Source organism: Mus caroli, unplaced genomic scaffold, assembly GCF_978045245.1.
Source record: "Mus caroli unplaced genomic scaffold, Mus_caroli_1 scaffold_13, whole genome shotgun sequence".
In the NCBI taxonomy this organism is placed as follows: Eukaryota; Metazoa; Chordata; class Mammalia; order Rodentia; family Muridae; genus Mus; species Mus caroli.
The window spans coordinates 104,537,435-104,825,792 of NW_028227268.1; the positions used below are offsets into that span (position 1 = coordinate 104,537,435).

Genomic DNA, 288,358 nt, shown 5'->3' on the forward strand with positions numbered 1-288,358 from the left:
CTGTTACTGCAATTTCCCCTTGTATTTCCTTCCTTCCTTCCTTTCTTTTGATTGCAAATAGATTCACACAACATATCGCTACCACAGTTTTCTCCCCCTCTAAGCCCCTCATCTCTCACCCCCGACCTCTTCACAACTCCTGGATTCACTGTCCTTCTGTTTCCTTTCAGAAAAGACCAGACCTTCAAAAGACAACAACCAAGTACAACAAAACAAAGTACAGTAAGACAAGTCATACATCCTCACACTGAGGCTAGCAACTCAATAGGAGGAAAAGAGTCTCAAGAGCAGGCAAAAGAGTCAAAGACACACCTGCTGTTAGGAATCCCACAAAACTGCCAAGCTAACACCAATACCATGGACATGGTGCAAACCCCTGAAGGCCCCATGCTTGCTGCTTCAACCTCTGTGAGCTCATATGCACCCTGCTTAGTTGATTCAGTGGGCTGTGTTCCCTGGTGTTCTCCCTCCCCTCTGACTCCTATAATCTTTTTGCTCCCACTTCCACAGGGCCTACCGAGCTCTGAGTGGAAGGATGCAGTGGAAACCTCCACCTGAGATGCTCTCTCCACATATCCGACTGTGGGTCTCAGCATACATCCCATCTGCTGCTAGAATAAGTCTCTTTGATGTCTACCAGACAAGTAGCTGACCTACAAATATAGCATAATGTCATTAGAAATAGTTTCATTGTTTTGGTTTCTTTCTGTGTGTATTTGCTTTGTTTTGAGACCAACTGGTTTGGTTCCACCCTAAGTTTCTGAGTTAGCCAGACTTCTGTTCCTGGCCATCCAAGCAGTGTTGGGCATGGGCTCCCTCTGATGGAGTTGGCCTCAAGTTAAATCAGACATCGGTTGGCCAGTCCCATGAGTTCTGCACTACTGTTGCCCCAGTATGTCTTGTAGGCAGGACAGGTTGCAGTTCAAAGGTTTTATGACTGGGATGGCCTTCGCATTTTTCTTTTGGTACCCTGCAGAGTACCTTCCCACATCAAAGAGACTAGAACATAGGGCTGAAGGCTCTATTTAGGCACCACCCTCTGTCCTATATCAGCATGGGTTATTTGGGAATCTCCACCCAATCCCATTGGCCAACAACTCAAATAAATTCAACCCTGTGCCACCACTGGAAGCTTTGCCTGGCTACAAGAGATGGGACAGTTCAGACTCTGTATCCTCATTTACTAAGACTCCACACTATCAGCTTCCAAACGCTGACACCATTGCTTACAATAGCAAGATTTTGCTGAAAGGACCCAGATATAGCTGTCTCTTGTGAGACGATGCCAGGGCCTAGCAAACACAGGAGTGGATGTTCACAGTCAGCTATTGGATGGATCACAGGGCCCCCAATGGAGGAGCTAGAGAAAGTACCCAAGGAGTTAAAGGGATCTGCAACCCTATAGGGGGAACAACATGATGAACTAACCAGAACCCCGGAGCTCTTGTCTCTAGCTGCATATGTATCGAAAGATGGCCTAGTCGGCCATCACTGGAAAGAGAGGCCCATTGGACTTGCCAACTTTATATGCCCCAGTACAGGGGATTGCCAGGGCCAAAAGAATGGGAATGGGTGGGTAGGGAAGTGGGGGGGGGTATGGGGGACTTTTGGGATAGCATTGGAAATATAATTGAGGAAAATACGTAATAAAGACTCCACACTAGAATCACACTTCAGAGTCTAGGAAGTTTCTACTGCTCTCAGTTACTAGACTGCTTTCCCAAATCCACCCCACCCCATTTCTGCCATCTCTCCCCACATTTCCTCCCTCCATCTCATCTCCCTAACCTGATCCTCCCCTCTCTTGTTCCCACCTGCCCACAGTCCATCCACAAAATCTCTTCTATTCCCTCTTCCCAGAGAGATCCATGTGCCCCTCCCACAACAGCCCTCCTCTTACCCTAACCTTTCTGGGTCTATGGATTGTGACTTAGTTATCATTTACTTAATGGCTAGTATCCACATATACGTGAATACATGCCATATTTGTATTTATGGGTTTCCTCACTGAAGATGGTTTTTTTCTAGTTCCATTCATTTACCTGCAAATGCCATTTTTTTTAAACATCTGGGTAATACTCTATTCTGTAAATGTACCACGATTTCTTTATTCATTCTTTAGTTGAGGGACATCTAGAATGATTCTGGTTTCTGGCTATTAAGAAGAAAGTCACAATGATGATAGTTAAGCAAATGTCCTTGTGATGGGATGTATTTTCCTTTGGGTATATTCCCAAGAGTGGTAAAGTTATATCTTGATGTAGATCAATTCCCAATTTTCTGGGGAATCACCATATTGATTTCCACAGTGGTTGTACAAGTCTGCACTCCAACCAGCAAAGGACGAGTGCTCTCCTTACTCCACATCCTTACCAGCATGAGCTGTTACTTCTGTTATTAATCTTAGCTAGTCAGATGGGTGTAAGGTAGAATCTCAAAGTAGTTTTGCTTTACATATCCTTGGTGGCTAGAGATGTTGAACTTTTCTTTAATCTTATCAAACATTTGAGATTTCTGTATTGAAAATTCTGTTAAGATATGTACCCCAGCTTTTAATTGGGTTATTTGTTTGTTTGTTTTTTTCTTTTGATATCTAGTTTCTTGAGTTCTTTATATATTTTGGATATTAGTCCTCTATAGGGTGTGGAGTTGGTTAAAAATATACCCATTCTGTATGCTGCTGGTTTGTCTGATAGATGGTGTACTTTTCAGTTTCATGGGGTCTCATTATTAATTGTTGATATTAATGATATTAATTAATGTTGATATTAATCTCCCATGCCAATATGTTCAAGGCTATTTCCTTCTCTTTCTTTCCTGTCAGGCTCAGTGTACCTGGTTTCCTATGGAGGTGCTTGATCCACTTGGACTTGAGTTTTGTGCAGGCAGTTTGCATACTTCTTCATGCAGATGTCCCATTTGACCAGCAACATTTATTGAAGATACTGTCCTTTTTCCATTGTGTATTTCTAGCTTAATCAAAAATCAGGTGTCCATCGATGTGTGGGTTAATGTCTAGGTCTTCAATTTGATCCCATTGATCAACATATTAAATGCTTATCATAGATTTTTTTTAATCATCTCAGACTGTTAAAGTAGGCTGAGATATTTAAATAGCAGAGTATTTTCTCAGAGTTCTTAATGCTCAAAGTCCTTGACCCCATCTACCAGTGCTCACTTCAGATGATGATCCTTATGTGGTAACTACACCAAGTAACCGGGAGGGAAGGACAATGGTGTGCTCTCATCTTAATCCTGTCAGCTCAGGGCCATACTCTCATGACCTTGATAGCAAGGTAGATATAGAGCTACCTCCCCAAAATTGTGTGTGCCCCCACTGTCATTTTGTAAAGTAGGAAGAGTAATGTCACAGTGGGATAGGATGACAACTTAAATCATAGCACATCCTGGGATTTTTGTTTACATGACCTCTGGGTTTCCATGTAAATAATTATATATAATCTTATTTTTTTTTCAGTATTAAAACCACAGTACTAAGTAAGAGAATCTAAACTCTCCTTTTTCCAAGTGAGGAATACTGTCTCCTCTTCAGGCATAGTTTTTATGTAGTTCTCTTTGTTTGTTTGTTTGGGGGTTTTGTTTTTGTTTGTTTGTTTGTTTGTTTTACTAGATAACCCATACCAGTCTGAGTTTTCTACCTCTATTGGTAATATTTTCTTTCTTAATTATAAGTGAGCATTTACTTATAGCTAACTTACATATTCTCCATGTTGACACTTTGCTAAGTTCCATCCATTGTTTATTAGTGAGTAGAGACATGTTGGTAAGGTTTCCAACTCCCCAGAACACAGAATTCTGATGGAGAAACAAAATGGCTTTGAAAACATGCTGTGATCTTGCACAGCAGCTGAAAGGTTAGATGTACTGGAGCAGAGTGAATGGAGAAGGATGGAAGGAGATGAAATCATTGAGACAGCGTGTAAAGAAACCAGAGGAAGGAAGGGTTGAGCACACACATCCTCAGTTACATTCTCGAAATATATTCATCTGTCCTGTATCCCAACTTTCAATTCGATTGTTTGTTTGTTTGTTTGTTTTGATATATAGTTTTTTGAGTTCTTTATATATTTTGGATATATAAGTCATTGCAGTCAGACAAGTGAAAGCAAAACCCACCATCAGAGGCTGACCCAGGTCCAGGCAAACAGGGATGAGCATGACTTGGGATGGAAAGCCTTCCAAAGGGAAGAAGTGGGGGATAGTTTGGAAGTTTCTATGGATGCCGGTGGGTAGGATGCACATGAATTACCGGAACAGAGGATAAAGGCAATAGAGGAGACAATGAAGATTCCTGCTGTGGCTTTGGTCCCATTTCCAAATGTGCTTATTTAGCTTTTAGCTGCTCTTCTCTATGTCTTATACTTCTAATTTTATTCAGTGATATTCTGAAGAGTTTAAGAACAAAAAATTAAATTTCACAGTATTTTTTGTATTAAGGTGAAATGTGTTTAACATTTATATTGCTATTTGACTTTTCCTGCATGTCCGCTCCCTCTCTTCGCACTTTCAGTTTCTTATGAATCTCTGATGTGGATGCCCTGTCCAACACAGAGATAGTCATCTCCATTCGAGTTTTAGGTGATGTCTTAGTAAGTGGCATACATCAGTCATTTAGATAGGTTTCATCATAATCATAATTAACTGAGGCTTGTGGGTGCTATTCTTATTCTCACTTTTTGTTGTTTTTTAACCTCTTTCTATTCTGTTCTTTTGTGCAATATAAGTTTGTTTCTCTTTCATTGTTTTTGATTTTTATGGCCCAAAATCTGGAGTGACTCCGGTGGTTACCATTACAATTTGAAATCACATATTCATGTCTCAGCTTCCTGATTATTGACCCCAAATCCTGAGACTTCCAACTCATCTGGCATTCTTCTTTCCAGGTCTACCCATGGGAGCTCTTAGGAACTAAAATACATTCTGCTCTCACTAATTGTTGGTTCCCATCGTGAAATGGGTTTGGGACACCTCATTTCTAACCTGTTAACAGGTCTCCATATTTGTTTCTATATTTAAATATTCTTGATGATCTCAATCCATCTTTCATATCTAAATTCTTCAGTTTGCTTTACTAGTTTGCTTATATTTCTTCACTACATGCTAATTTCTAAATTTTTATTATTACCAGATCTTCTGGGCTTTAAATACTTTCCTGTGGATTTTATTGAGCAAGTCTAAGACTTGTTAGATGTAATGTTTCTGATTTCACAGCTCATTGGACATTGAGGCCATATTGATATTGAAACGGTGAAGACATTCAAGGGCCTGATGACTTGCCACAAGTGGCCATTCATTGTATCTTGAATCATCAGATAGTTTTACACGAAAAGAATAGCTCCTGGGGTTATTATTCCCAGTCATGAAATCTATATGTTAAACCTGTCTTCCATGAAAACTCCGTGTCTGTCCTCTCAAGAAGACAGTAAGCTGCTTGAACTTATCATTGGTGATTTGAACTAGCTCTGCGGTCACCCCATGACTTTGATTTCTTAATAATTTACCCTGTTCTCAGGAGGCAAAGATAAGTACATATTGTGATTTTTTTTCACCTAACTCATGAAACAGTAGACATCTATGATCATCTTAGTAAGGCCATGTCTTAAGATAGTTTTGAGAAAATAACATGGGCTGGAGATCCAGACCTTGGCTGTAGAAGACTTATCTAGACCATGCCTACCTTTATATAGCACAACACACACATTCTCATGGAGAATACTAAAACTAAGAGAACCAAATGTCTACACCCCTGAGAAATGATAAACAGATGTTTTCTGTGACACTCTTCTGACATTTCCTTGTCTACTTTAGACTCTTAGAGGGATTCTGAACTGTAATCCTCCTGCAGCATTCTTGGAAATCTGACTTAAGAGAGACTACATTTCAGTTTCCCAAGAGGCCATTGTCATGACTCTGATCTTTCCCTGAAGTGAGTACAGCCCTTCCAGGTAAGGTGTGGTGTGAATGACGGCAGATGGGGTGGGACTTGAAGCTTCTTCAGCTGCCATGCTATCCAGAGAGAATTCAAAGTCATGTGACCTTGTTATTCTTCTGCCAACAATAGATTTCTAGATTAGATGATCAAATATGGAAATTCTGAAGTCTCACGTATACAAGAGAGATCTTTAAAATTATGGACAGACTTTTTAAAAAAATCTTTATCTAGGTCAATGTTGTGTTCCCCTCTCCTCCATGATAAGTCATCAATGTGAGCATTCAGGCAGAAGAGCTTACTGTATCAGAGCTTAGCACGGAGGGTAACAGAAGCACCTATCAGGGTTGGTCGGCTTCATTCAGTCTCAGGCCCCTACTCAGAGATCCTTTGGCTCCTTAGAGTGAGTATCATGTGTCCTCTTCCCCAACAATGTTTTCTCTCATTTTCAGCTCTGTGGAGAAAAGAGCCTTTTCATTGCTCTCACCTCCAAATTTCCATCTTCCTACAGGGTTTAACAAAACTGTAGGCATTGAAGAAAATACAAGTAAAATAATTTGAGTTCAGAAAAAAAAAAAGAGACGTTTCTCTAACTGCTTTTCCCAATTACAAAGAAGAGGGGAAGGAAGGAAAGCGGTGTACTTTCCTTTTAGAAACCTTGAAAATGCCCTACGGTAGGTAAAGAAAGTAAACACTATTCACAGTCTTAGAATCAGCCACTATGTCTATGTACTTTTATTTTCTCCAGATATATTCAAATATATGCTTGGTTGTGATAACTCTGTCTTTAGCTTTTCTTCTCATTTTTATGATCAGTTTAAATTCTATTGTTTCTCAAGAATAACATGAAATTTCAAAGCTACAGCATTCCTAATAGAGAAATTCACAAAGAAAATGGACAGCTCAGAGAGGGATAAGAAGCGACCACCAATGAATTATATACTGAAACTGGGATGTAATAAAATGTGGCTTTAAATGTAAAGATTTGTTTTCCTCTAAAAATGTAGAGAGAAATACTCAGACTTTTGAATTCGGTGCTGGTGGGTAACTCACTATAATAGCCATGACAATCTAGGATGTCACAGTGCCTCGATAGGAGGCAGCCGGCAATTTGGAAGAGTCAGCTCTCTGCTTCCACGGTGTGATCACAGGGACTTGATTTAGGTTTGCCAAATTTTGAAGCTGGTGCCTTTACCTTCCGAGGCATTTTTGGTGGCTTGGGGTGGTGGTGGTGGTTGTTGTTGTTGTTGCTTTTGCATCATCTTGGTTTGGTTTGGTTTGGTTTTCTCACTGTAGCCATATATCTCTCTACCACAGTGGCTCTCAACCTTCCTCATGCTGCTACACTTTAATGCAGTTCCTCATGTTGTGGTGACCCCCAACCATAAAATTATTTACATTGCTACTTCATAGCTGTAATTTTACTACTGTTATGAGTCATCATGTAAATATCTTTCCCTGTGGAAAAGTCATTTGATGGTCCATAGGGTCATGATCCACAGGTTGAGAACCGCTGCTCTAGAACAGTGACATTTCGGGAACGTACACTTCAACAGGCCAGATAGCTTACATCTGATTGATGCCTTCCTTAGCCCTCATCTCAGCAAAAGGACAACTAGTGAATAATTTTTGATAAATGCTTTAATTAATTAAATGTCTAAATATACCTATTAATTAAAACTAATGTCTATACCGGTACATTTAGATCATAACAAGTATTTCTACTGCTTGCTAGGATAATTGAGTGTCAATTCTATATTTTGGCTTTTGTTTTGAAAGGCTTGCTGCTTTTAAAAATGCTGTTTCTACCAAGCTATGATGAGAGTCTGGTCTCTAGAAACCAGGTTAAGTCTCATAAACTAACTTGACCTAAAATTTAAAGTCTACAATGACCTCATTCAAATTAGTGGCATGCTGCATCCAGTTTTTAATTACACAGCTGCTGTTAGAATAGCCAATGGCTCTGCCCAGGATGCACTGTAGGAGAGAATTAGGTCCTTCCACCCTGCTCTTAGCCATCTCACTAGAGCATGCTGCCCTTTGCTGTAATGTCCCATCAAAGTCAATGTTGTGAACATTCCGGTCCTTCTGATGGGCCTTCAGCTGCTGGTATGGGAACCTGAGGAAAGCTAAGTACAGTACAAAGTCATTTGCAAGGTAATAACAATGTTTCCTGTGCAGGTGATAGCTCAGAGGAGAGCTAATTGGACAAAATTACCCCATTCCAAGAATAATTCTTTATACTTCATGTCACAATTATCTCTGAAGGATCTTTAAGAGATTTATGAACATTGATTAAACATCAGCATACCACTTTGAAGGAGGTGATATTCATACTGTTACACTGAGCCCAGAAAGGGATGGTTACCTATTCCAGAGCAAAACAGTCAAGAAACAATTGCAATATGCCTACTTTTATGTCAGGACTATCCTTCCACAAGACTATGAAGCTTTGGGAGATCTTAGTTCCATGGTATATCATAATTAAAATGACGTAAAAAGGACAAATGTTTACTTCTTAGCATATCTCAGAATTGCCACAAAAGAATGAATGTTTGAATTTTAGAATCAGAAAATATTTGAATCATTTCTCTTAATTCTCCCAAGATTTTGTTGGATAAGTTCTGTTTATAATTAGTCTGCCCTCCATTTTCCATCTATAAATATTTGGCATCAGCAGAATCAAATATGAAATTCAAAAATCACTGGAGCTGGGAGGAATATCAAAAAACATAGAGTCGGGTCCTTCTGACTTCTAGATGCGAAACCGTGCGCCCATGAAGGGATGAAAGACCAAAAGGCTCTGCCATTATTAAAACTTCTCTGTTATACAGTGAGCTCCCACATGGGGCTCTAAGGCCTCCATTCCTTTCTTAGTGTGCAAGGCAGTTGAACATCTTGAGTGGAGGCGGTGTGAGTAATTCTGGGAAAAGTTAATGGATAAAACTTTCAGCTCTACTGAGCGCACGCACGCACGCACGCACACATGCACGGGCTGGTGCACGCATACACCTCTGAGTCTCTAATACGGTTAATGTAACCACCCTCAATAAACTTAGTTTTTCTGCAACCAAAATGAAGTGGTGTGTGGGAAGACATCCACCCCAGAGTCAGAGTCAGTGCTCCACGAATCCGTCTCTTTTCCTCTGATCAGCCCTCAACCCAATCCCAGAGGCCAAGATCTGAAATCGCTTAACTCGTGTTAACCGCTCTGTGCCTCAAGTACCATTAAAGCAGGCTCTGACTGTATCTGCTGCAGCTACACACATCTTGTGTGATGCTTCTTTAAAAGTTAATAAGCTAGTTTCTGGATTTTCTTTAAAAACAAATAAATACTAGCATCGATATATGCACATTGAAGATTATTTTTATAGTAAAGTATTATAATAAAGTAGTATGCATTGAGTTAGAGAAAGTTGTATATTCACAATTAGTTAGATTAACAGCTGCCATGTGAACCTGGGTTTAGGGTTGGGGAAGCTGAAAGACCTCAAAAGATGAAGACCCTGGATGATCTAAGTGCCCTTCCCAGGCAGCATCCCTGCTTTGGGGAAGTAGACAAGACTTGCTCTCTTAATCAGAACATTGGAACTAGTTGTGTTATTTGATGCTGTGGCTTTTGTTATTATTAAACTGACTGCTACGATCTGGGAGACAAAGCTATTCCATGGAAGAGTTCTGATGCCCAGTGACCTTCCTGAGACCTTTCAGAGTACCTCCCATCACCTTCAGAAATCATGTAAAGTAAGGGGATAGAGCCTTGTAGGCATTATGGCTTCGCTCACCTAACAGCGTTTTAAAAATAGAAACCATGATAAAGCTGATTAATTTTGCTATTGTTTTCGGAACACATCAAATGTCTACTATTTAAATCTCGGTTGCTCCACCTCCTCCTCCTCAGTCTGCTCTCAACTCACAATCAAAGATTTCACTTCATGGCAGAAGAAAATATTTTGGAAGTGAAGGTGTCTAATATTCCATAGAAGTCATAGTCATAAGTATGTCACATGTAAAACTGATACCATATAATTAGAAGTGAATTTAGACAGAAAGACAGAAAGATGAGCTGTAAAAGCAGATAATTAGTGCACTGTTATAATTGGCAAATACTTCTCAATCCGATGGTTACTGCGCTCAGAAAAGGGCTCCTGCCGGTAGACTAATTTTTCTGAAGGCAGTTTTCTTCCCTCTCTTTATATGGAAAGTTTGAATAGCTGTCTTCTTGAAAATCGAGTTATTACATGTCATAAACCAATTTATAATGTTTTAAAGTATTGCTGTGTTTTTAAAGTATGAAAAGACCTATCAACTATAAGAACCAAATAAATATTATGTTTATGAAATGAAAGAAGTATATTAAAAATATAATAAATCTAATAGTCGTGTTTTATATGTGAATTTGAGTGTGTTCTTTCAAAAATAAACATTATTTGCTGAATGAAAAATGACTTTAAAACAAAGGGAAGTAAAGAGTTCTCAGCGAATGTGGATAATCAGTTCAAAATGCCTGGCCGCTGCAGAGGGAAGCTTTTGGAGATGTTTTCCAGAAGTCCCAAGCCTTCTCATTGTGAAGTAGACAACCAGGAAAGAACGAGAAAAGAATCTAAAGTTGTAAGCAAAAAGAATGTTTTCTCATGTTCCCTCCCCAAATATTTAGCAGAATGCAATCATACATAGGGATTTTTTTTCCAGATTAATACCAGAACTCAGTACATTGAGTTCCTGGACAAAGCCCTGAATCCTAGACCATGCATGTCCATACATCCCTGCTCTTCTGTGTAGCAGGAAATATTAAAAAATGCAATCCACGCTATCACCGGCAAGGCACCAGCAGGTCTTGTTCTAATAGAGAGGAGAATGTGCTGTCCCAGAGCGTGGAAATGTAAAGAAAGGAACACAGCAGATCTGGTGTTTGCTTTGCATATGGTAATATTTTATTAAATTAACTGTACAAACAACATCTTCAACTTTATCCCTGGCTGTTACTACTTGGGACTGATAACTCACTTCAACCAAAGATTATCAGGTTCAGAATGGAGCAGCATTAAATAAAAAGTTGTACAAGTCGCCGACTCTAAGGAATAAAATCCAAAAGTTAGTAAAAACAGACTTAAACAGAAACTGGATGGGCCAAATGTTAATGAGAAAGACAGCCTGAGAGTGGGGCACATTTATGAAATCTACAACAAACTTGTTTTGTCACTATCAAAAATCATCAGCAACATGGGAAAAGCAGGCACACTCGAAGACAGCTCTTTTGGCCGCTTGTCTTCTTAAACATTTACAAGAAAACAGGTAGAGGGTTGGGAAGGCATGTGGTTCAGCTGGGGTGTCTAAAGCTTAAGATATAGATGGCCTCGGGCACTTCCCTGTGCCAATCTCTGACAACTGTGACAAGTTTCTGATGGAGAATACAACTGTTGTGCAATGGCTGGATTCTCTAAGCACAGAGAAGACATGTCATCTGGCGAGTTTCACATGACCCCCTCACATCTGTTTCTGGGTCATGTATGGCTTGACAGAATTCTTTAAGCATCTAGAATTGTTCTAACAGTGTACGTACTCTAGAGACTATATTCTCAAATAGTAGGTACGCTAGAGACAATATAGTGGGAGTGAGTAATAATTTATAAACAACTGTCCAGGCAGTGGTGATGCATGCCTTTAATCCTAGCGTTTGGGGGTGGGGGTGGGGCAGGGCAGAGGCAGGTGGATCTCTGAGCTCAAGGGCAGCCTGGTCTACAGAGTGAGTTCTAGGACAGCCATAGAGAAACTTTGTTTCCAAAGAAAAACAAAACAAACTGCTAAAATGATAGCCATTCTGAATTACTGTTACATATTTTGATACAAACCCAAAGGAAAAAAATGACAGGGGAGACATGCTGTTTAATACCAGCAATAGGGCTAGGCAGTTTCAAGAAGTGGTTCCATTCAGCTTCCAGCATGGTGCTAACCGACTATGTCAGCAGAACTGAATTACAAAACATAGGAAATAAGAAATCAAATTTTTAAAAGAGCAAAATTTCGAAACAAATTTAAGTTCTTGTCTTTTAGAGTTTATAAAAAAAAAAAAAAAAAAGCTCAAAGTGCTGAAGAAAAGGCATCATTCAGCAGCTTCAAAAAGTGAAGGCAGCCAATGGGATTCTCCCAAGTACAGAACCTTCTAGTCAACAAGTCTGAAGTTCCAGAGAGGCTGCCTCTCATAATTCAAAGGCACAAAGCAAAAGAGATACTGAGATACTCAAAGGAAAAACCCGGTTGGTTAAAGGTACATATTCATGAGCCAGGAAGCAGCTCCAAGGGGTGAATTTGGTTCCTAACATGTATGTGGAGTGGTTGGTTGGCCCCATGGAACAAGGAACAATTGTTCTAACACGAGAATTTAAAATTGGCAGAGCTTGACCTTTGAAGCAGTGTTCTCAGAGCCTGTGAGCTAAGACACGCTCTGGATTGTGCTTGGGTACCAAATGAGATTCACTGTACAGTCACATGTATTAAACGAGCAACAGCCTTCCCGGTTCTGTCCTGAAGTTTCCTCCTCAAGCCCGTAGGTTGTGCTAAAGGCTTCACCTGGGTTTCATCTTTTATATTGATTTCTGTTTTTAAAAAAACATGCTCAAGTGTTTATATTAATTATATCAATAAATTGTTGTTTAAAGTCAGTTCCATGTTTGAAAACAAACAAAGTGGAAATAAAGCTTCAAGGAACTGGCCTTTGGTTTGCTAGGCATGGTAACTATTATTAGCCACAAATAAATACATTACAAGGCTGGTGAAATGGCTCAGCAGCTAAAAGTGCTTGATGCCAAACCTGACAACCCAAGTTCCATTCTGGGGACCCATAGGATGGAGGGAGAATAGTACAAATTGTCTTCTGACTTACACACACACACACACACACACACACACACACACACCAGTGGGGAGGCATGAACAGCTCACAATTACATACAGACACAAAATAGATAAATAAAATGTATGTTTGAAACAGTAAGAAATAGAATCAATGTATAAACTACTTTTTGTTTCACAAACTCAGTGTGCAAAGGAAAAGACAAGTACAAAGTCAAGGATGACAGACCTGCCTCGAGAACTTGTCTGGCCAGCGGAGGAAGGATTGGGTGTTTTAACAGGCATCCAGACAAATCTAATGGCAAACTGAAGAGGCCTGCGCCTTGACAGCTCTCAGGCTACCTTTCAGCAAAGGCCTCAACTGTCATTTTCAAATGTGAAGGCCGATATCTGGAGGTCACTGTGCCTGGAGGTATTAAGAAAGACTTCTGACATTTGATTTTTCTGCCAGAAAAATTTTCAGAAAAGGATAAAACTGAGAGTGAATTAATTAAAAACAAAAAAACAAAATAAAACAACAACAAAAAAAAAGTAGAAACATTTAAGCTCTCTCCTGGAATACAAAACATATGGATTTTAGACTGCAATATCTTAAGTATTTTTAATGAGAAATTATTTTTAATTCTGTAGATTAGGTATGTTTCCTAAATGTAAATCATTATCATAATCTTGGATCTTACTAATGCTCAAATTATAGTGGTTATATTTCCAAACAATGCCTTGTAAATGGAAATTTCACAGAATTTACTGATATTAATAATTTTGCTGTTAGTTTTACAAGATTTGGTTTCACTTTATATACCAAAGCTGAGCTGCTGAACATTGGCTTAATTTCTTCCTAATCTCAGAGCTCATTTCATTCTTGACCATGACTGTTCATGTTTTCTCTATGGAATTGTCTACATTCTGTGGTCATTGTATGATATGTGTTCATTGATGCTTGCTCATGCTGATGTAGAAAAGGAACCTACTTAGAACCTGGAATACTGCACAAACGAAACCTCCTTCAATAATTACTTCCCAGAGTAAGGACAAACAGATTTGGGTGTGTCTCAGAGCAAGTTGTTTAAAATGCATTAGTATATCAATACTCCACATGAGAAAGAATGTGGAAAAATGAAAGTTTTTTGATATGATATGAAGTTTCACTTTCAAATACATTTGTACATTTTGTTCTTGGTGAGATGATGTCATGAAGACTATAGTAGACCCAGTCATGGTGGTGCATGCCTTTAAACCTAGAACTCCAGAGGCAGGGGCAGAGGCAGGAGGATCTCTGTAAGCCAGAGACCAGCCTTGTCTACATAGCCAGTTCTAGGACAGCCAGGGGTAAATAGAGAAACCCTGGTTTTTGGGTTTTGTTTTTAAAAAGCAAAATAAAACAGCAAAACAAACAGTCAAAAATGATAAATAGTAATTATGATTTCAGATATTGTTCAGATAGGGGAAAAAGTGTAAAGTAAATGACCAATGTCAAAACAGAGTAAGACCCCATTAGAATAATTTTTTCAACCAAATTCTAAGTATCAGTCTCTTTAAATTTTATGTTGATGTAGACCTCATTATCATTCCTAGTAATAAGCATTTTGTTGAATTTTGAGATGACACATTATCTGTGAGATTTCATAATAGATAATTCTTAAATAAAAAAAAAGATTAAAAAAAAAAAAACCTCACTCAGAAATCAAAATAAGCTGGCGCCCGTGGCGGCACACACCTTTAATCCTAGCACTAGGGAGGCAGAGGCAGGTGGATCTCTGTGAGACTAGCCTGGTTTACATATTAAAACTCTGTCTCATTAAAAGTAATGAAAGCAAAAATAACTTAATCAAAGCATTGTATGTGGCTAATTTCTTCCAATTCAATCAGCCCACCAGCAACCATGGTAAAACTGGAGTCAATTAGCCTCTCTGCCACTCTTAGCAACTCTTGGCTGGGAATATCTCCCCCAAGCAAGGAACTTTTTCTAATTTCTGCAATTATTCTTCTGTTTCAGTCTACAAACATCACTAAATGATCACACATAAAGCAGCACAGTGAGTGCCCCACCAAGTTCTGGGTTCTGCAAGTCTTTTCAGGATATATGACGTGACTAAGCAGCTGTCTTTAAAGTGACACAGAATAGTACTGAAGTTTTAGCTCCAAAGAGTGTTGGGCTATTCTCTGTTACTATTCAACAAATAGAGAAACAAACAAAAACAATAAAACAAAACAGAAAGCTGTATAGATTTTTAAGAAATGGCCAAATATCGGACCATTGACTGCAATTTTTTTTTCTCCCGAACATCCAAGATAAAATCCCAGGCAACCAAAACTTATACTAAAAGGTTAGAGATAAACAGAAAGTGAAGATAAAACAGAAATAAATAACTGCTTTGTTTTAGGAACAAAATTTGAAGCTCAGCTAAGAATTTTAGCACTACCAACTCACTATGCATCCTGGCCTCCCTTGGACAGTAACTGGGTGGGCAGTGGGGTTCAGGGAAAGAGAATACAATACAGTTTTGTGAGGTTTAGATCTTAGCATCCCAATTAGATACTATGTCTGTTTGCAATCTATGATGTTTTGAGTTCCTTTGTGTTTGAGTTCCTAAAGACAAGCTACTGGTGGGGCAGGGTTAGAAGTCATGTGGTACAGGAATAAATGATGTCTTGAGTGTCCCTGCTATGTGGGTGACCAGACCCAGGCCAGTTGACCCTAGAGTCAGTCTTGGCATCTACCCAAACCCTCCAGGCTCCTTTCTTCCTTGTCCCAAGGAAACTGAATAAGTAGGAGTCCAGGAAGTCCACGGAGAAGCCTGAAGGCTTTTGGTTGTTGCTGCTGCTGGGTGTGGGGATGTGGGGGGTTGAGGAGGGGGAGGTTGTCCTAGACAGGGCAAGCCCTGGAAGACTCCTGCTGTCATCCACAAGCTCTTTTTAGTCTCTTCCTGTCTTGAACCTTCCTCCTCCTTCCTCCTCCTTCCTCCTCCTAGGCAGCCTAGGGGGTTCCTGGCTGTCTCAATGTGTCTCAATGATGGAGTCCAGGCTATCAAGCTACAACACTCACTCCACATCATTATCCAGGCCATGCTCCGCCAGCACACAAGCATATACTTATCCCCAGTCTTCTTAAGAGAGAAGAGCAAAATCTCTGGTGTGGGTTTGTTTGGTTGGTTTTCAAAAAAATGGGAGTGGGGATGTGTTTTAAAAGGAACATCGAGGCACATAGAAAAGAGAAGAAATTGGATGTGTCATTTAAACTCTCTGGATCTTAGCTTGTGCATCTGTGAAATGGGCTTATAAATGCCTTGACAACTGAGCTCTGAAGTGCTCAGCGGTGGAGGAACAGCTGTGAAAAGGGGACCCCCAAGCAGATCTCTTCATCCAGGTCATTAGGGCACTGAGTGACTTTACTGCTTGAAGGAGGGCAATGGCTTCTCCCAGAGTCTTAGCCCAGCCTTCAGTAATTAGTAGCTCCTGCCCCTCCAACATATTTTCCTTTGCTTCCTCACCCCAAGGACATTTCTATCTGTTAAATGTGAACATGGAGGCCCACACAGCTTTGCCCACCTCGGAAGGTGGACGTGCCATCCTGAAAAAGTCTGATCCGGATCTCGCGCGGAAGGGGACATGCTCATTTCCCGCCGAGCCAGCGTCTAGGGACGAGCCCAGCCTGGGTCTGACTCCAGCTTTCAGCGCCCTCTGAGTCTCTGGGTCCAGGGTCCCACGGCGCCTGGCCCCGCCCTCGCTTGCCCGGCTCTGCTGCTCCCTGAAGTCCTTCCTCCCGCCCGCTCCGCTCGCTGCACGCGGCGCTCTGCGACTCCGGACTCCCCGGTCCCTTAGGTCTCTCCGCGTCCACTCGCGGCGGCCGGAAGCTGAAGTGAGGACACGCGCGAATCTCCACGCGGCTCTTCTGAGAACCTGAAGCCCTAACTCAGCTCAGCCCCTCCCTCCGAGGGTGCACAAGGGTCCCTCCAGGTTCCGAGGCTCTCTGATCACCGAGCACATGACCTACAGGACCTATTGACCGCCTGAATGCCCCTCGAAGGAAAAACTGTCCATGAACAAAGGCCAGAAGCTTCTAGAATCAGACCCCAGGCCGAGACCTCGGGAATCCTTCAGTCTGGCTGGGAAGAAAGGCACCTATGACACTCGGCCTCGAGCAGTGGAAGCTATTGCCAGAGTCGCGCGCGGTGTCCCTGTGTCCCCAAGAGCTTTGCACCCGGCGGGCTACCCAGAGCCTCTAGACGGGATCTGCTCCCTCCTGCAGAGGATGGGACAAGTCCCCACAGAATGGCTGTCCAGAGTGACCCGACAGGCAGCTACCTGCAAAGGGACCTTTTCCACCTTTTCTGGCCACTCGTCCTCTCCCCAAAGGACTCAGAACTCCCCTGAACCCAGCCCAGTGTGCACAGACTCCTAGCCCCTGTGCTTGCAAATCCCGTGGCCTCGGGCACCCCACCGGTCCCAGGGAATGCTCACTCCAGGGGTACAGGCAGGCCACTGAGGCTTGGCGACACGCACCCGCACAGGCGGAGGGATACGGTGACTGCCCCCACCCCATATTCCCGGAAGTGGCCAAGGAAGCGCCTGTGAGAGAAATTATTCTTTCGGACCTGGAAGGAGGGGAGCCTGCTAGATTGCAGACGTTTCCTCCCGTTTTCAAACGGCCCCTACCATGCAGAAGTTGTTCAGACAATGTGATTTTCAGCAAGCATAACCGTAGTCTGAAGCTATTTTTAAGACAAGGAAAGATGGTATTTATTTTTCATTTTTCAATAAAGGCACAGAAAAGTACGTCACAAATGAGTAACTGCTCAGCAGGCACCCTTCAGTTTCTTCTTCTTTTCTCCTAGTGTTTTTCCGCACCGCTAGAATTCTCTCTGAGCTGCAGGAAGCCTTCGACGATTTTCTTATTCATTAGACGATTCAATGAAATGTTAAAATATTTATTTTTGAATAATCATTCCCCACCACCACCCTTTTGCCTGGAGGTTCGCACAAAACCTGCCCCTTTATTCGGTGTAATGCCAATGCTAAGCATGGGCAATCAGCCTCATCCAGTTGCTTTCAAAGGTAAATGTTTGCAATTGCTGGCTGAGTCTGCACCAGCCAGACCTCTTCCAGCACTTGGTAATTCCATTACCAGTGTGGACTATATCAGGCTTGAGTTCACTTGTGATTACCTTTTGGAAAAAAAAAAAATTCTAAGTTTTCCAGCTATTGCAAGTAGGATTTTTGTTTATTTTTAAAACTTGAGTTAAGTCGTTTGTAAGATATTAGCCATTTACTACCTGTGAGCTCAATTAAAACTACCCCAGGTGTCAGACTCCCAAGCAAGTCGTATCCATGCTTACTGTGTAGTCAGTGGCAGTCTGGATTCTCTGATAACCCTGATATTTAAAGCCACTCTGACAGGGTGCCACTTCAAAACATACATTTGAAAGGCATTGCTAAAATACATTTACGTATCAATAAAATGTCTTTCTCTCCCTCTTCCCTATTGTATATTCTTTAAAAGTAAGTTTTGCTTTTTAAGTTATCCCTGGTAAGTTGGCATACACTCCTGGCTTGATTTCAGCAAAGCAGATCTACAGTTTGAAGAGTCCTTGCACCAAGGTTTTGTGGCTCTTTGACCAAGACCAACTCAATTTCTTCATTGCTGGAAAGGGTCTCGAGCTTTTTAAATCACAAAATTATTTCTATATGGCCATATATTGAAGTATATTTCTATTACTTCATCAATGTCAGAGGTCAAAGGTGTTTTTTTTTTTTTTTTTTTTTTCCTATTCCGAAGCTTCCATAATGCTAGGGCTCCATGCATAGTTTTAAATCAAACAAAAACACATATAGTATTTTCAGTATTTCAGAGAACAGAGACTGCCTCTGCTGTAAGAAGCATCTAACTTTTATAAGACTTGCCCCTCCCTGGCCTTCCTTCCTAGTAGCAATAAATATTTGCTTCAGGAATCACTAAAGGAGTGTGCACAACAATTCTCTCATAGCCAGTTTCATCTCTGATCTTCTAAAAGTGGCTTTCTTGGTTGCCAGATAATATTATATTTGGGTGCCAAGTGCTGATGTGTGCATCCTCCACTGTCCAGGTAGGTGCTACCTTTTAGCTCACCTCTCAAGCTAGTACTCACTCAGAGTCAAGCAATTGCCTAGAGTTTCTTCTCAGAGAGGTTGAGCCTGTCACATCTTTTATGGCTTTTTCCACAGTGACTGGAAAAGGGGGTGGGTAGGAAGTGAGAATTGAATATTTGAAATAATTAGTCTTGTGCTTTAACCAAGTAGCTTGGATGCATCTTTTGGGTTGAAAAAAGTAATTTGAGTCCCAAGACCTGTGGGTCTTTCTTGTCTGTTAACGTATCAACTCTCATCCTACCCACCCCACACCCAACACACCCAACACACACACACACACACACACACACACACACACACCTCCCCACCCCCACCTTCACTAAATACTGGACATTGAAAAGTTTAAAGTAAACAAGGCTGCAGTTTTTCTATTGTCCAGTAGACGGCACAAAAGATCAAGCGTTTAAATAATGAACAATCCAGAGAGGTTTGGTTCTATTTGGATGCCAGTGGCCTGTTCTTTTAAAAAGGCAGGCAGACAGCACTGGATCCACCGGTGAAGCAGAGAAAAAAACAAAATTAACTTTGCAAAAACTTTGAGATGGAGTCATACGAAAATATTTTTGTGTATCTGCTCAACAGATGCATTTCCTTCAGAAACTACATTAATGGTTATAAATGAAGAGAGACGTGTTATTGCAGGTTCTAGTAACTAAAAGCTACCTGTAGGGAAATTAAATTGAGAGATTTAAAGTTTTGAAAAAAATGAGGCACCTCAATTTTACTTAGTTTCTAGTGGGTAAAGTCTTTGCAACTTGGGCCTTCAAAATTTCATGTTAGAATTTGTATTATACTTCTATGTTCTTTAATATATTCAACACAAAGCAGAGGCCCAGACATTGACCATTGTGTTTTAAATGAAAATGTGTACACATGCATATGTAGTGTGCTGTAAAGGAGACAAATGCTTCTGAAGTTTTGTGTGCAGTTTTGGGAGTGCTTTGGGCGCTAAAGCCACCAGGAGATAATAGGTAGGGCCTCTTTAGGGCAATCTATAGCTTTGCCTAATACTTATATTTTTAAAAAAATCTCCATTTCTTTCCACTCTGCAGACCCTGTCGAGGTTTGGAGGAAGGCAAAGTGTAGGCTAATAACTCATTTCCCAGTTAATTTTATTAAGAATTTATAGCACTGTTTAGAAAGTTTTAAGACAACCATAAATTTTATTAGAAATATTTTATTAAACCCTCTATTTAATTAATAAAAGACCTCTATAAGTTCTGAAAATGTCAGAGCTGGTAATTATGTTAACCAGTGTAGTTTTCTCCTCTCTAGAGACCAAAGCATTTTAATGATTTGAAATAGAAAACTAGTAAGGAAAGCAACCAGGCTCCCAACATTTCTTTTTCCTGGACTTTTGTTAGGCAGCCAGTAGACAGTGAGCCAGGCATTTTCCCTGTGGTGGTCAGAGAGCCGAATCTGACCTCTCGTTGACTTGTGAACTGGACCCACACAGTCTTTGTTTTTGGAAGCAAAATGTGGTAAACAATTCTCCCAGCCTTGTGGCCCGGATTGCTTTGGGACACTTGATTAACGTCCTTCCTAATCCTGCACTTTAAAGCCTCTTTCCTATCACCTAACCAGGTTTCCCGCGGTAATAGCCATCTAAATAGTTTATTTCAGTTTCCACACAGCCATCCATTAGCTTTAAACCCCTGGTAGTGTTCTCCTATCACACAAAGACTCTTATCACCAGCATTCCTCCATTATCTCTACCAGATTTCAAATCCATTTTCTTTAAACTACCCTCATTTCTGTTTTTTTTTTTTAAATGCAAATGTTAATGTGGGGGGGTATTTGGAGGGCAGAGAACTGATAATGTTTTTCTTGAAGTACAAATTCCAAGCCCCCACACTCCAGGAGAACCTCAAGAGCAACCACAACATTTTAACAGGCATCTTAAAGTGAGGTGACAGATGATAAACACTTATCATTTTGTGAACACAGCTGCCAAACTCCATTGATTAACAGGACTTTATTTGTGTTGGGCTGGCAAACACACACACACACACACACACATTTTACCTTCAGAGGTGCCTCTTTAATTTTGAGAAATTTAGGTTTGACTCATCAGTGGGAACTTTTGAAACAAAAACCCAGTTCAGGATGTGAACTTTGCAGAGAGTTCCTCACAGGAGAACAAAAAGTTACAGGAATGTCTCTGAGACTACCAACAGCCAAGATGAACACTGCTTGCTTTAGAGGCCTCCCAACAGGGTAGGTGATAAACAATAGGGACCAGGAGCTCAGACTGCCTCTTTCTTATCCCTGCATTCTATCTTTGGGAAGATACTGTGAGCCATGAAAGGAAAACAGAAAGGAGAAGGACTGCATCTTGAAGAGCAGCAACAGCGGCTAGAACACTAGTGTTCTGTAAAAGCCGGAATGCTACTGTCTTTTCAAAGGAAACATCTGAAATAAACTTAGGGTTAGGCACATCCAGAACAGCACACGCACCGCAGTAATTTATGTCACAGTAACTTTCTGAGATACCGTGAACTGCCTCTGCACCTTTCCTTTTAATAGATGATTGATTAATTGCTGCCTTGCTAGAAGAGTTTTTTGTTTTGTTTTTTGTTTTTGTTTGTTTATTTTTTGTGGCTACTATCTTACAATTCTGTACATCTGTAATTTCTCTCAGCAAGCCCCAACTGTAATAACTGTTTGCTAATTGTAAAATCCTTATCCAGAATGAGGTTTGAGCAAACAATTCATACTACTGTAATTACATTGTAAAAGTGTTTTAGTTGCTCAATTGTTCAGAAGGAATCTGTGAAGGCCTGCAAGTAGCACTAGGTTCAAGTTCACATTCTTAAGTGGAAAGTTTTCAAAACCAACAGAGCTTTATTTTAAACTCACAAGTTCAAACTCTCCTCACCTTTAAGGGGAAACCTGTTGGTAGATAATTAAAGTATGCTTTAAAGGTAACCTGACGTCACTTTAAAAAACCAACAGCTTTGTCCTTGCTTTGAAGATTGTGCTCATGTTCCTTTGCTACCTAGGCCGGTAAACAAAACAATTTACTGAAAAGCAGGAACTCCAAATAAATCCTAGCCTCAAAAATATGTAGTTTATCAAAACTGACCTTGTTCAAACTTGAAAACCTTTGCGCAGAGTTAAGGAAACTTTAAGCCCATTACTTAAGTATGCCTGAAACTCCCTTGGGCTCTTAAAGGCTAGGTCATATACGTGCATTTTACAGTAAATTTCTCCCAGTTAAATTGCACTTAGACGATTTCCCTTGCGATTCATTTAAGGATTGTAAACATAGCCATGCCCAGTGTGGTGTCTGGATTGAGTGTCCTGCCCACCCCCACCCCCCACCCCCCTGGGAATTTCACCGGTGCTCAGTAGGCCTCTTGGGGTGATGACACTCACACCCTGCAAGACCCAGCAGCGGTGGGCCGCCACTCAGGTGTGGACCGAATTGGTCTGGAGCTGGGGAAGAGCTTTCAGGCTGTCTGCACAGCTCAGTAGGTTCTATAATCCGCGGAGAAGTGGCTGTTTGACCCAGCCAGATCAGCTTCCTTAAACTTGGCGGGGGAAATCTCCTTCCAGTGAGCAGGAGGTAATTCAAGGCTCTCCCATGCCTGTTTTTGACGCACAAGTCTGTATTAATCTTCTAAATGATACACGGGGCGTTTGTGCAAGAAAAGAGCACAAGGATGTGATGGGGAAAGTAAAAGCTTCAAACTTGAGCGTCAAAACAAAAAGGACACAGAGAGGAGACACAGAGGCACATGATGAGGGGTCGTGGGGCCTTTTATTGTTTTAAACAGTCGGATCTCTTTTCAAGGCAAAGCCCATTGAAGGTTTGGGGTAAACATATGTCAACCTTCAGGTGTTCGTTGTTGGGGGCGGAGTGCTGGGCTGGAGGCCCGCACGCCTAGTCTTCTAGGCTTATCCCACGCGCACTGCCGCTGGAGTGAACTAGCCCGGCGCTGACTCGTGCAGACTGCTAAAAGCTGTAGATGCTTCTTAGGAGGCTCCGTTGCTCGATAGAACCTGATTCCAAATCTAGATTCTAATGTTTACCCTGTACCCCCTGTTCCGTAGAAACCCTCTCAATAGAAACTTGAGTACTGGCTGAAGAATGGAAACAGGTCTATGACTTTGAGCCTAAGAGTTGGCTTCAGTACCTTTCAGAGATGCTAACCTTTTCCAAACAATCTCCGCGTGAAGGAAGCCCCCTAGCCTTTCTCAGAACTCTCCTCAAAACCTTCCCCGGCCCCTGGGGTGAGGGTTCGGTCCGCAGCTGGCGGTGGGATGGGGGCGGGGCCGTTGGGAGCGTAGGCTGGTTGCTTTGGGGGAGAGAGCCTTTTGGCCACCTTCAGGGCGGGAATCCGGAATGGCAGTTTGCATTCCCAGCAGATCGAAGCTCCCTGCTGATCGATTATTTGATAATTGATTTTCCCCGCAGCCAATGCGCGGCTGCCTGGGCGGGGACGCCTTCCGATTGGTGGAGCTCTCTCCACGGCTGCCTACCGAGATTTGGGTGAGCTCATTTTCCAGTCGACCGCAGGGGGAGTTTTCTGCGAGGTTTCAGCTGGGGGGTGGGGGGAATCCTCTCCGAGCCCAGCGAGCTGAGAGCCCTGCCTGGGATGTGAGGTTTCCAGCTGCTCCGAGAGCTACTGTGACTGAGCAATCTAAGCCACGAGAGCCGGGCGCAGAAACATAAAGAGTAAAATAACCCCCACTAGATAGAGTAGCTGAAGAGTGAGAATAAAAAGACTCAAAAAACAATTTTAAGTCCAGGGTGTGGTATTTCAAGAGAGAAAGTTAAAAACCACTGGCTGGTTGGAGACTTTAAGTTGTGGGCAGGGTCAGCTTTTGTCTGAAATCTCAGCTTCCGAAGTGGATTTCTTTTTCTCTGGAACTGGGAGCTTTCACGGGGCCGGGTTCGGAGATAGACAAACCGAGAGATGGAGGTCTGGGAGGCCGGCTCCGGGCGTCGCCGCTGAAAGAGCTGGGGGTGGGGTGGGGGGAGCGCAGCGTCTCCAGGCCCGAGCAAGGCCGAGGCTGGAGCCCCTCGGCGTCGCCCAGACAAAGGCAGCCCCAGCCGCAGCGCAGCGGAGCTCTGCAGACTCGCCGCGCCCCGGGCGCACGGCTAAACTTGCCGGTAGCGCAATCGAGAAAGAGCCTCGGGTCCCGGGGCTCCCAGGCCCCGGCCGCCCGCAAGGTCTGGCTGCTCGGTGCCCGCGTTGAGTTTCGTTCTCCAGCGGTCATAAATAGCTCGGTGTTTGTAAACAAGCGCTGGGGGCACATTCCCGGCGCTCGGCTCATTGTTCCCTCCCTTCCTCCCTCACTTCGCGCGGCGGCTGGGGCTGAGGGCTGCCAGAGAGGAGGTGGGGACGTCCGGACTCAAAGTGACAAAATGCAAGCATTTCCTTTCCTCCGGCCCTACGTCCACTTCTGACAGCGGGGGGAGAAAAAAAAAAGAAAGAAAGAAAGACAGAAAAAACCCAAACCAAAAGAAAAAAAGAAAAGAAAACCTCTAAGCTGGGTCTGCAGAACGCCCGGGCGACCGCTACCCCACGTTCTCGGGACTCTTGAGCGGAACCTTTTCCAGTCCAGTTCCAGCTCCTCTTCTTGCTCTGGCTTTGACTTTTCTCCTCCGGGAGTCTAGCAGAGAATCCAGTACTTTTGGCATCACCCCCACCCCGAAAAATACTGGCAGACCCCAATAATTTCGAGGAAAGTCTTGAAGTCTTTCATGAGCGGAGCCCTGAGCGAATTAACTCCGGCATCTGCCTGCCCTACGTTTATTCCCGATTTATTTCAAGAGTCCGCTTTGGGAAGAGAGGCTGGAAGGGGACGTAAAGCCGGCGGGTTGGGAGCTGCAGCCTGTATTTGTGTGCATGTGCTCTGGGTGTGTGGTGTTAGTGCCTGGGCGTGCGAATTTGTGGAGTGTCTTTCTGCCTCTCCAGTGCGGCCAGAGCTCGCTTCGCGCACCCACCCCTGCCGAGGAGCCTACTTGCTGCAGCCCAATGCATTGTGTAAGACGCGACCTGTTATGGCCACCACTACTTCCGGGTTCTAGCATTCTGGTCGGAATCCACCTCTCCGCCTGTGCAACACACACTTTACACACGCACGGCGACTGCAAGCGGGCAGCATCGATCGTGGCTCCTTTAAGACAAACTCAGACAGACATTTTTTTAACCCTCCTCTCTAATCTCCCTTCAGTGCAGCAGTTGCAAAGAGGGAGAGAGAAAGAGAAAGAGAGCGAGAGAAGAGAGAAACTGATTAGGAATTAGGACTGATTCAAGGAAAGCGGGCGCTAGGGCTTTGTGCATTTGAATATTAACATTTGAGGTGTTCTGACCAGAAGAAGACAGAGCGGACGATCATTCATTCACCACGTTGACAACCTCGCCTGTGATTGACAGCTGGAGTGGCAGAAAGCCATGAGATTTGGTAGTTGGGTCTGAGGGGCGCTCTTTTTTTTTTCTTTTTCTTTTCTTTTCTTTCTTTTTTTTTAACTGATTTTTTTTGGGGGGGGAGAGAAGATCTGCTTTTTTTTTCCCCTCCCACTGCTGTCTTGGTGGAACCAGAGCGCTTTTATGCTCAGCGACGCGGGCGCCTTGCTTCAGGTCCGGTAGACCGAAGATCTGGGACCAGTAATTCACACTGCTGGAGACGCAAAGGGATTTTTTTGTTATTGTTGTGCTTTATTTTTTTTTCCGGGGGAGTTTGCATATTTGTTTCTTTTCACACTGGCCTTAAAGAGGATATATTAGAAGTTGAAGTAGGAAGGGAGCCAGAGAGGCCGATGGCGCAAAGGGTACGTATTAAAAACAATTGTGGAAGTCAAATGTGAGATTAAATTGAAACGTGGCTGAAAGACACTGCTACTAAGTTTCCTCTTTTCTTTCTCTCTTTTTGAATGAGGATCCTAAAGCCGCGGCCTAAATCGACAGTTTTACTTAATGCGTTTGCAGCCTTATGCATGTTTCTTGTGGTTAATTCAAGTGATCAAGTTGTCTATAGATTCCTAGCCAACAGCTATATAAATAAAAACACAAGCTCAAGGAATCACCTGTTTTAAAAGATAAAAAAGACAAGGGGGAAGATGCTTCATATCCAGTGCTGTAATTTAAGCATTTAGGGACCAAAAGTTTAAAGCTATGTTTAATGAAAAGGAACAGCTGAGAACTTTTGCCTCATTATCGATTATACTCATCTTCAGTATCAGTTGAAGTGGGGAGCATTTTCCACTAAGTAATGTCCTGGTGCAGTGAATTTTTGGTTGGAAAAACATTCCTTTTTTTTAAAGTAATTTTAATTTGCATGGGATTTTATGCAAGATAATAAGTTTGCAGATTTTTTTTCCTTAGCTAAGTTCTGTACTAGTTAGATACTAAATACAGAGCTCTCACTTTTAAAATGCAATACTAATTTCCCCAATATTCCTATTTGAATGAAAATGCCTTGAAAGTAAACTGAGACAATGACGCCCCCGCAGAGGTGGCTTCTTAAAAGAAAGGGGTCTACAAAAAGGCTGCCTCGCATAATTTGTGTCTCGGCCCTCAAAGCCCCTGTTGGAAAAGAAGTTACTAGGGGACACACTTTATTCTCTTGGTTCAGACAAATGTCAGCCTTTTTCCAAACTCTTCCCACCTCTGGCTTTAAGAGGTTGAAAGTGGCAGTTCCCCTCTCTTTGGAAATCATTTTCCTCTCAACATTGCCAAATCTTAGAAAAGTAACTTGCTTGAAATAAAACAATCAGAAAAAATCCAAATAGCTGAATTTATCACAGACAGTAATGGCAATCAATTTGAAAGCAACCCCCCCCACACACACACACACCAGAGATTTGCATGTGTATTTTGCTTTTGAATCTGCTTAGAAACTAACAGGTAACAATTGCTTCCTTGACTTCAACTCTAGGGAGAAAGTTTGTGAGGGTTAAAAAAAAAAAAAAAAAGTCGAGTATTGGTTGCTTCCTTTATAGCTTTCTTTAAGCTTGGAAACAGCGTTGCCCATATGTATGTTCAGCTGTAAAAGGCAACACAAGCTGCCTTGTGCACACTTCGGGATAACATATATGGGGGGGCAGTTCGTTTTTGTATAATTTAGCAGAGTTTGGAAAAGCAAGGCAAACATAGTGTCTTACAGGACTGCCCAATTCCATGCTGGCAGGGAAATAAAATAAGAAGCCTTTCAGAATTCACTGCTTGGCAAACTATTCCCATCATAACTTAAAAAAAAAAAAAATACCCCACCCCACCCCCCAAGTGAAGGCTGTGTGAAGCAAGGCGGGTCTGCTACACTGTTCCGGCACGTTTTATTGTTGTGATTTTCGGTTTCCACCTCCAGAAACATGCATGTTTTACCTTCCGCCTCCGGGAGAATGCCTCTCTGCCTTTCCTTCTTCCTTCCTCCCTCCCTTCCTTGCCAAAAGATTTTGGATTTCTGAATTGGTCTATATGGACACAAGTTAGGACAGGAACCTTCATCGCAGATTGACTCTCACTGAGAATTCTGGAGCTCTTACTGTTAAAATTAATTTTTACAACAGAACGCTCAACTTTAGAGATGTAAGGCCACGGAATTCGGGTTAAAGGATCCTGTTGGACTGATCTAAGCTCGGTTCCCTAACGTTCCCGGTTACCCGCCTGGCCTCTGACCCTTTTTTTTCTCTCCTGTTTGTCATGCAGTACGACGACCTACCCCATTATGGGGGCATGGATGGAGTAGGCATCCCCTCCACGATGTATGGGGACCCGCATGCAGCCAGGTCCATGCAGCCGGTCCACCACCTGAACCACGGGCCTCCTCTGCACTCTCATCAATACCCGCACACAGCTCATACCAACGCCATGGCCCCCAGCATGGGTTCCTCGGTCAATGACGCTTTAAAGAGAGATAAAGATGCCATTTATGGGTAGGTATAATGAGCAGGAGTTAAGGAGTTGAGGCGCGATGCTTCCCCCATTTCCCAAGCCCTTGCAACCGGAAAGTCAGAGCATTCTAGATTAGAAGTACAATTCACAGTGCGTGGAAACTGGGTTGGGGTGGAGCGGGGGAGCCTCCTCCCGATTTCCAACTGCACTTGGTGCAGGCTCAGCGCCCGGCTTGGCCGCCACGTTGGTCGCAAAGGAGTCCCAGTGCTGGAGTGGCCGTCTAAAGATTCCGAATCCCCTCTCAGACTCGAGTCAGCAAATCTGAGATCTTGCTCGCTAGACTTAGCTCGAGCGTTGGGGAGTTTCTAAGGGTAGGCGCCTTAGTTTAGGGAAAATCTTTTAAGCCATTGATTGTTCTGACTTGCGGAGTTTACTCAGCCACCGTATGCCGGTTCTGCCGGTGCACAATAAAGTCAGAGGGACAGCTGCAGGTCAGACAAGGGGAACATGTCTTGCTTTAAGAAGTTTGTTCAACTGAAGTCAAGGAGAGGGGCCGCTCTGAATTGACACAGACATTTAGAAACTTCTGGGTGTTTTGTCACTCTGTGTTCAAAGGCAAACCTGCAGGATTTAACAAGAAATGCTTGTGGGATGCTCTTCCGGAGGCTCTCTGGCCAGGGCTTACTGTGTTCCGTCGGCCATTCTATTAGAGCTTCCACTAGAAAAGCCCTTTGAAAGTTACTTGTGCTCTACTGTGTGCTGACGATTTGAGAGGGAAACTCCCCCCACTTTTATTTTTAAACTTTGTAATAACTTTTATTACACTTTTCTCTTTAAAAAATACGTAATGCGGAGCTTTCTGGTTAGGGGGGAAATCTTTTTGCTTTATTTTCTAGTCCCTTGTGCGGTGGGCTTGCTTAAAACCTAGCCTTCTCTCTGCAAATGGTTTAAACTCCATTTGAGGAAGCTTTGAAAAGGACCCCAAACTGTTAAATTCCCAGCTGGGCTGTGAGAGCTAATAAAAAAAGGCTCGAGACTCCTGGAGCATTAAAAGTCTTTTTTTTTTTTTTTTTTTAAATGGGCTGAGACGAGCGACATCTAGGCCTTTTAGATGCCAGTCGCTTTACCACTCCAGGCGAGATGGAAGGCTTGAATGTAGAATCATTTGAAGGAACTTTCCTTAGGGGATTATGGGGAGCGTCTGCGAAGGGAGGGCACTGCCGGGGAACCGGGAAAGACCTCCTGCTACTGGAGGGCTGTGCGGCCAGGGTCCGTAGGTGCAGCCCTGTGACAGTCCCTTCTATATCCACAGAGGCCCTTTCCTCAAGTTTGCTGCGCCCCTGCCACCAAGATCCCCTTAGCCTGGGGTTTGGGGCCGAGCCTCCGAGGAAGGCAGAGAGGCTGGTTCTCTCCCACTCCATGTCCCCTGCGCCTTCCCCGGGCACCCGGTCTTGCCTGTGCGGCGGAGGGACGAGGGTTTGTCGCGGTGCGAAACTTAATTCAAAATGGCTGCTGGAACCGCTTGGGTTTTATTCGTAGCAAATGTTGCCAATTTCTTCGGCCAGATATGCTGAACCATTCCACAGACACGGTCCAGGGCTCTGGGCCTCTGAGTTCAGAGACCCAGGAGCAAGGGGGAGGTGAGCGGTCACCTGGGCGGAGGGTGAGCAAAAGGGCAAAAGCTGATCAGATCACCCAAGGGTCTTTCGGCCTCGAGCTACTCGGGTTGTTTCTCTTGGGCGCCTTTTTTTTCGGTGACTCTGGACTAATCATTGTGTTGTTTGTGACTGTTGTATTTTCTTGCAGACACCCCCTCTTCCCTCTCTTAGCACTGATTTTTGAGAAATGTGAATTAGCTACTTGTACCCCCCGCGAGCCGGGGGTGGCGGGCGGGGACGTCTGCTCGTCAGAGTCATTCAATGAAGATATAGCGGTGTTCGCCAAACAGGTCAGCAAAACAAATATTAAAAAAAAAAAAAAAGAGTAAAAAGAAACAAAAATAATTCTGTCCGGGTTCCCTGCGCGCACACATGCACACACATAGAAACACACACACACACACACAGATAGAGAAGTAGATGTTTAGAGAGAGCAATTTCTCAAAGGTAGCCAAAAGTAGTCTCCCTTAACCCACGCGTGTTACTGCCTCCCTGAGATTTGCTTCCAGTGAATGTGTTTGCCAGACCATCACCCATCTTCCCACCCACTCACAATCCACAAGTTGAGGCCAAAAGCTCACTCGGAAAAGAAATCACGAACACCACGCTATGTGGCTGTTTTGGAGTGGCAGGCGGGCAGCGTTCCGCGGTAAGCGGAGCTCTAGCTGACCGGGGAGAGCGCTCTGGGCTGGTCTCAGGCCTACTGGGTTCACACTGAAGTGTTTCCGTGAGGGACGAACTTGAGCCAAGAGTCCCTCCTGGACGTTCCATCCTATCCCTAACAGTGTAAAGGAGGCAGGCAGGACAGTAGGAAAATGAACAGATTTCATTTTGTTTCATTTTTTTTTTCTTTCCCCTCTCCTCACTTGTATTTAGATTCGCGCAGAAAAGCCTCTATTCTCTTCTAATCCAGAACTGGATAACTTGGTAAGAAGGACCCCTCACTACCCTCCCTATCTGTCCACCCCACTTCTATCCCCCAGCCCTGAGCTTTCCAGACTGGTCTGTCTGTAGCTGCAAGCCGACTGCAAAGGTTTTCTGTCCACAGACGAGTGTTTGGGGACTGGACCCGGGGTATAAACTCATCTGAGAGAGCCCAGGAGCAGCGGCTGGGGAACGCCAGCTTTTGTTTTTTATGATGGTCAGGCTGCACAGCTCTAATCAGCCTGGGGATTTATCTTCTAGCTTGTCAGCGTGTGTGCTTAAACCTTGGGACTTCCAGCCTTAGGAACCTCCTTCACTAGGGCCATGACGAGGGCCCAGACAACCAATTGGCATCAAAGGTGTATGGACAGAAGGCAGAAAGAATTTTGCAAAGTGCAAACCCACTGTTGGGGGAAAGTGGAGAAAACTTTCCCATAACTCCATCACAGGAAAAGTGTAACTCAGACAGTGGCCCTTTGGGGTTAGGGTGGGGACTTTAAGACTGGGGAGGGGGGAGCCATGGGGGAGAGAGTGTTTATGATCCCCACTTAGATGTTTTGTTGTTGGTTTAGCCATTTTTTTCTCCTTAAGAAATATAAACCTCTAGATGGTACCCAGTTGCTGCTATTAAGTTTTAGTGTTATTGCCATAAATCAAAATAACTCTATTTATGGGGGGAAGGGTTGAGTTGGAGATGCTAGAGCTGTGACAGCCAATTTTCTGCAAACCAGGAATGGAGTATTTATTCTTGCTGTATCTTTGCAGATGATTCAAGCCATACAAGTGTTAAGGTTTCATCTGTTGGAATTAGAGAAGGTAAATTCCTTATTTCCCTTTCCCTACCCTTTTATCTCAGCACACAGAAGGGAGGGTTCAGAGGGACTGAAGTTCAGGCTTCCAAGAGATTTGCATAAATGTCTTTCTTTCTGGTAATTAGTGTCAAGGCCAATCTTAGAGTCCATTTCTCTTTGCAGTTTAATTACAATTTCAGCCACTAAAACCAGGATCACAGACACCCTAGCCTCATGTACCTTGCTGGCTTTGTGCATCAGCTGCACTGCTAGGCACCCCAGCATGTTTAGAATGGCGGAGTGAATTTTTTTTACAAGTTAATGCCTCTCTCTCTCTCTCTCTCTCTCTCTCTCTCTCTCTCTCTCTCTCTCTCTCTCTCTCTCTCTCTCCCCCTCTCTCTCTCCCTCCTTCCCTCCCTCTCTCTCTCTTTGTGTGTGTGTGTGTGTGTGTGTTTACTCCTCTTCTTTGCTATCTAGGGGAGGGGAAGGTTGTTTTGCTTTAGTGAGTTTCTAGAAGATGGTTTGAGATCAGGGGCAGGTCAAACTCAGAAGGGGCTGAGGGAAGGAGTAAGTGGGCAGTGAGCCCTGGGGAGGAGCGCACAGTTAGACCTTGCCCAGAGACAAAGCCGGTTGATGGTTGGGTCAAGTTCTTGAATCTGTGATCCAGCACACACCTCACCTTCACACTCAAGAGAGGGTGCAGGGTAACATGATTTTGCTAGCTGTTCTATAAATCTCAGCAATAAAAACTTAATGCATTGTAATTCAAACTAACATTAAATTGCAAGCACACCAGGGGTTCTTGTGAGTTTTTGCATGTAAGGGATGCCTGGGGCCTGTAAGAGTCAGCTGCACTTAGACAGGAGGATTTTGAGTAATTCTTCTTCTTCTTCTTCTTCTTCTTCTTCTTCTTCTTCTTCTTCTTCTTCTTCTTCTTCTTCTTCTTCTTCTTCTATCAATTTGAAAAGTTTTGTGGCTATATCTTTTTCTTTTCTTTTTTTCATATAATGTGCAAAGGCAACTTGATTTGAGATGTAGGGCATGTATCTTATATCACCACAGTGCAGATTGTAGTGTGTGTGTGTGTGTGTGTGTGTGTGTGTGTGTGATACACACCTTCCTTAGAAACTTTGGGGAACACTTTATGGTAAACTAAGTGTATGAAATTACATAGTTTACCTTAAGTGTCCCCACGCAGGTCACCTGTGTCCTTGCCAGAGCCTCAGGAGCAGATGAATTTAACATGGGTGTTGAATATGTTGTCGCCTGTGAATCAATCCTGTCACTGTCAATTTTCTGGGATATCTCTATTTTGCAAGAAAAGAAAGTTATTCCTAATTCTGAATGCGTCTGGGGGTCTCCCGAGGACAATTGCCCTGTGCGTCCCCTATTTGGAAGTTTGGCTCTCACAAGGGGGTGGACTGCACTTGTCAATGTCGTTTATACTCTCCTGATTATATTTCCATTTTTTTTATTTCTGTCATAATGTAGGTACACGAATTATGTGACAATTTCTGCCACCGGTATATTAGCTGTTTGAAAGGGAAAATGCCTATCGATTTGGTGATAGATGATAGAGAAGGAGGATCAAAATCAGACAGTGAAGATGTAACAAGATCAGCAAATCTAACTGACCAGGTATGCGACTTTCAATTTCAACATCCCTAAGGAAAAAAAAAATCTGTATGCATATTGCTTGCTGGGTCACTACCACCTCCTTTATTATTTGCATATGATTAAGTCCCTTTTAGATACATTTCCATCAAAATGAAAATTTTTGAATAATGTGGCTATTATTGCTTCATTAAGGCTGGCTCTAGGATTCGACCTGGAGAGATGAGCTTGTAAAAGCTTCGCCTGCAAACTTGACCTGTTTCTTGTCGCTTTTAATTTTTGTCTTTATTTTATTTACCCTCCATAATAATGGGAGTGTTAACTGCCAGTGACCACCTCTGATTGTAGGTCTTTGTTCATGGGCACCCCCTCCCCACATCTTAAAGAAAAGAAAAGTGTAAGGTCTGTTTATTTCTTATTTTATTAGGAATAAATCCAAGATAGGTGGTCTAAGGCAGACAGTGAGGGTTTGAAATCTAGCAAACGCTGGCTATTTTCTCGCTGTCTACACGGTTCATTAGCCTGTCTTGTCAGTTTTCCCCGGCCGAACGCTTCTAGACCTCACTGAACATTGCTTTGTGTGGTACTCCCTTCAAGCTCTCCCATTTTATTGTACTTAATAGAAAAAAAATAAAAGCAGGCCGAGGTTAGAAAAACAGATAAATATGGACTTTTCTCCTCCTCCTTCCCTCTCGTCCTCCAGCTGGTATGTGCTCTGGGCCTTCGGCTTTGGCAGGTTTTGGCAGGGTGGCTGTCAAGGACGCCCTGGCGACTCCCTGGGTGTGGAGGGCAGGGGGCCACGCGGTTGCTCTCCACTGAGGCTCTTTGCTGTGCCCCCTCCTCCGGTCCTCTCTCCGAATCCTTATTCTGCTGCGTTGCGTTGCTAAGTGGGACGACTTTTATTTGGAGTTGGGGGTGGTGATGATTCTGTCACTGGGCCCACTGTTGCTCTCAGTTTCTCTTTCCTCTTGCTGTGTCTCTGGATTGGTCCAAATGAGTTGGGAAAAGAAAACAAAAAACAAAAAAAAAACAATGAAAATGAAAACCTAAGGAGGGGATGAGATGAAGCAGGGCCCTGGACAGCTTTGTAGAGAATTGTTGCAAAGAATCTAGAGATTTGACCAGTGGCCTCTTCTGCAGCCAGCTCTACCAGCAAACCCCTAGAGCCCATTCTTATCCGCGCTTGACATGTGGGGGAACACCAGACTGCTTTTGTTAAGTCAAAGAGGCCAGCTACTCCACTGTTTTCCTCTGAAAGTTTTACCATGGTCACTGCCGGCCAAGGCTGTCTTGTCCCAGCTTCATTTTTAGTTGTCTTCTTAAGATATTTTCCAACATCCTCTCGCAGCAAGAATAATTGCGCGTAATTCTGAAATTTGTGCTGCATTTCTTCTTTGCCCATGAGTGATTGGGCAAAGCAGATCTCTAGAAGTGTCAGCCGGAGAGTTGGAAACTAGTCGGTGTAGATTGGTGCAAAGAACCAACAACAAAAAAAAAAAGGTATGAGCATATGAAGGTGGGAAAGCGACAGGCTAGTCCCTGTCCTAGTACCCAAGACTGCCCAGCCGCTTTAGGGGCTCAGTCACCAACTCCGCTAAATGCAGATTCCACTAGTAGCTGCTGTTGAGTAAAAATTGTAATCCAACAAGCTGAACTAGAAAATGGGATTCTAAAAGCTCCGGAGTGCTGGGTACATAAAGCTATTTGAGCAAATTACAAGAATCGCTTAGGGGCATGAATGAAATCAACACTTTAATTGCCTCCAAAATGAAGATTTATACCCCATTTTCTCAACGAATCATTATTTTATTAAAGTCAAAGATAAAGGACCAAAGTTATGGAGTTTGGGGAGCATAGAGGATACAGAATTAATAAAACGTTATTGAGTTCTCCCCTACTCCTTCCCAAACTTACCTTAGCTAGTTTCATTAGTCATGTGTTGGGTAAACATGTGCCTCTTATTCTCCATTCCTACCTTCAAAAAGAGAATGGTGCAGGCGGTCCACGCCGTTAGGATGTGGGCTTCCTAAGGTTTGTCTGGGTTTATGGAGCTGTTGTCTCGTGAGCTTGCCAGTGCACCCAGATCGGTTGGATTGAGGACAGCGATGGATGTATGTTCTTTCTATTGTCCAGTTCTAAAAAGACAAGAGCTAGCTAGTGTGGCTGAAAGGGTCTAGGGGAGGTGAAAGCAAGGTGCTTTGTCTGGGAGCTGGGTGGGCTGGGCTTCTCTTCTCCTGAAGGGGTGCGGAGTGAAGGTCAAGGCACCAGAGCCACCTCATGGTCTCCAAGCGTTGGTTTAGAAGTCTAGGGCTGGTCCCAGGGGGATGCTGAGGCCCGCTGTGGACCCTCAGGAGCCAGACATGGAAGAGTGGCTTCTCCACCTGTCCAGGAAGGCGGCCCAGCCTGTTAGAGACCCGGCACTGGAGCTTGGTACCCTAGGGGACTTTACACTTCAGGAAGGCCTAGTTAGCTCATTAACCACGCTGTCTCTAGGGCCTGCTGGCAGTGCGGTTTATTTTGTTTTATCTCCCTTACCCTCGGAAGACACCGAGGCTGCCATCCTCACCAGGTCTGGGATCAAGGACTTTTATGCCAGACAATTTCCTGGAGTGCTATTATGCTGGTGGGAAATCCACTTGTTCATGTAATGTTGTAGGACCTACATCCATCTATCTATCTATCTATCTATCTATCTATCTATCTATCTATCTATCTATCTATCATAAAATGTATCATATATCATATCGTATCAATATCATATATATTGTATATCATATCAGATTTAAGACACCAGTAGAAGTTGTAATTCTATTCTTACCCACTTCCTAGGGGTTCACAGTCTTCTCCACTCTTAGAGGCCATCTGGAGGTCCCCTGGCCATGCCTAGTGGTCGCCAGCCTCCTGGGCGCCCTCTCCCGACCACTGCGCTATCGCTAGGCGCAGATGCCTGCGACCCCGAGGGGTTGCAGAGAGCCTAGCCAGGAATTGCTGGTCTCAGAGGGCCAGGCTGAAACTGGTAGAGTACTGAAAGGGAGGCGTCTGGGCTAAGTAAGGTTTGGCTGGGAGGACACGGACTAGGCGGTGCTGGAGACTAGGGGTCGTGGGTAGAACTGGGGGTGCCTGGCGGGGCCACCTAGATGCTGGTCTTGAGGCTGCACTACCGGATGTCGCCTTTCTTCCCGGGCATATCTGGTCCTTTTATTCTCGAATCTAAGCAGTTTGGACTCCAAGGACTAAGGGAGATAGGAGCGGGGAGCCTCGGGGCTGGCCAGGTCTCTGGGAGAGAGCAGAGATTAGCCAGGCCTGGGCTCTGTCACCGGCGGCGACCCGGCTTCTCTCCCCAGCGGGGAAGCTGGACGCCGAGAAACCTTCGGATTACAGTTTTATTCAACAGCAGCTCTCCAGGGGTTCCTCCTCAGAATCTGCATTTAACTGCTCCTGGGCCAGGGCTGGCGGCCTGAGCAGGGCGCCCTGTTGCGTGTTAATCCTGACTGGCCCGTGACGTCTGAGGCCAAGTACTGTAGCTTGCTGAGATGAAGCTCAGAAGCCCCGCTGGCACCACAGGTTAAAAGCCAAGTGCTAGCTGGTTCCCTGGGGTGGAAGCAGCTTGGGGGCGAGGGCGGGCACCCAGCCCCCCGGGCTGGGCAGCCTAGGCTTCAGGGCGCCTGGTCACCAGGCCCAGGAGATCTAGAGAGGTCTAAGCCATTGCGAAGGGTACTCAAATGGGCCTGGAAACTTTGATGGAGATGGTATTATCTATTTGCGAAGTTCCGAATGCCTCTTTTAAAGCATAGTTTGAGTGAAACAGTTTTAAAACCGAAATCAGACTTGACTGAAAGCTCTCCCCTATTACGAAGTAGCAAGGAAAGTCATCCTCGGGAGATTTCAGCTTCCTGCTGGAAGAGGTTCCTGTAAGGCGGGGACAACCTAATGTCCTTCATGGCTTGTATCTGCAGCTTAGGAAAAAAAAACAAACAAAAAAAACCAAACAAACAAACAAACAAACAAAAAAAAACGGATAAGTCAGCAGATGTTTACCAATACTAGAAACAATTGCAGTGTGTTTTCATCTACTCAAAAACTGGATACAACCAGCAGTGGGTAGGCAAGCAGGCCCTTAAACAGGTAGCTTGTTTCTGAATGCTTACATTAAATACACGTTTTTTTAAAAATCTGTAAATGCTTCATGGGATCTTATTTAAGAACTTATTCCTGAGGCTCTCAGTGCACAATCTTTGTAGAATATGGAGTCTTAGCATTATCTAACTTTACTGTAGATTGTTGTTGTGGGTCACATGATGTATCTTTAATTCATTTTTTGAAATATGTCAGAGGAGAATTATGGCAAGATTCTCTTTAATGATTAAATAATAAGGTGTTGACTGCTTGTCACTACACGGGCTAATTGGGATGCACATTCCAGATCCTCTGTTGCTTTGAATTAAAAGTTACTTATTTAGCAGGTATGTTTTTATTGTTATTTTCTGCTTGGCTTTTATATTTATGTATGGATTTGTGAGTAGAGATCGATTGATTCTTAATAGAGGTATTTAAAACATTTAAGAAAAACAATAAGAAAAAAGGGTATAGGAGCTAGTCTATGCAAATAGCCTGGATTAATTACAATGTTAAATGTCAGCCAGGTTTAAATGCTAATAGTACATGTACTACTACTCCTAGGGCCTTTCCATTCCCCTCTTTCTCCTCACTTCTTCGTTTCCTTAGCCCCCCCCCAATTCCCTCTCCTCCCAGTAAAAGTCCCCAGTGCAAGTTCTATGGTTAATAGAAAGCAGCAGTCCCAATGCTACTTTGTACAAAGCAAAGCCCCTAACTGTAACTATTGTTTCTGGTTTAACTAGCTCTGAGGCAATAGGTCACTCAAACAGCCATTCTTCTCCGTTGGAATGGCTCCATTGCTCACCATTCAGAAGTACATAGAGTACTTGTGCCCACTATGCCGATTGGACTAATACTAAAGGAAGAGAAGGGGGGCAGGAAATAAAGGATGGAAATGTGGGTTCTCCTTTCCAAAAGGCAGCCAATATGCTAAAACTGTCCAACTCTGACAATAAATTTTGAATCACTTTGTTTTCAGACACTTATATATTCATATCTTAAAATGCTTGGCATAGCCCAAAAGATGTAAAACACAGCTGTTGCTGGGCAATGGGAGGGAAAATACACATGGAAACTTCAGACTCAAAAAATGAGACTGTTTGTGGATCTGTAGCTGCAAAATGGTTATTAAGGCCAAGCAGATAGATTGAAGTATTAGCCTGGGGTCTACTAAGCAGTATACAGTCAGCTTAGCCTCCCTCGATGTTCAAAGTACATTTGGAGAAACTGCAAAGAATGATAACAGATTTTATTAAGGCTCTCACCATTAAGAAAATATTTTCAACATAGATTCGGATGAAGCATTTTTTCATATTGGCAACATTATGGTTTCCATTGCAAAAGCAATATTCTCTTATGGAAAGTAAACATGTCAAAAATGTAGAGTGTAGACGTGTGTTTGTGTGTGTCTTTCCGGGGATTGGACCCTACCTAAATCAGTGCTCTACCACTGAACTACACCACCAACCCTAAAGGTTTTAATAAATAATCATTTAATCATCAAACACAAGCCAAGGATGTATACAAAAACTTCTAAAGGAAAGTGGGCATGCAGCCAAAGTCCTACAGGGCCTAACAGAGAAAATTTTTTTTAAAAAAAATGAACATGAAATAAGACTTCCTGTAAGGAGTCTATAATTCAACATTATTTGCCTCCACTGTCAAGGAAATAGTTGAAGGACAGTAAACTGGTATGATTCTCAGTCACTTTTGTTACACAGTCTTAAATGTTTGCAACTGTCACATTTCACATGGCCTCTTTTTTTGTATTATGACATCTGTCATATTTGTATTGAAGTAATACTCAAATTTATGCTCTAGTTGAAACAGAAACTTTTGCCATTTATTCTATGGTAAAAAAAAAGTTGATATTTCAGATTAAATACAATTATGAAAATCACTCCTTTACAAATAAAAGATATGAGAGTGTCTGCATATGGCACATTTATGTGGCCGTCGTATAGATGTCAAAGGTTTCTGAAAATTCTGAATAAAACAGAACTGTAAATTACAGGAGGCTTTCTGTTCCTGCTCAGCTGGAAATATCCAGATGTGGTGCTTGTCTAAAGTTAGGGTCTCTGGTACTGGAGAGACGGCTTAGTGGTTAAGAGCAATTGTTGTCCTTCGAGAAGACCTGGCTGCGTTTGATTCACAGAATCCACAGGATGGTTCAGAACCATCTATAACTCCAGTTTCAGGGGATCCAATGCCCTCCTTTGTTGACCTATGTGTGTATTAGGCATGCGCATGGTCTATAGAAATACATGTAGCCAAAATTCTCATATACATAAATTAAATAAATCTTAAAAATAAAAGAAAGTTAGGGACTCGGAGATGGAGTGTGGTTCAACAATGAGGTGCTTGCCTAAGCACGTGTGAGGCCAAACCCACAAAAACCACAAAAGATATTTTTTAACATAAAATATAAATGTAAAAAACTCAAAACATACAACACATATTCTCTCAGTTCAATTTTTAATAATAAGGCTAAGATTTGGCTTTTGAAATGCAGTAAAAGTTTGACATTTTTGCTATCCTTTAACAATTGTACATGACTCTAACATGTATAAGTTAAATATGCAGACAATCTCGGTGGTATTTGAACAGGCCTTCAGTTCACTAGAAAGGCAGAGACAGGCAGATCTCTGAGTTTGAGGCCAGCCTGGTCTACAGAGCAAGTGCCAGGATAGCCAGGGCTACACAGAGAAATCCTATTTCTGAAAACCAACCAATCAACCAACCAACCAAAAAAAAAAAATCTGCAGAAATGAAAGAGAATGGACCTTTATGAAATATACAAGATAAATGACCATCTATCCCATACTCTCTGATTAACATGCTGTGCTTTCAGAATTATGGAAATGAGGGCATCTTTGTAAACTCTTTAACAGCCTCTCTAGGAAATATACCTGTATGGAGCAATTGCTACATTTTTTTCCACACTTACAAATGTGACATTTTAAATAAATGGCATAAAGTATACTTTGTAAAATAACTGAGAATACATTTGTTTAACTATTTGTCACTAGAATCTAATTTCAATCAGTTTAATACACCCAAGTGCACAGAATTAATGCAGTTGGTAATACTTTCCTGGGCTGTCTTAGACAGCTTCTCTTCATCTAGAAAATACACTCTCATTAAAGGAAAATATGATTGTACAAATGTTGTGAAATTATGTTTTTCACTTGTTTCAGAGTTCCTAAAATTGACTAAAGCATACTATAAAGTGTATATTCCCCTGTGAAAAACGACTTATATCTAGACGTATTCAGTTAGATTCCTGTTGTTTATTGTTAGCATAAGTAGACATAGTCAAATACAAATTATAGCCAGAATTAGGTCATAGGATTTTCTGAAGCTATGAAACAGGGCCTTTGTGTTCTTTGCATGACATTCACAACCATTTATAGACATAAACTAAGAGAATAAATAATTTAAAAAATAAATTTTGTATTACTTATAATTTCCAGAAATATGTTTCAACTATCAGTTCTTTGGCACTTCAAGACTCACGGTTCATAGATTTATGTTCAAGTGAGGGACTTGTCTGTGCAGTGAAAATTTAGGATTTTCCGTTCTTCTACAGATGTCAGGGACTGTCACAGTATGTATGTGTGCAAAGTATAACTTTAGAGACAACCACAATGTTTTTATAGTTTAATAAGATTAATCAAACTTTAGAGTTGGGCTGTTTTCCATTCCACACAGCACACAGCCTTCTGCTTTACAAATAAGTTTAAGCAGAGGGTATCCTGAGTCATTTAGAATTTATGACAGTAACATTTTCAGGGATCTTGGCATTACCCTAAAATCAATGTATAGCAACTCTTGCATCAGAGCTGAGCAGCACAAGGTGACTTTGAGGGCACTGTGGCTTATGGGCGCTCAGTCCTGCAGGCTTTCTCTCCTCACACTGCTGCCAGAGATGCCTGGCTGGAGATTGTTGTAGTGAGGAAGAGCTACAGTGATTTCTCTTCTGGATCACTTTGGTTTTTCCTTGTTTTGAAAAACTTATCTGTCTGAGATTTGAACCTGCACTGCCTTGTGGTTTGTTAGCCACACATGGGATTATCTCCAGGGAAGATGTTCACTGTCCGTTTAGAATAAGAATAGATAGAGACTAAAGCCATAGAACCCTGCTAGCATTTGCTTTATAGTTAGGTGAAAAACCGCACACTCTCAGTCTTGGTCACCTCCTCTGGGGCTGCCACTCCTGGGTGAACAGATTAGTATACCAGCGTGTCTTCCTTCCTCTTGTACCCAGATGGCTAGTTTTGGTGACTGTATTCTTAACTAATGGTCCAGATTTGGTCCCAGATCTCCATGATTGGCATTGTATTCTGAATTTACATTCTCATTATGTCCCACAGAAACACTTTAAAGTGAAGTGTGCTTTTTTATGGCTATTATGAAACTCTGGAAAATAAAAATCTATGGAGAAATTGACACAGCTGTCAAGGGACAAAGGACGGAGCAGTTTGATGTAAACTCTGTTTTCTTATGTCATCTCAACTTACAGAATGCTTCTCTTCTCTTAAAAGATTCAGAAATGGGAGAGTATGCACCTCCTTAACAATAAAATACCTCTTAAAACTCCACAGCTGTTGGATGTGTTCCCTAACATTAACTTAATTTGATAGGTAAGCTATAATTAGCTGCGACCTGTAGTGTTTTCTGTTATTCAGAAGTTATTCCTTAGTGGTTTGAAAAGTTAATTCCAAACTGAATGGTGTACAATGTCTGATATTCGAAGGCATACTTGCACTATTTACACAAAATGAAGTGTTTGTCTGCAAGGCCTCAGAAGAGAGATCCACCTGGGAGGGGGCTAATGATTTCTACAATGTAAGGGCAAAGCAAAGTAACTCATGAGCTCCCTTGGATGGCTTTTAAAGGTAGCCTTCCTTCTGCTTATCGAAGCATTCAAATTACTCTCCATGAAGCTAAAACAAACAAACAAACAAACAAAACCAGTGCTCTCCATAGGATAAAACTCAGACATGGTATCTTAAATCTTTATTAATCACAAATACCAGCAATGGAGAGATTAAACTAAAAATAGCATCAAATGGTTTAAATGTTATGAGCTATGTCACTTATGGAATTGTCTTTAGTCCCTCGCTGAAGAGAATTTTAGAATAGAGATTTGGGGTAACTGGTCATTGAATAGTACCTTTATTTAAGATTGTCACTCCTGAGTCTTCTGAGGAGCCACCTTGCCATTCACTCTTGAGCATGTCAGTAGATGGGTCACTTATTCATATTCTATTGTTTGCCTGGTTTAAAGGAATTACCCTATGATTCTACCAAAAGTATAAAGTTTTCCTCATAAGGCAAGGGTGGCATTTCTCCTTAAGTGGGTAATAGGGGTTGCTCTTAGTGAATGCATATTGTCCTCTTTCACAGGGTCGTTCATTCCTTTCTATGAGATCAGCTTCAGTTTTTTTACTGTTGTTTGGTTGGTTTGGGGTCAGGGTCTTACTATACAGCCCTGGCTGACCTTTAGCTTAAAATATATACCAGTGGTTCTCAACCTTCCTAATGCTGGTGCCCTTTAATAATTCCCCCATGTTATAAGGCCCCCCCATCCATAAAATTATTTTTATTGCTACTTTGTAACTGTGATTTTCGCTGTTATGAATATTAATATTAATATCTGATATGCAGGATATCTGATATGTGACCTCCAAAGAGGTTGCAACCCACAGGTTAAGAACCACAGAAATAGACCTGTTTGGCCTCAAAGAGGTCCACCTGCCTTTGCTTTTTGGATGCTGAGGTTAAAGGTATGTGCCTTCACACAGGGTGGCCATCTTCATTTTAGTTATTGTGGTTTTTCTTGGCCATAGTTTCTAATAAAGGAAAATGGGGAACTTTACATTTTGAACTGTCCTTACCCATAAATTAATTTGTAAAAGAAAGCAGTTGAGGAATAGATCCCGCAAGCTTCCTTTCTTTCAGTGTTTTCTCTGCCCCTAGCCCATGCTGAAAACTTCTAAGAAATACTGTTCATGAAGTCTTCCCAGCAGCTGCTTATGTGATGACTTGGCCTATGGATTTGCCTCATCAGAGGATTTTTACAAGTTCTGTTCAATAATAGCACGGTCAAGACACATTTAAAGTCCTGTCCTGTAGCTGGTTGTTCGCAAAGGTGGTGGTCTACTAATGATCAATGTTCTATGCTCATCAAGTGATTTATTGATGATCAAATATTTTTATTCTAATAATTATTCCAGCCCAGGTACAGTCTGCATCTGAGTGAGTTTATTATAAACATTTGGATCTGGAATTGGGGCTTGGCAGCAGCTCATTTTGATTTTCCAAGTTCCTCTGCCCTTCCCATTAGGTACATCATTCTTTACTCCACTATTGGGGCTCTCTGAAGGTGTGCTTGCCACCGTAACAATGAGTGTCAATTATATAGCTCTCCCTACTTGCCATTTACCTGATACTTACATACTTTAGACAGTGAGAAAAAGTTCAAGGTCTTGTCAGCCCAGGATATGACTGAAGCCTGGCTTTCTAAGTGACTAAAAGATTTATTTATTTACTTATTTTTGTTTTATATAAATTGGTGTTTGGGCTGCATGTATGTGAGGCTGTGAGATCCCCTGAAACAGGAGTTACAGACAGCTGTGAGCTACCATGTGGGTGCTAGGAATTGAACCCTGGTCCTCTGGAAGAGCAGCCAGTGCTTTTAACTACTGAGTAATCTCTCCAGCCCTCCATGACTAGAAAGTTTTAACAAGGGACCTCCAGGGTTGACACCCTGCCCTGGAACCCACACTCTTTTTCATTGACCTCTAAGCTAAGTGCTTGAATATAGAGAAGATGGGCATCTTGGGAAACAGAGCCTCAAGTCCAACTTCAGGCAGCCTTGGGAAGAGTCTCTCTGAAGACCATATCTGACATAAATCATGGAAAATGGTGAATAAATCTCCTCCCCATCTCCAAATTTAACACTGTCAGGAAGCTTAAAGATTTGGAAATTCCTGGAAACAACAGAATCAAGCTTGGTTGAAATGCTCCAGCAAATCTGTAAGGAAGTTAGGCGAGATTTTACTATAACTGTCATGAGCATCAATGTTAAGTGAAAGTTTCCGAGATGGGAGGAGAAAACAAGACTGTAAAGTAACTCGCTTTTTCTTCCTTGGATTAAGATTGGGATTATTTCTTGCATGGAAGTATAAAAGTAGACCAGGTTAAACTTTGGAAACACTAGAGAAAAAGCAATTAAGTCTGCTAACTTTTACACTCTCTTGGACAGTTGGGAATCTCCCTCCCCACACCCACCCCAAATGCAGTCTCGGGACAAAGCACACACATTTGAATGTGGACTTTGGTTGAGAGGTGATGTCACCTTGGTGAGCTTCTCCCACGGTTTCTGAAATAGAGAATGGGCAAACTCCACTCACCCACTCACCATGAGAACTAATGAGGACCAAGGAGTACCACGAAAACTGTGTCAAACAGTGCCCCCAAGCACTCCATTAAACTATGTGCTTTCTTTTTAATTACACTCTGTTCATCTTTCAAAAACATCAATTGACTTGACAAAAAGAGATGGGTACTGTTTGACACAGGTATTGTTTTATAGAAAACTTTATAATTATAGAGCTTCAAGAAAAATATAATTGTTACTTTTAAGTAGGTCACTATTATTCTGCTAACAAACATGGAATAAAAAGAGACTGAGCGTGCCACGCTCCTGTAATCTCAGCACTCAATACAACATGAGAGGGAGTTTGAGGCCAATAAGATGCTGTCAAAAAACAAACCAAACAAAACACAAACAAACACCCATCCCAAACCACAACACAAAACAAAACAGAACAGAACAAAATGCATCAAAGCAGCTGGGTGCAGTGATGCACACCAGAAATGGGAGGCAGAGGCAGGCGGAGCTCTGTGAGTTTGAGGTCAGCCTGATCTGCAGAATGATAGGCCAGCTAGAGCTACGTAGTGAGACTCTTGAGAGAAATAGAGATAGAAACAGAGACAGAAGGGGGGGGCATATAGAGAGACAGGCAGAGAGAGAGAGAGAGAGAGAGAGAGAGAGAGAGAGAGAGAGAGAGAGAGAGAGAGAGAGAGAGAGAAAGAGAATACTCAGACTTTCTGGGATGTTGTAGCAAACCACTGAAAACTCACTCTTATGATGCAACCTGGATGACAGTACTGGATGAATCCTGTGCTTAGTGAGTGTGCTGTGTTCATGCATTTGTTTATAACGTGTGCTAAGGATGCAATATTTTAAGCATCATTGGGTGCTCTTGCTGGTAGAATGCTTGCTTAGGAAGCTTGGGTTTGTGGTTGTTTCGTATAAGACACCTTTGAGTTTATCTTAATTTCTTTGAAGGACTACCATCATTTCAAATAGATAATAAAACACTGGCACACAACAAACAGTCCCATACAAGGGACTTTATAACACTGTGTGTTAGCATTTAGTTATAGAATCTTTTCTGCTGCTGAATGGAAACGATATAAAGACAACACAAATTTCAGTAGAAAGCTATCAGATACAGAGTGTGGCTTGAAGTATTTAGAAATAAATATTTGCAAATAGAGTGGTGCTGGTTGGATTAGGGCTTCATTTGTTGTTTCACTCAAAGATTAAATGCTGTGAACTAACATTCCAAGGTATGATTTCCAAAGCAGCAAAGAAAAGGAAAGATTTATTTATTTATTTATTTATTTATTTATTTATCTATCTATGTATTTATTTATTTTTGAGATAGCTTGTCAGTATGTTGCCCATGCTGGCTTTGAACTACTGGGCTCAGCTTGCCCTGTTGCTGGGACTACAGACACAGTCCATTGTCCCTGGCATAGACACACTCACTAGGAGACTCTCTGGAATCAGGCTTTCTTTTCTCTTCTGTTCACTGCTTGTGGTCCCACTCCAACAGCCTGCTTAGTAGAATTTGAACATTTGGTGAACTTGAACCTTCTGTAAATTACTTATCTATTCCTAATGCCACTTTTGAGATTTGGGTAAAACTGGTTGTCAATACTTGTCAACTGCCCTTTAGCCGTGAGTATTCGTTTGTCTTGTAACTTGTTGAATGTACCCCATTTGGAAACCTGTTATCATCTGGGGCCACAGGGAGGTCTTTGTGGAATGATGTTAACGCTGATTCTCAAAATAGAAAAGCTGCAGAGAGCCTGTCAGTGCTGCATGGATTCATCAGGAATGCTTTTGAAACATTCTGGGTGTTCTTTTACATTTACACATCTTGGCTTTGCATTGTTCATCTTTAAATTCTCAACCATGTGCAGTCATCGTCCCGAGAATTTTGGAGTAGAGACCTAAAAGATGCCAGCTGTGGGAAAGAAGGGTTGTAAGAAGCATTGGGACAGATACTGGCTCTGATCGCCCTCCTCACTGTTCCTCTTACATGCCATGGTAGCAGATCCCAGGCACTGAGAAGAGAATGAAGCGTGGACATTTGTGTGAGACTAGGTGACATATATACCAGCTAGTAGACTTAAATGTCTTGCATGATGGCCAGGCTGCTTTAAATTCCATTGGGATATAATTTATAACATTTAAAATCACTCTATACTTTTTACCTTGTGCTTATGCACATGATAGATATATGCTGTCATGTGTGCATAGGTGTGTGCACACATGTTCCTTTGTGCATCTGGGCTTCGATGATTCTTGGGACTCATGCAGTCACCTGACAGAAAACTTTTTATTTATAGATGAAATAACTCCTTGGAGAATTTTCACCAAAGGTTTAAAAAAAAAAACAAACATAAAAATTCTTCCTCCTCTACATGCCTCACTACACAGAGATAGGGGATTCAGTATTTGGACAAAGTATCATTTGCAGAACTTATTTGTGGTATATATGAACTAAGAAATATAGAATTCAGTTCAACAGATGCTGTCTTTATTTCCACAAATTACCTGCTTTGGCTCCATATCGTCACACATACAATAACAAATAATATATACACAATGTAAATGCGTGCATATAAAGTTGCTTAGTCATCAAGGTTTCACACTTGTATTATGCATGAAGATACCAGCTAGCACCAAGGTAGCGGGTGTTGCACCTAAGGAATGAATGACTAGATAGCCAACCAGATATGTGTCTAGACTGCGAGCAGAGGAAGTGTGATCATTTGGTGACAGCCACAGACCCTGAGAGAGGACGCTGGACTTCCATTGCCTTACCACAGATTTACCATCTGCCCTAGTCTCCAAAATTAACCCTTGGGCCTCTAGTAGTGAAGTAAAAGCCCATTTTGTTGCAGTCTTAAATAGGAACACAGGAAGATCCTAGCCATGTGTGGTGACGAAGACCTTTGATCTCAGCACTCAGCAGGTGTGTCTCTATGAGGTCAAGAGTAGTCTGGTCTACATAGTAAGTTCCTGGACAGTGAAGGACCTTGACTCAAAAACAAAGAACTGTTCAGACCTTCAGATTTAGAGAAGGTAAGAGAGCAAGGTAAAGGGAGAGAGGAAACAGAAGAGACCAATGAGTTGGTGAAGACAGTAGGATTGAGCGTGCCCAGGAGACACCGTTTTAAAAAGCAGTTGATGGGTAAGAACACTTGCCACCCAGATGACCCCTCACCCCCCACCTTTACAACTGCCACTAAAGCCAACTCCAGGGGTTGCAATGCTCTCTTCTGACCTCTGGGGGCATTGTAGTTGTGTGTTGCACAAGTAGATAAGTAGGCATATGCATCACACACACATACACACACACACACACACACACACACACAAATAAAGTGAAATGAAGTAAAGTAAGATAAATATAATAAAGCAAACCTTCTGTCACCAGCAATTGTTTCCCACTCTTTGTCACCAGCAATTGTTTCCCACTCTTTGTTATCCTTCAGCTGGAGATGTGGGCCTGGAAATGTTTAATCTCAAGTGCCCTGTTTAATGTTTAAATCATTTCTGAAGACTGTTCTAATATTTTAAGCCTTATCATTATTTTTAAGTGCGTTGGTGTTTTGTTGTGTATGCTTGTTTGTGTCCCACATGCATACAGATCTGCAGAGGTTAGAAGAGGATATCAGATTTCCTGCAACTGGAGCTACACATGGTTGTGACCCTCTATATGGGTGCTGGGAATCAAGCCAGGTCATCTGGAAAAGACATCAGTGCTCTTAACTGTAGGGCCATCTCTCCAGCCCCTCCCTAAAACACTTTAATGTGGACCTTCACTCCAAAGCTTTTGTGTATATCAAAGTATTAATGTTTTGAATGCTTCTGACATTGAAAAACAACTAAAAGCATAAAGGGGGAAGACACAGATTTACTCCATCAAAACAAGCAAACAAACACAAAACAAAACAAAACAAAGCATACTGACAGCCCAAACTTCCTTTGGTTAGCTAAGTTTTGTTTAATGAGTTCCAGGAATCTTTTTAAATGCCTATAAAGAATTTTATGTTTTTTTTCCTTAATTATCTATATTTTAAGTTGAGAAGATGTAGACTTAGAAGAACATCCCTCCCTCATCTCTACAAAATGCAGGTGTCTAATAAATAGTGGCTCAATGGGCTTAGTGATTGACAGGGAGTTTTGGCTCTAAAGCAGATGCAAATGGGGCCTGCAGGGATAGCAGTGGGAGTGCCAGTCTATCCTCACACCTAGGAGCATCCCCACATCCCTCATTCCCCTGTTTCAAGTCCACACTGGTAAATAGGATTCTGTTTCCCACTGAAGTGACTTGCTTGGCTCCTCCTTCCTACCAGTTTCTTGGCATTTGCTTCTTTCTGGCCCTTTTCCTTGAATGGTAGTTTTGGTTACAGGGTTTCTCAAGAAATATATTGGCGGATACCATGTGCTTGTGAAGATCTAGGAAAGACACCTTGGAGGCAGTAGAGAGCTGGGGTTAATTAATTAGCTCTGGCTCTCCTGGTGTGGTGGGGCGGTGCCATTTGGCAACTCCATCCTCTATGATAATGGCTAAGTGTGATATGTGTGTGCAGGTGTGCATGGCATGTGTAGGCATGGGAATCTGATGTGCATATGACCATCAAGTATGTGAGTACGTGTGTTATGTGGATCAGGATTCTCTGGATCGGGAAGTCTCAGTCTCTGCCCTTTGACAGAATTTAAAGGTGCCAGTTCTTTCAAGTCATTAGAGATTCTTTGTTAGAGAGCCCTGGTGGTTTGAGAGCACATGTCTGTCCCCAGTGAGTGCCTGCTCACGGGTGTAAATGACCCTTCAACTTTGAACCCGACTTGTTCCATTGACTTTCCATAGCAGCCAGGAGACCTCTTCTCTATCAATATCATGACTCATTTCTCCACCATTTTTGAGAAAGACCAGGAGGGAATAGTTGTCTCTATTGTTTTTCAGTAAAAAAAGATTTAATTTTAGTTTAGAAAAGAGGATTTTAACATCATTCTGATACGAGTGATAAGCAGAGAGAAAACATCACATTATTTTGAATACTATAAAGTAATTTATAACATTAGATATCAAATTATACTTGATAGGGTGGGAACAAGCATACCATTGTGAAATAATGTTATTCTGAGGTGAAAGGAAGATCCATTTGCGTTCTCTGGGCACAGACCAGCTGGGAGATGGCCTAGCTCAGTTTGTTTCTCTGTTGCTTGATAAATATCATGACCAAAAGCAACATGGAGGAGGAAAGGGTTTATAAAGTTTACAGTTGCATGACACAGGGCATCATCAGAGGAAACCAAGCCAGAAACTCAAGGCAGGAAACTGGAAACAGGAACAGAAGCAGAGATCGTGGAGAAACACTGCTTGCTGGATGGCTTGCTTTATGGTTTGCTCATCTTGGTTTCCTATAAACTCTAGGACCACCTCCTCAGGTGCATCGCTCTCCACAATTGACTGGGCTCTCTCACATCTGTCATTAATTAAGGAAATGCTCCATAGAGGCTCCCTCTTCCCAACTGACTCTTGCTTGTGTCGGGTTGACAGGGGTGGGAGTGGAGGGGATACACCCGAGTGTAGATGTCTCTAACTTTCCTGTTAGACCTGTAGTGCTGTCACTTAGTGAGTACGTCCTGTATCCTTGAAGCATGTCTATGCTATATCTGCATGGTGCACAGGTTTAAGGTTTTCTTTTGTGATTTTTTTTTTTAAATTTCATACATATATACCATCGTACTCATGTTTACTCTCCATTCCCTCCCTTGTCCTTCGTTAACCCTCCTCCTTGCACCTTTCTTCCTTTCAATTGTTCCAGGGAGGGGCATTTTGTAAAATTCAGTTTTACATATAACGTCATTAAGGTAAGAGAAATTGTGACTTGTCTCAAACTGTGTAAGTAGTTCACCAAGGTTCTCTGATTTGTCTAATTCTGTATCCTTCCTTCCTTCCTTCCTTCTCTTTCTGTGATATGCTACTAGATATTAATATATTTTTACAGTATATATAAGTATTTGAGACATATTTAGATTCTTCAAATACCTGTGGTTGTCTTGTAATGTTCAACATAAACACTCACAATATCAGGTGTGAGATCAGGTAGAGATCCACGTCTATTTATTAATCTATTCATTTGCTCAAAAAAACATTTGTGGGGCTGGAGAGATGGCTCAGAAGTTAAATGTTGTGCTTTTGCAGAGGACCAGAGTTTGTTTTCCAGAATCCATGTTGTGTAGCTCACAATTGCTGTAACTCCAGCTCCAGGGAATCTAAGACCTCCATGGGCAGTTGCTCTCAAATGCTCACAAAGAGAGAGACACAGACAGACAGACACATGCAGAAGCTACTTTAAAATCATTTGTGTGTGTTATCATAAAAACATTTCCTAGGATAGGAAACAAAAGATGAATAAGACATGTTCTGAAGTATCCAATGCAGAGACTTGTAGATGGGCACAGCAGACTACCACAAAGCAACAAGGTAGGAAGTGTGCCAGGTGAAATGAGGCTGTTTGAGTGTTCTAGAGGGAAAAGCTTCATCCAGGGACAGCATAGATGTATCAGAGAAGACTTAAATACTAAGGAAAAACTAGTGCCTGGGTCTTACAGGGCAGGGCAGGCCATCATGGAGAGAGGAGGAAGGGATTAAGCTTGGAGTGATCACATGTGGCAGGGTTTGCTAGAATATAGCAACAAGGAGAAGACTGGCCCCCAGAGAGGCTCTGCAGGCTTCGTGAATCAGGCTAATGAACTCAGACTGTACTCCATAGGCAGTAGGGAGCAGTTCATTCCGCATCATTTCATGAGCACCATCACAGGGCTATGCTTGATACTCAGAACCTAATGGCGAGAAAAACAGTACCATTCCTGCCTTCATGGGGCTCAAGCTTTAGTGAAACTCAGTTCTTCCTTAGCTGGGGAGATTTGTGTGACAATTATTTAGTGATAAAAGTGGATAAAGTATGATGACTCTCATAATTATGGAAAGAGGGGAGGGGGAGGGGCACAAGTGGTTATTGAGGTTTTACCATGGAGGATGGTATGATATGAATTAGGATGGAGAATAAAACAGAATAAACCAAGCTGCTGCATACCTGCAATGTTAGCACTCAGGAGGTGGAGACAGGGGAATTACTGTAAGCTTGAGGCCATCATGGTCTACACAATGAGCTCCAGACCATCCAGTGAGACTGTCCTTAAACAAAGAAGCAAAATAATGAATAGGAAGGAGGCTTTGACCCCACAATCAGCTTCTAAACGCTGACACCATTGCATACACTAGCAAGATTTTGCTGAAAGGACCCAAATATAGCTGTCTCTTGTGAGACGATGCCAGGGCCTAGCAAACACAGGAGTGGATGTTCACAGTCAGCTATTGGATGTATCACAGGGCTCCCAATGGAGAAGCTAGAGAAAGTACCCAAGGAGCTAAAGGGATCTGCAACCCTATTGTTGGAACAACATGATGTACTAACCAGAACCCCGGAGCTCTTGTCTCTAGCTGCATATGTATCGAAAGATGGCCTAGTCGGCCATCAATGGAAAGAGAGGCCCATTGGACTTGCAAACTTTATATGCCCCAATATAGGGGAATGCCAGGGCCAAAAGAATGGGAATGGGTGGGTAGGGAAGTGGGGGGCGCTATGGGGGACTTTTGGGATAGCATTGGAAATGTAATTGAGGAAAATATGTAATAAAAATATTAAAAATCAAAAAAAACAAAACAAAACAAAAAAAAACAAAAAAAAACAAAAAAAAAGGAAGGAGGCTTTGGGGAAAGAGGTTATAGCCTTGGACTTGTTGAGTGAAGCAGGCATTTTCACACAGAGGTGGTCGATCACACTGTTGTTCATATAAGTCAGAAGAGCAGAGAAGAAATCCATAGAGACAAGCCTAGTCTATATCTGTGCTAATTCACTTTACACTAGTGAAAGGAGTTGTCCAAGGATAATGTCCAAGGTAGGAAGAGGCCTCAAAATATCTCAGAGTCTAAGGCGGAGATGGAAAGAGCCAGTGTGCTTTAATGCGCAGTCTGTTGAGATAGGGCTGGGAAAGTCAGAAACAATGATTCTAGCTAGTTCCCTCAGCTTTAGCTGTGGGTTGTTCCAAGGTCTTAAAAGAGCAGTTTGGGCAGATTGAGTTACTGTCCTTGTCCTGAAATGGCCTACAGTCAGGAGAGGTCATGTCTGCCCACTACCAGATGCCTGCACAACCCTCTCTTAATAGGAAGTACCAGAACTAAAACACTGAAAAGAAAACAAACCAAGTGAGTTTTTTTTCTTCAAACAAAACAACAACTAACAAACAAAAACCAGAAACCTTTAAGCTGCTACAGCAAGAGAAGATGGTGAAAACAATTGCTTGCTTCAAATATTTCAAATTGTTCTTTTTGAGGCCCTAGAATTAGAAACACAAATGGGGTTATTTTATATGCAACATATAGTATTTACACATTAACTGAGAGGAACTTCTGCTAGAGGGCCAGTTTCAACTGCCTCTTCCCACCTATGACAGTCAAGCCCTATTTGGAGAATACCACTGTGCCATCCTGCACGTGGAGATTCAGTGAGGTCAGACGTCTTCTCCTCTCTAGCTTTGTGTCTGGGCCTATGAGTATCTCCTCTACTGATGATTCTTATACTTTTAGAGTCACATGCTCCCTTGAGATCTGATGGACAGTTACAGACATCCCCCCAACCCTGTAGGAAAAATATGCAAATAAGTATGTACATAAACATCTGAATTAACAGAACAGATGCCCCTCTGCCCCTGACATATTCCATAGGTGGTAATTGGACTTCAGGTTAGGGCCTTTGTCTTAGTGACTTTCTCACAGATGACAATATAGCCATTTCTCATTCTGAAATTATAGACACCGAAGCTTCTTTGAGACTTAATTTAGGGTCATGACTAAGATTCGCTGTGCGTCTAACTGAACACACCGTTGATTTTATTCTGTCAGCCTTACTTTCCAAGTGGCCCCAAGCAACTCACAACTTCACAGATTTATATACTTAATCACATGCACATATTTTAATTCCAAAATGATGCTGCTGTTTGGTGAGACCACATATAGTCAGAGACATGTGTTATAACTAAAACTCCCTGGTAGATGGCTTTTGGGGGAGTTATTTCTGATTAGGGCTCTCTTACATATTTATACTGGAAGCATTCATGAGCTGATTCTGGCACTTGGACTTTAATCTTGCTTAATGAACTGAAGTAAGCACAATTCTCGTTCTGTTTTGGTAACCCTGTGGATTTCTTCTGATGCTCACTTTCATGTGACTACACCATTCTGGAAATGCTAATACATGATGCTAATTCAAGGAAGGGCCACAAAAGTTAGACTTCATCGCAAGGTGCTGCGCTCAGTATTCACAGGCCTCCTGGGAGAGGAAGGCTCTCAGAAGAATGATATTAGCTGGAAATTATGGGCACCTTTTGGCGAACACACAAATTTAAACATATAGGTTGCACGAAATTTGGATAAACTGAGGTGGAATCCAACACTTCTTGCATGAATGCCTGTATAATGTGGCCATAGCTGTGAGAAAAGAGGAGCCCGCATCTAAGACCCAACACAATGAAAATGCAATGAATCGGAATGCCTCACAGATCATAGCGGAATCAGAATTTCCAGCAAGGAAAATCTTTTCATGGTGAATTAAGTGGTGGATGAAGAAAAACGGTAATGAAAAAGGTGGGCACAGACCACAAACACTGAGCTCAGGGCTCACTGCTGAAGATTTAAGAACCTTAGCTAAAGCTATGCAGAATAGAATGTGGAAAATTGAATTTACTAAACAATTAAGCATTGAATTAATCTACATCCTGCACAGTAGAGAAGTGGGGGAGGGAGTGGAGCCGAACTGAATAAATCAGCGGAGCTCATTAAAAGATAGTGAGTATATCAGGTCTGTTGTGGCAGAAAGGAGGGCAGTTTCCTGCCTGACATGGAATGATACCCTGGTTCTAAGTCACCTTTTTGGAGTCCTGCTCTTAATCAGATTAACCACCGTGTTTCTGATGAGGTTAGGCTGTGGCTCTGTATTTTAGCTTGTTATTGCTAGCCTTTCTATTAATTACAAGTCAGATCACCAGTCAACAATAGTGGTGAGGGACAACATAAAGAAAATGAGAGTGCCCAGGAGACGTCACTCGCTGGATCTCCTGCATCCTGAAACTCCCACGGGCTCCTGCAGCCTCCCACACGCCTTGCTGGTCTTTTGTTCAATTACAGTTAATGCAATAGTTTGCCATTTTCTCCTTCTAATTATATTTTCAAGTGGGATTTGTAGCACACAGAAAAACATCCTTTTACATGTCGAGGCACCAGGGTTTTGTGCCTGGCATTGTCTGTCCCCTGGGTGCTGTACCATTCTCTCTGCAGAGCTCTGAATAAACAAGTCCCCCTTTTAGAGCTGCAGTTGTACAAACTGAAAATTTATGCATTAACTGTTTGCATTCTGAGCATGTGTTCCAGATTGCATCTTACAGCATTCTTCTGGGATGCTTTAAAATGGGTGTCTGCAAAAAACCACATTCCATGTCAGGCAGCTTCTCCTTTCACAGTTCACATAGCTCCCAATGACTGAATCCACACATCAATTAGCACTGTTTTTGAGAATATGTACAATGGGTGACTTAAACACACAAGTGATGTGCTCTGTGGCTTGGTTCCATTTGGGGGTGGCAGCAGTCCTCAGGCCTTCAAGGGTGGGGTGAGTGTCCATTGGGGGATACCTCTTGGGGCTCCAGTGCAGCAGGCCTTGTGGGCAAGATCTTCGTTTTCTTGGCCCTGGATGTCTGAATAGTTTGCTCTTCTCAGCTCTTCTCATTGTCTCTGGGATGGGTAAATGCTTTTCAGGAAATAAACAAAGAACAGTAATTCTGCTAGGCATCGTCTACTTGTGGAAGGGTCAATAAACTTTACTACAACAGAGTCATGAGCCATGACTATCTATAACTGAAATGATGTAGACATATTTTACACATAAGATCATCTTACTTTTCCACTAATAATCTTGAAGACAAACATCACTTCCCAGCCAAGAGCCAGCTTTCTATCCTGCATCCCTCCTACTGTGGGGAATGACCAGTGACTCATGAGGCTGGTTTTGAAAGCAAATACTAAAAGCTCATTCAAGTCTTTTCTGGTGATAAAGAGAGATTTGGAAGAAGTATCACCATGATTGTTTTCCCTAAGAATTGAATTTACAGCCAATCTGAATGTTACTTTCAAATGCACCCAGTGATAAGAAGCAACATCTGTTTTCTGTTCAATAGTACAAGAAGGCTCGGCATGGGGCTGAGTGTACACAGTCCATGTGAATCTATTGTTAGCTTTTCTTTTTTGTCTCTGTGCCCGGTCCATTTGTGGTGTACCATCAGGCAAACAGCTGACACACTAGCTATTATGGACCAGGTCAGATTGTGAGATCTTGAAAGCCCTGACAGATTTGTCTCCTAGAATAAAGCAGAGGCCTCTGGGAGCACAGTGTTAAAGACTAGTACCCCCATTTGGCATTTTTAGTGTAGTAGAGGGTTAAGGTGTAGTTAGACTCAATGCCCCCTTTGGCTGAAATAGTTTCCTTGTTAATAAAGCACTCAATTACTTACAGCCTGACTATTAGAATCTGGGAGCTGAAATTGGCAGTTTTTCAACATGACCTATGTAGCCCTGAGCTAGGAGCAGTTTTGAAGATTGGGAATGATGTCATGGTGTCCCTGTAGCCCTCCTCAGTTTATCCTTGTCTAATGGGATCACACCCTGTCTACAGATGGCTTTTACTCAGTTGTCTCATTTGTGCCCCACAGCCCTCTTGGAATAGAGACCATGATGACACGGCATCCACTCGTTCAGGAGGAACCCCGGGCCCTTCCAGCGGTGGCCATACTTCACACAGTGGGGATAACAGCAGTGAGCAAGGTAGGAGAGGTGTTCTCATTCTCCCTTGCTTCTTGCTTTGTGGTCAAGGGTTGAAAAATGTCAGAAAGTCAGTTATTATTCATAGAGCTTCTCTGACAGCATAAATCCCACATACTGTGAGAATCTGTTCATCTTGTTCTGTCTCTGGCTCACTCTTCAGGGCCATTCCAGTTGCCTGTCACCTGGTCACCTTCACGAATCAACTGAGGCAAGATTAGAGAAATATAGGAGGAATTCAAATATGCCCAGATAGCCCTGCTGTGGCATCCTTGGGCCCTCTCCAAGGGACCAGGAAGAAGCATCCATGAAGAGTCCAAATAAACACTGTCATCTTAAGATCCTTAGAAAGAGCTGGCCACCTACCTCAATGGTAGAGGGTTTACCTTGCAAGCACGTGGCCCTTAGTTTGATCCCAGCATTCCCAAAAGTAGAGTGTGTGTGTTGGGGGTAATTCTTAGAAGGCAGTTTGACAACCTATGGTAGGTTTCCCTCTGCACCGGGGCCATTTTTTTCTGGTTTGATTTATTTGACTCTCTTGGATGTGTAGCTTCATTGCAAGCCAGATGAGACACAGGAGGGAAGCCACATCCTTTGTGTCACTCTTTGGAAGCATATTTGTGTCTACACAGGGGGTGCTCATGGACATACGTGCTTTACGATAACAAGTGAAAAATAAGGCTTACACATCATAGTAGTCTTCAGCATCAAGGAGACTCAATAGCTAAAGGTTTTAGGGGAGAGCCTTGCTCCTAAGAATTTTGTGTGCAATTAATGAAATTAAAGTTAAAAAGTTTGTATCTGACTATGAACGTTGCCCCTGAGTCCACAGTAGGTGCAATTTTAAAATTTGATTTTGTGATTTTTTAATTTTTTTAATTTTATTTATTTATTTATTTTTACTGGAGTGTTATTCAGCAAGAAAGGAATTTAGTCTTGTAACTTAATTGGGAGACACCAATTAGAGCTGCATAGTCTACAATGGATTTAGCATGATTGATTGGAATCCAGGAGCAAGGGTTGTTTTTGTTTGTTTGTTTGTTTGTTTGTTTTTAAAGGCATATGTGTGGTGTTCCCCTCGCCTCAGAAATAACTTCTGCAAATTGAGCACTGGAGACATTTTATTGTTCCAAAAATTTTTTTGCTGACTTCATCAGGAGTAGAAGCCTAGTAAAAATGGAGGCTGGAATAGTGAGGCAGCCTAGAGCTGAGGTAGCAGCAGGTAACCTTTGACCTCTGACTTTTACTGGGAAATGATATGCAGTATAAATCCGAGAGGCCTTTCTTTTTCTCTTCCAAGTGTGCCTTTTTGTGTTCCAGCATCGCTGTTCAAAGCGAGGGTAGTGTCAGCACTTTCTATCTGAACAATTCCACTTTACACTATGAGTTCTCCAAAAGGGGTGAATGCAATCTAAATTCTTTTTCCTACAGCCCAGAGCTGCTACAGGGGTCACAGCCTAGCGTTCTGTTTGCTTCGTTTTTACTTTCATTTCTTGCTTTTAAAAAACACATATCATCTAAGGATCAGCAGGTCGTTTACCCAAGGTGGAAAAGCTCACAGGCTGTGGAAGAGTGTGAGAATTTAGGACTGGAATGCACAAGTTTTCCCAAACACAGTCAGAGGCTTTTGAAGGACAAAGATCCAACACTATCCCCTGCCCCCTCTGCCCATAGCTGGGACCAGAAATTAGGAGTTTGCATGTTTCTTACATTGGACCAGTGATGAGCACAGACAGTGGTGAGCGCATATCTTCAGGAGCCACACACCCTGTATGGGACTAGCTTCCTACTCCTGCTGTTTCAAGATCATTCAAGATCTCCTTTGAATGATCTTGGCTGAATCACTTGAAAACAACCTGGGCTTGGAGACATGGCTCACGTGGTTAAGAGCACTGATACCCTTACAGAAGACCTGGGTTCCATTCCCAGCACCCATATTAAACAGCTCATAACCTCCTCTACCTCTGGTTCCAGGGAACCTGACACCCTTTTCTGGCTTCCTTGAGTACCGTACACATACAGATGAGCTAGCACATACACAAACACGTAAATAAAAATAAACTTTAAAATTTCAAAAAGCGACTAAAATCCACCCTGGTGCCAGACAAAGTAGAGGACGTCAATACGAGACAGATAAGGTTCAGGATGTGTGGAGGTCCCTGCGCAGTGCAGACCAACCTGCCACCAACTTCCTGCATGTAAGGTCTTCTCATCCCACCCTTTCCCTCACCTGTCCACCAAAGATCCAAAGCTGATTACCCGCACAGCACCGAGAGCAAGCCGTTCTCTGTGCTGAGCCCTGCCTCCTGCTAATGTAGCCGCAGGAAGAGGAGGCATAACCTTTAGTCTTCCGTGCTTTTCTGGTGGCTTTTCTTTGGCACCATGAGGTTATCCCTGCTGAATGCAGAGTGCCCCCTGAAAGTGTTGCTAACACAACCTGTGTGCGGGCATTTCCATGCTAACCAGGACCCTCCTAAACCTGTTTTCTTATCCCTGAGACCTGTGGAGCTGAGCTTTTGTGCAGCATCCGGATTAAATGTGGCATCTGCATGCTTTCCCTTTCTGCCTCTTCTGGCAGGCACGGGAGTGGAAGCAGTGGCAGCGTTTGGTTCATCATACACATCTTAAATAGTTATTTACACAGTTTGAGTCCATTTCAGTCAACTGAATAACTAACAGTCCTCTTCAAAAGATTTATAAATCCATAAATATGGCCTCATACATACCCAATAGAAAGAAATAACTAAATCTGTCAAGAACATTCCCAAAGAAGTGTTTCCCTCACAGGCAGGAGCAGGACATACTTCAAAACTTTCCTCACTGCATTATTTGAATTGGACTTATTGTTAGTTGTTTTTTTTTTTTGTTTTTGTTTTGTTTTTATCAGTTCATTAGGGTAGCTGTAAAACAAAATAAATAAATGGGTCAATAGACAGACAGACAGACAGACAGACAGACATATAAAAAGTCCCTTAAGCTTTGTCAGTCTGTTAAGTAGCCTTGTAGGTACTAAACACCTATGTACATTTCATATGAGTCCTGTATTTTTGAACCTTCAAGAAAGTAAGTCATCTAGAAAAATCTTAACTTCCTGATACATTCAGAAAGTACAGTAACTTTCTTAGAAGTCCGGCAATTTTGGCAATTCTCTAACACCTAGTCCTTTTCACCTTAATAACTTATAATCAATGAAATAATTTTAAGATGAATTTTGCATAAGGATAAATAAATAAATAAATAAATAAAAGTGTAGGCATTCAAAAGAAAATATGGATAAGGTCTATAATTATGAAGATACCAAATATGTTATGATTCAGGGACTCAATGTTAATTCATGATTTGTACAATATGTCCATGTTGGACTTCCATTGCTGCATCAAAACATCTTGAAACAATGCCTTAAAGAAAGATTTATTTTATTTTGGCTCACTTCTTCAAGGGTTGGAACCTTGAAAAAATTCTGCTCACTTGTACATCCCATGTGTCTGAGCATGTGTGTGTGTGTGATGAGGTAGGGCATGTGGGGTAGCAGTGTGTCACTTGATGGTAGACAGGAGGCAGGAAGACAAGGGACAGAATTAAGATATAGAACATGGCCCTGTGACCTACTTCTTCCAACCAAGCCACATATCCAAATAATCCATCCAACTGTGGATCTGTCAACAGATCACTCCATTGATGAGGTTTAAGTCTTCATGTCCATTCACTTTTCAAATGCCCATCAGCTGACAACCAATCCTTTAGTACATGAATCTTCTGAGGGGGCACTTCATATTTTAACCATAACAATATTGAAATTACTTATTACGACAACTCTTCCTGTGTCCACTGCATTCATTTCACATTAACACTCATGACCCCTTTCTGGAAATTGATTCCAACAGCGAAACCCCTTAAAACTGGCTTTTAGAAGGGAGGGCTTCATGTCTGTCGTTTGGATGGGGATTCTGTTGCTGTTGCTATGACATTGATTTTTTTTTTTTTTTTGTCTGTTCTATAACTTCCTTGAAAGAATTTCCAGTGACATTAGAGTAAATTCTGTTTTATCCCCTTGGCTGTTTGCTAGCTTCCCATTTTTTAGGAGAAACAGCAAGTGGAGGAGATATACAAGAAGGTCACAGTGAAAGTCAACCTTCTACTCTGGGCAGTGCAAGTGCGTTAGAATGGGGTGTCCTCAGCACTCCTGCGTGGTATGCTTGTAGATAGTGTACACTGCCAGGTGTTCATTTGCATATGTTTCTTGTATCTTTCTGTGCATGGTTGTCCTGCTGAACAGAGCACAGCCCCATTGTAGGAAGTGGTTTGGAGTAGAATGCCAAGCCAACCTAGTGCCTCTTCCTACTAGATCCAAACTCCTTGCTGCAGCCATTCTGCCTCACAAGCAGCTTTCGTAATGAGTGGCAGAATTATGAGTTTGGACATGTCTCCAAAGTCAAGAGAGCTGCCTAGCTGGTGATAAAAATAATAGCGCAGGATGCAAGGGGTTTTTGTTAGGTAGGCATATCTTTCTATTCCCTCATCATGTGGACTAGTTCATGGGGGAACAGAGAAGCTAAGAGGTTACCTAAAGGTCACATATTGGTTGGTGAATGAATTGAGGCTCAACACTGTTTGTGTGACCTAAGAACCTAAGTTCCTGCCATGTACTATTCCATACAGTATCTTCATGTGCCTTGTGAATGGGAAAGTAGACTGTCAGACCTCTTTCTGTTGCCAATAGAGTCACCCTTCTCCTGTGCCTGTACAGGTCAGGTGCTGAGCTCCGCCATGGAATAGGTGGAGTTGGTGAGCTGGAGAGTAAGGACCTAGCTTTATATTCTAAGAGGAGCGATGGCTGTGGTGTTCCAGTGGGAGCACAGTGATTGATAGGATTCATTTGTATTCTGTATTAAGAGCCTGTACTACTTCCCACCTTCAAAGACTTCCTGAGTCTCGAGTAAGAGCATAGAAGACAAGGCAGAATATTTCTCCTGCTGAACATTTCCCATTTAAAGCTCATCATATTTTCCTTTGTATGTGTGTGTGTGTGTGTGTGTGTACATGTCTAAAGAAAAAGTATTATTTTGAGACTGGAATTCGATGAAAAACAATTCATCTGGAAAGGAGTTCAATGATTACTGGATACTCTAAAACCCACTTATGAGGGGCTGGAGAGATGGCTCAGTGGTTAAGAGCACTGCACTGGCTGGTCTTCCTGAGGACCCAGGTTCAATTCTCAGCATCCACATGGCAGCTTACAACTGTCTACCACTCCTGTTCCAAGGGATCTGACACCCTCACACAGACATACAGTCAGTCAAATCACCAATGTACATAAAATAAAAATAAATAAAATCAAAACCAAAAAAAACCCTACTTGTGAACTTCTTCGGGGGCAGGACTCCAATCAACAACAGGGCCATTGAAAAACACAAAAGCTAAAGCAGTGTGTCTCTCTAAAGAGGACATTACTGACAAGCTGTGCCGTTTCTGTATCATACAGTATCCATAGTTGTGACGCCGCCCACTGCCCTCATCCCCTCCACCCAGCTTTTGTATGAGTTCAGGCAACAGAGGCAGAGGGCAGGTCTCTGTACTACTGCAGGAGATTTCTAGGCATTTGTTTAGAGCAGTGAGGCCAGCAGGCAGAGTTGTGGGAGAGGGGGTGGGAGACAGAGAGGGAGGAGGGGAAGGGCCACATTGTGTTCCAGATGACTGAACAAGGATTTATATACCAGCTCGCCTTTTTACATGAAGAAGAAAAGTAATAACAGCCCAAACCCATGCATTTGAAACAGTCAGCTGTCCTGTGAATAAAGGGATAGGTGAGAAGGAGCTCTCTGATTGGATGTCTTAATGAGCACATTTCGCGCAGAGTTGGGGCTGCAGTTCCCCCTGACCTTTGCCCTTTATTGACCAAACTGACACTTCATTTTTCACATACTTCCAATTATGGCTTGGCTTAAGTGTTACCCTCCCTCCTTTATTTCTTTCCTATGGACAACTTGAGAGTGGTTGAGGCCACAGAAGATATTTTAATTTGAAAAAGTGCTGTAGCAACTCAGTTTTAGGTTGTAATCTGAAACTTCTCTGTTTGCAATTTTTAGATGAAAACATTAAGTTAATACTGCTTGTTTAGAAACAGTTATCTTTTAAAACAATCCAAGTGGTTTTAAAAAAACAAAATATTCTTAACTTAGAAAATGAAGAAACACTTCGTAATCCTTCCTTCCTCCCTTCCTCCCTTCCTCCCTTCCTCCCTTCCTCCCTTCCTCCCTTCCTCCCTTCCTCCCTTCCTCCCTCCCTCCCTCCCTCCCTCCCTTCCTTCCTTCCTTCCTTCCTTCCTTCCTTCCTCCCTTCCTCCCTTCCTCCCTTCCTCCCTTCCTCCCTTCCTCCCTTCCTCCCTTCCTTTATCTCTTCTTCCTTTCTTTGCTTCATCAGTTTGTTAGGGGAATGCCTGACTGATCATATTAGTTCTCACTTGCTCCTTAAGCATTGCTTCTCTCCTGGGGCTGCTTCGATGGCAGTGGCTCTCTGACTCTCTGCTATGGTTTGATTGAAACACTTTTGAGAAAAGAACAAAGTAACACAGAATTGTGCCCACAAACTCTGACCCTCAGCTTGTGACCACTCTGTTGTTTTGTCTATACTTGCTACTCCAGTGCAGATTAAGGCCAGACCTTTACATGTAGTGACAGACAGGATAGGAGAACAGTTTTCTGGTGGGAAAAGTCAGGTATAAAAAAGAAAAGAGGAAGTTATTATTCTCCACAAGTACCCGTTATCAGAGAGACCATGTTATTAACTTATCAGACAGGAGAGATTAGCTGTGTTGTTTTCCAAGAACCCGTTGTGGCGCACTTTCTTTTCCTTTTGCTGACCCAGCTACGTGACTGATCCTTCTCTTTTCTCTGTTTGCTTGATTTATTCATCACAAAAGCACAGTATCTAAAAGAAACATCTCTTCACCTCTTAAGCAGTAACTTTTATGGCACGAACTTGGCTGTAAGCATTTTCACTAAAAGGGCCTCTCCTGCCTATTAGAAAAGATCTCTGGTAAACTGGAGGTCATTGTTTTTCATCTTAAACAACCAAAAAAATGCACTTGGAATTATGGTCAGAGCCACAGAGTTCCCTTTACCAGATCCCTGTCTCACAAGTGAATGGAATGTTACCTTCTTTATTATGTAGCCCTCTGGCATATCCATGGCATATTTTTTACTATAATATGGTAATAAAAGAATATGTGAAAGACAGACAAAGGTTCTGTCTTTCTCTGTAAGGTGACCTCTGTTACCAAGTAACTGCTTTACTTATGAGCTTATTAAAAACTCAAAAAAAAAATGAGCTTTTCATACTTCACAGGCATTGATGTGAAAATGAGCTGTCCTGTGAGTAGTTTTCTTGATCATTTTTAGAACAATTGATTAGCCAGAGAGCTCCTGTCATTAGTTGACATTGACTGATAGCAATTTGTCCCGAGCTCTGAAGGTCAGTTAGATAGCTGAAGTTTCAGCTTGCCTTTGATTGACCTCACTGCTTCCATTCTCCTGTGACTGGGCTTGAATGGGTCTGACCCTCGACTGGCCAAGGCAGGACATTAGTCACCAGGGCCATTTCTTAGCTTCTTGTTGATTGTTCATTTTTATTTATGGGTGAACTCACTCTGTATTTCTTGCCAGGTTCTATATCTCAGTTTTTGCCACTCAGAAGAGACACTGTTAATTAAATGTGCCTCGAGACACAGTTCGGTTTTCCTTCTGGTTTGGATTGAATAGGATGCTCAGAATGTGATGTCACAGAATGTGCTGCTGACGCTGGCCTGTGTTATCTGAGTAGACGGTTATTGCTGCACGTTGTACATTGGTGTTGTGTTGCTGTTGCTTTTAAGGGGCCAGGGTTATAGCATGGCTTACCCACTCTGATATAACACACAAGCTCTGTGGCGCCTCTGGTTACTTTGTCTTCCTAGAGTCATGCACTAGTTTTCAATAAGGGAAATGGGCTGGTAAAGAATCACTCATATGCTCTTAGAGCAATGCATTCTCGAGCTTGGCAGCCAGAAGCTGAAGCCTTTTAAAAGAAGAGTCGACTGCTTTGTTTTGCTCTTCTGTAAATTAAAGAGTACTTCTTGCTTACTAAGAGAGATTGGTGGTCCAATAAGAGCAGAGTGTATTTTCTACTGTGGTGGATCTGTTATTTTATACTTATAATATTCTGCTCTTTCTTTTCTAAGCTTTAAGGTATTTTTTCAAAAACACCTTGCATAGAGAGAATATTTTTGGCACTCATTAATGAAATAAATTTTACTATTTTATGCAAGCAAGAAAAAATGTTTCTCTTAGCTTGAAAATATCAGGTCTAAAGTTCTAATTATTCAATCCAGTCCCTGGGTAAGGCTTTTCTTTTCTCTTGTTCCTTCCCCTGTAACTCTGCTCTGGGTCTTAAACTGGGGAAAAAAAAAAAAAGAAAAGAAAGGAAGAAACTTGTTCTTTAGGTTGGCTTTCCTGAATGTTTCAAGGCCACCACACAGCCTGGCACAGTTTAAACCCATGGTGTGGTTTCTACCCAAGAAAAATGAATGAGGAGAGAATCCATTGTTCCAGGTGTAGATTCTACACACCATGTCATTCTTGGCAAGGTACAAGTGAGGAAGTTAATATTAGAGATGTGTCCCTTTAACATAGCCCAAGGAGAAAAAATGAGCTTAGAATTATAGTCTGTCCTGCAGACACATCAAGACATTATCAGGGGCTGTATTTAGGAACCGAGGTGTAAAGGTCTAGTCAATTCATCAAAGATGATTAAGTTCTTCCTGTTAGGTGTTAGGTGTGAGCTACGGGGGTGAGCAAGTCATTCATTGTGTTTGTCCTTAGGAAGCTTGTGTGTGCTACCAAGAAAATCAAGCACATAGTAGTAAAATGGTCACTAAGTACTGGGTATTCTTGGGAGCTATGACTGTGCTGAGTCCTCCATGTACTGATGGCCCAGCCCTGGGGAACGAGTCTGAGACCGGGGTTCATCGTTCTTAGTTACCGTTAGTAACCTGGCTGTCAACTCAGACTGACCTTCTTCAGGGGATTTTGACATCTTGGTTGAATCCTTTTGGCAGTCCAATGAAGCCAGTAGATAACTTTGACAGAATAATATTTTTTACTAATATATAAAATATGCAGGATTAGATGGGGGCACTACTTGTACTGAAATCCCATTATTTTAAATTTTCTAATATAGCCATGTAAGTGCTATCTTTAATATGCATTCACTAATAAGGTCTATCAGTAATTCCTTTGTCTAATCTACTTTTGAAGCAGTGATGAAGGTAGAGTATGTGATACTGTGTTTGTAACAGGCACATATGTAATATGATTGCTACTGGGAACAAGTCATGGGGACGGCTAAAAGTTATGGGGTTTGTAACTTGCCTGCATACAGTGTTGAAGAAAATACAAATTCCAGTTAGAGATTAGTGAGGCTCAGAGTAAGATGATGATCTTTCTAGTTCTAGCTAGTTATATCCCCTTAGTTCTAACTGTAGAGGTTCCCGGTCAGAGAGCTGAAGAATTATCTGCGGGACTTATCCCCCGACCCCTGGGGTGGAGCATCTGACCCTCTTCAGCTCTCTCCCAGGATCTCATGTTGTTGTTCTTTATCATATGTCGAGGTGAGCAGTTTATGGGTCAATCTTCCCAGGCTTCCTTGGAAGGGACTGTGTATTCATCATCTTTAAGTCTCCTCTGCCCTGCACAGTTGCAGTGATATAGCTATGAATGGGTACTTTCTTATTAAAGAGGACTGCTTTTAAACCTCAAATGTACTATATTCCCATTCTAGACTGATTGCTTCTGGGTAATTTCAGACCGAAATCTATCAAAGTATAAATAGATACCAAAATGCCACTTGTCTCAACGATGCAGTTTGAGGGCCCAATCAGGGAAAGAATTAATGGGAGGCTATCAGAAGTCAATGGTAGTTGGGATGTGCTGTAAACCACTCTATGTGTGATTCTTCGTTCTGCCTACTTGCACTCCTGGACACTGTCTGTGCCACTTAATGGGTGGAGACAGCCACAGCATTGCAGGGTGAATTCTGAAACAGGAAGAAGAGTAACAATGTTACCCTAGGAGGATGCCCTTATGCCCTTTGCCCTTCCTAGTAGCAGATACAGTTTCCTCCCCTGGGGTGTGATATTTAGCTCTGTCCCCAAGTTCATCTCTCTTCCCTCCTATGAATGCTAGCATTGATTAAAAATGGTAGCAGAGATTTTGGCTGTTGACCTACCTAGCCAACAACAACAACAATACTCCAAACAATAAACAATTTCCTTAAAAAGATGTAGCGTGGTCTGCCTCTTGTATTGATTGGTCCCTGAAGTGCATTTGGTGAAGTTGGGTTTTGCCCATGTCTGACTTTGTGGATTAGTTCAGTCTTGCAGATAAATTTCCATAATTACTTAACCTGAAAGTGTTCTATCTGATTAGCACAGTTAGCTTTGGCTTTCTCCCATTTATCAATATTAACTCATCTACATTCCCTTCTAGACATTGTGCACAACAAACTGCTGTTCAGCTCCTTTTTACTTACTTCTATATCATAAAAAGAAGACAAGATGCTCTACAGCAAGTCTTCAAATTTAGTCACTGTTTTGGGGTTTCTATTGCTGTGACCATGACCATGACAATGACAATGACTGTGACAAAAAGCAAGTTGCAGAGGAAAGGATAGTTTTCAGTTTACCATTCTTGGGTCACACTCCAGCCCTGACAGACATACATCAAGGCAGGAACTCAAACAGGGCATGAACCTAAAGGCAGAAACTGAAGCAGAAGCCGTGGAGTAGTGCTACATACTAGCTTTCTCCCCATGACTTGCTAAGATTGCTTTCTTATAACACCCAGGACCACCAGCCCATGGTCTGCACTGCCTCCAGTGGGCTGGGTTCTCCTACATCAATCAGTAATTAAGAAAATACACTACTGACTTGCCTACAGGTACATCTTATGGAGGCATTTTCTCAACTAAAAGTCCCTCTTCCCAGATGAGTCAAGATTGTGTCAAATTGACCTAAAAATATCCCAGACTGTCAGCATAATATATTTTTAAGGAAAGGGAATTGAAAAGAAAATGCATAAATTATCTAATTTCTTTATAGATTTGTTACTAAAAGTCAGCTTTTGATCAATGTGTTCTCTATAGAACTTCATTTGTTTCAGTTGACTCTGCCCTTGAGTTCTCCTATTCAAAGGTGTTTATAATACCTTGACATTCTTTTTACACTTTGACACCTTGGGCTAAAAACATATGTAGATGTTTCTTCATGTACAATGGGATATGACCTGATTAACTCAACCTTAAATGGAAAATAATAAAAAAATAAACAATGTTTCTAGTGTACCTACCCTTCTGCACATCATAGCTTCATAACATCACACATTCTAGGATATCAGTTGCTTATCTTCCTGTTCTGAAGGCTGACTGAGAAATACAACTCACTGCTACTGACTAACATTGTGAGACAGTATATTGCCACACATCACTAGCCCAGGAAAAGATCCATACATGACATGTGGAATCTATTGAACATGTACCACATTCCCACACCTGAAAAGATGAGAAATCATTAGTTTAACCATACGTTGGTATCATCTATATTAAACTTTAAGAAAGTATGTAAGTCAAAAAGGTTTGGTACTGGGACTGTAGCTTGGTTGGAAGAGTACTTACCTAGCGCTTATGAAGCCCAGGGAGCCATTGCTGGCACTGCATGAAGCTGGGTGTTGGATTGTCATGCGTGCCTTTCACCCCAGCATTGGGGTGGTGAAGATAGAAGGAACAGAAAATCAAAGCCATTCTCAGCAGCACAGTCAGGTAGAGTTCAGTCTGGTATGGGCCCCATTCTTGAAAGAAAGACACAGAGGAGAAGTTGCTAGTCTTTAAGAGAGACAGAAAAATATGTAATATACAATAATGTATAATAGATAGAAGTTGGCAGTTAATATACCACTGATCTAACACCTTGGAGCATGTGTGAAACACATTATGCTACAAGATTTATAGTATCATGGCAGTTGACTCAGAATGACAGGAATTGATATCAGAAAGAAATTCTCCTCATGTCCTCTCGCAAGGAGCCCTGTGTGTATGAGGGCCAGTGACACCCTCAACATCTGCATGACTCCTCCTAATCCCCTCACCTCCTATCTCAGTGCTACAAATGTAAAATCACCCCATAACTATGCTATTCCTTGACCTGACTAGGTGTGCAGTTCACGCCCAGTCACACCTTTACAGTTGCCACCCTGTCTCAATATGGCAGTTGTCTCCTTTGGCCATTGTCTTAAGGTGACTAAGGTGTTCATTATCTTGTGATACCAGGAGGGCTTTCCCCACTTGTCTATCTCCTTCTGATCATTTCCTGGAGTGTCAGCTTCATACTTCAAATTCTTTTCCCCCTACCTGGGGCCAAGCAAGGGAATAATAACATTCTTGTCATTCTGTTGCCTAGAGACAGGTTAATGGAGCCAGAGAGATTGAGATGCTAAGGGACATCTTAGGTCTATAAAAGGGAAAATCTGTAGTTAATATTTTATCCAATAAAATTTGGATTATGGGTATTCAGATTACAACATTTTAGCACCAAGAACATCCACTTTCGTAAAAGGAACACATTTTAACGCAAATAGATGGAATTGTTTGCTACTGGGGATTTGAAGCTTATGAACGGGTGTAGGAGAGGTGAAAACAATCTTGTTCACTTTTTTTTTTTTCCAAACAAAATTTCTTTCTGTATCCTTGGTCATCTTGGAACTCTTGCTGTAGACTAGGATGGCCCAGAACTTGGAGATTTGACTGCTTCTGCGTTCCAAGTGCTGGTATTAAAGGTGTGCACTACCAAATCTGGTTTGTTCACTAAGTTAGTGAGCACAAAGTGAACATGGATTGTACATGCCAACGATGTGGTAAGATGTGAGCATTCTGAAGACTCAGTGGGAAAGCCAACAGTTCACCTAGAGCCAGAGAAGATGTAAGAATGAACAAGCCCAGTGTGATGCAGGGGACTAACAAAGATGCAGTCCCATTGGTCTGGGGACAGCCTGGCTTCTGTCTTTCTGTGGCAAGCATTCTTGTGAAGCCTGAGTGGAACTCACACATTGGTCTTTCAGTAGTGCCTTTGTTTTTGGCAACTACTTCATTTCCCAGAATTGGCCCTAGGGAAAGAAACACGATTGCTCATCTAGCTCCTCTAACAGAGTGAGCTGCTGATATGAAGATGGGACAGATGCATAAAGTATGAGAGGCAAGTATGCCTTTGCATAAAGGCAGCTACACAGCATAACATAGGAACTGTCATCAGGAGCACTGGTCAGGATAGAAGAAAGGATGCATCTGATGGAAGGCCTAAGAGGTGATAACACCCAGGAAAAAGGCCCCCAAAAGCCTCCTAACACTTCTGGTATTTATTTAAGAAGCAATCAGGTGCCCCTGAATACATTCTAGTTGGGACTCAATTCAGGACCCAGTAAAGGAGGGATTAAGGCACAGGAAGGCTGGCAGTAGCCTGGCAGTTCAAATGTACCAAGTCTGCACTAAAGCAGAGGACGGGTCTGGAAGTGGGGAAGGACTGGGCTAGACTGAGAGACCTTGCACACATGGTGACAGGTCAGAAATGACACCAAGATCTCAGACTGGGATGCAAGGATTCCATTGAGTACTCCCCCTCCCCTACTGCCTCTGTTACCTCCAGACCTTCTTTTTCTTAATCTTTTCACTCTTACTTGTTTTGTCAAGGTAATGGTGCGTTCACCTTGTGTGTGTGGAGGGCAGAGAGCAACTTGTTTGAGTCCGTTCATTCTCTCCTTCCACCATGTGGGTTTTCTGAGATTGAATTCACAATGTCAGGCTTGGTGGCAAGTGCCTTTACCTGCTGAGCCATCTCTCTTTCTCCTATTCTCTTCTGCTGTTTTGTTTTGTTTTGTTTTGTTTTGTTTTGTTTGTTTTGTTTTGAGACAGTGTCTCTGTACATTGCATTGGCTATCCTAGAATTCACTCTGTAGTCTAGGCTGGCCTTGAATTTTCACAGAAGTTGGCCTGCCTCTGCATGTCATGTGCTGAGAATAATGGTGTACACCACCAACCCAACTTCATTGTGTAGCCCTCAGGTCTGTAGAAAAGGATCACCCAGAGAACCAGCTGCCTTTACTCAGTACCCTAATGGGCAATACTGACCCTTTCCAGCCCTTCCTGGGGGTGCACTCCAGCTCTCTGCTGCCCCTCTATACTGCAGTCTCATGGAGAAGTCTCTGGCTTTGGCGATTGGGTCCAGGGCCTGGGCAGAAAGAGACTTGTCAAGTTCTCATGGGAGTTCAGTGACTCATTTCATCAGCTCAGAAGATTAGGTGACCCCCCCCACCCCCGCCCCTGTTTGACAACTGGCTGATGAGTGTTTCCTGCAAATTCTGGAGTCAGTGCTTTGCCAATGGGCATCCCAGGGCTGTACAGCCTCATCCACTTCCTGCCTACAACCAACGTTGACTCTTATGCTGAATCTTCACATTACCTCCCCAAGTCTAGCAGAATCCAGGATGGAGATGGTATAGGGCTTTGCCTGCTGATTCAACTGATTACATTTTTGTGCCAAAATGTTAAAGAGAAAAAAGGATGATACTTTTTAAAATATTGAAGCAGTTAGAATTTGACTCAAACTTTATCCCTGGGACTTAGTATGACTATATGGAAAGGTCTGTTTAAGCATAGTGTGTTTTGTATATTTAGAGTCTTTGCTTGGCTTTTCGGGTTGGTTGTATTCCCAGGTAAAGGATTTCCATGCTTTTGGAAGGATTATCCTTTCCTTTGTTCCTAGGTGTCTCCATGCTGTTAGGAGTGAGTGAGCTTGCAAGTAGGAATGGCTTGACTAAAAGATGAAATGTTACAAGTTTTGCACCAAGAGACAGATGGAAGCATCACTGTTATACATCAAGAATATTTTCTACACTCTTTATTAATTTTTTTTCTTGGTTTGCTCTTTCACAGTTGAAGTGCACGCAATAGTTTGCGTATTGTGGATCAGGGCCACTGTCTTAGATGCCAATCCCAGCCCTTAGGTTTAATTTTCATTCCTCAGATGGAAGCCTCAGCTTTCATGGATTCTTACTCTGCAGCTAGAACAGGCTCTATTTTTAATCTTTAAGTCAGATATGGCATGGAGCCCCGTGCTGCCTTGACCTAAATGCATGGCTCCTGTTGATATCAGTGAACCTTGTGGCAGATTTGAAAGAACTCATAGCTTCTGTTTAAATATCAGAGGTTCTAGAATTGAACATATTGAGCAAATTCTAGCACCTCTCAAGTTAAAATGAATAATTTTTTTTTAAAATGTGGTGGCACACTGGTTTAAAGGAGTGATGCCACACAGTTCTAGGTAGATATGCACATAACTTTAGAGTTGTTTTTTTTTAAGCCAAGAGAGAGATCTAGGCTCAGGAACCTGGATAGCACAGTAAAAGCCATGCTGTGCTGACTTACATAAAAACTGATCTTAAACAGAAAAAAAAATTTATATGGCGCTATGCTCTTTAGGGGACGTGTCGTTTCTGGTGAGAAAGTCTCGTAAGTGTCCTCACAAACTTCTCCCTTCTTGTTGCTCTCATGAGGGGGTGGCAATCATCATTCATAATCCACTGGTGTTTGCTTCTATAAGCAAGTGTACTCAAGTCATAATTTGATGGTTTGATTACCTGGCAATGGCCATATGCTCTGATAGCTTCTGGATCACCTGGTTCTTGGGAACATTTGGCAGACTTCAGGTTTATTGCACCGTTGAATGTCAGTAGTAATCACAAGTTAAAGATACAGAAGATGCGAGTTCTTGTTGACCTTGACTCTTTTCCAGAAGAGATCTGACTTGCCGTGAGGCTGATAAGGGTTATAAATAATAGTTTAAGGAAAATGCTCTGCTGCAGGATGCAAATATCATATTTGCTATGCTAAGTAATCCTAAAAAAATATATCTTTTGCCAGTTTTTTCTTTATTTGCCTTTATTTTGGCAGTGGAGAAAGGATTTGGTTTAAAAGCTTTTTATAGCTTTTTTTTTTAAATGTACATTTTCACCAATTGTTCTAATCTGCCAATGGCATAAGTAGTAGAATGAATATAGTCTTAGGAGAACCCAGCACTGTTTCTATGATTTATGGTACTCAATAATATGAGTTCCTTTGAAACTATCATGTTATTATAAGATTGTGTTTCACAGATGAAGATCTTGTTTAAGAAAAACATGCAACAGAATAGCAGTGTTCTTTCTGGTTCTAATTAAAACATTAAAGTGTGATTGCTTAGTGTGGTTTCACTAGGAGCAAGGAGATAAAACGGATCCACTGAGCATTTGCATCAGTGCATTGTGTGTGTGTGTGTGTGGTAACTGGCACTTTTTTTCTGGCATAGTATCTTAGTTCCAGGTTTAAATCCAGGACCCTGGAGCCATTAGGGACTCCACGTGGTGGGGCATCAGGCCTCAGTGGCCTGCCCTATTTGCTCTTTAAACCCCCACTGCACTTTTCATTTAGTGCAGGAGTACTTTGGCTCCAGCTTCAACTTTTGCTCTTAAAATGTTGTTTTGAAGCAGAGTATAGTGATGGCTGAATTGATTTCCGTGCATAAACAGTGGCCTAGATTCTTGCCCTGTGGAAATCCACGGAATTAAGAACTCTAGGTTCCTGGAGTGATAAGAGGTAAGCAAATGATTAGATATGCATGCAGGAAAAAAAAATTCAGATGTTCATAGAATGAAAATAAGGGTATGTATACTTTGCAAGTTTAATGTAAATGGAAGCCACTAATGCAACTAATAATTTAATGCTAATATTTGATGGTCAGTAAATGTAATTCTAATTGTTTCCTATTTAGTGTGCTTTCAAATAGTTCTGAGTAAAAATGTACTGGATTGAAATATTTTTCTTGGACATATGGCCTGCTAACTACTGTGACCCCCAGGAAGTTTATGGCATACTAGTGACTTGAATTTCTCTTTACATAAAAAGTTAGGGTAGTTTGCAATAACAGGATCTCAATCAGAGGTCAGAGTCTGAAGTATTATGGGATGTTGGCATTGGCTGCTATTACTGAGATGTAGACCAGTGCCTTCTTTTTACACAATCTACTATTTGGTATTATTTAAGAATGCAGAGGGGCTGGGGTGGTTAAGAGCACTGACTTCTGACTTCTCTTCTAGAGGACCTGTGTTCAATTTCCAGCAGCTATATGGTGGCTTACAACCATCTGTAATAGGAATCACTCTATTCTGGTGTATGTCATATATATATATATATATATATATATATATATATATATATACACATATATATATGTATATGTATATATATATATGTATATGTGTGTATACATATATATGTATATATGAATATATAAACATTGAAAAAAGAACACAGAATATACTTTTTGTAAAACTCTTTGAACTTGTAGTCTAGCTCAAAATACAAATTTTAATGGTTGTTTTTTACACATACCAGATAGATTTTTACTGAGAACAGATAATCTGAGGGAAAATTAAAAGTTTCAAGAAAGAAAGTTACATCATATGTAATCAAAGGAGATTTCTTCCTTTCTTCCTGTTTTACAAAAACATCGGAAGAGTCCTGTTCTCCTTTGTCCGGTTTCTTTATTTATAAACTTCTTCGGGAAATAACTGCTTCCTGACTTCCACTTTACTATAGAACGACCACAAAGAGCAATTGGAAACATTTGCCATGGCAGATGCCATCTCAGGTTATTGTGATGTCCATTGCTCAGCAGATGACAGTGCCGCAAGGTTATTTGTGACCATGGTAGGTAGCCTTCCTAGGCACAGGAAGAGTGCAACCTGAAACACTGTAGGAACAACATCCCAAGGATTGCTGGCGATTCTGAGTTCACACTTTAGAAAAAAAGCAGAATGAACCTGCTGCTCCAGGTATCCTGGTGCCAGTGCAGAAGGGCACCTGGACCTCACAGCTGGATGAGGGAGAAATGCATGTGTGGTGGGGAGAGACTGCCCTCTTTCTTGCCATTGGCTGATGAAGGGTTTGGCAAGGGTGTGAATTGTTTGTGGCTGCCTCCCTACCCTGCATTTATCTGCATTTTCTGAGTATCCATCAGTATGTCACCTCCCAGACCACTTTGTGGGAAACTTGCTTTATGGTGAGTGGCAGGCATTTCTTGTCACTTCCTCAAATTCCTTCCTGCTGCCTATCACTGCTGCCCTGTCCTTATCTGGGCTGAGTTGTAGCCAGCTAGAACTAATCCAGGTTCCTATCTCAGTGGAGCAAGAGGACAGCAATGACGCTGCTGTTTCTCAGCCTGACTTCTGGGATCCTGGGAGGAAGAGCAGAGAGCTGGGGAGCAAGACTCAGGGCTGGCCGTTGGCTGGCTGTTCATGCCTAGTACCATCAGTTCCCTTCTCTCTCTCCATCAGTTCTCTTCCTCATTGATTGACAATCTTCTCTATTTTGCTATGCATCAGATATAATAATTACAATGTTAACCTGAAGAGTAAATGACATTTACCTGAGAGTAGCTTCATTCCCTCTACTTAGTTCAGCCGTAATAATGTTGAGCCTTTAAGGAAAAAAAAAAATCTTAAAGATCTTATGACCTGAGATTTAGAGACAGAGACACAGCACCCTTTTGCTCTGATCCTGTTAGTTAATATATTTTTAGACACCACCTACTACATGCCCCACACAATGCTACATGATGGGAATTAAAAAAATAAGTCTACTTTTCAGTTTGTCAGTTCTACACCACCATGCTGTAGTAGGACAGCTATCCATATCTATTTTATGGGGGAGAGACAATTGCTTATCTTTAAGTTGGAGAATAGTTGGGCTGGAATTGCTCAGGCTTGTCAACCCCACACCTCATTCTTGTTCTAGGTTACGAAGTAGCCTACTAACAAACACTCATCTGTCTTTGAAATGTATCTCCTGGCCTTCTGATTGTTTCTTTCATTGGAAAGGAGGGTGGATGCAGGATGCTCTCTTCAGGGAAGAGTAAGGAGAGCTCACCGCTCAGTGGGCTGTGTTGTATTCTTTCATCTGCTCATTCACTCCCTCAGACACAGAGAACTTTCTACAGATCAGCTGTAATCCTGTTAATGCTAATCCTGGGACAGTAAAAGCAAATAAGACCAACCCCCACCTTCAAGAAATGTATAACCCAGTGTTTGCTTCTCCCCCTCATCCCTAAATTATGAAATGTCCTGAGTAATTATATTTTCTGATGCTGTTCTTTCTCAAGTCACCTCTTATGTCTTTCAATGTGGGTTCTCTCCAAGACCATTGGGGGTTGGTTAGCATAAAGTCAGAATGGAAGCAGCGCTCCACCGGTCTCTCCACATGGTAAACAGGCTTATAACAAATGAGGCTCCTACACAAAGAGCTTAACTTATTTGGCCAGAGAGCAGCCTAAACCTACCCATAAAATGGAGGTATTCTTTGTACCTACCTGCAAGGGTGCCAAGATTAAAATCTAGATGGCAGTGTGATATCTGTCATGAGGTAAGCATCACATGCATGGCCACTAGACATCTCTTTTTTACTTTCCTCTGGAGAGATAAGCTCTCATTAGCATCGGTGTTCATCTGAGTATGAGTGAAAGCATTGAGAATCTGGTGCTATGCTAGTGTGTCTTCATTTTATGTGTGATTGCTTGAACATCTTTCCTGTTAGGATGGAGGTCACGCTAGTCTTGGGCTGCTGAGATTTCTACTCATACAGAACTCCATTTGCTCTCAAGGGACTTTCTAGCTCATTGCTCTGACCTGAGGAGGCAATGAGAAGATGACTAACACAGAAGGAGATCTAGATCCATGAGTCCTTTAAAGAAATACACTGCTCATGTTTTCTCTACACTATATATTAAAGGGTCTGCCAGAAAATGAACTTCACTGTGTCAGACAGGGTGATACATCCAATGGTGAGTCTTCTTTTGATTGTCAGCTTGGGTTAGGGCTGGATGACCTCTGTTGTCCTATGGCATGAGGGAAAGACAGTTTCTTTGGAGGAGCCAAGTTAAGATTGGAAATGGATTTGCCCAACAGCAAAGTCCTTTTTACAGTCTGGTCTCATTTGTCCTTGAGGAGGTTATTGGGAAGTATCAGAATTTTGAATTTCAGAAAACCAATGGTTTCTTGGTAAATATTTAGGATACAGCAAGCCAATGCTTAGTGTATCAGATAAACTTTAGCAAATTATATATTATGATATATATATATATATCACATATATGTTATCTAATTATATATAATATATAGTATATATAGTATATATATATATATATTATATATATATGTATGTATCTTAAAGATCAGGTTTCATAGCAATTATAGTTAGGGAGTAAGGTTCCAAATAACTCTAGTGTATTGAGAGTAAAATAGCTTGGTTCCAGAAAGATATGGGGAGACAAAATAGATTTATAGGGGGAGTTCTATTTGTTTATAGTCAATCAACTTTAGCACTTCTTCCCACTCCACGATTATTGGTGATGCAAGCTGCCCACTCCTATTCTCCAGACCTTGTTGTTTCTGTCTTCTCTTGCTCTTTCATAGACGTACAGTGCTGTGGCCAAGTTATGACACAGGCATATTCCACTTCTTATTTTGATGATTTAGGTTGCCTTTCCTAACCATTTTTATCATGATATGGTTTTGTGCCTGGATTTTTTAGTACTAGTTGCATGCCATCCCCCTTCAAAGAAGCATAGATTGTAGATATTTCTTCACGATTCTGTCTGTTTTTAAGAGAATTTCTTACACTGAAGTGTGGTCTCTATTCCAGGGATGTATCCTGCAGTAAGAGGGTCTAGGGATTCTTACACAAATCTGAGTCTGTTAGACGGAAAATGGGAATCCATAATGTACCACAGGTTTGCTACTTTTCCATGTTTGCTTTCTTTATACACAAAATATATACTTGTCTGTACATAGTATTATATATTGCTTTAAGTAAGAAATTAAAAAAGATTCCATCAATTTCTGAGAAGAAAGATATTTTGGTTAGATCCTTCCTTACTCCACAACTAAAGCACTATTTTAACATTTGTCATTCAGCCAAATACTAATAAATAGATAAACAAATAAATAAATAGGAATTAGAAAAATACAGTTGTTCTTGTCTTGCCATCAGATCAGACCTTTATGGTCATTTCTATATTTATTTATATTTAGGTTAATAATAAATTGATTAAGGTTCCTCCCCACAATACCTGTCTGTCTCTCATTAGGAAACAAACAGGCTTCTAAGAGACAGTAATAAAATAAAATAGGTTACGATAAAACAAAAACAAAAAGATCTCTACTTCTCTGCAAATTGTCTGGCTATGGCTCTCTGTTTGTTGACATCTACTGCGGGAGAAAGTATCTCTGATGATGGTTGAGCAAGGCCCTGATCTATGAGTATAGCAAAATGATGTTGTGAGTTGTTTTATTGCTACATTCTTTTAGTAAAACAGGAGTATTTGATTTTGCCCTGGATCCATGGGCTATCTGGTTGCAAGTTCTTGGTCACCCAAGCAGTGTTGTTTCTGTGTTTCTCATGGAGTGTTTCTTAAGTCAACTTGGTTGGTTACTCCAGCAAAGTCATTGCATTAGCATATCTTACTGGCAGGACACTATTGTACATCGAAGGGTTTATAGATGGATTATGTACATAAAGTATTATTTTTTGTAAATGGCCTACACTCAGCCATCAGAGTACCATATACCATGCCTGACTCTTCAATTTCTATTTTATATAGTTGTTTATGCACCTTTCATGTTGGGAACTTTCCCAGATATTTCTGGAGTTTTCATGGTACATTCTGAAGTTTAGTGTCATTGGACTTCAAGTTCATTTGCTCTAGGTCATACAAGTCATGTAAGTTTCCTGGGATGTAATTTATTCTATAAATAAAAGATGGTAGGCTGTTAAGTTCTGAAATACTGAGACACCAGGAAGCAAGTTGGAAATTCTAACCTAGGTAAAGTGAAGACCCTTGAGTACAAGTTTTACATAAAGTTGAAACTGACAAGAAGGCCAGGGCATTCTACAGAATTTCATGATCAAGGAGGAGAGTTTCTGAATATAAGTCTTAGTATTGGTAGTGGCAGACAGACACGTATTGAACATCCCAAGCCTTTTCTGAATAGCTGGGAGTAAAGTAGTATTGGGGCTGCCCTTCCTCTACATGCAGCTATGGATGAAGAAGCTCCTGTGCACCTCAGCCTGTTGATTAGATAGAAAATATGGAAGAGCCTTGTGGTGACTACTGAAGTCTCTTGGAATTTCTATTCCATTCCCCCTTCTCCATGTAATATGCTTTGTGTAGGAAGTGTGTGGGGGTCCGGAATGACAGGGACAGATGGATACACTGCATCCTATGCAAGATGATCTTAGTGAGGTCACAGAGCAAGTTGCTTTGCTGTCTGTGGGGTCTACATGCTTTTCCTCCTTTTGCAAAATGACACAACCTGAGAACCATCAGCGTAATCATTAGAGATGCACTCTGGAGAAATTGGCTTCTCCTGTTGATCCTTTCAAGAACTGACAGTGGCCAGATGTGTTGGCTCACACCTTTAGTCTTAGCATTAGGGAGGCAGAAGCAAGTGGTTTTCTGTGAGTTCAAGTTCAGCCTGATGTATGAAGTGAGTCCTAGCCAGCTAGCGCTACACATTGAGACCCCGTCTTAAAAAATAGTCATAAAATAAAAATGGGCTGGGTTGCACTCATTTTAATATTTGCCTAACAGCATTCCCCAAGGCTCTGAGCCCAGTCCCCAACACTGGGGAAAAAAAGAAGGCAAAATTTTAAATCTAATTTATAAATTATTTGTGTATTGATGAAAATCAGTTGGCAATGCCATAATTGCTTGTAGTTTTGGAATTGATATACTGGTTGCAACTCAATAAATCTTCTCACTACACAAGAGTGAGAGAAAGGTCAGTCTGGTTTTGCTTAGTAAATACTGCTACAGAGCCTTGCTGCTGTAACATCTGCCTTAATCAATACAAGAGTGGGAGAGACATGCAGAGGTTTCATTTTCCTAAAGTAAACAGACCCCAGTGGCTTACCTGCCAAATTCATGTTTCCAAAGTGAATTCTTCCTGATTACACTGCTGCAGACCTGCTGAAGGGAAGTATTATTTGAAGCCATTTCTTTGTTTATAAGAATCATTGTTTGTGGTGTAATCCTTTTAAAGATCTAGCCAGTGCCCACCTGCCTGCATAGAGACTATACTATGGGCAGCCCCGTTCACTTGGTTGTCAGAAAACAGATATTTAATTGTTACTGCAAAGGGTTTTTAACAAACCAACTCTGGGGCACAGGTAGCAAAGCAAGCCTTAGCTATCTAGGAAAGCAACAGTGTCTTGCCTTGGAAGCTTGTGAGTAACCCCTTGATACAGCAACCTGTGTAAAGATTTGAACCTGTTTTGAAGCTTAGGCACATGAAAGAAGGATTTTTACACTGATTCCTCCTGCTGGCGTCTCTTAGGGGTTGTATTGCATTAAGATGTATCTGCAATTGTTAATCTAAACTCTCAGCCAATTTGCTTAAATGTTGGAAGCTAGCAAGATGTGGAGCACGCAATGCCATTGTCGCGAATTTCACTGTGGCCCGTCAAGTGCAGAGTGTTGCTAGAGCATTGTGCTAATTTTAGCCTACAAAGAGGATGAAGATAAACTGCCATATGCTGTCCTGGTGATAATATTCAAGTGCAAAATATTCCATAGAGAGCCTTATTGTCTCAGTTAGAGAAGCTTGGGTGAGACTTAAGCAAATTTCTGTTCAGTAGGTTTATAAGAAATAATGAAGTAAAACAATTCTCAAATGTAGGTAGATGAAATCTGCTAAATTTATTTTGGTTTTATTGACTTTCATGGGAGTTGACAGAATTAGTTTTGGTTTTATATTTGATGCAATTCTATCTATTTTTCACATGTAAATCTTACAAATCAATCTGAATAAATATTGATCTCTTTCAGAGCTGCAAAAATATATAGTTTGGACTGCACAAACCTGCTTAAAAGACAGCATTCCTTGAAGTCCAATAAAGGAATAAAGTGATCTGTTCAACTGGTTTAAAATAATTCTTTAAAAAGCCCCTTCACAGATGAAAAAGTCAAACTGCATCACCTTTCCACGTTTGGTAGATCCCAGGTCTACAGTTTCACTGAAGAGAGCTTGGCCTACTTATTTGTCACTGAGACCACTTCACAGTAAAGGAATTCTTAGCTCCTGATAACATGAGAAAAATCCAATGAGCCCAGCACATTTGCAGATGAGAACAGAGCGTGTAGCAGAGTTTTGAGGCTGCAGCTTTGTGTTAACAACTGGTGAAAAGCTTGACCTCCCAGTGACCTAGGTCAAACAAACCCCCACTCAAGAGCTCTCCTCTAACAGGCAAGAGGACCAAAAGAGGCCAGGGCTATAAAACGAGGTTATGGACATGCAAGCTGACTTTCTTAAAGATTTAGTCCACATGTCTGAGGGGAGACCTGGTGGCCAAGGGCTCGACCCTCCTCAGCTTTCCCTGTCTGTCTCGGTTTCCTTCGATGACAGTGGCCATGCGCAGGTGTCTCTCCCATCCCCTAGCAATATGATCTGGGATATGATTCAGAGTTGAATGAGTGGGCTGAGGGCCACTGATGGAAACATTTGATAGTGTGTAAAATGAAAGCCCTGGCAAGGAGGAGCTGAACAGGCTCCCATTGTTTGTCCCCACACTTGTTTTTATAGAGGTTCTCACAGGAACAAATAAATTGAAGTAAATAAAAGCAAAATAGCACTGTTGGTCATATCGTGGCCTCACACATGCTCGAACGTCAACTTGGGCAGGAAACTAGCAGAGGTCTGTTCCCTACCATTTACGTTGCATCTTTATCTCTCGGGGCATTGCTTGCCTGCAGAGTGCCTCAACCTCAACTTCCCAAGTAAAAGCTTCCTGTTGCTTTTAAATATAGTTTTCTTACAACAACAAGAAAAAAAAATGCATTAAGGAAGCCAACCTGGGGGGTCGGGTGAGATAGAAAAGAAGAAAACAGGTCTAGTATGTAGCTGTAAAGCATTGCTCAGAAGCCTGGAGCTGGCAACTCTGGGCTCATTAGTGGCCTTCTACAGAATACAGCTGTTGGAGCCATCCCATGCCTTCTCTTGAGGTCAGAGGTGAAGCAGGCCTGCGACATGTCCAGTGTTCCTCATATCTCCCTAGTGTTGTCTTCATGTCGCTGGGTTTTGGACCTTGTTTGTGGCTGGGCATTTCTGCCTTTTTCAATTGTGAGTCAAAAAACGTCTTTCATTACGTTAGCTCACTGTGAGGTCCTTTCATGTCACTATGTCTGAAAATAATAGTGTGCATCTCTTAGAAGGTACATCTTAGTCCACCTCAATGGGTAGGGCTTGCTCTGAGGCTTCCTACAGTTTGGGAGGAGAGTGGGGTGGTTTCCTCAGGCTTGAATATAAACAATATTGTTTATGCTGTTTCCATTTTCCTAACCCTCTGTTTGTGCAGGCCCTAAAACAAGGGGATCTGTTTTGAATTAAAAAAAAAAAATTAGTGTATGTTTTCAGAACCAATCTATCAAGTTAGGCCAAGGAATGCCATCAGAATCATGGTTGAGAGTTACCAAATTCTGGCTTTTAAAACTTACTTGACAGCCATTTAAACTGCTGGGTAGATAATCCAGGGCGTTTGGAACTTAGTATATCCCTTTTAATGCCATGATGGAAGTGGTTCACGTGGATCTGATTCTCCTGTGCATTGCCTGATATGCAAAAGGCTACCAGAGCCACAGTTTTCAAAGGAATTTCCATACTGCTAAGATGTGGACGGCATTGTGAAAGTGGAGTTTACTGTGGATATTTGATTACAAATCTTTCATAAATTGCTAGATGTACAGTGAATTAAGTATGAAAGGGGAAAAGCTGATTAAAACACAAAAGCAATGAGAATGTATGTGTGTGTGTTAATGCGTGTGAGGGAGAAAGGTCAAGAAGAGGGTGGCTTCAGGGGCACTCTAAGTGTGCACATGTGAGGAAGGCATTGAACAGTCTTTGTCCCATTAAAGCAGAGGAGACAGCCAGCTTGTCATGAATCCCTCACACTTTCAGTCTGTCTAACTGGCTTAGCCTGTGCAGACACAGTCACATGTGTTCTGTAGGTATCAGAGAACAACACATGCCTGCAGGTGGCTTGAGCACAGGAGCACAAGAAGCAGGTCTCCTTGGTAGGTTTCTCAAGTGGGACTGGGGTTGGATGCTGAGGTCTCAGTCCCTAGTCCAGCTTGGTTTCCCAAGTTCCTTGCAGCACACAGGTTGATGATTCACTAGGTGGCATTTTACTATCCTGCCCTGGAAAGCTGTCTCTTGGACAACTAAGCTACTAGACTGCTCCCACTCCTGCATGCAAGTCCTCAGCTGGTTCATTCAAGCACTCTCCACATGTTCCTGGAGATGCCTGGAACCCGGCCACTGAGAGTATCTTGGGAAACTGTAGATCTCATTTTGCTGTTATGGTGTTGCATGTAGGTGTTAGTGAAGTGTGACTAAAAGCTTGCCTCATTGCCTGAATTAAAATTGCATCTTAGTTGTACTGCTGAGTACACTGAGAGTCTCTTGCTACAACTTGACCCATGCCCATGCCCACAGACCACCCCTATCTTCATAAAGTAGAGTCAGAGGAAGTCAATACTGTGCCAGGTGGTCTTTAAACTTCGGGGTGCATTGAGGCCCTTGCAGGCAATGGCTGATGTAGCAGATGCACACATCAGTATATGACCCATGAAATGCAGACTAAGTTCTATAAGTCCAGTGGCCCTGCAAGAGCAACTGCTATCCTTTAACACTCTGATGTAGTCAGGATTGTTGGAAAGACGGATATTTCCTTTTCCATTATCTAATCTTGAAGGCATAAATTAGGACACAGTTTACCACTCAAGCCTCTGCTCTTCTGTAGAACTCTTCCAGCTATGGGATTAACATCTGGACAGTTCTGTTCCAAATTCTCACCCTCTAGCTTAGGGTCTTGTTGGCTTCCAAGCTGTGATGTTTGCATCTTCTTTTCCAGTTATGGGTTAGACCTCAAGCCACCTTAAGGACTGGGCACTTCCCATCTTGTTGCTCTTCTTGTGGTGGTTTTCTTAAGAACAATTCCTCTTTCATATCTATCTTCAAAAGATGATGTCGATTTTCTCTCACCACCATTTCAACATCAATAATAAAGTAAAGCAAGAGGTTATAATGACTTTTTATGGATCCTCTGGAGTCATTTAAACAAATACCCTTGCTTGTGTTATTTCTGCCATTACAAATAAGCAGGAACAAAATATTTATGACTGAATATAACTTTGCTGCCATACAGTCTGCTGTCATCATTCTCCATAATACAGCTGATAATACACAGAGCAGCTAAAATTACCAGTATTCTTCATTAAATGTAAAATGATCATTTTAACTTTGAGTGGACCATGCCATACTAAGTCAGGCAGACACACACACACACACACACACACACACACACACACACACAGAGAGAGAGAGAGAGAGAGAGAGAGAGAGAGAGAGAGAGAGAGAGTTTAGAAGTTCCTGGAAAGCACATTATCTTCAGCACGTGTAGGTGATGATGCCATAGGCTGCATGAAATACAGGTTTAACCAGGCGAGCGGCATACATTGGTGGTGAAAACAAATGGCAGACTGTAAGAAGTTCTCTCAAGAGTTCTTCTGCTCTTAGTCAGCTGAGTCAACCAAGCAATTCACTATTTCCTATGTGCAAACGAGGACTAAAGCAAGCTCCTGAAATATATGACCAAATTCTTGCTAACTTTTCTGATAATGAGCTCTGATTTTCATATATATATGTGTGTATATGTGTGTGTATGTGACAAATGGAACAAATGGGAGATAAGAAATTGTAAGTCTTTTCTGAAGAGAAAAAAGTCTTTAGAAGGCAATGGCACTTTCCCCTGGCCCCCATCACCTGCAAATAACTTTAAAGAATCTAAGAAAAATCTAAATAGGTTTGATTTCATTTGCGGTTCTTTCATCCAGCACTGACTGCTTGCCAGTGTCACGTCGTGAGGTATAGAGTGGGTGTGGTTGCACATAAACAGATCGTGGATAGAGTGTAATATCAGCACATGGAAATGAACACTGGAAGTGTGTTCCAGGCAAGGGACACTTCACAGCATGACATATATTGCCGAGTTTCCACGATCTTACTGTTGCTGGCTCTCACACCAGTATTTCAAATGAGCTAGTCCCTTCTCACCAGCAACTTTTTTACAGACCAAGGAAGAGAGTCTCAACAGAATTGAGGCACTTCAGAAAGATGTTGTAGGAAGTAGTAGCAGGCACATGACTTCGGTCCCAGCTGTGGCTTGGAGTTTAGACAAAGTTCACGTATTTGGAGAAGTGAGAGCATTGTAAGGATGAGCACCAGGGGCCCAATGTGGTGACATCACTCTTTGACTGCTTGGGAATTTGCCCTTGATTCATTGCCCACTTCCAAAACGCATGATCTGGAACCACCATCCCACATCCCAACACTCTGCTACCACAGAATATCCACAATCCTTTTCTAAACATAATGTATTATTATTTTAATAATAACAAGCAAGTACAGAAGAGAGGCTTTGAGTATGGCCTCTTTGAACAGCTTCATAATTTCATTTAAAACAGGAAGTTCACAAGAATGGGAAAAGTGGTCAGTGGGTAAAGCAGTGACCTGCATTGGATTCCCAGAATACACATAAAGGTAGACCGAAAGAGCTGACGCCACAAAGCTGCCGTCTGATCCTCACTTGCAACCTGTGGCATACGTAACTGCCCACTCTTGACATCATATACACCTATAATAATTTAAATTTTAAAATGAGAACAATCTCATTTTATCCTTTGAAAGTGTTTACACTCCTCTGGCTTCCCCTTATCTTCTTACTGCATGATTCTTAAAAATTGGATATTTTTAAATCAGCTCAGACTAGGATCTTTCAGCTTTAAAAGAAACATAGCCAGCTCTGGGCCAGCAGAAACCCACTATCCAACTTGCCAGTAACTTTCTGGGATCAGGCAACTCTTCCTTCATTGCCTGCATCACACAAGAGGAGACTTGAGGCAGCTGGTTGCAGAGATGCTGAACTTACAGGGCCTTTCTTCTCCTGCTTCTGAAAGAAAGAATTATTTGGATGAGAGTGAGGACCAAAGAGGATGGCTATATTTTCCACTCCTACCTTTGGTATCCAGTATGGAAATAATTCTCTCACAGACTACCTTGATTGGGACAGACTTGGCACAATTTACCAGTTTTAGGTTTCAGGTGAGAAGAAGGTAGGAGATGGTGAGGATTTGCAGGGACTTACTAGAACCCCAGCACCACAGAGCAGAAACACCCCCATATTAAGAGGAATGCAGCCTTGGAGTGCTTAACCTGGATATAGAACTTGGCCTCTGTACAGACAGCTGGGTGGTCCAAGACAGAGTGTCCAAAGGGTTTAGCAAGTTTGGGCCTGGCATTTTGGCATACCCCATCTGTTAGGTGGGGCCAGAAGCAAGGAATTCTAGGCCACAGGCCAACTCAGAAGTCAGACAGGCCTGGGGTTGGCATTATAAGGTCTGTTTGTGAGGACATGGCCATTGCTCACTCAGTCCTGCTGAAAGGGGGCTAGGGGAGGGGCCAGGAACAGACCTTTTCCCAGCTGAGGTAGTGTTCGGGTCACAGGTAGGTCCCTAATTGGGATTGAAGCTGAGCTTTCTGTACCTTCTTGCTCCAGATAGATTTCAGTTGGTGTCTTTTGACATCACTGCTGAAAGCCTCCTGTCACCTTCACAGCTTTGGGCTGTGCTGAACATAGTTTCCATGGGGACCACCACTGTCTCTTGGTGTGGGACACACATGTGCTTCTGCTCTAGGCTGGTGTTTCAAGAGTTAGCTAGCTAGCTTGTTTGTGTTTCTGTATTCCTTTGTCCAGGGGTGGGGAGATGTGTCGTCTTGTGACACAAAAATATTGAGAAAAACTAAAACAAAACAGAAAACCCCTAAGTTTCCTTTGACCTTCCCTTCTGCCCCTATTTCCCTCTTCTCGTGCTCGCCAGCCTGCCGTGTCTGCGCGGTGAGAGCTTCTAATATCAAAGAGCCAGAGCGCCTCAGATGAGGAAATACAGCTGCTGATTTTCTCATCAGCGCATGTTCAGATTTCTGGTGTAGAGAGATCCTTGACGATGCTCTAGAATAAGACCGGAAAGCTCAGGTACAGACACATGATTATTTCAACAGTGGCTTCTCCGGGGCCCCTCGACTAGCAAGAGTGTGGGCTTTAGCTGCAGAGGTTCCCTTCTCCACTTCCACCTCAAATATGGAGGGTTTTTGTCTGTTTTTAAAATAGGATGTTCTCCTTGCAGCTCAGAGGTAAGGTGGGGCAAATTCTTCCAAGGTTTTTCGTTGCAGCTTTACAAAGCACTAAAGCTGGTAGCTTCCCATTCTTGTGAGCTTCCTGGATTGGTGGACACTTACAATTCGTCTTCTTTGTTTCAAGGCTTTCACACAGAGCCCTGCTTACTTCCTCCGACTCAGGTGCACAAATGCACCTCCCTGTGTGTCTTCCTTCTCTGTGGAGAAAATCAGATAAGACTGGGGGTGGGGGTGGGGGAAGTTTGCAAGGCTGTGTTGGGCTGTAGCAATGAATGAGGAAGGGCTGTTGACACCCTTCAAGAGTTTCTAGAGGTCAGGGAAAGGCCTGGGTTGACGTTTATCTTATCTAAGGAGGTTAAAAGGGAAGGGTGGTGCTGGAATGATTAGGACGTTAGCCGGTGTCCGACCTGAGTTCAAATCTACAAAGGCCTGTATTCCTTATCTGTGGCCTGTTCCCAGAGTAAAATAGGACTGTTCCCAGAGGCTCCCTGACGGTTTCTGGTCTCTGTACAGCCAGAGTCTGCAGTTAACGGGCTATTTCTGCCAGCTACTGAGACACTTAGTAAATCACAATGCCAGAATAACTCAATCTTGATTTTGATTTTTGTCTTTTGGTGTTGGTTTTAGGAGTGGGGGTTTTCCTCTGAAGCACATTCTGACTTCACACTCAAGTAGGTTCTCTTGCCTCAGCCTGAGCACAGGGACTGTAGCTATGATAGCACATGCCGGGCTTTAAGGACTTCTCTTTTTAAAAGGATGCTTTTTGTAGTTATTGTTTCTAATCATGAACAAATGAATTTTAACTTCTAAAATTTTCACAAGTATTATTTTATCTAAGATCAGTGCCACACCTGGTATCAGATATCAAGTGAGTGTTCTGGGACCAGTCCCTTTCAGCCTTTCTGTCAATTCTGACTACCAAGAACTACTTTTCCTACAAGTTCTCCACAGGACACACCTTTCTGCTGGAGAATTTTTTTACATGACACAGTAGTGGAATATTTATTGCCAATAATCACATAAGAAATTTGTTCCAAGGCAATTCTTTGGTATACATATAATTTTACCATTTCGTTAAAGATGAAAGCAAATTTGCATAGTCATGAAATGGACAAGACTGGTTGGTGTTTGGCTCAGTGGAAGGGAGATGGCCCAGAATGTTTTGGCTGTAGGTTCAATCTCCAAGTGGATGCACTTGGTTAGTCTTACATTAAGAGTGAAGTTACAGCAGGGATCAGAGTCTTCAACAGTTTTCAGAGCTGATTGATATTATTACTTTATAACCATCAATGCTGAGAACACTGCTTTATATAGATACGTAAGATAAGGTAGCAGAAGATTAGGGCCATTTCAGAAATGTCCCTGACTGATAGAAATTCTGTCCTAACCCCAAGTGATGTTGTAGAAATCTTTATTTTTATTTTTATAGTTGTGTGTGTAGTAGGCAAGTCTGTAAAGATCAAAAGACAACTTTGCAGAGTTGACTCCCTCCCACCGAGTGGATTCTGAGATGAGGCTCCAGTCCGCAGGCTTGCTGGCCACTGCACTTAGCACTGAGCCATCTGGCAGGTCCTCAGTTCATCATTTTTTTTTTTCTTTTCCAAATGGAAATCAAGTTAGCAACTCAAGCAGCAGTTTTTAAAATGAAACACAATGTAATCCAGAGATAGCTAATCTGATGCATGTTGAGCATTGATGACAAGAAAAATACTACATTTTGTTTTCCAAAATTAATATTATATTTCTAAAAGAGCAGAGCACTTCATGTGTGCATGTGTGTACATGTATGTGCACGTGTGTGTGAGCATGTTTGTGTGCTTGTGCATGAGTGCATGTGCATGTGTATGAGTGTGTGCATGTGTGTGCATGTGTGTGTGTGTGTGGTGAAAACCTTGCAGGTTTTAACAGCAATCTTGAGAGTGGTTTAGGCTTCGTTCTTTGTGAGTTTTCTTTTTACTAAATGTTTTTGTTGGCTGTCCAAACCAAGGCTGCGGTGAAGTTTCACGATGCACCATGGTCAAGTGCTCCTACAAGCACCTGCGACTCATTGGACATTGAGTTTTAATAAAGTTTTAATTATTTTATGTTTGGAAATTTTTTACTATAATACACACACACACACACACACACACACACAGAACAAGCTTTAAATTCAGTCACATGATCTCATAGGGTCATGACCCACCATTTAAGAAACTATCATCTGGATGAGGGTGAAAAGCCATTTTCTTATAGTGTATCTCATTTTTCTATCTTAAAGAGAACTCTGTCCATGTTAATCAAACAAACCCTCTGTTTCACAACAGGACAACTTACACATTAACCTGTCTCATGAGGGACCTAAGAGCCTGTTCTGTGTTCTCCTTTATATGTGTGTTTTCCCTTTCTGTAGCTTCTGTTATCCATACTCCAAAAAATATTAGGTGGAAAGGTCCAGAAATAAACAGTTGATAATTATGAAGCAAATTTTATTGCAATCTACTGATTATAGATGTTTAATTTCATGATTAGTCGTTGTTAATCCTGTCTGGTGTCTACTGTACAAGTTGAGCTTTATTTTAAGGATGTGTGAAGAGGAGAGAACAGTGCACACACACAGAGGCCTCAGGAGCTCCTGGCTTCTTGCAGCTGCTGGTTTGTTAAAGGAGCCTATGGGGATTAGGGAATCCTGAAAACTTCTCTCCCCATTATCACTGTGCCCAGCAGCTGCCTGGTTTTGTGATGGGCTGTTTAGGCAGCATGGCTACTTATTTTTCTCTGAAGCATGCTTACTTAAAAAGCACACTTCAGGGTTCCTTAAGAAAAGGGGCAGGGGTGGGAGGGGGACAGGAAAAGAAAAAAAAAAAGAAAGAAAGGAAAGGAAGCATGAAGTGATAAGAGAGCAGAGTAGATGTTTTGGAGATTTAGCTCCTAGGAATGTGAGTGGAGAGAGGTGACAAAGGCAGCAAAAAGTTTTAGAAGAAAGATTTAAACTGGTGTGCCTTGCTCAAAGAGGAAAATACAGAAGCACTCACTCAATGAGCTAAGCTTTGCCTGACAGGTAACACAGCAAACATCTTTCAGCATTTCTCCCATGTGGCCAGCAAGCCTAAGCTTCAACTACTAGGTTTCCTGATTCCAGAGGGGTAGAAGAGAGGCTTGAGGCGGCACCCACCTTCCCTACTTAGCCTCACAATCTGATTTGAAAAGCTAAACTACTCTCTCTTTTTAAAAAAATTTTTTTATTAGGTATTTTCCTCATTTACATTTCAAATGCTATCCCAAAGTCCCCCATACCCTCCCCGCCCCACTCCCCTACCCACCCACTCCCGCTTCGTGGCCCTGGCGTTTCCCTGTACTGGGGCGTATAAAGTTTGCAAGACCAATGGGCCTCTCTTCCCAGTGATGGCCAACTAGGCCATCTTCCTCTACATATGAAGCTAGAGACACCGAGCTCTGGGGGGGGGGGTACTGGTTAGTTCATAATGTTGTTCCACCTATAGGGTTAACTAAACTACTCTCTTATGATACCTGCAAAGTAAGAGTAAGGCAGGGTACCAGGCATGAAGCCATAGGGCTTTAATAGCGATGACATTGAAGCTGCTTTCTTCCACAAGTGACTCAGTTCACCTCTGGGATGCTCTGACTCAGAACCAGTTGGTTCAGGAATGTTCTTCCTTACACCAAGTGGCCAGACCAGTTCTCGTGTTTCTCTTGAGGGAGATACACATATGCACTCCACATGTTTCTGGCTCTACTTGTCCAGACGGTAAGATTCTTCTTAATAGACTCACACCCATGGACAGGCAGGGCCATTGTTATGGGCCTGAGGGTAACATACGGAACGCACTGAATCCCTGTCTACAGCTAATGAAATCGAAGATACCTTCTCAAACAAGAAAGTTGGAGTGTCTGGTTTTCTGTAAAAGCTCCTTTTATCTTTACTGTGTCCACTAAAGTTGCCCATGTGCACAGTGTGCTTCTTCTGAAAGGCAAGCACTTGTGCCTAATTAACTGAGTCACTAGTGTGAGTGCCACTACAAGTCCACAAAAGAGCTAGAGCCTCCAAAAGAAAACAAGCTCAGGCACTGTGATAGATGCACACTGGGCTCAGGCACTGTGAAGGATGCACACAGGGCTCAGGCACTGTGACAGATGCACACTGGGCTCAGGCACTGTGATAGATGCACACTGGGCTCAGGCACTGTGATAGATGCACACAGGGCTCAGGCACTGTGATAGATGCACACTGGGCTCAGGCACTGTGATAGATGCACACTAGGCTCAGGCACTGTGATAGATGCACACTCGGCTCAGGCACTGTGATAGATGCACACTGGGCTCAGGCACTGTGATAGATGCACACTTGGAATTCGCTGCTTCCAAAACGGTGGAATTTCTTAGGTGGTTTTACAAGAAGAGTCATAAGGATTTTATCATTCATTTAACCTTCTTCTCAGCCATTTCTTCTTCCTCAATTATATTTAATGTACTTAGTATTTCCTAATTCTTCTTTAAATACCAGCTGCTTCATTTTTTCAGGTCTTTGTCCCAATTGACTCTAAAATAATGTAAGTAACTGGACAGAGTGGAGTCTCTTCCCTCCCTGTCCATCCTGAGCCTCTTGCTCTGAGATCTCTCTGTGTGTGTGTGTGTGTGATTCCTGTGCCTTTATTCTTTGGGTTCCATCTTTACACAGCTGTGGTCCTATTTGCCCACTGCTGACGTCTTCCCTCATACCTTCTGACCACTGAGAACAGAATGAAAAGCATCCAGGGGTGCCTTGAGGGTGGATGTCCAGGAAGCTAAGGAGTCAGAGGATGGAGTTGCAACACATTGCCATGCTATGTAGGGAAGAAAGGGTACCCTGGAGAAAAGCCCCTACAGAATACAGACCCGCCACCTGACTTCTCCATGTCACTCAAGAACGATGTGGCCCACATACACTTTTTAAAATGTTATAACTTCTAGAGATGTTTTTGGTGAAAACATTTTAAGACTGTAATACATTCTGTCACTTATGAATATAACAAGTATTTTAATATGATCTGAAGCCAGTAGACACATGAGTTATAGTCCTGTGGTGTGAGTTTCTTTTTATGAAGCCCCTGCAGCATATAGAGGGCTAATTGTCACTATGCTGACATTCCCCCATGTTACTGCTTCTTTAGTTCTTACACTTTTGTCTTGTTATCAGGTTATACTTTGGGACCTGGAGTTGGAGGAGCAAGCCTTTAAGACGCCTCTCTGCAGCGAGCATAGCTCCTCTGGTTCTGTTCTAATGTAGTCCTTCACAGACTTACTTGTGTAGAAATCACTAGTGCTGGGCTCCGGCTCATCCTCTAAGATGTTGGTTTGTTTGGTCTTCAGCTGTGTAAGGAATGGGGGTGTTGGAAAACTAAACAAAACAAAACAAAACAAACAAACAAACAAACAATAAACAAAACCCACTCTCTTGTCATTTTCTAGGCAGCCAACCTGAAAAATCTTTGCTTCCATTTTAAATTTTGGAAACTGGCTTTTACCTTACTTTCCAAGTGTATTCTATATACTTTAGAGAAAGAAGTTCTATCCTACCTATGAAAGGTATGCACACACACACACACACACACACACACACACACATACACACATGCACACACCACAAATGCACACTCTGATAAACACTATGTGTGTGTGTGTGTGTGTGCATGTATTATGTACGTATTATAACCATTGCTTGCCTGTCTGTAAGAGCGCATGTATGACATTTTCCCCCTTTAAAGATATTTGTTATGGTTGCATAGAGCCTTTTCGACATTCATTAGCACAGGTTGACTCACTTCTTGTGAAACCATTTCAAAAAAATAGTGTGCGTTACTAGAATATGTTTATGCAGCTGCCAATGCCTTGGTTCTTGGTATCCTCCTTGTATGGCTGCTTCTGAACATGCATTCATAGATTTCCCTTCACATTTACAAGTGTGTTTGACTGGAGGTCTTTTCATTTTGTTCTGCTGTTAGAGTCAATATACAAAGGACTTTCTATAGTGTTTAGTTGTAAAAAGAAAATACTAAATAGATAAAAAAAATAAGTAAAAATCTATTTTTCTTTATAGTCATCATTGCTATTTGTCCTGTGTGTAAACAAATAATTTGATGCAGCTCCCCTAAAGAGAGAATAAAGTTAAAATACCATATTTGGTTTCTTAAAACGAAAAAAATATTCTTGCTTAAAAGAACCAAATACAGTGATTCAAGGGAGTGGGGTGGGAGGAGCACTGAAAAGCTGCTTGATTTCTAAGTTTATGTTACATCTGTCCATAGTTCCTTACTTCAGTGAACACTAACCCATATAAATATTTGTTATTCTGACTTAATCTTGGGTAAAAGTTCAGTACAAATGTGAGCTCATAATTGGACAGTGCTTGCATCTGTCCTGTAGGGGCTCTACAAAATTGTGTTTAATTGCACCAAATGCACTTTAAGGGTTTGGAATGTTTTTGTGTCTGTGTGTTTCACCAAAGTTCATAAACATTTTCATCCTGGGTCTTAGTTGGTTTCTCTCCACATTTCCCACCCCATTACATTTTATACATTATTTGTGTTGACAGTAGAGAGTCATGAAGTGATAGATGCTTAATTGAATGTGTTATCTATGCCAAAGAAATAATTCCAAATTTATTTCCACATGCTGGCAATCCTCAACATAAAATCACCCAAATTAAGACTGACCTATATATACACAGGGATATTCTCGGGCTCATATTTTCACTGTGTTACGCCCACAGGATCATTCACAGCGATGACAATGGATCCATATAAACTTGGCATGTTCAGAAGTACAGCTCCCTAATGATGGTCAGGAGTAAAGGCCAGAGGGGGAAGTAGATTTAGAGTATGTGTATGGGTTGGGGATGAGTTCTGATGATCAGCTTTGAAATGCACTGTGCTCTTCCGTGAGATTAGTATAGATCGACTCTAAAAAACCATCTTTCCCAACATGAGCTATATATTTTAAAACTCTTACTTACTTTAATTCAAATTCCATATTTAATGAGTCAGATTGACTTGCGCTCACACATCTTATTTTATTTTTGGCCTTTGAGAGGAGAGTTCATATAGCTTGGGCTACTCTAGGCTTCATGATGGAGCCAAGGATGACCTTGCTCTTCTGAGCCTTTGCCTCCACTTTTCAAATGCTGGGATTACTGGCCTGTCCTATCATCCCAGCAAGAAATATAATTTTAAAATGCATAATATTTACAATTATTCCTCTCACATCTGAATCGGACTTCTGAATGCAGTCTACTGACACTCCGATTGGCTCCACAAGAATGCAAGGGTGAATACTTGGGCTGATTGGAGATGAGGCAAGTTCTGAGCATGTGTAACCAGAAGCAGAAGAGCCTCAGGCGTTGGGGCATTTAGGCATTCCAGGGACAGGGTGCCAGGCAGTGGAACTGAGGCACAGAGAGGAAGATGCTAGGGGCAATGGAATGTTTTACTTTTGTCAGTTTACAGAAATGCAAAAGGAAATGAACGTCCTCCTCTGGCTGGCACTGTTGGCTTCCTGCAACCTGAGCTCACAGGCCACGCAGAGTTGGCCTTACTTAACGCTGGGCTGCCTTTGGATCTAACAACAGTCTTAACTTGCATCTCTGAGGAGATGAGGCCTAGTTAGCAATCAATTCCTGTTAGCATGCCGCGTGCCTCGGTTGCATTCCATCTGAGTGGACTTATTGCTTTTATAAGGTTTTACAACTCCTCGTCCTTCGTGTTTCTGTATAGGCATGCACATGTCACAGCAGGCATGTGGTGGTCAGAGGACAACTTCTAGGAGTCAGTTCTGTGGACAGTGGAACTGTTAGCTTTGGCAGTCAGAGAATTCACTCACTGAACCGTTTCTCCAACCCCACCCTGCATTCTTCAGCCTTAGTTTGGAATTGTGTGTGTGTGTGTGGGGGGGGGAGGGGTGCAGGGTATGTGAAATGAACTAGCAAGAGTCAGTGGAGTGAAGCTTTATTTGATGGAATTTGTGTACTAGTCTGGTTCTAATAACTGCTGGCCCTAACAGCTTCACAGATGTACCCTGGCAGGTCAGGATTCCCAGAACCCTAGGGATCAATCCACAAGGATAGAGCTCCTGTTCCTCCAACTGTCCAGGATCATTGGTTCTATTGTTCCAGTGAGTTCTATGGCTGGGTTGTGCTGCATGAGGCCTCTGGGCCTGCTCTTCCTGTCCTATAGTCCGGAATGCTTCCGTCTGTCCTCTGTCTTTACTTTTGCCTGCTCTTCAGATTCTTCTGCAAGTGCCCTCTAGCCTAGGCCAGATCTTACTTCAGACACTCATGGAATTGTATTGCTGTGTGATTAAGTCCACGGGTTTGCAACTCTACATTTATCATTGTGATTATGTTGCTTAGCTTCTGTGCCCTCCGATTGGAATGCTTAATGGAAACCAAAATTCTTTCTCATGGTGTCCATAGCTTGTGTAACGATTCGAGTATGAACTATGCCCGGTTTTGCTTAGCTTCAAGGGCGGGATGAGCTGGGGCTTGTTCAGAGTGGTGTGGCTGAGATGCGTTGTTTGCCGTTTGTGCTCTGCACGGACATGGTACTCAGGCCACAGTGTCCTTTGGTTAAATGTGGCGATGGGGGGCTGGTGAGGTGGCTCAGTGGGTAAGAGTACCCGACTGCTCTTCCAAAGGTCCAGAGTTCAAATCCCAGCAACCACATGGTGGCTCACAACCATCCGTAACGAGATCTGACTCCCTCTTCTGGAGTGTCTGAAGACAACTGCAGTGTACTTACATATAATAAATAAATAAATCTTTAAAAAAATGTGGCGATGGTAGTAAGAGCTGTCGGGAATGATGGCTTTATCAACAGTGAGATCACTTTTGAATGGGAAAATGAAGGCAGCACATCAGAGCAGGAGGTGTTTTCTTCAAGTGCTGAATCATTGTCTTCTCTTAACTTTCTGTAGCTGTCATGAGACTGCTAACGGGTAGACTAACACTGAAGTCTGTCCACAGTGGTTAACCACTAACACATTCTTGTCACCATTCAGCACACTTAAATTCACCTAGCAAGCCAACATCTCATGACCAATTTTAGGAGAGCCAAACTTCAGCAACATTCAGAGCTGTTTCTGAGTACCAGGAATATGTGTATTTAGAAGAGATTTAATCTTTGTTTCCTGGCTGCTTTGCTTTGCATCTCACCATGTAACCCTAGCTGGGCTTGAGCGCTTTGCTTTCCTGCCTCCATTTCCAGGTGCTGTAATTACAGCACGTGCCAGTAGGCTGGCTGGAGAGTGGACCCTCGTTCCTGTCTCCTCTCATTCTTCTTGGTGTGTCTGTATCACATACCAGTTGTGAAGACCATGCTGGACTTTGGCTCTGGGATAGCAAATGTCTACAACTAACTCCTTATCTTGGTTTTCACGAGAATCAGCTCAAACTTTTCAAGAAAGCTGTGGGTGGTAGAACCTCCTTTGTTTCACTATTTCTCCTTGACCAATGGAGAATTTCTTTAAACTAAGAACAAGAATACATTAAATAACTGAGTTAAAGCAGAATTATAGAAGGGAAGACCAGAAATTAACAGAATCCTAATTAAAATTAAGCATACAATTAATCATTGGTTTTGATCATTAACTGTAATATTAGCTTCTGATTAGAAGATAACTAAAGCATGTTGTTTCTATTTAAAACATTAGCTGGCATGGTGGTACAGAATTTTAATTCTAGCACTCAGAAGGCAGAAACAGGAGGGTCTCTGTAAGTTCGAGGCCAGAATGGTCTAAATAGCAAGTTTCAGGACAGCCAAGACAACATCTGTAAACAGAACAATGACAATAACAAAAATACTAAGACTTGGGGCTTTGGGACGTGCTTTTATATTTCTGCTGAAAATTCTTCCCTAGGTCACCTGAGAGCGGACATGCCTTTTGTCTCTGCTACAGTCCCAAGAACTGAGTCCTCAGATAGCCCACTGCTGAGATCGTGCTGAGGCAGGTCCTCAGATAGCCCACTGCTGAAATAGTGTGGAGGCAGGTGTATAGAACGCTGGGGGAAACAATGCTGTCATTTCTAGGAAAAGCTAAGAAAATCCAGAGTCCCAAGGAGTTTAGATTTATAACAGATGTTTAAAATGTGAGTCTGGAGTCTAAGCCCAGGACCAAGCTGTCTCCTGAAGACAACTGAACTCTTTGCTACTGAAAAACTAAGAAATGAATAAAGTAGAGACTATTCCACTAGAAAAATAAAAAGCAAGAGGAAGCAAATAGCCTTTGCTTTATCTTTTAATGCTGAACTCAGGCAAACTATACCAACCGCAAAATTCTTTAGTTAGGTAAGACAATATAAGGGACAATTGCAGGAAGCCCTGGCCTGCTTCTGAAGGGCACAGCAAGCATTCCTGAGCATCTGATACTGTGACTGCTAGGCTGTTTGCCCAAGAGTAGCTCCTGATTCTGAGAACACTTTCTAATTCTGGAGAATGCATATCTTTTATGCTTTCTGTGTTATCAGATTTCACAAGTGAGGATTTTTTCCAAGCATTTTACTCATATACCTCTTGAAAAGAAAAGTAACAGGTGGAAATTGAAGTTAGGCTTTCTCTGCAGTGGAAAAAAATATATTTACCATTCACAAAAACACTTTATTCTCTTTGATTTTGATGGCACTGGGTTAGAAACAGACATAGGTATGACTTGGGCCCTGCTGTAATGAACTCAAGAGAACATCTCTAGAAGTTGATTGTCTTAGAAGAGTATGAAGTATTGTCAGGTAGAAAATAGATGTGTGAGAGAGAGAGAGAGAGAGAGAGAGAGAGAGAGAGAGAGAGAGAGAGAGAGAGAGAGAGAGAAACAGAAACTACCCAGGTTTGAGTTGTTGCATGGAAGTGACAATGAGTGAATAAGTCAGCCAGAGTCCAGAAAATGTTTCATATATGAGACAGCAGTTGAGCACTGTCTTAAAGGTCACCAAGAGACTTGCCACATTACTGAGGAGAGGAAAAGAAGCCCATTGTGGGGGAAGAACTAGCCCAAGAAGCCTCAAAGAACTGAGAGTTGCCAAGTGCAGAGAGCTTCCACAGGCTCAGGACCAGATATGTGGAAGGTACCCTAGCACATTGAGTCTTGGCAAAATCTTTGCTGAAAACCCACTTGGGAAAGTCTGTCACAATCCCCAGTGCCAGGCTAAAAGTTACGACCTCCATTCTAAGGTCAAAGGGGGACTGTGGAAGTCCTGGAAGTGCCAGGGTGTCATGATCAGATACGTACTTGAGGAAAATAATTCTGGCTGCTCTTGTGCACTGGAGATGGAGACTGTACAACTCCTGGGGATCTCTGAAGTATTTAGCAAATTCTTGAGAAAGGGGTGTCTGTAAACCTTGCTAGTTATCCTCTTAACATAACACGGGAGCCTTATTCTACTTGACTTTTGGGAAATGACTTTTGGGATCTAGAGGAGTGGGATTGGGCTGCGTTCTTCACATTTTCTAACACTCCTAGGCATTGGGCATGCTGAGACCCCTGCAAAGAAACCCAACTTTCCACATGTCAAAAATAGGATGACCATGAACTATGGAGTCTCCACACAAAACTGTAAATGAAAATGTTCTCGAATCTACGATTGTCTGATAACTTCCAGCATAACAAGGGTGTCCCAACCTTATGCTTGCATTTGCCCCAGCAGTCAGTTGAAAGTTCAGTTCACTTCCTTAATTAGTTTTGCCTCTATGACCCAGAGGCCCTGGGACATACATCCACTTTATTTTTACCTGCTAGCCCACTGACAGGCAGAGTTCCCATCAGTTGTGATGTAAATCTTAGGCTTTTTAAAAGGGTTTTGTTTTTTGCCTCCCTACTGATGTATTTTGAGGAATAGCAGCTCTGGGAGAAAGGAAGGAGATAGTTTAAGGGGGAGGGGGGCAGAGCTTGGACCTGCCTATAGAGGAATCCCCACTGACCTGGTCAGTCTGACCTATTGAATGGTATGAATACAATAAATGCTGTTTTATCCTGCCTTGAAAGGCAGGAGATAGCACAGTCTAAATGCCTAGGCATGCTTAAATAGGCGACATGGGATGTTTGAGTTGAGTGTGTTTGAAATCTGAGCTCTCTGGCAGCCTGGGAGTTGCCACAGGTCACCTGCCTTGTTCCACAGGGACAGGCCCAGGTTTCACTAGAGACTGTCCAGAGCGGAATTGTAATACAAATTCCTTTCTTTGTTGGTTGGTCTCATTCAATAGACCACGGCCTATAAAATTTTGTGAAAACAATTCTTAAATATTATTTGAAAGGGCAAATGGCCTATGCTGAAAGGTTTGACAGTTTGACATATAGTGCATGGTTTTGATAGGTTGGAAACTGGAAAGTGTGGCCAAGTGTCTCCCCCTGCTTGTTAGAAGCTTGGTGTTGGTAGACTAGTATCTTTTTGTGGTGCGGAGTGCTTTTGCTTCTTGCAATCTGGCAATGCGTCTGCTTCAGTGATCTTAAATCCTTTTAGACTAATTTGTGAGAGAGCAGAAAAAATCGCTGGCATCCTAGAATCCAGTGTCCAGAAGCACAGAGCCAGGTACCGCCAATTAATCATAGCAAGGCAGACTCCTCTAGAGATCTCTGATAGCATCAGAGTCTGTGCCCAGAGAGTCACGTAGGTGAGGAAAAGAAAGGAATGTGAGTGGCCTGGTCTGCTCTCATCAGAACCTGGGAAGTTGCAGGGAGTAGATTTCTGCATTAGAATATTACATACATGCAGCAGTGTGCACGCAGGCAGCCATTGCTGCCTCTGCATAGCCAAAGGCCATTTGCAGGAGCCTCTGGCCCCTCAGTCACTGGCCTACTAGTTAATTGCCACACGGACTTCATGACACATGGGCAGATAATATGACATTTTCGGTTTCTGTCACTAGCAAACGCCACAACGTTGCTTGCACAGTTGCTAAGAAGCTGTCAGAAACCATTAGCAGTTGGCTAAAGTCGCCCTGTGGCATTTCCTCATAGCATCAGCAAAACGAGCATAAATCACCCACTGGAGCCCACTGCTACCCTAATGAGGCCGTAAGCTTGTTTATGGAGTAGCATCATTTTTATGATTATTTCCACCTTTTCAGTTTGCCTTCATTTGGCGGCAGGAGAAGTCAGCACCAGGAATGAAGTCACTGCTGACATTTTACAAATGGGCTTCAGAGCTTCTGCCTGCTGCCGTGTGGTTGGCCGTGGTTCTCCAAGTTTGTGTAGTGATCTTAAAAATCAAAAAAATAAATAATAAATAATAAAAAAAAGGAAATAAATCCTCCCGAGACCACATCGAGGTGACTGTATCAAATTTCGGAGTGAATTGAAATGCTAAAGGTACAATTGACCATTTAGACTCTCCTCTGAGGTCGAGACGCTGTGAGATCAATTTTCAATTTTAGAAAGTGGAAGAGGTTAAACAATTTATTAAAATCTATGAAAGTGTTTGCTTTTAGAGCCCTCTGTTTTATTATGCTCTTCTCTGCCCCCATCTTCTCCATTTCCCTAACCGTGTTGGGAAGGAGCAAGGTTTATTGTTTTAGGCTTTCTGAACATGCAGCAGTATTTACACTGGATTGAAAGCATTTGCTTCCAATGAAAATCTTGTCTTAGATTACAACCCAGCAGTGTAATTTCCCTCCCAGATGGGAGTAAAGTAGCTGTATTTGCCTAAAAACAGTAGGAAGAACAAACTGTGCAGTAAGCCGGGGCTGTTTTTGGCTTGAGCTAATGATGTAACAGAAACCTTTTATTCAAGAGAGGTCACTGCCAGGGACTGAAGGGGTGATCTGGCTTCTGCCTGAAAGGCCTCTCCATTGTATCTCCATAAGTCTTCACTTAAAAATCCCGTTCTTAATGCTTCTGCTTTCATACAGCAGAAATAAACAGGAAAGGTTCTGGGGACTGTTACACGTGGAATGCAGAAAGCCTCCCTCTCCTAATGGAGTATATAATTCAGGTGCCCTCAAGGCGTGCTTTCAGGAATTCTTTTGCCCGAGGTAATGGGAAGCTAAGGCTGCTTTAAGGCCTTGATTATCTATTAATGCACAAAGCTGGAAAAAAGTCATCTCCACTGGATTACGGTAGATATTTCCATAAATTATCAATGAATCCTCTTCTAGGCAGGCACTAGACATTGCTTGCTAAATTAATCTGAAGGGGTTTGAGATGGATAAAAAAGGCTATTTTTGTGAAGGTGGAGACCTATCACGGAGAGGTGGGGAAAACAGTATTGGTAAGTTAGATGCTTTTCATTTTTAATCGCTGAGCGAGTCTTATGTTTCTCTTCCTGGGCCACCTTCTGCATATCGAAGGTGGATTAGCTATTGCAAATGTAACTGCTGTGGAGCTGTTTTCTCTTTTCATGTTTCTTTAATGAATTGTTGTTTTATGTGGTGAATGGCTTCTCCGTAGAAGAAGCTTCGTTAAATACTGGACTTTCAAAGAATTTATTAGGCAAACCCAAGGGGATTGCTTATAACACTTGGTTATGCAAATAAAGGGCAGGCAGCATTGACTTAGGTGTATGGGTGTCTGGTCCATCAAGGAATCCAACATGAGCATATCCAGCCATGCGACACTGAAAATCTGGACTTTCTCCTTTAGTTGGATGGCCTGATGGCTTTGGTGTTGGGGTCTTCGTGATCTTTTCTAGAGAGAACTCGGTCTATGAGCCCAGGAAACCTTCATGACTTATATAGATATTAAATGCACTAAACTTATTATAGATGTTTTATAAAAGTTTACATTACAAGAAGCTCTGCCAAAACTCATGGTGGTGTAGCTCTACTAACAGTCAAAATGTTGGAATCCATCTGCTCCCGACTAGAAGGAGTTTATCTCTGGACACATAAAGACAAGTGAAAGCCAGCAGGGGTCACTTTTCACATGTCACAAGGGTGGGGCATGAGTTTCCTGATACAAGAGTTGTGAACAATTGAAGGTCTGCCACGTAACTGCTATAGGTTACTAGAATGAATGAAATCCAACTAGCAACCCTTGTTGCACTGAGGACTTAGAGTAGCAACAAGTGATGGAAGAAGTGAAGCCATGGACGAAACTCTAATGGGAGTACCAATAGGTAGTAGCCATCAGGGAAGTGAACTAGCAAAGTGTCCAGTTCTTAGGACCATAGGTTCCCAATGACTTTACTGGGATGAGTGTGCCCTGGGGTGTGGTTGCTACCACACGTTGAAGCCTGACTATTATAGCTTTTCATTCTGGGCCCAGATCAATCAGTCCATTTCTAAAACTTACAGACAGAGCAGGGGGCCTCAGGTAGCTCCCTGATAAGATGTGTCAGAGCACAGCTGCTGATCAGGACAGTGGGTTTAGTCCACTGGCATTTGTCCTTTGACTTTGGTGCACCAAAGATCAAAAATAGGTATTTCTAATGTAGATCTTGAGATATATATTATATGGGTAACTTTTTTCTCATCTTATCATATATGGCATTATTAAAGTAATACTGTATTATCATTTTACTGAGTTACAGAGATCAAGTATTTCCTAAAATAAGCAACTCAAGTGTTTATAACAAATACCAGTAGAAAAATTGGATCCTTTAGGAATATGTTACCAGGTGACCTCTCAGTGAGTGATCCTTGAAGAAAAAAAATGTAGAAACTGCCCAGGTTATTAGTGAGATGCACTTCTAACATTACTTTATTTTACTTCAATTGCAATTATTTTGTAATTAAAAACTATGTCAGGGGGTTTCCCTTACTGAATTTGATGCTCTTGCGACACTAAGCAAAATTATACCTCTCCTTTGAAGCATTCCATGACAAATTGCTTATGTGATGGATTGCCTGCAGTTTCCCATCCTGCTCCCACCCCCACCAGTCTGAAGATAGATCACCTGTGGCAGCAGTTGCTGTATTAAATGCATCTTCTGACCAGTTGACGTCAGTGACTTTATATGGAGTTCAAATACTCAGACAGAGACCCCCACTAACCATGTCACCACACTGAACTCCCCAGTAGAGGTATTACATATACTGAAATAATTACCATGGCAACAAAGCCACTCAAGAGATGGATATTTCCCTCCAGTCCTTTTGCCTTTATTACTGATCTTTGAAAGACTTTTTATATATATATATATAGGCATGATTATTTTTGAGCTGAGACCTTGTTCTTTTCTCTTTGTCTTGGAATTTTAAAAAAAGTACCAAAGAAACTACTAACCGTTTAACTGATCTTTTGGTTTTGTTTGTATCCAAAGGCATTCTATTTGAATAAAGCATGTTAAGGTAGCATCAGTCAAAATTTGATTCACTATATTTGCAGGTGATGGCTTGGACAACAGTGTAGCTTCCCCCAGCACAGGTGACGATGATGACCCTGATAAGGACAAAAAGCGTCACAAAAAGCGTGGCATCTTTCCCAAAGTAGCCACCAATATCATGAGGGCGTGGCTGTTCCAGCATCTAACAGTAAGTGGATTCTAAATGACATATGTAAACTAAATATGGACAATGAACCAGTTTTGATAGAGGAAAAAAAAAAAAAAAAAAACGATCCCTCTGCGCTTCCTACATCACTGTGTTCCCCATTTTTAACCAAGGGTTAGCACTTATTTTCTAGACCCATACCCTAAAAATCAGGAGCTTCGTTTGAAGTTCCCTATTGTAATTGTGTTAATTTTCAAAAGTTATAAGGCTCGGGAGCCCATGTGTACTTGTGGTTTTATGAATGTATGTTAATGTCATTGCTTTTCCAAGTGACTCTGAAGTGCTTCCAGCTAGTTACTAAACTTTCTAGAAGGAGAGTAAAACCCTTCCTAGAGATGGTAACTGGAGTGAGCACTGCCTAGTGCATGACCCCCAAAGCCAACTATAATGTTTGGATGGAAGATGGTCATATAATTTGCTGTACAGTGGCTTGAATAGACCCTTTCATTACAACAGTTATGCGGTGAGTCACCCCAGTGAGAGTTGTCCCTGCAGTTAGAGCTGTAAAGGAAAACAGCAATACACAGGCAACTCTTCCTGTGCAGTCCCCTGGGACTTTTCTAGCAGAGCAGCAGTTTATATTGTCTGTTTGAGTACTGCTCCTTTCACTGCAGGAATTCTAGAGATGTGAGAAACTAGAGACTTGGGGCTTTATGCCAACGGGGGATTTCTTTAGTTTGCTGATTGTTCTGAATGAATTTCATGCTCAAAATATTTATAATCACAATCTTTTGGTGGCTATATTGTAAGTGTATGGGGGCTTTTTAGCATTTTAGAAAGAAGCCAAACTAAAAATCTACGGATAAAATAATATTCTAAAATTGAGTTAAAATTGTTGACCAGGACATTTTCAATATTACAGATGGAGGTTAAAATAGGGGTATGTAGATGAATAGAAGCTTAAAAATTGTGACTTTGGCTTCAATAGACGTACTATTTTAAACTTGGATTGCTTTTCTTAAAGGCTTTTCTCCCTAAATGTGAAAGCCCATAGCCTGGTGACTCGCACTCGCTTGCCGAGTTTTCCAACCACATTCTTCAAGAGTTGTTCTAGTTTAAAGGAACATACTCAGTGGTATATGAAAGCAACATTAATTTTGCTGCTCTGGATAGGGGCTGTACCTCCAATGACACTCAAGGATATAAATTAATCCACCTTCTCCAGCCCTGATGAATGAAATAAAAACTGAGAGCAGCTGCAAAAAACCAAAAACAACAGTTTTCTCTTCTTCCCATAGTGATTCGAAACATGGTCTAAACCAGTGCTTCTCAGCCTTTTAAATGCTGTGACCTTTAATACAGTTCCTCGTGTCGTGGGTGACCCCCAACCATAAACTTATTTTTGTTGCTGCTTCATAACTGTCATTTGCTACTGTTAGGAATTGTACTCTATTATATATATGTATATATAATATATATGTATCCTGTGCATATATATATATATATATATACATATATACATATATATATATATATACACATACAGGATATCTGACCCACAGGTTGAGAGCCTTTGGTCTAGGCAGTGTTGACCATTTTTAAGTAAAGTTCATGAGATGGTTAGCACTGGAAACTACTGGTTTAAGACACCATGACTTTGACAATGTATTTGTTTTCCTTGAAAGGACCCTGATTTTGTTACTTGTCTAAAATTTGTTGCATATAGGTGAATGTTTTGTAGTCTGCCTTATGTAACTTTCCAATGATGAGTATCAACCATGGCTGAACTAGAGAAGGAAGACCGGTGGTACCCAGGGCAGATGATAAAAGCATCATTTACAGAAGAGGTGACAGTCAGTCTGGGTGCTCATGCTGGGATGCTGTGAGTTTGTCTGAGAGCCAACTGGCTGATGGTTGAGTCAAATCTGCAGTAAGAGTCAAATCAGGATGGCCCTGAACTTACACCAAGCTATTGCTATTTCCTGTCTTAACAGAAAGAAGAAATAGATCTCGGCTCCCTTCTCAGCCTGAGATGGAGGTTCGGGGTGACTTGACTCTGAGATGTCCCTGAATAAAATGTAGTCAAATATTGGTTAGGACAAAATCAGAGAGATAAGAGCAAGCTATCTTACTCATCTGCCAAGTTTCCCAGGTTGTATCCCTGTGAAGAACCATTCAGAGATCAATACCATCTAAAAGAAAGAAAAATCAGACACCAAGTCCTTTCTAGTGGAATGATTTTTACCTATAGCATAATGCTTCTGTGAACTGTGTATTACTGGGACAATTGTAATGGAAATTACCCACGAGCTGATTTGTGGAGGCCTGGCTGGTTGCCCTCCGTCACTCACTCGTGTGGATCACTGCCCTGGAAGAGCAGTCCTCCCTCCAGGCTTCTTGGGCTTTCTATGAATGTCTGTGGAAGTTGCCTTGCAGTTTCTATTGGGGACTTGTGTTCCCTGACCCACCCCAGCATCTTCTGCTCATAAAGAGCTCTGGGCGATGAGAACGGCTTCCAAGAAGTCAGTTCCTCTGGTCACAGTTTTGAAAGTAGAGCTATAGGGCATGGGATGCTTTCAGCCACCTACTTTCTCCAAGGAGAATCCACCCCACCTCCTGTAACAGAAAGAGCAAGTGGATTTCTATTTTCAAGGAATTCCCCCCATTTTTTCCCGATACTTACAGAGAGAATGTCTGGGGCACTTAGGCAGGATTACAGTCAGGAGCTGATTCCAATAAATTCTATGGAAAAAGCAATAGATTTGAAGAGTGTTACGGAGTGTCCTAGCTGCTAATACTGACCCTATGGTAACTTCACTTCATGTCCTAGTAGCTCTCTAGGGACACATACTTTTTCCTTGAGAAAACTGTCACAGATCATAAAACTATTGCATTATTTCTATGTGATTACTGTGGTTTGTCTGGAAACTACATTATAAAATATTGCTTCACATAAAAGACCAATCAAAACTCTGATTAATTAGAAATAGTCATATCCATTTATTTGTAAATTATAAATAAATTTTTCTTAAATACCAAAAGGTGTATTCTTAAAGCTGGAACACCTTGTAGAAAGTAAGTTGCTAGTTCTTTCTTCTTTCTTTCTTTCTTTCTTTCTTTCTTTCTTTCTTTCTTTCTTTCTTCCTTTCTTCCTTTCTTCCTTTCTTCCTTTCTTCCTTTCTTCCTTTCTTCCTTTCTTCCTTTCTTCCTTTCTTCCTTTCTTCCTTTCTTCCTTTCTTCCTTTCTTCCTTTCTTCCTTTCTTCCTTTCTTCCTTTCTTCCTTTCTTCCTTTCTTCCTTTCTTCCTTTCTTCCTTTCTTCCTTTCTTCCTTTCTTCTCTTTTCTTTTCTTTTCTTTTCTTTTCTTTTCTTTTCTTTTCTTTCTTTCTTTTCTTTCTTTCTTTCTTTCTTTCTTTCTCTTTCTTTCTTTCTCTCTTTCTTTCTTTCTTTCTTTCTTTCTTTCTTTCCTTCTCCTTTCTTTCTTTCCTTTTTCTTTCTCTCTCTCTTTCTCTCTCTCTCTTTCCCTTCCCCTTTTACAATAAATGAACAGATCCTTCTATTGAGTTTATTCATTTTAAAAGTTGAAAGGGCTTTCAAGCATTTGTGTGTTAAAGGCGTAGAAAAGGCTTTGCAGCCAGCTGCAGGGGAAGAAAACTGTGTTGGTATTCAGTTAGCCACAGGTAGATTTACTCAGTCACCCATGTCACTAGTCCAGAGAACTAAAGGCTGTTTCTTGGACTCACAGACTGTAGCCATCTAACCTGCATACTCATGTATAATAAAAACAACAGGAGCGAAGGAAACAAGTCTGAGGCTCTGGTGATTATCGAGTCAATCCCTCCAGCTTAGACTTCCTGAACATTTGTCAGTGTTGATAAGTAGGGAAAGTCTCTTCAAAGAAATGATTCCCTTCAAGAGAAAAGGCTGGCTGACATGATTTAGATAGTTAATAAGAGAGAAGCGGAAAGGAAATAGAAGCATTTATTCATGGAGATGCTTGTGTTTGCCTGAAGACAAACCATTGCACACAATTACAAGCTACTTAATATCTTCATGAGTCAGAATCAGTTTGGGACTTATGTCACATCAAGATATTTCCCCTTCTCCTGGGCATTATCCCCAAAGTAAATGCATACTATGTCTTTGGACTTCTGCTGGGTGTGTTCCACATTCCATATCACTTACTGCGTTGTGTTGTAAAGATATGTTCCTGGGCCACTTGGGATGAAGAAAAGAACTAAGTACAATGTTTCAGGTTAAAAAAAAAAAAAAAAAAAAAAAAGCAAGGGTCTTTAGTTTCCCTACCTTATCATATTGCATTTTAAAGTTATAATCTAGTCAGAAAACTGGTTAATGATGGTCTTCTTTAGAATGTGCTGTGTTTGTGTGCTCTTGTTTGGAGGCTCTGTGTATTCCCGGCACCCTGAAAGTTGGGAGAAGTGGTGGTCAAGATACAGACTCAGGTGGAGAAAGTATTCAAAGGTCAAAGGTCATTACTTGGTTTTAACTAGAAGCCAGTCTTCCTGACTCCCAGTCTTTGCATTGATATGAGGATCCCCTCAGGTTAATCCTTATAAATGTTGTTTCTGAGACAAATACACATATTTTCTATGTGTGCCTGCTTCCTTTATTTCTTTATTTTCTCTGTGTGAACATCTAGCCTGGAAAATATTTTTGTATGTGTGTGGCCAAATTCATGGCTCAATAACTGATTTATAAGACCTTCATCTCATGGATACAGCCAGTGTGAGGGCTTGTAGAATCTTCCAGATTGAGAATGGTGTTTCCATAGAAACACTATTAGATGAAAAGTGCCCTGCGGGTCTGCCACTCTACTCATGGAGCAAATGGAATTGGACTGGGAATTGATTGCTCCAGAAGAGACAGATGTTGTCCTCTGGTTCTGCTCTTGGTAACAAGATCTGTTGGAGGATCTCAGTGTCATAGCCTTGCGAACAGTTCTGGAGGAATCGCCAGCTAGACACTGCAATCAATTATTGCAGTGGGAAAGTTCTAATTGATATCTCAATGGCTTTTTTTGTTGATCAAGGTACTAGAGAGGTCAGAAGGCACACCAGTATCCACACAGGGAGCAATCAGTGGCATTTTCTTTTCTCCTTATATCTTTCTTTCTTTTCTTCTTTTTTCTTTCTTTCTTTCTTTTTTTTTTTTTTTTTGGTTTTTTTTTGTTTGTTTGTTTGTTTTTTTCAAGACAGGGTTTCTCTGTATAGCTCTGGCTGTCCTGGAACTCACTTTGTAGACCAGGCTGGCCTCAAATTCAGAAATCTGCCTGCCTCTGCCTCCTAAGTGCTGGGATTAAAGGCGTGCGCCACCACTGCCCGGCATATTTTTATTTCTTAACAGTGAATATTCTTAGCCTGTCTTACCTGTTTAGAAAGAAGTAGGGCAGATTTTAGAAAGCAGAGCTGCAGGTCATCTGTATTTGTGAAAGCTTACTTGAGATGTCAATCAGGGTAATACAAAGTTCTGCAGCCAGGTGGTCTGTCTAAACCAACCCCAAACCACTTTGATTCTCATGTGCCTGGCTAAGGGAAGTGGTTTATAATTAGAGCAATTAAATTGCATGTGTGTGTGTATGTGTGTGTGTGTCTCACTGAAAACCAAGGCTTTGCAATGTGCTAAGCCAGCCCTCTACTACTAAAACATACCTGTAATCCAGAATTTTGATTTTCTTTTTACAACTTGCAGCAATCCTCCTGCCTCGGCCTCCCAAGTGCTGGGATTGCAGATATGAATTGTCATGCATTATTTGCAGATATTAAATCGCTATACTTAAACACTAGTAGGGAAAAGTGAAAGCTTTTCTTTCCAGATGTCTATGGACCACATTTAAAACAAGCTCTTTCCAACACAGAAGAGTTCCTCTGTGGTCATTTCTTTTCCCCTGGACTCACACTTCCTTTGCCCATAGTTAGGTTCTGCTGGCACTAACTCAGGCTTAGCCAGTGAGGCTCCTTTTGAATCTTAAGAGATGGCTGCAGCTTTTAACAACTCAATGGCAGCATATTCCAGCTCTGATTACATAAGAACCCTGACTGCTTCTCATCCAAGTGGGAATCACCTGTCTCAGGAGGAAAGTGGAATGGATTATTTAATTATTGGAGAGATGGGAATGCCCTCATTATTCTGTGATGTGCATCATCTAAACTCTGTTCACTCATGGAGATGGAATGAGGGGCTAGCAGATTCTAGAGCAGCTGCCTTCTTTTTTCTTGGTAGTTATTGAAATCCTAATGGATGGGTGATGAATTTTCTTAGGTCAGGTAAACTGAAAAGGCTACAGCTGGAGTTCTTCACCCAGAAGAATTGGAGTTAATACTAATGATCATTGTGAATTAGAAGATCAAAGGGGAGCATAGTCCTGTCTTCAAGTTCTTGCCCCAGAGGCCATTAGTGACCTGGCAGGGCCCTCTCCCAGCCTTTCCCCCACCTCTTCCTATTGCCTGTTCTTTCTTGCCTACTCCTAGCTGTACACCTTTGACCTGGTGTAATTATGCTCTGTTGATGAGGAGACAGAAAAGAGAAAACAATCAAATGTGAAAACAAAAGCCCAGCTTCACACAGGTACGCAGGACTCACAGAGAGGATGGCATTTCATGCTCATTCCCAGCTGTGAGCGGAAGGAATGCTTGTCCTCAGAAGGCTCTCTGCTTTCCCTGATGCTCACTCCCTCCTCAGTGGGACCTTTTGTAGGGTCTAGCTAGCAACAGCCAGCAATAGCTCAAAATAGAAAACTCCTTTCATTTCCTAAGCCAAGAAAGAAATCTAGCGAATTTGGTTTCTTGGCATATGCTTTTTCATCCTGGATTCTAGGAATCAAACCCGGGGCCTGCACATGCCAGGAAAGTGCTCTACCACTGAGCCACACCCCCAAACCCTCTGATGTACTCTTAATTGGGCTAATTAGATAAAGATTGAGTTTAAATCAAAAGTGTCCACGTGAGCTCATGTTGTTAGGCTGCTTGTGGCTGTACACATGACTGAACTCCAGCCATCCTTCAGACTTCAAAGCCCACGTCAGCAGTATGTCCGCCTTTTATTCCAGTTAATGACGATATGTTTGCTAAGACAAACTATCAAACATGGTCAATGAATATGCATGCAATTGATCCTTCTCAGTTTCTCATGTAAGTTAAAATTGGGTTACCGCATGTCCACGTCTGGAACTATCTTCTGTTTTGTCCCACACTAAACTCACTCAATTCGGTCTTTAGGAATTCTGTGTTACAAGTCTGACTGGTTACTTTCTCAGGGTCTGAGAGTCCTAGAAGCCAGCAGTGGCATCAGAATCCATAATCCCAGGACTTTGGTGTTCCAAAAACATGGGCAGAAGCTTTGAAAGTTTGAGGGCAGCCTGGCTTACTAGAGAGTCTATGCTGCATAGAGAGGCCCTTTCTCAAAAAAATCTGACCAAATGAACAAAAAAGATAAGATCCCTGGAAGGTACTTTGCCCTAAAGAATGGGGGTTTGACTAAGGGAAGTGTAGGTTGGTTTTGTTTTCTAGAAGTACAATTTTTGTCTGATTCGCTTTAGATTGGTTGTTTGGAAAGAATTAAAACTATATGTCATGGAATTAGATGGCTGTGTTTGACATAATTGGAAACATCCTCTTCATACCTCAGTTATTCTAATGGAAGTACTACTATACATACATGTTTATTTTTAATAATATATTTGAATATGAATTTTTCTGCAGGATAAAATGTTAAACCTTTGCCATTTCTGCCAGCAACCTATTTTGCTTCCAGTCTCCAAATTAGTCATGTTGTCTAGTTTTTCCATTTCTGTTTATGTCAGCCTCTTCACATCTATTTCTGTGAATAAATACCAGAACCCACAAGAAACATAGGAATGAAAAGGCTACTCTAACAACAGTTCTGCACAGAGGGAAGTTAGAGCAGGAACGGAAGCAGAGGCCATGGAAGAGTACTGCTTACTGGCTTGTTCCCAAGCTTACACTTGGTTACTTTCTGATAGCTCAGGCCTATCTATCTGCATAAGGATAAAACCACCCATAGTGGGCTGGGCCATTCTACATTAATTAGCAATCAAAAAAATATCCCAGATGTGTCCACAGGCAATATGGCACAGGCAGTTCTTCAGTTGAAATTCCCTCTTCTTAAGTGTATGAATTTGGCATCCAATATTAATCGTCATATAGCCCATGCCAGTAGTCAACCAAATAGGGGAAGACCATATTATAAAGGATTATTTCTTGGGTCACAAGTCCTTTTGATCATGACCCAAGCTTACTTGAGTTATACAGAATAACTTGAGGTTGCAAATTTTACTTTATTGATGCTCCAGTTCAGTAATGATAATGATTATTTAGTTTTCCACCAAAATGATTGCTTGTGACATAGGCACCTCTGAGTGTAGAGGCTCAGGTCTGGGATCACCTCAGGGTGTCAAGGATACAGTAGAGCCAGAGATGGTGGCTCATGCTTGTAACCCCTGTAGTTGAAGAGTTAGTCAGGAAGATCGAGAATTTGGGGCTAGTTTGAATGAGTTACACAGCCAGACCAGTTCTCCAAAAAATCAGTTTCTAGGGAAGGATCTCAGTGGTAAGGAATTTGCTGAGAGTCGATAAGGGCCTAGGCTCAAGCTTCAGCTTTTCAAAAACATCAAATCAAACGTCACCGTAACAACCCTCTCTGATTCCTTAACCCTACCCAAACCACAAAGCAATACTATGAATGGAACAGAAAAATAATTCTAAAGAACTCAGATAGGACACTTGGACTCCTCTTTTTTGTAGGCCAGCAGAGAAACTCTGGGCCTGAAGGGGATATGTCATGAAGCCTTCTGACATTGCAAAGCTCCTTCAGCCTTGCTTTCTGGACATACAAATAAATGCCCTCACTCAACAATTACCACCCAGTGGCCATGGCTTCCAGTATAAAATACATGATCTAAAGACAAACCTTAAATAACTTGATGTGTATGAATGTTAGCATTCTAAGTTAGTTGATAGTTAAGTGAGATATAATTGGCCCACTTTTATATTAATTGAAATATTGTTAAATAGAGATTCTTGGTTAGTACTTGAATGTGAATGTCTCATTGTTGTTGTCTTTAAAAAGAAAATGGATGAAGGCAATGTATCTCAACTCTTGTTGGAATCTGCTGTTTAGTTCTTAGAATCTTAGTGGTCCACTGTTATTTTATTGTTGCTGGAGTCCCTGAACCACCCAAGAGCTTCCATTGTCCTCGGACAAAAATGACCCTGAGAACTTGGCATCTTAGAAAGTTCAGAAGTCTAGAGGCCAGGAAGGTCATCTGTTCACATAAACATCGACTCTAAGAAAAAAAACACAAAAATAATTTTCAGGCCAGCTTACAAAAGTTTAGGAATAATTCTTACATTCCAAATGTTACAGGGGACGAACTCCACAAAAATGACTTCACACACACACACAGCACACAGCACACACACACACATACACACACACACACACACGTATAAAGATTGTCTCTTCCCTTTATGTTGTTGCTTTATTGATTATTTTGACATTGGATCATTTTGCCTTTTAAGACTCTGGGAAGAAAAAAAAAACAATTGATCAATGGCCTGAATAAATTCTAATACCTATGTCTGTGGGGATTTGTAATGAAACATTCTTCCACGCACAGTGGACTCAGTCAGTCCTGTAGGTGGGCAGGATAATTTTTCTCAGGCCAGAGGCTCAACACTCACTACATTTGAACCAGGGTCTCCTGACTTGAATGTCTACATATTTCCACCCAGTTGCCTCTCAAATACAAGCGAAATAAAACTGCGCAGTTGCATCATGGGAGTTCAAAGGTATAATTATAACCTCATCTCATAACTAGCTAATTAGTGTATTTTTAAGTAAAAGAAGTGAGTCAGGGAATTTGACCCAAGATTTCCTGAGTGTAGTGTGATGGTGCCTGCTAACTATGGGCCATGGATGGGCCTTCATTTCTAGATTATTTCCTACACACATTTATCCTGACAAAGAGACCAGGCCACAGCCACTGAGAGTTTATGATAATCTTCATAATTTACAATTGTTAGAATTTCAGATTCTAAACACAGTTTAACTGCTCACCTTTCCCATTAGAGATATGCAAATTTCTACCCATGTCTGACAGTGGTTTTAGGGCAAAGACTCTTCCCTCATGCAAATCCCAAGTAACCCTTGAACACAGAATTCAGCTCCTGGAAGAGGTTTTTCCCCTGACACATAGTCAGGATGCCAAAGAGCTATGTCTTTAATTTGCTTTATGGAGATAGAAGGAACTGCTTATGCAGCCCCGATTACTCTTGGACCTATAGCACAACTGTCGTTTCTCAGCAAAGGAGGCTGCTAAACCCAAGAGAATTAAGCTGCTGCTCTGGGGTATGACACAGAGGGCTGATCGTTTTAGAGCTAGTAATAACCAGAATCCTAAAATTCTTATGAATAAAATGTAATTTTAGTAATGTTTCCATAAACAGTGGTAATGGTGGCATTTTAGTCGGCAGTGACATTAGTCACATTGAAATTGCACCGCATCGGCTTTTAAATTACTCCACCTGTCTGTATGAATAGAATGTTCAGTGTAAAAGCAGAGAGACAGCTGCTGTTAATGTCTGCTTCTCCCTGTGCAGATAATGCTGGCAAATCTACATGCATAAAAGACCGGTTTGTGATGGAAAACGGTACCTGACCCCGCTGGCTCCTGAGTCACAAAGCAATACCTTTAATTACCAGTGGCTGTGTTTAGTTGTTGATATAAAAATGTCAGCTTCCAGGAGCGTAACCTCAGGTTCACTCCCTCTAGTAATGTCACTGGCTGCGCACTCTTTCCTTCCACCCACGCTTGTCCTGGGATGAAGGAGCATTTATCTTGATGTGTTTCAGAAACGTGTGTGGCATTAACGCTTAAAAGAGAAACACCTAATACTGTGTGAACTTGATTGATGAACTTTGTTTTTGAAGATTTTTAAAGATTAGTGGAATTTGGGTCTGTCTTTCTAGCCAGGCTAGAAATGCAGCGTGCTGTTTATATCTTCAAAAGACTTAGAAGCCATTTATCTGCTCTGAATGTGCTTTCTCCTGTGACGATCAGGGTCAGGCATTTCACGTAGCAGAAGGGATAATGAATAGTGGGCCTGGAGAATATCACGTGTCTTTCCTAGGTGTCCACATTTCTGCTGGAAGATGATGGAGTTTACTCTCTGGAGAAGCCCATTTTTCTCAGACTTTTGGTGTATTGGAGCAGCTCTGTTGAAATAAGCCTGGGCCAGGCAAGTGGACCCTCTTGTCTGTTGCCAGCCACACAGTCGATGAAATAGCAAACAGGAGCTATACGTGTCTGGCTCATTTGCAAGCATTCTTTTTGACTTCTTTCATACAACTGGTGTTTCCGTGTTTAATTTAACAAGGAACGCGTAGTAAATGAGAGCTGCTGCCCGAGTTCCCACTGTGAGCGTGTTTTGCACTTGGCTCCCTAGTGACATGGCAATTTGTGAAATTACGTGATGGAGTAATTAGAGGAAGCCAGGGCTCCTGATTGTTGCCATGCGTGTGCGGAGAGGGTTTGTTACGAGGAGGGAGGGGGAGCAAAAAATAGATTATTACCCTGGCAAGTTGGCTCAAAGATTCTTCATTTATTTGTAAACAGAATATTTAGTGACCGCATAGGAAGTAGCTGTAATCGCCAGCTCATAAAGAAACCACAGCAGAGCCTTTGCAGCTTCACAGAGTGCTCATGTAAAATTTAAGCTGGGAGGCAGAATCCCTGGTAATGTAATTAGGATCTAATTTACCACCCTTTGCACACAGATGTAATAATGTCTAGATATTTATTCTATCTTTAAGCACGTTACATATACCTCAGTGCAGCCGTTACTGAACAGAAACAGGTGTGCGCACTTTCCTAATTCATTTTTACACTGTAAACACATAGCAATTGAAGGGAAATATTTACCAAAAATGAGGGGAAGGAATGTCTGCAAATGAGGCAGTAATGGACAGTTGCCCTTTATGTACTGATGGATTTCTCAATGGTTAAGTAAATTAAAGCAAATGCTAGAAAAATCAATAGGCCAGCATAGTCTTGGTTTTGCCTCATAGACTTCAGGACAGAATGACAGATGTGGTATCTATGACCCATTTAAGTATTAATGCTTGAAAAATTGCTTCTGCATGCAAGGCTGTAAGCTTAGAAACATTCTGTTATATTAAATTATGGACAATAGTATTTTTAAGTGTATGTGGAATTTATATGTTTCAGTTAGGCTGTTCTTATGTACTGTAGTGATACTGGAAGATTGGTTGTCGGGGTAGCTCCATAAATCAGATGTGAATATTCCTGCATGGAAATGTCTTCAAGGGGCTCCAGTTGAAAGGTGTAAATGATGTATTTTGAGTGGATGTGTACACTGAAGTGAATATGCTAACTAACACTATACATGAAGACCAAATTAAATTTAATTAAGGCGTAGATACTCGGAGCCTTTGGAAAAAGCCTGAAAATAACACTCAAATATGGCATAATTCAATTAACTTCTGGGCTACAAATGTTATCTTTTATATTTGAACTAGCAGAAGTAGCATGTTACATAGATGGGCTGTCACAGGGTGTAGAATATTAGAATTAATCTAAAGATTGGAATCACCTTCCGGAAATATACAGATGCCTGTTGTATTTCTGTTGTCTATAACACAGAACTGTTCACTTTCATAGTCTGTTCATGTTTAGAAAAATGAATTACGCCAGGTGCAGTGGCTCATACCTTTAATCCCAGCACTCAGGAGGTTGAGGCAGGCAGATCTCTGTTTAAGGCTAGCCTGGTCTACCTAGCAAGTTCCAAGATAGCCAGAGCCACATAGTGAGAGACAAAAAAAAAAATCAATTACTACCTTCAAGACAATTTATATCATATCATAGTAAGTTTGTTGACTGCTAGGGGTAGGAGACAAGAGACAGGTTGAGAGGCAGATTCATGTGGACTTGTTCATTAGAGAGTGTGGTTGTGTTGACATTATCATGTTGGTGGCTTGCAGTGAGCTGTTTACCTTCTTGTTTAGTCCCCATCTCGGTGATTGGAGCTTCCCTTCCCTTCTTTACCTAGAATAGGCAGACATGGTCCAGACTGCCTCTGCATACTAAACATCATATGTAAAGGTGATGCTATGTTAAATAAAATCACTGAGGTGATGCAATGGAAAGACACAGAGCAACTGTCTAGATTCTTCATAGAAGACACTGCCATGATTTTTATTTCCATACAGCATTTATAATATATAATCATAGCATCCTCTTGTATTTATATCATGAGACTTACATTGAGCACATTCAGAAAGTCATGGAAGCATAAAGAATGGCCTTCAAAAGTTAAAGGCTGTTTTCTAAAACTTCAGAAAGTAGAAATTATGACCAACTTGAAGATTATTTGCCTAGTTTTATAGAAATGATCCTTGGAATTTTAATAGACCTCAAATTATCTGGGGATCCTTTTTAAAAAACAAATTCTGATTCAAGGACAGGGATTTTTAGCAAGCTTCCAATGATGTCCATTTTCTTGGCTCACTGGCGATACTTTACCTAGCCAAGATCTCAGAGACACATGCCAAAAGACAGATATTAAATAGAAAGGTGATTTTTTCCTTGATTTTCATACTTCCCTAACCCTGGTTTTAAAACACAGTCATTTTCATTTTTTCAGTCAGACCAAGGTGTTTTGTGTTTCTTTTGCAATCCTCAATTATTTTTCAGTGTATAACAACTTCCTTTGAGTATCAAATAGCTTTCATGAGTATGTCAAACATGCCAAAAGCTTGGCTTCTTTTCATAAAGAAACGAGGGTGGTTTTGTCTGGCTTATTGACAGTGTACTTGGATACAGGTGGAAAGGTTGCAGTGATGGTCTAGTTACAGATGAGGCTGTCCTCCCATCTCCCCTCAGTGTTCTGGGGATGCTGTCCAGAGCTGGAAGTTAACTGTGGTGTGAGGGCAGAGTGTGCAGTGCTTGTGGACATCCCCACAGTCCTGCTGTATCCCTGGAGACCAATGGCTTTTATCAGTCCGTAGTCACTATATCAGTAAGTACTGAGACAGTGACATGTTTTGGGGAGAATTGTATGCATATTTTTCATTTGCTCTGTGTTGAACTTCTGACTTACATGCTTGCACTCTCAAATTTGCACCAACCTGGAAAGTGAGTTGTTTTAAAATATGAACATCTGAAAAGTCAATTCGCCCTAGTTTGGCTAAGATTTAAGGAATTATGATAAGTAACAAGTACCTATTAATCACTGTGGAACAGGTAAATTTTCACTCATTAGGGCCACATACTGGATGGAGTTTCTTGAAATTGGGTCATTTATTTTGGTTGAAGGCATTGAGGATCAAAGGTCACATGGAATCCAAAAGCCATTAGTCAGGGTTCTTTTCTGGAGCCTTTAGATGTCATTGTATGAGTCACCCGTGGTAGCCTGGGCCTGGCCTGCTGTCGTGGACCTGGCAGGGTGCCTACTTTATTTCCAGTTTGCATAGATAAAAAGCAGAGCAGCTACTCTTGGAATCACTATAAAAATAAGCTTACATAAAATCTCCATTTGAAATACAGTATGCCTGTGCCCCTGCAAGCTTTCTCTCAGGGCAGTGTGGGATCTAGACATTGACAACAGGGAGAGACTTGCATTTCATAGCAATGCAAATTGTCCTTTGTTTAGGTGTGCGCATTTATCCTTCCTCATGGAATTATTGAAGACATGACCTTCCTAAAGAATTGTAATGATAAGTCACAGAGCCATACATTTTAATTTATTAATAGCAAATAAAGATCAAGGAATCAACTTAACCAGTGGTGTGTGTGTGTGTGTGTGTGTGTGTGTGTGTGTGTGTGTATGTGTGTGTGTGTGTGTGTGTGTGTGTGTGTGTGTAGCTATTCCCTCTTGCTAAGACTGAGACCACTTGGCAGTACTGAGTTATGAGTAGCAGAAGTACTGGGCAAGAGATTTTGTCCAGTCAGTTCATTTACTTTCCCCATTGAGCCCTGTGAGTATCAGGCCCACACCCTGAAGTGAAAACACCATCAATTACCATGATGACAGGCACCCACTACTTACTCTCTGAAAGTTATTTGTATTTGACTAGAAACTGTAAGCACTCAGCAACATTCATCACATGAGTGTTCAAAACAGACTGAGTAAATATTGGACTGAATTTCTAAGCAGACATGCATGAAATGGCATGGATCTGAATTTTTAAAAATTGAGCTCTAAGCAAGCATCCCATTTGACCTAAACAGATTATTATTGACTAGTTAATTTGCATGTGATCCTACCATGAATACTTGTATCCCCATTTTACAGATGAAGGAAAAGGCCAGAAAGCGTTAGAGAGCTAAGAGAGATCTCTGTATACAGTGAAGCAGGGGCCATAATTTCCAACCTCCTGGAGCTCTCTACTTCCATGCCCTGACATTAAAAGTTATCACTTGCTTTTGTTCTTGAAATTGCCTCGCATACACACTTGATAGATGAACATGGAGACAGGCATCCCTATGATCTAGCTGGGGCACTGGCTTTGCCACAGTCACTAAAGCATGAACATCATGGTTAGATGGTCGCCAGACCCGTGGCCCTTTACATGGAATTTAAAGTATCCCTAGATGTTTCTGGTTTCGATCCAAGAACATCAGGTGTGTGTGTGTGTGTGTGTGTGTGTGTGTATGTGTTGATGGGTTTGTGTTGGTGGTGGAATTAATGTTGGGCCCTTCTCCAGGAAAGCCATCTTTTTGTTTGATTTGATAAGAATTATCCTCATCAGCCTAATCCCACCACACAGGGACTAAAATACTTGAAAGCACTGTGCCATAAATTATGGTTAAACTTAACCAAGGAATTACAAGGTAAATAGAGCCACTGAAATTTCTCTGTATAAGTTCAAATGCTTGGTGAGGGCCTCTGGGAAGCCCAGTGCATCAGGAACTTCCTAAGGTAGAGAGAACCAGAGAGTGAGGAGAATTTGGGATGAAGGCTTCTGAGAGTTGTGAGAAGTGAGTGAGTGGGAGTGGGGCCTCAGGATAGCGGGTTTCCTGCCAGAAGCTTCCGTTTTCTGATGTCCACTGAAGGTGGAGATGTGGATGGAGCCATGAACCCAGAGTACAGTCAGAAGCGGAGAGAGCAGAGCTTGCAGGGAATACCTGCTTTTAAAGGCTCAGTGGAGCAAAAAACTTACAGAAAGAGGCAAAGGTCGGGGAGGGGCTGTCAAAGGTGGAGATGTGAGTGAACTGATTTCTGGGGTCCTTTCCAGCACCAATAATCCAAGAAAAGAAGACAGGTACAAGGCTAGCTCCAAAGACTCCATTCCTTAAGTTTAAAGGGCTCTGGTTCCATCCTCCTCTCCCTGCTGCTGCCCAGCTGATGGAGTCACCTTGGCATTCTGGAGCTGCTGGCATTTCCCTTTCTTCCTCTCTCCAGTGGCTGCTGATTCTTCCTTCTAAATGCTTCTTCTCCTCACCATTGGAGCTATGACGAGCTTCTGAGTTTTCTCTGTCTCCTCAGTTACCCCACCTCTAACATTAACCCCTCATTTTCCCATTAAAGACATTTTTTTTTTTTTTTTTTTTTTTTTTTGTGAAGCAAAACTTGACCAAGTCTTCTTTCACTGAATTGTTTTATTATTTCCCTGTGGCCCTTAGATATGAGATGAACACCCCGGGCTAGCTGGTTTAGAGCCCACAGCCCTCTCTTGCCCTTCCCACACATGGTCCCCACATCTTGGGAGGCCAGGGCCAAGTCTTGCACTTTCTTACAGGTGCTGTAGGGCCCTGTACTCTGCACCTGACTTAGCTGCTTCAATGCCTGGTATATGTCTCGGCCTCCATGGTCCCTCCCCTTTTCATCTTATCTTGGCTGTCATTGAAAGGGGAAGTCCTTCCTAGTCCTCCACAGAACAGAGGAAGTAGCTCTTGCCACCAGACCCTGAGGGCCTCCTGAGAATCCTGAGTTTTTATCTCTGTGTGTGAGCTGCTTCCCTATCCAGAAGTTAAGATTTAACCTTTCAGCCTTGGGTTTTCAGAGTCAAATCTTAGGTGCTTTATGTTTTTGTCTTTGTTTCCCCTCCCCCCACCCCCTGCCAAATAAATGAATAAAATTTCAAAACAGTGTCAACCAAACTCTGCGAGTTTTAGGAAGTTTGAAGGGTTGAAAAATCTTGGTAATATAGGGGTTAAATGCCATCAGTGACCACTGAAGGAGCTATTTTAGACACCTGGAGGGTGATATTGCCTTGTGGTTTCTCAGGATGATGCAGCCTTGAAGAAGCCAGAAGCAGTTGAATTTTGGATGCAGTTTGGGCAGGACTTTCAAGCAATGGCAACAAATCGGGTTTTGTTTCTTGGGCTTTTGTTTGTTTTGAGACATGGTCTAGCTTTATAACTCAGACTGCTAGCCGTGCCCAGAATAACTCACAATCTTCCTGCTTCAGCCCACTAAAAGCTAGAATTATAAGCATGGGCCACCACATCACACCCTGGTTTTTCGTTTTTAATATTGAAGAGAAGGGAAATTTGAACACAGTTACGCATGGAATAAAATCGGCTGTTTTCATGAAGTTGCTACCATTTGCATGTAGCTTGTAGATGTGTAGTCGAATCTGGAAACAGAGGAGGAGTCTCTGGAGATAAAAGTCAAGAGGGTGAATAAGGTGAAGATCACTGGGAAACTGGCACGGGTGAGGGACTCAAACACACCAAGCAATCTGTCACCAGAATGGCATTTCAGAGCATCCAGCTATAGGTAGGAACCAAGAAAGGGAGAGAGAGGCGGGGCTTCTGAGGAGAGGCGGGGCTTTTGAGGAGTGGGAGGGCTCTGTTCCCCTTCTGAATCTTTCTTCAAATAGAAAAGTGTCTGGGAAACAGGACTGGAGCAGGAGGAGAAGAAAATCACAGGAGAAGTTGTTGGGAATGTTGTAGGCAGAATAAAGACGAAAGAAATGGAGGAGAAGATAAAAAGGACTTTCCCAGCGCAATTGAAAACAGTGGTGAAATAGCATGAGATGCCCCACTCCCATGGCCCAGGACTTCTAACAAACAGGACCCAAAATCATTTTCTTCGCATGTTAAAACGAAAGCGAATGCCGGGCGTGGTGGTGCATGCCTTTAATCCCAGCACTTGGGAGGCAGAGGCAGGCGGATTTCTGAGTTTAAGGCCAGCCTGGTCTACAAAATGAGTTCCAGGACAGCCAGGGCTATACAGAGAAACCCTGTCTCGAAAAAAACAAACAAACAAAAAACAAAAAACAAAAAAAACAAAAAAGAAAGTGGAATGATTGTTTGTTTGGTTGGTTGGTTGGTTTTTACTGAATACTTTTCTAACAGAAAATAATTGCTTTTTGGTTTTAATTAACTAATTAATTAACTTTTGTTTTCTGTCTCTTAAAAATTGCTGCTGTGGAGAAAATCCACTGAGCTCCAACCTGAGCAACTTAAGCTTGTATTAGCATGTCTAGGCTACTGAACTTGAGACTGCATTAAAAGCTTTATCTCACGTTTGTAGGACGTTACCATGTCATTACTGTATGTTATCTCTCGGTGTTGGTTCTATGAGAAGTTTGCTAGCTTATCATTGATGGCCTTTGCATGCACAGTCAATGAAAACCACAAAGTGGGAGCCATTTGTTCAGATATTTTTCCTCTGTTCAGATGATTTTTTTTTTTTTTTTGCCTCTCCATAATATCTGAGATAAAGGGGGCGGGAGTTAATCTTAATGTATTTAGACGATAGCCAAGCTACTGAGTATGCTCTGATGCATAAAATCCCAGGTATGTTTCTGAAATCATGCCTCTGCCAGAAGCTCAATTTGAGCACTGGGAAAGGAGGATTCTGGAATTGGACGGATCCCGTTAACTTTACAAGTTGAGACTGAATCGATCTTGACATTCCTCCAGAAGAGTCTACCATTGTCATTCTGGTCTGATAGTAGGTGACATACCCCTGGCTTCAGGAAATAAAAAGACACCTTGCACATAGTGATCTGTTCATGGTCTTATATAAAGTATTCTTGGCTCAATGTGGTCGTGATATCATGGGATGATGTATGTGATGTCTGTAAATAGATAAGACTACTGACATGCAAGCTCCTAATACAAAATGAGTGAATGAGTGAGGGAATGAATGAATGGCTTGGAAGTCCCTCAAACATCTATCAGAGAAAGACTTAAACATTGGTTTGCTATTCTACACTCCATAGCAATTCCATGGCAGTGCTGGGAAGCTGAGTGTGGATAGCTCATTTACTGGGTATTTCTGCCCTTGTCTTTGAGCTTACCACAATGCCATGCCCAGACAAAGCATAAAAATGACGGTCATTTCTAGGACACATAATTGAACATTAATACTCGGTGACACTGCTGAAAGAATGATATGTCAACCTGACAGGGCCGGGGTGCTTACATCTGCGGATTGGCTGAGGACACAGGCCCTTGTGCCAGGATCAGACCCCAGGCCCAGCTGCAGAAGGACAGGGATGACACAGCCATTGATCAGGAGCAGCTACCATCAGTATAGATGGTATCTGCAAAATTCACTCTGCATGACCTGTGGTAAAAATAAAACCCCGAACAGCATCTCGGACTTTGACTATTTCCTCGGCAGACTTTTCAGTGGGTAACGTGTTCTTTCCATGCGTTGCTTTTTAATTTTTCTTCTACTAGCTCTATATTCTGAATAAATGGGGGCGTCATGGATGAAAGAGAGGTTCTGAGGTGCTGTGTCCTTTGTTCCTATGAAAATTCATTTTGATGAGTTTCTGGCTTCCTGATTCGCCATACAGAGGTGGCATAGTAAGGAAATCAAGCAAGAATTAAACCAAACTTACTAACTGTGATTTATTTTTTCAATTCTCAACAAAATATTAAACGCTGTAGGCAGAATTCCGAACAAAGGGAAAAGAAATCTATGCAATTATTTCCTTATCCTTGAGATCTTATCTTCAGTGAGCTAAGCCTGCTGCTCTGGCATTTCCACAGCTAACATATCACCAGCCATCCACACTAAGAAAAGACACCTGGAGCCATTGCTGAGACCCCTAGGTGGGTCTTCTTAAAACAGGGGTGAGTTCCCTGGTGTTAGTCACTCAGGGTGGCCTTATGCTGCATAAAATGTTTAAAATAGGGCCCCAGAGAGCATCCATTACTACATACTGGTTAAGATCACAGATTTTTTAAAAATCTCAGTTGCACTGGAGCCTTAAAAAAAAAAAAAAAGCTTTCATCTGTGAAATCTAGTTTCTCTTTGTTATTAAAATAAATGAAGCCATTAAACAAAATATATGCATGTGGTAGTTGAGCTCATTATTAGCATCATCAAAATGATAGGGTTTCCTATATTTTAGAATAGGGACTATTTGAGGAATTGTGGTGTGAGATACAGAATCAAAATATGCTAGAGGTTTTGTCAAACTTGGACACAATATACATTTTTCCTTAGTTTTCTGCCTCTCTCTGTCTCTTTCTCTGTCTCTCTCTCTCTTTCTGTGTGTATACAACTTTTGGGAATTGTTTTTCTCCTTTCACCACATGTATGAGAGATCAAATTCAAGTCCCCAGGCTTGGTGCAGTCACCTTTACCCACTGAGCTATCTCACTGGCTAACCTTCTGTTTTCTTCTTTATATATTTATCTGAACCTTTCTAAGACAACAACATCATCAACAATAAAATGATTTTGCTTAAAAAGACTAAAATGAAAAGGAAAATAATGGCAGCATTTGCTCACCAACCAGACATCCAAAAACTGTATTAATTATAACTATTGATAGGCTTGTATTATAAATGCACTGGGACTGAAATAATCCCAAACCCTTCATTTGCAAAGGTGTGTTTTTAATTGTGATGGACTTTGCTTGGTATTCAAAGATGAGTTCTCACTGGAGCCCAGGCCAAAGAATTTTCTGCTCCCCTTTCCTGAGAGCATATTTTTCTGCCAAATGTGGCATTTATTCTTTGTCGAGGAAGGTGGTTGCATGACCCATTCTGACTTCTAGCCACCAAAAGACAAAGGCTTTCAATCTCCAAGTCTAGGAAGCCAGATCAGGCTTCCCACTTTGCATGGTCCTGAGTCATGACTCACATGCTCCCCAGAGTACTCATGGTTTGGAATATTTCCCTGGTACCTTAGCCAGTCACAGATTGTGATAGAGGCAGACCCAGGAATGTGTGTGTGACCTCTGAAGGCCACCGGAGCATCCTGACTCATCCCTCTGAAGCCTCGACAGGTCTATTTTATAGCTTTACCTCTTACACACCTTGGGTTTTCAGTGTTTTCTCTTCTACACTCTTTTCTTTTTTATAAGAATACATTATTTAGTCACCTCTGTGAGGCTCAAATGTATTCAGGAAGAGACAGAGTTGAGTCTAAAGCATGGAAAAGAAAAATAGAACAGGACACCGACTTCCCTTCCTTCACAACCAGAGGTCTGTTTTGGAGAATGTAAATGCTTTTTATTTATTTATTTATTTATTTTTTTGAGACATGGTCTTTTTATGTCCTTCTGTCTGTCCTCTGCCTCCTGAGTGCTAGCACATGCCTCTATGCCCAGCTGAGATTCTGCTACACATCATTGCATGATAGTAATGGCAAGTCCTGAAGACAGCCTATCCGGTTCTGCATTGGCACACTAACAGCCTGACTGGGAGCCTCCCCTAGTGTCTGGAAGTGAGGTTGTCCAGATAGAGAGAATTATAAAAATTAAATACAGATTAAAATACCTCTATCACAATTAATTAGTCATCTTTTCCTAGCACATCAAGACCCGCATTTGATGTATTTTTCACAGATTGCCTCATTTGCTTGCTACCAGGTTTGTTTTTCTTGTTGTATAGACAAGGAAGTGAAGCTTGAAGAACTGAGACACTGTCATTAAGACCATACAGCCAGGGACTGGAAAGGCAGCTCAGCAGTTAAGAGCTCTTGTTGCTCTTGCAGAAGACCAGGGCTTGATTCTCAGCACCCACACCATGGTTCACAACTATCTGTAACTTTAGTTCCTGGGGATCTGATGCCCTCCTTTGAACTCTGCAGGCATAGAGCATGTATGTGGTGCATGTGCACACACACACACACACACACACATGCACGCACGCAAAACACTCTGGCATAGAATAATCACACACAAATCTTTAAAAGGTGTTTTCAGAGACCATATGGCCAGCACAAGTCCCAAAGACCTCAGTTGTCAAGTGCGGTACACTCAACTAAAGCTCTCCAAATCAAGGCTCTTAAGGATTATCCTTTTGACTTGCCATTTGTAAGTGTGTAACCACATCCCTGAAGCATCATGGACTTAATGACCATTCTCCTGCTTCTACACCCAGGCCTGAATCCTCTCAAAAAGTGACAGAGGAACAGGGGAAATTAGCCCTTCTGGATACATAATTAGCAGCTCGTGTCACTAATGAGATGGCAGAGAAAGATGCATTAAACAAATCAAGGCTGTGTCTAGCTGCTTCACACTAAGCAGTCATCAGGCAAAGGTTCTGATTTCCTTGGTCCTGTCTTAGAAAGGGCAGATGCTGTCTTGTTCTACTGCCACATCACCTGTGAGTCAGAATGATGACAGCCCCTTTAAAAGTCATCCTGCTTTCTTTGGGTCTAAGTTGCTTAATTCTAAACACAGAGCAATGCATGTCTACACATTAAATCAGAGACTGGAACTGTGCAGTGGTGGGGCATGCCTTTGATCACAGCACTTAGGAGGCAGAGAAGGGAGATCTCTGAGTAAGAAGCCAGCCTCGGTCTATAGAGCAAGCTCCAGGACACCTAGGGCTACACAGAGAAACCCTGTCTCAAAAACAAAAACAAAAAACCAAAACAAAACAAAAAACAAAGAAAAACCAGGACCACAGTCCCTGCCTAACAACTGGCTCCGACAGATATGGCTACAGCATTTTTACTTTATCATTAACAGATAAACTTTGAGCTCCAGTAGAGTGTAAAGAAAGCTAGACTGAGCAAAAAGAGGCCAAGAGCCTAGGAGATGCACTCTAGCCACAGACCCTGTGTGCCAGCTTTGTGCTCACTCCAGGACCTTTTTTTCACCCTTGCACAGTTACTGTAACGTGACATGAATTTATGTACTCACTAGGTAATCATAGATTCAGATTGATAAAATATAAAAAAATCACAAGTATAAAGTATTACGTAACTATAGGTATCACTCAAATGCAAAGCCTAAGTGTTATAATTATAAATGGAGGCCAGCAGCGTCCTTTACATTGACTTGAATATCATTGCTTTTGCCATCGTTCTTTGATCTTCTTGCTGATGGGCAGCCTAACACTATCTCATTGTACAAACCACTGTGCTGAAATAAGGACACACCTGCATTAGCATTTTCCAGTCCAGTTAGATTGAGTACCTAAAAATGCAGAATGTGAGAAATAAATACTCAGTATTTGCCCACATTTGACCTATTCTCTCTTCTGGAACCTTTGAAGACAGACCGTGACTGCTCATCAGTAGGGGCTTTTGAAAGAAAATTTAGGACAAAGGTGATCTTAGCACTAAAAATAAAGTTTTTAGGGGCATTTGCTTGCTTGTTTCTCTTAAGGGAAAATTCTCTCTAGTTTGATTGCAAGGTAAGGTGTGTTAAATGAAGTATGGTGAAAAACTGCCATGTGTGTTACAGAGAATAAATGTGATTAACTAGCTCAGGCCACAGTGGCTAAGGGGGGAAAGTGCTTAGGTGGGGCTTGGCTTAGGAAAGGTAAATCATTCGAATCTGAACTTCAGATCTGGATGTGGTGCTGCTGGCATATGTTGAGTTGATAATGTCCGTCCGTGTGTTAAAGAATTCTGATTGTTTCTTTTGCCTCTCTCCCAGCTTATAAAAATGCAAGCAGACCCATCTAATGAATATTAATGGCAACAATGTCTGGATAACTATGAAGCCCCTGGATCTGTAGAGTTGAGATGTAGCAGCCAGGGAGGAATTTCTGTGGCTTTCCTTAATACAAATTTATGGAGTTTTAAGGAATAAACATTACTTATTATTTTAGTATCAGTATTCCAGAGTAGAGATTTCAGTAAAATAAAAAGCTTAATTCCTCACCCCCCCCCCGAACATTTTCTTCACCAAGGTCTTCATTTTAAGAGACAGGAAACTGTTAGCTAAAAAAGAAATTAACTTAATCCCCCCTCATTAAGTTTCAGCCTTTTTTTGTTACTTAGAGACAAGTTATAATTATACCTCAGCAGTGCAAAGCATGTTGTACACGTTGTTACACAAAAGAACTCCAGTTGTTAAGGGGACAGCCACAGAAAATAAGAACATTGGTAAATACTGATATTGTCTTTCTGTACATCTTTCCTGGCTCTTGAAAGAACATTTCATCCAGGCATTTTAATTCATTAGCTACAAAAAGTCTTCACAGGTGATTTTAGAAAAAGTTAACCCACTGGCTAAATTAAATAACAGTTTCCTACCAAGGTGATAAATGCAGCCTCATAGGTGGACAGTGTCTGACTCTCCATACAGTCCAGCTCTACAGTGAACGAGGGGAGGGTCTTCCCCTTCAAGTTGGTACCTTTTAGATGGAACTTTTAGTAAGCACAGGGCAAATCCAGCTGTGTTCTCTCTCTCTCTCTCTCTCTCTCTCTCTCTCTCTCTCTCTCTCTCTCTCTCTCTCTCTTGTCCCCCCCTCCCCCAGACTCTCATTGTGAAAAGACGGGGGGGGGGGATCGTTAAAATGCAGTTTGCAGCATTCCCTTCTAGTATTCTCCATCTTTATGGCTGTTCTTTAGATTTCATTGCACCTTTAATAGTGAGCCTGGTCAGGAGAGGTGAGAGGAAATGTGTGCACACTTGGCTGTGAGGCCTGCTTCCCAGTGTCTGCTAGCTGGGCTTCAATCCCTGTCCCTGTAGATTTTAATGTCCCCACAGACTGCTGGCAGCCTGCTTCCAGCTGGGGCAGGCATGATGCAGTGAATTGCTTTTGAATGTGCTTTACTCAAATAGGCAGTAATTACAAGCTTAAAGAGGTTTAGTGGTCCAGTAAACTACATAATCACCCCTGAATTAGCCTGGGCTCATCAGTTGCAGTCCAGCAAGCTCAAGTCTGCTGTTTGTATGCAGCCTTGATCACATAGCAACCTGATCAGCAGGTGTGGAACAGCCAGAGTCCCCCATAAACACAACTGTCTACTGGGGACAATGATCTCTAATGAGATGAAGCTACACCATCACTGTAATTTAAGTGGGAAAATTAGCACTGGAGAATGAGTACCAGTTCCAGGGGTCTTGAGTCATATTGGGAGCAGCATGGATTCTCCATTGCTTTCTCCCCGTCTCTGTCTTTCTCTGGAAACCTCCTCACCAAATGGTTTTGCCTCTACACTCTGTTCTTTACCCAAGAAGCTGCTGCTATTGTCTTTGTTTTTTTGTTTTGTTTTGTTTTTGTTGTTGTTGTTGTTGCTGCTGCTGCTGTTCTCTGAATAATTAATGCTGGATAGAAGCATCTTTAGAGGCAATAAGAAGGACTCATTCCCGAAAGGTCGGAAGAGTATTTCACACTCTTGACTTTTTTCTTCCAGTTTCAAAATATTTTCTACTTTGATTTTTAAAGTGGAAAAGTGTTCTTTAAAAGGGTGATGGGTCCCTTTTAGTGGGCATGCTCTCTCAAATAGCAGAGATCAGCGAAGATAGTGTGAAAAAACTTAGTTTATTAGACTACATCATATAAATCAGTCATGAATTTTCTGTTGGATAAAAGAATGGCTCCATGAATTATGCTGTTGTTGTGTGAGCTTGTTAAAGTTCAGTTCTTGTGAAGAGGCTTAGTGGAGAGCATTCCCTCTGACATCTCTCCTGTCCTGCGCTGCTCTGGGTACTGCTTACAGTGAGCTTGAACTTCATCACTTTGGAAATAGCTCAGACTTTCCAGGTTGGCAAAAAGCAAACCCACTGACCACCTAGAGACCAAGAGGGAAAATGATCTAGCGATGTCGCTGACTCTCAGGGACAAATCCCAACGCTAACTTACATAGATACAAGTTAGATTCTGAGTCTGTAGAGACTGTAGAAACAGACGTGAAAGTCCTCAAAAAGAGATAAAGTTGAGTGAGAAAGATGAATACTTGTTGAAGTGGGTCAGCAGGTTTCTTGACATTTATCTGCAGGAATCTACTAACAAAAGCCAGATACACACCCAGCATAATGGCACATTCCTTTAATCCCATCACCTAGAAGGTAGAGGCAGGTGAGTCTTTGTGAGTTCAAGGCAAACATGGTCTTCATAGTGAGTTCCAGGACAGCTAGAGCTACACAGTCTGAGAAAACACAAAACAACAGGAATAAAAAGCGAGTTAAGGGATTCTGGTGTCTCTAACTTCAATAACTTTCATTCATTCATATACTAATTATTTATTGAGCACAGAACTTGGCTAGTTGCATCACTAATGGGAATAGCACTCATGTGTTTTTATCAGGGGTTTATTCATTTGAAATCATTTTAAATGTAGTTTAACTCATACTTGGTTAAGAATCACGTAAGGAATGGAAGTAGTTGGAAGCACATACGTACCAATTTATTTCAAAGGAGAGAAATTAAGGCCTAGTGGAATGTGGTTAGATAGATTAGCAGGCCTTTGATTCTAGGAACTTAAGAATGTTCTCGCATATAACCTATCATTGTTCCTGCATGTGTAAGCAATGCTACAAACACTAATAAAATGATGGGTGTAGTAATTTCCAATGAGGTTTGTCTTTTGGTTCCATTAAGAGAACTGAGTTGTAGCATTAAAAGATACATATGCACATTAGAATGATATTTTCTTTATATATAAGTAGGCCCCATCATATACATCTGTGGTTGACTCATCAGTAATGAGAAGGACTGCCTCAGCAAACACACACACACACACACACACACACACACACACACACACACACACACACATCGAATCTTTCCAACTTGATGCTACCACCAAGTTTCAAATCCAAGCTTTGCCATGTCCCAGCTATGTCAATTTGAGAATGATTATCTTTTCTGTATTCATTTTCCTATCTATGAAATGAGTATAATCATTGTACCTCCCTGTGCAAATGTATGTGAAATATTTTCAACAATGCCTGGGGCACTATCCTTACCTTCCAATACATGTTATACTTACTAAGTGTTAATTCAGCAATGCTATAATTAATAAAGTCTCTATAGCTGGAAGCCCAAGACAGAGTGTGGTCAAAGCCCTGGTGAGATAAGTCTCATTCTTCACTCAACCTTGCCCAAAATACTTGCTTCCAGAGAGGAATGGGGAAAAAAATGGGGTGGATATAGGAAAGCGGTATAGGAAGTAATGGCAATTGTCTTCTCTCTGTATGTCACAAGGGATGTGATGTACACAGTCTTCACACTCCCTTGTGATATATATATACATACTCACAGAAGGGAATGGGGAAATGGGAAGGCGATGTCACTGGGAAAGTAAGAAAGTGGGAAAAACTCAGGACAGATCTCTGCACCCGCACTAGTGACTGGAAGCCCCCAGCTTCAGCATTCCCATGGGAAGAGCAGCTAATCACAAGCCAAAGAGTGAAACTCGCACTCTCTTCTTATTCTACCCCGCCTCTAAGCTCCTCCTATCTAGTCTGTTTGGTTTCCTTCTGTTTCCATGGTTGCCTACTGAGATAACCAACATTCAGAGGATGATAATTAATTATAAACAGTCAAAAATAATTCTAGCACTTTTCATTAATGTTAAGACTTTTAGGAAGGTAATAAGTAATTGCTAATTTAGAGTCCTATATTTTATCTATTTATTCTGCCTGCCTTTAGAAGTGGCAATATAGCTACTGAAGAATGACCTGAAACATCATCATACTAGACTACAGTGACTATAGAACAGATAACAGGACGCGGGCTGATGTTACCCTAATCCCACTATACATGTCTTCTGGGTTTTACATCTAATTTACACTTAGAAGAAAAAGATCAATTAAGCAAAGCAGGAAAAAAAAATTAATATTGGCTTTGTAACTGGCAACAAAACTGTTTTCCTGGCTATGTCTTCAAAATATAGTCGCAGTAATGCAAGAAATAAAGAGCGGTGAAATATTATCCAGCATTCTGCCTTTTTTTCCCACGAGTTTGTCATTCTCAAGTGATAAGATCAAGGCTGCAGACCCTCTTACCTGACTTCCCTACCCACACATCTCCACTGGTCATTTGTTATAGTTCTGTTATATGGGCAAGATGTCAAGCGAGATCATCTACAGAGTGACTCAACTAACTTCTAGAAAAAGCCAGCGCCAAACAAGAAACAGGACATTTTGTCTGGACAAGAGGGCAGACTCGAGATGTTGACAGAACATTAAGAAAACAGATCAAAATTTACAACTTCACTGATGCTGTTCCAAATATTTTTTTGGCTTCTTAGCCAGGACCACAGTTGCTTCCTCTCCTTTTGATTCAAGCCTATGTAAGGGTGCAGGATCCGACTGCTATGCATTCAGGCTATGCTCCTCAACTGCATGGAGCACTGCTTTTGTAATGTAAATGCCAGGCACAAAGTGTCTCTTTGATAATGTGCAGTGAGAAGACAGAAAAAGCATTCACTGAAACAGTAAAACTAATTCATAAAGCTGAAAGACAATAGGAAAGCATTATGGATTTTTAAAAGAAAAAAGTATCCTAGATCAATGTAATTGTCACAGTGTAGTCAATTGTCACATCCCTAGTCAATGCACAAGGCAAAAATGACTGCAATTTTACTTAAAATGAGAGAAAATTCTATAGGCAAAAAAATTAGGTTAACCAGATATAGTTAGTTCTGTTTAGTTAACAAATTTCTCCTTACCTTCTTAAAGCTCAAACACATAGCTGGGTATTTTGATTTCAACCCCTAATTCCTTAGCAGAAAAGGGGAAAACTCTGAAGTTTAAAAAAAAATACAGAGATTTAATGGTTAAAAGCCATATGGTAGCTTTCTCCCTTTTCTTTAAAGGGAGTATCTCTCCATCACATACCAGAGTTTAGCTCAAGGTCAACTTATATTAATGCATTAAACTTAGCTGTGGAGGAGGCACACGGCTGGAGGAAAAAAAAGGATAAAAGAAGTTCTGAAATTGTTCTCCCGACATATTCAGCCAAGCCACAGAACATTGCCCTGATAAGGCTGATATTGGACACTTGCCATAATTCCTCCTGTTAGATCGGCCCCTCTAGTACCCATTCCCATACCTTTTAAAGTATAGCGTGTAACATTTTGCTTGAAAATTGCTTCTACCTCTATTGCTTTGTTATAGCTGTTTTGCAGTTTCTGTATAGAGGCACTTCTGTGTCACAAGAAATTACTAATCTGAGGCTTGAGAAGGGGCAGTGTAGCCTTCCATTATCTCACCAGAGAGCTCTGTACAGGATTATTTTCAAATTTTCTGCTGCCATTACAATGTGCTGTTTGAGTGGGCAAGGCGGTGAGGGAGGGGATGTTATTGAAACTTGGTTAGCAGGGCAGATAAGATAAAGTTCATCACTGTCTTGGCATCCACATTTGCGGCCAGGGGTGGACATTTGATGAAAGGAGCCCATTTGGTCCAGGATAGCGTTACGATATAAGGCTGGACATTTTCCATCTGTGTATACTGTAGAGTTTCTGTACTTTCCTATTGATGCTCATCTGAAAAGGCTGCTTGATTGTTTAAATAGATAAATTCTCTTCCAAGGTATTGTAAACTTGTAAATACTAGATAACTGCCATCTCTGTGGGAGGGTCTCCCATGCCAACCTCAATAAAAAAAAAAGTAGAATTGCACTAAGAAAAATTTTCTTTAGCGAAGTGTCATTTTCTTTCTGTCATCTGCTGTTCCTCGTGGCTAGTGAAAATGACAGTTCAGACTAAGCTTTAATATGAGCTATTTTAGGGTGGTTTTTTTTTTGCCAGATATTCTTTATTGCAGTTATTCAGGGCACATACACTGGGGATCATTCTGTGCTTTGATAAAGCTATAAGACAACCATTCTCTACTAGATCATCATTGCAAGTCACTCTGTGTACCTAGAAATGTACGAAGGACAGAAATGGAGTGGGAGTCAGGCTGCTGATTAGGGACATGACAATGGTCATCTTGTGAGGTTTCTCTCATCGCTGGGGTCCCATTCCTCAAAGTGACTAGTTTCTCGTCCCAGTCCAGCTTCTCCTCTCTTCCCAGGGAAACTAGACTGATGCAAGTGCGCAGGTTGAATGCCGGAAGGGAAAGAAGGGAGGGTCCGATTTGCCCAGACATAATCAGTGCTTTAAGGCTCTCACTCATTCCTGAGGTGTTAATGCAGATCAAATGGGAAGCACTTCAGACAGAACCCTTGTAGCGACCGCGTGCACGCCTAGCCCTCCCTTTGCAATCGTTAATTCTTATTGTAGGATCTAGAGGTAATTTCATTTGCTCTCTTAATGCTTCGCAGGTCTCCCAGTGGCACTTGCATCTCCCGTCTCAAATTCCCATCTTGATCAATTGTTTGCAAATAATTAAGCTTTTAGGAGATAGCGTCACAGGGCTAATGTACACAGCAAAGGCTCGGTCTCCCTCACTGTCTGTTGGATGATGGTCAAATTTACTTGGATATCCCAAAGTGATTAAGCTGATTGGTACAGCAGGCCAGTACTGTACAAGAACCCACTGATCTTTCTTCAACCAGTGTCCTTGTCATTTGCGTGCAGTAAGGCACAGGTGCTCGGGGAGATGGCCAAAAGAAACGTAAACCTTTATTTTCAGTAGTTTGGAATGAATTTTCTGTTTTTTTTCCTGAAAATGGCACATTTCAGGGCTCACTCTTGATGCTTTGCAGCATGGCTTCCGCACTTGTCTCATCCACACTGTGGGTGACCGCCTTGGGGGCTGAGCATGTTGTTAACAGAAGCTTCGACTGCTAAGCACGTGGGGGTGGTTGGTTTTTGTTTTGTTTTTGATTCGGTTTGGTTTTGGTCAGTCCATTTTTCTATGTCTACAAAGATATAACTCATACTATCCATAAACAGTCTAGGTAATTGAGATTCACTGGATTTGAGATATCCAAACCGCTGGGTTTGTGTTTAGAAGCCTACCACTTCTCTGCGGATTTTTGGCTGAGTGGGTATCAGCTACATGGAGTCATAGTTTTCAAGTAGGCTTTTTGTTGTTGTTGTTTTGTTTTGTTTTTGGCAATTATAGTTTTTAAAAAAAAAAGGAATTGAGAGCTTGTAGGACACCAAGTCCAAGGCCAAGAACCATAAAAAGAAAGAAAAACATAGCTGCTTTACCATAGACAAAGAATTTGCTGGTACCCCAGTATGTACAAGGTCCTGGATGCCATTCCCCAGAATATTCAATTTAATACACAAACACATACACGCATATGTGTGTGTGTGTGTATATGTGTGTGTATATATATATATATATGTATCCTACCCCTTACTATACCATATCCCTTATTAATAATGTCCAAATCATTGTGACATTTAATTTTATCCAGGCTCATTCATATCTACATAAAAAATATTTCCCAAAGAGCTGAAAATTGCTTAATGGAGACAGAGTGCTGCGTCTCTATAGCTTGGGGCTGCCTCGCAATTATGCTGCATGAAATTAGACACAGTTTGTTCCAATTACTTAAAATCAGATCACATGAAAAGTGACAGAGGAGAAGAAAAAAAACCTAGCCCTTTCTCAGTTTTGTGATATTTAAATTATGAAATCAGAAACTACATGATGTGAAGAAACCAGTGGAATTTGCTGTGGAATTCTGGGGGCGGGACTGCTTCTCTTTGGAACTGTAGTGATTCAGGTAATCTTAATGATCCAAGGAGAATTTTTCTGACACCATTTGCATAAATAAAATGAGAATTGCATTTGTCATCTAAGGATGTATGTAAAGCTTGCTCACAAACAACCATGCAAAAATACTCCTGAAAAACACAAGACAAGGAAATCGCTGTGACAACTCTCAATTTTCAAAGTAGCTAAATAGGAATGGCACAAATACTAATTTTTCCATCTGGTTCTGGTCATAGCACTAGGTCAGCCAACAAGACAAGGCAAGAAATGGTGTAACTCAGTTCTACCGAAGAGTGAGAATAGCCATATTTATTAATTCTCCTGAAAAATAATTGACAGACACTTTTGTAGGGACTGGAAAACTAAGTAAATAGTATTGCAGAAAATGTTATAGACCAGAATATGTCTGTGTGCATGTTTATAATTTTATATTCAAGTAATATCAACAACTAGGTGGTATTGAGGACTTAGGGCCAGTTAGATGGTAAAGGCTCCTGCTAATATGAGTTCAATCTCTGGGCCTCACTTGATAGAAGAAGAGAACCAATTCTGCAAGTTGTTCTCTGACCTCTACAAGTGTGTTGTGACAAACATCTACATACCACACTTCCTACACCACACACTCCATATACATACATACACACACACACACACACACACACACACGAACACATACCCACACACATATATACACACATGCATACACACACATACACCCACACACACAGGAAGGCAAGAATGTTTTCCCACATAATAGTTTTATTTGGGAAACTTCACATTATGTATCTCAATCACACTCACTTTCCAGTCCTTTCTATGTCCCCCTCCAAAAAACTATGACCTCCTACCCAAGAAAGAGAGAGAGAGAGAGAGAGAGAGAGAGAGAGAGAGAGAGAGAGAGAGAGAGAGAGAAAGATAGATTCAGTTTGTGTTGTCCATGTACTCACTGGAACATGGTCCAACTCCCAGTGGCCTGCTTTTTAAAGAAAGCTGAGTCCTTTTCCACCTGTACCCCAGCCAGAAGCCATCAGTTGTGGAGAGCTACCCTTCAGAATCCTTATCACAGTTTTAAAGAGTTCTCTTTGATGCTTTCCTTCTTAGTCTGTTCCTTGCGGGGGAGGGCAGTGCCTTGGGGAGGGTAGTAATTGCCAAAGAAGCCTTCTATGTTGACAAGAATTTTTTAAAAAAGAAAATTGTACATTTCAAATTGTAGTTTGTAATTCTTATTGGGCACTACCATTTAGAGCTACTAGTTGAGAGGCCTTTAACTTCAATGGATGTTAGGACTCAGAGTGACAAAATTGAGGGTTATAAAAGTTGGTCATGTTCAAAGTCTTATAATTAGTAAGTACAATATCATTTATAAGCTCTAATAGAGTCATTTGTATTATACTAGAGTCATTTGTATTTGTATTCTAGTTTTTTAAACTAATATAGAGATAGAAATGCTATATATAACATTATAATTCAGTGTTCTGTTTGTAAGAAGAGATTCATTTGATGAGAATTGTGTGGAATGCTTTTATACAATGGGAATTATGTTTTAAGATCAGGATGGTGGGTGGTGTTTAGTTCTGTACTAGTCCCAATACCTGTTTTGTTTTTCTTTCTTGAGTGTGGCCCTAGCTCATTATAGTGTAATCTATAAGTCAATGCCACCTTTAGGATTGAGGCAAAGGAAATATTATTGTGGATGCCTACACTTTCTATGAGCTCTGAAAGACACTTTATTATCCATTTTGGTGTTAAATCTGATAGATAGTATCTGTATAAAGTATCTTAGTTATAGTTAGTCTCTTTGTTCAAACTAGTTGCTAATTTCCCATTACATACGCATGTAGATTTTAAGTATGATGAATAATGAAGCAAGGAATTTTGAAGTGGTACTTGAGGAAGAAGATACTCCAACAAGAAAATACAGAAGAAGAAAATGTCTTGCTATCAGGGAATAAGGAAAAGATTGATGTGATAAGATGTGTATGCATGGTGTGGTGTGATGTGTGTATCTGTGTGGTTGTGTGTATGTGTGTGTCTCTGCATGCATGTATCTATGTATGTGTCTATGTGTGTCTTTATATGCATTTGTTGTCATGTTTGTGTCTGTGTGTCTCTGTATGCATGTGTGTCTATGTGTGTATGCATGCATATGTCTGTGTGTGTTTCTTTGTTTTTTTTAAAGATTTATTTATTTATTTATTTATTTATTTATTTATTTATTTATTTATATGTAAGTGCACTGTAGCTGTCTTCAGACACTCCAGAAGAGGGCATCAGATTTTGTTACAGATGGTTGTGAGCCACCATGTGGTTGCTGGGATTTGAACTCAGGACCTTCGGAAGAGCAGTCGGCACTCTTAACCACTGAGCCATCTCACCAGCTCCCTGTGTGTGTTTCTGTATGCACGTTTGTGTCTGTGTGTCTCTGTATGCATGTGTGTATGTCTCTGTATGCATGTGTGTGTATGTGTGTGTTTCTGTATGCATGTGTGTATATGTGTGTGTCTCTGTATGCATTTGTGTGTCTGTATGAATGTGTGTGTTTGTGTGTGTGTATGTACCTGACCTTGAGCTGACCCCTGACAGTGACACTGAGAAGTGTAGTAGGTAGACTCTTGGGGGTGTTCGAAGAGCAGAAATGAGAACAGTGCAGCCGAGTGAGAGCAAAGTGCCAGGTGAGATCAGTGGTACTGAAAGGACGGGGCCTGGCAACTGGCTCTGCAGGCTATGCAAGGAGGTTTGTGAAGACTTAGAGAGGAGGAACTATAGCTATTGGCCTTCCCTTTGCCTGCCTGGTCTCCTCACCTGCAAAACAAGAAGGATGGTTGTTCCATTCTTGTCACTCAGAGGGATCTAATGGGGATTAATTACTATCCTGTCTGAAATATACCTCGAGCTCTTTAGAGAAAGGCACTCTATTCCATGAAAGCAAAGCCTCAGTCTAATTGTGTATTTATTGATTAAGTGGCAATCAAAGACAATGCTTATGGGAAAAATTACTATATCCCTGCTCTTCACAAGTATACCCGATGTGTGTAGCACATACTTAAAGTTACATGTAAAAGCACTGATGTGATCATTAACAATTTCTTAAGCGCCTGACTAGACATTATTAATGAGATTAAAAGCTATGTTAATTATCATTCAATAGACCAGAGTTTAGTTTCCATGGCACACAGAGTTAGGTTGAGTCTTGAGGGTGCCCTTTCTCATTCATAATGGAACTAAGCGTAGAGGACCATCTGTCAGGACAATTTTGTCTCGGGAGAATTTATGGGGAAGCAACCTTTCAAGGCAGCCAGTGTCTTCATAGGTGGAAACCACAACCCCAGCTGCAACAGATGAATGTTGCAACTTAGCCATTGATTGCTAAGCAGAAAATGTTTCCAGAAATAAAAATTTCTATAAAATTCCAAATTTATTTCATAATTTCATTATACAATCAATAATTTTTTTTGTATTCTCTTTCTCATGAGGAACAGAGCTGGGCCTGTTCTTAGTAGGTGCAATATGATGTCCTTCGAGTTTTTATTGACCTTTATGCAGAATTCTAGCATATGTTGATCTTTAGGTGTGGAAACAAACTTTGTGCATTGCTTTTCTTATCACTGTGAGTAAACTAAACAAAAAGAAAAGAAAAGAAAAGAACAGAACAGAACAGAACAGAACAGAAGAGAAAAGAAAAGAAAAGAAAAGAAAAGAAAAGAAAAGAAAAGAAAAGAAAAGAAAACAACAACAAAGCCTGGCAAAAGCAGCTTGGGGGGGGGGGGTGTTGTCTTGGCTCACACTTTGAAGGGATACCGTCCATCATAATAGAGAGGAAGGTGCAGAAGGGAAGGCACAGCTGTGGGAGCCTGGGACTGATATCTACACCCTCACATCTCCAGAGACAAGAAGCAGAGGCAGCCAAATGCTGACTCTGAGCAACTTTCTCTTTCTCCCATTTCTTTAGCGTGGTTCCTAGCTCACAGGACCATGCTGTCTACATTCAGGATGGGGTTTTCCCTCAGGTAATCCTCTTCATGGAGAAGCCATGCAAAGGTGTGTCCCATAAATGACCCCCAAGTTTGTCAAATGACAGTGAAGGTGACACCAATTTTGGTTGAGTTTTGCTTGTGGGTGTTTTGCTCAGCAAGAGTTGAAACAAGAGTGACCTAAATAAAGTATACCTAGCTTAGTTTTAATATTTTAATCCAGCAGTACAGAGTTATAGAGGGAGAGTGTAACACCTGAATAAATACTGGAGACCTCAGCTGCTCTCAGAGATATTTTTTAAATCTCAGAGATATTTTTTCTAGATAGCAACACAGACACACACACACACATAACACACACACACACACACACACACACACACACACACACACACCCCAATCTAATCAAATACAGTGAAGATCACAGTAAACCTTCTAGCCTTGCAACAAATAAACTTGTTAAAGAGTAAACCCAATATGACTGCTCTGCAAGTATCTTAAACAGACATTTCTACACTTCACTAATCTTTGTAATTGGCTTGTCTTTTACTGCCATTAATTAGATGATGTAGTATTCCATTAATAAGAGTGACACACCTCAGCATTTTTACCTTTAATTATAGACTTCACTAGACACTTAGGTTATTGACAAAATGGTATAAACATTGCCTGCTGTACACATACCTTTTTTGATCTCTTTCAGCACCCTTACCCTTCTGAAGAACAGAAAAAGCAGTTGGCACAAGATACAGGACTCACCATCCTTCAAGTGAACAATTGGTGAGTAATTTGGCTTGAGTTTACACGCAATCTGTTTCCCCCTCTGGCAACCTACAGTTAATGTCTGGCATGAAGAAGCCACACCCAGTTGCTGCTGCTTTCCCTAGTGGCTTGCTGGAACTAAACTGGACTGCTGTGGAGAAATGTTTTCTAGCATGGACAATAGACTGTATTGCCTTCCACCTCCCTTATGACTCAACATGTTTTATGCACAGGGTGAGTGCATATTTGGAAAACACTCTGGCTCACTTTCTTCTGGATGATTGATAGAGTTGGTATCATACTATTTTCTCCGAAAGAAGAAAATATACCATTACCAAATAGCGGTTGTAAATTCAATGAAAAACTAATTCAATTAGATTTTGTTAACATTCTGTGCTCAAAGATGGCATCCAGTATTCTCTTATCATTTAAATATGAAAAGGGAAAAGATGAGTATTTGTAGTTTTTTTTTTTTTCCCCCTCTGAAGGTCTTCAAAGTCTGATGTTGCTGAAGGCTGTGATATTTCTAAATAAAGTAGAAATTTCTGCTCTGGAGTAAAGCTGAGGTTTATATACTGAGTCCTAAGCTACATCATTCTGACTACATGTCCAGCAAGATTGCACTGAGGCTTTGAGAAAGTGTGACTCATTTCCCTCTGTGACTCTGCTAAAGCCATGTGAAGGATAATCACCCAGGCCTACTGTCGTATTTGAAGGACATTGAAATCCAATCTCCCCTAAAACTGAGGAGATCTAATTAATCATCCTAATATTTTCAGATCAGTGTTTTTGATGGAGAAGCCTTCTATTCTTTGAAGTACAATCCAGAAAAGCCTCAAAATCTTGTTGGAGAAAGCTGAGGATGGCAGTTTGTAGACACAAGTATTTCTTTTTGTTCAATAGGCATCAAAGATTAATTTTACAGAATCTCTGATTACATAACCTAATCCATTTTGGTGAATACATTTGTATTTGATGTCCATTGTATTTACATTAAGAGACCCTTCACTGTTAGAGAGCCTCGAGCCTTTGGGAGATATTTCAGATATATTAAGCCCCATTACAGAAAATGTAATTTCTGTCAGTATAATCCCATGTGTTCCTCAACTTAGTATTTTAGAGATAACAAGCTACTTATGGTATATTTGCCTTTGGAGGATTAATTTACAAGTACACTATCTGCAAGACACAGGCAGACTCACATGAGCTATGCTTGTAAGGGTTATCAATTTCTATGACCTTACCACCGCTTTCGGAGATCAATGTTTGCAGCCCTCATAGTGGATAGGGAACCACCAAAGCCATACTGTATCTAAATGTGTTGAATTCTGTTGCCTCTGAGGTTTTGCTGTTTGCCTATTTTTATCTGCTACTGTTTTTGAAATCTTCAAGACTGTTAACACTGCATATTTGAAGTCGGCCTTTCAGAGAAGTCTGATTCCATAAGGAAGACATAGCTTTATATGTGCATGTACAATCATGGCTTTAGGCTTAGCGTGATGGTGAAGTCCTTTATAAAGTCCTAATGCAGTGGGAGCTGTTGAAATGCGACATCTCCTTGGGAAATGTTCTTTGGTGAAGGTAAAGGAGTGGTAGGCTGAGCTCTAATTAAGGAGCTCTAAGGAGCACTAAGGAGCACTAAGGAGCACTAAGGAGCACTAAGGAGCTGGCTGCCTGTTGAACACACCATCTCCCTTCATCCTCAATGTTGCTAGCAGAGTTCCTAGAATAAACTCGTCACACTCTGCTGTGTACAGACCACTGTTGGGACATTGTTTGTGAATGCAGGGGCAAAGAGGTCTTCCTGTGATGCCAGCCCATCTATATACACTATCATTTCTCTGGATTCTCCACACAAGGTCTGCAGGCCTTCATTAGTCATTGACCACTGTTTAACTTGTTCACTTCTGTACTAGAGGGGAGAAAAAGCAGACTCGGAATTAGGAAGCTAGGAAACAATTTTCAGAGTGTGTGTAGACCTCAGGCTGAAGCTTCAGTTGGCAGCTAGGTGATTTCAAAATCACTGTTACTTTTTCAAAAGGGACCAGAATATGTGTGGTTGTTTCCTTTCTCCTTGTCCCTTCTGTTGGTAGAAATGGTTCTTCCTTGCACATCATTGCTTTGGATTTATTGATTCCTCTGGCCCCTGTTAACAACTTTTCTGGAGAGAATGTCTCTAAAGCAATCTAAAATATTTGAGATGGGTTTCTTTTCTTGAAGTGTGATGAATATGGTGTTTATGTATTTGATTCAAGTATAAAAATGTTTTGCAAACCTATGGCGGAGCATGGTGGTGCATGCCTTTAATCTCAGCACTCAGGAAGATATCAGAGTTCTAGGCCAGCCTGGTCTATAGAATGAGTTTCAGGGAAGCCAGAGATATTTTGAGAAACTCTCTAGAAAAAACAAATTAAAGCAAACCAAGCCAAACAGACGAACTCACCAAACAATAATTCTTTAGCTTTAGGTAGGAAAGAGCACACAAACAATGGAGGTCCTCTTAAAACCTGAAGATGGCATTGCATCTTAAACAATGCCTGTTTGAAGACTAAAAGGCAGCGAAAGCAGAGTCAGTTTTCCTTTTACTCTACTATAAAACCACACCAAGCCTTTTTTTTTTTTTGAGAGCCTGCAAATAAATACTTTCACTGCATAGAAGGACAGCCTATGATGTTATTTTCTTCTAGAAATCCTAACTTTAAAATGATCCTTAATGTATTAAGACTTCCTCTTTACTTCATTTAGTTACAACTTAAAAAAATATCTTCTTGGATTTCTTAAAACTTGTTAACACACATGTAAATTTTTGTATATGCTATGAGTCACTGTTGAAGATGTTTCATAAAATGCTGAAGGGCAGGTTGGGTGTAGATCAGTCATAATTATTGGCAAGAACATAATGTATTGACATGCACAATATGTTAAGTGAGAACTATAAACTCATGTCTAGTTGCTAGCTTGTCACAGGAACCTTAACTGAAGCAGCTTCAGTGAGGCACTGACTAGAAACAGACAAGAACTTTGGGCACCATTCCTTCACACCAACACTAAACTCATCTTGTATCTTTGTATTGATATAAAGGATATACTGTGCGTGCTAGGTGACTAAGACAGAAATAGATGGAAAAATGGGGAAGTGAAAGAACTTCACTGCCAAACAATAAGACGGATTTGATGAAGACAAAACAGAGATAAAAATGTAATTGCAAATACCCATATTTATTCTACTGGTCAGAATAAAAACAGAGAGGAGGGATCTTATGGAAGCTGGCATGGAGCCTGGGATGGAATGGGGTATTTATCATACTAGAGGTTGTAGACCAGGTCTACACAAACATCTTTTGTTGATGGCCCACATAAAATATTGTAAATGTGTTATTTGATCCACAGAAGATATTACATGGCTTTTCTAAGTGAGCTTCTATGACTCATGACTTCAGTGTTGAGAGAGGTTTAAACTCCAGTGTGGTCAGTGGTGAGGTGGAATCTGCACCACACACTTTCGTCTCCCTTCTCTCTGCTCATTCAGTCTCAAGTATAATCTCACTGAGAAATGGTAAAAATAACACTTTGGGACTTTCTAACTTTGGGTTTTTTTCTTTTCATTGTTGTGACAAATACTTCTGAGAACAATATCTCTACGTTGAGCAGTTTTTTCATTTGAAGTAGAAATATTGTACGTTTTGGCAGTAGATAGTTTTTCAGGTCTTTAAATATTTAAGTATGTAAGCAAAGCTTTAAAAAAATCATTTCAGTATTCAACTTTTTATTGGATGTGTTTTTATTTATTGTTTGAGAATTTCATAAGTGTGCACAGCATGTTTTTAATCTATCCTCCTACTCCTTCTTCTAGGCAGATATCTAAAGGAAGCATAAACATACATGAACAAGCACATAAATGAACATGCACATGTATGTGCAAACTCAAAACCAATATTTGGTTCTCTTTTCTTTTTAGTATACTAACTTTTATATGTTCAAAGTGTGAGTGTAGAACGCTCAAATAAAGACTCACGGTTTTAGGCCAGTGTTGCAGACCAGGGGCTTCCCTGTAATGAAAACTGATGTCTTATGCTGTACAGTACTAGCTGGGAATCTCAGACACATCCTGTCTCTGCAGAGTACTAGCTCACAGTGCACGGAGTCAACTTCTAGCTTCTTGGCTGGTTGCTTTTCATTCTCATACTTTCATAGAAAGTCCTGATTTTAAACACTTACCCCTTTGTGCTCTGAGAAGGTGACACTGTTTTGACATGTAAACTATACAGTAAATATGAAATATTATATGTATATATAGAGAAATATATATAGAAAGAAAACCCTTTTTATCAATTGGTAGTATAAAGTTCTAGGCAGCACTCTAACGTTTGATAAGCCATCAGAACTACTGTCCTTGATAGATTTTAGATTGAGAATCCATGCTGGATCTTCCCAAGTCTTTTATCTAATGCCCTTAAAACTGCCAAGCACTCAAGCATCACTTCCTGTTTCTTACCCATGGGGGAAAGGTAGACTCTTGCGCTACAGGCAGGTAAAATTGGAAGCTTATTTTTAGAAAACCTGATCTTTACTATAATAGCTGCAACAGTTAAAGGTCAAGTTTATTTCTGAATTGTTGTAGTATTGCAGCAAATACTTTTAGAAGTAATCAAAGATTCTATAAATATAGGGAGCTGTTTAGATGTAAATGTTAAAACATTCACAAATTATCCTTTCAGCTTCTGTGATCTAAAAATCAATAGAGGTCAGTGGGTTCCATAGAACTATTCTGCTTTTCTTCTGATGTAATTTAATAACACATTTTACAGATGTTGTTTAAACATTAGGCGCAGATTGTTTTGTCAATAAAGCTAAACAGAGGCATGACACAAAGACAAGGGAAAAACAGATGGAGAGAGAGAGAGAGAGAGAGAGAGAGAGAGAGAGAGAGAGAGAGAGAGAGAGAGAGAGAGAACAAAACCAAAAAGCCACAGCAGCGTTCAGTGCAGGAGTCCCTGGGTCATTTGTTTGCTACTCAAGTGCAAAATGAAAGTGCAACTGTGCAGTGATTTCTCCCTGGCTGGAAGTTACCTAGGGATGAAGCAACTCACACACACACACACACAGAGTCATTTTATTATGCAGCTGCTTCTGCTTTCCCCTTGGAGAATTGCAGAGTAACCTACATTTAATGTGGACTTCCTAACTGATCAGTGAAGTAACAGGTGCAGTGTGGGGGGGGGGGTGGGAGAGAGAGAGAGAGAGAGAGAGAGAGAGAGAGAGAGAGAGAGAGAGAGAGAGAGAGACTAACTCCCAGGAACATCTCAGAATGTGTTGTTCTTTAAGCTTCAGTTAATTGTGAGCCTTTTGCCCTGAGTGTCAAATCTCATAACTTTACAGACACTGTGAGTTTAGATTATAGCAATCATACTATACTCGCTACATAAAATATTGTCGTTTGCTCATAAGAAAATATGGAAATCAGTCAAAAATGTTTACCTTGCACATTGCGGAGACATAGCTGATGAGATGCCAGACAGCCCTGGTATTGTTTGGAAGGGAAGCTTAGCAAACAGCTTTGAGGGCGAAGATCTTTAGAAACTTCCAGGTATTGCCATGTTGGAGAGTTTTAGGAGTTCAACGGAGACACTACTTTTCTCTGCAGATTTGAGAAACTAACAAAGCAAACAACCAAAAAACCAAAACACCACAAAACTTCCTGTAAACAATTCTCTTAGGAAAGACTTTTGCTCTGACAATATGGTAGAGTTTGCTGAAGTTTTAATCATTGGCTTTGTCAGAATTCCTCCCATAAAATCACATCCTTAATACTGTTGAACATGGGCACTTTAAGAAGGGCTAGCTAGGCATTGCTTCCCTGTGGTAGATGAAAACTTAGACTCCTCCCATCAGGGAAGTCCAAACACCATTTCTTGAAACTGCTACTTCTCTTCCTAGGCAGCATCAGAATTTTTAGGCTAAGACTATGTAACCCTACCTGAAGCTCAGACTTCCAGCTGAGGAAGCATTTTGACACCTATAGGGTAATCAAGTTAGACTTGGAGTTGGGGGACCCATTCTCTGTGAAGCTGGTATATCTGGATGTGTGCAGTTGCTTTAACCTAGGGTAGGAATGGCTTGGGGTTGACTTTGAACATCATGCACAGGCTGTATATGTGGCCAGACCTCATTAAGGCAGGTTTGCCATTTTTGTTCTGTGTCAACACGAGCCTCTAGCAAGAGAAATAGGTGCTCAGAGAAAGTGCCACACTGATTTCAGTGTGTCTGAGTAGAGCATCAAGAACTCGTCATAAGTGGGCTCCACAAAGGAGGATGGCTCAGGTAGAAGAGCTTGTCTCTTGTCAAAAGAGCCCTGTGAGAATATGACAGATAGTGCAAGTCATGGAGAAAGAAGAGGATATCCAAGGAGTGATAGTGAATCAAATGTTTAATCATGCTTCTCATTGCTGACCAATGAGATGTGTGTCCTTACTTAGGTCATTTTCCCACAGATATCAGCTTCCTGTACTTTAAAATAGACATGTAGGACTGGTTAGTCAGAACTCTAGCCCCCGGCAGCTCTGTGTTGTAGGCTGTGTAAAGTGCATAGGGAAGCAAGGTGAGGCTGATCTAATCACAGCCTCACGGTAGGAGTCAAAGGGAAAGCACTGGGAAAGAGACACACAAGAAAATTCATTAAAAAGTCACTACTCCCTCTCATCTTAAAGAAGCAAGTCAAACACTGTAAAATAAAAACTAGATGAAATTAAACATTATTGCAAGACATGAAAAACATGTGTGCTGTCATTCTGAGGATCTGTAATAAAGATAAATCAGTTGTTTTTAGCAGTGTGCTATGTGTCTGTGAAGGGCACGACAGATAATAGGTTTGGAATTTCTGAAGTTATTGTACAGCAAAATTTGTTTTTTTCCTCAGGCATTCAATCTTTTTTCTCTAGCAATTTTGTACATGACAAACTTTTTAGTGGTCGCATTAATAATCTATAAGTAATGGGTTGTCAGGTGTCAGTTAGAGATTAAAAGATTGTTTAAGCATTACCCATTTGGTTCTTCGAATGAGTTTTGTAGGTCAGGAGAAATAACTTTCTGAATTGTGGTTGTGTGTGTACACTGCCCCTCCCCCTTTCATTTGGCTCCACGCCAGGTATATGTGAAAGAACCACATTACATTACATAAATCCTGCATGTAGCAGCAGATTTGAAACTCATATTGTGTGAGCCAAGGGGACGAATGTCTAGGCTGTCTTCTGTAAATGTATTCGAATTTGTAAATGTTATTCCTGCTCTTCTCAAAGGAACTGTGCAAGGGGAAAGAGACTCAGCTCAGAGGGGCTGTGAAGCTTTGTAAGGCAAGTCAGTCGTTTCCCAGCAAGTCAGGCTTAGGTCTCTTCTTGTCAAATCTGCCTTGAGTGTTTACATATAGTTTGCCTTCCTGGTATTTTCTGCTTGCACCGACCTGATCTCCACCTATTTTGTGTCAACAGTTGCTGAGCCTGGTGTTGGGTGATTAAGCACTAAGCATCCAGCCCTGAGCTGGCTGAGACCCTCTTTCCCTCACTTACATCACTGTCTTGCTTCAGGGCTGTGCCTACAGAAAACAAATGGCATATTTGAGTGTTTAAAACGTCTAAAATATTGAAAATGGGGGCAAATGTTGCCTCTCTGTTATATAATACGTTTTTTTTTTCAAGAGTGGAGGGGAAGCAAGGGGCTCAGGGGAAGGGGAATGTTTAAGGGTGAATACCCAGGACCTGGTCTGTGCTATTCCTGTGTGTGGATGCCATGGCTCTTTGTGTAGCAGCTTAGGGTTATGCCAGCTACATTAAAAATACATTTTAATGACAGAAAATGCAACATTCAAAAATAAAAACATATGAAATGCATGTCTGTAATTTTAACAAATACAGGGTTCACCATCCAATGGCACCATGGTCATTAAAAATGGTTCTCTCCATTTATTTGCATTCTTACAAAGTTTTTAGGTTGGCATACTGGTTTGGGGGAAATAATTAACTCTGTCATGCTAGTAACACCTCAACACTAACAAATAAACAACAAAAATACTTAATATGTTTGATATCCTTAAAGGCACGAATTGTTCTTTACCCTCTTAAACAACTGGTGCTTTGCATGATCAGCCCCTATCTTCAAAGAAGGGGAAAACTATTTCCTTCCTCAAATGCATTGATTCTTCCAGACTCGTAGTGATTATCCATCTTGGGCATCTTTGGAGAGACCTGGCTTAATGCTGATAAAGACATTTTTTACAAAAAATCAAAAAGAATAATACATTGCCTATGGATGAAATAAAACTATACTGATTAAGTAACATATATTGAAGTTTTTTAGTACTTTTACTCTAGGGTACTGAATTTTTTTTTAAAGCCGTATTTTTGTGGACTGCTGTCTGACAGGGGGTTTTGCTGGTCTATATTACAAAAACATCTGCTGTGGTTGACTTTGTTTGATCCCTCATTTGGGTCAGAGTTCATATATACTTGGAAATGGTTGAGCTTATAAGATGTTGAAAAAGCTAATGGAAAGAGCTGTATTGAACAGAAACCGTGAGATCTCAGCCACCTTGACTGGTCAACTGGCAGGATTGTTCACAGAAAGGGGAGCGAACTTGGTTGTGACTAGAATTGCCGTCCTCAGAGGTTGGAGGACTAAGGACCAAAAGAGACATTTGAGAATCATTCTGAGTGAATATAGTGTTGTTGCTGTTTTTAAAGCATATTGAGAATTAAACATGTTTTCAGTCATGCTGTTTCTTTGGAAAGTACACACATGACTTTTGAAGTATTACACAAGGGATGAGGGACTAGAATTCTAGAAAGCCCACGGTACAGGGTTCAGCTTCTGGGTGGCAATTTCTGCATCATTTGACAAATGGGGCTCTGTGTGTGATGTTGTGTTGCTAGCTGCCAGTTAGGAGGCAGAGACAAGAAGGTTCCTCTTCCAGGGCTTCTTCAGGCCTCCTGTTAAGTGCTTGTTCTTAGTAGCTTTACTCCTCCTGTTAAGTGCTTGTTCTTAGTAGCTTTACTCCTCCTGTTAAGTGCTTGTTCTTAGTAGCTTTACTCCTCCTGTTAAGTGCTTGTTCTTAGTAGCTTTACTCCTCCTGTTAAGTGCTTGTTCTTAGTAGCTTTCCTAGCTATGATGTGCAGATCATGACACTCACCCATTTAACCTGCACGGCCCAGTGCTGCATCCACAGAGCTCTGCAACAGTCCCCACTATCAGTTTTAAACTATTTTGCCACTTTAAGAGAAACCAGGTGCCATTTAGCTACTACCTCTCCTCTCATTTCCTGATCTCTGCTCAGCATCTCCAGGAAGCCACTACTCTACTTTCTGTCTCTGCCTTTGCCTGTTCTGGGCATTTCACACACATATGCACGTACAAAGTGCTCTTACAATATGTGGTGATATGTAACTAGATTCTTCTACGTAATGTTTTTTTTTGGGGGGGAGGGGTGTCATCGACATTATAGCACACATTGTCAGTGCCTCATTCCTTGTCCTGGCTGAGCAGTGAGCCACTGTGCGACTAGAAACACATTCAGTATTCCTGGATCAGTTGGTGAAGATTTGGATTGCTTCCAGTTTATGCTGCTAGGACTTTTTGTACTCTTATTACTTTTGAGACTTATAATGGTGTTCAAACAAGGAACTCCTGTACTAGGTCTTACAACTTGCAAAATGTGTTTCTTCACATTTAGCCACTAGATCACTAGGACAGTACACCTAAATGCTGCTCTCATCTCAGAACCAGTCAGTGGCGTGGTCCTGCTCCACTCCCGGGTTCTTCTCACGAGGCACGGGTTTGAGTCTCCCTGCCAGTAGCCCAGTGTTTTGAATGAGATAATGGATGGAAAAAAAGTTTTTAAGAATAGCAGTTGAGGATATAACTAGGTTGGTTTACCTGGCATGCAGGAAGTCCTGGGTTCAGTCTCTAGTACCATATATAATACCAAATATAATACCAAATCTGGTAGGAAACACACGCCGTCTGAGCAACACCTGGAAGGTGGAAGCAAAAGGTACCAGATCAGCCTCGGCTATATGAACAATTTGAAGACTGTCAGCCTAGGATTCATGGAACTCTTCAGAAGAAGGTAATAGGGACAAGGAATAAAAGAGGAGGAAGGGAAAGGAGAAAGGGACGGAGGGAAGGAAGGAAGGAAGATGTTGTTAAAGCTGCGTTTAATTCTAGCACTCACTATGTCGAGGCAAGCAGATAGATCTTTGTGAGGTCAAGCCTCGTCTGCATACATCTGGGCCAGTTAAGGAAGCATAGTGGGACCCTGTCTCAAAAAATAAGCAAACAAACACAAAAGACAAAAGCAAAGCAAAGCAACACTGGCATCCAGCAACCCTACAGCAAACACACATTCCCAAGGGCTCACTGACAGTGTTTGGCCAGCCAATTTGTCACGTTCTAAGAGGAGGCCACCATGTCTCCTTCATTTGGACCATCTATCTCATGATGGGGGTGCCTTTTGGTGTTTATGGAGCCACGTGCATCTCTAGGGTTTACACAGTGCATATTGTGACATTACATTGAGTTTGGATCTTGTTTTATGGGTTGAAACAGAGGCTTCACTAACTATTTGAAAGTTCAACAGAAACCCCCATTCACAGGTTCTGTAGTGTGTGTGTGTGTGTGTGTGTGTGTGTGTGTGTATACATATATTCAGGTTTTTAGAGACAGGGTTTCTCTGTGTAGCCCTGGATGTTCTAGAACTCTCCCTGTAGATCAGGCTTGACTCAGACTCACAGAGATCTGCCTGCCTCTGCCTCCTAAATGCTGGGATTAAAGATGTGTGCCAGTACCTGGCTCTGTAACTAAATTTTGTGACTAGGCAGATCTGAGTGACATGGTAAATTTTGAGACATTTTCCCCTGGTATGAGTGAAGATTGCAAGGCCAGAAATTTATGGTTATTGAAGGTGTGGGAAGCTGGGACATTCCAAGAGGAGACTAAGATTTAGTAATGTCTTATGTAGATAGAGGAAGTCATTCTAACACAATAGGTTTTCAATATGTTTATTTAAGGCAGTGGCCCTCAACCTTCCTACTGCTGTGACCCTTTAATATGGTTCCTCATGTTGTGGTGACCCCAACCATAAAATAATTTTCATTGCTACTTCATAGCTGTAATTTATGTACTTTATGAGTTGTAATGTAAATATCTGATATTCAGGATATCATAAGCAACCCTAGTAAAAGGGTTGTTCGACCCCCAAGCTGAGAAACATTGATTTAAAGCAACGTTCTTAGAAAAAATAATGTCCATCCAATCACTAAAATGGCCATCTCTCTGAATGGCCTGGGTGGCTCCAGGGTCTGTGCCTGTTGCTCCATGTCTGTGCCCTCTCCACAGTGCCCTACTCTATTGGATAAACTGATTTCTCATCTTTATAGTGGGCATTGGCAGGGAAACAGGGTTTAAGCCTTGAATACATATATTTATTTAGTAATATGTTAGAGATGTTCAGTTATATAGAACTCTATTGACTTTTTGTGAATAAGAAAATTAGTATTTAAGTTAAAAAAAAGTTTCATCTCTAAAATGAAGAGTGACCTCTATTCTGTCAATATTTTTTCTAGCTTCCAAAGCTTTTTCCTTACCAGAGAAAGTTTAACTACATGTAAGGGTCAGATCCCTTCTATGTTGTGATAATAACCACTTAAAATAACTATAACTTAACCAAACTACTATTTTCCCTTTACATTCATGGTCATACAAACACAAATTTTCACATTTAGGTGGGTATTTCATGTGTCAATGTGTTACCATAGTCATGAGGACTGCGCTATTCTGTAGCTTGTTTGTTTAATTTGCTTTTTTGAGACAAGGTTTCTCCTCATAGCCCTGGCTATCCTGGAACTCTCTCTGTAGACTAGGCTGGACTCAAACTCATAGAGATTCGCCTCCATCTGCTTCCCAAGTGCTGAGATTAAAGGTGCGTATGCCACCACCTGGCTCCGTAGCTAAATTTTGGAAATTCAATTCAATCCAACTTTAGAAATTCAGGTTTTTTTTTTTTTTTTAAACAATGGATCCTTAAATATGATGGAAACTGGAGATTAATATCAGGTGTCTTTCTCTACTGCTTTTCATTTTATATTTTTGAAAGAGGCTCTCTCACTGAAACTGGAGCTGTCTGATTCCCCTAAGACTGACTGGCCAGTTTGCCCCATAGGTCCTTCAGCCTCTTCCTTCCCCAGCTGTAGGTTCACAGATGCAAACTGCTGCGCCAGGCTGTTTTGTTTTGTTTTGCATGGGTTTTGGAGTTCACAACCAGGTCCTTACTTGACCAGGTTTCAGTGACCTAGAAGGCAGCAAGAAGCAACCAAGGGCAAGGGTTCAAGTTAGAACAAGAGACTTAGAAAGGCCACGAAGGCGCTTGCAACCCAAGTGTTGATATGAACTTTGTTTACAAGGGGAGTTTTCTGTGATGTGTTCCCATGCAGCAATGAGTTATCCCACCATTGTTTCAGTTATAAGTCCAAAACATCGTCTATATTCTTTCATTATTTTGCACTGTCATTGTTGATTTAAGGATGACCCCTCCACCAGCTGCTCTCAGACAAACAAACAAACAAACAAACAAACAAAAATTGCCGATAATTAACTTCTTTGCTCGAGTTAGACAGCATCAGTTCTTCCTGGATTTCTTGCCTCTGGCTTCTTACACTCTGACTGATGGAATTCCTGTGATCTGAGCAATCTGACATTCTGATTCTGGAGTGGGAGTGGAGAAGAGCTTGCCTCCTCCTTTCCACGTCTGTCCAACTCTTCTCCGAAGCCATTCTCCACCCCCAGACAGGAGTGATGTATTACAGCTCACCCTGGGAGCTGCCGGATCCTGGAGAAGGTTAAGAAACTAGAAAGAGGTGCCAAAAATATGACTTCACAAGGGTTTTGACTTGAGATTGAGTCAACTTTCTTGAGCATCTTAAAATCATGTTTTACGAAATTTTATCTCCCAACAAAATGATTTGTAGAAAGGATGAATTCTAAAAACTTCCAGTTTGGGGTCACTAAGTCCAAAAGTACATGTAAATCTACAATAATGCTTTTCAGTAGAAAATCTAAATTTTTCATCTAAATTTTTTGCTTAAAAGAACAAGGAGTTACTTGGGAGGTGCCTACAATTTCCTGTAATCTTTGTCTATAAAGCATGCCTTAAAATTATAAGGAAATGCTGACTTCTTAAAAAGTATGTGATTTTTATTTGACTAACCCTGACATGGTTGAAAGAGTGTTCTGTTAAATAAAGAAGCTAGCTCATGGTATAGAAAATAACAACAATTTGAAATTCTACAATTATCTTCCAATTTCATATTTTTTTATTTAAACATTTCATTATGCTTACTCTAAAAATTAAACAAAATCTTTAGAAAATTTCCCAAATAGATTCTATGTTAATTAAATGTTATATGTACATAGTGATTATTTTTAATAGAATAAAGAATAGTATGTATAGAAATTGCCAGTCATTAAATTATACTTTGAAGTACATGCTATTTATTTTTATTTGAATATGTATGGAACTATTTATAATATAGCTAATACTAATCAATTCATTTTCACTAATACTCCCTTCTGGCTAGTGTGATCATTTCTATGTGTGTGCTGTGTATTTATATGTGTGTGCATGTCCAAATGTGTATGCAGGCTCACATACATGTATGTGCAAAAGTGTGCATAGGTCATATTCAAGTGTCATTGCCTCTCCTTTTTGAGACAGGGTCTTTCTCTGGGGATTAGAGCTTAACTGTTGAGTTTGGTTGTCTGTTCCAAGCCATCCCCCTTCATCACTGAAATCATTTCCTAATTATTGATTATTGTATCTTCCTGAGCATTTGAGGGTGTTGGAAAATGGCATTTTTCCATACATAGAAGGAACTACACATTACAGTAAACCTAGGTCCACCCCCCATTCTATTTACTTCTTCTTGGTTGGTAAACAAGATCGTAGGCCTGAGAGAGAAGTGGATCATTGTTTGGAAATGGAAACACTTTGATTTTGTGTGTGTTACCGGCTTGGCTGTAACGTGCCAAAGTAACTAAATGTAGGCTCCCTTTAATGACGAGCTGCAAGCTGAACATTGAACACCAAGGAGGAGAACTGAGGAGGGGAATCTGGCAAGCGAATGGGTGAGCATCCCTTGCTCTTCATCATTATGATAGAGACTTAGAGAAGGGAGCTTAAGCTGTGGACAGGGTCGGCTTTGGAACTAGGCAACTCTACCTTGAGTTTGTTCCTACCACATGCCCATTAAGCTCTGCTGACCCACCTGCTCTCTCTGGAAAAATTCAGTTTAGGAACAAAGTTTGGGACCAAGGCAAAAAGCAGACAATAAACAAAGGATAAAAGCCCATTTCAGAAAGCAGTTCCAGCAACCAGCTCTTGCCCAGAAAACCATCCTAATTCCACAACTGAAAAGGAAAGAAGCTCTAGCAGAATGGGGAAAAATAAACAAACACACAAAGACACACAACAAACACATATACACCACACACCTATACACACACAAACACACACACACACACAAACACATACACATACACACACAAATACACACATACCACACACTCACAAAAACCACACACACACAAGCACACACACACAAATACCATAGAAGTATACATACACCAGACAAGCATACACACACCACACACACAAACACACATACACCCAACACAAGCATACATACCACACATATACACACATCACACATTAAAACACCTAGCATATAGCATATAACAACAGTGGACCAAAGAGAAGAAATGAAACCAGGAACTGTTTGTTCAAAGCAAAATTCAGGAGGCTGGAAAGATGGCTCAGTGGTTAAGAACACTGACTGCTCTTCCACAGGTCCTGAGTTCAATTCCCAGGAACCACATGGTGGCTCACAACCATCTGTAATGGGGTCCAAAGCACTCTTCTGGTGTGTGTCTCAAGAGAGCTGCAGTGTCCTTATATAAATAAAAATAAATAAATCTAAAAAAAAAAAAAGAGGTGAAAGAGAAAAAAATTAAAAAAAACTAAATTCAGATACAGCTTGCAATCTCCTTGTCTGATTTTTATAAAACACACAAAGTAAAATTCAATTTATAGATGATCCCAAATCTCTAATGCTGGGAGACTTTCTTTCCTGTCTTAGCTCCACTCCTCCTTAGAAGGACACTGAGTCCTAAACAAACAACCAGGGCAGAAAGAAATATATCTCTGTTTATTTGGACATGGAGGGAACTGTAAGGCCAAACTGCTATATTCCTTTCCTTGGTAAGCCTTGGCCTCAGGAAAAAGAATTGTCTCTCAATACAAGTTTTGCACTGTGCTGCACACACAAGGAGATGCAGCCTTCTTTCCTTACTTAATCCAGTTGCTTATCACCTTCAGAAAAGGAGTTGAGTTCTTCAAAGTACTTGATAATTAAGGTCTATGTTTGTGTGTGTGTGTGTACAGTAATATACAAAGGCAAATAAAACATTTATAAGATTTAAAGATCATTTAACTGAACAATTTAGTGTCTTTTTTTTTTTTTTTTTTTTTTTTTTGCTGTCCTGGAACTCACTTTGTAGACCAGGCTGGCCTCGAACTCAGAAATCCGCCTGCCTCTGCCTCCCAAGTGCTGGGATTAAAGGCGTGCGCCACCACCGCCCGGCCAATTTAGTGTCTTAAAAAACCTAAATTGTAGTATATTTTGGTTATATTCTATTAAGAAAAAGTGTAAAACTGCCCATTTTAGTGAGCAAGCCAAGCTCACAGTCACATTCCTGACATCTACATTTGAATTATATCTAAATAACAGTTATTTTAAAGAAAGACTTCTGTAGCCATTGGAAAATGTGTTCACATCCTATATTCTAATGTGTGTTTACTCCATCTCCCTCTCACTTCTTCCCAGAGACATTACTTTTTGCTTGATCTAATTTCAGTATATATATATATATATATATATTATTTATTTTGATTTCTCTGTAAGTAACAGTGCTTTAAGAAGGAAAATATGTTCATTTATGCTCACATCTACTCTAACAGCATTTTGTTATTTTCCAGGCTTAGAAACTTCTTGATAATTTTGTTTCTCTCACAACGCAAAGCAAAGCATTCTGTCACCAATGCAGGGAGGATGAGTCCCAGGTCAAAGGGCACTGGAGAAACAAACACCAGGGCCAGTTTATTTAAACAGATAGTGAGACAAGGGAGTTGACCTCAGTTTGACTTATAGTGGGAGGAGCCAGAAGGCCATTTTATTGCTTTGCCCAGAAGGAAAAATCTTTTTGTATCTGAATTCACCCCTGAAGCCTTCTAAATGCTGGCTCTGCCGTCTGCAGCTAATTCTAAAAAGCAGTTTCAGTAGAAAAGTCCTGAGGGCCCCTGTGATGCTGAGTTGTAAAATCATGCACACAGAAATGAAGTATCATTTTAGAAAATGAAATACTTTGCTGTTTAACTAGTTACTTTTAGGTGAAGATGTTCACTGTGACCTTAACCCATGATGCAAATCGTTCATAATAGTATAGAGATTATAATTTAATAATGTTCCAAGAATTTACTTTGTCCCAAATAAACTGATAATATTTTATTATTTTGAAATGCTTTTAAATGATGGCTTTCTGAAAGAGGAAGTTGGGTTGAAGGTGTAGATCAGTTGGTACAGTGTCTACACAGCACCTAGTAGTCCCTGAGATAAATCTCACAAACCTCATAGACTGGGCATAGTTAAAAATGCCTGTAATCGTAGCATTCAGAATTTCAGGGTCATCCTTCTTAGCGGTATAGCAAGCTTGAGGCCAGCATGGGCTCCATGGAATCCTGCCTTCAGGCAAGCAAGAAAGTTCTATGCAGATCTAGTACATAGCCGTGCAATTCAAAGTGGATGAGTTTTATTTGATTCCCAGTGTTTCTGATTGATATTGGTTTTAATGACAGGATTCTCGTCCTGGTGTCCATAGAATCTATGAGTCTCTTATATCTGGAAATCAATTTTAAAACAGTTATTCATCAATACAAAAAGTGGTAAATCATACCTAGTACCAATGGGGGATGAGTTAAGGGGATGTGGTAGTGAATTTGTCCTTTATGTGGGGACCAGGACAGGCCCCAAGTCAATGTGACCAGTAAGTATATCTCCGCAAACCTCCAGAGAGATACAGTCTCAGCAAACTGAATAGAGAGGCCTGAGTGATAACAGGCTCAAAATATGAGAGGGACTTAGCTCCAAAAAAGAAAACCTTTGAAGAACCATGGATGTTTAACCCAGGGAAAAAAGAAAGAAGCCTAGAAAATATGATTGCTATGTTCAAATGTTGAATGAACTTGTTCAAATTGTCCTGGAAAAAAAAGCTGTACCAAGAAATGATTTTAGATGAAGCACGGGAACTTCCCGCAGCTCACATTGTTCAAAGACAGACTCTTAGGGAAGATGTTTAGTGCTGTGTTGGCTTCCAGGAGAGGCTACGCATTGATTTGGTGGGATATTCTAGACATCCATGTTAATGGCCAAGCTAAGTGATTAAGCACTTCCTAAATGTGATTTACCATTTTTGGTGCCACGGGCTGAATGGTCATGAGTTGGTGACCTGAGCTGGTTATTTTGTGTTGGTCTTTGGGAGCCTACGTGATTCAGCGTGGAGGAGGCCTATGTGGGAATATGGAAAACCCGAGTTACAGATTTTTTTTTTTTGAGCAGCCTCCTCTTTATGTACCCAAGCTGGGCAGCCATAGGCATTCTCCATTTTCAAGGTGTTCGTTGTCATGCTTACTCCTTGTCTGAAACTACGTGTGGACACAAATGGCTGCTGTCGTCCCAGCCTTAGAAAGGAAAAGAATCATGGCCATTCCCTAGTTTTGTGTCATCAACGAAGTCTTAGCATCTTTTTGGTAGCACATCCCTGGAAATAAGTCATTCAGTTTCTTGAGCCTTGTTAAAAATTGTCCTCATTGTACACACCTCTAATCCCAGCACGTGGGAGGCAGAGGCAGGTGGATCTCTTGTGAGTTCTAAACCAGCACAGCCTACAGAGTGAGTTCCAAGACAACCAGGGCTACACAGAGAAACCCTGCCTCAACGAATCAAATCAAAACAACAACAAAAAAATCACTTTCCCTACCCATAAAATGTCTTTACAAAGAATTAAACAGAAAGCGAGCAGACCAAGTTTCTCCTCTGTCAGTCGAGATTACATAAAGAACTACGCAGACAGAGAATTCTATGGCTGCTAAGTTTGGGTGGGTAGCGATGAGGCTGCTCTCTTACCTATAAGTTACTATGAAAATTACTTTTGGTATATGCAGAATATTAATATTAAATAATTTTCTAATTGGTCATGCAGTACAGGCAGCTAATGAAACGGCAGATTTTTTTTCCATTTTAATTGGTTATTTCACATGGTGTTTGTGCTACACCTGTGCTTATAATGAGAACGGAGAATTAATCTAACCTTCTGCTCACATGATTCCAATTTTCATGGCTTATATAAGATAACGATAACCTGATTTGCAACACAATTTGTTGTAGATTCTGTGTTTTAAATATTTTTATTAGCAGTTCAGGGACTTCATATGTAGAAACTGGAACAGTTTATGTAGCCTCTACAGGTCTGCACCCACACTGACCCTTTTAGTCAGAAACTACTTCCGTCATTTCCCTTAATTGCTTCTCAGAAGGGACACAAGCAGGTACAGGATATTGAGAATCTTAAAATGTTATGAAGCATGTATTTTTATTTTAAAGACACATCTTTGACTGTTTAATGATTTGGAGTCCCAGAACTGCTTTCTTTGCTCAAATAGACACATGTACAAACTAAAATTTATATCAGACTGTAAACCCTTCAATTATTAATAGGGTAGTATTGAACTTTTTATCACATTTCTGATGTCCTGCTTAGAGTTGGGTTGAGAACTTAAGTTACCCAATACACATACTCTGTATTTTCTGGATTTGACAAACAATTCTTATAATCCAAAACAAAAAGCTTAAGAGTTAAATATCTTGTGAAGATGGTTTCAGAGTTAACAGGGTTTTTAAAATTTTGTTTTATTTTGTTTTTATTTGTTTGTTTTGTTTTATTTCAGTGACTTTATATTTTTTGAAGGAGCTATAAAACGACTTGTACCAAACAATCTTTTAAATAAATATAGAGTGACTTAAATATCTTAGTAAGATGTTTATAAATTTTCAGTAGTAGCGGAAGAAAGCAAAATTATAAATTCAATTGCTGTATAGATGTGACCTTGTCTTGACTTCGGATTTTGCATAAAGAGAAAAAAAAGTCACCCCAAGAAATCTCTCCAAGGAATGCATTTCTTTAAAGTCCCCAGAAGTGTGAGTTAATAGTGATAAACTCCAGACATTCTTTCAATTGATGGTGTGCTGCCAACCGGGCTCGTTATCTTAGGGGTGGACATAAGGATGAAACTAGGTTTGCAAAAGGTAGGGGAGGTTTGGATAAAACACACTGTGAAAAAGAAGTCAGAAAGTGTAAGATTGAAATGTCAGTAATTGGGAGGGAGCAGATGTCCTGAGAGCTTCTCCTCTGTGTCTCCTCCGACTCCCACCCGGCCCTTTGAAAAGAGTGGTGGCTGGCATTGTTTCCTGAAAACTCTGCTAATTCCCCCATGAAAAGATGAAATGGAAGTGTCCAACTGTGGTAAAACAGGCAAACATAAATCAACTCAGAAACCCAAGCCTTGTACTCAAAGGTCACGGGGTTGTAGGTTTTGCCGCATGTGAAGCTGTCCGCGAGGGAGAGAAAGGAGGCTGACTGAGCTTGCCAGGGCCCTGCTCTTCTTTCTGTGATTCATTTCTTCCTCTACCTTTTGTTTATGTTTTTATGCAATAATGATATGCTTTGCTTTCTTGGTTACAGGTTTATTAATGCCCGGAGAAGAATAGTGCAGCCCATGATAGACCAGTCCAACCGAGCAGGCAAGTCCCCTCTAGTGACTGTATTCAAGTCAGGCAAGCGAAAAGCATCCTCAAGCCATTCACCAGGAGGGCTGCTGCCTGGTAAATGAACTGGGAGTGAGTACTATGAGTGCCTGGCTTTAGAAATGAAACCAGTTTGGTTTTGTAACAACACTAATCAATTTAACATCATTATAAAACATATGAAGAAGGTAGAGAATGAAAAGCCAAAGGAGAAGAGTAACTCTTAAACCACGTGCTCAGCTACAATCTTCTTTGTAAACATTCAATATATTAATGTTATTTTTCCCCCAAGTTTGCCTACCCAGCTTTCTGCCACTATGACCACTCCCTGGTGCATGGCTTGGTGTGGAATTGCTGTAAAGTTTATTACCTGTCAAAAGGGCAAAGGGGTCGGGATCACTTGTGGGACTCAGTAAAGTTCAAAGACATTCAGTGAGGTAGAGCTTTTGTGTGCTTTAATAACCCAAGGCAGCTCACTTCTGAAACAGCTTTTCATGTACAGTTAAAACACAGGATTTGGTTAGTGATATAAATACATGGCTCTTATTCTCATGCCTCGCTCATTAGTATCTGTCTTCTGGTGCTCGCAGTTTAAAAAAAAAATAACACCTTTTCGTGTTTGTTTGTTTTTCAGTCATGAGCCCTAGGATTTGTTTTGTATTATAACATGGTAGCAAAGGCAGTGACCAAATTATACCTGGGGTGATGCTGCGGGGTTGAACCGTGCCTCTGAAATACCACTCTGCTCTCAGCTCCATCAAAGCTCTGTTGGCACCACACTGGGCCCATACCCAGTTAGTCAGGTTCCAGTGTCTTCTTTTCTTAAAATGTCCATTATGGAACCAGCAGACAAACCTCCCCACCATGAATTTCGTGTCTAGCCTGTTCCTTGAACATAAATAGCACTTGAAACTCTAGTCTCTGAGGTATATAGAACTGGCCTGAGAGAAAGAATTAACTTTGGTTAAAAAACAAAACAACAACAATAACAAAAAAAGCACATGTAATCTGCTTGGTATGATCTCTGTGTCCCCTCCCCTCTCCTAACCCTCTCCCCTCCCCCGTTATTAAGAAGCTGTGCTGTGTACTTTTGTAGTCAGCCAAGGGACACCTTATAACCCTGATGGACAGCCAATGGGAGGTTTTGTAATGGACGGTCAGCAGCACATGGGCATCAGAGCACCAGGTAAGACTCTTTTTTTTTTTTTTTTTTTTGTATGGTACTTTTTCACGTTTAACTCCAGAAGTGTTACCCTCCCCAAGTCCCTGTCAGGGCAGGTAAAGAAGTCCACCCTCTGCTTTCTCAAGCTGCCTGCCTCGCCTTGCCTACCATCTGTGCATCTAAGACCTCAAAGGGGAAGCCAGGACCTTTATGTGCGCAATATCTTACTGCCTCTCAGCCACCTAGAACCTGTGTTTTTTTTAAAGGGTCTTTTGGCACTATCTGTTGACTTTGCTCATCTTCTGGCCTCTTCTTGGATTTTTATCTCCCTTCTAGGACCTATGAGTGGAATGGGCATGAATATGGGCATGGAGGGGCAGTGGCACTACATGTAACCTTCATCTAGTTAACCAATCGAAAGCCAGGGGGAAGTAAGTACAAACGGGGCCTTTGTCTTCACTTTGTCCTAGGAACATTCTCGTTCTGCGTCCTCTCATGTTCTCCTTGCCCATAGCTTCATGCGTCTTTCTTCCTTTCCATTAAAGCCTTATTTCTTGCTTCTTTCATTTTTTTTCCTCTCCTTGGTTTTGATCAAGGTTTTAGGCTGATAAATTCTGTGTATGATATACATTTATCCTGTGTGTTGCTATTGTACAGTACTGACCACATGACAAAACAAGAAACAGTCAGGAGGTGGGGGAGTGGGTTGTCATAGCAACAGACTGATTTGCAAAATGTAAGCAGTCTGCAGCAGTGCAAGGAGAGGAAAGAGCATGTCCCCAAAGTGCCATAAATCTGTCTAACCGCAGTTGATGCATGAGTTACATTTCTACACTAACCTGCAAGACACCAAAAAGCCAAACAGAGAACTTCTTTTAGGTAAAATAAACACAGCTTTACTTAGGGTAAGTAAAGGCATATTTTGAGCTTCAGACAACTAAACTTTGATTTTTTTTTCCCTTAGTTTGTTCCTTTGTCTGTCCATCATAATGGGATTACGTGTGGCAATGGAAAAAGGGAGAATACAAAATAGAGGTGTGCACAGCAGGCTTCAGGGCTTAGCCCAGGCTAATTGACTATATCCAAATTAAGTATGCCATCACTTGCAGTGTGACAAATGGATTTGACTTATTCAGTATACAAAAATAGAGATCATTAATGCAATCTTCAGTGGCAGGCCTAGTGAAGTGAGCCTAGGAAAACTGTCCCAGATTCTCACTCTGTCATTTTCTCTCCTAAAAAGACACCCCAGAAATTTGAGTTCAAACAAGCAAAACTGTTTTGAACTCCAAAGCCGTAGTTCATTCCTTAAGTTGCCCTTAACAGCATCTCTCTAGCGTTCCTTTTTGGAATTAAAAGCCATGATTTCAGAGTCTTGGATGTGCCCCTGATTATATTAACACACTATTTAAAATTCTTGCTGAGGCCAAGGGTAACACATGCTGGTCTTCTTCTGTGGGTGGGAGTCCAATATAAGTTTAACAATTCACTCTGAAAGCATTCCATTGAGCTTGGAAATCAACAGTCTTATTACCTCATCATGGAATTCTCTAGCTTAGTTAATTTAAATATTGTTTCTTAGTTTCTGGGTCAATTAAATTTAAATGATGTATTTTATGCTTCGTGACCAATTAAATTAATAGGTTATTACAAAAAATATTATCATCTTTTTTGATTAAAGAGCTGTGGGTACAGTATATTTTATAAGCAATTTTCATTAGTTTAAAAATGTTCCTTTAGGCTAGATTAAGCAGCCATTCATTGCCAGAGCCTGGAGACCTTATTCGAAGGTGTTCATCGCATTCACAGTGCGCTATTACTTAGAACTAAAGCCAATTGAACATACTTAGCAATGGCGTTCTGCCTTTCACCCTTGATGATGATGGAGCTTATGGCTCTCAGAAACAATACGCCCGTCACTTTCCATCAACTAGAGCAATCCATGCAGAAGACAAGAGGCCCCTCAAAGCAAGAGGAGTATTGTTTTAGGTCCAATTTTTCTTATTGTTCTCAAAATCATTGTAAGGTAGACAGAGTTCTGTGAAGCCTTTCTTCCCCTCCAGCTCTAAGAGGCCATGTGGAAGGAATTTATTGATAACTGTTTTGATTCCCCCCCCCCCCAAAGGTACAGGATTTGCTAAGTAATCACTGTCACTGAGCTTGCCTTGTTCTGCTTGGTGTGAAATGTTTAGTGACCAGAGCTCTCGATAGAACAAAAAATGCTTCTTTAAATCAGAAACCAATGTGTTTTTGTTTAAAACTAGACTTGGTAGGACTGGTCCAATGGCCCTACAAGGGAAACAGTTCTGATTCCAGCTTGACACCTCTCCTTTTATTTTCTTCCACATGAATCAAAATAATGTCTCACAAGGCCCCAGTCCCTTCCTTCATCACAATGTTCCCTGGCTTTCATAGGATTGCCACAGTCAGAACCACACTGTTGCCTTTCCGTAATTTTTTGTTTTTTTGTTTCTTTCTTTTGAATTTCTACAGGGCTGCAAAGTATGCCAGGGGAGTATGTAGCCCGGGGTGGTCCAATGGGTGTGAGTATGGGACAGCCGAGTTATACCCAAGCCCAGATGCCCCCCCATCCTGCTCCGCTGCGTCATGGGCCCCCCATGCATACGTACATTCCTGGACACCCTCACCACCCCGCAGTGATGATGCATGGAGGACAGCCCCACCCTGGAATGCCAATGTCAGCGTCAAGCCCCTCGGTTCTTAACACGGGAGACCCGACAATGAGTGGACAAGTCATGGACATTCACGCTCAGTAGCTTAAGGGAGTATGCGTTGTCTGCAATGGTGACTGATCTCGAATCAGGCCTTTTCCTGCAAGGACTATGGAGTTCCATTCTTGACATCTACTGTGGACCAAGGAGCATCCCTAGTTCTTCATAGGGACTCTTAAAATGCAGGAGAACCATCCGAAGTCAACTCGGGGGACATGCAAAAATAACTATATAAGACATTAAAAGAACAAAGAGTGAAATATTGTAAATGCTATTATACTGTTATCCATATTACGTTGTTTCTTATAGATTTTTTAAAAAAAATGTGAAATTTTTCCACACTATGTGTGTTGTTTCCATAGCTGTTCACTTCCTCCAGAAGCCTCCTTACATTAAAAAGCCTTACAGTTATCCTGCAAGGGACAGGAAGGTCTGATTTGCAGGATTTTTAGAGCATTAAAATAACTATCAGGCAGAAGAATCTTTCTTCTTGCCTAGGATTTCAGCCATGTGCGTGCGCTCTCTCTCTCTCTCTCTCTCTCTCTCTCTCTCTCTCTCTCTCTCTCTCTCTCTCTCTCTCTCTCTTCTCCTCTCTCTCCCTCTTTCTAGCCTGGGGCTTGAATTTGCATGTCTAATTCATTTACTCACCATATTTGAATTGGCCTGAACAGATGTAAATCGGGAAGGATGGGAAAAACTGCAGTCACCAACAATGATTAATCAGCTGTTGCAGGCAGTGTCTTAAGGAGACTGGTAGGAGGAGGCATGGAAACCCAAAGGCCGTGTGTGTTTAGAAGCCTAACTGTCACATCAAGCATCATCGTCCCCATGCAACAACAACCATCACCTTATACATCACTTCCTGTTTTATGCAGCTCAAAAAACATAGACTGAAGATTTATTTTTAATATGTTGACTTTGTTTCTCAGCAAAGCATTGGTCATGTGTGTATTTTTCCATAGTCCCACCTTGGAGCATTTATGTAGACATTGTAAATAAATTTTGTGCAAAAAGGACTGGAAAGATGAACTGTATTATTGCATTTTTTTTTTTTTGTAAAAGTAGCAGATTAGTGTAAGGTGGCATGCATACAAGGTTTACTGAGTGGGGTACGCTAATTATACTTTTTGTTGTGGATAAAGAAATGCTTGTCAATAACCTTTTTCTATCAAGAAAACAAGGAGCTAATTATTAATAACAGTCATGTCCTATCTTAGCATTCCGGTGGAGTTTAAAAGTATGCAAACTCCACAAGTCCAGCTTTAGTCAGTGAGTGCAGTCATGAAGTCAGACTCCAGAATGAAAAGGTTATTTTTTTTATCATTCTGACTTTACTGCTTACAAGATGTGTTCCTCAAGGTTTTAATGATTAGTACAGCATTTTTAATGATAACAAACAATTAGCTCCCTGGGCCATATGTATTTGAAAATTGTAACCACTGAGTAAATTATTTAACAATAACTACTGGATTAAGATGACTTAATGAATTGGTAATACCAACAAAATTAAGGGTTAAAGTCACTAAGCTAGCTGTAGCCTCAGACTTCATTCAGTATTAGTCACCTACACTATCAGTGAAATCATGCTGGGAGAGAGCTGAAGCCCACAGTCAGTCTTTTGACAGGGATGTTATCTAGGGCCAGCAGTACATGTTTATTAAGAAATTAACTATATAAAATTGAAGAGACCAGACTTCAAAATCTAATTTTTATAAATATGCTCTATGTTCTCATTGGATAAAACTGGTTATTAACCAATTTTCCAGAACAGCTGTACAGAATTTCTGCATGGCAGCCAGCTAAATGGTTCAAAATAACATGTTTAAGCTGCAATAGCTTATAATTTCACTTAAATAAAATCGCTGCTCTAAAAAGTACTTCATAAAGCTAAGGGAAATATACAAATATTTTAACGAAGGCAAATTAATTTTTTAAGAAAACAGCCTTTTGGTTGCTTTGGGAACAAAGGATGAGTCAGAAGCCTTAAACTCTAGCCTGACATTCAGACCCTTGTCACCTTATAAACTGCCCACAGCAATCCTGTTTTCTATTTGGAAAGAGAAACCAGCTGTGGGTTGGCTCTACTCAGTAATGGTAATGGTGAGTCACTGCCTCACCTGCAGGAGCAGCGGTGTGCACTCTCACCTTTTGTTTATGGGGCCTTGTTTCTGACACGTGGGTGTGCAGAAGAGAGAGGGGGGGTGGGGGAGGGAGGGAGGAGAGAGAGAGAGAGAGAGAGAGAGAGAGAGAGAGAGAGAGAGAGAGAGAGAGAGAGAGAGAGAGAGAGAGAGAGAGAGCGAGCGCCTGGTCTCAGAGCTGTTGCCCACCTCGCCCCCCTCCCCCCCCCCCCGCAGATGGGACGGTTTAACTTTCCTATTTTGGCCCCGAGACAGTTCGACGACTGCATAAGAGTCCATATTAGTGAAGTCATTTTCTTTGATGGGTGGTTAGTTGCAGTTAACAACCATTTATTTACTTTTAAAAATAATAATAAACTTTATAAACTAACCGTCCTTTTACTTCTGCCTCCCCAGTACAAGCCCGGTGAGTCAGCCTTTATTATCCTGGAGGCTCTAGCCTAGTTGGGGTAGGAAGGGGGCGGGGTGGGGAGAAAGCCGGGGAGGGGGGAGGAGGGGGAAAGGAGAGGATGGTGAAGAGAAAAGGGGGAGAGGCTGGGGGTGGAGGGGAAGAGTGAGCGCAAGCAAAGGGGGGGGGCTGGGGAATGTGGAGATTAAAAAGAATCATGATCATTAATGTCTAGGAATTAGAAAAAAATAAAGCAAGCTTTTGTGCCATGGTTTCCCCCCTCGGAGTGAGGATTGTGTGAGCCTTGCTCCTCAGGTCTCTCTGTTCCTGCCCCTGACACCCTCCCGTTTAATTCTGTTTTAGCTTTTCCTCTTGTAAATTTCAGAGCCAGCTTTGAGGTTATTGACGACACTTATCGGAAGGAGGAAAATAATAGAGGTGTGGAGCGTGGTTTTGATGTTTCTTAAAGGACAAAAACAAAACGCCCTCCCCTAAACAGGGCACACAATTATACAGGCTTCTTTTTTGGGGGTGGGGGGGGGGGGAGGAAGTCCGCTGACTGAATGAGAGTAGTATGACTAAGTTTCTTTTACAAAAAAATTAAAAATGTTACCCGATCATATTTAATCAAATGTAATTATAACACATTCAAAATGAATAATATGCCTTGGAAGTATTTTTATTGTTATTGTTCATTGCACGATGTTCGACTGCTTTAGAAGCACAGGAAAGAAGCAAACGCGCTACAAATGGGGAATTACCCTCGTTTAGCATTAAAATTCATTTAGATAAAATTGCCACAAACATTTAAATGGGAAGATTAGTTCCCCCTCACGCCTTATTGCACTCGCTCAATGGTTCCGTTAAGAACATTTTACACGTTGGAAATTCCGTCTTCTCAGACGGCTTGCTGTTTCCTAGTTACACACATTCAAAGCAAAGGCTGCAGCCGCGGCAGCCGCAGCAGCGGCAGCAGGGGGAAAAAAGTTTGGCAACTGGTCTGCAATTCATCCGCTGCGCCCCTAGTTTCCCTCCACCCTCTCCAGTCTGTCCCCCACATTAACAGCCCCCCCACCCCCACCCGACTTATGTGTTCGAAGAGCCCGGCCTCGAGGAGCCAAGGTTGGTGGTACAGTATTGACAATATTAAACTACAAAGAAATGGAAAGAAGCCGGTGGGTCCCTCTCTGCGTCTCCCGCTTTTGTACGAGGCTGAGGGTTGAGTGCAAATGTGCCGAGTCGCCCGCACCCCGACCCCAGGGCCGCCGGGCGCGCCGCCGTGGCCCGAGACGTCTCCAGGAAATTCGCCACTGCTCTCGCTAGCGCCGTGGTGGAAACGTGTTAAAGGCTCAGCTTGCAAAGTCCTGGCACCGTCCAGTCCCTCCCGGCCCTCTTCTCGCCCCACCCCTCCCCCCTCCGCCCCCCGCCCCCCCAGCCCCTCACCCCTGTCCTTTCTTTTGAGCCGCAGGAAAAGAGGAAAGTCGTCTTCTACTGCCACCTTTTGGGGATTTGGAAAAACGACGCGGTAGGAGACCGGAGGGAGGCGGAGCGCGGCAGTGTGGTTTGAGGGGGCGGGGGGGGGGGGAGAAGAAACCCCCTTATGATCATGCGTCGGAACTGGCGCCCTTAATCTGATGCTTAAATATTTGATGTGGAAAAATTACCCATAAAATTAGTTACTAACAATTTCAAATTGAAATCACTTATCGAATTATAAGCGCATTAAAGCTGTATGGATGGTATTAGGAGTTCCTTTGGAGGCTGTCTCCTCTCGGGGAACCCGGCCCACGAGTTTTACCACGGGGAGAGGCGTGGTCGGTGGAGCCCTGGGGAGACCAAATGACAAGGACAACAGTTGGGGTGCCGGGGTCCTAGAAAAGATGGAGCTGGGTATGGGGATCCCATTCCAGGCAGAAGCGCAACTGAGTAACTCCAGGGACAAAGTCTGAACGTTGTGAAAGAGGAAAACTGCTCTTTTACGCTGGAATTCCGAGCCTTCCGTGATGCTTTCAGCTCCCCCTGTGTAGGCGGGAGGGGGTGTTGGGGGTGGGCTGAAAGGAGTTTTGAGATGTCTCTGATGAGACCGCCGCGGCCGGCTCACCCAGCTCCAGCCGCGTCTCAGACTCCCTTTAGTTTCTCTCTGCACGACCTCGGGGCTGGGGCTGGGGCTGGGGCTGGGGCTGGGGCTGGGGTGGGGCTGGAGCTGGTACGTGGGCGGGTGGGTCTCAGTTGTGATCCCACACTACTCCGAGGTACTCGGGGTCTGCAGAAGAGTCCTATGCTTGCCCCCACTCCCCACCTCCGCCACCTGAAAGTCCAAGTTAAGAAGTATTAACTGTTTCAGGAGCCTGGGTGTCCATGGGTTAGCGCAAACGCATCTTCAGAGACTTCTTCGGCTCACTCTGGGCTCCGTCAATTGGAATCTCTCAGAGTGGTTTGTAGTTGCCAGAAGGCTTTCTCAGGACTTTTCCAGACGGAGCCCCGGCTTCCGAATCCCAGGGCGCTCATTGGGAGCATGTCGGTGAGAGCTTGGGCCCTGGAGGCTGCAAGAGGGTGAGCTTCCAGAGTGTATAGCACTCCGGTAGAATAGAGAAGAATAGGGTCACAGTGTGTTGGGCAGAAGCTCCTTCAAGTTTCCTTAAAAGTCCTAGGAACTTCCCCCACTTTGGATCCCACAGGCCCTCGGCCTTTGGGAAGGCAGTTAAAACAGGAATTGGTGATATAGGTTCCCAACGGGTGTTTGCACCGTAAGCAGGGAGGTGTGGGTTTGTGTGTGGGGCGCCCAGTTTGAGTCAGCATTTTTCCAGGTCTCTTCTGTGCTACCCAGCACCCCCTGGTCCTTTGGCAAACCATACCATCAAGGGTAGGCGCAACATAGAGGCTAAGAGCTCTCTGGTTGGGGAAAAAGAGCTGGGTGGGAGAGTTGGGGGTCTTTCTGGGAGACCGAAGCCAGTAAATAATGGGAAGGGGAAGGTTCTCTTTCACATCGAACCAGCCCCCCCCCCAAAAAAAAAAACGTTTGAAACATTCTCTTCCAAGGTGGAACTGAAAGGAAAACACAAACAATATATTGGGCAATCGGCTAGACGTTTACATTGTAGAGTCTTTGCCCTAAAAATGATAACCTATGGTTTTAATAGGGAGATGGGAGGCACTTTTAGGGGCTTGGTTTAGCTGGCGAAGAAGTGACTCCTGTGCTGCTCACGCGCTCAGTCCACCTCAGGGAATTCCGACTCTGAAACTCTGGATTTAGTTTTAATCCAGTCTTCCTTTGATCAACTGTATAATTCCTACCCCTGACCACTTCTACCCCAAAGCACTGTGTTCATTAGGACCAGTGACTTTATTCTCTGGGAGGAAAACTACTCCCAGGTCCTAGCCCATTAGCAAAGCAGAGTAGAGTCACCTGCTTCATACACCTACGGGTCCTCTCCCCGGCGTCGTTTTTCTGGCTTGGAACCCTAGTTTCAGGCAGAGTGTACCGGACAGAGTTCAGAATCCCACTGTCTGCTTTCTCTGGGTTGGAGATCTGACTGAAAGACAGGATGGCCAACTCTCTGGCTCCCCTTCTCCCCTCCCTTTCTCGCTTTTCTGCCTAGGCCTCCCTCACACCTCAGCACTTTTCTCTTCCACCACTCGGAATTCACCTGAAGACCCGAGGCTCTAACCCCTCCCAGTCCCCGCAGGCACTGGGGGCGGGGGTGGGGGGTGGGCGGCGAGCGCCGAAACCGCTGCAAAACCCTTTAATTCACGTCTGCCGATCTCACCCACTTTTCTGGATTTGACTAGGTGACTGCGCATAGAGATCCCCCTTGAAGACGTTGTTGAGCATGGTCTAGGCTTTCAAAGAGCCGGGTTCCTCCCTTTCGGGAGATCGAGGGTCACTGATAATGTCACCTCTAAAAAAAAAAACCTAGGAAGGCAGCAAAGACCCCAAGTAACCGCTCCTACCACTGCTGCCTCCGGGCTCAGAGCAGAGGCCAGACACTAGCAAAGTCCCTTTTCTGGCAGATCCGGGAGGCGCCACTGTGCCCCCGGAGACTCAGTTTCTTCTGGGGGGGGGGGAGGTGGGTGGGTGGTAAACAGCGTGTGCAAATCAAATCCGATTTTTGAGACGTGCATTTTCAGGTGTTCTAAAATGCGAACGGCGAGGTTTGTGTGCCCGTCTAGTGGGGGTGGACTAAGGGGAGGAGTCTCCCACTGCTTGCTTCAGTCTTTAATGTCTGAAATAACGAAATGTCTGTGTGGCAGCTGCTGCTAGAGCCAAAACTAACTCTTTGGAAGACGGAAAAGAGTGAAAGGCAAAGAAAGACTGTTCATTTTATTTTTTCCTTTGGTGCCGTTTGGGATGTCATCTGTTTCCTTGGCGACTGTGTTCAGCCCCCGGAGCCCCTGGGCTCCAGGATTGTTAGGGGGGGAAGCATGCTATTTCTGCACCGTCATTTATCACTGTCACAGCATAATGATTCCCCTTGCAGCCCCTTATTGATGTTTGTAATTGCATTATCTCATAAAGGAAGATGATCAATGAAACCAAGCCGTGCATTCTGGGGTCAGAGGAAGCCAAAGTACTGTTTGTCCCCTTTAATACAACAAGTACTCATTATCTTTAGGTCTGCATTCGAAAAATGATCTGATCTGGGGCTGACCCTGCCGGACATCCCAACACTTTCTAAAACGCGGTTTGTGTAACCTTTTGCTTAAATGCTAAATCAAGTACCTGTCTTGCATTTCAACGAAAGAAATGCTGAAAGAGAATGAGAAAAGCATCTCTTCCTTTTTTTTCCCACTCCCCGCTTGTATTTTGTTTTGTTTTTCCCTGGGGCGGGAGACGCACGATCTTCCCCAAGACCCGTGAGATTTTCCACTGTAACTCCTAAGAGCTGTACTGTAGGAAAGGCCCTATCAAAAAGGGACCTAATGAATGAGAGGAATTGGGAGTGAAGGGAAGCGAAGCCGCCAAAAGCTTCGAACAAGGTCGGTATAAAAAGTGCAGAATAAAACCACATCCGGTTTAATTAATAAGAGCAATAAACTGAAATAATTCCCCATGATTCTGTGCTTGCTTCTGCCTTTTACAGAGCTACAACTCTCTTTAGATAAATGATGTGTGTGTGTGTGTTTGATTCTCAACAGTAACCAAATCAGCTGCATACTCTGTTTCCAAACCCACCTACAAACTTTAGCAAATAAAAAGTTCATTTGTCTATTAAGGCAGTATTTAGTTGAGTAGCAATGTCCCACTCATACGGAATGGAGCACATGTAATCCCATGAAAATCAAGTCATCTCGTTGTACTGGAGTAAATAAAAAAAAAAATACAAAGGAGAAAAGATCCAAGTGTAATTTCAAACTAAATGCATTACTGGGCTGTCAGAGTGGAAACCTGATTGTTTGGTTGGGGTGGAAAGGAGAACATCAACTCAGCTCACATTTAACTTAAGGGTTGGAGGAAGGAAGTGTGTGCTCTAGATTTGGTTGTTCTTGTAATTTGTAGGAAGAGGAGAGGCTTAGACAACTCTAAATCCTTTAAGGACAGAGTTAAGAAAAAAAGCTTATTCTTAAGCATTTCTATGCTGAAATGGAGTGCCCTCTCTTATGTTAATAAGAGCACCAAAATAAATAAATAAATAAATAAATAAATAAATAAATAAATAAATAGGAAGGGAGGGAGGGAGAAAATAGGAAAAGAACAGAAAGAATAAATGTTTTCTTTTTTTTTAAAAAAAGTGGTAAAACTCTAAATTAAGAAGTTAATGTTCTAAATGAAAAAACCAAAATGGAAAACTTTCAGCATAGTTAACAAAAAGAATACTTAAAGTTTGCTTGAATAACCTGACACCTTGACATACAAGCTTACAGTGAATGATCATAAAACAGAGAGATAAGATATCCCTTCGTGGAAAAAAATATAACATTAATAAGCTAAAAAAGTTTTAATGTATTGCCCATCAGTTTTTTCTTTCCAAGAAGAAACATTTATAAAATATTACCCAGAAATTGTCGAGGTACTTTGAAATGGGGTTCTGTGTTATTTATATATTCTGGCATTTCCCTGCCTTGAAAATGCTCACACTGAAATGGATACGGGAGCCACACATATCTTTAGAATAGATTGTGCATTGTCAACATAAAATATTAAAGGAAAATAAACTTTGGGCTGTTGAGAGAGAATTTTTAGCACAAATACTTTGATTTTCAAAACACACAAGTGAAACCTCTTGGTTTTTAAACAATTGTTCCAAGGGTTTCTCTTTCTGGGTTGGGCATGTGTCATTATGCACATTTTCTATTTTTAATATTTAGTGTTATAGCTCACGGTTAAAATAATGAAAAATTAGTCTCGTTTCAGAAATTATTTATTTATGGACTGAACATGATTAAAACATAAACACACAAACTGCAGCTGCAACAGAAAAACCTTGATTTACGGTTATTAAATCTTTGGTGGCCGCGTTAATGTTTCTTTTTCTACCTTTCATTTGCATTTTAATCTATCGAATCTTTACAATTTTGCTGCTTCCTATTTCAATGATTGATTACAGATCTGATATAAGGGAGAGAGACACACAAAACAAGGTTAGCTTTTCTTCTTCCTTTCTGCGCTTTCTTTTTCTCCACTCCCCTGCCCCCCCCCCCCCCCGGGCTGGATTTCGGAAACTTTCTCTCAATGCTAATGTAGACAGAACAAATTAATTCTGCTCTTTTAAATGTCAGGGGTATAAAGAAAAAGTGTTTTCTACCCCAAACGTGAATATTTTCCCAGACGATTTTCTAGTTCTAAAAGATCACCCCAGCAAAACGCAATTAACAAGGATGGACACATCACAACACACACACACACACACACACACACACAGAACCTGGATTAAAGAAAGGTGAGAAGTTCACCATCTTTTCAGCGCTTCTCTCTCTCTCTCTCTCTCTCTCTCTCTCTCTCTCTCTCTCTCTGTCTTTCTCCATGGGTTCTGGTTTTATCAGTGATCTAAGTCTCACACATAGAAACCTTGTTAGATGGGGGGTTAGCTGTATGAACCTGCTGCTGTCGAGGGACCTACAGTGTTGAGACAAAAGGGAAAGTCTTGCAGGTTCGTCTCCTTTCTTTCCTCCCCACGCGGTAACTGCCCATTTGCCTCTAATCTCCCGCACCCTCCTCACAGGACACCCCAGCTCCGAGGGACGCTCGAAGTCCTTTCCTCCCGGTGCGCTTCACTTTTGGAGCTGCAGGGAGAACAAGTATGACTGTGCTTTGAAAAAGCGCCGGCGGGTCGGTGGCTCAGCTCCTTGCCCCCAGGGTGGAGGGCTCCTGGGGCTATTCGGGACTCCGGCGAGGACTGCACTTGGCCTCACGCGCGGCGGCGGCGAGTAGCTGCTGGGTCTGCGACCGAGAAACCAGCACGAGTTCCCAGGGAGCTCAGGTGTGAACGCAGCCAGGAGCCGAGGGGAACGCCCCTCCTATGCCCTATGTTTCCCCCACTCCCGACCCAAGCCTAGATGCAGGAATAGGGGCGTCGCGGATGCCGGGGAAGAGCGGTGTGGCGAGGTCCGATTTCCCAGGACTGTCCAGGCTGCCGGCGCTGGTGTCCACGCGTGGCGCACTGTGCCTGCGTGGAGCGCGAGCCAGAAAGTGGAAAGAGTGGGATCCCCAAGAACAGCCACCCCGCCATACGGAAGAATTACTCTGGGCAAACTCCCCTTTTGCCTGGTACTGTATTTGCTCAGACCTTCTCGCTGGGACCGAACTTGAGTGCATCCTTCCTCCCAGAGCCCCCATGGGTGGCTGCGACCCGAGAAGGGCGGGGATGTCTCATTAATGGGACGCACAACGTAATTAAAATAAGAGAGGGGAAAAGAAAAGGATATTTGATCCGGGCTGGCCGACTCTTTGTGCTGAAGCAGATTAAGCATCCGGGAATAGGAAAAACAGCAAGTCTTAGACAGGAAAAATTATTGTGTTCACGAAATATAAAAATGATCCGAGAGAGCTGGTACCTCAAGGGGTGAAGATAGATCCTTGTAAAAGAGTGAAAAGACAAGACTGGAAGATTTAAAGGGAAGGAAGCGACAGATTATTAAGAAAGTAATAGTAAGGTGTCCCACACACTACAGTTTTATTGTTGGGTAGTAACTACCCGATTTATTTATTGCTGGGGCCATATAATAGAGGTAATGACCGCAAACTCAAGATAAATTCTTAGGCGCCCCGCCGGTCAATTCTTTTTTATTTAGGGGAGAGAGCCTGAAAGGTGAGCGTCGTCGCCTCCCCTCCTAGAAGATCCGTCTTGCTTTCTACTGCATTATAAGCATGACATGCAAATAAATAAACGCCGCCGGCTTTGCGTGGGGAGGCCTGCAGGATTTATTCTAGACGAAGGAGGAACATACACGGAATATGAATTTCCGCAGGAGCTTCGGAGTGATTCCTTCTCGCTTGCTTTCCGCCGCCCTCTGCTCTTGGGTTCCCTCCCTTCCCGTGGGAGCAGAGAGTCCCCAGATAAAAACATTAATATGTCATGTCTCAACTCCTTATTCCTTGACATATATGTCTGGGAGGAATAGGGGGTATTGCAGAATGCAAAGTGGGTCCCCAAAGCAGGATGCTTAGAGGGATTGAGTTTGACAAAAGAGAAGGTGGCTCGTAATTACGATGTACAGTGGAAGGAAATGGTATCAGGAGTATCCTGGTGTCATTTTGAAATTTTCAAAATGGTCCGGAAGTTTGCAGTCCTGAATCTGGGGTAGGCCTTCATCAGCTGCATCTCTCTAAGGGAGTCTCCTGACTCTTTGGGACTTGCTCATCCTCCTTGGATTCTTTTCCCTGAATCCAGTCAAATACTCCTACGGGAAGGCCTTAGCCGCTGAGCTCAGGTACCCCCTGCCTCGAGCTGCTTTTTCTTCTGCTGTCCTTTAAAACAGGCTCCTTCCCAGATGGTTTGGCTCCCACCTGTGCCTGTCAGGAACCAGGAAGATCACCATCTTGCTTACATGTAGTTAACAGTCCTCCGCTCCGCTCATATTCTTTTTTCCTTCCTCATTTGGGGAGGGGTGTAATATTCAGACATATAGTGTTTCAACCTCGCAATAACCACCCACATTCAGAACTTACTTTGATCTATGTTTGGCCTGTGGGGATGAAAATATACCTGACAATGAATTGGGAGGGGGAAAAAAACTCAGAGAAAATGTGTGTGTGGGGTGGGGTGGGGGGCGCACTCCCTGGATGCCCCAAGCAAGCTCAGCACCACAGACAACCTCAACCCTTAGCTGGAGGAGGAAGGAGGGGACAGAGGGAGAGATGTAGGCAGCAGGCTGCTCTTGTAACTTTGTAGGCTGTATAAGGGATGTTGTTCAGAGGCAGAAAGCTAGGACAGTCCTCTTTTACAGTATTGGAGTCATTCTAACACAACTCTACCTTTGAGTTCCCCTGATTTCCAAAAGCTCATAAATCATTATCTTCAGAGCCTTCACTATTTCTTTGCGTATTTTGTAAGTGGATTGCGGAGGCCATTTATGAAGCAAACTGACACAACTTTTAATCTTTTGAACATGAAAGTATATCCAGTCAAGTTTCCTTCTCAAAATAACGAAAAATAACAAAAAAGAAATTAAGTTCATTACATGAAAAAGTAACAAGTGTTTTGCTCTCAGCCTGGCCAGTCCCCTGTTCACTTCAAAGGATGATAAACTAATGGTTTCCAGAGTTTACAAGTAATTAAGCTATTACTTGGGGTGGGGGTGGGGGTGGGGGTGGAGGTGGGGGTGTGGATTTATGTAACAGCTCTATTCACAGAGCTTTCTACAGAGGCTAGCCTGAGAAAAATCTTCAGAGACACAGATTTTAATAATTAACGATGGAAATTATTTTCATTTAAAAAACATTGGAAGAAGTAAGCTGATACAGGTTTTCTATGTCATACACGGAAGTCACTGGGGGGAGTAAGAGGAAAATGAAGATACAATAGTCTCTCTAAAATATCAGAAAGAGAGCTAAGCTTTTTAAAAGTTGGATTTTAAACCTTAATTCACATTAATTCATCTAAATATCAGAGACATGAGATATATGTCTATACTTTAGGAATTCTAGAAAAGAAAAATAAAACTCTAAAGAATTTTATCCTTTATAGGCCTGCTTTTGGTATCTGGGTAACAAGAAATGAGTTTTACAAAATAAGAGAATTATTTGATCATACATTTAGATAAAAAGAATGTTTAAAAACTGTTTGAAAAAAAGAATCACAGCAGGCCTGTTATTGTAAAAGTAATTAGGTTTCCACGAATTAAGAGCGAAACAATATTCACTTCAAAATTAGGACTTTTAAAAGAAACGGTATATTTTGTAAAGTTGAGTAAAATGTGTGACACTTTTACAGTAGGTACTTGTAATATATCTAATAGCTTCCGATTTTACCTTTAATTCTGTGTGTTTGCCTTGCTGTGTAGACCAGGGTGGTCTGGAACTTGTGGCAATCCTGTCTTCTGTTTCCTGAAGGCAGGAATTATAGGTGCGCAACCACACAGCTGGCACTATTTACTACTTTAAGGTAAGTTTCTATAACATTGTCCCAGCTCTGTTCTATGACACAGAAAAGGACTGATTCACATGAAAAAAATTTTAAAAAATAATAGAATATTCATGATGGGAGAAAATGATTTCAAAGAATAACAGCAAGATGTAAATATGAAACTATAAGAGAGTATATGTAAGGTCTTATTTGTAGTTAAAAAGTTGGAAAAATTAAAATGTGTGCTGATTCAGCATCCATACTGCTGATCACAAAAATCTTGAGTGGGTTCTACCAAACACAAGGGATTTGCACTTGTTTTAGCATAGTAACACATAAAAATGAAGAAAACAAGCCACAGAAAGAAAACAAACACATGAAACAAACAAGCAAACAAAGAACAGAGCTTTGCAGGCAAATTTCTTCTGAACTAACTTCCTAGATTTTTGTGGATTATACATGTAAAATGTTCTGCATGACTCAGGGTCTGGATTGCTTGGTGGACTTTCCATAAATCATGACCATTTCCATCTCTCGCAGGTCAGAGTGTCTGATTCAATGTGTGCTGTGATAATTTCCTTTGATTCTAATAGACTAACAGTTCATTATTGCAGAGCAGTGCAGAAGCATGGGCTATGGGATCTCAATTGTCTACCACCTTGCAGTAATTGCCCTTCTGGATACCAGGCACCCTGGGATTCACTTGTGGACACTTAGCTATTTCTACTAGCTTCATTAAAGGAAGACAATGGTGACTTTGTTACCATTGGCACCTGCAATATTTCACAGGACATAAGAGCCTTCCTTACCTTGCCAACTCAGCAGCTACTGTGATTCACACCAGACCAGGAAGTCAACTCCAGGCAAATTTGTAAGACGGATATGCTGTTATGATTAAGAAAAAGGAATTATTCTTTAACATCCTGCCAGAATCTTCAGGGGAACATTAGTCGTCTGATTTCTGATTTCCTTGTGGTCAAAGCAGTGCTGTATTAAAGCGTGCAGTGATTATTTGATGTTGTAATTTAATGGTTAAGAGTTTCATAATATGCTAATATAAAATGTCCATGCTAGCACAATACACTTAGAAAAATATTTGTGTGCCATACTTTTGGATTAGTTAAAATGTCAGATGGCTAGCTTAGGGACTAGGCTTTTAGGTACTTTGGTCAGCAATTCTGACTTAATAGAATACCTGAAACATATCTTCAGTGGATCTGCTTCCCAACCTTTACATTTTATTCATATATATTTATTTTGAAAATGACTTTGCACTACAGAAAATGATGAGCTGTTTTAAACTATACAACATTCCAGTCCAGAGAGAGGGTCAGACTTTTTTTTTTTTTCCCTAGAGGAACCTGGGCTTAGAAGGGATTGCTAATTGCTCTCAAAATTCTAGGGATCTCTTAGAATTTGAAAACACTTAAAATTTTTTTTAACTTGCTTAGTTACCAGAAGCAAATGAAAATGCCTTCATGTTTCAAAGCCTTCTCTCAGCGTCATGATGCAGTGATTGCCTGGTTCCTGTGCTATAGTGAAGTAGAAGGCGCCTTTACCAATGGCCGGGTGGTGATCTGAGAGACCAATAACAACATGACACACATAAAGAGAAAAAGTGCTTCTGGCTCCTGACTTATTACCACCTTTTACCCCTCTGGAGCTAGAAAGGAAATGCTAATGCTTAATTTATTTTTACATTTTGTGTTATTCTACACAGGGTCCTGTCCTAAATCCGTTCAAACTTTTAGCATACCACATAAATTAAACAACAACAATAACAACAAAATTAACGAGTTTTGTGTTTTGAAACCGTGAAACTCCAGTGTATAATCTAAGCAATGAGAAGGACATTAGAGATTCTGAGATTACCTGCCTATTGTCCCTATTCTGAGAACTGCTCATAGGGTACAGCTGATAAGAAACCACAACACCAACCTATAAGCCTTACTTGCTGTGAGCACACAGACTTTAACTCAACAAGCAGGAGAAAGGGAGCCACCGAATGCCTCTGTGGTGGGCTGAGATGTCAGTTTTGTATTAGAGTTCTGTTGAGCAGAAACCCTTCTGTTTATTCAAGGTCAGGAATTTAATGCATGGAATTGGATACAAAGAGGCCAACCAGATGTTAGTATGTCAACTCAGAGGTGAACAATAGCAGGAAATCATTACCAAACCTAGACTGGACGGAGAGTGCGAGAGGAGCAGATTCCAGCAGGCAAGTTCAGGCTGTGAAAGGCATAACCAGGGTAGGCAGATACAGTGGAGAAGTAGGAGGGAAAAGAGAAACAGGCCGCATTCTGGAGTGTTTGCAACATGGAGTAGAATGCACAAGAGCAAGGCAGAGCATTGAAGAGGAACAGTTCCAGAAATAATGTGGCTTCCGGGTGACGATCACCACCAGCCTTCTGATTTCATGTTTCTAACTGCAAGGCTCCCCTGTTAATCTTGGAATGTGGTTATTTGTAAATGTTAAAGAAGGCGTGTGTGTGTCAAGGAGAGTCTTTGAGGAAGTGTCAGTGAATTGAGAGAGAAAGTAGTTTATAATTACTAGTACCCAAAGAAGTCAAAACCAAGAGGCAGATATAGGACATAAGTTGAAAACTGAAAGAGCTGAGGGCATAAAATAGCTTAGTGACTTTTGTAAAATATTCACCAGTTAACATTATTAACTTTCTTAGTCTCATAGATTTTAGGGGTAACACCATGGAAATATATGGTGTGTGTGTGTGTATTTGTGTGTGTGTGTGTGTTTGCTCGCGAGTGTGCAATGCTGCTCACAAAAGAATGGCATTTCTACAAAAATGTGCAGTCAGCTTGCTGACCGACTTCAGTTAATTTATACTGGGATTTAACCCAGTCACAAAACAAGTTGGGCCATTCACCTTGCCATTTTCATGAGCAAACTACAATTGCTCAGTAGCCCTAAGGAGACAGTGCTAGTTTGGTGTCCAGAACAATGGATCATCTCTTGCACTTCTTCGTATAGTTCAGTCCTAGTAAGAATGGGTCAGTCCATGACAGCACAGGCCTCAGGTTCCTGAGTGATACCTTGAGGGAAATGTGAATAAAAGTGGAGAGCTCAGGAAATATTAAAAAATATGCTGCCGTGAAAATGGTGGGAGGAGATGGTGGGAGTGATGAACAGGAAGACATTTAAGAGATGTTACAAGTAGAGACAGGAAGTGTAAAGATTAGTCATGGTATCATTTCTTCCTTGGAATGCTGAGGGAATTGTGGTCTATTTTCCTGGGTAGTAACTCCAGAAGAAGGGACAGGTCAGACAGAAAGAAGACAGCTTATCAATTTGGAGATGATTATTATGATGGAAAACTGGCTCTGTATTTCAGTGGAGAGATTCTGACTAGGAATAAAAATTTAGAAATATCAGGGAGAGTTGAAAGACTATTCTAGGGAAGCTATGAACAAAATACGTCATACACATGTATGAAACCATCAAAGAATAACTACAAGATAAAAACATGTTTTAGAAAAGAAAAAAATTTGTATAAGTAAGCATGTTCCCCAGCAGTAGACTTTCCATAACAGCCATCAAGGATATATAAATATAGGTATGAATGTGGGTTTGTGATGCTCTTTCGAAACATTTCCTAGGAAATGTGACCAGATGAATATTCACCCAAGATTAGGGAATGGATGTCAATCAAAGAAACTATCAGCTCGATGACCCAATGGTGACTAGAGTCACTTACAGGAACGTGGATAAAGGGCTCCTTACAGGAGCATTGGTGAGTCAGAGGCAGCTCATCATCACAAAGCCTGTCCCAGTGAGTGCGTTGGGGGTAGCCTAGTCACTGACGCTCACTCTCCTCAGTCCTTACAGGCAGCTTCCCACGGAATTGTCCTTTCTCCAGAAGCTGGTCAATGTTTATATGAACTTGGGAACAGGCCTCATGAGTCTTATGAGTCTTGTAAATTACTGAATTTTCTGTCTTAAAAGTTTCCTGAGCCCTTTTAAGTTTTTTAATTTAAATTTAATTTTTTTAAGCTTCCTGAGTGTTGTGAAGCTTTCCATTTCCTTTAGGAGGGAATGTTTCTATTCAAAGAAATTAGATTTATAACATAGGAGCATTTCTTCCACTTCCTACATACTTTCCTCCTTCACTTCTCTGATGTTTTCTAAGCTTTGGTGTGTGTGTGTGTGTAATAATTCATGTCTGATTATTTTATCTCATTTATGTCTGAGCATTAGGACACTATGCGACAGTAGCAGTTATTTATTCTCAGCAGATTGACAAGTCATAAGTCTCCACATTAACAGACATGTGATGTGAAAAATCTTTCCCTTCATGACTGCTGATGATAGCAGCAGGCTGTGTGTGCAGACACAGATGTTTGCAAGTCAGTTTGAAAGGCAAACCATATCAGTTTGACAAAACAAGATAAATAAATAGCAGTTGTTTTCCCACTAGGGTCCGTGACCTTTCCAGCTATGGTTCTTTTTGCTTGTTTCAGTATCAAACCCAAGTTTGCTTCTGTGAAGCGGGTCTTAAATGCAATTAGAAAGAGATTGGCTGCATCTATGACAGTTAGACCACTATAGCACTAGCATGCATTCTTGTCTGGCATGCTGGGAATATACCTATGTACATTCAGGAGTTTGTTTTTGTTTTTGTTTTGTTTTGTTTTGTTTTTGTTAACAATCTCCCTCAGAAGCCTGTATAATATGTTCTGATATTACAAATGCCTGCAGCATAGAAGGAGCATACAGTTCTGACATCATTTTTTTTTCATGTCATGTAGCCAATGTGTTCAGTAATAAATTCTTACTATGTAGTTCTGGAATGCAACCAATAGCCTGTACTGAGTGGAGCCTTGGAGATCTGCCTGAGCAACAACTCATAGCTGGGTAACAGATCACTAGATCTTACCCCAAGCCCAGGAGTGCATTTTACTACTCATGTAAAGTGCTTTTATGCAAACTCTTCAATTGTTATTTTTGTTTTTGTTTTACTGTTCTCTTAGTTTGTCCTGCTATGGTAGACTTTGCTTTTAACTAAGCCCTCTGCTTTACTCTTCTCCCCTTTTGACTGGCATTATAATCACTTTATAAGCTTGATCGACATGTCAAAGTTATTCAGATCTGCCTTTTCTGCCTCATAAACAACACATTTCTCCATGAGGCTCAACAAAGTGACTGAAGTCCCAGTGTTCCTGAGAACCTCGCTGTATTAACTTCTTAACTTTCCTGGGAACTCAGTCCTATTTAGCCTGAAAAACTGAGAACAGGTATGACCTATCACATGTCTGCCCTTCCTTTGTTGTCTTTCTAGTCCCCAATGTTTATAGGGACTCAGCTTGTGACAGCCAAATGTCCCTAATGGCCCCTCTGAGCCTGTTCTCATGCACTAATTTTCTTCATATTGTTTTGAAATCACCTAAACTTTGTGTCAGGGGGAATGAGCAGGCAGATTACTCAGCTGCTCTGTTTTTGCAACACTTAGAATGATCCCACCCACCCCACCATCTCCTGGACTCACCAGTCAGACTGTGAAGGACTCTTTTCATTGCTTGTTAAAACTTTTAAAAACATTTTCTAAGTCAAGCAACTCAGATCCTGAACATTCCCTGATTATCATAGCTTTAAAAGAAGCAGGGTCAGTATTGAGTCCTCTGTCTACATACGTACCACCTCACAGCTTCCCCTTCGTTGTAGGGTCAGCTCTGTGGGTGTGGCATTCACTGCCACCTTGCTCTTTACCCATCAGTGTCTAGTTTTTTTTCCTGTAGCTTCCACATTTTTTGGATATGATACATTTGGAGAAAAGATGTAAAAATATTTGTACAATGAGAAGGAAAGGCAAATATGTTGGAATCTGAGAAAACACAGATCTAGTAGTGGAGAGATACATTAAGGTGAGAAGGATCTATAAGTCAACAGTTGATGTCCAGGTGGGTGACAGAGATGGACTCTGAGGGTAGTTTATCTTGAAGCTGTCATCTTATTTTTGTTCTAGTTGAGAGTTTTGTACAATGTATTTGGTCATATTGACCCCTCTTCCAATTCCTCCTAGATCCAGGCACCTCTTCCCTACTCACACGACTATCGTCCTCTGTTTGTAACTCACAAAGTCTAATTTTTATTGTCTTGTCCTGGGCCACAGTCACTTATCAAGTATCATACATAACCTTGGAGAAGACGGACTTTCCTTCTGACAGCAACATTAGTTACCAGCAAAGGGGAATGATGGAATGGGAAGAATTAAATGGGATGGGGCAACAGGGCAGGAGTAGAGGAAGGAATTTAGGGAGGGATAATATATACATGTACATAAATTGAGTTTCAATGGAGATATCCTATAATGGGATGGCCTGCCCTAGACACCACAGGTTAATAAATAAAAAGCCCAAAGTTAGGTATCTGCTACCTCTTCTGGAGTTGCTGATTAGGCAGGTCAGAGAGACCCCTCCCCCCCATAGGTTTTAGGTTATTGATAATGCTTTATTACCCTCAAGAACTTGATAGTAAGATCCTGTTTCTAAAGATCAACTCATATACTTGAGTTGTAGAACATTGAAAAATCAAGCTGGCACTAAAATGGAGGCTTTATACCTACTGGCTAGCTTTCATAGTTCTGGAAGATGCCATCCATGCCACCAGAGGGGGAAGTGAATCATCAGTAGCACCCAGTGTGAATTCTCCAGGTAGAGTAACTACGAGCCTAACAAAGCATGCCCATAGATGCAGTAGTGTTCGGAATGCCATGAAAGTAGATTTACGGTCCTTTTCGTGAGATGGAATTCATACTTGGTACTATTATTGGGGCTGAGAACCCATGGCAAGGCAAATCATAGGCCCTCTAGGAAACCCATCGTTGTAATTCTATTAAGTGGTCATAATAACAACCCTAAAGCTTTATCCTTACATACACGGATACGCACTTCTCTAGACCCTCATCAGAAAAGCTTCATTTTGCAATCGATGATAATTAACACTGAGACTTACAACTGGCCAAGGTGCAAAGGCCAAGAAATTGTAGAGTTTCTAAATGGTACGTCACTGTCTCCTCCTCTCATTGCAGACCTCTGGGATCTTTACAGAAGAGGGGAAAGAAAGATTGTAAGATGGACTGGCTGACTGCAAGGCAACGGTGCTGTCACAACAGGGTTGTCACACATATGAACTCACAGTTATTGTGAGAACATGCAAGGATCTACATAAGCTCAAGTTAGAATAAATCCCAGCATAAGGGAGAGGGAGAGGTGGGCATGAAGTCCCAACCCTGGCTGAGGAGCTATTGTCATTGGTGGTGGTGGGACACATGGTGGAAGGTAAGGGAGGGGAAAGGGAAGAGATTTGATGATTTGGTCCCCCTAAAGGTAGAAAAATGTCTTGAGGTAAATGTTAAGTGCTAGCCACCACCATGAGAGGTGGAGGAGTGTGGTAAATAAACTATAAAGCTTGTTATCTGGGATGGAGACTCAGACGGAGCTGTAGAGTAACCACAGCCGTTCCTGCTCACTATATCACTTTGGTCAATAGTGTCTAAAGAGTTTGAGGTATCCCTTTCAAGAAAACATGTGTTGACCTCTACAGATGTATGTTTGCAGTATGCTTCACAGCTCCAAGTGTGCAGTGTCAGAATTCCTGTAATAGGGATAGAAAAACAAAGGCAAAAGTCAGCATAAGGATGCAGGACAATGACCTTGTTGTCCACCCATACACAATGATACCCTTTCTTGGTGTTTGCACAGCTCTGTGAACAAAGGGTAGAGATATAACACTGTATCCTATCCCACAGCATCTTGACACAAAAGCAAATCCAGACTATTCGTTCTCTCTCAAAGAGGAGCTAGGTGTCTTCAGCCGCGTTGCTGGGAGCTCTTCAGCATTTTGCAGTCTGATCTCCATAGGAATAGTTTGCTTATGTCTTTAACTAAAGAATATACTTTTCTGCCTGGTAGTAATTTCACTTATTGTTGATTGTATAAACAAACCAAAAGATAAATATGTTTCCTTAGCTAAGTACAGGGCAAATGGGCAGTGAGCTTTAAGAAGCATATTTAAATAAGTGCTGGAGTGCTGTCTTTTCTTCCTTCTTCCTCTTCTTTCTTTCCTTCTTAACAAATACAATCAAGTAGCTCCTGTGTATGTTACATTGTTTTTTCCCATTTTGTCTCTGTAATTAGGAAGGACACCTACCTTTATAACATGTAAAAAAAAACACACACACACAAAAGAAACGCATTTCAACACGTGTACTGAAACTCTTATACTTGTCCGTGTTAAGGAAATGTTATTGATGACCCTGGTTCAAACCTTGTTGTGCATCAGCTTAAGTTCCAGACAATGAGAGTGTTATGAACTGGGTTGTATCCCCTCAGAGTGCCCATGTTAAAGTCCTTTCCCAGCACCCCAGAATGTAATGGTATCTTGTCTTCATAGAGATAGTTAAGGTTAAATGGATGTGGTGGACTGAGATAATGACTGTTGTCTTTTTAAGAAGAGGTTTGGGAGAGGACCCTAAGAAAGCAGATACCTACCTACAAGACAAAGGGAGAAGACCAGAAAAACAATAAGAAACAACAACGAAAGCCTGGAAATAGCTTGATTTCAGAAACCCTGCACTCAGAACTGTGTGAACAAATCTCTGCTGCTTAAGCCACCCGCTTACAGCACTCTCAGTAGCCAAACGCAATCTTGCCAGTCTGAGAAACAGTTAAGTGTATTCATTTTATGAAACATAGAACGATTAGTGCAGGGATGGATACTAAGAAGCCCTTCCATTGATTATGTCTGTAAGTACTAATCAAACACTTGTGTACTACTTACTGTGGCCCTTTCTGACTTAGCTTAGCCCTACCGTGCACCCGCTATCTTTACGACCTCTGTTAGACCATTTTTTTTGGTATTATGATGTTAATGAAAAGCTGAGTTTTGTATTAAGCTTGACTATGAAGTTTATAGGCAGTGTTCATGTTGTTTCTAATGAAAATTAGAAATTGAGTAGAAAGTACAATTACATTGCTGACTTTACTTATCTAGGTATCTGAAATTTGGTTCAGCCATACTCTCTGGTCAATTCTTTTTTGTATTTCATGAATCTCATGTCAATTCTAACCTTTGACACTTTTAATTAAATCCAATTTTAGAATATTCCTAGGGACATGATATAGTTGGCAGAAGAATGCCAGTGGTCTTCAATTGTGCATTTCTGTAAGCAGTATGTTTAAGAACAGATTCTGCTGAAGATGTTGCAAGTAACCTAGCCCAGATCTGACATTGGAGAGCCAGTCTAGAGCTGTTGGCTTAAAACCACCATGTTTATTGTAAAGTCTGCTTTAGAAACAATCATAAGTGGTGCCCAGAACGTGCTGTGACCAGAGGGATGTTCACTAAATGTGTTTGCCTCCCAAGGATTTTTGTGGTTACTACTTTTGGGAAAAACTAGGGTGTAGGGAGGAAGGCAGAGGGAGGAGTTGAGAATGGGCATCAAGTTAAGGAAGAATTAACCTTTGAAAAAGTCTCTATTACAGAATGTTTTCAGATACATACAAACATTGAGAGCCTGCCCAATAAAGCAACAGGCTTTAAGAATGACAGTGAGAAGCAGCTTGGAAACCTTGTTTTCTTACATCCCTTTTCTTCATCTCTTCCTCTCTTCCGAACTTTCTTTCTTTCTTCCTTTTTTGTTCGTTTGTTTGTTCCTTCCTTCCTTCCTCTCTCTCTTTCTCTTCTTTCTTTTCTTCCTTCTTTCTTTCTCTCTTCCTTCCTTTCTCTTTCTTTCTCTCCCTCTCTTTCTTTCTCTCCTTCTCTTTCTTTCTCTCTCTCTTTCTCCATTTCCTTCTTTCTCTCTCTTCCTTCATTTCTCTTTCTCTTCCTTCCTTTCTCTCTCTCTCTCTCTCTCTCTCTCTTTCTTTCTTTCTTTCTTTCTTTCTTCCTCTCTCTTTCTTTCTTTCTTCCTCTCTCTTTCTTTCTTTCTCCCTTCCTCTTGCTTTCTCTTTCTTTTTCTTTCTCTCTTTCTTACTTTGCTTCTTTCTTTCTCCCTTCCTTCCTTCCTTTCTTTCTTTCTTTCTTTCTTTCTTTCTTTCTTTCTTTCTTTCTTTCTTTCTTTCTTTCTTTCTCTCTCTCTGTCTTTCCTTCCTTCCTCCCTCCCTCTCTCTCCTTCCTTCCTTTCTTTCTTTTTCCTTTCTTTCTTTCTTTCTTTCTTTCTTTCTTTCTTTCTTTCTTTCTTTCTTTCTTTCTCTCTTTCTCTCTCTCCTTTCCTTTCTTGCTTTCTTCTCCCTTCCTCCCTCCTTCCCTCCCTTCCTCCCTCTCCTCCCTCTCTTTCTTTCTTTCTTTCTTTCTTTCTGATTTTTTTCTCCCTCCAAGACAAGAGTTTCTCTGTACACAGCCCTGGCTGTTCTAGAACTCACTCTGTAGACCAGACTGGCCTTGAACTCAGAGATCCTCTCTTGTTTCTGCTTCCAGAGTTCTGAAATTAAAGGCGTGCTGTCCACTGTCCATTCTCTCTTGAACATTTTTAATCAAACACCAGATACATCGTATTCATGTCTTTGTAATGACATAACTTTGTTTGTAATGACTTTGTTTTGCCATAGTCTTAAATGTTACATTCTTTAATACCTTTAATAAAAATTTAATCAACATTATGTGACTGTAAGCTTCAAATTATATAGAAGTAGGAGCAATAGTGAAAACATTTCTTTTATCCTTTACTTAGATATCATTCACAGTATATAGTTAAATATTTTAAAAACTCATTTTTTTCATGTAACTCATATAATCTTTTTACGAATCATTTGAGTGATAATATACTTCTTTCCTACAAAATACTTCAGTCCATGTGTCACTGGAAATAAACTGGACAATTTAAAAAACATAATTAGAGAATGATCAGCCAACTTAGGAAATCTAAAACAAATGCAATGTAATTACCTAATGCACAACCCATATTCAGAGGTTATTGTTATAATGTTTTCTTTCTGTTATCTTTTCTCCGACTTAGACTCTAATGTAAGATCCTTTGTTATATCTTACTTGCCATGTCTTTCCAGTGTCCTTAATTCTGAGGCACTTTTTAACCTTCATGCTCTTTTATGATCTCTAGTTTATGTGTAAATGTCTGTAGCTGGTCTCTGCTGCATTATAGTTTGGATTAGGCTATGCATTGTTAACAGTAGTGCCCAGAAATGATGCTGTGGCCTCAGTGTGTATAACAGTGGGCACATCATGTTACTGTGTCCTCACATGGGTGACACTGACAGATCACTTTGATAGTAAGGTGTTGGATGAATGAAATACATTTAGGGAATATTCATATAAACATTTGGTTCCTCATCAAACCTTTATTCTTTGGAATTGACATCCACATTGGTTTTGTAGCATTGACATTTTAAACTTAATATTCTATAACTTAATAATCTATCGAGCTAATAATTGGTTATTTTAATATATTTATACCTTAATTTTTACAGCAAGGTAAAGTTTACAGCAAGTTTTGCCTTCTCCTGACTATATTTTTCTTTTATTTATTTCCATAAGAATGGACAAATAGATTCATTGTTTAGTGGCTATGATTTATGATACCCTTATTTGTATTTGTATAAAATTCCTCATATTTTCTTAGGTGAAACGCCTCCAAAGGTATCTTCTATGCTTTTTGACGTGATGTAAAGGATGCTTGACTTTGCATTTTCCATGCTGAAAAAGACTGAGGCTTTTTTTTCTTCACATGTAGTAAGCACAGAAATAATGCAGCTTCCATTTGAACCCTTCAAGCTTTCAGATCATCCCTAGAGCAAGGCATTGTGGTCAGCTGGACAGAGAGAGGAGACGTAACTGCCTGGTTAGGGACAGTGGCTTCAAGAGTCTCTCACTCAGGTCTCCTGACAGTGGCTATTACAAAAAGAGTTTCCCATCGAAAACTCAGGCAATGGACTTCTTAATTTCTGGCTTCTGTCTGAAACAGGTTTCTTGAGCCAGTTAATTGAACATAAATTACAATTGACCTTGGAAGGATTAACTTGCATTTTGAGGTCATTTTAATGACAGAGCTATTTGGGCACTTTCAGGCAGCATTGGCTTTTATATACTTTTCAGCTAAGTTAGACATGAAAATGTGCCACTTGGAGACATTACAGAAAATTTGACCTTCTCTGGTCACTTTGAGGTCAAGCAATTAATGTAGAGAATTACCAGAAGATCCATAAATACACATGTTTCTTACATGAAAGCCATCATTAAAAATGATGCTCACTTGACTTAACTATTTCAGAACTGTGTATATCAGAATGACAGTCATGCAAGGGAAATGTTAATTTGCCACATTATAAAGACCATTGAGATTTAATAAAACTACGCTGGCTGTAGGTTTTCTCAAATTCCATTGTAATTGAGCCATTTTGACATTAAAATATATTGAATTGTAAATGCACTAGTAAAGAAGAATTACTATTCACTTCAAAGGCAGAAAACATTCTTTTGAGGTCAGTGCAGTTCTGAAAATCACTGTAACCTGTGTCCTAAGGTTTGCTTAACCTCGTTGGTGTATTGAGAGGTCGAATGAGAGGCTGGCATGCCAGCTTCTTATGTGGACAGGGTGGGATGGGTGTGGCCTTCAGAAATACCAATCTGGTGCCATAAAGAGTCACTGCTGTGAATTAAGACATCATTGGCAAGTTCTTTTTTCATTCAGAAAATCTCTTTTCTTAGCCGTTTAGAGATTTCTTAGATATTTTGTGTGACTTTAATGAACTACTTAAGAAAATAACTCTATATCTTACATTTCTGGAGGTGGGAGGCATTCAAGAGCAAGCAAGTATCTGGTCCTGGTCATCTGTAGAAGAGGATCGCTGTGTACACATAGGGCAGAAGACTGGATGGACAGAACCGTACCTTGCTAATTACTGTAACCCTTTCATAAGGGCAGCTAATTTTATTCATGAGTGCCCTAGCCTCAAAACTTAATCCTCCTCTAGAGTTCCCACTTCATGGTATATTGCATTTAATATTTAACTTTGAACTTGAATTGTAGGAAAGCTAGTGGGATTTGTGCAAGGAATAAAAGCTGTATACATCTCTTATAAAGTATAGCTCTGGCATAGAATATAGAGGAATCTTCCCACGCATGAGTTTCCTTTCTTGATCCCTTTTCCTTTTAATATAGCAACTGTTACCATTTATAAAATTACTTATAGTATGGCAGACTTCCACTTCCTCTTGAAGAAGGGAACCTTTGCCATGTGAAGTTATAAAAATTCCCCACCTCTCCTACTTGTCTTGCAACTAAGTAGAATTACATGTCTGAGCTCTGCCAGAAGACCAGAAGCAGAAGAAGTATTCCATGGGGTTCTGGCTTTAATTGTGTTTCTTACATGATTTTTTTTTCTGCTAACATTTGCTAGGTAAGACTGTGACATAAGGGTTCTTTTTAAAATTAATTAATTAATTCATTTTTTACTTATTCACTTTACATCTTGCTCATTGTCCCCCTCTTGGTCACATCCTTTTCTATCCCTACCTCCCCTTCTCTTCTGAGTGGGTGGGAGTCTCTTGGGTATCCCCCACCCTGGCACATCAAGTCTCTGTTAGACTAGGTGCATTCTCTCACACTGAGGCCAGACTAGGCGGCTTGGATAGAAGAACATATCCCACAGACAAGCAACAAGATTTTGGATAGCCCCCATTCCAGTTGTTTGGGACCCACATGAAAAACAAGCTGTGTATGTGCTACATAGGAAGTGGAAGACCTAGCTCCAGCCCGTGTATGTTTTTTTGGTGGGTGGTTCATCTCTGAGAGCCCCAAGGGTCCAAGTTAGTTGACTCTATTGGTCTTTAACCAATAACTGGCTCAACTCTAGACCCATCCCATAGCCAAGCACCAGTCCCGGACACAATTAATGATACTATGTTTTGCTTGCAGACAAGATTCTAACATGGCTGTCCTCTGAGGGCTCCACCCAACAGCTAACTCAGACAGATGCAGAAACCTGCAGTCAAACAATGGGCAGAGCTTGAAGACTCTGAGAGAAGATTTGGAGGAAGAATTGCAGGCCCGGAGGGAACAGGACATCAGGGTTCTTAAGATGACCCAGCAGACAAAAGCACTTGCTATCTAGTCTGACTTCTGTACACATGTCATTGAACACATGTGCATTCACACACACACACACACACACACACACACACACACACACACACACACACACAAATACCAAACATTTTAAACAGGATGCAACATTAAAATCTTCTAACAATTCCTCCTGACATTGTTGAAAATTACAGATATTAAAAGCCTAGAGTTGTGAGCTATGTGGAAGGTTCCCTCTATCTTGAATGACAGCAAAGTAAACTTTGTAGGAAAATGGAAATAAGAAACTACTTACTGATACTAGAGCAAAAACGTATTTTCTATGGGCAGATAAACAGCAGAAGTCAAGGCAGTTGTGAACTGTTTCCCCCTGAACCAGAAGATCTGTGTAGGATTTGAATGCCTTGTGGGACTGAGGCTCCAGTCACCAAAGCTTGCTTCCAGGGGCATTTACTCAGAAGTTCCACGTTCCACACCTTTATCAGTAATAAACTAGGTAGAGTTGGCTTACATGGTTTTTTTTGGTTACTGATTAACTTACCTGCTCTACAATAAACAAATTGGCTGGTGAGCAGTTCCCAACCAGGCTGCCTTTGTTTAATGATGGTTACTAAATAATTCTGCAGTATGTATAAGGGGATGTACAATTTCAGCAAGTGTCCAAAATGGAGGAAACTGGAGACACCAAATTTATTTAAAGATCACTTCCTAACTCATTTAAGTTTTAACTAATAGTATCAGCATGTTGGTGCTAAACAGTTGTTTCCTTGTGTAGGAAGTGGTAAGTTGAGGTAACTGTTTAGCCGTGTTCTAAGGTAACATGACTATTGTTTCTGTCAAGGGTAATGACCACTTTTCAAGATCAAGTTGCTTCCTACTCTGATTCAAATCAAGAGGATAATGAAAGTTCGAAACTATGTTTTCTGTTTCTCCACAAGACATGTAAATGGTGAAGGTGACTGTGAATGGACAGATAGAAAAAGAACTGCTTATGAGTCTTTTTTTTTCCTTCTGTTCGATCAAATTTTTATGGAAAGCCCAGCCTAAGTTAATGGCTTTTCAATCCATTGCATTAATTGTTGACAGTAAAGTTGTTTAAAAAAAGTGGCTTTTACACAATAAATGATTCCCAGATATTTTTCTAGAAGATGAAAAAAGATTTTTATAGAACTTAAGTTTGAAACATCTGTCTGGACAGCTGTCAGGAAGTAGAGTTTCGTGTCATTGTGCTGTGAGTATCTGGCATGTGGTTACCTATTACTCCCCAGTCAAATGTCCCAGTGAGGTCTTATGATCTTCTGTAAAGAAAACTTGCAAGACAAAATGAACTCATCCTATACAACAATTAGCAATTCAATTCAGTTTGAATTATCAACTATCTGAGCAGACACTGAATTTCCCGTATTCATTTTACACCATCCTTGGTCTTCTAGGGTTGTTTCATCAAGGGCTTCAGTAACATGCCACGGTAACGAACCATACTTTAATTTTGATTATTTCCACTGAAAAGGATTTTTGGTGTAAATCATCTATAGAAATAGCAGGGGAAATTATAAAATGCCAGCTCTAATTCCTAGTCATTGTGGACTGTGCACATAGTACAGCAAATACTATTTTTCAAGAAATAAAAGATGAAGCTGCCTTCATATCCTTAATGCACCAACAATGGGAATATGGTGAAAGACACGTTTTAGACGACTAGTCAGTGAGGTTCTCTTTTTCCCCAGGTTCTTTAAACTAGATAAGGTTAATCTACTTGATGAATATTTTTGCATTTTGTTTGTAACTACCCAGGAGAGAAAATTTAAACAATATTAATGTGATTAAGGCTGTCATTCTTCTCTAGAATATGGTGGCTCACTCAATACTAAATACACATACCGTTCACAGTTTCCTTGTATTGCCTGAAGAATTCTTCAACAGAATACCATGTTTTTCTGTCAACAATGCTAATGATAACAAGAACAGCTCAGCATTTACTTAATAAAATGTGAGTGGAATCATGAAGGTGGTGGGGTGAGATGTTCCAGCACAAGAAAAGGCTGGTGAAACTTCCTGAAGCAAGTAGACCAAACACATAAACTTTCTCTTGCCTTCTTTCCAAGAGTCTTCTATCTTTTGCTTGGAAAAAAATACCCTAAAATACAGCCAATTGCTGATTGATACCCCTGTTGTCCGATGGAGTTAACAGACTGGTAATACTGTCCGTCATTATTGTTGAAATCATCAAATAAAACCATGGAATTAGTGATAAACCAACAAGAAAGTTCAGAGCACAGACATGTCAGGTTTCCATTCTTCATTCTGAAATTTTGGTTCTTATTCAAACATCAGTTGTATCTAGGAGATGACCATAGCAGAAAGGCACATATGGAACAGGGGATGACACCTTCCCCTTTCAGAGTACTCATTCCGTCCTGGGTAACATACTTTAGACTGAGGCTAAGATGTGTTTTCTCAATTCTCATTCTGCCACCATCACAAATGATTTGTCTGATAGTGTTTAAAAATAAGACTTTTACTGGAGAGAGTTTTAAGATCACTGATTACTCTCCAGGAGGACCAGAGTTCCATTCTCAGCCCCCACATGGCAAGTCACAACATCCAGTCTCCAGGTATCTTTCACCCCTTTGGCCTCCTTGGGCACCAGTCATACATGCAGACAAAATGTTCATACATATAAAATAAAAATAAAGGTGAAAAGAGAACTCCCTTCCCCTCTCTCCTTCCTTTCTTTCTCCCTTTAATCTTCTGGATTTTCTAAGTTACTGCCTAGATTAATTATAAAACTGCTCAAGCCTCTTTTTTCTCTACTCTTCCACGTAGCACTCGCAAGAAAAATATGCTAATTTGATGCTAAAGCTGCTTTGAATTAGTCAGAGAAAACTCTTGTTCCAGACTTGTATGTGATTTTCACTGAATGGAGAGTGAATGGGGGGACAGAGGGAGAGCCCGGAGGTGACACTTCTTCACGCTCTCATTTTCAGCCAGGTAAGACAGAGTTGAAAGGCCCAAATTCTCAGCAGATTTGCAGAGCACAGTAATAGCCTTTATGTTTGAAAATTTATGGGCCATGGACAGTTTATAAGAAACGATGTAGTTCATCAGAGAGCCAGACGGATGGGGCATGTGGGAGCATTCTGCACAGGAAGTTAGGTTTTGGAATAATACTTACTTTGATAGAGTTGTTTTGTTAGCTAAGTAAAACAGTAGGGGAGCCAATGGCCACTTAGGCATCAAACATAAATATATATTTATACGTCACCCAGCTGCCTAATTGAGAGCCATAGTGTTTTAACTGAGCATATCTTCTCAGAGAGCCATAAAATAACACCATCAACAAAACCCCAGCCTCTACATAGATTCATTTAATCAGTCTTTGCTAGTTCTATGATAATTAAATGCTATCTAAATGTCTCTCTCCCAGTTAGAGGGTGAGAGGACAGTTGCAGAGATGTAGTAGAAAGGTTTCGAATGTTGGTGGAAGGTTCTTTTGTAGACTATCTAAAGCACCGCAGTGTAAAGTGGAGCTTTATGGGACACCAGAGGGCACAGCATTCTCCTGCCCAGAGTTCCTGGTGGGGATACTGGAGAAGTCAGTGGCACTAGGGTGGTCAGATGACAGCCTGCTGTTTTCAGCTTTCATAGGAAAAGGTTAACCAGGAGGTGGCTTGTTAAATTTGAGCAGAGAAGTGGAAAATAAGATTTCACACTCCTGAGATGGAGAAGGGAAAAGGCTGGGGAGTTTCGAGCTTTGACTGAGAGATTCTGCAAAAGGTTGGATATGCTACAGACATCCTCAAATGATAGTTTAGTGGTTTTGGAGGGAAAAAAGTATACATTTCAAAGAACAAGCCAAAGGTCTGTATACAGCTGTGGTCAAATAAGGACCCCATGTTAATAGGTTCTTAAGCATCTTTCTATGGCATGTGGAAACTGAAGGGATGATGGTCTCTTCTGTGTGCCTGAAGCTCTGGAATCCAGGCCTCAGTGGTGGTGATTTGTAGCCATGACCTCTACTCAAGACCTTTGTCTCTTCTCAAGCTCAATTTTCTTTGTTGCTTTAGACTCCTTCTTGTCATTTTTTGGGAGACCATGAACTGCAAGTGTGCTGCCAGTGGCCACTTGAAAGCTCTATACTGGGATCCAGCCTGTGTGACTTTAGGATGGGTGTTCTTGTCTGGGTGTTGTCTTCCTGGCTGAAGGAGTATGGGATGAGGGCCTTGGGGCCTCTCTTAGTTCTAAATTTATGTTGCCTTAATTTTTGGTCTTCTTACTTTAATTTCTTCCTTCCCTATAGGATGTATCATCCTCTTAGTAAATTTTTATAAAAATTATTACTGCTGCTGTTATTAATACTCCGTTTAAATCACACACACACACACACACACACACACACACACACACACACACACACACTTCTATCTCTGTAAATTTTTTCCACTCATTGCTTTTCTCTTTTGAGATTCATTTTATCTTTGTATCATCTAATATATAATTTGCACTTATTTAAGCATTTATTTCCCTCCTTCCTTCCCATGTTTAATCTTGGATAGCCCAAACACACAAAGCAAATTGTAGACGCTCTATAATGATTTATTAATTGATTGAATTAATAAGAGTTATCGTGTTGTAGATCTCTCATATTTTCAGTTTGGCTTTGGACTCTGAACCCTGAGTTTTGGTATTGTAGTTAAGGGTATTTTAGATCAACCATAACATTAGCCCTGGGTCCGGATGTCCACATCTGCACAATCCCTGGTCCTACATCCTCTAGCTCCAAGGGGCTCACTTACAGGGTGGCTTAACTTCATTTCCCATAGGACTGTAAAATCAAAAGAAGTATGCTGGATGACTACCTCTCAAACTTCTAATAGTTTGATTGTGCTAAGATAATTATAATGTCAGAAATCCCCAAACATACTTTTTGGTTCCAACTTACACGAACATAAAATAAGAAAATTCTCTATTTAATAGCCACAGATGTGTAGAAATAACAGCTCACTAGAGAGATACAGATAAGAATTCTTAAAAGTGTAACTTCAAATTAGATCCATATTTCCCTCTCTTAAAGAACATTACAAGAATTTAATAGCTTGAGTAAATGTTTCTTATTGCCCATTATGTTGCTACTGATCTGTGTATTTCTATGAAAATGTGATAAAGATTTGTACTTGATTAAGCACATTTTAACAGAAATTTGAATAGGCTAATTTTTTAAATGTAGAAAGTCAAATCATTAGTTTACATTAATTACTAATATTACTATATAGGAGTCATAACAAAGGAAAATTGGAAAATATTTCTCTTTTCTAGTGTTATTTAGCCAACTTTGTTACAAGTCTCTGAAATACTTCATGTATCTTATAGTTCCTGTGTAATGTGGTTTTAGTTCTTTTATTTGGAATTGCTTTTAAGGAGGAATTAAACTGCATTTGAAAAGCCAGCCTATTGGTTGTTACTAGAGGTTCATTTTAAATATTCTTACTTTGAAAGGCATACTAAGCAAGACATAGAACTTTCTCATAAAGTCGGGGCTTAAAATTTCCTTACTAAAACTCATAAGACATAGCTTTAATAGTGGTATTTCTTTGAGTTATGTATCTTTTCAGGACCACTCTGCTCGTTAGAAATTCTATGGATAGGTTATGTCATCTGCATCATTAAAAAAGGGATTTTCTACTCAGTACTCATGATGGCTAAATTCTGAAAAACAAAACAAACAAACAAACAAACAAACCCAAAAAAATCCTAGAGATGTTTTAATGTAAAAAATTAGAGATATTACAAAACTTGTGAATGATGAAAAATGACTATTAGAATTTCCTTTAAAGGTCCTTGGTCCTGCAAAGGCTCTATGCCCCAGTGTGGGGGAATGCCAGGACCAGGAAGAAGGAGTGGGTAGGTTGGTGAACAGGCGGGGGGCGGGGGGGATAGGGGGTTTTTGGAGGGGAAACCAGAAAAGAGGATAACATTTGAAATGTAAACAAAAAAATCAAATCAAAAAAAAAAAAAAAGAAAGAATTGCCTCTAAAAATCCAACTGTAAGTTTAATTTTTAAGATATATAAATTAAATACAAAGACTAGATTAGAAACGTCTTTGGATAACATAGATATCAATGTTATTTGTAACGTAAAAGATAAGACTTACTTCGCCAATTCCATGATCTGTTGACTACGTTGAAATAAGTTGATGTTAGTGGAATTGCCTCTGCTCATCAAGAGTAATCAGTCAGGACAGAGCCTGACCAGCAGTGTGAAATCCTTTCCAAGCCAGGAGACAAAAGGATAGGCACTTTTTCTGTAACTAAAAGGAGATGACATCATTCTGTATCCCATTATTTTAGGAAGACTTACCATATGGCTCTTATCCTTCTCATCAAATTTGAAAGTACAGTGACATTTGGCTTTGTTATAAAGAAATATGTCTGGATGTGATAACCATTTACCCTTAGTTTGTGCAAACACTCAACTGTGTTAATTTGAATGTAACTTTTCAATCTACATTAATTTTGTACTTAAAAATACTACTACTAGAAGTCTTCACAAAAGCCTTGTCTACCTCAGGAGGATTAAAAAAGGTCCAATTAGCCCAGGAAAGTTGGAAGGATGTTGTCATATGCTTAAGGACACAAGAAAATGTAGGAAAACTGCCTAACTGAAGTCAAAACATCATGGCCAGAAAAGTGTTTGTTGCCATGATGTAGAAACTTCAAATAAACAGATATCCTCTAAAAGAAGTTACTAAATGAAATCTCTATTCATGGCATTTTCTTATTCTTAATCCCCCCAGAAAGAAATTTCTATAAGGATGATATAAGATTATGAAGAGAGGCTCCCACAGCAGGAACCAGCAGACAGAACCAGTAAACGGTTCCTGAAATGGTTACGATAAATAACTGGAAGAAGCAGGAGTGCTAACGTGGCAGGAGAAACCTCTGACAGTCAGGAGAGAAGAGCTGGATGTGAGAAGAAGCCAAGTAGAAGTTCACAAATGAAGATTCTGTGCCTTTGTATGTAAAGCCATGGTAAAGTAGATGTTAGAGGAAACAGGAGGATGAACTAGAAGTTCCAGTAGCATAATGAAGGCTGTGTGGAGATTTATGATAGAAGAGATGGCATCGTGGTTCAGCAGAGATGGAAATTTTATCAAACACCACTGTGCAAATGGTTGTCAGTGGAAGACAGAAAATGTGATCCTCACTTTACATGAACACAAAACCCAAGACAGAACAAAACCATAAAAGGGACAAACAAAACTTCAACCTTTTAGGGGAAATGGTAGGAAGCTATTGTGCCAGGATGCTAAGGAAGTCTTTATGGAATCAGAGAGGATTGCTAGGAAAAGGGTCATTGCGTTACCTCATGCAGAGCAGTGGAGCTGAACATGCACCTTATAGCAGGTAAAACTAATCTCCGTGGTACAGGCTCAGATATGTACTGAAAGTATAGCACTTTCATTTTTACGTAGTTTTAGGCTAGCTGGCCAAATCTTAGGTTTCATTTTGACATTTTCATTCATGGGCATCACATTGTCTGCTTCCTCCCACATGTCCTACTATATATTGAACATCGAGAAGAAAAAAAAAAGAGTAAACTTATTATCTCAAATTAAGCAACAGTTCTTTAAATATAATATCAAAAGCACAAATGTGAATGAAAAACAAGATAAATTAGACTCTGAAAATTGGTTCATTAAAGTGCAGTAACATAAAAAGACAAAGATAACTTGAAACCATATTTAATAATGTACTAGTATTCATGATGAACAGAGATAATTAAATTAAAAGTAAGCAAAGGGTTTGAATTAATATTTAGTCACAAAGACATACTGATGGCCACTAGGCTCATGAAGATATGGTCGGCATAGCTAGATAAATGAACATCAAAGCCACCTTAACAGAGTACATCATCTCATATCCACTAGAATGGCTTTGATTAGAAAAGAGGGTCAGTTGGAATGCTGAAGAGTACATGTCAAAATTAGAATCTTCATTCACGGCTGGTGCGGATGCCAAATGGTTCAGCTGCTGCTCTGGTGTGCTTTCCTCCAACATGACATGACTGTTGCCTTCTTGAACACTCAGCAGCTGTGAATGCCTAATTGAGATCCTCAAAAGACTGGGCTCAATAACATTCAGTAATGGGGTAAGGGGCTCATACAGCCCCACCTCTTCATGATGACATATAAGTAACTCACAGAGGCTGGCTGCAGGGACAGGGACTTCTCTTGGGTTGTATAGCTGTTTCTGATTTGTCCATGTTTCTGTAGGTACCTCCTCACACATGCTTATGTAAGTAATCACAATTAAACTCATTAATTTACCAAGACTTGGGTGGAATCGTTTTTTTGCTTTATTGTTGGAGTCCTGTCTGGGGTGAGTAAGCGTTTGCTCGAATCTTCCCAGGAAAAGTTAATGCAACAGCTGTTTGGAAATAGTCTGGCACTCCCTCAAAACATTAAACATAGAGTTTCCATATGACCTAGCAATTCCACTTTTAGGCACAGAGCCAAGAGAATTGAAAACACATGTCCATCCCCAAACAAGTATATGCACGCCTAGAGCGGCATTACTCAGAGTAGTCCAAATGTGGAAGAGATCACAATTTCTATGAATAGATAAACAAGAAGTAGTACGCCCACAGGAGGAAATACTACGTAACCATAAAAAGGATCATAATACTGCTCTGTGCTACGACATGGATGAATCTTTGGACCCATTATGCTCAGTGACAAAGAGCTCATGTTGTAAAGAATCCACTTGTATAAGAAATCTCCCAAATGTAGATTTATAGAGATGGAAGTAAATTAGTGGTTGTCATTTTGTGGGTGGGGAGTAGATACAAAATGAGTAATTATTAGTAGGAATGGGATTTCCTTGGATGATAATATGATATTCTGAAATTAAATAGTGATGATGGTTGCATAACTAAGAACCTGTTAACAAAACACCGAGTTGCACTCCTTAAAAGGAGAGGTGTTCTTTTGGGGACGTTGGAACATCTTTTGGGTATATGCTCAGGAGTGGTGTAGCTTGGTCTTGAGGTAGAACTATTCCAAGTTTTCTGAGAAATGACAAATTGATTTCCAAAGTAGTTGTACAAGTTTGCACTCCCATCAACCATTGAGAAGTGCTCCCCTTACTCCACATCCTCCCCAGCATGTGCTACCACTTGAGATTTTTATCTTAGCCATTCTGACCAGTGTATCAGAGTTGTTTTGATTTGTACTTCTCTGATGACTAATGATTTGGAACATTTCTTTAAGTGCTTATTGGCCATTTGAGATTCCTCTGTTGAGAATTCTCTGTTTAGCTCTGTTCCCCATTTTAAAATTGGATGATTTGGGTTGTTGGCATCCAACTTCTTGAGTTCTTTATATGTTTTAGATATTACCCCACTGTCAGATGTAGAGTTGGTGAAGATTCCACCATCCCACAAAGACACTTGCTCAATTATGCTCATAGCAGCTTTATTTGCAAGAGCCAGAAACTGAAAACAACCTAGATGTTCCTCAATTGAAGATAAAGAGAATGTGGTGCATCCTCACAGTGGAATACTATTCAGCTATTAAAAACAAAGACATCATTAATTTTGCAAGGAAATGGATGGAACTTGAGAATATCATTCTGAGTGAGGTAACCCAGTCCCAAAAGGATATACATGGTATGTACTTACTTATAAGTGGATATTAGCCATAAAATACAGGATAACCACGTTACACTCTACAGACGCAAAGAAGCTAAACAAGAGAGAATGCACAGATAAGTAAGCTTGACTATCACTTAGAAGAGGAAATCGTAAACAATAACAACCCCAATAACAGATAAACATGAAATAGTTATACATAAGTTAAAGTAACAATGAGATACTACCAAGAATATTTAAATATATGCTAATAGGAAAAAATCATATATATGTATATATATCCATATATATACATATGTGTGTGTGTGTTTGTGTGTGTGTATGTACATATGTATATATAAAATGTATGAATATGTATATCCAACAAGAAGAACAACTGATAGGTCAGTCTGATCATGGAAAAGTGTTGTGATTTTGTCACGAATCAATTAATTCTCTCTATGTGTACATGTGGACCAATATCATTATTATGGCATTGAATCATAATGGCAGTTTGCAGAAGGGCACGGCTCACACACGTGAAGGTTAAAATACAATTAAATGCAATTTGTCATGCAGTATATTGTTTTAGGCACATACTTATATATAATAAAAGTATGAAGGTATAGATGGGTGATTCTGATGGTCTCTGGAATATTGTCAAACTTTGTGAGGGACGCACATGAAGAGTTAGGACAGGACAGAACCTTTACTTACTGGTGCATTTAATCATTTTAAAGCTTGCAAGGAAATACAGCACAATAGTAATAGCAACTACACTTGGTAATTGTGGAGTAATGAATCTTGACTCTCACCCTCTACTGTTAAATAAGCAAGCTGTCTTGTATCCTTTTTACCCTGGACAACACGTGCCTCCCCCGACACCCATCATGTAGCCTGTTGATCCCTTCACCATCATTTTTGTTAGTACTCCTTTGTGGCTAGGTTGGGAGTTTTTCTCAGCTGTTATTAACACAAACCTGGAAAAAGAGACCTAAATAAGTGAGCATTTCCCCTATAGAGTAAAAAGTCTTCTGGCTGGAAGGATGGCACCGTGTTCCACGGTACCAGGGAGAAAGCAGTCCAGATTTGCCCAACTCGGGGACTTTGGTGGGGACTTGCTCCCTATGTGGTCAAAGGGTGGCTCTTTGCTTCTAGAAGTATGTGTTCCATGCAGAAAAAGCCCAAGGACAAAAGTTTGCCAGTTTTATCTCCTTTCTCCCTTCCCAGAGAGTGTCCTTTTAAGGAGCCTGTCTGGAAGTCCCAAACAAAACCTTTCCCATTTTCCCCCTCAGTGGCCAATGAAAAGCTGTTTAGGAATTCAGCATTTTCTTTTAAACTTACTTCTTCAACCAGGATTCTGTAGAAAGAAATAACCAATGCTAAGGAGGGCTGAGTGAGGTGGGAGCTTATAGGTGACCAGAAGACTGGCTGTGCTGGCTGCCATTTACTGGCTCCGTGCTAGCATCAGGTCTGCAGGCTTTGCATTTTCTGGTTGTTTAATCTTTACTGAATACTAAGAATTAAGTCATGAAGATGAAGCAATCAAAAGACTCTCGGTGGTGGATTAGCATGTTAAAGGTATCTGAGAGCTGTGGTAAGAACTGGAAGCCAGGTCTGCCTGACTTCTAGGGTTGATTTTGGAATGTCAGCCATGGAACTCCAGGCACCTACTGAAGCTCAAGCAGAGTTAGGGCAGGAGCTTAATTAAAACTTGCTCAGTGGCTAACTAAATAAATGCAATTCCTCATTTTTCATAACCGTTAAAATATTGTGCAGCATTAAGCATACAGCCCTTTACATTACACTACATGTTTTCTTTTTGCTTTCTTGATAGAATCATATTTTAAAGTTTTCTATATCAAATCGATCTGTTTTCCTTTAAGGCTTCTTCCTTTGCTTTTATGTTTAAAAATTGTTTCCCACACGATCAACCAAAAGCTATGTGTACAATTCTTCTGCCCCTTTTATAGTTTACTTTGTAATTCAAAGTCAAGTGGGGAAACGCAGGAAAGGGGAAGGCTTTTGCGCACATGTCCCATTCCCCAGGTTTGGGTGAGTGTTTCAAAACTGGATGCTTATATGTTTGAAATGTTTATCTCAGGAACTGATTTAAAACCCATAAGTTAGGGGAATTAAAACTTTCCATCGCATCCTCAATGTGCAGTGCACATGTAAGTGATCTGCAGTTGGTAATCATGTCAAAACGTGTCAGCTCATTTCATGTTCTTTTAAGCTGTCCTTTGATTAAGGGAGCGCTGTATTAATGCAAGGAAGCCTGCAGCCAAATCTACCTCTGAATTATTAGCACCTGGTGAGAAACGTCCTTCCCATTCTAAACATCAGTTCATCATAGCTTATTTGTAATTCACTTGATGATTTTGCTAAAACATCATATCAACATGTGACTAAGTCTTTATGCTAAGGCTTTGTTCTTCTAAAATGGCAGGAAATATGAACTGCCTGGCATGTCCTTAACACAAGTGGGTGGCACTAAACTGAGATGATAGGCCACCAGTTGTACATGCCTGTCTTTGTGATGGGGAACATGACGTCATTAACATTCATCTTGCACCAATGGGTCTTAGTTTTCTAGCCTATAGAATAGGAAATTTTTGTGAACTTTGCGAACCAATCATTAGAAGATAAACAATGTGGTCTGGATGTCCTCAAATGTCTTGTGAATGGCTAGATCATAAATATTTGGGGGTTCGTCAGCTCTGTGATGTTGGTTGCAGCCACTCAGCCTCGTGTGTGCAGTGGTAATACACAATACGTAAACAAGTGTGCGTGTCTGAGTTCCGATCAGACTTCAAGCTGTCTATAGGATTTGGGTTTGGGGTTGTCTTTTGCCAAACTTATGAATGTGTAGTCTCAAAACATTCATCCCTCCACAATAATCTCTTATCGGAAAAGAAGGCGTAAGTCACATCCTGGGAAATATTAAACAAATGCTTGTGTCATTGGTACACAAAGACTTGTGTATCTTAAGGACATTATTAGGAACAGTTTGTGCCCATTAGTCTCTTCAAGCTTCTATTACATTATGGCCTGAGGTTTCTTCCCCGACAAGTCTATTTTCTGTCTGAGAACTGCATAGAATTCTTAGTTCCAGCATGTGGCAGGCACGCAGGCAGGAAAGCATATGGACACCATACATTTCTTTAAGAGCTCTAAACTGTAAATGTGAATGGTCTGCTTTACTGCAGGTTGACATCATGAAGGGGACAAACACTGGCTTGTCTTCTGTTGCAATACTTTACAATGCACTAAATCAGAATGTGTGACAGCAATGTTGGCTCCCCTTTTGTGGGATGGATTCTCTCATGGTGCAGATGAACCTGCGTGTCACTCTCGGAGAAGATGTCATCAATCACATTTAAAAACCCAATTCAATCTTAGAAAGTGTACATTTTATATGGATACATTTCAAAATATTTGCATTTGAATGGATAAGTAATTTGTATCTACATGTTCAATGCTGTCTTTCAAAACCTGTCTCTTGAAGAAACCAAATATCCCACATATTTACTCCTGCAAAATCTCAAGAGTTGAGAGGAGTCTAGAGTTTGTGCTTTGAAATACTTCAGAGCCTGCCATAGGTTTTTGCTCTTTCACTTTGTTTGTTTTTACAGTCGTGGTAGGTACTTTGTTATTTTTTGGCAATTGGCTTAATTTTAGAAGTGCGTCTAAAACAACTGGAGATAATACACACTAAATTTTTATTCAGTAGTGATATAGAATATTGTAATAACTGATTGAATTTTTCACTATCTTGCACTGCAAAGGATCTTCAGTGTTTTAAGCAACAGTGTCATTGAAATATGTATTACTCATAAGGTCAATCTGAACATGAAATAAGGTCTATTTGAAAAGTCTCATTACTATATTATTATGCCTTGTTAAAACATACCTCATATTATCTGAAAGGAAATGTGGGACTAGAGAGTTATCTCAACAGTTAAGGACTCAAACTGCTCTTTCAGTGAATCTGAGTTCAGTTTCAAGCACTCAGGCCTGGCAGTTGAGAGCCCAATATAACCACTCCCATACCTCCACTTCAGAGACTCTAACACCCTCTTCTGGCCTCTACAGATACCTGAATACATGTGCACACAGTAACATGCACACATACTTATAAGTAAAAATAAAAATAAATCTTAAAATAGATAGTGTAGAAAACTATCAGAACCTTCCCAAGTACACACATTTCCTCACCGAAACACCCATGGATTGACCTAAGAGGCTAGAGATGAACATAAGGGAAAAATCACAATGAAACACTCAGTTCTGCTTTCAATGGGCCTTATTCATCTTATTCAGGAAATCTGTCTGTGGATGTGTTGGTGCTGCTAGCATCCCCAGGGCCAGCCTACGTGATCCAATGAAACAGGCTTCTTCCCACCTTAGTAGCTGGAGCTTCCATGGCTCCGTGGGTGCTGAGCTGTGTTATTCTAATCATTCTATGCTTCTCTGAGTAGAGCCATGTGCTAGAAAGGGCAAGTGGGACTCCAGTAGCTACAGATGTGTAACAAGGAAGAAGAAAGACAGCATTCACAGCAACAACAACAAACAGGGTCACTTCTTTGCTAGGAGGCATAAGGGAGACAAAGTCTTATACTACCAAGGAAGTGGGAGCAACTGGAAACATTTGACAACAAGACATTTTTTTGTGCTTTGCTCGTAAAACATACATGTACCCCTTCTATAAAAAATGTATTTATTTTCTGATTACAAAACATATGTGACATGGTAAAAAATACTATGAAAGCTAAGGAAGTGAACGACCAGAATCCTTGCATTAAACAGTTCTGTTCTTCCCCTTGCTGCTCTTCTCTCTGTTCCTCTCTCTCCTTAATTTATTTACGTCCATTTTTTCCTTTCCAAAGAGAGAATGTATATCAAACATGGTATGTTGCAGATTATCTTTTCATGTAAAATTTGACCTAATTATCTCTGAGTAATCTTTTTGTCAAATTAATTAAAAATTAACTTGAGAGCTGGGGAGATAGCTCAGTAAAGTGCTGGGCACGCAAACATGAGGACCTGAGTTTGACCCCTGGTTCCCAAGTCCAGGTGCACACAGAGAACTGACTCTAGAAAGTTGTCCTCCCACCTGCACTCATACACATGCACGTGTGCTATAGAATGCACATTTCCCAATGCAAAATACACACAGAGACACACACACAGACACAGACTCACAGAGATATACACAGTCACACACACACACACACACACACGCACGCACACAAAGACACAGAGACATACACAGTCACACACACACACAAACACACTGAGACATACACAGTCTCACACACACACACACACACACGCACATACAGGCACACAAAGACACAGAGACATACACAGTCACACACACACAGACACACACACACAAACACACTGAGACATACACAATCACACACACACACACACACACACACACACACACACATTAAAAGTCCTTGAATTTTTCCTATGGACTCTTGGAAGGAAGTGTGCTGGTACAAAATTGAGAATGTTAACTCAAGGGTATTTGATGTCTTCTCTTAATGAGAATAGCGCTGATGTGCCCTTTCGTGTTCACAGAAGCACAAAAATGCATACAATTGTTTAATTTTCTGTTACACCCCCCTGAAGTTGTGTGTGAAGGTTTGAGGATGACTGCAGAAGTTGGCTCTTTATGTTACATCATCAAGCCTAACGTAGGTTCCTTGACCTATTGAGCATCTCATTAGTCCAACAACACCATTCAATAGACATGAGTTTTATAAAACCAACCAACCAACCAACCAACCAACCAACCAACCAACCAACCAACCAACAAAAACCCAGGCCTTTAATGCATGTTTAGGTAGTATGCATTATTTTATTTTTAACTTGTGCAAGTATGTGCTTGTCACTATGTAGGCATATGCTCATGTGTGCAGTTGTCTACAGAGACCAGAAGAAGCACTGGATACTCTGACGCTGGAGTGGCTGTGAGATGTTTAACATGAGTGCTTGGAACTGTACTTATGTTGGCTGCAAGAATAACAAATGAGCTTAACCACAGAGCCATCTCTCCAACCTTTGTTTGCATGTTTGGTACCTTAATCTGCATAGAAAAAGCTATTCAGGCTGGTTGCTCTGAGCACTAGTTTGTATTGAAACCTATGAGTGGTTGAGTATAGGAAGTGTAAGCTTGCCTACTGATGTACGTGCAGAGATGATGATGTTGACATTATCTCCAAATGAACTTTTTAATATTTTTCAAAATTGTATTTTAGCCAGGGCTAAATGTGTTGTCAATGACCTATGAAGATGTAAAAATAAAGATCTTACAGCAAGCATGTAACTCAAACACCTCGAGTGCTGTTATACCTTGGAAGGCAATTGTTTACATCAAGAAAGCAGCAATTGCTTAGTACTAAATCTGTTCATGGCTGATGCCTTCTGTGCCAATCTGTCATCAAAATGGCAATGGACAGGATTTTTCTCTGCCTATTTGTAAGGTTGTGAGGCTGACCTTCCCACTCACAGGCATGCAGAAGCCATTCAATTTCCATTCCCCTCATTGGGCCATTCACTTTTGCTTAAGTTCTTTCTTTAGGATTAGTATTGTCAAGGTATCGGAATAGGAGGGGGACCTCAGCAAAACTAAGTCAGTAAAATGTCACTGGCAGAAGAGCTGGGTGGATTCACTAAGACACAGTCTCAAAGGACTCTCAAAGGGATTCCAGGCAGTCAGAGAACAAATACAAACATTGCTTTGGTGGGTAACTCATGTTTGGGGCTTAAGTGAATAAGGAAGGATGAGTCTCAGAAAATGCTATGTGAAAAGGATGACAGTGAATTTAAGGAAAAGAAACATAATTTGGGGCAGGATAAAACACCTGCCCTGCAAGCTTGAAGATTCAAGTTTGGTCTCCAGCACCTATGTAAAAGCCAGGCAGGCATTGAAGTCACCTGGAGTTTCGGCAACAGGGAGCTGGACATAGACTCCTAGGGTGAGTTGGGTAGCTGGCCTAGGAGGAACCAGTAATCTCTGGGCTCAGTGAGAGATCCTGCCTCAATAAGTAACAATAGAGACAGAGCCACACACATACAAAAGTGCACCCACACACATAACACACATGTACAGAATGCAAACAAAGTTCACTTTACTCATGAGTTATTAGGCATAAATAATAATGGATCTTAAACTAAGGCAAATGAAGAGTTCATTGAAATAAATAGCGTTCACTTGAGAAACAAGATGTGATGGTGACCCTTCTCTCTGATAAAGGTGTTAGTCAATGGATAGTGTCACCCCGCTGTTACATCCATGGTTCTATGGTTACAGCACTTGGAACTGATTCCAGACTTTTCTAGTTGAACTGTGTGCCTTAGGAGCAAGGAATTGAGCATTTCTAAGCTTGACTTTTCTCATCATTAAAATGGGATTGACAATAGGGTCTATGTATTTGGTTAGTTGTAAAAATTAAAGCTGGCCACACAGAACACTAACTACTGTCTGATAAGCTGCAGGCAAACACAAGCAGTCTTCTTCAATCTTTAAAGAAACCCTGATCTGGATGCTGTGGGAGAGGGCTGCCTCGCTTGCGGCAGGAACTACTCTTCCTATCAGATAGCTTAAGTTATGTGACACTCATTGACTTCTTTTATATCCTTCTGCTCAGCCAGAAGAAAAGGTGTTCTTTTTTTTTTTTATACACATGTTTTAAATAACACATATCAGCTACAACTGAGAATGTGACAGCTATTGCATTGTGTCAGAGGTTCAGGGTATAGTATGTTGAGTTGCTAAGAGCAAAGTGTGTCTCTCAGGTGGTCTTAGTGATCAGATGACAGTGGAAGTTCTAGATCCATTGCTGACAGAAATATACACACTGTCAATGCTTAGCAGTCAGTTGCGTTTCTTGACTTCCATGGCTGCACAGTTTAGCAGTCGACTGAGGTTTTATTGTTCAGTTTTGGCCTTTTATTCTGTGCATCCCATTGGCTCTCACTGCACAAAGGTCTCATGAAGTCTGGGAGAAGTCTTAATGACTTCAAATATTAAGTTAATATTAAGTAAATCAGCATCCAAAGTAATGATTTCTTCTCAGCATTTCCATACAGGCTTTGGCTTTATTGAGCTTCTTTCCCAACTCCCTTCCCTTCTCCCTGGCCATCCTCCCATTGGCCTTTTCTCATGCTGTCCCCTCTTTATATTTCATATCACTTATATTTCATCATCCTTTTTTCTCCCTCTCTCCCACCTAAGTTCTCTTTCGTCTCTCACAGGTCTCTTTCTGGTTTCATGACCTCTATCCACACAAATGTGTGTTTACATATATACCTAAAACCAGAAGGGTGAAGCTCAGAAGGAATGGAAAAGCCTTCCTTTGGACCAAGCACAAATGTTAACAGTGTATGTAGAAATTGTCACCCACAGCTTTCTCTTTTAGGATGACTACAGCTTGAGACTGCTCCCCTACAGAGACATCTCATGAAAAGTATGTAAACCTGCCTGCCTCCTTGTTCAGCTACGCAAAATAACTTTGCTCACTCATTTGTCTCAATGTCCTTGGTCAGCTGTATGCATAAGTCTCAACTTCCTGTTCTACTGTATGTGATAAATACTCTGAGCTTCTCCATCAGAGAGCCCCATCAATTAAGTCCAGCCTTTTCTACCCCTGTATCTCCCTTCTTCATTCCCCCCTTTGCTCCTGGTCAGGGTTCCAAAACCCAAGCTATGTGATGACATAGTAGCTGACCATTGGTATTTCTTCATTTGAGAACTTGGAAGACCTCTACCTCAGTCAGTGGTACTTTAAGGTGCCCCCAAGTGAGATGCAGATCGATGCAAAAGCAAGAGGTTTATTTTCTGGCATGTAGGGGTCGACCTTCAATTAGTCCCTCAAGGTGAGTGACTAGAAGGAGACCCCAAATGGCTATTACAAGCAGTTTTTATACTTTTTAGGGGCACAGGTTACATTAGCAAGTTACAGTTTAAACGTATTGGTTAAGCACATTGACCTTTAAATCTATTGGCTGGAAGCATGAGCAGAACATGACAAGCATTTATACATTTATACAGGTAGAGTTACTTGGGACTTTCCAGAGGGTCAGGTGAAAATCAGTTAGTACATTCTGGAGTTTTTCACAAGAATGTGCCTGCTTCTCCTAAGAACTGTGGATGGAGAATGGAACTTGGCCTAGCCTTGACCCCAGGTGGGAGGGGGAAGCTGTAGAGGGTGGGGAAAGTGTAAGACTGGCAAAAGCCTTAAGGGTCCTTCAAACTCAGTACTTAATTCCTTAATTCATTCTTAATTATTTTATTTTTATTTACTCTAGTTCTTTGTATATTCTGGATATCAGTATCTATCAGATGTATAGATGGCAAAGACTTCTTTCTTTCTGTAGCCAATATCTTCACTCAACTGTTTTCTTTGCTGTATAGAGAGTTTTTGATTTTTATAAAGTCCTGTTTTCCTCTGTTCTTATTTCCCAAGGAATTAGTGTCTGTTAAGAAAGTCGTTGATGGGGCTGGAGAGATGGCTCAGCCGTTAAAGGCTAGGCTCACAACCAAGAAAGTCTTTGATGGCTTAGCAGTTAGGAGCACTGGCTGCTCTTCTGGAGGACCAGGGTTCAGTCCTCAGAACCCACATGGCAGCTCACAATGAGGGAACCTAAGGGCTTTTGTTGAGTCACACACCCTCCTTACAGCTTCCCGTTCCCACCTGGGGTCAATGATAGGCCAAGTTCCATTCTCTATCTACAGGAACATTGTTGAGTAAAAAATTCTCAGAATTTACTGACTGATAAATAGTCACCTGACCCTCTGGAAAGTCCCAGGTAGAGTCCAAATGCCACTAGAGAGGACTGCTCACATCAGAGGGAAAATAAATAAAATCAAGCACGAAATCTTGGGTCTCTTGGATGCCCTGATGAAGCCAGCAACTGTGAGTATTATTCACTGCTGAGGACGTCAGAAGGGAAGGGAGTCAGTGGCCTGAGGCAATAATAAGGCAGATCAAGTGGCTCAAGAAGTGGCTAAGCAGGAGCCTATCCTGGTTATGGGTCTGCAAGAGATATCTACTGGGAAATGGGACTGGACTAAGGAATGGCATCACTTAATATACTGAAGAAGAAAGGACTCAGATTGCTAGCCACTCTACCAACTACTGCCTAAAGAAGGAAGGACAGTGGTACACACAAGAAGGAAAAATGATACTCCCCAGAAAACAAGCTGAGGACTTAGTTGACCAAATGCATAGAAGGACTCATTTAGGGGATAAGAAGGTCATCCAGGCAGTAAACTTAGTTCCCTTTATAACGTAGGTACTCCAGAGGTCCCACATGAATACCAAGTTGGAGATTGGGTATATGTTAAGAGGTATTGTGCTGAAAACCTGGAAGCAAAGTGGAAAGGGTCATTCCTGGTGGTGTTGACAACCCCGACCTCTATTAAAGTGGATGGAGTAACTGTCTGGGTTCACATAACTCACATCAGACTAGCACCTCTGCCTGATACCAACTGGATAGCAGCCAGACACCCAAGAAACTCCCTCAAGCTCAAGATCACTCACCCTTCTGCAAGGCCAGAGAACCCAGCTATGGTGTATCTTCCTTCTGGTTTTGAGCCTCAGCAACCCTACCAAAGTGACTGGGCAAGCACTCTCAGTCACTGGGGATGTAGCTTGATACACTACAGAGGAACACCCGCCTTATATCTGGTGTCCAGACCTTGTCTTGGATGTCTGTAAATTAGCTGCAGGCCTTGACTCCTGGAATATCTCCACCCTAAAGACACAGGGAAAGAGATTACCTGAATGTGATCGATGAGAGACTTTTGAATCTAATCCAAGTCCCAGAAGTGGCCTTGGAGGGTGGGGCTTAGCGTGCAGACACCAGAAGTTGAGGAGTGATCTTCGAGAAACCTTCATATATGTGTGCCCCGGAGATGGGAGAAGCCAGCAGCAGGCCCATCAGTGTGTGTGTGTATGTGTGTGTGTGTGTGTGAAGCCACTTTTTCTGTGCTTCCTGGGGCTTTGAAACATGGGGAAGCACATACTAGAGACCATTCTGGGGTAGTTAAAGATTCAATGGCCAAGGTGAGAGAAGGGCTGGCCAAAGGGAAGAGAGAAAGAGAACAGAGTCAGGACAGGGTTGAGCTAAGGTGGAAACTCTAGGCAGAAGCCATGAACGGATGATGCTTAGCGACATGTTCTCTGCCACACACTCAGTCAGCTTTCTCATACCGCTTAGAATCACTTGCCTAGGGAAGGTGCTACCCACAGTAGACTTAGTCCTCCTACGTTCACCATCAATCAAGGCAATCTTTTATAGACATAGCCACAGGAAAATCTAGTCTTTAAGATTACTCAATTGAGATTCCCTAGTGTCAATTGTGATGTGTTAAAACAGTGGCTCATGTCTGAACACAGCACCCTGGGCCCAACCAATTCCAAGTGTGAGAGGTTTATTGGGAGAGAGAGAGAGGGTGGAAGGTGATGGCAGAAAAAGAAGGGGGAAAGAGAGAGAGGGGGGGAGTTCCCTTTATTTATTATGGAAATGACATAACAGGTAAAGGCATGTAAAGGTGGGAGGTGAGCCAAGTGGATTCTGGGAATATGGTATCTGTTGTCTTGGTAACAGGTCTACAGGTCGCACTGATGTGTATGTGATGTCATAGATTTGAGAGGTCCTGATGCCAACAAGTTGACTCGAGGTCTATCAAGCTGACAATAGAAACTAACCAGTACACTTGACTAGAAATTCTAATTTATTTTATTAGTTTATCTTTTTAGACTACCGTAAATGGGAATATGTTTTTCATTTCTTCCTTAGCATGTTCATTACTGGTTTATGTGAAAGTTTCAGGTTTGAATGTTAATTCTTTCCTGCCACTTCATTGAACTTGTTTAAAAGTGCTGAGGGTTTTCTGGTGGACTCTCTCTCTCTCTCTCTCTCTCTCTCTCTCTCTCTCTCTCTCTCTCTCTCTCATATTTGTTTTTGAGACAGGGTTTCTGTGTAGCCCAGCTGTCCTGGAACTCATTGTGTAGACAAGGCTAGCCTTGAACTCATAGAGATCTGATTACTTCTGCCTCCAGAGTGCTGGAATTAAAGGTGTGAGCCACCACTGCCAGCTTTGTTGGAGCTTTTAAAGTCTCTTATATAGAGAGTTATATCATCTGCAAGTAAGCATACTTTTATTTATTTTTCCTTATTGATATCCCCCCTCTTTTTTAGCTTCTCTTATTGCTCTAGCTAAGATTTCCAGAACTATCTTGCATAAGAGCATAGAATGAACATCCTGTCTTGTTCCTGATTTTCAATCAAATGCTATGAGTTTTTGCTTTATTTGGCCTAATTTGGCTACAACTTTGTTATATAGAGATATATACCTTATATTTCCAGTTTTAAAGCCCTTTCTGCATCTACTGAGATTATTGTGTGATTTATGTTCTTTTTTTTCTTTCCTTTTTTAAAAAATTTTTAATATTTTTATTACATATTTTCCTCAATTACATTTCCAATGCTATCCCAAAAGTCCCCCATGGTGCCCCCCACTTCCCTACCCACCCATTCCCATTCTTTTGGCCCTGGCATTCCCCTATATTGGGGCATATAAAGTTTGCAAGTCCAATGGGCCTCTCTTTCCAGTGATGGCCGACTAGGCCATCTTTTGATACATATGCAGCTAGAGACAAGAGCTCCAGGGTTCTGGTTAGTACATCATGTTGTTCCAACAATAGGGTTGCAGATCCCTTTAGCTCCTTGGGTACTTTCTCTAGCTTCTCCATTGGGAGCCCTGTGATACATCCAATAGCTGACTGTGAACATCCACTCCTGTGTTTGCTAGGCCCCGGCATCGTCTCACAAGAGACAGCTATATTTGGGTCCTTTCAGCAAAATCTTGCTAGTGTATGCAATGGTGTCAGCGTTTAGAAGCTGCTTATGGGATGGATCCCTGGATACGGCAGTCTCTAAATGGTCCATCCTTTCATCACAGCTACAAACTTTGTCTCTGTAACTCCTTCCCTGGGTGTTTTGTTCCCAATTCTAAGAAGGGGCACAGTGTCCACACTTTGGTCCTCATTCTTCTTGAGTTTCATGCGTTTAGCAAATTGTATCTTATATCTTGGGTATCCTAAGTTTTGGGCTAATATCCACTTATCAGTGAATACATATTGTGTGAGTTCTTTTGTGATTGTGTTACTTCACTCAAGATGATGCCCTCCAGGTCCATCCATTCGGCTAGGAATTTCATAAATTCATTCTTTTTAATAGCTGAGTAGTACTCCATTGTGTAAATGTACCATAATTTCTGTATCCATTCCTCTGTTGAGGGACATCTGGGTTCTTTCCAGCTTCTGGCTATTATAAATAGGGCTGCTATGAACATAGTGGAACATGTGTCCTTCTTACCGGTTGGGACATCTTCTGGATATATGCCCAGGAGAGGTATTGCTGGATCCTCCGGTAGTTCTATGTCCAATTTTCTGAGGAACCGCCAGACTGATTTCCAGAGTGGTTGTACAAGCTTGCAATCCCACCAACAATGGAGGCGTGTTCCTCTTTCTCCACATCCTCGCCAGCATCTGCTGTCACCTGAATTTTTGATCTTAGCCATTCTGACTGGTGTGAGGTGGAATCTCAGGGTTGTTTTGATTTGCATTTCCCTGATGATTAAGGATGTTGAACATTTTTTCAGGTGCTTCTCTGCCATTCAGTATTCCTCAGGTGAGAATTCTTTGTTCAATTCTGAGCCCCATTTTTTAATGGGGTTATTTGACTTTCTGGAGTCCACCTTCTTGAGTTCTTTATATATATATTGGATATTAGTCCCTTATCTGATTTAGGATAGGTGAAGATCCTTTCCCAATCTGTTGGTGGTTTTTTTGTCTTATTGATGGTGTCTTTAGCCTTGCAGAAGCTTTGCAGTTTCATGAGGTCCCACTTGTCAATTCTCGATCTTACAGCACAAGCCATTACTGTTCTATTCAGGAATTTTTCCCCTGTGCCCATATCTTCAAGGCTTTTCCCCACTTTCTCCTCTATAAGTTTCAGTGTCTCTGGTTTTATGTGAAGTTCCTTGATCCACTTAGACTTGACCTTAGTAAAAGGAGATAGGAATGGATCGATTCGCATTCTTCTACATGTTAACAACCAGTTGTGCCAGCACCATTTGTTGAAAATGCTGTCTTTCTTTTTTTTTTTTTTTTTTTTTTGTTGATCGAAATAATCTGTATTCTTAGTATATTGGGATATTTAATTAACAACGTATTCACATTCATCCAGCATAGAGTTTGGCACAATGAAGGAACTATGTAATATTAAATGATATCATAGAAAAGTTTTCCTAAAGTATTTTATGTATACAATGCTACACGTAGTCAGGTGTAATACAAAATGAGAGGATTTTTAGGGCAGAAGTGAACATAGCATCCAACACTATAGCTTTTTTTTTTTTTTTTTTTTTTTTTTTAATATTTTTATTACATAATTTCCTCAATTACATTTCCAATACTATCCCAAAAGTCCCCCATAGCGCCCCCCACTTCCCTACCCACCCATTCCCATTCTTTTGGCCCTGGCATTCCCCTATATTGGGGCATATAAAGTTTGCAAGTCCAATGGGCCTCTCTTTCCATTGATGGCCGACTAGGCCATCTTTCGATACATATGCAGCTAGAGACAAGAGCTCCAGGGTTCCGGTTAGTACATCATGTTGTTCCAACAATAGGGTTGCAGATCCCTTTAGCTCCTTGGGTACTTTCTCTAGCTTCTCCATTGGGAGCCCTGTGATACATCCAATAGCTGACTGTGAACATCCACTCCTGTGTTTGCTAGGCCCCGGCATCGTCTCACAAGAGACAGCTATATTTGGGTCCTTTCAGCAAGATCTTGCTAGTGTATGCAATGGTGTCAGCGTTTAGAAGCTGATTATGGGACGGATCCCTGGATACAGCAGTCTCTAAATGGTCCATCCTTTCATCACAGCTACGAACTTTGTCTCTGTAGCTCCTTCCCTGGGTGTTTTGTTCCCAATTCTAAGAAGGTGCACAGTGTCCACACTTTGGTCTTCATTCTTCTTGAGTTTCATGCGTTTAGCAAATTGTATCTTATATCTTGGGTATCCTAAGTTTTGGGCTAATATCCACTTATCAATGAATACATATTGTGTGAGTTCTTTTGTGATTGTGTTACTTCACTCAAGATGATGCCCTCCAGGTCCATCCATTTGGCTAGGAATTTCATAAATTCATTCTTTTTAATAGCTGAGTAGTACTCCATTGTGTAAATGTACCATAATTTCTGTATCCATTCCTCTGTTGAGGGACATCTGGGTTCTTTCCAGCTTCTGGCTATTATAAATAGGGCTGCTATGAACATAGTGGAGCATGTGTCCTTTTTACCGGTTGGGACATCTTCTGGATATATGCCCAGGAGAGGTATTGCTGGATCCTCCGGTAGTACTATGTCCAATTTTCTGAGGAACCGCCAGACTGATTTCCAGAGTGGTTGTACAAGCTTGCAATCCCACCACCAGTGGAGGAGTGTTCCTCTTTCTCCACATCCTCGCCAGCATCTGCTGTCACCTGAATTTTTGATCTTAGCCATTCTGACTGGTGTGAGGTGGAATCTCAGGGTTGTTTTGATTTGCATTTCCCTGATGATTAAGGATGTTGAACATTTTTTCAGGTGCTTCTCTTCCATTCGGTATTCCTCAGGTGAGAATTCTTTGTTCAGTTCTGAGCCCCATTTTTTAATGGGGTTATTTGACTTTCTGGAGTCCACCTTCTTGAGTTCTTTATATATATTGGATATTAGTCCCTTATCTGATTTAGGATAGGTGAAGATCCTTTCCCAATCTGTTGGTGGTTTTTTTGTCTTATTGATGGTGTCTTTAGCCTTGCAGAAGCTTTGTAGTTTCATGAGGTCCCACTTGTCAATTCTCGATCTTACAGCACAAGCCATTACTGTTCTATTCAGGAATTTTTCCCCTGTGCCCATATCTTCAAGGCTTTTCCCCACTTTCTCCTCTATAAGTTTCAGTGTCTCTGGTTTTATGTGAAGTTCCTTGATCCACTTAGACTTGACCTTAGTACAAGGAGATAGGAATGGATCGATTCGCATTCTTCTACATGTTAACAACCAGTTGTGCCAGCACCATTTGTTGAAAATGCTGTCTTTCTTCCACTGGATGTTTTTAGCTCCCTTGACGAAGATCAAGTGACCGTAGGTGTGTGGGTTCATTTCTGGGTCTTCAATTCTATTCCATTGGTCTATTTGTCTGTCACTATACCAGTACCATGCAGTTTTTATCACAATTGCTCTGTAGTAAAGCTTTAGGTCCGGCATGGTGATTCCACCAGAGGTTCTTTTATCCTTGAGAAGAGTTTTTGCTATCCTAGGTTTTTTGTTATTCCAGATGAATTTGCAGATTGCACTTTCTAATTCGTTGAAGAATTGATTTGGAATTTTGATGGGGATTGCATTGAATCTGTAGATTGCTTTTGGCAAGATAGCCATTTTTACAATGTTGATCCTGCCAATCCATGAGCATGGGAGATCTTTCCATCTTCTGAGATCTTCTAGAATTTCTTTCTTCAGAGACTTGAAGTTTTTATTATACAGATCTTTCACTTCCTTAGTTAGAGTCACGCCAAGATATTTTATATTATTTGTGACTATTGAGAAGGGTGTTGTTTCCCTAATTTCTTTCTCAGCCTGTTTATTCTTTGTGTAGAGAAAGGCCATTGATTTGTTTGAGTTAATTTTATATCCAGCTACTTCACCGAAGCTGTTTATCAGGCTTAGGAGTTCTCTGGTGGAATTTTTAGGGTCACTTATATATACTATCATATCATCTGCAAAAAGTGATATTTTGACTTCATCTTTTCCAATTTGTATCCCTTTGATCTCCTTTTGTTGTCGAATTGCTCTGGCTAGGACTTCAAGTACAATGTTGAATAGGTATGGAGAAAGTGGACAGCCTTGTCTAGTCCCTGATTTTAGAGGGATTGCTTCAAGCTTCTCACCATTTACTTTGATGTTGGCTACTGGTTTGCTGTAGATTGCTTTTATCATGTTTAGGTATGGGCCTTGAATTCCTGATCTTTCCAAGACTTTTATCATGAATGGGTGTTGGATCTTGTCAAATGCTTTTTCCGCATCTAACGAGATGACCATGTGGTTTTTGTCTTTGAGTTTGTTTATATACTGGATTACGTTGATGGATTTCCGTATATTGAACCATCCCTGCATCCCTGGGATGAAACCTACTTGGTCAGGATGGATGATTGTTTTGATGTGTTCTTGGATTCGGTTAGCAAGAACTTTATTGAGGATTTTTGCATCAATATTCATAAGGGATATTGGTCTGAAGTTTTCTATCTTTGTTGGGTCTTTTTGTGGTTTAGGTATCAGAGTAATTGTGGCTTCATAGAATGAGTTGGGTAGAGTACCTTCTGTTTCTATTTTGTGGAATAGTTTGTGAAGAACTGGGATTAGATCTTCTTTGAAGGTCTGATAGAACTCTGCACTAAACCCATCTGGTCCTGGGCTTTTTTTAGTTGGGAGACTATTAATGACTGCTTCTATTTCTTTGGGGGATATAGGGCTGTTTAGATCATTAACCTGATCTTGATTCAACTTTGGTACCTGGTATCTGTCTAGGAACTTCTCCATTTCATCCAGGTTCTCCAGTTTTGTTGAGTATAGCCTTTGGTAGAAGGATCTGATTGTGTTTTGGATGTCTTCAGGATCTGTTGTTATGTCTCCTTTTTAATTTCTGATTTTGTTAATTAGGATGCTTTCCCTGTGCCCTCTAGTGAGTCTGGCTAAGGGTTTATCTATCTTGTTGATTTTCTCAAAGAACCAGCTCCTTGATTGGTTGATTCTTTGAATAGTTCTTCTTGTTTCCACTTGGTTGATTTCGCCCCTGAGTTTGATTATTTCCTGCCGTCTACTCCTCTTGGGTGAATTTGCTTCCTTTTGTTCTAGTGCTTTTAGGTATGTTGTCAAGCTGCTAATGTGTGCTCTCTCTAGTTTCCTTTTGGAGGCACTCAGAGCTATGAGTTTTCCTCTTAGAAATGCTTTCATTGCGTCCCATAAGTTTGAGTATGTTGTGGCTTCATTTTCATTGAACTCTAAAAAGTCCTTAATTTCTTTCTTTATTCCTTCCTTGACCAAGGTATCATTGAGAAGAGTGTTGTTCAGTTTCCAAGTGAAGGTTGGCTTTCTATTATTTATTTTGTTATTGAAGATCAGCCTTAGTCCATGGTGATCTGATAGGATGCATGGGACAATTTCAAAATTTTTGTATCTGTTGAGGCCTGTTTTGTGACCAATTATGTGGTCAATTTTGTAGAAGGTACCATGAGGTGCTGAGAAGAAGGTATATCCTTTTGTTTTAGGATAGAATGTTCTGTAGATATCTGCCAGATCCATTTGATTCATAACTTCTGTTAGTTTCACTGTGTCCCTGTTTAGTTTCTGTTTCCACGATCTGTCCATTGGTGAAAGTGGTGTGTTGAAGTCTCCCACTATTATTGTATGAGGTGCAATGTGTGCTTTGAGATTTACTAAAGTTTCTTTAATGAATGTGGCTGCCTTTGTATTTGGAGCATAGATATTCAGGATTGACAGTTCCTCTTGGAGGATTTTACCTTTGATGAGTATGAAGTATCCCTCCCTGTCTTTTTTAATGACTTTGGGTTGGAAGTCAATCTTATCAGATATTAGAATGGCTACTCCAGCTTGTTTCTTCATACCATTTGCTTGGAAAATTGTTTTCCAGCCTTTCATTCTGAGGTAGTGTCTATCTTTTTCTCTGAGATGAGTTTCCTGTAAGCAGCAAAATGTTGGGTCTTGTTTGTGTAGCCAGTTTGTTAGTCTATGTCTTTTTATCGGGGCGTTGAGTCCATTGATATTAAGAGATATTAAGGAAAAGTAATTGTTGTTTCCTGTTATTTTTGTTGTTAAAGTTGGCATTCTGTTCTTGTGGCTGTCTTCTTTTAGGTTTGTTGAGGGATTACCTTCTTGTTGTTTCTAGGGCGTGGTTCCTGTCCTTGTATTGGTTTTTTTCTGTTATTATCCTTTGAAGGGCTGGATTCGTGGAGAGATAATGTGTGAATTTGGTTTTGTCGTGGAATACTTTGATTTCTCCATCTATGTTAATTGAGAGTTTGGCTGGGTATAGTAGCCTGGGCTGGAGTTTGTGTTCTTTTAGTGTCCGTATAACATCCGTCCAGGATCTTCTGGCTTTCATAGTCTCTGGTGAAAAATCTGGTGTAATTCTGATAGGCTTGCCTTTATATGTTACTTGGCCTTTTTCTCTTACTGCTTTTAGTATTCTATCTTTATTTAGAGCATTTGTTGTTCTGATTATTATGTGTCGGGAGGTATTTCTTTTCTGGTCCAGTCTATTTGGAGTTCTGTAGGCTTCTTGTATGTTCATGGGCATCTCTTTCTTTAGATTTGGGAAGTTTTCTTCTATAATTTTGTTGAAGATGTTTGCTGGTCCTTTGAGTTGAAAATCTTCATTCTCATCCACTCCTATTATCCGTAGGTTTGGTCTTCTCATTGTGTCCTGTATTTCTTGGATGTTTTGAGTTAGGATCTTTTTGCATTTTATATTTTCCTTGATTGTTGTGCCGATGTTCTCTATGGAATCTTCTGCACCTGAGATTCTCTCTTCCATCTCTTGTATTCTGTTGCTGATGCTCATATCTATGGTTCCAGATTTCTTTCCTAGGGTTTCTATCTCCAGTGTTGCCTCCTTTTGGGTTTTCTTTATTGTGTCTACTTCCCTTTTTAGGTCTAGTATGGTTTTGTTCATTTCCATCATCTGTTTGGATGTGTTTTCCTGTTTTTCATTAAGGACTTCTACCTGTTTGATTATGTTATCCTGTTTTTCTTTAAGGATTTGTAACTCTTTAGCAGTGTTCTCCTGCCATTCTTTAAGGGATTTTTGTGCTTCCTCTTTATTGTCTTCTGCCTGTTTAGCCTTGTTCTCCTGTATTTGTTTAAGTGTGTTATTAAAGTCCTTCTTGAAGTCCTCTATCATCATCAGGAGATATGCTTTTAAATCCGTGTCTAGCTTTTCCGGTGTGTTGGGGTGCCCTGGACTGGGCGAAGTGGGGGTGCTGGGTTCTGATGATGGTGAGTGGTCTTGGTTTCTGTTAGTAAGATTATTACGTTTACCTTTCGCCATCTGGTAATCTCTGGGGTTAGTTGTTGTCGTTGTCACTGTTTAAAGATTGGAGCAGAAGCTGTGTTCCACTCACCAGCAGTCTCAACATCCTGTGGCGGGGGTCGTGGGTAGCTGGTGGGTGTCAGCCGACCCTGCGCTTTAGCTACCCCGATGCTGGTCCGGCTGGATGAGGCCTGTGGCCCTACTCAGGCTGGTTTCTGCTTCCCTAACTAATGCAGTCTCAGGTCCCGCGCTCAATTGGATTGGAGCAGAAGCTGTGTTCCACTCACCAGAAGTCTTAAGATCCTGTGGCGGGTGTTGTGGGTAGCTGGCGAGTGTCAGCCGACCCTGCGCCCTAGCTACTCGGGTGCTTTTCTGACTGGAAGAGGCTTGTGGCCCTACGTAGGCTGGATTTCTGCCTCCCCAACCAAAGCAGTCTCAGGTCCTGCGTGATTGGACTGGAGCAGAAGCTGTGTTCCACTCACCAGCAGTCTCAAAATCCTGTGGTGGGGTAGCTGGCGGGTGTCAGCCGACCCTGTGCTCTAGCTACCAGGGTGCTGGTCGTGATTTATGTTCTTTAACCCACTTATATGGCATATCAGATTCATTGTTTAACATATGCAAATCTTCACCGAATCTCTAGATAATTTTATTTATTTATTTATTTGTTTGTTTATTTATTTATTTATTTATTTTCATGTAAGTATGCTGTATCTGTCTTCAGACATATCAGAAGAGGACATCAGATGCGAATAAAGATGGTTGTGAGCCACCATGTGGTTGCTGAGAATTGAATTCAGAAAATTTGTTTGTGAATACATAGTTTGTTCTTTTAAAAATGTCCATTTTGTTAATTCTACTTCAGTCTTCATTATTTTTATTTACTGGTTTTTGTTTTGTTCTTATTTTGCCATGGTACTACAATGCATCAGTATTTACTTGTGGTCTCTGTGACTTCCTACTGCTGGCACTTTACAGCTATGAGCTTGTTTCTTAGAATTGCTTACACGGTGTTCCAGAGGTTTGGGAATGTTATGTTTTCATTTCTATTCAGCTTTACTATTTGTTTTAATTTCCTTTTTAATTTCTCAAGGACCAATTCATTATTCGGTAGTATTTTAAATCATCATGAGTTTGTGAATGTATTATGGTTTCCTTTGCTGTTGGCTTGTAGTTGTATTCAAATGTGATTAGATAGAATACAAGGAATTATTTCATTTGTTAATTCTTGTTTTGTATCTTTATATGTCATCTATTTATGACAAAGTTCCATGGGCTTCTGAAAAGAATGTTTTTTTTCCTATAGTGTTTTTGATGGAATGTTCTATAGATATGTTAAGTTCCTTGGCCTATGCTTTCATTTAATTGAGATGTTTTCTATACCCTTAGAATGACATTTTTCTCATCCTACCTGTCCATGAGATAGGTTGGTGTTTCCACAGTATCTTGAGTTTTTTGAGCATCACTTGTAAATTCTTATTAATATATTTTTGTTCATGCTGACTGTTCCGGTTCCTGTACCTTGTCTTCAAGCTCCCTCTGCTCCATTCTCTTGATGAGACTTTTCATAGAACACTCTCTTTGACTTACTGTGCTTCTCATTTACAGCATGTCAGAGATTTCCATCAGTATTTATTTTTATTGAAAAGTTTTTCATAATTCATATCAATTTCTGTATTTCATCCAGCTGTTTATATGTGTCCTTTTGAGATTTGTTAATGAATTAATTTCTCCTTTGATTATTTTGCACATGCTTACAATCATTATTTTGAGATGTTTGGGATTTCAACTTCATTAAATACAATCCCACTGGAGGCCATTATTGTGGGATTAGTACTTTTGAAGGCATTATGTTGCATTGGCTTTCGAGGTTTTTTTATATAACTGCATTGGAATTCATGCATATTGATCATTTCAATAAAAACTCAGTTGTATTCTTTCAGTTAAAGTGTGTGCAATGTTCATTTGAGGCTAGAGATGATAAAGTCTAGTTATGTATTTATGAAATTATATCCTTACTCCAACAGCTCAGGTTGCTTTATCCTACCTGCATATTACTCCTAAAGTAAAATATTAGCTGTAGGAGCAGACAGCTACTATACATCCACTATGTAAACACCATGCCTACCAATTAACAATAGTAATTCAACTTCAAAACCTGCTAGAGGATAGATAAACAAAGGTATAATTATGTATAATAAATTGTAGTTGATAAGAATTGTAGTTGATAAGATTGGGAGTGGGAAGAAAGTAGTGGGTGAGGATATTTCTCTATAGTTATATAAAAGTATTAGTTCTCCTTAAATACCAAGATGAATGTTCAACTGGGAGGTGAAAGTCTGGATACCATTAGGGTACATGCATTTTAATTGTAAAGGTTGTAGAAGGTCATACTTAATAAGTACAAAGAGGAGAAGACAAGGAAGATGAAAAGGGTTGAGAATGAATAAGTAAATGTATAGGTTGTGCATCTGAAGAATAACAGAGATTGCTAACTACTGGACAAAGAGTTTCAAACAATCCTACAGTCAGAATGAGAATCATGCAAATGAAAGCAGGATTTTTTTTTATATGGTATTCAGGTTAGAGCTTAAGGTTTTAAAATAAGAATATTAAGATGTGACAACAGTTAACATCAAAAATACAAAACAGAAAAAAGTACAGTAGAGTAAAAATATATTAGGTAGTTTTTCCTCCCTGGTGAGAGAGTATATCAATTCTGTCTTTATGATGTTTCATGTACAGATTATACTGATAAGAAAGGGACAGTTTGCAGCTCCTATTTAAGCATATAGGACTAGATTTGGTATTTGTATCACCCAGTGGAGTTTAGACCAGTTACCCATTGGAGTGAATTTCTAGTATAACTATGTTGAGGAGTGAAATGATCATTTCTGTTGTTAGTTTTATTTTCAGCTCAGCTCAACACTGTTGGTGAAGTTATGGTGGTTGGTGTCCTTGCTCGAAGTGGCAGACTTGGCATTCATGGTTCTGGTGGCTGTGAAGGTATAAGTTTGCCTGGGGGTTTCCTGACTTCAGCTTGTCCTTGTGCTCTGCTTCAACCTCTTCACATACTTGGCTCCATCTCCAGTTACTGAGTTTCTTCTTAGTGGCACTGTGCTCCTCAATAATTGCATCTGCTTTCTTTGCACTTGCTTTGACTGCAGCACTGAGATGCTCACATGCCTTTTCTCCCCAAATTGTGCACGTATATGTTTGTGCTCCCTCATTCACCATAGATCTGAGGAAGAGAAGTATGCAACAACAGTGCACAGCCTGGATATTAAGATGTCTTGAGATTTCCTCTGCCAAACATTCCAAGACTCATATAAGTTCTTAGGGATCAAGCAGAAAGCTTCAAGTTTTACCCTGAATATCTCAGAAATGACCGCAATCCTAGCTCCCACTAGAATAAATGTTTCCCTCTGAGAACCCATGAGCAGAGTCTACATGGTTTACATTACTTTTGGTATTTTAGTCCTCCCTAGTTTTACCAGAATGGCCCATCACATACAGCATTTTTCCTACAACATTCTAGGAATCTAGGACCTTTGCAATACAGCCCGAATGGAATATGAAGCACACCATCAGGCTTATCACAGTAGCAACCCTGTTTCTCATTACAAATCTCTGTGTTAGTTGCTTTTCTTATTGCTGTGGTTAAAGGTCTAGACAACAATAACACAAGGAAGAAAGGGCTTGCTGTGGCTCATGGTTTGAACCAGGAGCATGTAAGTCTCAGTCCTGGGAGACAGAACAACACAAGCATGAGCATCGATCCCATCGGAACTAGAGAGGAATGGGTGAATGAGTCCAGGACTCAAGTTCATAGGACGATTCTGCCCACATTCAGGTGAGGCTTCCCATGTCAGTCAAACTCCTATGCATGCTGTCACAGACATGCCCAGAAACATCATGGGAAAGTCAAAAGGTTGTATTTGAAGGATGTCATGGAAGAGGAGAAGCTCGTGGTAGTGATTGCTAAGTTGTTTGAGGAAAAGCCTATTGGAAGGAATTCTGTTTTTTCTTTAATTATAGGCTCTGAAAAGCCAAGTTTGCACAAGATTAATGCTGCAAGGCAACCAAAAGCATACTTGTGGCATGAAAAGACAGGAGATATAGGTAGTGAATGATGGACACACACATGCATGCACACAGACTATACGCAAATGAAATATATTAGAACAGTGAACATATGTCCTGTGGAAATACCATAGTTTATTTTGTGAGTATATTTTTGTTTTTAATAACTTAAGGCAGAGGTTTTTAATGTATAATTTATTTTTGTTTTATGGTCACTGGTGTTTTACCTGCAGTTATGTGTGTGTGAGGGTGTCAGGAAGCCCAAACCTGGAGTAACTGACAGGTATGAGCTGCCATGTGGGTCCTGGAAACTGAACAGGTCCTGTGGAAGAGCAGCCAGTGCTCTTGACCACTGCACCATCTCTCCAGCCCCAACTTACGGCAGAGATTTCAATGTTTGAGTTTTTCCTTAATTTTGATTTTTGTTTTTTAAAGACGGGGCCTCACTCTGCACATCTAACTGGTCCTGAAGCTATTTTATATAGCCAAGACTGTTTTTAAATTCATAGTTCTCCTGATTCTGCCTCTTGAGTGGCAGGATTACAGGTGTACACCACCATGCATGCCTACTGCTTAGGTTTTCTTACAGTATTGAAGTTTGGCCATTTCCAAGTTGCATGGTTTGGTCAATGAATAAAGACTTATCTTTAAAGCCTAAGGTGGTTGTTTTACTAGAATACTAGTGTATTTACTAGATAATTTATTATTATAACCATTGGTATCAACTGTGCTAGAAATTACAGCCAGGAAAAAATATTAATCTAAATTCTAATAAACTAATATATATTTATAAATAATATTTTAAGTGAAAACCCATTTTCTAAAACAAGAGAGGGAGCACAAATAGTATGTCAAATATTCAGTGTGCTGGATGCAAGTTCTCCCCTCAGCCTCTGAAGGCTGTCACAGCACTGGATGTTGTATAGCTCCTGGAAAGGCTACTTACTGTATGACACTGAGAAAATGTGAGGAAACAGGCAAAACACATTTCAGTATTCTTGTGGCCATAGTTTTGAACCCACAGACTTCCTGAAAATGTCTCTGGGATGCTCTATGAATAGCTAGAGTACAATTGCTGAACCACCAGTTCAGGAACAATAATCACACGCCATTTGAACTGGTGACCTGATTTTATTGCTCACATTGTGTATTTTCCTAGTATATACTTCATTGACTTGCAGGAAGCCATCTTTTTCACTGTGAAGTTTTGACATGTCTTCCATTGACATTGTTCTACAACAGTTGATGGACAAGTGATGGTTTTATCATTCTTTTCATTGCCTGAACAGATATGATTGTGGATATAGATATTCATATTGCCACCATTTTGATGGAATAATATTGCTATTATGTATTGAGTTTAATTGTCCTTTGATGTCCTTACCTCTAAAAATTTTGTCTTGAAATGAAAATATACTATGTATGTAGAATGACAAGAATACAGAGCAGTGAGAAATACATTAGAGATTAAGGAATTTTGAATGAATAAGATATTCTCTTGTTTTCATAGAAATAACTACTTTATCATAAACAAGAGAAGAATTAATGTACAGTTTTTGTTTTTATTGTATGTTGTTTCTGAGAATATGAAATGATAGCTTGTCAGGTGCCAAATCATGTACTTGGAGAAACAAAAGATTACCAAGTCTCTTGTTAGAGAAGAACTATACTATTTAACAATATTGGACAATTGCTTAACCAAATACAGCCCATAATATTATCCTTAAGGCAGTTATGCCATAGTTAGTCTGTATTTTTCTTTTCCAAAATGTCCATGAAATAACTTATGTGTTGTCATTGGTGATGTTTTAGATTCAAAATCTTACAGTAGTGTTCTTGATAGGTATATTACTTTTCTTTGAAATTTGTATGCTTAATTTGGAATACCTGTGGAGGTCAGGAGGCTAGGAATACCATAAGCCCAAATGAGATTTCTTCTTCCCTTCCCTTCCCTTCCCTTCCCTTCCCTTCCCTTCCCTTCCCTTCCCTTCCCTTCCCTTCCCTTCCCTTCCCTTCCCTTCCCTTCCCTTCCCTTCCCTTCCCTTCCCTTCCCTTCCCTTCCCTTCCCTTCCCTTCCCTTCCCTTCCCTTCCCTTCCCTTCCCTTCCCTTCCCTTCCCTTCCCTTCCCTTCCCTTCCCTCCCCTCCCCTCCCCTCCCCTCCCCTCCCCTCCCCTCCCCTCCCCTCCCCTCCCCTCCCCTCCCCTCCCCTCCCCTCCCCTCCCCTCCCCTCCCCTCCCCTCCCCTCCCCTTCCCTTCCCTTCCCTTCCCTTCCCTTCCCTCCTTCCTTCCCTCCTTCTTTTCTTCCTTCTCTCCCTCCCTTCCCTCCTTCTCCCCTCCCTCCTCCCTCCCTCTCTCCCTCCCTCCCTCTCTCCCTCCCTTTCCTTCTTTCTTTTTCCACTGTTATTAGTTAAACTGACATGGCCACAAATTGCCTTCTAAATAATTTGTTTATATCCATAGACAAACACTACTTTCAGTATTAATGAGAGGAGTCTCTCTCTGCAGGGTTCAGTGGTGATTACATAGACTTGTGACTTTGCAAGATTCTGAGAATAAGTTACACTTTTCATGCTCTGCCCGAAGCACAACATTGATACCATCCGTTTAAGGCTCGGAACATCAACATTGTTGACGAGAAGAAGGAATGTATGAGCTGGACAATAGAAAGAAAGATTGACAGATGCTGTCTTCTGGTAATGACAAAGTCATTTCATATCTGAACTCAAAGCAGTTATAGTTATCTACACTAAACCTGTGCAAGAATGGCCCTGTCTATTGTCAGTTATGGATAAGGGAGGGTAGCACAGGTCCTACCCATCCATGCTGAGACATTATCTATTGAGAGATTCTTGGGTAAGGGTAGTCAGGGATGCACTTATCTGACAGCCCACCAAGCTCCAATCCAATGGATAGTTCCAAACCCTGGGCCACAGAGACAGAAGTGGTTAAACTCAGCAGGTCAGAAACAAAACCAAATCAAAGCAATATGAATGTGAGAAAGGGATTTGTCAGGGTTGAGGGGAAGGGGTCCAACAAGTGTGGGAAATCAAAGCGGTTAGACTACCTCTACATTTCTATAAAATGTCAAAGATGATATTTAATTAATTAAAAACAGTGAAAATGCTTAAGGATGTTTTAAAAAGAAGGGCAAGATGTATCTGCTCTGTCTTCTTGCTGGAGGTGGGCTCTATAAGTTCCTTCTCCTTACTGTTGGGCATTTCATCTAAGGTCCCTCCCTTTGATTCCTGAGAGTCTCTTACCTTCCAGGTCTCTGGTGCATTCTAATGGGTCCCTCCAACTTCCTATTTCCTGAGGTTGACTGTTTTCATTGTTTCTGCTGGCTTTCAGGGCTTCAGTCCTTTTCCTTCACCCAATACCAGATCAGGTTCCCCTCTCCCCCCACTTTCTCCCCCTCCTGGCCACTTTCCCCACAGGTCCCTCTTTCTCTCCCCACTTGTGATTGCTTTCTTTTCTCTCCCAAGTGGGACTAGGGTGTCCTCACTTGGACACTGCAGCTTGTTGACCTTTTTGAGTTCTATGGATTGTATCTTGGATATTCTGTATTTTTTTGGGGGGGGCGGCTAATATCCACTTATTAGTGAGTACATACCATGCATGTCCTTTTTGGGTCTCACTCAGGATGATATTTTCTAGTTCCATCCATTTGCCTGCAAAACTCAGGATGTCCTCATTCTTAATAGCTGAGTAGTATTCCATTGTGTATATGAACTACATTTTCTGTATCCATTCTTCTGATGTGGGACATCTAGGTTGTTTTCAGTTCCTATATATCACAAATAGGCCACTATGAACATAGTGGATAACGTACCCCTGTGGCATGGTGGGGCATCTTTTGGGTATATTCCCAAGAGTGGTATATCTGGATCTTCAGGTAGATCTATTTCCAATTTTCTGAGGAGCCTCCAGATTTGAGGGGTGGGGTTGCCATCTCACAGGCACAACTCAGACCCATAATTGTTCTTGTCTGAAAGAATTACAGGGATGGAGGTCCATTGGTCATGCAAACTTTATATGCTCCAGTACAGGGGAACGCCAGGGACAAAAAGTGGGAGTGGGTGGGTAGGGGAATGGGGGGGTATGGGGGGACTTTTGGGACAGCATTGGAAATGTAAATGAGGAAATTACTTAATAAAAAATATTTAAAAAGAAAAAAAAATGAATTACAGGGATGGAAATGGAGAGAAGTCTGAGGAAAAGAAGGTCCAGCAACAGGCCCAAAGTGGGATCCAGCTCAAGGGGAGGTCCCAAGGCCTGACACTATTACTGAGGCTATGGAGCGCTCACAAAAAGGGACCTATCATGACTGCCTTCTGAAAGACTCAATAAGCAGCTGACAGAGTCAGGTGAAGATATTTGCACCCAACCAATGGACAGAAGCAGCTGACCCCTGCTGTTGAATTAGGGAAGGCTGAAAGAAGCTGAGGAGAAGGGTGATCCTGTAGGAGGACCAGCAGTCTCAATTAATCTGGACCCCCAAGATCTTTCAAACACTGGCCCAACAAACAGGCAGCATACACCAGCTGATAGGAAGCTTGCCAAGACATGTACTGAAGAGGACTTCAGGGTCTGTGTTCATTCAGAGATGATGCACCTAGCCCTCAAGAGACTGGAGGCCCCAGGGAGTTTAGAAGTTAGGTGGGGTGGGAGGGATAGGGGCATCCACGTGGAGCCAGGGGGTGGGGAGGAAGTGTGGGATGCGGAACAGTTGGACGGTGGATCAGGGGTTGGGGGCTAGGGAATGGAATATGGAGTGCAAAAAAATAAATTAATTAAAAAAGATGTATCTGCTCAAAATTAGAAAACATCCCTGAAATAAATTAAAGATGTGCTTAATCTGAGATACTTCATCTTCATAGTCTGAAAGAAACTGTCTTACAATAACACACTCAAGATAAGTTACAGGCTCAACAAAATCTCCATCACACAGCCTAAACTGTCTGTTTCCTCTTTCAGAGAACTGGTAAGTTGTTCCCTCTTGTTTTGCTTAGTTTGGTTAAGGTTAGTTAGTCTTGTTTATTCTTTTGGATAATCAACTTCTATTTGATGGACTCATTGCATTAATTTATCTTGTGGTCTGTATTGTTTCTTGTCACCTACAGTTTGGGGTTTCCTTGTTCTTGTTTTTCTAAGACCTTGAGTTACTTCATTAGGTTATTTCATCTCTGTCTCTCCCTCTCCCTCTTTGTCACTGTCTGTCTATCTCTATTTTCTTGATAGATTGACTTGCATTGACTCTCAGTTTTTGGATGTCCTTTATAGTGAGGTGTGTTTCTTGGAAATAATAATAAACAGTTTTGTTTTGTTTTGTTTTTGTTTTTTTTTTTTGTTTTTTTTTTTTTTTTGGTTTTTCGAGACAGGGTTTCTCTGTATAGCCCTGGCTGTCCTGGATCTCACTTTGTAGACCAGGCTGGCCTCGAACTCAGAAATCCGCCTGCCTCTGCCTCCCGAGTGCTGGGATTAAAGGCATGCGCCACTATGCCCGGCTTTTAAAAAACAGTTTTTAAAAAAACTTCCAGTGAACTATTCTGTTTCTCTGTATTGGGGAGTTGAAGCCACTTATATTTAGGCTTATTATTAAGAGATGTTTGTGTCAGAAATTTTATAGATAATTGAATGATTAATTCTTTTCTCTCTCACTAATTCACATTAAGGGCTTAATGGTTTGCTATGTTATATTGATGGACTTTTTCTAGCTAGCTTTCTTTTAAACAGTTCTTTTTCTCATGGAATATATTCTTTTCTGTGCTCTCATGCTAGAGACTTCTCTCCCCACTTCTATGTGGTGATTCTAAAGTATTTATCCAGTGCTGTCTGGGCTGTGAATTTCTTTCCCTTGTCTTTGTTTTGAAAACATTTTGATTTTTCCATGTATTTTATAAAGGAGTTTTGGAGGATATTTCAATTTTGGTTGGTAGTTATCTAACTTATCTTTCTATTACTTCTTAGGCTTAAGGTTTATGATGAGAGATCTGATGTCATTCTCCTGTGTTTGCGCTTCCCCCATTATAGCTTTTAATATGTTTTTACATTTTATTTTCAGAATTTTTGTGATAATATGCCATGGAGTGGCTCTTCTTTGGTCATACATGGTTCCATATGCCACCTGTTTTTGCATGTTCCTGTGTCTAGATTTAGAAGAAGTTTTTCTATAATTTAATTGAAAAATTTTTTTTCTTTCTTCTGCTTGAATGAGTCTATGGGTAATACTTTATTTCCACTGTGGATTTTATTTTTATGATCCTTTGACTTTTTCAATTTCAATGTCTCTATATTGTTTAAAATGTTAAGTTCTTTGCTTTCTTTTTCTTGTATGCTACTGGCTTTATCTTGTAAGTCCTGTATTCATTAGAAGACTGTATTCATATGTTATTTTGTATCCTTTCTGAGGTCAGTGATATTTACCCACAAACTTGTGAAATCTTAATCTGGTATTTAACGCAGCTAGGTATCTACTGATTAAGAGTTGAATTATGATCTTTTGAAGCAGCAATACCCTGACTTTTCATGCTTCTTATGTTTCTGAATTGTGATTTGTGCCTCTGGAGGCTTGGCTATCTCTTGTGGTTTTATTTGGGATCTTCTTATGAGGAGACTACTCTTGAGGGCTCACTCCCCAGGACTGTTCAGAGAGTAGAAACCAAGCTCCTGGAAGAACAGCAGCAAACCTCACAAAGCATAGAAATACCTTCAACTCACAGATGCCCACGAAACAGCACCAATAGCAGTCGAATAGAAAACGGTCAAAATGACCTAGAGTATTCTGTGAAGCTCAGAATTCTTTATGAGAAACATGAAAAACAGTGAGTGAGTGGTGAGGTAAAGACGAAGAAGGCAGGGAAAGAGAAGAGAGGGAGTCAGGCTAAAGAAATAGAAAAACAACAAAAAAACAAGGCAAACAGAGAAGGTGAGCAGAATGAAAAGAAGAAAAATAGATAAAGACTCTAAATATAGGGGGTTTCTAAAACAAAATTAGATAAATATAAGATAAAATAAGCAATGAAAATGAGACATATTTTCTTTTTCTTTTTTTTAAATGAAAACATATCCCTCCCCAATATAGTATAATAATATAGTATAATACAATAGAAAGAAAAATGGAATGACAGTGTTAAAAATAGAAAAAAAGATAAAATTTTATTTATTTATTTAAAAAATATTTATCTTTAACCTTTTCCTTTTTTACAGTTCCGTCATTATCCACCTCCAGGTTGGCCCTCCAACAGCTCCTCATCCCATTCCTCCTCTTCACTGTCTCCAAGAGGATGTCCCCACCCCACCCATACTCACCCCAACCCCACTCAACCCCACCCCTCTTCACCCCACCAGGCCTCCTCACTCCATGGGGCCTCACGTCTTTCAAGGGTTAGGTGCATCTTCTCTCACTGAGGCCAGACATGGCAGTCTTCTGCTGTATATGTGTTAGGGACCTCCTACCAGCTAGTGTATGCTGCTTGGTTGATGGTTCAGTGTGTGAGAGATCCCGGGGATTAGGCTTAGTTGAGACTGCTGGTATTCCTGTGGGGCCATCCTCCTCCTCAACTTCTTCCATCCTTTCTCTCATTCAACCACAGGGGTCCCCAACTTCAGTCCATTGGTTGTGTGTAAGTATCTGTCTCAGTCAGCTGCTTGTTGTGCCTCTTGGAGGATAGCCATGCTAGGCTCCTGTGTATAAGCATAGCATAGCATCAGTAATAGTGTCAGGCTTTGGAGTCTCCCCTTGAGATGGATCCCAAGTTGGACTGGTCACTAGAATGCCTTTCCTTCAGGCTCTTCTGAATTTTTGTCCCTGAAATTCTTTTAGACAGGAGTAATTGTGGGTCAGAGTTTTTGACTGTAGGACGGCAACCCCATCCCTCCACTTGATGCTTTGTTTTTCTGCTGGAGGTAGACTGTACAAGTTCCCTCTCCCCACTGTTGAGCATTTCATCTAAGGTCCTCCCTTTGAGTTCTGAGAGACTCTCACCTCCCCAGTCTCATCACCTCCCACCTCCTGAGGTTGTTTATTTCCATTCATTCTGCTGGCCCTTGGGGATTCATTCCCAGTCCCCCCAATAACTGATCATGCTCCCCTTTTCTCTCCCCTTCCCCTCTCTCATCCAGGTCCTTCCCTCCCTTTTCTTCCCCATCCCCCCAATGCCTTGATTGCTTTATTATTCCTCCTAAGTGAGATTGAAGCATCTTCACTTGGGCCTTTGACTTGTTAACCTTCTTGAGTTCTGCAGATTGTGTCCTGGGTTTTCTGTATCTCTCTCTCTTTTTTTTTTTCTTTTTGGCTAATGTTCACTTATTCATGAGTACATACCATGCCTGTCCTTTGGGATCTGAGTTACCTCACTCAGGATGATATTTTCTAGTTCCATCCATTTGCCTGCAAAAGTCAGGATGTTCTTGTTCTTAATAGCTGAGTAGTATTCCATTGTGTAAATGAACCACAATTTCTGTATCCATTCTTCCATTGTCGGACATCTGGGTTGTTTCTAGATTCTGGCTATCCCAACTAAAGGCAACTATGAACATAGAGGTCAGAAAGGTGAATCAAAGTTTAAAGGTTTCTGTTGCTAAACCTGATGATCTAATGAACTATGACCTCCAATACATGGGTGCATACACACACACACACACACACACTAAAATTAGCATAAATGAAATTAAATGAATGTATAGAGAATAAAAAAGATAAAAGCATCAGTTCCTTTAAATATAATAACAAGAAAATATTATATAGAGAAAATATAAAGACTAAGAGAAGATATCCATGGAATGAGAAAAAGACAGAAGTGGGTGGAGTAGTTTCTCCTGAGACCTTGAGAATTGAAGAATTAATTATATGCATGAGGCGGAGAGTGCCAGCTGAACGTTTTTGTCTTCCCTATGGTTGTTGATGGTGTTGAGCATGTATTGGAAAAGTATCCAATGTCCTCCAGATCTATCTTCACTTCTGTTGCTTCTTTTCTTTGCATACCAGGGGCCTCTGCTGGCCACACTTAGCTTTGCAGTCTGTGTACTGGACAGGCTCTTACACCCTTTACAGTGCCTCCTCCCTCCATGATCTCTGTCCAAGAACACTGTAACTACTTGTTTTCTTCTAAGTGTCCTGGGAGTGGGGACAACAACCACAGCTCTGTGTGGAGGACTTGGACTTTCAAAATTCCACAAGTACTTTTCCTCCTAGAGGAATGAAACTGTAAAACCAAGCAGTTCTTAAAGTACCAGGGCTTTATAGTGGACAGCAGTGAAGACAGGTGGCTTCAAGTCTGAACCACTCATTGACCCCAGGCTCAGGGCTACCAAGCTCCAGAGTTATTCTCAGCAGAAAAGTTCTATCTCCCAGGGATGCCCCTCCCTCTCTTTCTCTTCTACCTCTCCCTTCATCCTTCCCCTCCTTCTCCCCTTCCCTCTCCCTCCACAAAGTAGTAAGCATCTTAATATGTTTTAGATGGATTTTCTCCCCTGAAGCCTTTACCACCACTCACTTTCCTTCCTATCATGCGTTTCCATCACTCACTCCAGTCTCCTCCCTGCTTTCATGTTGTTTGCATCTCTCAACCAGGACCTATGACATCTTAAATTCAAGTTTCTTGGTTTATGTCTTCATTTACCGAACCAAGAGGATCTCAGTTTTAAGCCATAGATTTTTGCTCATGACAGTGCCTGGTCCCTCACAGCCCCAGATTGTACAGGGCAACCAAATGAGATTCCTTTTCATTGCTTAACTCTTTTCCAGAGGCGTCAGTGTCCATCAAAACTTGCAATAGGGTTTGTGACCTGTCTAGCTTGTTTTGCACCTAGGACTCGGTCACTTCTTGCCAGAGCCACCTGGCATACCTTTCTGATGATACTTCTGTTTTTCTTGCCAAGCTCCACCAAGGAGCTCCACATCTGGACCTGTGCTCAGCCTGTCTAGATCCTCGGTGAGTGTATTATCAATTGTTTCCCTGGGTCTTTTTGGCCGTCTGTAAGCACCAGCAAACATTTCCAAAGCTCTTCTTTGTCTCTTTGGAATAGAATGTATTCCTACTACCTGGTCCAGATTTTCCTTAGTCAGGTTACAGAGAGGCAGCTTCTACCCAGAAATTTGGCTTATTCATTTGCATGTATGCTTTATATAAAAACAAGCATATTGTAATCTGCCTACAGTAAAACCTGTAGGATTCACTGGTCAGTTGGTTAGGCATAGCCACTCACGGTTATCTGTGTGATCACATCACAGTACAAAGACCATTTTTAGTATCAGAGAATTTCATGATTCCCTCTTCTAGTCACCCATCCCAGCTTTATCATCAACATAATACTGACCTCTGGCACCCAAAACCAAAGACGAGTTTTGTCTGTCTTTACACTTCGTAAGACTGGAAACCCACTGTGTGCATATTCATCACATCATTATATATAGCTTCTGTTTTTGAATCAGGATGATAACCTTGAACTTTATGTTTATTTGTGCAACAGAAATGTGTGCATCTGAGAAGCAGTGATTTTATAGATCATTTACTCATCAAGACTCAGGCACAGATATGAGCTCTGCTTCTGAATGAGAAGCTCAGGATCCCAGGCTAAAGTGCTGTGGGCTGAGACTACACTGCTGATGACCTTCCGGCTTTCTCCTGCTTTAGGGCCAAAGTTGTTATTAGTTCCAGTGTTTTTGTTTTTTGTTTGTTTGTTTGTTTTTTGTTTTGTTTGTTTGTTTTTCTGTCTCTGTGTATCAACAGGAAGCCCTGCACTTGACAACATCTAGGTCATCAACCTTGCCCAGTAGTCATTGGCTGTCAATGCCAGGTCCCCACATCCCTACATCTGGGGGCCAAATCCACATGGCTGCACTATCACTATTAATTCAGTTTCACAGATTATCTCACCAGCCAGCCAGGCTTTCTTGCATTGTCTTTTCATTTTTTCTTTTCTCTGCTTTTCCTCCCTCCCTCCCTCCCTCCCTCCCTCCCTCCCTCCCTCCCTTCTTTCTTCTTTTCTTTCTTTCTTTCCTTCTTTCTTTCTTTCTTTCTTTCTTTCTTTCTTTCTTTCTTTCTTTCTTTCTTTCTTTCTTTCTTTCTTTCTTTCTTTCTTTCTTTCTTTCTTCCTTCCTTCCTTCCTTCCTTCCTTCCTTCCTTCCTTCCTTCCTTCCTTTCTTTCTTTCTTTCTTTCTTTTTTTCTCTCTTCATTTTTTCCTTGTGTAGGCTTGGACAAAACCTACGTTAATAATGGTTCTTAAACGTGTTACCCTGCCTTCTAACCCACTACTCACCAGAGGTAATGGAAAAAAAAAATTAACAGGACAAAGGTGGATGTGGACCTGTTTAGAAATAGTTCTTTTGGGTGATTCTGTCATTGTCAGTATGTCAGTAATTCAGTTCACATGGTAGCTCAATTCACCATTCACCATTCACAAATCAGCAAAGGCAGTTCTATCCAGAAGAAATTGTAAGGTTCTGCCAATTGGCTGGTAAGAGTCCATGGAAGTGGAAGGGGCACTGGAATATAATGAGTTCTTTGGTGTGTTTCTATGAAGTCATGATAAACTATGTTCACCAAAGAAGGCAAGTCAAATTAATGCCACAGTGTCACCAGCAAAGCCCAGTGAAAGCTAGCAAAGAGTAGCAATGTGAATCAATACCACACAGTAGTTGTCCACTATCTGTTGGATTGTATTTATACCCTTTCTAAACACGTTGTCCTCTCAAGAGTCCACTCCAGCAAAACATCACATGTTCGTTTTCTATTCAGCTTCCAGAAAAACACCACATGTCTGTCCTCAGCAAAACATCCTATCATAAGACAGTTTACAGAAAAATGTATCATGACACAACTGAGTCAAAAAACCCAAAAAACCCAGAAATTTCTATTTCATTGTTTCCTTCTTTTTCTTTTCTTTTCTTATTCCTTTTTTGGCCTGATTTCTGCTAAATGCAATATGATAGAGTCACAGCCTCTCCACACACTGCTTCCTTGTGTGGGGGAGGCAGAGACTGCCCCTTAACTGTCTAGAAGGATGATCTACAGCCCATGAGGGCTCAGGCTCTTCTTCCTTCATCGGCCTTGTCCTCAGGCATGCTAGCTAAGCTAGTTATGGAGGAAAAAGGAAACACTTCTGTTGAGGCTTGGCTTGAGAGGCAAATGACATTTTGGGGGTTGGTTTCTGACCATCGTAAGCCTAGCTGATCTGAGGAGATTACCCTTCACTTCTCTTTCATATCAGATCTTTCTGTTCTTTTGAAACACAGGTTTTCAATGTGTGAATAACCTTTGGCTTTCTTATATAATGGAATAATGCCTGTTAGTGAACACGACTACACAAGAGTACTATTATCAAAGAGGATATATTTTGAAAAGTACGGAGTGAAAACTACTTAGTTATTATAGACTTAGAAGTATCAAAACTGAACCTAACACTCTGGTCTAAGGAAATTTAAACATGTGTAATAAGCTACAGGTATCCTTACAACATCAATCTTTTAAGCTTAGTAATGACTCCAAAAGATTTTTTTGTTTTATTATTAACACATTTGTACATAATCAAAAGATTCTTGTAAATGGCTATCATTGGCTTTTCATTTTCAAATTTTTACTTTTCAAGAAGTTTTGAATACATTCAATTTTGAGAGTTGCCAAATTTTTGGTTCTGGCAAAGAAATGAAATTGGCAATAGTTGGTGGCATTCTTGGATTTTGTCAGTTTTCTAACCTTCCAAAGATTGTGCTTAGGAGATGCTCTAGCCCCTGAAACCAATTTGTGGCCAGAGGTTAGGAAGCCAAGTGAAGTATGGGGTTTAAGTCAACCTCAGTGTGTTTCTCCAGTACTACCATCTTCTCATCTTCCACACATTCTTTTGCAAAGGAAGAAAAAGAGAGAGAGAGAGAGAGAGAGAGAGAGAGAGAGAGAGAGAGAGAGAGAGAACTTTCTTACTGCATAACCAAGGATGGCAGATGGATCAGTGGGCCTCACTTTATCACTGACTTAGATCAGGGAAGTTAGAGGCTCCTGCAGACCTTGATGGTGACTTTTGTAGCTGGGCTCAAACCTCTCAAAATCAGACAGGACTGTCTGTGCCTGTGCTCATGGATTCCAAAGATCTTGTGAGAAGAGGCCATTGTTTCATGAAAATCTGTAAAAGCCACTCTGGACCAGGAAACATGTTGGCTTATTTCAGAGTTGTAGGCAATTGCGATATCCAACATGTTTGAAGATGCAAGAGGCATGCTGCGAGAGTGGAGATGTGAAGGAGAGGAAGAGAAATGATGCAATTTCTTTTTAGGCAAAGGACAAGGGTAGCCGAAATGAACAGTATGGGTGAGGACATTTGTATTAGGGGATAAACAAATGAGTCCCATGCCCGCCTCTTTAAGTCTCTTCAATGTACTGCTCATTTCTCTTTTTTGATTACCAGGTAGTGCAGTCCTCGGTCTCTTGGGGAGTACTTTTTTTCTGTGATCTGGCACAAACGACCCTTCAGGGCTTAAAGACAAGCAGAAGACAGATGATCCAGGCATGCACCTCTTAATCAGGCTGTGGTATTCGGCCTTCCAAAGAGCTATTTAAAAAACACATCTAGCAGATCTCAGCCACCAATATCACATCTTATTTACTCTTAACCTTCGCTTTTGAAAAATCTGAAGGAATTTTCAAGTAAGCTGAGACCAAAGGAGAGGGTATGCTACAATACTTTCTATGCAGGGCAAAGGATATTTCTGTATTTTAAATTCAGTTGCTGATTTTATGAGCTGTGGTCATGACCTTCCAGCCAATTTCAGGGTTGTTTGGGTGAAATAGCAACCAAACTGGCATGACTCCTGGCTTGTTGAGGTTGCTAGGCATTTTTGAATCATGACTGCTCTTCTTAATGAGGACTTTAAACCTAAGGAAATGTGTCATAGCACAATTTTATTCCCACTTTGCTTATGGGGTAGAATGGCTATCCATGGGCTGGAATGGCCAGACTTACTCACCCTAAGATTGTCAAGGGAGCAGACACATCTCAGAGATGCTTCCTGCACCTATCTGCAGAGAAGACACCAGATATGCAGAAACAACTCAATACAAAGGTAAGCCGTTTCAGACCTAATCTAGCAAGTTCAACTTGTCCTTCTTTGGTTGACACTTTCCTTCTAGAAAACAATTTGCTAGTGAAACTTCATGACTATAAAGTAGTATTTCATAAGGAAGAGATTAGATCCACCGGTTACAAGAAATAAAAGCTCTTACTGATTAAAGTTCGGAGTAAGTTCATTTTGGATGGAGACCACTGTGGGACATCTCTACCATGTAGTGGCTCATCAGATTGATCCCCATTTCTGAAAGCTGCTGTTGTGTAGGTCCCTCCCCCACTCTGGCCTCCCGAGAAATACAAAGTAGCCATCCCTAAAGCTAAAGGTGGTGAGTTTTCTTTTTGAGAGAGGTGTCAGCTCAATGAAAAGCTGGCAGACTTACCATGTCTACCATTGTTTTTGGTTGGAAACTGAGTTTTTCTGAGCTGTCCCCAGTGGTAAGAAGCCACATGTCTATGGAGCCCTCTGGTGCAGTGTGCAGCATGCCTGACTGAGCTCTTTCCCCTGGATAATATGTGCACTCGACTGGTGAACCTGTGCCGCTGGAAACACACCAAGACCAGTGACCTCTTTTATAAAAAACTTCAAATATTTGAAAAATTATCGCTTTTATATACTTTAAATGACCTCCATCCATTTTTTGAGTATTTGATATTTCCCAGGCCGTTTATGTGATGTCTTCTCTCTGTATATTGTTGATATGATAACTATTTGGGTCCTGCTGGGGGTTGCAATATTACCTAACTTGCTGGTCTTCTATAGACAAAAGGAGACAGTGCTGTGTTGTACAGGACACATTAACCATACAGGCAAGCACTCGTTGCTTTAAAACAGGTTTAGCCTACATTTTCTTTGGTCACTGGAAGTATGGTATAAGTCAATAAACCTAATTTAGGCATCCTGAGCTGCTGATCTACTAGGGATATTTTGCTGGCACACAGGAACAGCATCCAGGAAGCATCTATTGGAAAGGAAGGAAAGTGGAAATGTCTATGTCCATCGCTCAGGGGAATGTCTTTTTCTGTGCACTTATACATATGTCCTCATTTCATTTCAAAGTGCTCTACATACAAAGAATGAAAAGCAGTAGTGAGAACACTTGTGTATCTCCGCCCGGACCCACCAATTAATGCTTTCTCACACGAGTGCCTTCTTCCTTAACACATAGTTAATCATGCACTCTTTTGATGGATTAATTTGACTCCTGACATTTCATACATGCACATAGTACGTTGTGGTTTTCACTCCCCCCCTTCGCCTTTACATTTGCCTTCCACATATATCAACCCCCACTTCCCTCTATTTTCCACATTTGTGATGTTTGTTTTCCAAGACTATCAGTGTAACCTTGGTTACACCAGTGGTGCACAACTGAAGACAGTGACTTCAGTTCCAGAATCCATGCCTCAATAGTTCAGCAGTGAGGGTCAACACCCCTCCCCCATCGGTGGCTGACTGCTGGCAGGGTCGGTCTGGTGCAGGACCTATGCCAGTAACCACAGCTGCTGTTACACACACACACACACACACACACACACACACACACGGGCACACGGGCACACACACACACACATGCCTGCACGCACTCGAACTTTTACAGGAGATTTCAGACATTGTGGTGTTTGATTCTGATTACTTTAGTGGTGTTATGGAAAATTAGAAATTCTCCCATACAGTAGAACTAAAGCACTGTTATCATGTATTAAAAAAGGTCACAATTCAGCCTACAATCTCAAATGTCATTTGAGCTTCAATTCCCTGAGTTACCCCAAACTGAGTTTGGGTATATTTGTATGTTACAGTTATCTTTTTAATGATCCAGAATATTAGCTGGTGAGATGACTCAGCGTTAACATCTCAAGGAATCTGGAATGCTCTTCTCAGACCCATCCACGCTAAACAATTGGAAAGAAATTTAAATATAATTGAAAATGCAATTAACATTTGTAATTTTCATGTGGTTTTATTTCTTAATTTAGAATTTCATGCAGAATAAACACAGAGGAAGAGGAAGTTAGATCTCTGTGATCTGTTGATAGCATTCATAAAGGAAGTAAGCCCCATTGACAGTCATCTTTTCTCTCTAACACATTCAACCCTGTTTTCTTTTTATTTAAATTGGTAGAGCAGTGGAAAATACAATTACTTATTCATAGTCATAGAAACCTCAACATCATAGGACCATTGTGTGTTTTATTTAAAAATTTCAAAATAGCTGGAAGATTCAATTCCAGATCTTCAGGGTTCACCCAGTTCCACTCAAACAGGAAGAGAAGAAAGAAGGAGCCCAAGGCTCAAAGACTGTCAGCACTGCTATTTAGAATGGCTTATATTTCAAAATAATTGAATTTCCTTTTAATTCCAACCCTTACTTACCCTCCAAAAGTCAAAATACAGCATAATTGAGAATGGGAAGCACAGTGCGTCTCAGAGAACATTTATGGGGAAAGTGCAAGGGTTTCATTATAGCGGGATGTTTGGAAATGAAGTTTAGGGGGATGTGGTTGAGTTTACTGTCTGAGTCATTTCTCATTTATAATTGCAGGTGTCTGCCCTTTTCAAGAAAGCAAGTAATTGCATTCAAAGGAAATACTGAGAAACTGCCTTTTTATAATTACAGTGTGTGTGTATCTTATATATTTAATTACATATCCTGATATTTAACTAATTATTTAATTAATTTATTCTTGAGGCAGGGTCTCATTAGATAGTACTCACTGGTCTGGAACTTGCTATGTAGACTGGCCTGGCCTCAAACTCATAGATCCATATACCTCATGACTTATTACTCATGAGCATGTATTGCCATTTCTGTTATGATTATGCATATATACATACATACGTATATACATATAAATACACACATACACACATATTTATAGTTACAATGTAAAAATCATGTTCTTTCAATGAACTTGGAAATAAATATATAACATAGCTAGTTGAAGTAGCCACTCAAACAAGCCTTACCCAGTCCTAAACTATGCATCTCATGAACTTCTATAGAGTTAGAATGACTATTCTGAAACTGTGGAGCTTTGCATAGGGTTTTACATATTTTCTTTTTGAATTTTTTATTAGATATTTTCTTTATTTACATTTCAAATGTTATCCCCTTTCCTGGTTTCTCCTCTGAAATTCCCCATCACATCCCCCTTCCCCCGCTTCATAGAGGGTGTTACCCCTCCCAACTACCCATTCCCACTCACCATCCTGGCATTCCCCTACACTGGGGCATCGAGCCTTCACAGGACTAAGGGCCTCTCTTCCCATTGATGTCCGGCAGGGCCTTGTTATATGTTGGAGCATCTTTTGGATATTTGCACAGGAGAGGTACAGTTGGGCCCTCAGTTAATATTATATCTAATTTTCTGAGGAACCACCAGACTGATTTCCAGAGTGGTTGTACGAGCTTACAATCCCACCAACAATGGAGGAGTGTTCCTTTCTCCACATCCTTGCCAGCATCTGCTGTCACCTGAGGGTTTTTTTTTTAATTTGTATCAATCTTATTTATTTATTTATAGATATTTTCTTTATTTACATTTCAATTGTTTTCACATTTCCAGGGCTTCCTTTCAGAAACCCCTATCCCATCCACCACCACCCGGCCTCTATGAGAGTGCTCCCCCACTGACCCATGCCTATCTTCCTGCCCTGACATTCCCCTACACTGGGGTATTGTACACCCTAAGGCCCAGGCGCTGCTACTCTCACTGATGTCCAACAAGGCCATCTTCTGCTACATATGCAGCCAGAGCCATGGGTCCCTCCATGTGTATTCTTTGGTTGGTGGTCCAGTCCCTGGGAGCTCCAAGGGGTCTGACCAGTTGACACTGTTGCCCCCACCCCCTCATGGGCTGCAAACCCTCTCAGCTTCCTCAGTTACTTCTCCCAACTCCTCCATCTAGGACTCTGTATTCAGTTGGCTGCTAGCATCTGCCTCTGTATTTGTCAGGCAGAGCCTCTTATGTCACCTGAGTTTTTGATCTTAGCCATTCTGACTGGAGTGAGGTGGGATCTCAGGGTTGTTTTGATTTGCATTTCCCTGATGACTAAGGATGTTGAATTTCTTTAGGTGCTTCTCAGCCATTCGGTATTCCTCAGTTGAGAATTCTTTGTTTAGCTCTGTACCCCATTTTTAATAGGGATATTTGGTTCCCTGGAGTCTAACTTCTTGAGTTCTTTGTATGTATTGGATATTAGCCCTTTATCAGATGTAGGGTTGGTAAAGATCTCTTCCCAATCTGTTGGTTGCTATTTTATCCTATTGACAGTGTCCTTTGCCTACAGAAGCTTTGCAGTTTTATGAGGTCCCATTTGTCGATTCTTGATCTTAGAGTACAAGCCATTGGTGTTCTACTCAGGAACTTTTCCCCTGTGCCCATGTGCTCGAGGTTTTTCCCCACTTTCTCTTCTATTAGATTCAGTATATCTAGTTCTATATAGAGGTCCTTGATTCACTTGGACTTGAGCTTTGTACAAGGAGATAAGAATGGAATGATTTGCACTCTTCTAAGTGTTGACCACCAGTTGAACCAGCACCATTTGTTGAAAATGCTCCCCCCCACCCCCACTGGATGGTTTTAGTTCCTTTGACAAAGATCAAGTGACCATAGGTGTGTTGGTTCATTTCTGGGTCTTCAATTTTGTTCCATTGATCTACCTGCCTGTCCTTGTACCAATACTATGCAGTTATTTTTATCACTATTGCTCTGTAATATAGCCTGAGGTCAGGGATGATGATTCCCCCAGAAGTTCTTTTATTTTTGAGAATAGTTTTGATATCCTGGGTTATTTGTTATTCCAGATGAATTTGCAAATTTCTCCTTCTTACTCTATGAAGAATTGAGTTGGAATTTTGATGAGAGTTGCATTGAATCTGTAGTAGCAAGATGGCCATCTTTACTATATTAATCCTTAACATCCAAGAGCATGGGAGAGCTTTCCAGCTTCTGAGATCTTCTTCAATTTTTTTCTTCAGAGACTTGAAGTTCTTGTCGTACAGATCTTTCATTTGCTTGGTTAGAGCCTCACTAAGGTATTTTATATTATTTGTGACTATTGTGAAGAGTGTTGTTTCCCTAATTTCTTTCTCAGTCTGTTCATCCTTTGAGTAGAGGAAGGCTACTGATTTGTTTGAGTTAATTTTATATCCAGCTACTTCACTGAAGCTGTTTATCAGATTTAGGAGTTCTCTGGTGGAATTTTTTGGGTCACTTATATATAATCATATCATTTGCAAATAGTGATATTTTGACTTCTTCCTTTTCAATTTGTATCCCTTTGACCTCCTTTTGTTGTCTAATTGCTCTGTCTAGGACTTCGAGTACTATATTGAATAGATAGGGAGAGAGTAAGCAGCCTTGTCTAGTCCCCGATTTCTCTCCAATTAGTTTGATGCTGGCTACTGGTTTTCTGTATATTGCTTGTATTATGTTTAGGTATGGGCCTTGAATTCCTGATCTTTCCAAGACTTTTATCATGAAGGGGGCTTGGATTTTGTCAAATGCTTTCTCAGCATCCAATGAAATGATCATGTGGGTTTTTTTGTTTTGTTTTGTTTTGTTTTGTTTTTGAGCTTATTTAATAGTGGATTATGTTGATGGATTTCTTTATATTGATTATAGTAGTCTGGGCTGGCATTCATATTCTCTTAGAGTCTGTATGATATCTGCCCAGGATCTTTTGACTTTTATAGTCTCTGGTAAGAAGTCTGGTGTAATTCTGATAGGTCTGCCTTTATATGTTACTTGACCTTTTTCCTTTATTGCTTTTAATATTCTTTGCTTTGTGCATTTGGTGTTTTGATTATTATGTGATGGGGGGATTTCTTTTCTGGTCCAATCTATTTGGAGTTCTGAAGGCCTCTATATGTTTATGGGCATCTCTTTCTTTAGGTTAAGGAAGTTTTCTTCTATAATTTTGTTGAAGGTAATTACTGGTCCTTACATTATTATTATTATTATTATTATTATTAATTAATTATTATTATTATTATTATTACATTGGTAATCTTTCTCTTTTCTATATCTTTATCCTTAGGTTTGGTATTCTCATTGCGTCCTGGATTTCATGGATGTTTTGGGATAGGAGCTTTTTGCATTCTATATTTTCTTTGACTGTTGTGTCAATGTTTTCTATGGTATCTTCTGCATCTGAGATTCTCTCTTCTATCTCTTGTATTCTGTTGGTGATGCTTGCATCTATGACTCCTGATCTCTTTCTTAGGTTTTCTATCTCAAGAGTGGTCTTTCTTTGTGATTTCTTTATTATTTCTACTTCCATTTTAGGTCCTGGATGGTTTTGATAAATTCCTTCACATGTTTGGTGTGTTTTCCTATAATTCTTTAAGGAAATTTTGTGTTTACTCTTTAAGGTCTTCTAAGTCTTTACCTGAGTCTTCTATAGTTCTTTATGGGATTTATTTATGTCTTCCTTAAAGTCCTCTATCATAATCCTGAGATGTGATTTTAAATCCAAATCTTGTTTTTCCAGTGTGTTGGGGGTATCCTGGACTTGCTGTGGTGCGTGAAGTGGGTTTTGATGATACCATGTAGATTTGGTTTCTGTTGGTAAGGTTCTTGTACTTGTCTCTTGGCATCTGGTTATCCCTGGTGTAAATTGGTCTTGCTTTCTCTGACTGGAATTTGTCCCTCCTGTGGACCTGTAAGCCTGTTATCTTAGGTGTGTCAGTATTCCTGGGCGACTAGCTCTCTCCTGCGTGGGGTTTGGGTGCTAAGGGTTATGGGGCAGCATAGTTCCAGGCTGCAGATGGAAACTGGAAGGATCCTGTTTTCAACTGCTCTACTGGTCCTGTGCCCTTTGTGCTCCTTTCCGTCATGCTTTAGACAGTTTTTGGAGAGAAAGTCAGGTTTTACATTTTCATCAGCAATTACATTTTTATGTACTTGCCCAGAAAAAAATGGGAAAAATTGACAGCTCTATGTCAGAAAGCACATAGTTTATACCCTTTTCTACACTCATATGTCCTTCATCCTGGTATTTCTATCAGCATTGAAAAGTTACTCTGGCATCTTATGTTCACTTGACTGAAGACAGTAGGGATTTTTTTTTTTTTTTTACGGAAGCAAAATTATATTATCCTCTTCCATATGAAATTATAAAAGGGTTAAAATCTGTACAGTATGTTTAAAAACAAAATAATTTTAATGGGAGAGAAAGACCTATTATAAGACATATTCTTTATACCTCTTAATATCCAAAATAAAGATATATCCCCCAAAATGTCCTGAAAACATAAAATTAGCAATATTCTTTTTCTTAGTGGTCTATAAGATGATCCTGATTCTTGGGCTGAAGATGTAGATTGCTGTGGGAACACTTCCATACCGAAAACACACAGGGCCCTGTACTCAACCCCCAGTGCAAAAATAAATATGTAAATAATATTAAGGACTAGAATTTTAATAATTGGTAGCCTCTTAGTTGCAAGGAAACATGTTAAACATTCAACATTATTCCATGGTATAAATACTCATCCATGAGTCTCCCATAACAAGCAGATGTGGATTCTCAAGAGGTTTCTAGAATTGAGTGTTTGCCCAGTTGGTTCGTTAGCTATGTGGTCCCAAACATGCTATAGCACAATGACAGGGTATCAAAGGTGGAGTCAGCATGCACTGCATCCTAGTTTCTACAGAGTACTAGTGGTTGATTTCTCCAGTGGCCTTTTAAGGAATGCACTTTGATAGTTGCAATCTAGTCAGTTCCCCCATTGCTATTCCTGATGTTGGCTAAAATTATTTAGAGAGCACCATTGAAGTGTAGCTCCATCTAGAGTGTTTAGTTCTCAACCTGGAGTTTTGAGAACATTAGTCCAATGTAACAAACCATTTATTACTGAGAGCAGTCTCTATACTGAAAGAAATAATTCATAGATTATTTTGAAAACTGAACATTTGTTATCACAGTTTCTCTGTGATCAAAATATTTAACCACATTGTTTCATTAAATAATTCATAGTGGTACAAGGAAAATAAGTGCTTTGAGACTGTTATTGGTTCTTGGCATCTTGGATAATCTGATGTAATCTGATGTTGGCTTAGACTATGCCTTATTAGGGCCAACCTGATAAGTGCACACACATATTTTGGCAGAGATACCTTGTTTACATGTAGATGAAGGCTATTCTAGCTTTTCATGGATAAACACTGTTAAACACATAGCTTTACTTGGAAGAAAAAGTTAAAAATGAGAAGTCATCATCTATATCCATGTGATGTTATTTAAAAGTTGTAAAATATAAAACTCATATTCTGGTCTAGAAAAAATTCTGACAGGCCCTCCAAATCCTTCTGTGTTTTGTTGATATTTATAATTCAAAAAATTTAAATGCTCTATAAGGTTTAAACAATGAAAATTTATAAGTTTACCTAATGCTGATCTTCAAAATCACAAATAACTTTGTGAGTATAAGGTCATACCAACACATGGACTTACAGCATGAGTATTTCTTGTTATTCTGAAGTTTATAACAATATTTCTGTCAACTGGTTTCTTGTAAGTTTTACCTGTTTTTAACCTTGTGCCACCTGCTTATTTTACTTCTCATCACCTTTCTCACTGTTGTTATTTTGAATAAATTTTCTAAAGTAAAAACCAACCAACCAACCAACCAACCAACCAAAAAACCAAAACACAGCTTCAAAGTACATCATGTCACTAACAGGCCGATGGGCAAAGTATACATTCAAGGTTCTTGGTTGAATTTGGTTACAACCCTTGCAGATCAATTTAGCATATGTTGAATTCTTCATCGATACAGAAAGATGTAGCCTGTCTATGCATGTTTCTATGGCATAGGTTCTCTTGGAGAAAAACTCATTCTCATCTTCTAGATAAGCTCTATGCATTAGAACATTAGGACCTTACTTCAAAGTTATAATTGTTGATACCTCTTCTGAATGTAAACCTATACAGAGAAAATTGTGTAGCCAGCAGTATTATGTCAGGAGGTCTAAAGTAACTGCACTGTGACACCACCAGGAAGCAAAGGCAGGAAGATTGTCACTTAAGGTCTGCTTGGACTACACCATAAGATTCCATATTTTAAAAAGCTTACAAATTAAAAGCCCAATGAATTTTCCTTTAGTGAATCACTCTCTGACCAACATTCTTAGGACCTGCACCAACCAACCAATCAACCAACCAACCAACCAACCAACCAACCAACCAACCAACCAACCGACTAACCAACCAAACAAAAAACCCAGGACATGTTTAGCTCCATGGTAATGATCCTTACATTCTCAACTCAAGCACCCCACCAGGAACTTCAGCTACACTCATTTTAATTTTCTCCCACCCTAGTAATTCACTATTTATGGTAACTGAAATGTCAAAGCCTGACCTGTCACTCCTGAACTTCTCAAATTGTCTTCAAGGATCTGATGGATGGGATGGGTTGGAAAGAACTCCAGACTTTCTTCCCTTGGAAATCTGTCACAGAGTGCAAAAATAAGTTTCCACTGTGACCCTTGCACATGGCTGTCATTTCCTATCCTGGTTTCAGAAAGAGACTATTGGGAGGAATAAGTTAGGATATTTTGGGGACAGCTCTGACAGTGGTTGCAACAGAGGCAAAAGGACTATCCCAAGGTAAAGGCACAGTGGTACTGGTTGACTCAGGTGTCTCAACTTCAGCAGATGTAATGCTGATATTTTCCTGAGACAAATGAGTGAGTATTTAATACATTAAACCCCCAAACATTTGTAGGCATAAAAAAATCTAGGATAAATACCTCCCTGAGTGTCCACAGGCAAGATGGGCCTCTTTCTGCAGCCATGAGTCATGGAGGCTGATCAATCCAGTGACTAGAAGAATGATGCCGGGAAATAGTTTGAGTTTCCTTTCTGCAATTAATGGGAAACCGAAGAGGAGGGGGGCAGCAGGAGGTAGAAGGTCAGTAAGTCCCTGTGTCCATGCTTATGTGTGGCCATGGAAGGACATGGACTGGAACCATAACCTCTTTTCAAGGGTTGTCAATTCAAACTTTAGAAAACAATAATTTGAGAGATGTTAGTATTTGACTTCAAGGCTTTCAGCTGTGTACAACATAGAAATGGGGGCAGGGCAAAGCATGCCACTGAAATTCATAGTAGATGCATGTCTTCTGTATTGAGAGCCGTCTCCCAGCCTGTGTGATTTAGCATGACAACCAGATTATATTTATACAATTAATTAATGTTTGCTTGGCCACTTTTATCCAATTTCTTTCCATAGCACATAAAAGAGAACCTGACATAAATTTTTCTTTCAAAACAATTGACTTAGCAACTGCTGACCTTCTGGTCTGTCATTCTAAGGATTGATTGGATATTGTTGAATTGTTTCATTCTATAGTAATTAAACATAAAATTAATTATGCCGGTAACCCATTATTTCTCTGACCCAAGGACTAAGTCATTCATTTTAACTTGGATACCCTGAAAAATCTGCTGCTGCATGCACAGGGAAAAGAAGCTAACACTGTTGCAAATGGACAATATGTGTTTTAAGAGACATTTTACTGCCTCAAATATAATTTGAAGGCTTCTAATTTCCATATGCATAGCACACTGAATTTGTTTAATGTAATTTAGGATATAAATCTTTTACCTTATGATATGGTCATTTAAGTATTTTCTCATGTGACTAATCATTTGGAAAACACATCAAAGAAGAATGTAAGTTAAGAAATGGAAAGAGAAAACAGGATGCTTTGGTAAAACCATCTCCAGTCTCTGACTCTTAATTTGCTTTACTGCTCATCTGAAATTAAATTTATTTTCTTTGTTAGGTTTGTGTAGAAAATGCTTTAAATTATGATGATTTTGTGAGCACGGAGTCTCTTCGGGGATGGGGTGCACTGTCTGACAGGACTAAATTATCAGAATACATGTGCTGATAGAAACCAAAATAGGATTCTGTGGTTTTCATTAGTGCGGGTCATATTAATTTAATTAACATGATTGAAGATATCGGGGATGAGCCACTGGATCTCCAGCCCTGGCCTATTACTCACCCACAGGCAATGAAATGATGCGCCTGACAAATGGGTGTGCTAGCTTATATATTTCATATTTGGAATTTGCCTCTAACTGCAGTTCCCTGGAGATTTAGAAAATGTTGTGCATGACATTAGATGAAATTCTTGATGCTTTTCAAAATTCACAGCCCTGATCAAATGTTGACCAGATTCTTGAATTATAGTTACACTTCATGCTGTTTGGACTTCGCAGCTGTTTTTTAGCATGGTGCACAGCCTATCCCTTGTTCTGACAATTTTGTCTCCTCCTTAGACTGGACATCTTTGTCTACTGGATTCTACTTGGGGCTATACATTATAATACTGCAAACCTCCTCATCCAGAGAAGAACACAGGGACCATATAAACCAACTAAGCAACTACTGACTTTCCCCAGAATTTACCTAATTGGAAAAAAAAAATGCAATGCCCTCATAGGAGACAGAGTGTCAATCCAGTATCTAGTCTTTCAATTTTACCTTTGAAGAAGAATATCATATATATGTATATACACACAAATACTGCCATTCTTCGTATATACATACATATATACATATCTTCATATGTATATATGAAGAATGGCAGTATGTGTATATGTACATATATGATATATATGTACATACACATATATACACATATATATGCACACATATACACACACAACCATATGTTGGAAGTTTAAATCCATCATGTATATGGTCAATCAGATCCAAATGAAATCTATGGTGTGACACTTCTGGAAAAACATTGTCCTAACAAAAAAGATCAAACTCAGTGAATAAGTAATTTTGATTTTTCACAGTTCACTTTTCTTTTGTTGAAATTTTCCTGGAAAGGCTAATGTTAAGTTGGCTAAGAATGATGAAGCAGAAACTGGAAAGACTTTGGATTATGGAGGCTAGCTCAGGTGGCTCTGCCAATCTTGTTTTATGACCTTTAGAATTCTTGCTAAGTGAGGAAAACAAACCCTTCACTTTTCTAGGTCATGTTCATCTTCAGTTTGGAATAGTTCTAATGGTTACAGTCCTTCTGCAGTGCTTGCCTGACTCTGTAAAGAAGGGAGAACTGATATATGAAGTCAGTTCACAAAAGAGCAAGGAAACCATCAAAAGTTCTGATCGCTTGCCCAAAATGTCTGAGACTGAGCGTTCAGTTGCCCAAAATGTCTGAGACTGAGCGTTCAGTGGCATAATCTAGTGCTACCTTGCTCTGCTGATGTTTTCTAGAATTGGCTTCCTTCACTTGCAGATAAAATAATTCTTGGAAATGTTACAATTCTGCATGCAGTAACTATCCAAAAGCTATTAAAGCTTATTTTAGGGTAGCAGGGAGAAGAAGCATAGATTCTTGATTTTACATTTGAAAGTGCTAATTTGGGGATTTGGAATCACCCAGTGTTTTGACCCTTAGTTTTGTCATCACACAAAAGCAAGCCACTTAGATGATCTCTGAGGTCTTTCCGATTTTTTTCCATAGAAATGAGCTGGAAACAAAGGTAAAAAATACATAAATTAATGTTGAAAGGTACATACTAAGAAACATTCCATAGTGACCCATTACTAAAAAATAATAAGAAAGAATACTGAAATGTGAAAATTAGTCAGAGGAGGCAAAGGGATAAATATTGAAAGCATATTAAAATTCTAAGTGTGTATGTACCAACTCATTAGTATACTCAATTTCATAAAACAAACACAAACACGACTGGATATAAAGACGGAGTTACCTCAGTACAATAGTAGTGGGTCATTTCAATGCTCCATTCAAACCAACAGATCATTCCGACAAAAACACAAGTCAGAGTTAAATAATATCATAGATCTAATGGATTTAACAGATATTAGTAGAACTCAACTCAAGCACTACAGAATACAAACTGCTCTTGGCATATCATGAAACTTTCTGTAAAACTAGAACACATTTAAGGACACACAGCAAGTCTTAATGCAAGAGAATTGGAATATATATATATATATTCCAATTCTCATATATATGAATATGTATTCGTATATATATATATATATATATATATATATATATATATATATATATGAATACAGTTAGAAATCAGCATTAAAAGAAGCCTACAGAAAATTACAAGTCATGGAGATTGAACAACACTATAGATGATAAATATTTCATTAAAGAAACTAAGGTGGAAAATTCTTATCATTTAATGAAGCTGAAAAAGTAAGATAGTAGAACTTGTGGAATATGATGAAAGAGATTCTAAAAGAGAAATTTAAAGCAGTAAATATCTACATTGATAAAACCAAAGAATCTGGTTATTATGGTACATGCCTTTAATTTAGTACTCATAAGGCAGAGGTGGGCAGGTCTCTCTGTGTTCAAGGCCAGCTTGGTCTACATTATGAGTTTCAAAACAGCCAGTGCTACATAATGAGATCTTGCCTTGAAAACAAATGAACAAACAAACAAACAAACAAACAAACAAAACCAAAAGCACCAAAGAAACTTCAAATAAATAATTTAATGATATACCTCCAGGTTTTAGAAAAACAAGAGTCTTCCTGCCCACATCAGCTCTGGGCCACCTTGAGTGAGAACTCAGCAGAAGGTCCCATGGTCCCCAGAGTATTCTCCATGCTCCAGGTGCCCTAGCACACCCAGGATCTTAGGATCACTGGTGAGTGGAATGCAACATCTGTTCCAAAATGATCCTGAGGAGCCAGTGCCAGCAGGAGCAGGGACACAGGAAACCCACCCGACCAGCAGCTCAGGTTCTTTCTGGTTGGTGCTGGTCTACCTTGGTTTTGAACACAGCAGGAAGCCCCAATGATCCCCAAAGGAGGTACCACTTCCAGGCACTGTAACACGCCCAGGAGCTTAAGATTCCAGGATCCCAGGATTCCAGGAGCTTGGTCACACCAGGATCTCAGGGTCTCAGAGGAAGCTTGACTGTCAAGAACTCTGACACGCCCAGAATCTCAGGTTCACAGGATCCGGGAATCACAGGATCACAGAGAAAGCTGGACTTTGAGGAGTTCTGAATCAACTGGGATTACAGGAAGGACAGGCTTCAATCAGATACATTTAGGGCAGTGAGTACTTGAGATAATCAGATGGCAGGAGGCAAGCATAAGAACAGAAGCAACAAAAACCAAGGTTACTTGGCATCATCAGAACCAAACTCTCCCACCATAGCAAGTCTTGGATACACCATCACACCAGAAAAGCAAGATATGGATCTAAAGTCACTTCTCATGATGATGATGGAGGACTAAAAGAAATAAATAACTCCCTTAAAGAAATACAGGAGAACACATCCAAACAGGTGAAAGAATTGAGCAAAACAATCCAGGATCTAAAAATGGAAGTAGAAACAATAAAGAAATCTCAAAGGGAGACCACTCTGGAAATAGAAAATCTAGGAAAGAAGTCAGGAGCCATGGATGCAAGCATAACCAACAGAATACAAGAGATAGAAGAGAGAATCTCAGGTGCAGAAGATACCATGGAAAACACTGACACAACAATTAAAGAAAATGCGAAATGCAAAAAGAACCTAAACCAAAACATTCAGGAAATCCAGGATACAATGAGAAGACCAAACCTAAGGATAATAGGTATAGACTAGAAGGAAGATTTCCAACTTAAAAGGCCAGTAAATATTTCAACAAAATTATAGAAGAAAACTTCTCTAACCTAAAGAAAGATATGCCCATGAACATACAAGAGGCCTCAGAACTCCAAATAATTTGGACCAGAAAGAAATTCCTCCTGTCACATAATAGTCAAAATGCCAAATGCACAAAGCAAAGAATATTAAAAGCAGTAAGGGAAAAAGGTCAAGTAACATATAATGGCAGACCTATCAGAATTACATCAGACTTTTTACCAGAGATTATGAAAGCCAGAAGATCCTGACAGATGTCATATAGACCCTAAGAAAACACAAATCAGCCCAGGCTACTATGCCCAGCAAAAATCTCAATTACCATAGATGGAGAAACCAAGGTATTCCATGACAAAACCAAATTTACACAATATCTTTCCACAAATCCAGACCTTCAAAGGATGATAAAGGAAAAACTCCAACACAAATAGGGAAACTAAGCTCAAGAAAAAGCAAGAAACAAAATCTTACAACAAATTTAAAGAAGATGCAACATGAACAGAATTCCAACTCTAACAACAAAAACATCAGGAAGCAACAACGACTTTCCCTTAATATCTCTTAATATCAATGGACTGAATTCCCCAATAAAAAGACATAGACTAATAGACTGGTTATGTACACAGGACCCAAGTTTTTGCTGCATACAGGAAACCCACCTCAGGGACAAAGACAGGCACTACCTTAGAGTAAAAGTCTGGAAAAATTTTTTTCCAAGCAAATGACTCCAAGAAACAAGCTGGAGTAGCCATTCTAATATCGAATAAAATGGACTTTCAGCCTAAAGTTCTCAAAAAAGATAAGGACAGACACTTCTTACTCATCAAAGTTGAAGTTTACCAAGATGAACTCTCAATTCTGAACATCTATGCTCCAAATGCAAGGGCATCCACATTCATTAAAGAAACTTTGCTAAAACTCAAAGCACACATTACACCTCACACAATAATAGTGGGATGCTTCAACATCCCACTCTCATCAATGGACAGATTCTGGAAACTGAAACTAAACAGAGACACAGTGAAACTAACAGAAGTTATAAAACAAATGGATTTAACAGATATCTACAGAACATTTCATCCTAAAACAAAAGGATATACCTTCTTCTCAGCACCTCATGGTAGCTTCATCAAAATTGACTATATATTTGATCACCAAACAGGCCTCAGCAGATACAAAAATATTGAAATAATCCCATGCACCCTATCAGATCACCACAGACTAAGGCTGATATTCAATAACAACATAAATAATACAAAGCCCACATGCATATGGAAGCTGAACAACAATCTACTCAATGATAACTTGATCAAAGAAGAAATAGAAAAAGAAATTAAAGACTTTTTAGAGTTTGATGAAAATAAAGCCATAATGTACCCAAAATTATGGGACACAATGAAAGCAGTCCTAAGAGGAAAACTCATAGCTCTGAATGCCTCCAAAAAGAAACTGGAGCGAGCATACACTAACAGCTGGACAGCATACCTAAAAGCTCTAGGAAAAAAGGAAGAAAATTCACCCAAGAGGAGTAGATGGCAAGAAATAATCAAACTCATTGCTGAAATCACCCAAGTAGAAACAAAAAGAACTATAAAAAGAATCAACCAAACCAGGAGCTGGTTTTGAGAAAATCAACAAGATAGATAAACCATTGGCCAGACTAACTAGAGGGCACAGGGACAGTATTCTAATTAACATAATCAGAAATAGAAAGGGATATATAACAATAGAATCTGAGGAAATCTAAAATATCATCAGATCCTACTACAAAAACCTATACTCAACAAAACTGGAAAACGTGGATGAAATGGACAAATTTCTAGACAGATACTAGGTACCAAAGTTAAATCAGGATCAGATTAACAATCTAAACAGTCCCATATGCACTAAAGAAATAGAAACAGTCATTAATAGTCTCCCTACCAAAAAAGCTCAGGACCAGATGGTCTTAGTGCAGAGTTCTTTCAGACTTTCAAAGAAGACCTAATTCCAATACTCCTCAAACTATTCCACAAAATAGAAACATAAGTTACTATACCCAATTCATTCTATGAAGCCACAATTACTCTGATACTTAAACTACTACTACTGTGTTGTTATTGAATATCAGCCTTAGTCTGTGGTGATCTGATAGGGTGCATGGGATTATTTCAATATTTTTGTATCTGCTTTATTTATTTATTTATTTATTCATTCATTCATTTTTATTAGATATTTTCTTTATATACATTTCAAATGCTATCCCAAAAGTTCCCTATACCCTCCTTCCACCCTGTTCCCTTACCCACCCATTCCTGCTTCTTGGCCCTGGCATTCAACTGTACTGGGGCATATAAAGTTTGCAATACCAAGGGGCCTCTCTTCCCAGTGATGGTCAACTTGGCCATCTTCTGCTACATATGCAGCTAGAGATATGAGCTCTGGGGGTACTGGTTAGTTCATATTGTTGTTCCACCTATAGGGTTGCAGACCCCTTCAGCTCCTTGGGTGCTTTCTCTAGCTTCTCTATTGGGGTCCCTGTGTTCCATCTTATAGATGACTGTGAGCATCAACTTCTGTATTTGCCAGGCACTGGCATAGCCTCATATGAGACAGCTATAACAGGGTCCCTACAGCAAAATTTTCTGACATATGCAATAGTGTCTGGGTTTGTTGGCTGATTATGGGATGGATCTCCGGGTGGGGTAGTCTCTGGAGAGTCCTTCCTTTCATCTTAGCTCCAAACTTTGTCTTTGTAACTCCTTTCATGGGTATTTTGTTCCATATTCTAAGGAGGAATGAAGTATCCACCCATTGGTCTTCCCTCTTCTTGATTTTCTTGTGTTTTGCAGATTGCATCTTGGGTGTTCTATGTTTCTGGGCTAATATCAACTTATCAGTGAGTGCATATCTAATGACTTCTTTTGTGATTGGGTTACCTCACTAAGGATGATATCCTCCAGATATATCCATTTGTCCAAGAATTTCATAAATTCATTGTTTTTTTATAGCTGAGTAGTACTCCATTGTGTAAATGTACCAAATTTTCTGTATCCATTCTTTTGTTGAGAGACATCTGGGTTCTTTCCAGCTTCTTGCTATTATAAATAAGACTGCTATGAACATAGTGGAGCATGTGTTCTCATTACCAGTTGGAACTTCTTCTTTTGGGTATATGCCCAAGAGAGATATTGCTGGATGTTCCGGTATTATTATGTTCAATTTTCTGAGGAACCTCCAGACTGACTTCCAGAGTGATTGTACAAGCTTGCAATCCCACCAGCAGTGGAGGAGTGTTCCTCTTTCGCCACATCCTTGCCAGCATCTGCTGTCACCTGAATTCTTGATCTTAGTCATTCTGACTGGTGTTTGGTGGAATCTTAAGGTTGTTTTGATTTGCATTTCCCTGATGATTAAGGATGTTGAACATTTTTTCAGGTGCTTCTCAGCCATTCGGTATTCCTCAGTTGAGAATTCTTTGTTTAGCTCTGAACCCCATTTTTAATGGGGTTATTTGAATTTCTGGAGTCCAGCTTCTTGAGCTCTTTGTATATATTGGATATTAGTCCCCTATCAGATTTAGGATTGGTAAAAATCCTTTCCCAGTCTGTTGGTAGCCTTTTTGTCTTATTGACAGTGTCTTTTGCCTTACAGAAGGTTTGCAATTCTATGAGGTCCCATTTGTCAAGTCTTGATCTTACAGAAGAAGCCATTGCTATTTTGTTTAGGAATTTTTCCCCTGTGCCCATATCCTTGAAGCTTTTCCCTACTTTATCCTCTATTAATTTCAGTGTCTCTGGTCTTATGTGGAGGTCTTTGATCCACTTAGACTTGAGCCTTGTACAAGGAGATTAGAATGGATCAATTCACATTCTTCTATATGATAACCATTGGTTGTGCCAGCACCATTTGTTGAAAATGCTGTCTTTTTTCCACCGGATGGTTTTAGCTCCCTTGTCAAAGATCAAGTGACTATAGGTGTGTGGATTCATTTCTGGGTCTTCAATACTATTCTATTGATCTTCCTGTCTGTCATTGTACCAGTACCATGCAGTTTTTATCACAATTGCTCTGTAGTACAGTTTAATGTCAGGCATGGTGATTCCACCAGAATTTCTTTTATTGTTGAGAATAGTTTTGCTATCCTCGGTTTTTTATTTTTTGCAGATGAATTTGCAAATTGTCCTTTCTATCTCAGTGAAGAATTGAGTTGGAATTTTGATGGGGATTGCATTGAATCTGTAGATTGCTTTCAGCAGGATAGCCATTTTTACTATATTAATCCTTCCTGCCAATCCATGAGCATGGGAGATCTTTCCATCTTCTGAGTTCTTCAATTTCTTTCTTCAGAGATTTGAAGTTCTCATCATACAAATCTTTCACTTCCTTAGTTAGTGGCATGCCAAGGTATTTTATATTATTTGTGACTATTGTGAAGGGTGTCATTTCCCTAATTTCTTTCTCAATCTGTTTATCCTTTGTGTAGAGAAAGGCCATTGATTTGTTTGAGTTAATTTTATAACCAGCCACTGCACTGAAGCTGTTTATTAGGTTTAGGAGTTCTCTGGGGGGACTTTTTGAGGTCACTTATATATACTATCATATCATCTGCAAAGAGTGATATTTTGACTTCTTCCTTTCCAGTTTGTATCCCCTTGATGTCCTTTTGTTGTCGAATTGCTCTGGCTAGGACTTCAAGTACTATATTGAATAGGTAGGGAGAAAGTGAGAAGGCTTGTCTAGTCCCTGATTTTAGTGGGATTGCTTCCAGTTTCTCTCCATTAAGTTTGATGTTGGCTACTGGTTTGCTGTAGATTGCTTTTATTATGTTTAGGTATGGGCCATGAATTCCTGATCTTTCCAAAACTTTTATCATAAAGGGGTGTTGGAATTTGTCAAATGCTTTCTCAGCATCTAACGGGATGATCATGCGGTTTTTGTCTTTGTGTTTGTTTATATAGTGGATTACATTGATGGATTTCCGTATGTTAAACCATCCCTGCATCCCTTGGATGAAGCCTACTTGGTCATGATGGATGATCGTTTTGATGTGTTCTTGGATTCGGTTTGCAAGGATTTTATTGAGTATTTTTGCATCGATATTCAAAAGGGAAATTGGTCTGAAGTTTTCTTTCTTTGTTGGATCTTTGTGTGGTTTAGGTATCAGAGTAATTGTGGCTTCATAGAATGAATTGGGTAGAGTACCTTCTGTTTTTATTTTATAGAATAGTTTGAGAAGCATTGGAATTAGGTCTTCTTTGAAGGTCTGATAGAACTCTGCCCTAAACCCATGTGGTCCTGGGCTTTTTTTGGTTAGGAGACTATTGATGACTGCTTCTATTTCTTTAGGGGAAATGGGACTGTTTAGATTGTTAATCTGATCCTGATTTCACTTTGGTACCTGATATCTGTCTAGGAAGTTGTACATTTCATCCATGTTTTCTAGTTTTGTTGAGTATAGCCTTTTGTAGTAGGATCTGATGATGTTTTGGATTTCCTCAGGTTCTGTTGTTATTTCTCCTTTTTCATTTTTGATTCTGTTAATTAGGATATTGTCCCTGTCCACTCTAGTTATTCTGGCTAAGGGTTTATCTATCTTGTTGATTTTCTCAAAGAACCAGCTCCTGGTTTGGTTGATTCTTTGAATAGTTCTTTTTGTTTCCACTTGGTTGATTTGTTGATTTCAGCCCTGAGTTTGATTATTTCCTGCCACCTACTCCTCTTGGGTGAATTTGCTTCCTTAAGTTCTAGAGCTTCTAGGTGTGCTGTCAGGCTGCTAGTGTATGCTCTCTCTGGGTTCTTTTTGGAGGCACTCAGGGCTATGAGTTTTCCTCTTAGGACTGCCTTCATGGTGTCTCATCAGTTTGGGTATGTTGTGGTTTCATTTTCATTAAACTCTAAAAAGTCTTTAATTTCTTTTTTTATTTCATCCTTGACCAAGGAATCATTGAGTAGAGTGTTGTTCAGTTTCCACGTGAATGTTGGCTTTCCATTGTTTATGTTGTTATTGAAGATCAGCCTTAGCCCGAGGTGATCAGATAGAATGCATGAGATAATTTCAATATTTTTGAATCTGTTGAGGCCTGTTTTGTGACCAATTATATGGTCAATTTTGGAGGAGGTACCATGTGGCTCTGAGAATAAGGTATATCCTTTTCTTTTAGGATAAAATATTCTGTAGATATCAATTAAACCCATTTGTTTAAAAGTTCTGTTAGTGTTCATGTGTCTCTGTTTATTTTCTGTTTCCAGGATCTGTCCATTGGTGAGAGTGGGGCATTGAAGTCTCCCACTATTATTATGTGAGGTGCAGAGTGTGCTTTGAGCTTTACTAAAGTTGCTTTAATGAATGTGGCTGCCTTTGTATTTGGAGCATAGATGTTCAGAATTGAGAGTTCATCTTGGTAGATTTTACCTTTGATGAGTATGAAGTGCCCCTCCTTGTCCTTTTTGATAACTTTGGGTTGTAAATCAATTTTAGTCGATATTAGAATGGCTACTGCAGCTTGTTTCTTCAGACCATTTGCTTGGAAAATTGTTTTCCAGCCTTTCACTCTGAGGTAGTGTCTATCCTTTTCCCTGAGGTGGGTTTCCTGTAAGCAACAAAATGTTGGGTCCTGTTTGTGTAGCCAGTCTATTAATCTATGTCTTTTATTGGGGAATTGAGTCTAGTGATGTTAAGAGAAATTAAAGAAAAGTAATTTTTGCTTCCTGTTATTTGTGTTGTTAAAGTTGAGGTTCTTTTCTTGCGGATGTCTTCTTTAGGTTTGGTGAAGGATTACTTTCTTGCTTTTTCTAGGGTGTAGTTTCCATCCTTCTGTTGGTGTTTTCCCTTTATTATCCTTTGAAGGGCTGGATTCGTGGAAAGATAATGTGTGAATTTGGTTTTATCATGGAATACTTTGGTTTCTTCATCTATGGTATTTAAGAGTTTTGCTGGGTATAGTAGCCTGGGCTGGCATTTGTGTTTCCTTTGGGTCTGCATAACATTTGTCCAGGATCTTCTGGCTTTCATATTCTCTGGTGAGAAGTATGGTGTAATTCTAATAGGCCTGCCTTTATATGTTACTTGACCATTTTTCCTTAGTGCTTTTAATATTCTATCTTTATTTAGTTCATTTGTTGCTCTGATTATTATGTGTTGGGAGGAATTTCTTTTGTGGTCCAGTCTATTTGGAGTTCTGCAGGCTTCTTGTATGTTCATGGGCATCTCTTTCCTTAGGTTTGGGAAGTTTTCTTCTATAATTTTGTTGAAGATATTTGCTGGCCCTTTAAGTTGAAAATCTTCATTCTCATTTACTCCTCTTATCTGCAGGTTTGGTCTTCTCATTGTGTCCTAGATTTCCTGGATATTTTGAGTTAGGATATTTTTGTACTTTGCTTTTTCTTTGATTGTTGTGCCGATGTTCTCTATGGAATCTTCTGCACCTGAGATTCTCTCTTCCATCTCTTGTATTCTGTTGTTGATGCTCACATCTATGATTCCAGATTTCTCTCCTAGCGTTTCTATCTCCAGCGTTGTCTCACTTTGGGTTTTCTTTATTGTTTCTATTTCCCTTTTTGGGTCTTGTATGTTTTTGTTCAATTCCATCACCTGTTTGATTGCGTTTTCCTGTATTTCTTTAAGGACTTCTTCGTCTTTGGCAGTGTTCTCCTGTATTTTTTTAAGTGAGTTATTAAAGCCCTTCTTGATGTCCTCTACCAGCATCATGAGATATGATTTTAAATCCGAGTCTTGCTTTTCGGGTGTGCTGGGTTATCCAGGAATGGTTGAGTTGGGAGTGCTGCGTTCTGATGATGGAGAGTGGTCTTGCTTTCTGTTAGTAAGATTCTTGCGTTTGCCTTTCGTCATCTGGTAATCTCTGGAGTTAGTTGTTATAGTTGTCTCTGGTTGGAGCTTGTTCCTCCTGTGTTTCTGTTAGCCTCTGTCAGCAGACCTGGGAGTCTAGCTCTGTCCTGAGTTTCAGTGGTCAGAGCACTCTCTGCAGGCAAGCTCTCCTCTTGAAGGGAAGGTGCACAGATATCTGGAGTTTGGACTTGCCTCCTGGCTGATGATGAAGGCCGAAACAGGGCCTGGCCCAGAAGCTATATAGCTTCTGTATTCCTCACTCTTATCTGAACAGACTAGTTTCCGAGGGATCTGGGACCCAAGATGGCTCCCCCAGGTGCTCAGGCAGAGCCTTCCTGGGTGGACACCTCTCCTCTGGTGGGGAAGGTGCCCGGATGTCTGGAGCCCGAGATGGGCTGTCCCAGAATCTGTGTCACTTCTGCCTGTCCCAGAAGCTGTGTAGCTTCTGTAGTGCACACTCTCACCTGTGCAGACTATTCTCTGAGGGATCCGGGACCCCCCAGAAAAATTTAACAAACTACTTACAGGCTAAATTCAACCCCATAGTAAAAAGATCATTCCAAACATTGTCAAGTGCGCTTCACTTCAGGGGTGAAAGGATGGTTCAATATGCAAATCAATTAAGTGCACTGCATTACATTAATGGAGTCAAGGATAGAGATCACATTATTATACTATTGATAGTAGACATTTGGCAGAGTCCAATATCCCCTTGTGATCAAACCTCCAAAGAAGCAAGGGGCAGAACAAATACACCTCCACAGAGTAGAGAGTATGTACAAGCCTGTAACTGAAGTAATTCTAATGGGAAACTGAGAGCCTTTCCTCTAAGATCAGCAATGTACTCTTTCTGCTCTGAATCAGCAGGATGCTTAGAACTTTGCCTAAAGAAATAAGACAAGAAAAAAATACAAAAGGGATACATGTAAGAAAAAGATGAAATTATTCTTAATTTTCAGCTCTATCGTCCTGGAAATAAGAGATCCTAAATAATTTGCCAGATGACTTTAAGAGCTAATAAATACTATCAGGAAAGTAGAACGATTCAGAATCAACACATAAAAACACCAGCATTCCCATGTATTAACAACGAAGATGGTGAAAAAAACAATAATCCCATTTACAACAGCTTCAAAATAATGCCTATGAGCAAACTCACACAAAAGAAATGGTCTTTACAATGGCAAATTTAAAATCCGGAGGAATATAACTGAAGAAAACACTAGAAGATGGAAAGACCATCTTGGACTCATGGATCAGAATATAGAATTAATATAAACAAAATAGCTGTTATATTGAAAGTGACCTCTGATTAAATTCCAGTGACATTTTTCTACAGATGTAGAAAAAATATTAATCCTATATTTCATACAGAAACAGAAAAACTACCAGATAGTGAATACTTTCCTAAACAGAAAGAATGGTCTTCACCATATCATAATGGTATCATAATATCCAGCTTCAAGTTATACTGCGCAAATATAGTAACAGTGTGGTCTGTAACCGAAACAGACACATAGGTTAATAGAATAGTATAGAGGAGCCATAATTAAATTCACACAACAAAAACCTTCTATTTTGACAGTGCTAAAAATATTCATGAGTGGGGTGGTGGAAGGCAGCCTCTTCAATAAACAGTGCTGGGAAGACTGGGCATCCACGCGAAGGAGAATGAAAAGGGCTCCATGCCTTTCATTCTGTACAAACAATTCAAAGCAGATCAGACATCAATGCAAACCAGGAACCATTAGAATGAAATGGTAGGAGAAACTTCAAGATATAGGCAGATCTTTATGAATCAGAACTTTATGAATGAGACCTGTTCAGGAAAAAAAAAAGTGAATAATCATGACATTGGAAAGCTTCTGCCTCCAAAGAAAATAGTTGTGCAAGTAAAGAGGTGGCCTAAAGAATTCTAGGAAAACATGCTACACACATATCTGACTAGAAGTTAATATCTAGAATTATCTAGACTATATAATGTATCCCCAAACTAAATACCCTAACTCCCCCAAAATCAGATAAGCGAGCACATTACTGGGGGAGGATGTAAATTGTTGAAGCTACTATGAAAATCAGTATGAAGGGTCCTCACAAAAACTAAAAATAGAGATACTATATGAATACTATGGGGTATTTCCCTAAAGTACTCAAAGTCCTCATGCCACAGAGATTCCTGAACACACCCATGTTTACTGTAGCATTAGTCACACTAATCAAGTTAGAAAATCAGTCGACTTATCTGTTATTAGATAAACAAAGAAAATTAGTTATCTATGTATGTGTTAGAGTTTATTCAGTCTTAAATAAGAATGGAATTATGTTGCTTACTGGGAAATAAAAATAATCATATCAGACAACCAAGGCCGACTTACAAAGATAGATGACATAGTTTCCCTCATTTATAGATACTCTATGTTATACACACACAAAACTCACACACAACATCAAAGCACAAGAAGACTTGACAAAGGTAGCTATTACAATGGTGGAGTCTGTGATGGGTCAGTGTTCCTAGGTCCCTGGAGGGAAGCATGGGGAAGTGTGGGTGTCTAGTGAGGACAGTGATAATCAGTTATATAGACTGTGCCTTGTTTTATATCCAAAGTCTGAAAAGAATTGGAAGAAGACTTCAACTAAAGATTTCTTCTGTTGGGTACCTAACTATGATCATTTTCATGTTCCATCAGGTTTTTCTGAACATTTTGATCCAGGAGAAAGTATCTGTTGGATGTGTTGCTGAGTCGATATGTGGGCTTTTGTGTCTGGGGAGATAGCTGTCAACTCTTAGTTTGGTGTCTTTTGGCACAGGAGGTAGAGTGGCAAAAGGCTTATTTGTTCTGCTTTGAGGAGAAGGTGTCAGCCACTCAAGTGAGAGGAAACACAAAACATTTCCTTATAACTCAGGCTGGGAGACTGGAAATAAAACCTTCTTATCCTGCTTCACCAATGGTGGTAGAATCAGTTTGGACTCACCTGAAAAATGAGTGGATCTCCCACACAATCTTTTTTTCCTTTCCCTCAACACAAGACTTGGACATTTTTGCAAACCTCTGGGGACACGGATCACTGAAGTGTCCTCTTGGTAACCCTCTTAGTCCATCTCTGTGCTTAATAACCCTTATACAAGCACGCTTCCCTCCAGAGAAAACTGAAATCATTCATCTGCAGGATAATTCCATTTTCTCTCTCTTCTCTTGTGAAGAGAAAAACCAGCTGTTCATATTCTTTCCAGAGTAGAATAGAGCACACCTGTGTCGGGCATGGGCTGCATCTAGCTGCCCTCAGACTCTCACTCTCCTGGCAAGATAGCACACATGTGTTAGCATTGCCCAAGTGGTCTCTGAACAGTGTGGGCAACAGCTTCTGGGAGCTTGCAAGAAATGCAGATTTTGAAGTCCCAGAGCAGACCTATTGCATCAGAGATTTTTTAAGTTTGGCAGTTAGTGCTTTATCAAATGTTCCAGAAGATTTTCATGTTCTGTGAAGTTTAGGAATTATTGTATGATTGATCCCATTATTAGTGATGAGAGACTATTACCAATAATTCTATTTCTGTATTTATGTTTGTATGGATTGGGTATATTTATGTATTGATTCATGGGAGGTTTTTTGGGCAGGTTGAAGGGTTTGTTGTTATATTCAGATTTCTGTGTAATTGAAATTTAATTAACATTAACACAGGTACCTTCTAGCCAGACAAAAAGTTTAGAACTGGCAGTATGGCTTATATTTAAGTAATAAAAATAAAACATAAAAGAGCAGAAAAATACTGAGAACAGAAATTCTCTAAAAAGATGACCCTACTTACTTTTTTGTGTGCTCTCTCTCAGACCCTTGTTTTTATACAAAACAAACAGATATATTCTCTCAGATGAAATCATATTATATGTCTGATCATGTAATTTATGCTTTGTATTGAAGAATATGCCCGTGAATGCCACCAACCAACACATAAAAATACACACAGATAATAAGTTTTCATAGTTGGATCACCTATTGCCTATTAATTAGGTCTGTGGGTTATTTAAATTTTTTCTTTCTTTTCTTGATTTTTAGACTGTTTCCAAAGACTGCAGTTCCGTTATACAATGAATAAAGTGGTGGAGCAGACATCCCCATGTGCAGTCTCCAAATGGTTGAGAACTGGCTCAGCACTATATAGAGAAACTTTATAAAGAGTTTGGGAGTTGAGTTAGCTGGGAACTCTGTACTAGGATACTATGTGTTAGGGAACTGTGTCTCATGTGTTACTTTTGTTTATATGTAAACATTATTAGAGAAACTTTCTTTGAAAATATGTTCTGGACAGGGACAGTACTGCCATTCATACAATGTATTCTAAAAACTTAATTCATTTATACTTCAGTTGATTCACATGTGCATTTCCCTTGACTGGTTGGATCTGCAGACATCTTTTTAGAAGTATTGTTTGGCTTTCAAATCAGTTATATTTGTGAAATTTGAGAACGTGAATAGAAAACTAGGTTTGGGGCCTAACCTCATAATCATACAACTGGAGACAGTCTCTAAGATTTTCAGTTATAAGCATGAAACTCAAGAAGAACGAAGACCAAAGTGTGGACACTGTGCCCCTTCTTAGAATTGGGAACAAAACACCCATGGAAAGAGTTACAGAGATAAAGTTTGGAGCTGTGACGAAAGGATGGACCATCTAAAGACTGCCATATCCAGGGATCCATCCCATAATCAGCTTCCAAACGCTTGACACCATTGCATACACTAGCAAGATTTTGCTGAAAGGACCCAGATATAGCTGTCTCTTGTGAGACAATGCCAGGGCCTAGCAAACACAGAAGTGGATGCTCACAGTCAGCTATTGGATGGATCACAGGGCCCCCAATGGAGGAGCTAGAGAAAGTACCCAAGGAGCTAAAGGTATCTGCAACCCTATAGGTGGAACAACATTATGAACTAACCAGTACCCCAGAGCTCTTGACTCTAGCTGCATATGTATCAAAAGATGGCCTAGTCGGCCATCACTGGAAAGAGAGGCCCATTGGACTTGCAAACTTTATATGCCCCAGTACAGGGGAACACCAGGGCCAAAAAGTGGGAGTGGGTGGGTAGGGGAGTGGGGGGGGGAGTGTATTGGGGACTTTTTGGATAGCATTGGAAATGTAAATGAGGAAAATACCTAATAAAAAATTAATTCTAAAAAAAAAAAAAAGATTTTCAGTTATAGTAGGACTTAGGTAGGAGAGTTATTACCTGAGAAGAGGTTTGAGTATCTTCCAAATATTTAAAATATGGTGTTGTGCAATGGTAGAGTTTGCCATATTCCACTTCAAGGATTATCCTTTGTAGAAACCTCCATGACACTTGGTCAAGAAAATGGTTTGGGTGGGGAAACACCCTCATAGAAACAGCGGGAGGGAGGATGGGATAGGGGTTTTTGGGGAAGGAAACAGGGGAAGGGGATAACATTTGAAATGTAAATAAAGAAAATATCCAATGAAAAAGAAGGTGCTAAGCTTGCATTACCCCAACATAATGAAACATCGACATTGATATGCCACATATACAATGTCAGATGGTATTCTGGTCATCTCATCTAATCCAATAATCCCATTATTTACTCTGGCTATTATTCTTAGTTTGTAGGGGAAATGGAAGAAGATGAACAATGATGTATTCAGGATCACACTGGGATCAGAACTTGAATCCAACCATGGATAGCTTGACAGTATGTCATGTACTTTCCATTGTACTATAAAACTTTTCTGGATCGTTGCTCTCTTAGGTCATACAAGGCCATTTTCTCCAATCTTGGCTTGAAGTGTACAGGTTCATGTGCAAGGACTGATGGATCAGGAGCTGCAGCAACTGCCCAGATTCCTCTCCTCCTTCTGACACTTAAACAACAGTAAGCTAAAAGAAAGGAAGGAAGGAAGGAAGGAAGGAAGGAAGGAAGGAAGGAAGGGAGGGAGGGAGGGAGGGAGGGAGGGAGGGAGGGAGGGAGGGAGGGAGGAAGAAAGAAAGGAAGGAAGGAAGGAAGGAAGGAAGGAAGGAAGGAAGAGAGGAAGGAAGAGAGGAAGAAAGGAAGAAAGGATAGTCTAACTTGTTAAAGAGTAATCATTTCTAAGTTGAGGAGGAAAGTTCTTTTCTACTGTGAAAAGGGAATTGTATAAGAATTGTGACTTTACTGAGAACAAATAAGTGTCTTGATCTGAATTTCAGCTGCTTTTAAAAATAGCAAGTGAAAGAGGCTGGAAAGATGCTCAGCCATTAAGAGCACTTGCTGCTCTTCCAGAGGACCTGGGTTGGATTCCCAGCATCCACATGGAAGCTCACAGAGTCTCCAATTACAGGGACCTCTGTCATCCCCTTCTGTCCTTAATAGACAGTGTGTATTTGTGGTGCATAGACATACATGCAGGCAAAACATAGATGCAGATTAAAAAAAAAAACTTCAGTTGCTAATGCAGGCTTTCACTAGAACTAGGATGATTGCACCTTCTCCTTTCTTCTCTCTTTGCTCTTTTTCTTTATCTGAGGTGTAGAAAATAGAAAAGTTGAGAAGAAAATAGGGGGCATGGTAGTACTGAATGTAACACAAGGTTCTTCTTACAGGCACTGAGCAATGGGAAAGCTTGGCTTTATTGCTTACACCCTCTGAGACTTTTTCTCAATGATACATACACTACACCACAGGTTCTTAGGCTGCCAGGACCAGTACTACCTTGGGAAATGGTGGACATTTTGGAAGGTGAGGCTGTGAATGGTGGTATGCCTTTGAAAGTTCTACTTGATTCCACTCTCCTCTCCACAGTCACTGCTTCCTGTCAGTAATGGGATAAATAAATGAGATGTGCTCTAACACATACATAGAGCAGCAATGATGTCCTCCCCAAGCATACGGGCCCACATGACCGCAGACCCAGAAGCTAGTACCCAGAATAGTCTTCCCACCTTCAAGGTGCTTTCTTGGGTATTTTGACTATTCTAGGCAGAGTAACTAATACAATTCTCTTGTGTTAGTTAAAGGAAAATAGTGAAATACTGAGAGCAACTTGTTTGGATCCATCTTTGATGTTGATATTCTAGTCAATGACATTTTCATGATGATGATATATAATTTTCTAAATTTATTATGATTTCATTATTATTCTTTATTATTTATCTAATTCTATTTATTTTTATCTATTATTTATTTATTTTTATTTTTTTGTTATTTATTTATCTATCTATTGCAGTGAATCTTGTTCAACACTATTATAGGAAAATAGAAAAATAAAATCACCATGGCTTTCCCACACATCTGAACTCAATGTGGTAACTGTCTCAAATATTTCCCAAAGGAGAAGGATCTAATTCTATTTTCAATTCAAATTGGCCTAGAAAACTCAAACAAATTAAGTATTGGAATCATAAGAATACTTTTAGAGAGGAAAGAGTAAGGTTTTATATCATTCCTTTTGCATAGTAAATATTTTGCAAAGAGAAGCAGTTGGAATTGTTCAACTCTATTCAGTGGAAAGAACACAAATAGAAAGCTGTAAAGTTTTCATCTTTAATATGTAAACAACATACAGAAACACTGTGAAATATTTTCCAATTGCATGTTCTTTCACCATACATTAGCAAAGACTGTTTTCATAATTTCAGCACATGAAGTTGGTTTCCTTCCTTCTCTTTTCTTGTAGAATTATTCTAAAGTTTTTTGCTAAATTGCATATTTTTCTAGTTTTCAATTTGGAGATTACAAGTCTCTTCTAACAGCAATTAAAACATATCTCTAAAAATTTATGATATGAACCATGAACATGTCAAGGAGTCACACACGTTAAAAAAAAAAGTCCCAGAACTTGGGAGGATCTTTTTAAGTTTGATATTGGCCTGGTCTGTGGGGTTAGTTCCAGGACATCCAGGGCTACACACAGAAATTCTGACTCAAAAAACCAAACTCTAACCCAACCAACCAATCAGAAGAACCTATGACATATATAGTAATTCTATATGTATGACCTCAAGGACATATGAACATGGCAAGTGGATCCTCTGTTTTTTTCTATTTTCCTTTCAATCTTTAAATGAAGTAATTATAGCATAAGAGTCATACATATATACACACACATACACACACACACGAGTACATACATAGTGCATATATATTGTGTATATATAGCGCATATATCATATGTCATATATCTTGAACCAGCCTGGCAGATCTTGGACCAGCTTATCTAATTTCTAGCTTGCTAATACTCTCTGGTGGAAATGTGAACTGGGAGTGTCAGGGTGAGGAGGGGTGGATGAGCAGGGATGGTGAAGGTGGGGTGAGTAGGATGGAGAACAGCACAGAAAGAGTGCAGAGTGTTCCACTGTGCTGCTGGTGTTTTCAGATTAAGATGGGGGATTAAGGAATTTTACTCAGCAATTTGAGATGCTTTGTTAGGACTGAGGAGATTTGAGCTGCTTTGTTCTCAAACCACATGTTAGCGAAAAAGCAAACAGGCACTTAATCCTGACAGACAGCAGAACTTGACATCAATTTGCCCCTTGGGAGGTGACCAGGAGTTCTCTACTACGGTTAAAATGGCCAGCCCTGGTTTTTGTGGAGCCTGATGCCAACATTCTATCCCACCCTGTGCTTCTCAGCAGTGTGGCTGTAACTTAGATGAGCGAACCAAGACTTTCTAGATATTGAAGACTAGCATTCTTTCCAAAGGCTCCAAACAAAAAGCCTCTTAAATACAAATGGTGTACAAGGTGTCAGGAGGTATTGAAATCGGCTTCATGCAGGTCTAATATTTGGGTCATGCCGGTCCTGAAATGAAACAGTCCTGAAGCGAAACGTAGAAAGGCTGAGATCTTTTTTATTCCCTTTTGAAGATAATGGATGGTTTCCTCTAACAATAAAATCACAGGCAACAGATCAATGCTGGAGCCACACACGGCTGTGAAATGAAAATGTATTGCTGTGTGGAGTTTCGAGGGAGGTCCTACACGTAACTAGCTATTCTTTGAGACCATGCTGTTCAAAGTCACTGGAGTGGGACAAAAGTCAACAAAGTGAATAGAAAAGAAATTGCTGGCTTCTTGAGTTGGATTTCATCCGTCAGTAAACAAAGGTATACAGAGTTCTATGGTCTGGCACAGAAACTGGAACGATATGAGTCTTCCCATCTTGAGCTAGATTCAGTCTTAATCCACTGACCTAAAATGCTCTTTTAGTAGCTTATTGATTTAGTAAACTTTGGCATGTGTAGAAAAGCCACTTTTTCAAAGCCAGAGTTGAATTAGCTAACTTATAAAGCATATTATAAAACAACTATTATCTTTTCTAGTTGAATATTAACCTAACCCACGGCACCTATCTTTTGCAAAGATCTGATACACTTTCATAATTTAAAAAAAAGCCAACAAGCTTCTTCATCACCCATGCTAGATTGTTACAACCCAACTGTAGACCAAGCCATAGCTCTGCCTTGCTAGTCCTGATCCCAGTCCCTGCTGCATACAATCCAGGAAAGCCTTCTCTGCACAAATATTGTAGGTGTGTTTTTCTATCCTGCAACAGCTGAGCATTTTTGTCTTGAGTTACTATTGAGTTACTTAAAACATCTTCTTGTTGGGATAGCAAAGCTTCTATACATCCAAATAAAACCATGCTAATTTTCAAATGTCTGTGAACAGATGATAGAATGTGTCATATAAGAAAACTGGTTACATTTTACATTTCCAATGAGACATGGATGTCCTTTTGAATCTTTAGTATTTTTCTCCTTGGGGTGGGGAGATACCTTTGTGTTGACCAATAGAACAAATGTATAAAGGGTTTGTTTATGCTTCACTGACAATTGTCAAGACCAGGTACCCAGTATTTACCGTGTCCTTGATTGTTTGTCATGAAAGCTGTAGGAGAGAAAGTTGAAATGTAAAATACTACAATTCATTTATGACATTTCATTAGATCATTTCATTTACGACTACCGTCTGTGCTGACCTCGACATGGCTTTTGAGTGGCACTCTCTGTGTTTGTGAAGTGTACATGGGCATATTGTGAGGATCAAATACAGGGTGACAGGAAATCAGAAGCCCAGTATTCATTCATTTAACTCGGGTACAGTAAAGCAAATTCAGGGTGACTCAAGGGACACAATGTCTTGTAAAACATATGTACTTAATATAAGAGTCATAAAACTTATTAAATTAAAAGCTAGGTTAAAAATAGGAAGAAAATTTATGCTGCTGTCTAAAGCAGCAATAATTTCCTTTTGGCCTTTCTCTTTCCAAGTGATGTGGATCTGGTCAAAAGGAGTGTGTGTGTGTGGGCAGGGTGGTGGTGTCAATGTATAAAAAAATCCTCATATTGCAACAACCAATGCAGACTTCATTCAGCCACACTGTTCATTTGAACAGGCAAGTGATGAAGCTATACCAAGTAGAAGCAAGAAAAGTGTTGGTGGGCCTTCACAGTGGAACTAGTATTGTTTCAGAGCTCCTATATTAGTATTAGCTGGGGTGAAGGAAGAATAAAGGATAAGACCATGAGGACAAACTAAAGTCATATCTTTATACTGCTTTTCAGGCTACTAAGAAGCAAGCCATACAGTGATTAGAAGCCTGAAGTGGAGCCAGCCTAAGGCACTGCTTCCCCTAGCAACAAAGAAAGCACAGATTCAAAGCCAAGGGAATCCATAGTCAACCTGAACCTCCCATTTGTGTCTTACTCTTCTGTCCATGGACCATGCCAATGCAGACAACGATGCAATCCCTTTTCACAAGTGACTTCAAGGATTTAGAGAAAGCTGGCCCCTAGTTATTAAGCACTGAAAGTTTTGTTGTTGTTGTTTGTTTTTTCTTATCCTGAATTCACACGGGGGTTTATTTGGAATGCTATCTCCACACAAAAGTCTTAATTAAGACTCGGGAGAAGATGTCTGTGGTAGTTATTGATCTGTTTCCTCCTAGCCCTATGGTCATTCTCGTTACTCTTCAGGGTTGTAGAGGGCTATCTGCCTTCTGCACAGGTTTCTGCAGATGAGACGCTGCTTAGGAAGAAGACAAAGAAGGAGGAAGAGGAAGAGGAGGGGGAGGAAGAAGAGGAAGAGGAAGAAGAGAGGAGGAGAAAGGAGGACGAGGATGGCTAGCACATTGACCTCTTACTCTCCAACCTGCATGGGGATGACTCTTACAATGACAACATTCCCCTGTGCTCCTAGAACCTGCCATCTGCTCTCTGTCCTCTCAGGAGTTCACAGCATGTCTCCAGACTCTTGGTATGCTCATGGCCCCTCTCCAGTTTCCCCTTCTTCCTCAGCTTTATCTCTGGATCCCTGTCTTGAATCCTTCTGCTGGACCACCTTCTGTTTGGAACAGACTTATCTAGCAAAGCCATGATTGTTAGGAAAAGGAGCCATGGAGGGTGGAGACCTGTCAGACTTTGGGCCAAAATCTCTTAGCATCCAAAATCTTGAAGGTGGAAAGTCACAGGGAGTGTGAGCATACTGCACTTGGGGACTTTTCTCTGGCAGCTCCTGTGCCAGCTGTACTGAACCCAAACAATTCTGACACTTACTTGTCAGGCAAGATGGGAGAATGGGGAGAATAATTTGTGCTTCTAGATTTTCCTAGGCATCCATTCCTTCCCGAAAGACTCACACTGGCTGAGCTCTTTACATCGAGCTCTTAGTAGAGACTGGGAGATAGGGGACATGGAATGCTAATGCTTTTTCAAGCCTTTCCTTCACCAACTTTATGAAATTTAAGGCACTGTTTCTTATGTAATTATAGGTGAAATATTAGAAAAGGGGGCTAATTACACACAATGCACTCAAGCCCAATTAAGCCAGCCCTATGTTGAATGGAGGGGTATTCCCTTCCACTAATAAGGAAGACATTTTGAACAGAGAATAAACTTGTTAAATCAGATATGCTGTAGAGATTACAAATACACTATTATCATATAAAATGAGACTCAACCTCATTTAATCACTTCGTGCCAGAGCATCAGAAGCCATGTTGACTCTTGTAAAATTGTGGATTCCATTCTGCAAAGTGGAAATAAAAATCTGACTGATGATCAACATAGCTTACTGCTTGCTCTTCTCATCTACTAAGTCAAATGTTGGAGAAATGCAAGTAGTCCTCTAGTTGTTTAACAAGATACTCAAAATGCTTTAACCTATTCTTTGTGGGATTATGCTTTGCCACTGACTGGAAAGGAACATGGTTTGTGCTAAGGCAAATTAGCCTACTTCAAAATAAATAAAATATACAATCCATTCCAACTGGAACCACAAGTGACCTTTTGAAAATGTAAATTAAGTGATTGCAAATGCCAAGGGCTTATTCAAGATGAAAATGTTTGGGTTTGAGACATAGTGCCACTATTGCCTCTAGTATTAATTAGCAGACTATGAATCAAGGGTACTTGTCTTTTAATCTGGGTCATTGGAAACTCCATTGAAAATACTCATAACTGTTGATTTTGCCATAAATAATCAGATATGGGTAGAGCGATTTACAAAGTTTATTGACAACAAAGAGAGTGATGTTAGCTAGATTAAGATCCTCAAAATACTGTAGTGCAGTCACAAAAAGCCAATGAAGCAAAGTAGAAGGTTATGGTATCACGCTCCGAATCTGAAGCGTTTATTTAAAAACATCAAAAACCGAAACCAGAAAAAAACCTACCAACTTTTCAGAAAAACCCTTCGCCTTACTTTTCCCAATCATGAAGATAACAAGCTTAGCTGAACGGAAAACTCAGGAGGATGAAGAAGTGTAGGCAAAGAAGAAATAAGGTGTGAAGGGAGAAGCAGGTCGTACGTATTACGATCAGGCTTGATTACAGCAAGATACCACAGCACCCAAACCTGCCTGGGAAGCTGATATTTGATATATCAAATGCTAGAGACAAAATGTGACTGGGTTGCATTATCTGCTTCAGTAATTTGGCTTAAAGAAAGCAAGCAGACTTATGTGCAGGAGAGCACAAGGGACTCAGAACTGGACTTCTCATTTGCTTCAATACCATGTGTCATTTAAGGTCTTATCAAGGTGCCTAGATAAAGGCTTTGGAAGGCTCAGTTTTGAAAGTGTGTGTGTGTGTGTGTGTGTGTGTGTGTGTGTGTGTATCCTATGGCTTCCTTATTCTATGGAAAGGGCAGTATGACACGAATAGTGTAATAATGCTGGATATTTATTTTTCAATTATGTGGGTCTAAGCATGTGAATGTAGGAGCCCATGTGTGCCCATGTGTTGGGTCACTGGGAGTTGGAGTTACAGGCTGCCTAAGGCAGTAAGCTGCCTAATGTGGCTGCTGGAAACTGAGTTCAGGCCCTCAGGAAGAGCAGTTAGCCATGCTCTTGATTTCCCGAGCCATCTCTCTAGCCCTGAAAACCATTATTTTTTGTTTTTATAGAACAAACCAGTGATTAAAAGTTAAGATTTTGTTTTTGATTATCTTTAAGTCTAGTTAAGAGGTATTCTTTGATTTTCTGGAGTCATTTTTACAATTTACTTAAAGTACTGGGTAGATTAAAAACAAAAACAAAAACATTCCTTCATGTTTTAGATGAGTTTCCATATTTGACATGGCAATATCACTTCAGATTGAGGACTTTCCCCCTCTAGTTTGTATAGCAATTAAGGGTTGTTGCAGGTTATAGGTAAATAGTTGGGTCTTAAAACAGTATAATTTTGGCTTTAGAAAAGTTGTAAGCAATGTCGTCTAGAAGTGGGGGAAAGGGCCTTATTAAGATGATGGAAAGAGAGGCAGGAGCACAAGCTGACCTTATAGACACAAAGCCTGGAGATCAGGTCTCCAATTCTCCTTTCTGCTGCTCATTTCCTGCTCCAGGTCCTGTGATAGAATTGTTCTGTAAGAGACAGAGGACTTTGTTAAATTGCAAATGAAAAATACCTCAAGCTCTCCATGGAAATATATTCCCTGAGAGAGTCCACACATTATTTCTGCTAAGTTATGGTAGCTCTCATTTCCCGTAACTATCAGAGAAAACTTAATTCAGCTCACACCACATCACTTCACAATTGTATAGCTCTCTTAATCAACCTTTGTATCAGCCACAAATGTGCAGTATGACCTAATTTGAAAATGTCTCAAAGTGCTGACTCAAACTGTTAGTGAATAAAGGCTAGTCATTACCATTATGACACTAATGTGATGCAGAATAAAATTGAGTTGCATCAGCTGAACATTAGTTTGCAAAAATATTAGTGACTAAATCTACTTTCTGTTCATATTTTATTTAAATATATATATATGCACAGAGTTATTTATTTTGTTTGTTTGAGACAGTCTTACAACAACAACAGAAGTGCAGAGAAAGAAGGTCACATTTTAGAATTAAAAAAAAATACAGTCAATTAAAGGCAGATCATTTGTATGTATATACCCCATTCTCCTACTTCTTCTTTAAGAAGAAAATGTGCTGGTGAATTCTTATATTTTTAATTGTAAGCTTAGCCTTTAACAGCTGAGCCATCTCTCGATCCCATGTGTTGGTGACCTTATGAGAGTATATATGCACATATAAGCAATAACATATGAAGATTTTCATCATCCTAATGGTGCCAGGTCCCAGGATTTTTAAACAACTATAATACTTAGTATAATACTAGTTAGTTCTTTGCATCACTAAAACCAAACCAAAACAAACAAACAACAACAACAACAAACCAAAACCAAAACTCCTCCAGCTTCATGATTTGGAAAGGAAATCCTCTTTGGGATTTCTTTCTTTTATGGACTGTGTCCTACATTCTGTTTTGTTTTGTTTTGTTTTGACAAAGAAATACTCTTCTCAAGCTTTGGTCATTAGTTGTGTTGAACAACACAGAAAGTCCTTAACATCATCCCTACTGAACACATTTGTAGAAACTCAATGCAAGGTACCTGTTTTGGTGAGTGTGGTTCACATGATGAAGGGTCAAATTCACAAGTACTTCTTATGCAACACTCGGACGTTGTAGAGGACCAGCTTCAGATGCTACCCTTCAACTTAGTCATTTAAAACAAACGAGAGGGAATCATTTGGAATTAGAGAAATTATCTCGATGGTCAATCAGTATTGTTTCCTTGTGACCAGGTTTAACAAATCAAGTTCGAATGTACACAACAGATGATAAGTTGTTCTTATCAAGGACAAGGAAGAAATTTTGGCTATAAAAACCTATCTAAGCTGCTTTCTGTCATTACAATCCACTGCCACACAGGCTCACTCATAAATGTGGATAAAGGCAGATGCTGACAAATGTGTTCACCAATAGGTTTAGAAAAACACTTAAAATATTACAGCTTGGACTATTCCTGCGACTTTTTAGTTTTTAAAATAAGACAATTCATAGTTTTAAAAAGTTTCAATGGTTTCAAAGCAGGCTGGCTGAAGCCAGTATTCAGAAGCACCGATGTTCATTTGAGTGCAGGCTGACACGTTTTCTATCTACCTCAAGGATGAGAGTCGCCCTTTGTAGCTAATACCACACTTCGTCTCTTTTTAAAGGTGTGTGTGTGGGGGAAGGTATGTTGGTGCGATTGCTGCAGACGGATTGCCAGTCTCTTAACAGTTCATCACTCTTAATGGAAGGGAGTGGAACAGCGCTCTTCCGAGAACAATCTCTCTTGTAGATTTTACTTTGTCCATGCTAGAACAAGTTGTGTGCTAAGTTGGAATAATTCTGAAATATAAGACACTTCCATGACGATCCTTGTAGGGCCTTGGAGCTGACATCCCTCTTTGGAAGACAAAAGAGAATGGCCCTTGCCCTACTAATTGATGATTTACTGTGCTTTTCCCTGGGGCCACAACCGATGATCTGTAAGCGTGTTGAATTTTGAGGCAAATACTAAATATAATCAATATATAAAAATTTTAAAAAGAGAAGAAAACATGCAATGAAAATTTATGACCTTAACATTCTTTTGGGTCAAGCAATTTATCAAATTCTCTCACTTTCTGGTTTCAATTACACAGCCATTGTGGAAGGAAGTTATTTAGCGGGTTCATTTGCCTCAGTGGGGAATGCAGGACTTTGGCCGAACGCTTCACCTTCAGTACAGTCCATTTGAGTCTTAGAACAAATACCAATCATCACTCTTTGAGCAAAAAGAATCTGCATGGGCGTGGCCAGTTGGAATGGGGTTTCTGTCCAGGGAAATGGTTGTCCACAATGGCTGTGGTAGAGTGACGATAAATCCCATTTTATTGCTGAAAAATTCCAGCTTCTCTCCATGCCTGACAGCTCTCCACAGTTTCATACCCATTTGGGCAATTTCTGCACCATGTCCATCTGGTTCTCATTACCTCTCAACCTGCCTATGTCTGATCTAGAAAAAAAAGTGTAGGTCAGAAATGGGAGGGGGTGTGGCAAAAGTGATGGACAAAACAGAAAGCTGGTGTAGGCCTGTGGGGTCAGGGTAGAGGTGAGGGAGCAGCAGGGGTGAGGGGCTGCCAGCTGAGGCTGTGGCAGTCACTAGAAGGGCTGAGTGGCTGAGGATAATGAAAGACTGGCAATGACTACGGAGCAACCTCAGGCTCAGGCTTTCAAAGACACCTGTTTTAGGTTGGAGGGGAGAGAAAGAGAATACGGTGAGAACTGGTGGGTGCCAGCCAGATGACGGACCGCAGAGCCTATCGGCTGTTCTATAAGACTTTGAAGTCCATATACAATGTTATCAGGCTGCTACATATAAGAGCCAATCTGTGTTGGAGGTTCTATTTTGACAAAAACAAACAAAACAAACAACAAAAACCACACTGCGTTTTGAAGAATAAACTTGTTGTTTATATTCATTGTTGCTAAGAGGATTAATATTGAAACATTAATGTGTCCTAATCAGTTTATTTAGGACATTTTATTTTATGATGTAACAGGGCTGGCTAAAAGTCCCATTCCTAACTCTACATATGATACTTCTCAGAACTGCAGGGTATCCATAGCTTCCCTCCTTTTCTCAATCTAAAACACTGTTGATCATAATTCCTTAGATCTAAAATCATCTAGAGCAAGTAATCTCGTTGCAATGTGATGCCTCTTGGGGAAAAAGTAGAAAATGTATACATTGAGTGTCTGATTTATACATACATGATAACCCCACTTAACTATTACCTCTAATTAGACTAGGATGAAATGATATAATTATACACCTGAAGTTTATGTGTTTTCACTATTCTTTTGAATGTTACAGTTAATGCAATGTACATTTACTTCTAAGAAAAGTTGGGACAGTGTCATGAAGTACAAATAATGAAGATCTGAGAACCTTTCTTAAAAACTAGAATCAGACAAATGGATTTGCAGGTAGGAATTATTTGACCATCTGATATGCACTCAAATTCTGCACGGGAGAGCCGTAAGGCCAATGGAGAGAACTTCATCACCTTTCACAGGTGGGGTGATCCACAGGACCTGTGTCAGACAGACCAGACGCCATAGAGCCGCTGCTGCTCAGAACTCACCTTTGCCACAAACCCCTGCTCTCAACATTTGCTTTTATTTTTGTAAATTGATTTGATTGTAATAATGAAATGTTGTTAAATTTTGATTACTAATCTGTGACCTTTAGGAGAAATACTGGCTTCTAATATTTGAGATTTATTTCTAAATTGTCCAAGACAAGAGGGTGTTTTCTGAAACACACCTGAAATTGTGAGTGGGTATTTAACTGGTCAAAGTAACTGTTTATAAGATTTTAAAAACAACTTAGCAATTTGGGCTGTAATAAACTTCAAGTGGTCAGAAATGGCCAGAAACGTGTGTTATTTGGCAATTTTAAAGTGGCTTTTTTCAGTCTACACATCCAGCACTCATGCACACACATTCATGTGCACACAGGTCAAGGCATAGACCTTTATTCTGTCACATGCACACGCAAATGCCTTTAAAATCTGCCACCTCCTAATTTGAAATAAACTTCCATTATACTCTGCATTCTTGAGATGTATGCATTATTAAAAACGTGACCACTTAAATTTAAATGATGTTTGTTTCTTTAAAAAAAACATAACAAATTAATGGCTCAGAGGAAGGTGGGTGACAACTTGATACTCAGTGGTGGGGTGCTTATCCCCATGTGCACAGACTTCAGTGTGCTGTAAAAGCAAAGTCATAGCGGACTTGTGCTGTGTGGGAGAAAGTGTTTAGGAAGCTACTGAGATAGTTATAAAATAAATCATTTGTATTTACCTTCTGCCTCTATAAACCTGCAAGGCCGACAATCACTCTGAGCAGAGTGAGGCTGGATATTTCAGCATCCAAAGGGTTAATGGCATTATAGCTTCAAAAGAGCCTATTGGCTCCCCCTCAAGGATGCCCTGCAGTTGTTGTGAGAGTCATCAGATGAAGTTAGCCTTCTCAGCTAGCCTTTAGATTTGTCTGTTAACAGTAGAAATGCTATAATAAATCGGTAACATATGTTGCCAGGCAGGGAAAAGTGGTAGACAAGAGCCTGGGAGACCAAGCCAAGTACCATGTGAAAGAATTCAAATTTCAATCTATTTGCTGCTAATTACCATCTGAAAAGTAATTTGAAAGTGTTGTTACTTGCTTATACTCTTCCTCATTTTTCTTTCTTTCTTTCTTTTTTTTCTCTTCAGATTGCTTTCTTACCCAAATTATCTCCGTGATTGCCTGCCCTGAGGCTTTGGGGTAAGTCCCAGTTTCCCACAACCCTAAGGAAGAATAAACCATGCAAAACATAATGGATACCAAAAGGACTTATGGATCCTGATGTGTGCATTCTGTAAAATATACCTGGATGTGTTGGGGAGTGGCTGCTGAAATGAAGACAAGGAGCTTGCTTTAGCAAGGATCAAAAGTGTGTGAAAGTGTGCACATGCAAACGAGGTTCCCCACCCCAGGAAAGTCACCCTGGAATGGAAATGACAAAGCAGGGAACACACACTATCAATTATTTTCCCTAAGCACTTAAGATATAGAAAACAAAATCTGCTTTGGGAATTGACTGAATATTTTATTTAGCTTTTTTATTGAGACATTCTTTGAAACATGGCATGATGTAAATAGTTTTACAAAGCAATAGTGTGATCAATCTCTAAGCTAGAAGATAAATCTAAGCTTTCATTAACTGCTGGTAGCCAGTTTAAATTGTGGTCTTGTCCATAGTGCCTATCTATCTATGTATGTCCAAGTTATATTAAAAACCTTTAAATGGCTTTGTAATATCAGCCACATCTAGCTATTATAATAATTAATGGTACTATTTTATAAATCAATACATGTATTCTTGATAAATTCATATCCAGATAATGGTGTAATTTAAATAAAAAATTAATGTAATAAAAGACACACAGAAATGGGCAGGAAATCTTTAAAGGTTAAGAGCCAAATTTGTCTAAATTCATCTGTAACCTGTTTTGGAAAAGTTTATATTTAAAATCAGCAGAGTTTTTTCCTTGTTTCTGCAGAAGGAATCTTGCCATTTCTAGGGTGGTATCTAGACCTGAATTTGTAATATATTTTCTGTTTAAGCAACTAAGTTTTAAGCACAGTTGGAATATGACAAATATCTTCCTGCTATTTTCTGTTTTGTGATTGTTAAATATTCTTCAGAAAAATAGAACGAAACAAATTGTAAGCCTTAGCCAGTTATTTATTTCTTTAATACACAAAATGAATGTAAATGTCTTTTAACAATATAAATGAACTGTCTGGAAAGCCCCAGAGCTATACACACAGTTTATTTAAGGGGACGAAGGACTGATCAGTTTGGTGAATTTCAGTGTGTGTGAGCTCTGCATTTTCTCTGCTTTCTCTTGGAATGAATGTCTCAAGGATTTTAGAAAGAAACAGAAAGTGCTTGGGAGAGACCGAAATGCATTTCTACACAGCACATGGGTAAAGAAACATGCCAGAGTAGAAGAATACATTATTGTTTAATCTAAAAGATTCACATGGAAGAGATATTAAAGAACGACTACGTTTAAAACAAATAACAGGAGGTAGTAAACTGTCAAGTACAGCACCAAATCTTTCGAGCTCCTCACAAAAGCATAGCTTTCAGGATCCCTCTGTCCGGGCTGCCCTGCCATCCTCTCTGGGCGAGCAGCAGAAACTAGCCTGTAATCCACTGAGTGCTTTCTGACATTTTTTTTCCTTAACATTTCTCAGCTTTATCTAGAGGAGCAAAAGGGACATGTGCAGTTGCCTTTGACACTGATGGGTGTTTTAAAATGGAAGGGGGCGGGGGAGGAGCCTCAGCCAGTCACTTCATCCACATGCTACACGAACAATTGATATTTGCGGAAAGTTTACATTTCCAATGAAGCTGCATTTTGAGGAATTCTTCTTAAGAAAGCTGCTGTTTGACAGAGGGAAAGGAGACTATGCGGCGGTGGTTACATGTTACTGTGTGCTCAGGTCCAAGCATTTAAAATGTATTGTGTTTTTCAAGGCAACCTGCAGCAAAATCTCTCCTAAGAGGCTTAATTTAGGTTTTATAGGAGGAGCATAAAAAAGACTGGGTTATAGCAACATGCTGAAATATGGGGTACATTTTAAATATCTTCATTTAAAAACGTATGTTTATTTTCCCTCCTGGGAACACTAAGGGTAGGTCTCAACAGAAAGCAAGGGCATGTGACATTCTTAAAAAATTATATCTTGAAAGAATCACATTCCAGGGTAGGTTTGGGCATTTTTATTAGCCCAGATAACCTCTTAATTATGTCACTGCCTCCACTTGTTAATCAGGGACATTCAACACAGTTAACCACAGAGTCAGTGCCTTTCGGAGACTCCATTCTTACTAAAGATCAGAAGCACATTTTACTCCTGTCATTGTATTATTGCATATATGATTAGCACTGCTCCAATCCGCTCTGCTTGCTTTAAATACATACCCCCTAAGAAAGTGTTGAGCTGCTTCCCAGTGTCATTACTTCAAGCTGTGCAACCCCCATAAAGCTTGAAGGAGCAGATCCCGTTCCTTCTGTCTGCCCATGCCCCTCACAGCTCCTATTCGGATCAATTTGAGATTTCTTCTGCAGCCGCCAGGGCTGAGAGCAAGGTGTAAGTGGAGTAAATAAAATCACCGTTGCTTTATCAACCCTCCTAGGTAGTTTTTCTGCCAGCCAGCCTGCGCTGTTAAGACCCATAAAGTTATGCAATAGCGACGACTTCCTCCAAGGTTCTCTAATCAGATAATGGCTGATGTAGGAAGAGAAGAGCCCAAGGCGGTGTGGCTGGCACTTAACACTGCGGTTGGTCATTACTTGTCTCGTAGAGACCAATAAACAACTGATTACTATCCTCTAAGAAGCCAATATTCAACATCCGCCCCGTTCCCTTTCCCCCTTTTCTTCTGGACTTCATTTTGCAGTAAGTATTTGTCAAAAAGATCAATGAAAAATAGTCTCCTAGGTACCTTAAAAATAAGAATTTTGCTAGCTTGTAATATTGCCCTTTTTTTTTTTGGAAAAGTGAGAATGATCTTTCTTTCTTTCTTTCTTTCTTTCTTTCTTTCTTTCTTTCTTTCTTTCCTTCTTTCTTTCTCTCTCTCTTTCTCTCTCACTCTTTCTTTCTTTTCTTTCTTTCTTTCTTTCTTTCTTTCTTTCTTTCTTTCTTTCTTTCTTTCTTTCTTTCTTTCCTTCCTTTCTCCCCCAAGAACAAAGCTTACAATCCATTTGTTTCAGCCATGGACACACCCAGACTTCACCCCCCTCCTCCTCTAACCCCTTCCTCTCTGATGACAGGCTCACCTCACCCACTGCAACCAAGAGGGTTTAAAATGCAAATATTTATATTTGAGCTCAGGCAATAACAGAGCTATTTTGCTTCCTCCATAAGTCTGTGATAATTGATGCCTCATATCTGGGTCTGTGTTTCATTTATCTCCTTACACACGAAGATAGTATATAAATACAAGGTAATTTACAGAAAGAAATTGGTCATTTGAGATAATAATCCTAAATTTGACTGTTTGACTCCATGATATTTCAAAGCTGCAAGAGTCAGCGATGCAGAATTCTTAACTTTTAAAGAAAACTTGATTGCAGCTGGAAAATTCTTACATTTCACAAAGCTTTCTGAACCTGGATGCTGCGCAGACCAAAACTGAGTAAGAGAGATTAGGATGGAACTCAAGAGAAAAATATGGAATTCTACATATTTTCACATATTTGAAATCAACGCACTCGACCACATATTTAGAATTCTTGTTAGAATTTTGCCTTAATATTTGAAATTAATTTCTTATTAGCCAATGCAAACTACAGAATGGCAAGTCTTACAATCTCGTCTCCTTGTCTGGCATCCATCCTCCTTCCAGAATGAACAGAGGTATATCCATAAACACTGGACCTCGATTTCACAGCCTCATCCAAAGCCAGGCAATTCTTGAGGCAAACAAACAAAGGGGTGTGAGTGATTTCATTTATTTTGATAATCCTCTGTCTGCACAGGGGCACTTTGCTGTCTTTGTCAAAGTGAATGACAACAATTTGGCCAACTCTCTCTGAGCTGCACTCAACAGTGACAGGCAAATTATCAGAGGCCCTGCACTTCTTATTATCAGAGGAGAAGCCATCAGGGGGACGCAGGGAGGATGCCTCTCCCTTGTCACTATTTGTCAGTGGGACAAGGGCCACTGCTATGGGTAGCTGACAGGTAATTTCAACAATAACAATTACTCCTATTACTGGCGTCATAAACAATTCGTCCAAGGCATGACAATAGCAAAGCTTTATAATTCAATGCCATATAAATAAATGTCAGCAGGTAACAAGCAATTTAGCTCCAATCAAGCTTTCACCCTGGCATTAATATTGTTATTGCAAGAAAATGGAAAATTGAAAAAATTCAATATGTTAATGAATTAAGATTGGTTCAAGGGCTACAGAAGGGAAGTTGAAAAGGCAAGCCCAAATTATTATCATGTCATATTTGGTGGCAACCTGGGGCCAAACAGCAGTATAATGACTTTGAGACTCGAAGGGGAGTCTGGGGTGCTAGTTTAGATTTAGCCCTGAGAAAATGGGATATGTGATATGCTCTCTGAAAAACAAATCTGTCCTTCCCTCGCTTCTTCAAGATATAGATGGAAATATGAGAATATAGATACAACATAGAATTTTGCTGGCTTTTTTTCCACTTGAAATATTTCATATGAGGTGGGATATGAAGAGAAGTTTCTATCTATTTAAGGAAATATCAGTGCCACCTGCTTGCTTTACATTGAGTGTCATAATGAAACTATTTTAATAAGGCTTGGAAATTTAAATCCAGGGTGGAAGGCAAAGAGGCTGCCGCCACTCTCTAGCTGAGCACCCTTTGGAAGGAGGGCATCAGGGAATGTAGTTCAGTCTTTATATAAAACTTCCCGATCAAGCCAATTTGCAATTTTCGTCTGCGTCCAGCAAGACGGTGCACCCTCACAATGACAGCAGCGAAGGGATTGGAAAGTCTCTAATTAGGAGAGCTGCAGAGCAATTAAAGCACGTCAGATTTCTCTTCAAGTGCCACTCCAGTTTTTCCTCTAAAAATGAATGGACTTTTTCCCCCTTTTGGTGTGTGTATCCCCTTAAGGCAATGTTGATTCAAATCTGCTCAAGATGCAGTGTTGCACAGCTAAGCATCCTCTTGATTACAGCCCGCCACACTCCTAACCTCGTTCATTCTCACTGCCACTGATACTTTGTCAACAGTCAAATTACACCACGCTGATAACAATGCATAGCGCTCATCCTCCTCCCAGGCTGTCAGGAGGGGGCTCAGAAAAATGGGATGTTTTCATCTTCCCTGTTTCAAAAAGAAGTTGGTGTGGTCTCCCCTCTCCCTGCCCCAAGTCGGGTGCTCCTTCCTAAAATTTAATTAGGTAATTTAAAGAAAAAAAAAAAAAAGCAACAGAAGGATGCCATGTGAGAATTCCTCCTGGCAGGGGACTGAGAGGAAGACCAGAAACCAGTGGATCTGCAGCCAAAGTTTTGCTGAACACTTTGTTCAGAGATGTTTTCAAGGGCACTACTCTTGGTTAAATACCAGCTTTTTTCCCTCTTCACTTACGGACTGTAAACACTGGAAGCCTTTCTTGAACAGACAGTATTTATATTGTGCGAGAAGTTTGTTTGATGGCTACGTTTGCCAGAATTCTTGAAACAGCTCAGAACCCAGAAGACAAATGACTTTTTTGGGTGTGTGTGTAGGGGGCGTGGGATTGCATATTGCGGATAAATGTTGGTGCATTTTAACTGCTATTTTTCCTGCTCGATTGGTGCAGGTTGGTGTGTCCTAGCCAGTCATCTGATCCCTTGAGAGACATTTCTCACTGGAAAATGAAAGAAAGGCAGAGATTAGAGCATGAATGTTAAATTTAGCCTTTTAAAAGTGTATCCAGATATTTTTTAATTAAAAAAAAAAGGTCACAACAAAAGCAAGGTAGTGAGAGAGAACATTAGTGCATCTCCTCACCGAGTGTTTACCTGATTTGACACCCCAGTCTTCTGAGTACAGAAGTACACTTTTGATTGTATGTTGTGAAAAATTATATGTGTTTAGCTAAATAAGTAGAATATCTCCTTTATTTTCAGTATTCAGTTCAAATCCTGCTCCTCCACCTTCTCTCTCTCTCTCTCTCTCTCTCTCTCTCTCTCTCTCTCTCTCACACACACACACACATACACACACACACACACACACACACTGCTGAGTTTAACATTTCATGTGGCTTGCTGATAAATAAAGGCATTTGGCTAAAAATCAAACTCTGTGTCTTTTAAAACATAAAAACCTAGTGCAGTCTCATATGAAAACATTGCCAGAGGATTGTAAAGGGAAATTCAAGGAGAGAAAACCTGATTACATAATGCAATCCAGCAGTAATCAATTTTCCCTTCAATATCTTGCTTTTGTTTTCAAAATGCTAAATAAACAACACATAATGCACCCCCCACAGCCAAACCATGGAGGCTCTGTGCTCAAATAACAGGAAACATATTCAATTTTCCTAACAGAAGACAGTTCATTAAGCTGTGCCACATCAAATAAAACTTTAATTTCTCCAGCATCCGAGACGCAGTGAAAGCAATTGAAGAAGATGAGCCATATGGCCCTTCTATCAGCAAACACATATTGCTTATTCCCCCAAAGTTTTCTAATTCTGCTCCCCAGACCTGTGTAATCTAGATAATGTGCTCTGAGAGCAGCAGCCATGAGCTATCTAGTGTACACTTCTAATACTGTATTTAATGGGAAATAATGAATCATAAAAGCCTCGAGAAGACGGCTTTTGCTAACCTAAATCTCAGCTGTAATTTCGTTGTTCTGTGCCTAAGATGCTGTTTGCCCTTTCAAACAACAGCAGTTGAACATAATTACGCTGCTTCAAACCTGGGCTTGAAAAAGCAACCCTAATATAACAAGTTTCTATTAACTCCTGAAATTCTGAATTTAATGACACACTGATACAGACAGACACAGGGTTAACCGACATGTGTCCTTTTCAAACCCAAACAAGTATTTTTCTTCCTTCTTCCCTCTGGTCAGACCGATTAATGCTCCCTGCTCCCATCTCTAGCCTCTGCTTGGCTCTACCCCACCCCCACCCAGTGCAACAGGAGTGGGGCTCTTGAAGATGAGGTTTCTTTTGTTACTAGCAAATTTGACATTTGCCTGACGAAATGCACATAAGATGGGGAAGCCTCACAGGTACTGGGGAAGGAATGCCTCCACTCTGATTCCAGCTACCAGATAAAATAATGTAGTCAAAGGAGCTGAAAGCCTCCCACCCAGGCTGGTAGCAGAGGGCTGGGGTGTTAGCAGTGAGAGGAGCAAACACTGTGTTTTAGTCTTTTAGTGACTGTGTTTCGCTCCCCACCTTAGCTGTTTTAACTAGTCACTGCAACAAAACACCCAGGCTCACACACAGTCATTCACAGGAGTCACGAGCCCAGCCTCTTTCTAGTAAGGTCTTGGGGCACCGAGCTTTGTTCATCTTTTAGAGAAAAATGTTGTTCAACCCCCCAGTAGGTTGATGCTATCAGCTTTTTTGTTTTTAAAGCTCACCAAATCAATATTTTACAAACATGACGTTCATTTAAAACACCATCAAATGACACTAAGGATACATATTGAAAAGATATTTTAATGGTTTTATTTGCTTTGGAATAATATGAACCAAGGACAATTAAATTTAAAAGAGACTTTTAAAAGTTAGAGATTGCCTTTTTAAAGCTTATTAAAATCAGCACGTTCCATGGCTGCCTCGGAAGCTCTGCACACTTGATTGCCATCATTAAAACTGGTTGTTTGGGTGCTGGTACAAACCCATTCTTACTATTAGTAGCTTGAAATCTTGCTCCCTTGTAACAGGAAAAAAAAAATAGAGAAAGAATGATTGTAACTAGTGGAAGACAAAGGCCACCAAAATGTGTGCTTGCTCAGGATACAGTGGTATCAAACCACAAAAAGACCAACAGGTAACAGAACGATAGCAACATCTGAAACGCAGTCAGAAAAAAACAAAACAAAACAACAAAGAAGCAGCTCATTGATTAGATCTCACAAATGCCTTAAAACAAATGTTTAAACAGTTTTCTGGAAAGGTGCAGCAAAGCCTGCATGCTCCACTGGCCTGCAACGACAGTGTCTATTGCAATGTAAAACACGCTGGAGGATAAAAAGGTGCTTTTTGTTACCATTTTATCAAAGCTGTTCATCTTCGAGCTGCAGGCAGCATTTTGCTGGAATTGCAGATATTTCTCTGTCCAGGCTCCTTTGTTTGTGCATCTCATTTGCATATATTTATCTCCAGCTGAGGGTGCTTCTGCTCATTAAGGCCTCCCTTCAGATTATTTTGTAAGCCAGCTGCTAAGAGGCATTTCACCTGTGGTGACTGAGAAAAGAGGGGTGAGAAACTGGATTCTTCATAAAAAAGGAAATCTTCTGAGTCTCTTCCCCTATAAATGGGCACCATTTGTGTTAAACAGCCTCTTGTCATGATAGATGCCTCCAGGGGTCAGGGGTTAAAGTTGATTTGAAGGTCAGCAGTAAAACAACAGATAAACCAGACGCCAAACTGGTTCCTTAGCTGTCGGTGAGAGCTGTGGTACAACCAGGTCCTGAACCTTTTTCAACCTCTAATAAAACAGGGGATGAATCTGAAGTGGATCAACCAGGCCCCCGAGGAAGCAGTGCAGAAAAACACAAATAATATCAATATCAGGCAGCACCGGGAACAATGGAGCATTTCTCTCCGCTGCATGCATGCTGCTATTGTTTCAAGGGCTGGGGAATTAATTCCACTTATTTATTTAAGGCGTGTCAACTCACTGCCTAAACCTGTTTCAGTGTCAAGATGAATAAAACTTTTATGGCTCATAAAATAGAGCCATTCATCTCAATGTTCTTTGTGGTGCGTGGATTTTTTTTTCCTGGCACACAGAGCTAGGCCTCTGCTCAGAAATGGATACCTCAAAATCCACTGTTGTATGATCCATACCATATTAGAGACAACAATTGCCTCACTGGCAAATGAATTTC

The 288,358-nt window shown here is 40.7% G+C and overlaps 1 protein-coding gene across 3 annotated transcripts; it reads left to right on the plus strand.

Annotated features, from left to right (window-relative positions):
• The first annotated feature begins 23,507 nt into the window (after window positions 1-23,507).
• On the plus strand, window positions 23,508-164,368 carry Meis1 (Meis homeobox 1). Of its 3 annotated transcripts, XM_085829097.1 has the most exons (13): window positions 23,510-25,712; window positions 27,589-27,815; window positions 29,581-29,722; window positions 30,309-30,359; window positions 31,122-31,172; window positions 32,639-32,785; window positions 56,082-56,193; window positions 102,885-103,030; window positions 139,445-139,521; window positions 159,397-159,536; window positions 160,555-160,644; window positions 160,957-161,051; window positions 163,114-163,359. In XM_085829097.1, exons 1-12 carry the CDS (start codon window positions 25,701-25,703, stop codon window positions 161,013-161,015), a joined length of 1,254 nt encoding a protein of 417 aa, XP_085685223.1. In that variant the 5' UTR covers window positions 23,510-25,700; the 3' UTR covers window positions 161,016-161,051; window positions 163,114-163,359. The 3 variants fall into 3 exon arrangements, with proteins under 3 accessions (XP_085685222.1, XP_085685223.1, XP_085685221.1); XM_085829095.1 differs by lacking the exon at window positions 160,957-161,051 and having other exon boundaries at window positions 163,114-164,368; XM_085829096.1 differs by lacking the exons at window positions 32,639-32,785; window positions 160,957-161,051 and having other exon boundaries at window positions 23,508-25,712; window positions 163,114-164,368.
• Window positions 164,369-288,358: the final 123,990 nt, after the last annotated feature.

Coding starts and splice junctions, on each gene's coding strand:
- Meis1 (XM_085829095.1), top strand. Junction 29,723..30,308: donor TAGCGGTGTTCGCCAAACAG/GTCAGCAAAACA, acceptor ACTTGTATTTAG/ATTCGCGCAGAAAAGCCTCT. Junction 32,786..56,081: donor CAGCAAATCTAACTGACCAG/GTATGCGACTTT, acceptor TGTGCCCCACAG/CCCTCTTGGAATAGAGACCA.